At 40.2% G+C, this 204,452-nt stretch overlaps 3 protein-coding genes across 6 annotated transcripts; 1 reads left to right on the top strand and 2 right to left on the bottom strand.

Moving 5' to 3' along the window:
- Positions 1–26,089: 26,089 nt before the first annotated feature.
- On the bottom strand, positions 26,090–137,312 carry DENND5A (DENN domain containing 5A). Of its 4 annotated transcripts, none has more exons than XM_057552521.1 (23): positions 136,892–137,307; positions 96,609–96,680; positions 95,737–95,846; positions 93,395–94,052; positions 83,388–83,575; positions 72,920–73,237; positions 71,501–71,716; positions 70,767–71,001; positions 54,241–54,391; positions 52,571–52,664; positions 50,233–50,364; positions 45,548–45,700; positions 40,008–40,092; positions 38,368–38,452; positions 37,451–37,579; positions 33,685–33,806; positions 32,370–32,515; positions 31,672–31,790; positions 31,088–31,269; positions 30,393–30,475; positions 29,772–29,895; positions 28,656–28,790; positions 26,090–27,117 (listed from the first exon to the last, which is right to left on the bottom strand). In XM_057552521.1, exons 1-23 carry the CDS (start codon positions 137,001–137,003, stop codon positions 27,038–27,040), a joined length of 3,729 nt encoding a protein of 1,242 aa, XP_057408504.1. In that variant the 5' UTR covers positions 137,004–137,307; the 3' UTR covers positions 26,090–27,037. The 4 variants fall into 4 exon arrangements, with proteins under 4 accessions (XP_057408504.1, XP_057408502.1, XP_057408503.1 ...); XM_057552519.1 differs by having other exon boundaries at positions 28,622–28,790; positions 136,892–137,306; XM_057552520.1 differs by lacking the exon at positions 96,609–96,680 and having other exon boundaries at positions 28,622–28,790; positions 136,892–137,306.
- LOC130708823 (DENN domain-containing protein 5A-like) lies at positions 60,262–62,161 on the top strand. The gene is made up of 3 exons (XM_057552523.1): positions 60,262–60,336; positions 60,771–60,958; positions 62,051–62,161. The coding sequence occupies exons 1-3, from the start codon at positions 60,267–60,269 to the stop codon at positions 62,132–62,134; spliced, it is 342 nt and encodes a 113-aa protein (XP_057408506.1). The 5' UTR covers positions 60,262–60,266; the 3' UTR covers positions 62,135–62,161.
- A 29,247-nt stretch (positions 137,313–166,559) lies between the features above and the next one.
- Positions 166,560–196,464, bottom strand: TMEM41B (transmembrane protein 41B). The gene is made up of 7 exons (XM_007172792.2): positions 196,136–196,464; positions 182,511–182,628; positions 180,250–180,378; positions 171,689–171,782; positions 170,940–171,044; positions 169,664–169,802; positions 166,560–168,207 (listed from the first exon to the last, which is right to left on the bottom strand). Exons 1-7 carry the CDS (start codon positions 196,254–196,256, stop codon positions 168,038–168,040), a joined length of 876 nt encoding a protein of 291 aa, XP_007172854.1. The 5' UTR covers positions 196,257–196,464; the 3' UTR covers positions 166,560–168,037.
- Positions 196,465–204,452: the final 7,988 nt, after the last annotated feature.

Genomic DNA, 204,452 nt, shown 5'->3' with positions numbered 1-204,452 from the left:
TGCAGATACAGGCAGTGCTTGTCACCTGGCCCTCCAAGCAAGACATCCTTATAAGGGAACACACCTGCACGGGGCCTTCCCGCACCACCCTAGGCACAGGTGACTGGAGCCAACCACACGCAGCATCAGAATCGCTCCAGGAACGAAGGTAGTAGCAATTCTCAGATGCAACAAAACACCATACTCAGGGATTTTAATGTTCTTTGTTTGAGCTTCTCTGTATTTATTAAATTTTCTCCTGTGAATATATGCACACATATATGTATGTATGTGTGTGTATATATATTCATTCCTTTGATAATCAGAAAAAAATAAACATCACAAAAAATCCACACCGAGCTCATGCACAAAAACATGTCTTCCTAGGGTCCAGCACCCTCTCAGAGCTCCCCACTCTGCACCACTCCTCAGCTGCCCCTGCCCCTTCCGTCCCCACGGCACCCAGGCTGAGACTGCCTCTTTGGGTCTTCATTCCTAGTGTTGCTGTCTAATGGAGAATCTGAGAAAATAACTTTTCTGTGGTGGTTTTTCTTTTGACCTTTTCATCCCCAGCAAAGGCAAGCAGGTTGCATCCCTTTTTCTGTCTTTCACCCCTCCCTCCCACCCCCTTTTGTTTGGTGTGGAGAGAGACACTCAGCTATTTCTAGTAATAAGGGTTATTTTTACACATTTGTAAATCTTCACTTAGTGAAACGTTCTCTCCGCCTTTGCCTTTGTGTTCTTAATGGTAGCCATAAATTACTGCCTTCTTTTCTCTCCCGCTGCATCAGGCTTCATTGCTTTTGAAATGATCAAAGTTATTTTCTTTTAAAATCCAACTGGAAACTGCCCATTGTGTGGCACAGACCTCGTTAGCTCCAGTCAAAGCATATAAATACATAAAGCTACCCATTAAACTCTACAGGAGCCTCCTCCAGCCCCTTGTGCCTGGTAAGAAATAAGATGCACTGTTCTTCCCCTTCACTGTTTCCCCAAGTTTATATTTCAGTAAGAATACAAATTAATTATGAGACCCAATGCTTTTTTGTCTAAGAGTGTAAGTTTTCCCCGTGTTTCCCAGGAAAGTTTACCACTGGCACAGATCTCCAAAAATGTTCTGAATCCTATTTTGTTTGCCCTAACTTCCATACAACTGTGCTTTCAGCTGGTCGGCTCCCAGATTCCTCGGCAACCTTTCTGACACTTCAGATTAAAGTCAATATGGTTTATGACCAGGAATTTCCATAGGGGAAAGGCTTCAGGGGAAATTTGTGCTCAAATGCCAATGTTTTCAGTGTTCCAATGTCAGGAGGGACTTCATGGGTCCTGAGCTAGCTGTCGTCTGCCCTCTATTGTCCCACTGAGGTCCCCACACTGTCCCTGGACTAAGGCTGAATCTCCCTCTCCCCTCCCTCAGGCTGAGAGGCCATGAACCAGACCGGAGGGTAGAGACAGCCCAGCCAGCCCCATCTCACTGGTGTGGGCTGCTGGCACTAAGAAGACTGTGGAAGCGGAAGCTGTGGGTGCTCCTGAACTGCATATGGCTAAGGTAAACTCTGCATTCACCGGACACCTTTCAGTGCCCATCTTTTTTGACTCTTCAGCAGCCTTTGGAAATTCCTTTTAGAAACTCTCCCTCCCTTGGGTTTTCATGGCATCAGGCAAGCTCCTGATTTTCCAGCCTCTCAGGAAATGCCTTCTAGGTCATCTTCTTGGGATCCTCCTCTTTCAACATCCTCTCCCTGATGGTTCGCTCATTCCCTTGTTTCCATAATAGAAATCTCCCTTTAGCTTCAGTTCTGTGTATTATCCCCAATTGTCTACTGTATACCTCCACCTTGATCTCCCACAGGTCCCCCAGATTCAAGATGTTCAAAACGGAGTTCATCTTCTTCCTCAAACCTGCTCCTTCTCAAGTACTTCCTCTCTTAGAGAGAAGGGCACCACCATTCTGCCAACACCAGGTCAGAGACCTGGCAGTCATCCTAGACTCCATTTTCTCTCTTCCCACCACAGCCAAACCCTCATGTCAACTCGACCTTCTTACCATCTCTCAAAACCATCCTCTTCCTCCATGCAAGCTTCCAAAGCTCAGGCCTCATCATCCCTCCCCTGGTCTGTTGCTCCTAGTCTGTGGTTCCTTATCGATTTCCCTGTCTAGAATCTCACCCCCCTTCAGTGCATCTTCCACAGTGGCTGCCAGAGTAAAATGTAAATTTCATCACACCAATCTCAGTCCTCCTCAGGCTAAAGTCCAAACTCCCTTGATATAACCACTCAAGCAAAACATGACTACCCACTTTTAGGTATATACCCGAGAGAAATGAGTGCGTATGTTCACCAAAAGACACATACAAGAATGTTCATAATGGCTGTATTCAAACTAGCACAAAACTAGAAATAACCCAAATATCCATCGACTAGAGGATACATAAACAAATTGTGGGATATTCATTCAATAGAATACTATAAATGAATAAATAAAATGAACAAACTCTAATACATTCAACAACACAGAGGCATCTCATGATTATTATATTGAGTGAAAGAAGGCAGATACAAAAGGGTACATATTGTGTACTTCCACTTCTATGAAGGTTAAGAACAGACAGAACTAATTAATAGTGATAGAGGCCAGAAAAGTAGTTCCCTCTGGGGATAGGTATTGACTGGGAAGAAGCATGAAGGAACCTTCTGGAATGCTGGAAATGTTTTAGATCTTGATCTGGGTGGGGATTATATGGATGTATACGTATATAAAAATTCATTGAGATTGTTGGCTTACACTTAAAACACTTTATGCACTTTATTGTATCTTTTTACCTCAAAAAATAAGTTAAAACAAGAACTGCTTAGCCAAAGACCTTTGTGATCTGACTCCCTTCTACATTTCCAGCTTCTCTCCTACTACACCCTTACCCACAAGCTACACTCAGCAACATCGAACTACTTGTACCAGGAATTTGTCATTTACCCCCAGATACATCTTTTCTTTTGCTCATGCTCTTCCCTTTGCCTAAAAGACATGAAGTGGGTCTCAATAAATACTTGAGTAAATGAAGTGCAACATCTTGATTAATAAATATTACTAACAGAGGGCTAACTGTACATATAAAAACTATCAAATTGTACACTTTAAATATGTATGACTTAACTAAATGTCAATTATAACTCAACAAAGCTGATTAAAAATATTAAATTAAATTAAATACAAATCAACCAGAAATGAATGAGACTAGCTTTCTATTAAAATCACCCCCAGAAAAAAAGAGTAAAAATTACTATACCCCAAGGAAAAAGATGTGTGCTGAGATGTCCCGCAGACAGCAATGAGGTATGGATGAAAGTACTAGAGTCTGCAAGTTAGCAGGTTCTGAGAACTAATGCAGAAAGGAAAATCCATTTGCTCTTGTACACACATTAATTTCTCCTCCATGGATGGCCTTAACATCTCCTGGAAAGCTTTTTCAGCACGTCTGAACTGGATGTGAAGTAGTAAATTTTTCTAGTTGCTTAACCCATCTCCATCTGCTCCTTCCTCCTTCCTACCAGATAGTCACCCCTTCCCCAGACAGCCCATGTTCCTAGGAGGAAAGCTGCCCCACTCTCGACTTCAGGCTCTGAAGTTGGATTAAGACAATCAATATTTTTCATTCCATTCCCCCTGCAACAGTCATTGGTTCAGGGGTAAATACTGGTTCACGTGTTCTAATCAGAAGGAATCTCAGTCCCTTTGCTTGAAAGGTTGGAATGGAAGAGTTCTCTTTTCTTGCTGCGATATGGGTGTGGTGAACGAGACACTGTGGCAGCCATCTTGATACCAACCCAAAGAGGGTAAACCAAGAGGCATATTGAAGTCCCACCTGAGCCACGCCCCACCTCGGGACCTCCAGGTATATGTGCCAGTACACTTCCTTAACATTTGAATTGGTTTTTTCAAAATACTTTTATTTTTATTTTTAAAATTGTAATTATATATATATATATAACATAAAATTTACCATTTGAACCATTTTAAAGTATACGCTTTAATGGCATTGAGTACATTTACATTGTTGTGCAATCAACACTGCCATCCATACCCAGATCTTTTTTCATCTTGCAAAACTGACACTCTGTACCCATTAAACAATAATTGTTCATTCCCTCACCCCACCCCAGACCCTGGCAACCACCATTCTACTTTCTGTTTCTATGAATTTGACTACTCTAAGTACCTTATATGAATAGAATCATACAGTATTTATGACTGTCTTACTTCATGTACCATAAATTCTTCAGGGTTCATCCATATTGCAGCATGTGTTGGAATTTCCTTCCTCATTTAGGGCTGAATAATATGCCATTGTATGTGTATACCACACTTTGCTTATCCATTCGTCTATCAATGGACACTTGGGTTGCTTCTGCTTTTTGGACATTTTGAATAATATAGCTGTGAGTGTGGGTGTACAAACATCTATTTGTGTCTCTGCTTTCAATTCTTTTTAGTATATATCCAGAAGTGGAATTGCTGGATCATATGGTATTTCTATTTTTAATTTTTTGAGGAACTGCAGTACTAATGACCATAGCAGCTACACCATTTTACATTCCCACCAGCAATGCACAAGGATTCCAATTTCTCCACATCCTCACCAAAACTTACTTTCTGTTTTGTTTTGTTTTGTTTTAAACAATAGCCATCTTAATGGATGTGAAGTGGTGGCTCACTGAGGTTTTCTGAATTAAGTTTTCTGTTATTTACAGCCAAAAACTATTCCTATTCAGTTCCAGATAAGCCTCCATTAGGAAACTTTAGCTGGGTAGCAGGTGATCCTCTGAGTGAGGTGGGAAAAAGATAGTTGGGTAGGGTTGAATCCTCTCAGGACCCTAAGTAACAAATAAGTGTTTATTCACAGAGTTGATGCTATCTTGGTGTAAATGCCAGGACTCTATTTCCTCAATGGTTCTGAAAACTGCACCAACACTCCTTTTTGCTTACAGAGGATTAAAAATCCTTCCAATAAATTTTTCCTTAAAATGATAATAGTTAATATTTGAATGAATACTAAATGTCAGGCATTATTCTAAGTACTTCATATGTATTAGCTCATTTAATCCTCATAGAAACTCTATGAAGTAGATATCATTATCCATATTTTACAGATATAGAAACCGAAGTGAAGAGAGGTTAAGTAACTTGCTAGGAGGGGACAGACCAGGACTTAGTGCCAAGATGTCTGGCATCAGATCCTCCTTCTTAACCACTGCTCCCTGTGGCCCATATGTGTGCCAGGCATTGTGTGAGGCACTATGGGAGATACAAAGATGAATGAGAGGCAAACCCTGCCTCAAAGAGCTCATAGTCCAGCAGAAAAGAGACTTAATGAGTATTCATCCTCAGTACCTCTCTCAAAATATAAATATGATAATTCTCGTTTAAAAACCTTTGGTGATCCCCAGCCTGCATTATCTGTACCATAGGCCAACCTCATGGGCAGGACCAGCTCTTAATTAAATTAAAATGCAAGGCTCCTTATTCAAAAAGCAAGGGAAAAGTTTCATTAAAGGTACCAAAAATAGTTTTTTCCTTTAAAACTATTTTATAGGGGTAATAGTGATATATGAGTAACAACAAACTTACAAAGTACAAAAATAACATTTTAGTATAATTTTATAGAATGCAATAAACAATAATACCTTATTAATGTGATACCTTGATTGATCATCAGATTTTTTTCTGGGTCATTTTTCTGAAAACTCATTTATTAGGTCATTGAATTTATACTTTTGGGGTCTTCATTTTCAATCAATATAATTGAAGGGACATCAGTCATTCTTGGCAAATGAAAGGTCACAAATAATTTTTGATAATTTTTAGTTATGAGAAGGATCTTTCTGCTGATGAAACTATTACTGGATCTGTTAAAAGTATTTTACAGGCTGTAACACACAGGGATAAATTTTTGATAAATTACTTTGAAACATAAATTTTAGTACATCTAGAGCTGATGATTCTTGCAGAAATTTCTTCTTAGAAGATTTAACTCTTCATACAAATCAGTTTGGCGTAAGTCTGAATTTAATTTTAAATGTAAATTTATACAATGGCATTTCAATGTTTTCCCTGACATTTCCTGTAATTTGTGAAGGTCATATAAGAAACCGAAAGTGGTTTCATGATTTGTGTATAATTCAGAACATTTGTTTATGTATTCAAGTGTTCATTGCTGTATCTTCAATTACAAGGAAAAATTAATTTTAAAATTGTCTTCCTTATTAATAATTGGTTAAGCTGAAGCTTCATATGTAAATAGTGTTCTTTTTCATCTAATGGAATGATTTTTATATTTGGTTTCTATTTCTAAGCCTGTGGACATTTGCCTCACAATGTTGCAGCAATTTTAAAAACCAGAGACTCTAAACTCCTCAAAGAATTCTAATAACTCCCTGCTATGCTTGATTGCCACGTGCATGTGTTTGCTTTCCTTTGTAATAATTTACCGACAAAGTTTACTGCCTGAGTGCTGGCAATTTCTGTCCCAGTGCTCAGGCCAGAGCACTTGTGCAGACACCACAGGAACATGCTCTGTGGATGGAGGGGCCACCATGGGTCTCAATTGTGCCCCCATGCAGAGACCCTCCTCTCTTCTTGCTGCTGCCACTGCCTCAGCTGCCAGTCTGGGCCCTGTATTAGGATATGAGCTAGTTTTACTGTTTTCATAGTAGGGAAGCCATAGATACTATCTAAAGAAATGGAGGATGAAGGATGTCATAGAAGGTTTTAATTATAAAGGCAACTTACAAGAAGAAAGTCCAAGATTTCTAAATAGCAGAAGAACCTTGCACACAAAATCGGCCTCAGAAGAGAGAGAAATGATGGAGAACAATTTGTACAGAAAAAATAGAAAAGGTTGTCAAAGAGCTACCCTACCTCTTTAACAAGCAGCAGGACCAGATAATTTCACAGGAAAACACTATCCAAGAGAAAACTTGAACAAGTAGAAATATAACATGCTCTTGGACAGGAATATGTAACATCATAAAAATGCCAGTTCTCCATAACTTAATTCAAAATTTTAATGTGATCCAATAGGCTTTTAAAAAATATTTATTTATTTATTTGGCCGCACTGGGTCTTAGTTGTGGCACACGGGATCTTTGTTGTTGCGTGTGGGGTTTTAAGTTGAGGCATGTGAACTCCTAGTTGTGGCATGTGGGATCTAGTTCCCTGACCAGGGATCAAACCCAGGCCCCCTGCAGTGGGAGAGTGGAATCTTAGCCACTGGACCACCAGGGAAATCCCCCAATACACCTTTTTTTTTTTTTTTTTAAAAGGAGGTGCAATTTATTTTTATTTATTTATTTTTGGCTGTGTTGGGTCTTCGGTTCGTGCGAGGGCTTTCTCCAGTTGCGGCAAGCGGGGGCCACTCTTCATCGCGGTGCGGGGACCGCTCTTCATCGCGGTGCGCGGGCCTCTCTCTATCGCGGCCCCTCCCGTCGCGGGGCACAGGCTCCAGACGCGCAGGCTCAGCAATTGTGGCTCACGGGCCCAGCTGCTCCGTGGCATGTGGGATCTTCCCAGACCAGGGCTCGAACCCGTGTCCCCTGCATTAGCAGGCAGATTCTCAACCACTGCGCCACCAGGGAAGCCCCCTTTTTTTTAATTAGATAAATTGATTCTAAATTTACATAGACAAAGAAAGGAGCAAGAATAGTGATAAAAAGTGTGAAAAAGAAGAGCAGTGGCAGGGGAGGTAGATCAGCACTACATATATTAAAAGATATTATAAAGCCTCAGTAATCAGGACAGTGTAATGCAGACAGATAGGCTAATGGAGTTGAATATAATATCCAGAAATAGTCACAAAATCATACATAGATACAATATAATAAAGCTGACATCTCAAGTCATTGGAAAAAATATGGACCACTAAATAAATGGTATTGGAACAAATGGGTAGCCACTTAGACAACAATGAAGTTGAATCCATTCCTCATGCCTCACTAAGTTAACTTCAAATGAATAAAAAATTTAACTTTCAGAGAGTTCCCTGGTGGCCTAGTGGTTAGAATTCCAGGCTTTCACTGCCATGGCCTGGGTTCAATCCCTGGTTGGGGAACTGAGATCCCTCCAGCAAGCTGCATGACCAAAAAAATTTTTTTTAACTTTTTAAAAAACCTCAACAGTTCTAAAAGAAAAATGAGAAAATACCTTTCATCTTGTAGTAAGGAAAGTCTTTCTGTCACCCCAAATCCAGAAGCCATAAAAGATTAATAAGTTCAAACATACAAAAGAAAATACTCTAATGTTTAAGAAACATTATAAATAAAGTCAAAGAATAAATAAATAATAAATTGGGAGAAATGTTTTCATATTAGATTACAAAGGAGTAATCTCTTTCATATGTAAGGAGCCTCTAGATGTAAATAAGTAAAGACCAGTTAGCCAGTAGAAAATGGGGAAAGGACACAAATTAAAAGAAATATAAATGAATCTTAAACATATGAAACAAAAAATCCAAAGTTTGATAACATTTTCATGGCAAGTCTAGGGAAACAGGCATTTCAAACATTAGTGGTGGGAGTGTATATTGACATAAGTCCTACAAAAAGCAGTCTTACAACATCTATTTAAATTAAATAAATAAACATATTTAATATATATTGACTCTCACATGTGCAAAATGACATATGCACAAAGCTATTCATCACAGCATTGTTTGTAGCAGCAAAAGATTAGAAGCAACTCAAATGGTGAAAAACCCCAGGCAGAAATATAAATTATGTGACATCCATAAAATAGAATATTACATAGCTATAAAAAGGAAAGAGGAAGCTCTATATGTTCTAATATGAAAAACTCTCCAAGATATACTTTTAAATGAAAAAAAAAGTACAGAACAATGTGTATGTTCTGCTACATTTTGTGTAAAAAAGAAAAACACAAGAATCTGTATTTGTATTGTATATACATAAAGAATTTCTAGAAAGATATATAAGAAATTAGGAAGATGGCTAGGTAGATGGAGGTCAAGGATGGGAGGGAGGTTTCAGTGATTGTGTCTTTATACTTTTTAGTGGTTGAACCATTTAACTATATTGCCATAGAAGGAGGAGGAGGAGGAGGAGGAAGAAGAGGAGGACTGGAGTAGAGGTGGTTTTTATTGTCATGACCACCAAAGTACCTTAAAATTGAATGAAGTCTAGATCCCAAACATTTTTGAAATTTTCAATATGAGGTTTGTTCATAGTTCATTTTCAGCCACAGAGTATAAGTGGATTTCTCCTGCTGCCTTCAAGATGTTGAGACCTGATTACAGTGAGTTATCATCCTGGACCAGTCTAGGCTAAACAAGCAACAGATAGCATCTTCTAAATTCCTGTAGCCACATTTTTAACGATTGCCTAAAGCCTGTGGGAAGAGAATGGGCAACCAAAACACACACACACGCAAATACACACACTTTGGTAAGTCATTAAAATGATCGTATAAGATCACTGATAGGAGAGATGCTGTAATCCTTTTAAATTAGCTCATATAGCCTATTAATAAGATTATAAGTTAAGATGTGACCTGTGATTCCTTTCAATTATCCATTTTGCAATTTTACTGCAGGTAACTAGCTATGCCCTTTCATTTATTAATGTGTCAACACAAGTCAGTGTGTCAATTATTTCTTATTTCTGAAACATTGTTCATGCCAGTGTTCAATTAAAAAGAAAAGAAAGAGAAAAAGAAAGAAAATAGAGTTCTTATATCCTGTATCAAAAACTGGGCAGCATATGTAATAGAAGCAGAGACTTTACAATTATGTAAATTCATTTGTAGAAAAAGTAGCCCTTGCTTCCATCCTGCTACCATGACACCAAAGGGATGATGACAAAGCTTCTACAATGAACATATATTACTTTTATAATTAGGAGAAGAATTTTTAAAATGTAAATGTGTATATGCTGAGTATGTAGGCAGACTTGAATGTTAACTCTGAGCATCTTGGTCAGGTCACGTTAACCTCTTGGAGTCTCAGTTTCCCCATATGTAAACTGAGGGTAATCATACCTGCTTTTCAGGGTTGAGTCGTGGATGTGATGATGTTTGTGAAGTACAGAGCACAGGCTCTGGCACATAGTAAAAATGGGCACATAGTAAAAGAGATTCTCATTCCCCACACACCCGGTGGAGGCAGGACCCATGGAAGCCAAGCCCGGCTGGTGCCCTATTTCCTGACTTCCTCTGTTCAGGCTCTTCTACAGCTGTGCCAAAGCACAGGTACTTGCCCCTGCTTGTTGGGAGAAACTTGGCTATTAATCCATACCCATGGTGTGATTATAATTAGGAAACCTGGGATTTGGGGAGATAAGCTAGCTCTGTCCAGATTCCAGAAGGGTGTTTCCCTACTATTACGTTAGTGAGAAGTTTTCAGTGCAGGAAACTGAAATGGCTCTGAAAGTATATAACAGAAAGAACTAAGCACTTAAAATGTTTGGAAGCAGTGAAGGGGTGAGCCCTAAGCTGGGCCTTCAGGAACAATTCCCAGACCTAACCCGCCAGGGAAGCCACTACTTCTGCTCGACCGGGGCAAACCTCGAGAACTCTCCAAATAGCCGTGAATTCAGACACCTAAGCTTGAACTCTGTCGTTTAATTATCTACGTAACCTTGAACAAGTCACTTAAACTCTTAAGAATCAAGAGGAGGAGGCTGCCATCACAGCAACTGCTTCTCAATACCTGGAAATTGGTTGTTAAGCTTATCTCCAAAGCCTTGTTCAGGAACCAAACAAACAAAACCAGAAGCAGTTGGAAAATAGCCTCTGCCTCATTCCTACTTTTCAAATCTCACATGAATACATTTCACTGGCAGAATGTAAATCACATCCAGGACCCTAGCTGCAAGAGAGCCTGGGAATGCTGTTTATGCTGGGGTTTTTTAGCTTGTTAGCTTACGCAGTGCAGAAAGGCATTCTAGAAAGACTTGGAAGTCAGCACTGACTACCAAACAAACAAATCCATCACAGAGAGAGTTATTTAGTTCCCGTGAAATTGGGAATTAATTTCTCTGCCAACACCTGTTTGTGCTGCAGAGGCTCCAAGAGTAGTCAAGGCTTAAACTCATTGTGCTCACTGGAAAATGTAGTAGACATTTTTTGTTGCCTCTCAAGCATCCGTCACCCACTATCTCCTGCTAACAATGCATAGATTTTCATTCATTCATTTCATTCAGGTATCCACGTCTCCCCTAAGCTACCTGTGTGCTTTGGAAAACCGACCCCAATTCCATCTCCAGGACTGAGCCCTCATTGTTTTAGATAAATTAGCACATTCCATCCTCTTGACCATTGTCATTGGTACAAAGACAAGTCTCTCCCAAAAGAAGTAACTTAAATTTCACATTCCCTCTCCACACAGGATCCAAATAGTGAGAGTATAATTTACAATTTATCTTTTTCAGCTGTAGGTTTCTTTGCTATTGCTTGTTCTTCATCCATTCCTATATCCGTTTCTTTGTCGTCTTGCTCTGTGTCTTCTGTGTGTGTGCATTTATTTTTATATATATATATGAATATAATTTTTTTAATAAATTTATTTTATTTATTTATTTTTGGCTGCGTTGGGTCTTCATTGCTGCGTGCAGGCTTTCTCTAGTTGTGGTGAGCAGGAGCTGCTCTTCCTTGTGGTGCGCGGGCTTCTCATCACTGTGGTTTCTCTTGTTGCAGAGCACGGGCTCTCGGCATGCGGGCTCAGTAGTTGTGGCTCGCGGCCTCTAGAGCACAGGCTCCGTAGTTGTGGTGCACGGGATTAGTTGCTCCGTGGCACGTGGGATCTTCCCAGACCAGGGCTCGAACCCAAACCCATGTCCCCTGCATTGGCAGGCAGATTCTTAACCACTGTGCCACCAGGGAAGCCCCAATATATGAATATACTTTTATTCAGCCTTAAGAAACAAGGAGATCCTGCTATCTGTGATAACACTGGTGAACCTGGAGGATATTACACTAAATGAAATAAACCAGGTACAGAAAGAAAAATACTGCATGATCTCACTTACATGTGGAATCTAAAAAGGTTGAATACATAGAAGCAGAGAGTAGAATGGTGGTTACCAAGGGCAGGGAAGTGGGAGAAATGGGGAGATGTTGGTCAAAGAGTACAAAGTTACAGTTACGTAGGATGAATAAGCCCAGAGATCTAATGTACAGTGTGATGACTATCGTTAATAATATTGTATTACATACTGGAAATTTACTTTAAAATAGATTTCAGGTGCTCTCACCACACACACACACAAAACTCAAAAATTTATATTTATCAAAATTCACCATTAACAGAGTAAAGGTAAACCACAGAATGGAAGAAATTATTGCAATATGTATTACCAATAGTCATATCCAGAATATATAAAGAACCATTATAAGTCAATAAGAAAAAGATAGATAAATCAATGGAAACATGAGGAAGAAACTTGAATGGGTACTTCATCCAAAAGAATATCCAAATAGCCAATATGCTTATGGAAAAGTAATCAATATCATCAGTCATCATGGAAATGCAAATTAAAACCACAATGAGAGAACACTACACTCCTACCAGAATGGCTAAAAATAAAAAGATTGACGGCATCAAGTATTGTGTAGGATGCAGAGCAAGGAGAGCACTCACACCCTGCTGTTGGGAGTAAAAATTGCTACAGCTGTTTTGGAAAAGAGCTTGACACATGCTGCCTACCAGCAATTCCTCTCCTACATGTATATACCCAGCAGAAATGTATGCACATTTTCACCGAAATACTCTAAAGGAATGTTCTTAGCACCATTATTCATAATAACCCAACACTGGTAGTAGCCCAAATGACCATCAACAGCAAAATGGATAAATAACTTCATACTATATGGTACAGTCATACTATTCAGTAGTTAAAATGAATGAACTTCAGCTACATTTTTTTTAAAAAAGGGATAAATCTCACAAAGTTAATTGTGAACGAAAGAAACCATACACCAGAGGACACATGGTATGATTCCATTTGTTTTCAGTTGAAGAATGGGCCAGTAGTTCTCAGCAGCATCAGCAGCACCTGGTACCTTGTTATAAATGAAAATTCTTGGGCTCCAACACAGACCTACTGAATCAGAAACTCAGAAAGTGATTGCCAGAAATCTGTTTTATTACTTGATTCTTAAGAGTTTAAGTAACTTGTTCAGGTGATTCTGATGCACGCTAAAGCTTGAAAACAACAAAATTGATTCATGGTGTTAGAAGTTAGGATCCTGATGATTTTGGGGGAGGAAGGGAGTGGTGATGGATGGGGCAGGAGAGGTAATAATAGGTAATAATAATCATCTATTTTTTGGCCTGGGTTGGAGTCATGCAAGTGTTTTCAGTTTCTGATGAGTCACTGAGCTAAATGCATACTTGTGAGTTGTGCACTTTGCTGTTTAGGTGTCAGGTTTCATTTTAAAAACTTACTAGAAAAGTGATAGATAATAAAACTGAGGAAATCTTCCAAAAATAAAAACAAAAGATGGAAAAATAAGTGAGTGGTAAAATGAAGTACAGAACATACAGTGCCTCAATAATAGACATTCCAGAAAAAGAAAACAGAAAAAGGAGAGGAAAACAGCCAAGGAATAATTTAAGAAAATTTCCTGGGAATGAAGCCCATGAATTTCCAAATGAATTGAAAGGGCCCCTCAGGTGCCTACAATGGATAAAAGGAAACACATACATGCACACACGTAGGCAAATTTTATCATCAGAGACAGAAAAGATCCCACAAGCTTCCATAAGGTAAAAAAAGTCTCATACAAAAGGTCAGACATCAGAGTGGTTTTGGACTTCTCAGTAGCAATGCTGGAAGCTAGGAGGCATGAGGCAATGCATTTAAAATTGAGAAAAAGTATTTCCAAGCTAGAAGTCTATCTTTTTCCAAACTAGGAATATGTAAGGGTAGAATAACAACATTTTCATATATGTAAGATCTCAAAAAAATGTATGGCCCATTACTCTACTTTCTATGGATGTTACTGGAAGATATGCTCCATGAAAACAAGAGAATAAACTGAGAAGGGGGCTTCCCTGGTGGCGCAGTGGTTGAGAATCTGCCTGCCAATGCAGGGGACACGGGTTCGAGCCCTGGTCTGGGAAGATCCCACATGCCGCGGAGCAACTAGGCCCGTGAGCCACAATTACTGAGCCTGCGCGTCTGGAGCCTGTGCTCTGCAACAAGAGAGGCCGCGATAGTGAGAGGCCCACACACCGCAATGAGGAGTGGTCCCCACTTGCCGCAACTGGAGAAAGCCCTCACATAGAAACGAAGACCCAACACAGCCATAAATAAATAAATAAATAAACAAACAATTAAACAAACTAAGAAGGAAGACGGCATGGAACATGGGAAAACAGAATATCCAATACAGGGGAGTACAGTGACCAGAACCTTTATACAAAGTGATGCCCTGAAGCCCAGGGTGATGGTGAAATGAGAGCCCAGAATGACAGCAGCCCCAGGAGCCACCAGTCCAGCCTGGAGCAGTTCCAAGGGTCCAGGAGAGACTTCTTTAAGAAGATAGGAATGCACTGAATATCTGGTGCAAACTAATGCATTGAGAGGAGCTTTTGACAACTGGCCAAGGATCTGGGGTTAAATTAGTGATTAATGCAAGGAAACAGGCACTGAAGGGACCATTCCAAAGTTCCACTCTGACTCCAGAGCTCCCAGGGCATCGGTCAAGGCTGTGCTTGGCCTGCATGGGAGTCTGACTTCTTTCTCTCCCAAATCCTCAATGCTGTCTGAAACATCCTACACACTAAGATCCATCTCAGAGTTTGCTTTCTGGAAACACCAACCTGCAACACAAGACAACTCCAGAGAAAAGAAAATTTGTGGAGGAAAGGGCAATTCATCATATTTTACTACACCATGCAGCAGTCAACAGTATTTACATAACCTTAATAATGTAAACTTTACATGTTGATCTAGCCAAAACTATCATATCATTTTATCAGGAGGACATGAGAATGGGGAGATGTGTCCCAGGAATATAGGAAGAAAGTGAGATAAGTCCTCAATTTCCATAGCAAGAAATGAAGAAATAATACCTAAGATAAAAAATCAACAAGTAGCAATTCGAGGCAGTTGTTTAGAGGCACAGGAGTAAATACGAAAGTAATTAGCTTAATAGGACATGAAAGTGATTGCTTCTGCTCCTGGGCAGAGGGAGAATGTGTAAGGAATTGCTGTTTTTCATAGCAAGATTTATAGAATTATTTGATTCTTCAAACTATGAGCATGTCTAACTTTCATAAAAACACAGCTAAAATCAAAACATTAAGCCTTGGTAGTGCGATCAGGTGGTCAATTATGGTATCTCCATACAAGATATTACACAGCCCCTAGAAATGATGCCAAGATGAATATCTATTGAAAAGGAAGGATGCTCTTAATACCATGTTAAGTGGAAAAAAGCAGACTTCAAAATGATGTGCACATTAAATCAACTTTTAAAATTAGATACAGAACTATATAAGTGCGTAGAAAGAAGTCTGAAGGTATATACACCAAAATATTTGGAGTTACTCTCTTTACAAAGAGTTACTCTCTTTACTCTCTTTACATGGTGGGGAGTGGTGGGATTTTTATTTTCCTCCATTTGTTTATCTTGTAGCCCAAGCCATCTCTGTATCCCCCAGTCTTCCAGCCTCGCAGGATCACCCTTTCTTTTAACATTTAAATAAAAATGGCTGAAACCTTCATCTTATATACTAAGGAAAGTATATAGCAAATGTATGTAAGCAAGTATATATATATATATGCAAATTCCAATGCTCTCCCCCCACGCTGGTGCAAATTTCCAGATGCCTAGTTCTCATGTTTACTCTGATTTCCTCTTCCTGCCGCCCTCGGTTTCCCTGGCATCCCACTTTCTGCAGCTGTTTCCTTCTCTCTATCCTTAGTTAACACAAACATGGAACATTGTCCTTTTTCCTTGATTTCTCCAAAGAATGTCTTACATGAGGCACTGCTGAAGGACTACAGCTCTGCATGGTGTGGTAGACAACTTAAAATCAGTGGGAGCATCTCTGTTCCAGTGTGTCCTGGCTGACCCTGCTTCTGGGGGATTCTCACTGGACATTCTTCTTCTCCGACCCCTGCCTCTCACAGAGCGGCTGGGTCCCTTCAGGATACCCTCACTTCTGGCCCAGGACCCCACTCTGGGTCCTTACCTTCCACCGAACCACCGAATCCTTCAAGTGCTTCATTTTCCTATGCAGAGTGTGAGGTCTTCCTCGTGGAACATGCTTTTTCCAGCAGGAATATCTTGACCTTTCATATCCAAAAGACCATCAGGAACCCTTTAAATAGTCACCTCCTCCAGCTTGAATTAGTAGCCAGAGCCAGTTCTTCCGTTTTGTCTTTCCATTACAGGTGTGATGGCTGTGCATTTTCTATAATGACTCGGTATTGCTTTCGTAATTAAATTATTTTCAGTAAGAGAAGCGCCATGGAAGTTAGGAGTTCAGGCCATGAGCAAGTGTAAATGTCAAGTCTTAGGACCCCAGCAACTACCCGCAAGCTCCTGCTCCTTGCCAGGCTGAGGAGATGCTCATTAGGGCAGTGTGGGTTGTGGAGGCCACGGCAGGCCCAGAGTTCCATGGGGCTGCTGAGCCCAGTGTGGGCAGGTCATCAACAGGACTCCAAGCAGACATGTGGCCAGTGCAGTCAAGGTGAGGACCTTGCCCCAGCTGGCCATGACGCCTGCCCCTTTCCTCTCTATCAGTGTCATCAGCCCAGGCCTGGCACAGGTGCAGCCCCTTCCCCTGGAAGCGTTCCTTCCCTGAGAGCTCCTCTCTCAGAAGCTCTGCTATTTATCAGCTGTGTTGCAAGTTAGTCCACCTCCCTTGTGCCTCAGTTTCCTCATCTGTGAAATAAGGATAATAATATTTGTAAGAATCAAATGAGAGGGACTTCCCTGGTGGCGCAGTGGTGAAGAATCCGCCTGCCAATGCAGGGGACGCAGGTTCGAGCCCTGGTCCGGGAAGATCCCACATGCCGCGGAGCAACTAAGCCCGGGCACCACAACTACTGAGCCTGTGCTCTAGAGCCCGTGAGCCACAACTACTGAGCCTGCGTGCTGCAACTACTGAAGCCCGCGAGCCTAGAGCCTGTGCTCCGCAACAAGAGAAACCACTGCAATGAGAATCCCGCACACCACAACAAAGAGTAGCCCCCGCTCGCTACAGCCAGAGAAAGCCCGCGCGCAACAACAAAGACCCAACGCAGCCAAAAATAAAACTGATTAATTAATTAATTTAAAAAAAAAAGAATCAAATGAGAAATACTTGTAAAATGGTTGGAATGGTGCTTGGCTCAGAGTTAGTACTCCATAATGTTAGCGATCATCACCATTATCGTCATCATTATTCTTGTCACCGTGTCCATGGACTCTGCCCTTGACAAAGACAGCACATGGACATGTGTGGGAGGCTGCCTGGGGGAGAGCCCGGTATGATTTATCTCTGTTCTCATCACAGCCAGCATAGGTACCAACATGGAACTCATGCTCAATGCCTACTTGATTAAAACTTTGGAGAGAAGAAACAGCCCAGCTAAGAAACCACACATGAGCATTACCTGCCCTGAAACCCATTTTGAGTTAATTTTTGTATGTGGTGCTAGGTAGGAGTCCAACTTTATTCTTTTGCATGTGGATATCTAGTTATCCCAGCACATCTGTTGAAAAAGACTATTCTTTCCCCACTGACTTACTTTGGCACCCTGTCAAAAATCAATTGCCTGGGGACTTCCCTGGTGGTCCAGTGGTTAAGACTCCACACTCCCAATGCAGGGGGCCCGGATTCGATACCTGGTCAGGGAACTAGATCCCACATGCATGCCACAACTAAGAGCCCACATGCCGCAACAAGAAGATCCCACATGCCGCAACTAACCTGGCACAGCCAAATAAATAAATAAATATTTTTTTAAAAAACCAGTTGACTGTAAATGTGAGAATTTATTTCTGAATTAAATTCTATTCCAGTGATCTATATATCTATCCTTATGCCAGTACAACACTGTCTTGATTACTGTAGCTTTGCAGTAAGCTTTGAAATCAGGAAATGTGAGTCCTCCAACTTTGTTCTTATTTTTCAAGCTTGCTTTGGCTATTCTGGGTCCCTTGAACTTCCACATGAATTTTAGGATCAATTTATTAATTTCTGTGAAGTCAGATGGAATTTTGGTAGGAATTTCATTCAACTATAGATCAATTTAGGGAGTATTGCCGTCTCACCAGTATTAAGTCTTCTGATCCATGAACATGCATATCTGTTTATTTACATCTCCTTTAATTTCCTTCAGTGATGTTTGGTAGTTTTCAGAGTATACATAGGTGTTACACTTTTGTTATAGATTCCTAAGTATTTTATTTTTTTGATACTATTATACATTGTTTTATTAATTTAACTTCAGTTCGTTTATTGCTCCTGTAGAGAAATACAATTTATTTTTGTATACTGATCTTGTATCCTGAAACCTTGCCAATCTTTCGTTTATTAGTTCTAATAGCTAGTATTTGCTCACAATTGCTTAAGTGCTTAGAACAGTGGCTGGCACGTAATTGGGACTCATAAATTTGTTGGATAAATGAATGGAAAAGTGAATGAAAATACTCTCAGTGTTTTAAGGGTCACGTTAGAAGACTGACCTACTGGCCCACCTGTGAACAAGATCATTCTCTCAGTGTGCAGAGTGGCAGCAGGCCCAGACGGAGCTAAGGGAGTATCTGATCAGCAGAGAAGATGCCAAGATGGTATCTAAAACTTTAAGTTGGAGTCAAACCACAAAAAGCATGACCTGGGTGAGAGCACTTATTTCCTCCAAGATGGGTGTTCTGTTCACAGTGAAAGGAAAATCACCCAAGGCCCCTCACATTGGAAGAGCACACCATGTACCTGAGATTATTGACCTAGGACAACCAACACCAAGTTATATTTTAGTAAAATTACTTAACTTTAAAGAAAAAGGAAAAATCCTTTGAGCATTTAGCCAAAAAAAAAAAAGCATGTGATTTTAAAAAGAAATAAAGTGATCATTGGACTTTTTGACAGTAATAACTCATGCCAGAGACAGAATAAGGTAGTTCAGATATCCAAGGAGAGAAAATGTGAGCCAAGATTTAATATCTAGCAAAACTGACCTTCAAGTAAAACATGTAAGGACTCTGGAAATAATATTCCTATGAGCTGTCCCTAAGGAATTTATTAAAGAATAAATAAATAGTGACTGAGTGGGAAAAACAAGAGGTGGCTAGTTTATTGGAGACCTTAAGACACGTGCTCCAGAAGGTGGGTAATAAACCCTATGAAGACTCAGGGACCTGCTACCTCACTGAAGTTTTTAGGTGTCCAGTGGTTCGTGGGTGTGCCAGAATATCCCCTTCAAATTAAAAGACAGATTGATGCCTCTTTCATCCTCTACCACAAAGAAGGAAGCTCAGCACCTGGAAGGCCTCTTTGGTCTCTGGAGGTCCCACATTCCACACCTAGGAATTCTTCTCTGGTGACACAGAAAGTGCCAGCTTTCCGTGGGGCCTGGAGCAGAAGAGTGCTCTACAAGAGTTCCAAGCTGCTAAGCAAATAGCCTGTCATTTGGGTCACACGATCCAGCAGACTCTATAGTGTTGGAAGTGTCAATGATGGGTAAAGATGCAATCTAGAGCTCATTGCAAGCCCCAGGGAAAGAATCACAAAGTAGGCCCCTGGGATTCTGGATCAAAGTCATGCCATCTACAGCAGAAAATTACACACCTTTTGAGAAGCAGCTCCTGGCCCTGGGCCCTGGTTTAGATGAAATGCTTATCCATGAGCTCAAGTGAAAAGACATCAAGAACTTCCTATTATGAACAGGGTCTGTCAAGCTGGCCAAGTCATAAAGTCAGGTGCAGCCAGCAGTAGATCATTGTAAGATGGAAATGGTAACCTTGCTTGGTTTGCTGGTAGGTCAGCTTGGTATGTGGGTGGAAGCCAAAAAGGACAGTGGCTGCATGACAGTCACATTCAAGAGTTGCCTTGAAAGACAGTGGGAAGCAAGGGAAAATCTTCCCAATGAGCTGCAGACAGTGTCCCTGGTTATGGAAGGAGAGCTGTATACAAGAAGCTGGACACACATTCCGGGCAGTGGCCCATGGCCTAGCTGGCTAGTCAGGGGACTGGAAGGAAAGGGTCTGGAAGACTAGCGACAAGAAGGTTTGGGGTAGGGGTCTCCCTGGTGGCGCAGTGGTTGAGAGTCTGCCTGCCGATGCAGGGGACACGGATTCGAGCCGTGGTCTGGGAGGATTCCACATGCCACGGAGCGGTTGGGCCTGTGAGCCACAACTACTGAGCCTGTGCATCTGGAGCCTGTGCTCTGCGGCAAGAGAGGCCGCGATAGAGGCCCGCGCACCACTATGAAGAGTGGCCCCTGCTTGCCGCAACTGGAGAAAGCCCTCGCACAGAAACGAAGACCCAACACAGCCAAAAATAAAAATTAATTAATTAATTTAAAAAAAAATTGTCCTGGCCGAGGCGACTCTTCCGAAGACCTAAAACCCGGTCCCATACTGAGCGACCATTAAAAAAAAAAAAAGAAGGTTTGGGGTAGAGGGGTGTGGTTGGAAGTAGACAGGCAGTATGTCAACCATCACCACCCACCAGACAGCATCCACCACAGAAGAGAAGTGAATTAAGTAGATTAAATGACTCAGCCACTTTGTCACTGGCCACCCTGGAACTGGCACAATAAGCACATGAATGGAGTTGGTCACAAGATAGATACGGAGGCTATGCATAGGCCCACCAGCACGGATGCCCACGTACCAAAGCTCATCTAGCGACTGCTGCCCCTGAGTGTCCAATCTGCCAGCGAAAGAGACCAAAGCTGAGCCCCAGATATGGCATTATTCCTTGAGGAGACCAACCAGCCACTTGATGGCAAATCAGCTATATCAGGCCCCTTCCATCCTGGGAGAGCCTGCAGTTCATCCTCACAGGGATAGAGATCTATTCTGAAAATGTTTGCCTTTTCTGCCCACAGAACCTCAGCTAGCACCAATATCCAGAAGCTTAGAGAGTACCTGATCCTCAGGTACGGAATTACATCAGCATAGCATTCAACCAGCACACCCACTTCACAGTGAGGCAAGTTAGGGAGTGGGCCCATGACATTAGGATCCACTGGTGATATATATATATATATTTTTTTGTTTTTTTAATTGCACCATCCAGACGTTACCAACCTCAAAGAGCCCTGACATGGCCTACTAAAGGCACAACTGAAGCACTAGCTTCAATAATCTGAGGCAATAATCTTCAAGGGTGGGGTGCGGGGCTTCCCTGGTGGCGCAGTGGTTAAGAACCCGCCTACCAATGCAGGGGACACGGGTTCGAGCCCTGGTCCAGGAAGATCCCACATGCCGCGGAGCAACTAAGCCCGTGTGCCACAGCTACAGAGCCTGCGCTCTAGAGCCCGCGAGCCACAACTACTGAGCCCGCAAGCCACAACTACTGAGCCTGCACACCTCGAGCCCGTGCTCCGCAACAAGAGAAGCCACCGCAATGAGAAGCCTGTGCACTGCAACGAGGAGCAACCCCTGCACACCGCAACTAGAGAAAGCCCGCACGCAGCAACCAAGACCCAACGCAGCCAAAAATAAAATTAAATAAATTAAAAAAAAAAAAGGGTGGGGTGCCATCCTTCAGGATCCAGTACATGCATTAAATCACAGACTTTCATGTGCTGCTGCGTCCCTAAGGAAGAATACATGGTTCCAGGAACCAAGGGGCAGAAGAAGGAGTGGCCACACTTACCAGCACTTCCAAGGGCCCACTGAGGGACACTGTGCTTCCTGTTTCTGCAGCTCTGGGTTCTGCGGGGTTGGAAGCACTGGTCTCCAAAGGGAGCACACTCTTTCCAGGGGACACAGAACTACATTCTTTAGGTCCCAGTGCATTGAACTATAGGCTCCAGCTGCCACCAGGGCACTTTGCATTCCATGTGTCTGAGGACCAGCAGACAAGAAAGGAGTCACCATCTTGGCAGAGATAATTGAGCCTGAAGAGCAGGAGGTGGCAGGGCTGCCTTTATACATAGGGGATGGGTAAATCACACGTGAAACCCAGGGCTTCTTAGAGAAATAGCTGATTCCAAGTTTAGGACAGAAAATGTACAAGAGGAGCTTGGGACATCTTGAAATGCCAGAAAGCAACGACCAGAGTCTTGTCAAACAACTCCGGAGCCAACCAACTTGAAGAGGCTCCCAACAGCCAAGACGGGACAACAAAGACAATAATTGCAATGAAATGAAACCCATCAGATACGTTTATTCATAAGTTCATAGTAATTTTTTTTAAATAGCCACCTTCTGAGGATAGCAGGGAACCAGTCCAATTCATTGTCTTAAAAGTTGAGTAAATAAAAGGAAAGAATTAAGCACTTATTCTGCCTTTCCTATACAAACTCTACTGAGAAATCAAATAGATGAGGGGGCAGCATCTCCTTATAAAATTATTCCATCTAATAAATGAAAACAAAATGATAGATTAGAATATCCCCATGTTGCAGCCCCCAGTGAATTACTTACCGGATGTAGGTGTTGAGCATCAGTGACTGCCAACACCAATAAAAGTGAACACCAGACATGAGGTGCCTCCTGGTAAATGAGCACACACTGCCTAGAGTCTCATCATCAGAGGGATCCCACCTGAGGCGAATCAGGTCTCTGGATCTAGCTGCTGATTTGCAGGAAGTGCAGAGAGTAAAGGAGCACATTGAACTGCACCCCCCAGTGTGAAACTAGCAAAATCCAGGCTGTGGAAAAACTACAGGTCAAACTGCCCAGGTTCCTCAACAGATAAACTGTAAGGAAAAGAAAGGGGTAGAGGAAACTCGTTAGATTGAGAGATGTATCAAGTCTAAAAAAAAAACAAAACAGTAAAACTAAACAATAGTGTGTAGGGATGCACACTTGGGTGATAAAGCAATAAAAGAAACTCAAGGAAGTCATTAGTATAAAGGTCAAGAAGTTGGAAGGAGGGAGGCAGCTGGGACAGGAATGGGGAATGGGGAGCTTGGAGGATGCTGGGGAGGCTGGTAAAGCTCTATTCCTGGCCAGGGTGGTGGTTACAAGGGTGCTCGCTTCGTAACAATTCACTGAGTTCATCTGCCTGTTTATTGACCAGTCCCTGAAATCTCAGAGTCTGAGAAGCACTGAGTTAGAGCAGGTGCAGAAGCCGAGGCAGGAAGGGCTGCTTGCTGAGCACAATGACTGCACTTCATCTACCCGGAGCTGCTTGAGAGGCAGCTGACTCGAATGTCCTTGAAACATTGAGCTACTGAACATGTCTGTTCTCTTATATCACACATCATTCCGAAAAGGGTTTGCTGCAGATTATAAAACAAAACACAGTAGAAAGTGAGACATTCATAGCACAATCAGCTGTTAGAAGGAGCAGAACACAGATGGTTCCAGGAGAGCCCTGATCTATAAAACATGATTCACACTTACCTTCTCAGCAGCGTCTGCTGGAAGGGTGTTGCTTCTCCACTGCTTTTGGCTGGCTGAGGCCACCAGCATCCTCCATCAAAGAACATAATCAAGTGCTGGGTGCTGTGCACACACCACACAGAGCCAGGACCCACTGGACCACTTTACAAGTTAGACCCATGACCAAATCCAGGAAGGTCATTTAACTCTAACCGGCTCGACCGCTGGCTGAAGGCAGAGGAGAAATACTCCCAGGTTACCTGAACAGTATCCTCCCCTTGCTCCTCTGAGACGTGGTCCGGTCATGGGTGAATCTGCCAGGCAGTAGCCCATACACGTTGGTTATGAGTGTATGTTGCCAGTGACCTGTTCAGGCCACACAGTTGTCATGTCTCAGCCCAGCAGTTATGCTCTGACCACAGGTTTCCATTTCTCATGTCAGAGAAGGAGGGGCCAGAGCAGCAATAACATTCTTCACAGGTGTAAATGTGCACAAGGAATGCCACATACTGGTGGTATGGCTTTGGTTTTTGTGCCTGCAGCATGGGTTCAGTCATTCATTCAATCCACATCTACTAAGCACCAGCAATGTTCAAAGCCCTGGGATACCTGTCAGCCTTTTCCTTGTCTCCCACTTTGTGGATGCAGAGCCCACACATATGCTCTCCTCCCTGTCTCGGACTTGACTCTAGAACTAGACTTCCCCAAGCTTCACAGTACGGCAGGCACCTTCACATCGCCATGCCTTTGCACATGCTGTTCACTCTACATGCAATGTCCACTCTTGGGACAATCCTCCACCCTAAGCACAACTCACTGTGGTCAGTATCTTCCCTGATGTCATATTCTCCTGCAGCACTTGCCTCTGAGCTCTTCAAGGACAGGGGGTCTGGGTCTCAGTCAGGAACTAGGACAGGGCTTGATACAATGGGGTAATAACAACAACCAACATTTACACACAGCTGACCTATTCCAGGCATATATGCAGAGTCATTTAGTCCCCACAACAACCCTATGAGGCAGCCACTATTACCATTCCCATTTCATCGATGGTGAGTAAACTGAGGTTCGGCAAAGTTACATAGCTTGCTCTAAGTCCCAGTAGCAGAACAAGAATTCAACCCAAGGACTTTGGCCCATAGTCTGTGATGTTAACCAGTGCCAATGAATTCACGTATTCCACAGACACCTACTAGGTACATAACCTGTGCCAGTTACTACTTCATGAACAAAGTGGATTGGGTTCCTCCCTCATAAAACTTACATTTAGAATTAGCAAATAATTAGTATAATGGTTGCCGATGTTAGGAAGAAAAATAAAGCAGAATAGGGGAAAAAAGTGACTGTTGGTATTTTAGAGTGGTCAGAGTAGGTCTCTCTAAGGACATCTGAGCAGAGACCTGAATCCAATAAGGGAGCAGTTGTCAATGGAAAAGCCACAAGCTTGGAGTGAAACAGTTCTGGTAACTGCAAACTACTTACATGATGTGTGGCCTTGGGCAAGTGACTAACCTTCTCCGAACTTCGATTTCCTCGCCTATAAACTGGGAATAATCTAAACTTGCCTTGCAGAGTTGTGAGGAAAAGGGAGAGGTATGTGTAAAGCACCTGGCTTAAGGTCATCTCTGATCTCGGCCCACAACATACACATGCTCCAGAGGCACTGCCTACCTGCCCCACTTCCAAAAAAACCTGAAGACTCCCACCACCCGCTCACACCCCCTGCTGGCAGGATGGCGCACTGCAGCTATCCCGGAAGCCTCCAGTCGCTTTCCTCACCTCTTTAAAAAGCCTCACCTTAGCACTGCCAGTCACCAGGGAGGGAGATGAACAGGAGACCCTCCCCGCCCTCTAGGAGCTCAGTCTAGGGAGTGGGCCCAACATGAAAGCAGGCAATAACAACCCAGAGAGGAAGTCCCAGCATCTAAGAAACTACAGGAGCACAGTGAGGGAATGATTAACCATGCCCGGGGGGTAAAGGAAACCCTGAACAATGAACATAAGTGCACATGAGGGGAGGCATTCCAGGCAGAGAACAGAACATGCAAAGTCAGGGAAGCATAAAAGAGGACACTGATTGGCTTGAGGTGCTGTACTTGATTGTGCTACACTTCTGGAGCTTCCTGCCAAAGCAGCTTGGTTGAAGAATAAAACCAAAGGAAGCTGATTCCTGGGACCCTTAGAAAGCTCTATCACCTGCCATCCTGGGGAAAAGCAAACCTTCTCTCAGGAAAAAGCTTTCCTTCCCGAGCGCAGACGGGGTCTCATGTGCCATGTTCCCACACCTGGTCTTTCTTACCCTTCAAGAAATGGCCCATCCCGTCTCGGTCAAGTGACAACTTTTGCAACCTTGGCCAGGTCTTTTCCCCTCTCTGCCTCAGCCTCCTCCTCTGGGTAGTGGGAAATTAACCCTAGGATGCATCCCTCTCAAACAGCCAGGAAAGCTCCTGGTGCCGCAGTGGGTAGGACCCAGGACACACAAGCCCCTCTGGGCAGTCCTGGCCTGGGAGGCGGCGCCACAGCCTGGTTCTCTCAGACAGACCCAACTGCACCCTCCACCACCCACTCCTCGCAACACGCCATGAAAGTCAGGGACCCACACGGTTCTGTTCCAGGTGTTTTATTAAGTGGGCCATACTGCAGCTGGTTTCTAAGTCGCAAAATAACATAAATTTAACAATGATAACATAGCCAGTTAGACTGTGACAGCTTTTTCTTTCCTTAAAAAAAAGAAAAAAGAAAAAGACTTAAAACACACAATGGAGGGTTAAATAAATAATACATAAAAGAAAGAAAAGGAAAACCTGTTAAAACGTGCTTATGTTTACTTCTGTGCAACTGCGTGCCAAGAGGAAACTGATTTTCTGCACGATGATACATCCTGGCATGTCTCCTTCCCAAATAATACTGACAAGAAAAAGAAAAGCCATGGAGCTGACTCATCAGTGCTTGTAGAGGCACTACTAAAAATCCCTTTGATTGGAGCTTGGGGCTTCCTGCTCAGCACACCTGTGTGTGGCCCGTGAAAGCCAAATATCCGTAATAATGTTAATATAGAAAACATCAGTTTAAAAACAATGTGGAATGGCCTCATTAACGCGGCGGGGACGAGGAAGCAGAGCTGCCCCGCACGTGCCGCAGGCTCAGTCCAGGGAGGCCGCAGGCTCCAGCGCGTGGCCACGGCGAGGGAGGGCACCAGCTTCAAAATAAGCGGCACCAACCTCGTCTCCCTCTCCCTATCACTCTTTCACATGAAAGTGTGTAAAAAGCAAATCAGCAAATAAACTCTAAAATAGATTATTTATTCCAAAAATCCTCTACTTTTCTTTTTACAGTGAGTGTACATCTCCTCTCATCTCCTGCACAACTCGCGTAGGTCCCTTTGGGAAGAAGGTGGGCAGAGCTACAGGCGAGTCTCTGGGTCCTGCTGCTAGCTGGTGCTGGGAGGTCAGATGTCGATGCCCTTGACCAGGGATGTCTCCAGCGTGATGTTGAACTCCTGCAGTGTCTGCAGCACGCGGATCAAGGAATTGACAAGTGTGTGGTCTTTGATCAGCGCCACATCCTCATACATGTGTGCGGTGATGGGGCAGTCAGCCAGCAGGGCAATCCAGTGGTGCAGGAGGTGATCTCTGGCAGGGAAGGATCAGTCCAGATGCGTTAGAAGGGAAAGGGAAGGGAGACGGTTAGCGAAAGCCCAAGGAGGAAACCTGCTCCATCACTCCCTGAACAAAGTCTGAAGCTGGAGAAGCAGATCTCCCCGCAGCCCCCTTTCCCTCCCCTAAGAGCACTTGGCGAAGATGTCTTACATGGCTTTAAAAGGCTCCCACTGTGGGCTACCGAGCCCTAGGGATGCCAACCCAACCTGACCCAAACAGGCCCTGTCATCTGCCACAAGGCCTGCTCCGCCTCCCCGTCTAGCCCCCCAGACAACCCCACCAACAAGACACCATGTCCTGTCAGCAGCACTCCCTCCATCTCAACAGCCAGTCTCTCCTAGATCGTCGCTCCTCCCCACAGCGACCACCACCAGGAATAACACTGCAAGCTGACATCCACATAGCACTCAGCATGTGCCAGGCACCATTATAAGAGATTTAACCTTCATGACAACCCCATGATGTGAGGTAGGTGCTATCAGTGCTATTATTATCCCCACTTTACAGACGAAGAAAGTGAGGCTGATGGAGGTTAAGCAGCTTGTCCAAGAGCACACAGCTAGTAAGCGGCTGATCTGCGATGTGAACCTGGTTCCTGAATCTGTTTTTTACAACTATGCCAACTCCCTCCCTTCCAAGGTCTAAATAAAAACTGCCTTGTTTGTCTGGGCTTCGTGCTCTCACCTGACCCACTGGAATAACCCCTAACAATCTTGCCCATGCATACCATCCATGATATCAAATTACTATCATTTCAGTCCCCTGATTAAAAAACAACTCTGTCCCAGCTCCTCATGGCCCCTAACCCTTAAAGTGTTTCCTTCCCACATTCCACCTGTTATTTCCTGACCTCACATGCTTTGCTTCCTTTAGGGCCTCTCTGTTAGTTCTGTCTGCTTCAAGCTCCCTCCTCACGTCTACCCTTCCGTTAAGGCTCACCTCAAATACCACCTCCTCCCTGAGCCTACTCTGTTCCTTCTCTACATTTTCAGCAAACGTTATGAATGTGTACTTTTTTGAACTCTCCCAAACTTCTGCCTTGTACTAAATAATCAGGACAAGTGAACTTCTAAATGGTAGAGACCGTATTTTATTCAGCTCTATTCCCACACCTTCCATGAGGCCTGGCACATTCAAATGTTTGTTAAAGAAATGACTAGATATATACACTCTACTTCAAATTTTGTCAGGGGGACGGTTTTATTCCTTCGCATCAAAATGCAGCCCCTCCTCCCCAGTTACACACACGCTTTCATCCCCACCGCACCCCACCCCTCACTCACACACACACACACACACACACACACACACACACGTGGTACATGAAGAAAAGTAGGGGCCTCTACCAAGGCCTCCAAGGCCTCACCTGCCCAAGGGCACCTGGCCATTAGCCACTCCCCACCCCCGCACCACACTGGGCCTCCAGCACCACCTGCAGGGCTGGCTGTGTGCACACTGGGCCATGAAGCTGCAGTACCTGGCTCCCAAGCACACCAGCATCTGAAACTTGCCATCCTTGCCAATGTTCCGGGGATTATTGTTGATCGCAGTGACAAAACGGCAGAAGTTCCGGGCCCTCATATGCCAGTTTTCCTCAGGAACAAGTTCATTCTGCTCCAAAGTCTCGTAATAGGTTTGTGCTTTTTCTGTGAAGAGGAGACAAGCTTGCCAGTGACAAAGGCTCTCAAAACCGACCTGTCCCTGACTGTCCTGTAGGCCGCTTGCCACAGGCCTACCTCCATGTCAACGCAAGTAACTTAGTGGGAATAACATGAGTGCTCTGAGGCCACTGGTCACACTTCAAAATGATCCTTATGAATGTCTGGAATTCTGCTGAGAAAGAGGAATCTGCATCCTGCTGTGAAGCAGCCAAGTGCTTGCTTTTTGTTAGTTGTAGTCTCAGACTTCAATTCTAAAGGCATCCTAAAAATCACACATGACTGACCAACGTTCAATACTGCATCTTCAACTGAAAATGAGAGAGACTATGTATATTTAGTTTGAAAAATTTGAAAATTTGTGTTTCATTCACTTTGATAGTATGGTTTAACTGGCCATTTTGTCTTAAATGTTTTATTTTGAAACCATTTACTTTATAAAATGTTCCATATGGATATTTATTTTCACTTTGAATAAATTAAAACAATCGTCACTTTAAAAAAAAATAAAAATAAAAAATGATCCTTATGTTCCCTATCTCTGTATTTTAAATTTCTTTATGTGGCCCTTGATATAAAGATGGTCCTTTCTCAACAAAACTCTTGAGGGAGAAGCTTCTTGCATCAAATTCTCCAAGGGGGTGTAACACAGGGCTTGGACTCCAATGCAACTGGTCTTTTGGACCTACGAGCAGGAAGTGTGAGGAGTCATGACTAAGCCTGTATTATATATGACAGATGCCTGGAAAGAATCTTTCCTGTCCAATTCTCAGGAGATGAGGGGCGAAGGGTGGGAGGGCTTCTGTTATTACCTCTGAGAAAAGCCAGGGCAAGCAAACACATCTAACCTGAGAGTCACCTGATTCGGCTTCTGTACCTCAGACCCCAGTGGTCAGCACCCACATTATGCTGATGATTCCCCCATGTCTCTGCATGCTTTTCCCACCCTCACGCCCTAGCCCAACTCACCCAAGAAATCCCAAATGAAGACATTTTTGAAGAGCCGCGGCGATTTAAATCCATGCTGGAAAGCCTGTTCCAGGGCCGAGACAAGGCCACATTCTCCACAAAGCAACAGCGTCAGACTACCTCGCTATATAAGGAAACAGGGGAGAGTGCCAGGCTTGCCTCAGCCAAGATGCCCTCCCACCACTGCATCCCCAGCCCACTGCCCACACCTGGGAGGGCAGCAAAAGACATGCAGGGACCTTGTCTAGTCTCCCCAGCACCTGGCAGGGCCTGACTTAGAGCAGCTCTCAGTGAATAGCTGATGAATGAACAGATGATGGTTCTGGGCCCCCGGCAGGGGACAAAGCCCATGTGGCCATTGTTCAGGGAGACCCAGACAAATTCAGAAGAGGACAGAAATACACTGTCCATTGGAGGCCCAGGGACTCTGCTGGGTTGTCAGTGAGTAAGGAAAACAGGGCAACCCTAGGCACAGGTCCCCAGAGAAAGGAATCCGCTGAATCTCAAACTAACTGAGGCACACACTCTATGCGCTGGGCTGTCCACAGCACATGGGCCTGGAACAAGATTATTCTCTCTTACTCAATATAAGGCCCTGGGTTGGAGGGCAGGGAGGCTCACCTCTTTCTCAGGCTTATGGAAGTGCTTCACGATGCCATTGACTGCCTCACCGATGGACTCCTGGATCTGCCCAGTGTTCAGCTCTGATAAAAATCAAGCAGATATCCAGTCTCAGGTTAACAGTACTTAGTTGACTGAGCAAAAGACTGAGGACATAGGAAGACCCACGGGAGAGGTAGGGCAGCTTGGACCCTGGGAAGAATGGCTCTTGCCCACCCAACTTTGCTGAGCTAGCTCTTCCTAAAATCTTGGGACAAAAAGCAAAAGCTAGGATCTTAGAGTTCTGTCTCCAGGAGATGCTGGTCAAGTTTCTTCTTCACTCTGTCCTGGAACTTTTGGCAACCAAAAGAGTGCCACGACTTGACAGTAAAGCCCAGGAACCAGGAAGGGGAAGGCCAGAAGGTAAACCCCTCTCCTCTATAGGGTCACATACAAATAGCACAGAGGACCCAGGCCAGGATCCAGGAGCTCTCCCCTCTCCTTCCAGTCCTCTAACGAGAGTGCCAAACCCCCCCAACTGATTCATGAGAGGAGGGTGACAAATGCCTGAGGCTGCTTTGTCTTTGTCGGCAGAGGTGGCTCCTGAGGCAGCTGCACAGGCTGCGGGGGATCCGGGCTCCCTTATCAGGACTTCCAGAAATCTGCCCGTTCCCCAGGCAGGGCAACAGGAGGGCCCAGCCCCATCTCCCACTTACTGGGCTTGTTGTTGGGTGAGATGGTAACGAGCCTCCGGATGACGCTGGGAGACTGCTGCAGGGGTGGGGTCCGGCACGGCCTCTCGTCCACCTCAGGCTGGGATGTGAGCAGGTCCCCAACTAGGACCCGCTCCAGGCTTCCGTCATCCATGCCCTTCCCCAACCACCGGCCACACGGGAACCTGAGGGTCAGGCAATAGCCTGTCAGAGCTGCCAGCTCCTCCAGCGTCCTTCCCCTTGCTGATCAGCAAAGGCCATCAAAAAAGCCAATCCCTGAGGATAGGCTCTGAAACCGGGCTGGGGATCCTCAAGGCCCTGCTCCTCATCCCACTGTGCGGCATCAGGGAAGCCACCCGAGTGATGGGTGGCCTGGAACCTGTGCACAGCGATGTCATACACCTTCACTTGTAAAGCCCTCCTTCTATTTCTTTTCAGGGCATGAGGCAGAGCCAAACAGGAAATTGCCTCAGCCTATCACAACCTAAAAGGTCTCCTTGAGAACCCCACATACCCAAGCATCAAGCACAGTCCCTGGTGGTACACCTAGCCCCACTGTCTCAGGGCATAGCTGAGGGAACACTTACTTGTAGGTATGTCCGGTGATCTCATTCCTGACCATCACATACTCAACAAGCCATTTGGCATACAGCCCAGAGTTATCATGGCCTATCTGCACCGTAGTGAGCTTCCCCAAGTTCTGGTACTGTGAGAGAACAGCCAAACAGAGAAGACGGGGTAGGTCAAGAAAACAGAAGAAAAGCGCCACACTCCTCAGAGGCACACATCTGACTGGCTCCCTGCAACCTGGCCCCCCAGTATCTGCAGGGGCAGAGCTCATGGCTCCACCTACCGCCAAAGCTGGCAGTATAGTACTACCTCATGAGGGACGATGCCGAGAAAGAAAGAGACCACTACCTGGAGGAAGACTAGGGCCTGGGAGCAGAAGGCTCTGGAAATGGCAGAGCAGTCGGAGCCCTCTGTGAACATTTGGGCTCAGCAGCTGAAAGAACTCTTGGGGATTTCTCAATACACCATGGACAAGGAGGCATACAAGTCCAGATGGGTGCCTTCCAGCCAGAAACCATTTAGACAGGGCAGGCTCCCCCATCCTCAGGTCAACCCTTGGCTCTGGCCTCTGATCGTCTTGGGACAGGTCAGCTGTGCTGAAGCATAACACTGTATAGAGCAAGGCCTCTAAAACCCTGGAGAAAGCTTCCCAAAGTAGCTGTTGAAACTCAGATCCCCATAGAGCCTGGGGCTGTGGTCGCCGGATAACACGTACCTCGAAGGTCATCTCTAACACATTCCTGGGAATCTGCAGGATCTGTGTCTCACCCAGTTCTCCCGAGATGCAGATCCATGGGTTGGCGGTGAACATGGAGCCCCCCAGCTTCTTGCTTGGTACGATCAGGATGTGGTAAGGAATCACTGTTTAGGGGAAGCCACAAAGGCATTGGAGCGGATCAGGAATCCCTCCCGTACCTGAGAGGGCCCTGACCTGCCCCAGGCGTGCTGGCATGATCGGGGTTCCTGGTACAGAGCCTGGAGCAGCAGGTCCTGAGGACCCAGTCTCTGGCCGGCTTAGAATATTAGCCAATCTTCCCTTCAATCTCACTCCTCCCAGGGTTATCACCCAAACATCCAAATCCAAGCCCATCTGCAAGCTCAGAGCTAAGTAAACCTGTTCCTTAAACAATATCACCAACTCAACACTGCACTGAATTGCTTTTCAGAGCACTTTTCTATCTATCATCTCAAGGACTCTAATAACAATCTCCAGAGAGGCCAGGCAGGTATCACAATGCCTTTTCTGAGGCACTGAGAGGGAAATAGTTTCCCCCAGGTCTCCTGTATTCCAGTCCAGTGCTGCTTCCACTGATGCCTACAACCCTTTTCTCTGAGAGGGAGGATGGGTGTCATATAGAACAAGAGTCCACACTGCTGAAGCTGCTGAGTCACTGGCCAAACAACTAGTCATGGGGCAAATTCAGACCACCCCCCACCAAACAAAGCATCCTAGCACCAAAGAAAGTTGAGGCTCCAAGAGCCTTCCTTAGACCATTGTAAACCCTCTTCCTCGCTCTGCAAATAGGGAGACTGAGCCCCACTGCAGGGGTAGACACTGCTCACAGATCCATAATGAGTTAAGGCAGAACAGGGCCTGGACCCAAACCTCCCACTGCCATCTGGAGTTCTTTCTGCTACTTCAGGAAGAGTTGTTGTTCCCTGGGGGCTAGTCTGAAACTTTCTGTGATGCTGAATGACTCTCTCAGCCCAAAACAAGAGGGAGATTTCTTTACAGGTGTGCAGGGAGGGCAGTGAACTTCACCCCCCACACCCCACTCTACCTTAGGCCCCCAGCGCCCAGGACCACAGTGACAACACAATGGCCAAAAGCGCTGAGCTCCCTAGTTCAGAACAAGAGTAAGAAGCTTGAGAGAAAATACAACCTCCAAGGAGGGGCAAGTATACCTCTCTCCCCACAGAAGAAAGTACAAGTGATAATCTTTCTTTAAAAAGGGGACAGTAAGTTAGCCTCAGACAGGCTCATGAAGACTGGCATTGGGAAGGCTAGTGGGGAGCACAGGGCTACTCACGGATAGTTGTGAAGACATTGGTGAAGCAGAAGTAATCGACGGCATTGAAAGAGAGGAGGTGATAGAGGAACTGCTCCTTCTCATCGTCACAGCGCAGGAAGGCATAGCGCTTGTACAACTTTCTGTCGGAGAAGAGGCGATACATCAGTCTCCCAGACAAAAGGAGGGGTAAGAGGCTAGAATTATTCAGTTCTGGAAGGACACAGCTAAGGGAAGAATGTGAGTCAAGCCTCAAGCTCTTTAGGGCCACCGAAAAAAGGAACAAAGCCAGCTACTCCAACTGAGGGCTAGAGGGAAAGTGGCTTTAGCTACAGCAGGAACAACAAAAACCAAACTCCACCTGTGTCCAAGAGTTGACGTTACTATAATGTAAAGTGTCAGGCGTCGTGGGATCTTCTTTCCTAACCTGAGTGCTTCTATAGGGCATCACCCCAGTGTATGGTGTAGGAGTAGCAACGGCAGGAGGTCTGTGGTCACCATTCCTTACCAGGGCTAGTCTCTGACCCTCAGCAGACCTGAGACCCACAAGTCAGAACACTGCTCTGAACGTGAATGTAAGCTGAGGACAGCTTCAGAGGCAAAGAATGGAATGATCCAGGTCACAGGCAAGGAAGAGCTGTGCAGACGATGTCCTTCCCCTCTTTTCAATTTCCTCCCATCCCCACCCCTCATCCACTGCTCACTCATCAAAGGCCAACCCCTCTGCCTGACACGGCAGGCCTTCTGGGCCTGCACAGCAATGGTACCTTCCCCAAGTAGCAGGGACACAGACAGCCAAATGCACAGGCCCCCAGCACAAGAAACACACAGAGAACAAAGGAAGGTCCTTGTCCTGCCTGCCCAGACGGCAGTCACCATGCCAGAGAGGTATGGGATTCAGTAGACCTGTGAGGTTCTACCTAGACAGTTTATAAGGTAGTTTCCATAGAAAATTCGCCAACCAAAACCTACTCTGTGCAGGTGCTGGAGAGGGAAGCACCTATCCTCACATACAGTCTAGATGAATAAATCTGATAAAGGCCACAGTATAAGACATAATGAGTTGCCAAATGAAAGGCATTCTCTGGGAATTTAAAGACCCAGAAGTTTCGATGGTCCTAGAACAGGAGGGCCTGAAGGACAGCACAAATTTAGACAGGGATTGTAGAAGAAGGAGAAGGACAGGGTATAAAAGCCAGTTTGGCTAGAGTTGAGGGCTCAGAGAAGTGATCAGTTAGCAATGAGACTGAAAAGTCTGGCTAGGGTAAAATGAAGGCAGGCCCTAAATATTCAGGGTAAAGAGTTTGTAATCTGCCCTACAAGAAATAGGTTTCTTCGAAGTAAAGGGAAAGCCATAACTAACTTCAAGAAATTTGAATTTAGTACAGCTGAAGGGTGAAAGGGGCATGAGGATGAAACCTAGGGAATGGCAGTAAGTAAGGAGACAGATGGAACAGCGGCTAAGGACCTGAAATGTGTATGCGGGAGGTAAAGCTAAGCAAGGAGTCACACGAACTCCAAACTGTGAACCGAGGTAGGGAGAAGGAGTATTGGGAGAGGTACATGGTTCATGCCTCCAATGAAAGCAAATTTTAATAAGTGGCAAACAAATGGATAATGATAATACAGACCACCAATGGTAAAAAAAAAAAGAATGAACAAATACTGTAACAAATGCTATGGGTGCCTGGAGGAGGAATGGACTAAGTCTCTGGGGAGTCTAGGCAAACTCTGGCAACGAAGACTTCTGACTAGGCCCTGAAAGGGCTGAACACATCCTGAGAAGTGTGAGGGGTCTGATGTGGCTGGAGCTTTAAGCAAACTTAGGAGAAAGATGAGAGAGGGTAGGATGGAGTAGTAGGTAGGTTTTGATGAAGCACACCTTTCTCTCTCCCTATATCCCACCCAAAACGCAATCTGTGGCAGCAAAACTCTCATTTTCTACTCACTGGAGTAAATGCTGAGCTTTTGTCCTCTAACAGGGCTACAGTTTAAAGAAACCAAAATTAGTCTCCTCACCAAAGTCTGTGCCCTGTTTGCTCCTGCCGAGGCCCTTAAGTTCACAGGCCCTAGACCTATCCACTGCCCTAGACCTTCATAAAGTTCCTGGGCTTGACTCCCTCTCGGCTACCTCTCTGCCATGTCCTCCTGCCAACTTGCAGCATCGCCTGACAGATGATGCCCACACCGGCCCACAGGAATCACTCCTGCCCTGTCAGACCCTAGTGCCCACACAGCCACAGATTTTCCCAGGACACACAACTGTCGTCTAGAGTCTGGTATGCAAACAACTCCCTTCCAAACTCCAGGCTTAAATGTTCACTTGTTCTCTTTCAGTTGTCCTTCCAACCTTCAAATTTTATTTCTAAACTTTTTCGTCACTAGAGGGAATCAAATGTAAGCACTTTAAGAATTGCTATTTTGTAACCTCTCAAAGTGAGCTCTCTAACCTATTAAGATTTTGAAACTGGTTTCTTGCTGTGTTTTAAACACACAAAGTCTAAAAAATTACATTTTCACTTTAAATAAAAACAGATTCTTCAGGTTTAATCAATTCACTTACACAAAATTTCCCCAAGGTCCACTTCTCTGCTTTATCGTCCACAGGGAAGTCACATAATAAAGGATACCATGAAAAGATGCCCAAGGAAATGCCAAAAAGAAAGATGCCCAACAGGCTTGCCAATGAAGAAAGAACCAAACATATTATATATAGGAAAAGACAGAGAGGTGGTAACTGAGAGGCAGAGAAGGGAGACAGCCTTCCTCCCCACTCCTGCTCTAGTAACTAGGGTACGGAATGAATGCAAAGGATATAAAATCAAGAGAAGGGAACTGTAGATTTAGTGGCTCCTAGGAGTGAGGAAGAGCAAGGACCTGGTTACTATGGGCTGGCCTAGGCTCAGGAGAGAACAAAAGAGATAGGGTATATCTTAGAAGTTTCTTTTTAATTCTCCAATCCTTTCCCCCTCAAGACAGGAAAGAGACCAAGAAAATGCCCTATGCCCAACAGGTATACAGGTCACTTGAGTGCCACAAGGAGAGGAGGACCCCCAAAACTCTGAGGTATCCAACGAGGATTCCATCCTTCTCACTACCTCTGTAAGAAAGCTATTTGGGGGGGGGAGATATAGATCAAGAAGGTAGGGAGAACAGATATAACAGAATTATTCTTCTACAGATAAAGAAGAAGAAGAAATGTCACATCACCAAAAACTTCAGGAAGAATATACCACCAAAACAAGAAAAGTCCTCCCATCTTCTTTATGGGAACTGATCCGAGGTAGAGCACAACAAGAGCTCATTGGTTGACCAATGGCTGAAAGAGCCTGGATAAACCATAGTAGGTCCCAGAAGAGAAACCAACAGCCAAAAGGGAGGACCACTGTTTCCTGGAGTGGTTGTGGCCAGAGGCCCGAAGAATCCAGGCCTTTAGAACTAAGTTAGAAAAAAAAAAAAAAAAAAGAACTAAGTTAGAGAGCATGCAGTCAACTGATTATGTCTGAATGTTCCTACTAAAACAAGTGTGCTGTGTTGAGCAGTGCCAAAAGAGTTAATTCATCTACAGGAAAATATAAAAAATATTGCAGTGTAAGTGTACAACAGTGTTCTACACAGAAAGGAATAAAGAAAAAAAGAAGAAATGCTGCAAAACCTTCATATGCAATTTGAGTTTAGCTGAATTCAGCAGTAATGATATCCCGAATACCCCTCCCTTCCCACGGGGGTTTCCAATCCCTCCCGCCATTCCCAGGAGCTGGTTCTACTCCAGGTGGAGTGGCCTTACTTGGTGAGCTCATGGTCTGAGAGAAGCTGCTTCAGGTGTCTGGAAAGTAACTTTTTTTCCATGGACAGTCGCACCCATGCTCTGGCTTTTCCCACATCAGTCTTGATTTCCCCAATGTTCTGGATGTGCCTGAAGGGGGAATGGGAAAAGGGGAGTGGAGGGTAGGGTGGGAGATGAACTCACTATCAATACCTCCCCTGTAACACCAAAGGAAGCCTGGCCAGGGAGCCCTACTGCATCCTGAGAGAGTCCATCTTTGTTCTCTAAATCCTGAGCTTCCAGATAACTTTGCCAGATGGGCTCACCATAATTTGGGGGGCTGGGGAGGAAGCCAGTACAGCTCTTAGAAAGCAAGGCTAACCCCAGAGGTCTCAGGCCTGGAAATACTCTGGTGTAATTCTCCAAAAATGTTAGGAAACACAACTGCTTGTACAGCTCTACAAATGCATCATGAAGCACAGGACCAATAAGGAGGGATTCCTGGTTAAATGAGACACTGTAGAAGCCCAGGTCACTGAGACCCTGCTATTTAAAGTGGACACCTCGGACTTCCCTGGTGGTGCAGTGGTTAAGAATCCGCCTGCCAATGCAGGGGACACGGGTTCGAGCCCTGGTCTGGGAAGGTCCCACATGCTGTGTAGCAACTAAGCCCGTGAGCCACAACTACTCAGCCTGCATGCCACAACTATGGAAGCCCACGCACCTAGAGCCCGTGCTCTGCAACAAGAGAAGCTACCACAATGAGAAGCCCGTGCACTGAAACGAAGAGTAGCCCCCGCTCGCCACAACTAGAGAAAGCCTGCGCACAGCAACGAAGACCCAACGCAGCCAAAAATAAATAAATAAATAAAGTGGACACCTAAGCAGCAACTGAAAACAGGATTTTAGTGGCTTATTACAAATGAGCCCAGACTGACCTCATATCCTGAATGAGGGAGATTCTCAGGGGAGGCATGACTGAGCTGGCATCAGACTTCCTCCGTTCTGAATCAAGAAATATTCCTAGAACAAAAAGTTGGTTAAGTCCAAAGAGATCTGTATACCCAAATAGCTGACTACCCTTCTTATCTCAAATCACAAATATCTACAGAAAAAAGCTGGGGTTACTTTGGTAACACTTTGATCAATCATTTCATGAATATTAAGTACCTACTAGGTATCAAATTTTATACTTTTATGCATATTATCTCACTTAATTCTGTAACAACTTATAAGATAGCCATGGACGGTATCACAGAGGAGGAAACTGAAATTCAGAGAGGTTAGCTGCTTTGCCCCAGTCACCAAGTGGCAAAGTCAGGACTGGAAGGAACACAGATCCTCTGGCTCCTAATCCAGTGTGTTCTCATCAGAATCCATGGAAGCAGTGCTTCCACTAGGAGCCACTACTCATGCCCTGCTCTTGCCTCAAAACGGACTACAAAAGAGCCAAGGGAATATGTAAAGAACATGATCCACGATGCTTAGGACCTCTAGATACAATACCTTTATATCCTCATGTCTGGCCCAACAATTAAAATCAGTATCTTCATCATTCAGCTGTTGATAATTTTTGGCTACAGTTTTATCCCTTGCCAATAAATTCTACAGCTTTCCTGAGAAGACTCTGCTCTCATACTCAGAAAGTGGACAAAAAACTCCTTATGAGGCTACTTAGGGAGCTTTTGTACCGGTTTTTTGCCAGCTGTTTTCCGCACGTTCAGTGCTAGCTGAGATCAACTAATTCAAGGGCAAAGACAACACTGAGTATATGCCTACCTTTTCACCCCCACTTAAACTGACCTTTACCATTAGGACAAGAACATCTAAGAAAGTTAAACAAACTCCCTGGCAGAGAGAGGAGAATGAAGGATGGTATGAAGGGGTGATGCTGCCAAGAAGAAAAGGAAGGAGGGAGACTGTCCTGGAAGGGACACTGCAGGATGTTATAAAGAACAGTAGACCGGAGATAAGAGGCCTGGCTCTTGATCTGGCCTCTTCTATCAATTCACTGTGTGACCTTGAGTAAATTAAATTCCTCTCTGGATCCCAGTTTCCTCCTCTTGTAAAACAAGGGGGCTGGACTAGATGATTACTGGGGTCCATGCCAACTCTGATATTTTTATTAAATAGAAACAGAAAGCAAGTGGAATGGATCATGCACACCAGGCCTTGACTTTGAGAAGTTCCAAGGCAGGACACTGACAAACAGGCTCTCTTAACTGATAGGATAGATCATCTCAATGCTCATCTCACAGAAATAAAACAAAAGACTCTGAAAACACTCTAAACACAGGACATCAGTATCAATCCAAATTCATTTAAAACCCAAATTTATTCTAAGACTGGCCTCTTGCTGATATAAATCTTCTATCTCACTGATCAAGTGTATAGAAACACATAATAAAAGCAAACCCCATGGTTTTGGTATGCTCTGTGGTTCAGAGAGCCCTGTGGCTTAAACATTACAGAGTGAAGACTTCATTGACCTGGAACAGTCTGCTACAGATGATCACTTCAGTGGGGGATGGGAAAGTGAGTGGAGGGAGTTTGTCCAATGGTGCAGAGACCATCTTACCTGAGGTACTGAGGCTTCCTGATGTGAGTTTTCTCTGCCGGTTTTCCTGATAATGTAACAGGTGGGACCACAAGGCTGATTTCCCCTGGAACCAATGCAAGGGAGAAATATCTATCAGTTTAGATTTCTAAGGGCAAGGCAACTAGTGAGCAGAGTCAGAGATAATTTGAACATATAGATATGCGCTTTTGCTAAAAAGTATCTGTCCTATTTGTTAGCTCGATGTACACCCAGATGCAATGTATACAAATATATATCCCCTTACTAAAATCCAGGAGAAATATAAAGAATGGAAGGGAACAGAAAAAAGAAATGATCCCCCACTGGGAATAGGAAGGACATGGCCAAAAAAGAGCCTGGGGATGGACCAGTGGATAAGAAAGAAAAAAGCAAATAACCTATCAATCTCTAAATGGTCTGTTGGTTGAAGGTCAGCTTGGGTAGTGCATGATGGCTTTTGCACAGAGGAGTGGATACCGAGCCTACAAGATTCTGTGACAGCTCCCGAATTTCCTAAAATATTTAAAGGCATTCCTGCCCTTAGTGCAGCCTAGGGAGGGTAAGTCATCACAAGGATGGGGATTTACTGTGGAAGGTACTTTGAAGAAGCCTGCAGGAAAGGAGGCCGGTACTTAACTGCAAGTCTGAGATATACTATAGTCGACACAGCAGAACCTTGGCATTTGAAAACATAAAAGCTGCAGTTTAAACTGCTGGAGACACGCAGTGATTTGTCATTTTACCAAGGCTGAAATCTGCACAGCATTCTCAAGCCTGACATAAGGAAGCAATTTGCCTACATAGTGAATAAGCCTAGCTGGTCACCCAGCAACTGCTTTGTCTCTTTCTAGTCATCCTTCAGTACACAGTGACCCTTGTTATGGGATTAAAAACTTTATTTCAGATTCATGGTAAATGTTCCTATATAGTTGATATAATATAAATATAGTATAAGTTTGTTTTAATAGTAGGATTTATTATGATCATTTTGTAAGTCACTTAGTTTCTGTATTTCATAAAAGTAAGAGTAATAATAAGGACAGAAGCTACCATGTCTTGAGTTTTTCTACGAACTAAGCACTATGTTAAATGTTTAAAATACAATACTCTATTTAATGCTTTCAACAGTCCTAAAAGGTAGGTACCTCTATCCTCATTTTCTTTAGAAAAGAGCAAACTGAGGATCAGAAAGACTAAGGAACTTGTAAAAGATCACACGGCTAGGAAGTAGAGTGTTGGGCAAGCTTAAGTGTATCTAATATTAGACCCATTGCTGTTAATAATGATGTTATACGGCTGCTTCTGGAAGAGAGCATTTAACTTCTGAAGTTATATTTTCTGAAGAAAATTTTATTCTCTGGAATGAATGTGAGGATTTAAGGTCTCAAGATTTTCCCCCTGAGAATATCGAGGATCTGTTTTATTTTTAACCTCCAACTTGATCGGTTTTGGGGGGAAAAAAATCAAGCATTTGAATGGAAAAAAATCCCTCATCTATAGATCAGCAAGCTGTTGACATAAACTTGCTGTATGTTAGGCTTTCCTACAAGATTTAACCAACTTAAAACCCAACAACCTCAATGGCAGTTTTTTAAAAAACACACAAGTTAAAACTAGACAAGACCATTTTTTTTAATTCACTGAATTACCAAACGTTTGAGAAAACAGCTGTTCAACAACATCAATGAGACTACTCCTAAACTGTTACTAACTGGTATATTAATACAATGTATGTAGAAGACAATACGAGACCTTAAAATATTCATGCTCTTTGATTTAGTAATACAACTTCTAGAAACCCATTCATCCATCCATTTACTGAAACCATAGCATAGGCCCCTAAAAAGGCAGAGACAGCCTTTTTCATCACTGTATCCCCAAAATCTGGGCAGACGAGGAAGGCAGCCTCCCTTAACAGAACTGTCTGGAAGTAAAATACAGCTGGTCACCAGAGAGTCCTCACATGCAACGATACCGAAGAGCCAAAGGCAAGAGCAACACCAGGCCACTTTGCCAGAAGGACACCCGGGTGCTCAGTTGATTGCACTGGGGAGGAGGGAGAGCCAGGGCAAGAGTGAGAGAGCAGCAGCTGGGCTGAAGCCTAGTGACAGGGCACTGGGGGTTTTCTAGTTCAGGAGACATGGATTATTCTTTTCCTCTTTTGCAAAGGGGCTGATTGGGATTGCAAGATTCAATCCAGTCCAACTACCCATTTGGGAATGTGGCCACACAATATATAGCACCGGATTCTCCAAGAATGTCACATGCATGAAAGATGAGAAACAACCCCTTTTCATTTACCAGTCCTCAAATGGCAGCAGTTACAAAAACAGTATGAAAAAACCAAACCTCACCTTTAATTGTCAGAAAATATACTAAAGGAGAAAGTCCATGTCCTCGGAAAATGTCACCGAAAGCCAAAGAGAATGGTGAGGATAACAGAGGTTTTTATGAGGACTTGCGGCAGGCAGCCCTGCAGGCAGCTAATAACAAAACCTAGGAGGCCAGCAGCAAAATCTGCGGTTCGGGTTCTCTCTACTTTCTAAGCAGATACTATGCGTAGTTGCTCAGTAACGTGCCCCCAGAGGGGGGCGATAAGATCACCCTCTGAGAGTGAATTTGATCGCAATCGGGTGCATGATGGAAGAGACCAGGGAGCCAGGTTATAATCCCTGGACTGCAACATAACTGAAGAATGTCTCAGCAGGAGAAAAGTAGTCTAAACACAGGCTAACAAAATGGAGGCCTAAGGAGAACATGCTGTAGGAACCCCACAAAGATAGGGATTTCAACCCCCAACTGAACAATCCCTACCAGCAGGCACAGACCCTCACTTCCTTCTGCGACACTGTCAGTGGTTCACTTTTAGAGCTCCAAAAGCAGGGCTCAGAACAAAATGGAACCTCAATTGAAAAGCCCCCACTATTCTCTACTGGTTTCTCACCAGTAAGTAGCCTCTGTCTATCCAAACTGAGAGGGGGATCAAATGGGCTCCAAAAGAAATTCCTCAAGCTATGGGAATTCTTGAAGGATATAGCTGCAAAGCCTCAGGGCACAGGTTTAAAACACCTGTGATGATATGGTATCATTTTTTTAATGCCTCACTAACTCCCTGAAGACTTTTATGGAGAATATCAAGAAGTTTGGGAGGCATATGTTTTACCAAAAAACCGAAAGAGCTCAACTATATTGCCAGGCTTGCTAAACTTCAAAGAAAATGATAAAATGATTATGTATATTCTACTCATTTATTACAGAGAAAAGGAAAGAAAGAGAAATCCTTCATGTAGAACCCAGCATAATAAGAGCTGTCATAAGCTGCATACCCACCGCATGCCAGGTACTTTTTCTACTACATCTAATTATCATAACAACCCTGAAAGATAGGTTTTAGCCCACAGTGTTGCTACTATACTACAAGACTCTCAACATTTTAGGGATGTGATACACAATTATTAACATTTTAAAAAATCTATAATCACAGCGCTGTTTGTAATACTGAAAAATCAGAAATAACTCAAACAACCAATAATAAAGGATTGATTCAAGTACTGCACATCTATACAGTGGAAACAATTAAAACTGAGATTTTAGAGGAATAACCACAAACATTTACAGAGAAACTCCCAGATACCAGGCTCTGAGCTTAGTGCTTTACACAAATTATCTTATCAAATCCTCACAAGAACCCTACAGAGGTAGAGGCGGTTCTTTTAAAATTCCATCATACACATGAGGAAACAGAAGCTTAGAGAAGCTAGGTACCATGCTCAGTTTCATAAACTTAAAGCAGGAATTAAACCCAGGACTATCTGATTTATAGTCTCAGCTCTTAAACACTTACTATACTATCACCTAATTAGTTAAGGACATGGAAAAGATATTCTGAGGCAAGAAAAAACAAGTTTCAAAACATTATGTACAGTATGATCCCATTTGGATTTTTTAAAAAAACAGCTTTATTGAGACATACTTCACATTACCATAAAATTCATACTTATAAAGTGTACAAAGTTCTGTACCAAAAAAAAAAAATCTGTTTCAGTATAGTCACAGAGTTGTGCAACCATCACCACTACCTAACTTTAGGTGATTTTTACCACCCCAAAAAACCCATTAGCAGTCACTCCTTATCCCTCCCTAGACTATGGCAACCCCTAATCTACTTTCTGTCTATGGATTTGCCTATTCTGGACATTTTATATAAATGAGATCATACACTATGTGGTCTTCTGTGACTGACTTCTTCCACTTAGTATGTTTTCAAATTTCATCCATATTGTACCATGTATCCACACTTCATTCCTTTTATTGCTGAAAAATATTCCACTGTATGAATACACCACATTCAGTTTATCCATTCACCAGCTTATGGACATTTGGGTTGTTGCAACTTTTGGTTATTAGGAATAATGCTGCTAGGAATATGAACATTTTCATACACATATTTACATAGACATGTTTCCCTTTCTCTTGAGTACATAGCTAGAAATGGACTTGCTGGGTCATATGATAACTCTAACATCTCAAGGAACTGCCAGATTGTTTTCCAAAGAGGCTGCACCGCTTTACATTCCCATCAGCAATATCTGAAGGTTCCAATTTCTCTGCATCCTTACTAACTCTTGTTATTGTCTGTCTTCTTTATTTTAGCTATCCTAGTAGATGTGAAAAGGTATCTCATTGCAGTTCTGTTGGATTTTTAAATATACAGCTGTACATGGGCATATGCGCACAGAAAAATGTTCTGAAGGACAGATGAGGTAGATTGCCTCTATGCCCATGAGAATGAAAACTCCAGGAGTGCAGAGATCTTGGTCTGCTTTATTCACTGAGGTATTTCAAGTGCCTACAACAGTGTCTGGCACACTGCAGGCCCTAACTAAATATTTGCTGGATACTTATATATATTTCCTAATTTTTCCATAATAAAACTGCTTTTGAAAACTTTTCAAGTTCTTTTCAAATTTAAAAATGCATGAAAGTGTAAGCTGTCCATCTTGCCTAGTTATTCAAAGTTCAGTATTTTGAAATAAGGAGATTCTCTTGGTATTAAGCAGTAAAAATCAAACTTACTCAACTTTTTTGGTATTCTCTCAAATCTTTAGAAGGTTAAGCTATCTGCATATAAAAGAAATGTTAATGACAGACCTTTTCCCACTGGGAATGTACAAATAGTGAAGGACCCTTAAAATACATTTGGTACTTCCTGAGCTCCAAGTTCTCTTTCTTTTGTGTTCTATCTCCAGACTAGGACCAGCTACCAAACAGGACCTATCAGTTTGGCCTTCAGCTCTATTTGCAGGAAAAAAGATGCCACTTTTAAAATGTCTGACAAATACACAGATTTATAAAGCTTATTTTTAAAGAAGATGGCTTGGGTCACATTTATTTACTTATTTGTTGAACTATTTCAAGTCTCACTCCAAAAGCACCATGCACCATTCTTCAAAGCCAGCCAGCTGGAAAAGTGTGGGAAAGCTAGTAAGCAAAAACAGGAAGACAGTCTGCTCAACAGGGAGAGGCCAGACATTCATTACCTGTTTCACTTGTAGCCCATGACTCCAAATCCTTTCCAGGAGGTCACAAAGGCTGGCAATCAAGGTGTTCTCCTCCACCCCTGTGATGTTCACCTCCCCGTGCCCTAGCTCCACAGCCTCTCGGCCCATCTTCTCCACCAGCATCCTCTTGGTCTATAAGAAATGAGTCGGTAAGATTAGACACCCACAGTTAGCCAGATCACATTCAACTAGAGAGGGTTGTGGCCAACTGCCCAGCATATCTGCTGGGCTGGGAGTAAGACCCAGAGATAAAGAGTGTATTTATTCTCTACCACTGAGGTCAGGTTATAGTAGAGAGCCTTCTTCAAAGAAAATAAAAACACAGAAATCACTATTTGACCTTGGGCAAGTGATTGCATCACTCTGGATTAAGTTTTTACATTTATGAAATGAAAAGAGTTGAATAAAACCCTTTGGTCATGCTCATCTCTGACATTCTCTGACTCTGACTGCTTAACTGACCCTATTAAACAAACCTTTCAGCATTTAATCCTAGAAATATATCTAAAGTATCCATCAAGGGGATGAAAAGTTGAAGAGGAATAATTTACTTTTAGGTAAAACTTGTCACGTGCTCATTGTAAAACAAAAACAAAAAAACACACTGAATAATGATAATTGCAGCTTTGTGCCAGGCACTGTACTAAGTATTACATTATCTCATTTAAGTCTAATAACTCTATGAGAAGTATTATTATTTTTCACAATTTACTGATAAGGAAATTGAGGTCAGAGAACTTAAGTAACTTGCCCAAATTCACACAGCAAAGAAGCAGATCTGGTCTTTGAACCTAAAGCTGCCTAAATATTGAATCCAAGTTCTTAAGGAAGATTTAATCATGTTATAAACTTGTGACATATAAAAATCTAGGGGTTTCCCTGGTGGCGCAATGGTTAAGAATCCGCCTGCCAATGCAGGGGACACGGGATGGAGCCCCGGTCCGGGAAGATCCCACATGTCATGGAGCAAATAAGCCCGTGCGCCACAACTACTGAGCCTGCACTCTGGAGCCCACGAGCCACAACTACTGAGCCCACGTGACACAACTACCGAAGCCCGTGCGCCTAGAGCCTGTGCTCCACAACAAGAGAAGCCACCACAATAAGAAGCCTGCACACCGTGACGAAGAGTAGCTCCCACTCATCGCAAGTAGAGAAAGCCTGCACGCAGCAACGAAGACCCAACACAGCCAAAAATAAAAATCAATGAATTTATATAAAAAAAAAAAGAATCTAAAGAGCAAGGAAAAATATCACCCCATACCCTACCCTGCAGAAGCAACAACTCTTAACACTTTGGCATATTTCTTTCCAGTGTTACTATTCTTAATTTTTTATTGTGAAATATATCTCATATACAGACACATATATGTGTGTAAGTGAATGTATACTATTAGACTATCATAACCATCAACCAGATTAAGAAAAAAAATACTGCCCATTGCCCATCTATACTTTTGAAGACTCCCATGTGCCTTCTCCAGTCACCTTTCCCACTCTAGAAGTGATCACTGTTCTGACTTACAAACTAAAACTACAGAAAAGCAAGGAAATGATTAACACCTATATTTGTATCCCTAAACAATGTAGTTTAGTTTTGCCAGTATGTTTTTTTTTTTGTTATTTTCTTTTTTTAATTTATTTATTTTATTTATTTATTTTTGGCTGCATTGGGTCTTTGTTGCTGTGTGCAGGCTTTCTCTAGTTGTGGCGAGGGGGGCCACTCTTCGTTGCAGTGTGCAGGCTTCTCATTGCAGTGGCTTTTCTTGCTGCAGAGCACGGGCTCTAGGTGCTCGGGCTTCAGCAGTTGTGGCACACGGGCTCAGCAGTTGTGGCTCGTGGGCTCTACAGCACAGGCTCAGTAGTTGTGGCGCATGGGCTTAGCTGCTCTGCAGCATGTGGGATCTTCCCGGACCGGGGCTCGAACCCGTGTCCCCTGCCTTGGCAGGCAGATTCTTAACCACTGCGCCACCAGGGAATCCCCTTTTGTTATTTTCTTTTCACTCAACTTTATGTTTGTGAAATTCATACACACTGATCAATATATCTGTTGTCTATTTCCACGCTGTATAGCATTCCACTGTATAAATATACTGCAATTTATTATTTATTCTCCTACTGAGTGGTATTTGGGTTGTTTCCGGTGTGGGACTATTACAAAGAATTCTGCTGTAAACGTCTCATACATATCTCCTGGGTCATGCTGCAAAGGTTTCTCTAGGGAATATAGCTAGGAGAAGAATACTGGATAATAAATGCTATGCTGTTTTGCAAAGCAATCATACCAATTTACATTTCCAACAGTATCAGAGTTCCCTGTTGTTCCACATGCTAGCCAACAGTTGATAGCGTTAGGCTGATTACTATGTTTCTTCAATTCTAATATGTACACTTTTCCACATATTAACAAATCTGAAGTTAGGATATATTTCACCATCATTGTTGACCAGGCAGTAGACATAAGAAAGTTGTCACTGCCAGAGCATGCATTTCAAAACTTGAGAATGAATGCAAGGGGCATGGAAAACAAATCCCAGAGACAAGAGACAAGCCCTCTTTCAAGAAAGGCAGCATCACCAATGTTCTTGATGGGAGAAAAGACAACATTGTTGGGAAAAATCATGGATATCAACGACTTAGAATTAACTGATGAAGTTTTTAAAATGCCTGAATTCAAAATATCAGTACTGGTATAACAACCTAACTTGTAACAGTAATAATTCTTTCTGCAAGAGAAAGTATATTTGATTTCACCCCATAAAAATGCATCACTTAGAAACTGAAATGCAGGAAAATCTTTTTTTTCCTTTGATGAATGAACAGGATGTAGTAGGGGCCAAGTTAGTTCAACTGTCCTAAAAAGCACAGTATACTGACTTGGTTGAAAGGCTGTATTTTTATTAGAAATTTAAGTTCTGAACTAAAATATTAAAAGTTAAGAATGACTATCTTGGGACTTCCCTGGTGGCACAGTGGTTAAGAATCCCTCTGCCAATGCAGAGGACACGGGTTTGATCCCTGGTCCCAGAAGATCCCACGTGCCGCAGAGCAACTAAGCCCGTGCGCCACAACTACTGAGCCTGCGCTCTAAAGCCCGCAAGCCACAACTACTGAAGCCTGCGTGCCTAGAGCCCACGCTCTAGAGGCCGCAAGCCACAACTACTGAGCCCATGCGCCACAACTACTGAAGCCTGCGCACCTAGAGCCCGTGCTCTGCAACAAGAGAAGCCACCACAATGAGAAGCCCGTACACCGCAACAAAGAGTAGCCCCCGCTCACTGCAACCAGAGAAAGCCCATCACAGCAACGAAGACCCAATGCAACCAAAACTAGAAATAATAATTTTAAAGATAAAAAATAAAAGAAAGCAGATCTCTACAAATCTGTTATTAAAAAAAAAAAAAGAATGACTATCTTTTGATCCAGCAATCCCACTTCTGAGTATATATCCAAAAGAACTGAAATTAGGATCTCAAAGAAATATCTGCATCCCCAAGTTCACTGCAGCATTATTCATGACAGCCTAGATATGGAAACTACCCAAGTATCTACCGATAGATGAATGGATAAACAATATGTGGTATATACATATATATGATGGAGTATAATTCAGCCTTAAAAAAGCCTTTAAAAAGAAGGAAATCCTGCCATTTGCAGCAACGTGGATGAACCTGGATGACATTATGCTAAGTGAAATACGCCAAACAGGACAAATACTACATGATTCCACTTATATAAGGTATCTGAAATAGTCAAACAAATTCATACAAGCAGAGAATAGAATGGTGGTTGCTAGGGGCTGTGGGGAGGGAAAAATAGGGAATTGTTGCTCAAGAGGTATGAAGTTTCAGTATTCATAGGTAAGAAGAATAAGCTCTGGAGATCTGCTGTACAACATAGCACCTATAACAATATAATACTGTGCAATTTAAAATATGTTAAGAGGACAGATCTCATGTTGTGTTCTTACTACAAAAACAAACAAAAAACACAAAAGAATATAAGGAAATTTTTGGAAGTGACAGATATGTCTACCTTGATTGGTGGTAACGGTATCACCAGTGTATGCATATGTCCAAACTCATCAAGATGTATACATTATATGTGTGTAATTTTTTGTATATCAATTATACCTTAATAAAGCTTTAAAAAATTACTATTCTTATAGAATGGAAAAAAACATGCCAACAGCAAGCTTAAACTCAATAATACACCTTGATCTGGCACACAGTAGGCACTCAGCGAATTCCTGTTTCTAGACACATGAGATCAGTGCTATCAGATTAAATCAGAGAGGCAAAAACATTTGCATACGTGTAAGACTAATCTGTTGAAGACAATTCAACTACATTACTTACTTAAGATATTACTTAAAATTAATGATTTTAAGTAACAAGATGTCTGAAATTAAAAACTACATCTGTCTCTCAGTTTTAAAGAATACATATTAAGTTTTTATCAAGCAAAGCGTGCTTGCTCTCAATTAATGGTATATTTTATTTAAAATAGATACACCTAATTCCAAGTTAACAGGATCTTGACATTAGTACTATCCCATTATATTAACAATATTTTCAAAATCAAGAAAAGAGTGGTCAGAGCTAAGCCTTGGTCTCATCTTGGTTGCCAAAGAAAATACACATTCAGTAGTGTCCACAGCTCACCTTGTTGCGGCATTCCTTCAGCAGACCCTCCACAAACTTCCAGTTGGTTTGGGCAATCACTGACGGGGAAAGGTTGGACAGTTTGGGCTGGCGGATGGTGCTGCCCATATTCCTGGCTTCTTGGATGTACTTCTAAAGCAAAAGGAAAAATCAAAGACTCTTCGTGGCCATGCACACAGACCACAGGCAACCAGTACTGATGGGGCCTGAAGAGGGCACTATCACCCCGCACTTTCTTACTGCCTCTTTCCTAGGCTCAGGGCAAAGTTTAAAATGCAGTGCTTGTATCGTAGGGAAAACTGAGAAAATATGATGAATTAATTCTGTTTTTTCTAATGTAAAGCCCTTTTGGCTTTAATGATACAAGAGGTAAAAAACATATGGCTGCAACATGTATGAGTGTGCAAACTCCTATGAGTAGGCAGACCAACTCAAATCTCAGAGTACTATTGAGGAAAATCATTTTCCCCACCAAGTTTGGAGGTATTTAATTCCTCTGCTCATATCAAAGATATCCATCCTTGCTAAATTAGGGCCTGAAGAACATGTGTGTACACTCAAAACAACAACTGCATTTTCTGATTTTCTACAATTTGCTGGTGATTCCCCATATGCTGTCTGTTTTAACATATAACCAAATCAATGTAGTAAACTGCACACTGACATCCTCTCAGTGTCCCAGGTTCACAACCTACATTTTTACTCCCAACTTCTTTCTTTCCCCATATTTATTCCAGTAGTACAATTCTGTCCATTCTATCTTCTGGCCCCTCAATCTGCCCCTACTACCAGCCCCTAAGATTAGGCTTCAATTACTATCACCTGCACTACTGCTACCTGCTCCTAACTTGCTAGCTACCTCCAGTACCTCTTGCCTCCCAAATATTCTGCCCACAGCCTCCTTCACACAACCACCACCGAACTTTGGATCCTGCCATCTCCTCTATTTGCAATACTCGTCTTTGTCCCTAACAATCCTATCATCCTCAAGACTTAAACAGATGCTGGTTCCTCCAAACAGTCTTGTTTGAGATTACCCCAGACAGAACTGACCTCTGCTTTCTCTAATCAGTGATCAAACACTGGCGTGCCTCTCGTATGGCCCTTTCATATGGCCTTTGCTCCCTTAATAAACTGGTATTCCCAGAGGACAAGGCTACCTCCTTATCATCTTTATATTTCAAAGTGTTTACTATAGTGATTTTGACCAAGAAAACGTACTCAATAAACACTGCTGAAAGAAATAATATGGAGGTGAGGTGGAAGACCCAGGGGAGACTTTTAAAATAACACCTACACCCAACACCCATTACGCCACCCTCACAAAAACACCAAGTACAACTGTATCCTATAAACCAGCAGTTAAAAATTCATAACCATATTTTGCAATATTAATTTATTCCTTTAAAAAACAGCAAAGGCAAAATATTTTCCCATTCATTGAGATGCCAGACACATATGAAAACAACATGCTTTACTGGATTTTATCTGTATAAAATGCAAACTGCAGGGTCTTTTCTCAAAGAGAAGTTGCTGAAATAGGTTTCTGAAGGTGAAGCTCCATTTTCACAAGTTCTCTGCAACTCAGTAAGGCAGGGTCTCCAACCTGAGGTTTATAACTAGAAACTTTACTGGGAACAAATTATAGTAGAGCTGAGAAACTCAGCTTATAAGCAATAACGACTCAGGTCAATTCAAGAATCCTCAATCCCCACACATCTGATAATAATATTCCTTTGCTCCTCTGAGAAAAAAAAGTCAAGATTACCTGTTTTAAATTAAGATAAAGAAAAAAATAGGAAAAAAGGCTCCTCCTCCCCAGGTTCACAGAGTCACAGCATTAACCCAAGTTCAGCTTTTCCTCTTTCTCACTCTAACAAAATTAACTTCTTTACCACCATACCACACACACACACACAAAAGCCTCAAAAATTTTAAAGAGATTTTTCCCAAGTTTTAGAATCTTATCTTCTGAGGTTCCTGTCACCCCTCCCACTCTCCCAACCCCTGGGAGGAAGTGAGTATCATGCATGAGTGACTACTGAAAGGACAGTGAAAGGTTCTCTTCCAAGCACTGGTATCATTCTTGAACAGAGGTGCAAATCTGGTTCAGGGAGAGGACGCACATGGCTAGTGGCCCTGCTGCCCCTTGTGAAACACTGTACATCCTGGATTTGTCACAACCGAGGCCCGTATCAGGGATCAGGAACTAACTTATTATTAACCCTTCTTTTTGAGGAGGATATTTGAATCAGACCAGAGGCCAAGGAAATGGGAAAGAGAAGGAGGGTGTAGCATGATAACAGGGTCATTCCTTGTCATTCTCAAGGTGTCTTACCTCTCTCTGGTCATTGTCTAAACGCAGGTGTTCTGTGTGTTGCTTCTGCCGGTCTTTACGCCTCCACTGGGCAGGGGCATTCCTTTTTGTCCACCTGACAGAATCAAAGCAGATAATTCAGAATATTCCGCTAAGAGGGACTTCCCTGGTGGTGCAGTGGTTAAGAATCTGCCTGCCAATGCAGTGGACACGGGTTCGAGCCCTGGTCTGGGAAGATCCCACATGCCGCGGAGCAACTAAGCCTGTGCACCACAACTACTGAGCCTGCGCTCTAGAGCCTGCAAGCCACAACTACTGAGCCCACGTGCAACAACTACTGAAGCCCGTGCACCTAGAGCCCGTGCTCCACAACAAAAGAAGCTACCACAATGAGAAGCCCGCGCACCGCAAGCAAGAGTAGCTCCCGCTCGCCACAACTAGAGAAAGCCTGCGCACAGCAATGAAGACCCAACACAGCCAAAAATAAATAAATAAAGAGAGAAGAAAGGAAGGAAGGAAGGGAGGGAGGGAGGAAAGAAGGAAAGGAAGGAAGGAAGGAAGGAAGAAAGACAGAAGGGAAGAAAGGAAGAAAGAAAGAATATTCTGCTAAGAAAGTAAGGTCAACCGACAGGAGAAAACTTAAATGTCTAGGGACCAATGCTGGCCATGGGAAACCACCAAGAAATCACCAGAGATAGCTCAGAAACCTTGAGAAGGGTAGCTTAAAGATCAGTTACTGGGGAGATGCTAGAGGGAAGAGAAATGGGAACATATTGTATATGTATAACTGATTCACTTTGTTATAAAGCAGAAGCTAACACACTATTGTAAGGCAATTATACTTCAATAAAGATGTTAAAAAAAAGAAAAAAAAAAAAAAAGATCAGTTACTGGGCAAGAAAGAGATAACTCCCCAGGGACAGAGACATATCTTTTTTTTAAATAAATTTATTTACTTATTTATTTTTGGCTGCATTGGGTTTTTGTTGCTGTGCATGGGCTTTCTCTAGTTGCGTTGCTGTGCGTGGGCTTCTCATTGCGGTGGCTTCTCCTGTTGTGGAGCACTGGCTCTAGGCGTGCAGGCTCAGTAGTTGTGGCTCACGGGCCTAGTTGCTCCGCGGCATGTGGGATCTTCCCAGACCAGGGCTCGAACCCATGTCCCCTGCATTGGCATGCAGATTCTTAACCACTGCGCCACCAGGGAAGTCCCAAGAGACATATCTCTCTTGAAACACCTACAAAAACTTCACTTGCAGATTCAAATCTATACTCACTCAACACTGCCTGGGCTTTGATACACTCATCTCCAAAAGTAACGAAGAAGAGCAATCCTGCTAAGCTATCTACTTTCAGTTCAGTTATTTCAACCACCACTTACTAACGATACAGTGCTAGCTAGGTGTTGTATGGATTCAGTCATGAGATGATTTCAACCCATCTGCAGTCCGGCCTTTTACAGGCCCTGACGCATGGAGCTATCCCAATTTGCACAGTGGAGACAGGAGCTGATGATACTCTGTCACCTGTTTCCTTGTTCAAACAAGTGAACAACCTGGATAGTGTGTGTCTTCTCCGTATTTACTTTACAAATGTCAAGGTCTTCTGGAGATAAGAGTCTAGGTCCAGATACTGTATGACCCTCACCACTGTGGCTAGGGAGCTGGATCAGGGAATCCCTGGGGATGACTCACTTGTTGCTGGCTGGCCCGGTGGAAAGCACATCAGACTGCAGCTTAGGGAAGAAGCCTGGTTCATACTTCCCTTGTCCAATCTTCATGTCAAGTAAATGGGGGTGAACCGCAGTATGATCGATTTTTGCCAGTCGCAGCTCAATTGCTTTCTCTGGATGAGAATGAAAAAGTCCAATATTTTAAAAAACATACCATATTCTGGGCCATAAAACAAGTCTCAATAAATTTAAAATAATTTGAATCATACAAAGTATGTCCTGTGACCAACAATAATCAATAATACCTTAAAACTAAAAAACACACTTCTAAATAACCAAGGGGTCAAAAAAGAAATCAGCATGGCTGAGGCTAAAATGGAGTGGATTGCCTTTTATTGGATGTAGATTGTACTCTCTATTGTTAATAGAGTACTTGAAACAATTCAGGTCGGTTTTCTTGAAGTAACTTCTATTTATGATTCAGAGGACTCATGAGGATGGAAATCTCTCTGGCCCTCGAAAAACATGCCATCAGCACTCAGAGTTGGTGTTGCCCACTACATGTCCTTTCTTCTGAATAGAAAAGAGGTGTTATTTAGGGAAAATCTTTTTTCTAAGATATGTGCAGACCATTTTATTTACTACTGGATAATATTTGTTCTTTGGTCCCTATAGAGACCATTTTTCTTTAATAGCATACTTTTTAGTGGTTGTTTTAAAATTATATAGAGAGCAGAAGTTCTTTATCTGATGTGATTTAGTAGGGTAGTGAATTGGATAACTGAAAAAGTCACTTAAGTTTGGGAATCTTAAAAGGATATATACCTCCGTTAAACATTTTAATTTAAACCATATGACTGTATAATCACCAGTCTTTTGATGAAGTGTCTGTGCATTTTCTTTGATTATGGATCCACTAATCAGGGGTCTGCACTGTTTCTCTTGCATAAATCTCACCCATAATTCATTCACTGAGTTTTCCAGTTTTTAAAGTGGAGCGAGAACTTTTAAAGGACCTTGCAAAAGAACCATAGTAGATGCTAGTTTTCCCACATTTTTTGCACTTAAGTGATATGCCTAATTCAATTGCTGTATTTTTTAGTGACTTTGCTTTACTGAGTCTTTTTAAAGCATTTAATTTTTTGTTTTCAGAGAAACAGTTCTTTTTTTTGCCCTCATATCTTACCATTTATTTACATAATATTTGGTTAAATTATACAACCCAGTAATAAGTTCAACTAGTGCAGACAAGCTTGGAAACAAATGCATACATTAGTTTTTTTAAATTAATTTTTTAATTGAAGTATAGCTGATGTACAATAGTATATAAGTTACAGGTGTACAATATAGTGATTCACAATTTTAAAAGGTTATACTCCATTTATACATATTATAAAATATTGGCTATATTCCCCACGTTGTACAATGTATCCTTGTAGCTTATTTTATACATAAGCTTACATTAGTTTCTGGTTTTTTTTTTGCAAAAGTAATGCAAACTCAAGGCATGCAATCAAAACAATTTTAAAGGGAATAAAATGAAATCTCCTTCCTCTCTCCCTCCTGTGGTAGCCGGAGATCAAGTTTCTTGTGCATCCGTAATGAAAATAATAGTTTTTTTAAAACAAATAAATAATGTGTGGAAAAACAGTGCAGAGAGAATTGAATGTTTCCCTTTTTTTTTTTTTTGGCTGTGCGGGCGTTCTCTATTTGTGGTGAGCAGGGGCTACTCTTCATTGTGATGCACGGGCTTCTCATTGCGGTGGCTTCCCTTGTTGCGGAGCATGGGCTCTAGGCATGCGGGCTTCAGTAGTTGCGGCGCATGGGCTCAGTAGTTGTGGCTCGCAGGCTCTAGAGTGCAGGCTCAGTAGTTGTGGCGCACAGGCTTAGCTGCTACGCGGCACGTGGGGTCTTCCCGGACCAGGGATCGATCCCATATCCCCTGCATTGGCAGGCAGATTCTTAACCACTGTGCCACCAGGGAAGTCCCTGTTTCCTTTCTTTTTCATCTAAAATCCTACCCTTGTGACATAATCTCTTGATTTTTTTCATGACCTCCTCTTAAATACTTTTATATAATGCACTTTTTTTTTAAACTAATTAATTAATTTATTTATTTTTGGCTGTGTTGGCTCTTCATTTCTGTGCGAGGGCTTTCTCTAGTTGCGTCAACAGGGGGCCACTCTTTTCTTTTTTTTCTTAATTTTATTTATTTATTTATGGCTGTGCTGGGTCTTTGTTGTTGCATGCGGGCATTCTCTAGTTGCGGCGAGTGGGGGCTACTCTCCGTTGTGGTGCGCGGGCTTCTCATTGTGGTGGCTACTCTTGTTGTGGAGCACGGGCTTTTCATGGCGGTGGCTACTCTTGTTGTGGAGCACGGGCTCTAGGCGTGCGGGCTTCAGTAGTTGTGGCACATGGGCTCAGTAGTTCTGGCTCACAGGCTCTACAGCGCACGCTCAGTAGTTGTGGCACACGGGCTCAGTTGCTCCGCGGCATGTGGGATCTTCCCGGACCAGGGCTTGAACCCGTGTCCCCTGCATTGGCACGAGGATTCTTAACCACTGCGCCACCAAGGAAGCCCCGGGGGCCACTCTTCATTGCAGTGCGCAGGTCTCTCACTATCGTGGCCTCTCTTGTTGCGGAGCACAGGCTCCAGACGCGCAGGCTCCGTAGTTGTGGCTCAAGGGCTTAGTTGCTCTGCGGCATGTGGGATCTTCCCAGACCAGGGCTCGAACCCGTGTCCCCTGCATTTGCAGGCAGATTCTCAACCACTGCGCCACCAGGGAAGCCCTAATGCACTATTTTTAATGTTGTGTTGCACATGTATTAATTATAATATTCTTTAAATTATATACATTTTGATATACATATGGTATATTAAAGTAAAACGGAAAATAAGCATTTCAGTCATATGGTAGAAATTTAAAGTATTACAAAAGGGTGTATGTACAGTGACGTGTTAAGACTTATCACTGTTTCCTGTTTCCTTCCAGACATAGACATGCATATACAGCATGTATACCTTTTAAAAACAACACAGATGGGAGCATACTAATCATTGTTTTATACCTTCTTTCATTTAATAATTCATCTTGGAGATATCAGGACATAGATTTGGTTGTTTCCTAAGAACAAAGACTGCATGAGAAACATCCTTGTTCATACAATTTTCACAGAAGTGTGAGTATGCAAGGACAGTTTCAAATTCAATTTCTGATTTGCAGGGACTTCCCTGTAGTTTGTTTTAGGAGTGAACTTATCTGTAAAGTGATCCCAAGTCTAATGTCTTTCTCTGCACAGAGAGAAGTCATAAGAATGTGCTGATTATTCTCTGTTCACCACTCAGAAGTGGTTGTAATCCCAGTATGCTTTGCATTATCTCCTTTTGTTAAAAGTAATTGCTCATTACAGCATTATGGGAGCTGTGAGAAAACCCAGAGAGTTGCCTCGAGCTAAAGTGTTTCCAGTTGATTTTGATTGGCTAAAACTCTTTGGATGCAGATGACCTTCAGCTGTTTCCTATTTATTAGTTTCACCTTCTTGGAATGATGAGCACAGAGACAGGCAATGGCAAAAGGAGGTACTGATTTTATCGTTTGTACTGGTGTGTAGCAATGGATTTTGTGCTGTTGCTTACAGCTCTTGGAGGTCAGCATCCTAGTGTGGGTACCACGGGTGGATGGATCCCGGAGGCATGGTTTATTAGGCCACCCTTCAAGGTGGGTTGTTGCTTTTTTAAAATACAAAAATGTAGGGAGAAAGAAACCCACAACTCAGACCAGAGAGGCCATAAAATTCCAAGTTTCTAGTATCTGTAAAACCAAACCATGTAAACGGAAAGCAGTTTAGCCTTCAAAGAGGAGATTATTTCTCATCCCCTAAAGTGTTTTGTTTCTAAGAATCGCACACTTTCAAGTGCATCACAGGGAATTCTTCAGGGATTTCAATCTGAGGCGAATAAAGTTACCCACTCTAGCAGAAATAAGCGGGCTGAGCTTCAGATACTGGATTAGACTCATCCTGAAGAGTAGGGAAAAACCAGAACTAGATGTCTGTGCTATTGAAAAACCTGCTTTTATGGAGCAGAGGAAGCCCCTTCCTTCAGACTTTAGCGTGCCCTGTTTCATGGTTAGAGAGTAGATAGATGTTCCCTGACACTGTAACTAGGTACACTATAAGGAGTAGTCCAGTGTCCAGGAAGCCTCATGAGGAAGGCATTTCAGGGACTCCTTTACTCAGAGTGTCTGTTGGCCCCCTATGAGATGTTCTTGTCTCTGAGCAGACCTGTCAGGAATGCCAGCCACGTAAAGGAGTGGCACCTGCTTTATTGACTTTCGGTAAAAGAAGCAGCTTTTTGGTTTTCACATGATTGAAAAGGCCTTGCTCCTTCCTACCTTTTTAAAAAAAAGCCAGAAATGGTGTGTGTCTATATGTGTGTGTACACTGAAACGGGGGGAGAAATTATTCAGTGTAATATTTATTCAAAATATGTGTTTAAGAGCCAGTGTTGGGACACAGTAAGACTGGACCTTCAGCTTTAAATATCTCTTGGAGGTTTTCTCCCACACCCTTACATTCTTTTGATCATCTTAAGTTTGAATTTTAAAGTATATTCTTATCATGTCTGAGATTCTCAAGATTATTGCTCTTAGTAGATTATTTACAGGCATTCATATCTAGAAAAGAGAGGTGAAAGATACAAAAACTGAGGCCTCACCTAGAGAATTATTAGAATTCTTCATAATAATAATTGTTAGAATAATCATAGAGCAGGAAGATTTCAGCAGAAAGATAACAAGCCAAGTTGTACAGGTGCCCCATGGAACTGAGGTATCTCAGAAGAGGCCGAAGATAGAACTTGCAGTGGCCTAAATTTTGTTCCTCAGTTGTTGCTTACTCTCACGTTGGAGTAAATACTTTCTCTGAAAGGCTATATAGATTAACTATTTAATCCTTGAAAGAGTTTTTTTTTTTTTTTGTAATTTGGGAAATATTTTTGTTGTTGCTTCAGTTGGGAGAGGGTCCTCACCAAATAGTCTTTAATATGGGAATGGCAGTGCTTTGTAGGGCACAGTGAAAAATGAGATCGACTTTCTTCTTGAACTCTTATCAGTCTGTTCCTGATTTTAGTGAATACGAAAAGCTTGTGCTCTTTTGTCCTTCTGCTAAATGAGTTGTATTTTTAAAAAAATCATTATTGATGACCAAATCTCTGAGCTCAGTTTTACCCACTGATTGTTTTACATCACTTATCTATTATCTATCAAACGCCTTAGCTTTCCCCGAAGAAGCATGAGGCACTTCCTTAGAGTGTACTCAAAATGTTTGAGATGATGAAGTTTTAGTCATCAATTTTTATTTATTTGCATTACTAGTTAAAAAAGAAAACTATTTCCAGGTCATGCTTAGCCAGGAGCAAAGTGGTAAGCTGCTCCAAAGTTTTATTGGTGAGCACACAGGATGCTTTGCTAAAACCCAGTTGATAAATATCAGCTTCTGCTCACTTCCTACTCATTCTTCTTCATTTTCTGGAAAGCTTTTTGTTACTTATTACTCCTTTATGAACCAAGCTGGGACTTGCTTAAATGGTGGGCTGAGTTTTCAGTGCATAAAACTGTGTAACTCCTGTGAAAACTCATTTGAAATCAGCCATTCCAGGAGGATATTACTCATATGATTTTAAAATTGATGTTCCTACTTTGTCTTTAAGTGCCTGAAACCATCATACCATTTGTAAATAGTAATGTGTTAAATTTCAATCTATTGTACTGGCTTTGCCGATGTATTTTTTACTCATTTTAAAAATAAAACAAGTCTAGAAATTGCATTCTGAAGAAAAGCTAAACTTTGAGCACAAGCTTCTCTTCCAAGATACGCTCTCTGACCTAGAATAAGAGTTTTGAGTAATGAAAGTCAATCTTCTGGGTCTTTCAGGTTCTTGGGGAGCTTTTGATCAAAGTGTTAAAATGACACTTTCATGCTGTTACCATTCAAGAAAGGTTGCCAGGTGGAAGGCAGACTTGGCTAGTGTGGAAAACCAGCCTCTGCATGCTTGAAGGTTCTTTGGGCTTGATCTTGAAGGCAAAGTTCACATCAGCTCCTTGTAGAATGCAGACATGTGAGTGGTAAATGAGGTCTTTTGACATTCATGCCGAACAGAGACTGGACCACTGTTCCTTTTCTTTTTGTTCCACTTCCCCATTCTCCTTCTACTGAAGAGAATCTACTTAACATTCTGGTTTAGTATTTGGAGCAAGGTGCTATTTATGATTCCTATTGTATTTCTTTTTTTTTAAATTGTATTTCTATATTAAATTTTATTACTAACATGGACCTGTGTGGGAGGGGGTATACTTCAGCTTGTGGTCCATTGAGGTCTCTGGGTTGTCTCTCTGATACCCACAAGGGAATCATACTCTGAGCATACCCCTGCTGAAGTTTATCCTGTTCCTTTCTAAATGTGAAATTGTGTTGAAGATTTTAACTTACTATTTGAGAAGCAAGTACCTTGTTTTTGACTGGTTTTGTTTTGTTTTGTTTTGTTTTACCTAGATTACCAGAGACTGATGACTGTGGCGGAGACAATTACAGCTCTCCTGTTTCCTTTCCAGTGGCAGCATGTCTATGTTCCTATTCTCCCAGCTTCTCTCCTACATTTCTTAGATGCTCCTGTGCCATACCTGATGGGCTTGCATTCCAATGGCCTGGATGACCGGTCAAAACTGGAGCTGCCTCAAGAGGTAAGAAAAACGTGGAGCTTGGGTGCTGGTGCCTGTGGCCCTGATACAGGATTTGGGAGAGAAGGGCTTTGGGATGAGCCCAGGGTGGTATCACCAAGTTTATTTTCTTTTATTTTGGGGAACACAAACAACTTTCCAGGAAAAAAGTAAAAACAATGAACATTTAGCTCAACTTATATAATTCCAGAAACACTTGTTTCCTTTATCACCTGACATACTTTTATAATAATCTCTGTTTATACTATTGTGAACTGCCTTTTTCAAACATGATAGTTTACATATATATTTTTTTTTTAAATTATTATTTATTTATTTATTTTTGGCTGTGTTGGGTCTTCGTTTCTGTGCGAGGGCTTTCCCCAGCTGCGGCAAACGGGGGCCACTCTTCATCGCTGTGCGCGGGCCTCTCACTATCGCGGCCTCTCCCGTTGCGGAGCACAAGCTCCAGACGCGCAGGCTCAGCAGCCGTGGCTCACAGGCCCAGCTGCTCCGCGGCATGTGGGATCTTCCCAGACCAGGGCTCGAACCCGTGTCCCCTGCACCGGCAGGCAGACTCTCAACCACTGCGCCACCAGGGAAGCACCTAGTTTACATATTTTTAAGAAAATCTTTTTATTATGTAAAAGTTTAAACTTACACAGAGGAGTAGCATAGTGAATCTCTGTGTTTTCAATACTTAGCTTTAACAGTTATCATACATTTAAATTGTATCTTACTTCTGTACTTTCTACCCCCTATTTTTTAAAGAAGTTCCACATAATATAATTTTATAACTGCTTTAGTAGCCAGACATGTATTAATAAATCAGTGGTTTTGTTTTATAGGCCACAGTTGCTCTGTAAATGTTGACCTGATCATAGTGATTCTTGTAGTACTGAATGTAGCTTTGAAAACTTTCCTTGCTCAAGATAAGGAAGGCCTTGAGAGAATGCTTCTCCTCCCTTGCTGTGAGGACAGCCTGCTCCTCTTTCCTATTGTTTCAAATACTAAAATAATTGATTAAAAAAATATATTTGTTTATTTACTACTTCATTCTAAAATAGATTTAAAGCATCATGAGAAATAAGATTGTTTTGTTTTTTATTTTCCTAGAATTACCAAGAGAACTGGTCTACCTCTTTTGGTCATTTTGTGGCTTGTATGAAACTAGCTGGGGGAAGGCCTTCCCTACTCTGAATTTCGTAGTCAATAGAAAGGCCTGGGAAGAAGACTTTGGACTATGCACACACTGGTATCAACAGGACTCTGTCTCATCCTTCCACCAATGATTTTTGGGGGGATGATTTTTATGTATAGCTGAGGAATAAGAGTAAGAGGACCTCCAAAGAAGAGACCGTTCTCATGGAATTGGATCTAAGCAGCATTCACATTGTTGGGCATGTCTGGGCAGCCATCTTGATGAACATGCCTGATAATTAGATCATACCCGTAATATTTAAGTTATAGTCAATTGCATCTCTTTTTCTCTCTCCTTTGCTTTTATCTTTATTTATTTATTTATTTGGCTGCGTTGGGTCTTAGTTGCGGCACATGGGCTCAGTAGTTGCAGCACGCGGGCTCTCTAGTTGTGGCGCATGGGCTCTGGAGCGTGTGGGCTCAGTAGTCGCAGCGCATGGGCTTTGTTGCCCTGCAGTATGTAGGATCTTAGTTCCCTAACCAGGGATTGAACCACGTCCCTTGCATTGGAAGGTGGATTCTTTTTTTCTTTTTTAAATTTATTTTATGTACTTATTTTTCGCTGCATTGGGTCCTTGTTGCTGCACGCAGGCTCACCCGAGCTGCGGCGAGCGGGGGCCACCTCTCGCCACTGTACGCGGTCTTCCCATTGCGGTGGCTTCTCCTGTTGCGGAGCACGGGCTCTAGGTGTGCGGGCCTCAGTAGTTGTGGCACCTGGGCTCAGTAGTTGTGGCTCGTGAGCTCTAGAGTACAGGCGCAGTAGTTGTGCTGCACGGGCTTAGTTGCTCCGCGGCATGTGGGATCTTCCCGGACCAGGGCTCGAACCCGTGTCCCTTGCATTGGCAGGTGGATTCTTAACCACTGCGCCACCAGGGAGGCCCCGAGGCCCCGGAAGGTGGATTCTTAACCACTGGACCACCAGGGAAGTCCCTCGCCTTTGGTTTTAGAATCAGAATGTCTTCCTTATAGTTTTTTCCGTTTCTGCCTCCTTTGCTCCTTTGAATCTATAGAGCTTTGTGCTATTTGGGGTGGGACAAGATTAATTAAGGAAGAAAAGATCTAAATAATGTCAACTAAAAAAAATGCAGGAGGCTGCAAAAAGAACAGAGTTTATTTGGGGACTTAAGAACTGCAATTGGGAAGACACAGATTCAGTTAACCCTGAAAGAGTATTCCGGGGCTTCCCTGGTGGCGCAGTGGTTGAGAATCTGCCTGCTAATGCAGGAGACACGGGTTCGAGCCCTGGTCTGGGAAGATCCCACATGCCACGGAGCAGCTGGGCCCGTGAGCCACAGCTGCTGAGCCTGCGCGTCTGGAGCCTGTGCCCCGCAACGGGAGGGGCCGCGATAGTGAAAGGCCCGCGCACCGCGATGAAGAGTGGCCCCCACTTGCCGCAACTAGAGAAAGCCCTCACACGAACCTAAGACCCAGCACAGCCAAAAATAAATAAATAAATAAATAAATAAATAAAATTAAAAAAAAAAAAAAAAAAACTGAAGATGTCTGAAAGCCTAAATTTGTAACAATCTCATTAAAAAAAAAAAAAAAAAAGAGTATTCCGAGGAAGAGAAAGAGTCAGGGGCTTATAAAGACAAAAACCATGAGGTTGTTAAAAGTTGCCCTGGTGAGAGTTGTGATCGACTCTGATGCGAGTCAAAATATTTGTCCTTAAGAAATCACAGGTTATTTTAGGGTAGGGGTCTTATAAGTATATAGACTGTCACGAATTGTTTTAGGTTAAAGGTCTGATTAGTATCTTGAGTTTCTGGCAGGTGTTCTGGTGTTCTGTTCTTCATCAGGTCAAAAGGTCAGATTCCATCCAGGCTGAGTCATGCAAACATCGTACTTCCTTAATGGCTTCCCGGCTCCATTTTAGAGATCTCTCTTAGAAATACTGACTCCATTTTGACTTTCCTTTCACAATGATGGAGAAAACCATTGAGTTTTGGGGTACTGGGTTTTTATATGTATTTGTCTACTGATAAATATGCATAAAGACTAGATATCAAAGATTGGAGAATGGGGAGCTTTTAGTTGTTGCTTTAAATGATTGCATATTTAATACTGACACCTCCTTCTGGTAAACCTAATTATCATTTTGTAAAAGTCAAAATAAGAATAACAGTAAAAATGTTCATTGCAGCTCTATTGACGACAGTCTGGACATGGAAGCAACCTAAGTGTCCATCGACAGATGAATGGATAAAGAAGATGTGGCACATATATCCAATGGAATATTACTCAGCCATAAAAAGAAACGAAATTGAGTTATTTGTAGTGAGGTGGATGGACCTAGAGTCTGTCATACAGAGTGAAGTGAGTCAGAAAGAGAAAAACAAATACCGTATGCTAACACATACATATGGAATCTAAAAAACAAAAACAAAAAATGTCATGAAGAACCTGGGGGCAAGACGGGAATAAAGATGCAGACCTACTAGAGAATGGACTTGAGGACACGGGGAGGGTGAAGGGTAAGCTGGGATGAAGTGAGAGAGTGGCATGGAGATATATACACTACCAAATGTAAAATAGATAGCTAGTGGGAAGCAGCGGCATAGCCCAGGGAGATCAGCTCGGTGGTTTGTGACCACCTAGAGGGGTGGGATAGGGAGGGTGGGAGGGAGACGCAAGAGGGAGGGGATATGGGGATACATGGATACATGTATCTGATTCACTTTGTTATACAGCAGAAACCAGCACAACATTGTAAAGCAATTATACTCCAATAAAGATGTTTAAAAAAAAATTATTTTGATAATAATGGTACAGAATTAAATATATGTCAGAGAATATTAAAGGAATTCCAGAATTTCTAAGGAAAAAAAATAAAGGAAATAAAGTATTTTGAGCTGAATAAAAATGAAAACACAAAATATCAAAATTTGTGGAATGTCATTAAAATATTACTTGAAAGATTTACAGCCTATCTTAGGCCATGAATATTACAAACAACTCAATGCCAACAAATTTGACAACGGATGAAAGACACAAACTGTCAAAACTCACTCAAGAAAACAGATAACCTGAATAGCTCTATATTTAATTTTTTAATTGAATCTGTAGTCTAAAACCTTCCTACAAAGAAAACTCCAGGCCCAGATGGCTCCACTGATGAATTCTGCTAAACATTTAAAGAAGAAATAGTATCACTTACACAAGCTCTTCCAGAAAACTGAAGAGAGTATTTCCCAACTTATTCTGTGAGGCCAGCATTACCCTGATACCAAATCAGACCAAGACATTACATGAAAACTATGAACCAAATCTCTCATGAACACAGATGCAAAAATTCTAAACAAATTTTTAGTAAAGCGAATCCAATAATAAACAAAAGAATAATACATCATGACCAAAGAGAGTTTATCTCAGGACTGCAAGACTGGTTTCCACATTCAAAGATCAATGAACATAATTCACCATTTTCACGAACTAAAGCTAAAAACCATATAATTACCTCAATAGATGCAAAAAAGCATTTGGCAAAATACAACCACCACTTATGATAAAAACTCTCAGCAAGCTACTAACAGGAACCAACATTCTCAACTAGATACAAAAGTATCCATGAAAAACCATAGTGATGGGCTTCCATGGTGGCGCAGTGGTTAAAAATCCGCCTGCCAATGCAGGGGACACGGGTTCGAGCCCTGGTCCAGGAAGATCCCACATGCTGTGGAGCAATTAAGCCTTTGCACCACAACTACTGAGCCTGCGCTCTAGAGCCCGCGAGCCACAACTACTGAAGCCCACACGCCTAGAGCCCGTGCTCCGCAACAAGAGAAGCCACCGCAATGAGAAGCCCGCGCACCGTAAGGAAGAGTAGCCCCCACTTGCCACAACTAGAGAAAGCCCGTGCGCAGCAACACTCAACTCAGCCAAAAATTAATTAATTAATTAATTAATTAAAAGAAAAAACCATAGTGATAACACCATACTTAATGGTGAATGCTTTCCCCTTAAGATCAGAAATAAGACAAGCATGCCATATTCTATTCGACATTGCACTAGAGGTTCAGTGCAATAAGGCAATAAGGCAAGAAAGAGAAAAGACATCAAGACTGGAAAGGAAAAAGTAAAACTATCATTATTTGCAGGCAATAAGTCTGTCTACATAAAAAATTTGAAGGAATATACAAAAAGCTACTAGTTTAGGAGGGTTGTAGGACACAGATCAATATACAAAACTCTATTATATTTCTATATATTAGCAATGCACAATCAGAAATTGAAATCTTAAAATACCATTTACAATAGCACTAAACATATGAAATACTTAGGAATAAATCTGACAAAAGATATGCAAAACCTGTTCACTGAAAACTATATAACACTGCTGAGAGAAATTAAAGACCTGAATAAATGGAGAGATATGCCATGTTCATGTATCAGAAGACTCAATAATGTTAAAATGTCAATTCTCCCTAAATTGGTCTATAGATTCAAGGCAATCCAAATGAAAATTTCAGAAGGTTATTTGTAGATTGGTAAGCTGATTCTAAATATATATGAAATAAAAAGGACCTACAATAGCCAAAACAACTTTGAAAATAAGAACAAAGTTGAAAGACTAACACTACCTGACTTCAAGATTTAATATAAAGCTACAGTAATCAATACAGTGTGGTATTGGTGTAAATGTAGACTAACACATCAATGAAACAGAACAAAGAATCCAGAAAAAGACTCACACATATACAGATCACTAATATTTTGACAAAGGTGAAAAGACAATTTATCAGAGAGAGGATAATCTTTTCAACATATGATTCTGGAACAACTGGATATCCATCCGGAAAAAATAAACCTGGACCCTTAGGTTACACCATTTACCAAAATCAACTTGAAATGGATCATAGACTTAAATGTAGACTTAAATGTTAAGCCTAAGACTAAAAACTTCTAGAAGGATATGTATAGAAAATAAAAACTATGTTACCTTGGTTAGGCAAAATTTTCTTAGATACAACACTAAAAGCATAATTCATTAAAAAAACTGATAAGTAGACTTCATCAAAATTAAGAACTGTTCTTTGAAGGACACCATTAAGAGAGCAAAAAGACAAGCCACAGAACAGGGAAACATCTGCAAATCATATATCTGATAAAGGACCTGTATCCAGAATATACAAAGAACTTCCAAAACTCAGTAATAAGAAAAGAACACAATAAAAAAAAATGGGCAAAAGATTTAAACAGGCACTTCACCATAGAAGACCTGTGAATGGCAAATAAGCAAATGAAAAAATGTTCAACATTACTAGTCATCAAGCACATGCAAATCAAAACCACAATGAGATATCACTACATACCTATTAGATGGCTAAAACTGAAAAGACTGAGCATACTAAATGTTAACAACAATGTGGAAGAACTATAACTCTCATACACTGCTAGTGGGAATGTAAAATACACAACTACTTTGAAAGACAATTTGGCAATTTCTTTAAAAAGTCAACATACGAATATCATATGGTGCAGTCATTCTTCTCCTAGGTATTTATGCAAGTGAAAAGAAAACATATGTCTATACAAAAACTTACATACAAATGTTCATAGCTCTAATGCCCACCAACAGGTAAACAAAAAAATTGTAGTAATATCCATACAGTGGAATACTACTCAACAATAAAAGGAACATGAATGAATCTCAATATAATTATGCTGAATAAAAGAAGACAGACTAAAATAAAGAATGCATACTGGGGCTTCCCTGGTGGCACAGTGGTTAAGAATCTGCCTGCCAGCAGGGGACACGGGTTCGAGCCCTGGTCTGGGAAGATCCTACATGCCACGAAGCAACTACTGAGCCTGTGCTCTAGAGCCCGTGAGCCACAACTACTGAGCCTGCACACCACAACTACGGAAGCCCACACACCTAGAGCCCGTGCTCCACAACAAGAGAAGCCACAGCAATGAGAAGCCCGTGCACCGCAACAAAGAGTAGCCCCCGCTCGCCGCAACTAAAGAAAGCCCGTGCGCAGCAACGAAGACACAACTCAGCCAAAAAAAGAAAAAGAAAAAAAGAATACATACTGCATGATTTCATTTATATAAAAACCTAGAAAATTCAAACTCTAGAGTAACAGAAATCATATCAGTGGTTGCCTAGAGACTGGGGGAGAGAATGCAGAGAGGACAGGATGGAGGTATTACAAAAGGGCATGAGAAAACCTTTGAGGGTAAAGGGTATGTTCCCGATGTCAGTGAACACATATAACAAAACTTTAAATGTGTGCAGTTTACTGTATGTCAATAATATCTCAAAAATTTTAAAGAGTAAGAACAAAAAAAGCTGGTAGTTCTCCTGGTATTGTCTAGATACATATAAAAACATCTCACCTTTGGGCCTTGCTGAGTGTCCTAGGTCAAGTGGCCTTCTCTCTCTGGGCCTACCTTACTTCCTCCCACCCTTACTCTCCTTCATCAGAACTTATTTAGTCTCTCAAACGTGCTAGGCACTATTCTAGGTCCCCAGATACAATGGTGGGCCAAAGGAAAATCTTTACCTGTAAAATTAGTGAATGAGTAGAGTTAATTGCCATCAAGATCCCTTCTAAATGTAAATTTTAAAGAATCTCCAGAAAGACCCCTTTAGTTATATTTTTACCATTTTCCTATCAGACTGATTCAAGAAGCTAAGGTGTCCATGAGGACTGGCGTGAGGTAGCTGAACTACTCCTCTAGGCTAGAAATCTGAAGCCAGTGGCAAGAACCCTGAACTAGCATATTTGGAGTACATATCTCAGGGAAATACCTAAGGGCTACACCAAGGGCATGATTCCTGGGAACAGAGCATGTAGTTGCCTGGAGGGTCTCTGTGATACCCATTTTTCTGAAATAAGTCACAGAAATGAGGGTTAGTTAACCCTCCTTCCATATCCCAAACTCCACATTCTAATGGGACCACAAGAATTCATGTCCTGGCCACAAATGAGACCAGAGTAACTCATATCAGTATTTGGTGTTCAACAATTGGATTACAGATGGGCTGAGAACTGACTGCCTCAACCCTTGGGGCACAAGGGCAAGGCCTCAAGCGACTAGAGTGCCTCATCTTAACAGTTTCCAGCTATAAGCAGACTCCTCCCTTTATTCCCACAAGCAATATATAAATATTGTCATTTTTCAGGTGTAACACAACATGAAAAGATTGGGAAGTCCTGATTTAAAGTGATGGTTTAGGAGATGTTTCTCTAAACCCACAATCTTGTAAAAAAGTCTCCATCAAGCTCTCCAGGACCAACGCCTTAGGCAGGGTTCAGGACCTGAAACTTGATGTGTGTACTCCAGGAGGCAAGGAGGACTGTGTTAGAGTATTCCACTTGCACGGGCAACACGTCCTCAAGTCTTGGCCAAGAGGACTGTCACCTTAATGAAAGGCTTGGAGCAAGAGCTGAAAGATAAAGTCAGAAGGCTATCGAGCATAAGGCTGAGGAACCCAGGATTTTGTCCAAACTGTCACCACTTGTATCTTCAAAACCTAAAAAAATGCCTGGCACATTCATTCATTCAGTAAATACTTGGTGAGCACTTCCTATACACTGGGCATGTAGTGGGTATTTATATTTGGTAAATGAATAAACAAAATATACAAAAAGGCTACAACAAGGACACTGAATATCGCACAAGGAAGAGAACACACTACTTAATCTGACACCTCAAGCTGAGACTGTTCTCTGGAGAAACTGACCTAGACCGGGCCTCCGTGAACGAAAAGGTGTATTTCATCATGCAAGTAGCAAACAACTTTTAACATCTATATGTTCTAGGCACAATGTTAGAGGACTGGGGGTAAGACAATGAGTAAATACAGTCTCTGCTCTTAAATTGCTCCCTGATAATGATGGCTCAAAACAATAGAGATTATAAAGGGGAGGCAAGAACAAAGCACAACAGGAGCTTAGCGGAGGATCAACTCAGCCTGAGAGCATCAGAGAAGGCTTCACAGAGGAGGAGACACAACAGCTGGATTTCTATAAGCTGCTTGCCCATAACTCACTCGCCCCTTATTTCTTGCTAATAGAATCTCAATACAGTTCAGGGTAACATTACACCCAGGTCAATACTCACTTTCACAGCCTCCCTTGCACTTAAGGGTGGTCATGGTTCTGGCCTATGAGACAACAGAAGTTGTTGGGAATTTCTGGGAAAGCTTTTGCTTTCTAATGTAAGAAGGAAAATACAGCTGGAATCAACTTTCCCCTTTGCCCTGAATATGAACATAAAAGGCCTCTTGTAACAAAGAGGCAACAAGTATGAATATAAAAGTCAACATGCTAAGGACAGCTGAGTCAAATCATAGACTCTCATTTCCTGATTACATTGTTGAGCAGCTGAGCAACCACCAATTCTGCACTTCTTGATAATTTAAGAAAAATAACCCCCATTTATCTCATGCACTGCTGATTAGATTCTCTAGTACTTACTAGAGGACCCATTCCTAACTGACACAGTGTTAAAGGATAAGAAGAAGTCTGCCAGGCAAAAAAGACAGGCGAAAGCATTTCAGGCAATGGGAACAACTTACGCAAAAACAGAAACAGGGAAAGAAGCTGGCATGTTTACGAACAGGGACATGTTAGTGACATAATCCAAGAGGCTAGAAAGTACAACAACAAGGAGGCCTCACTTGCTTCATCCACAGTGGTACACTTCTGGTACATGGATGTGCGCAGAGTAGGTGTCCGAACATTCAACAGCCTGATCTTGTCTACTCGGGAATCAAACACCCGAAGCACAGGATCTTTATCATCATCGTCATGACACATGATTTTGTTGTCAATGAAGGAAGCAAACATCTGGGTCTCCAAGAATCTTGAGAGGAAAGGCAAGTAGGGCTCAGGCTGATCTGACAGAAAAGATGCCTGGTGGGACCAAAAGGAAAAAGTCATCAACAGGGAAGAGGGCATATCAGCCTTAATCAATCAAGGCTACATACCCAAGGGATTCAGTAGGTTACCTCTTCTCTGAAGCTTCCTAGGTCTTTATAAATTGTAAACAGTAAAACCTCTCCATCCTTTTTAAAAATTCATATAATTTCAGATATCCTGAAACTTTGACACACTGGCCCGTTTAACTTACTCAGGTAACCTACTGTGGCAACCAACGTTCCCAGGATCCTGATGTTCAACCTGCATGCACATCTTTGCCTAAGAGAGCTCTTTGACTGAAGGTAAACCACCTGATAGCAATAACCAGCACTCTGCTCTAAAGCAAGAAGACCTTATATTTTATCAACATCAGAAGGACCATGAACTTGTTTCCAGCACATATTATGAAAGAAAAACTCATCTTCAGTCACATCTTTAAGAGAGTCTGGCATGTCCTCATTTCTTACCACCTCCCCAGTGGGATCATACTCACTTTGTCAAAGTTTTGCATCTGCTCCCTGTTGGTAAACCAGGACTCCTTATCCTGGCTGGGCTGAATGACAAACACCTCATAATCTGCAAACATCTGAGTGAAACGATTTGCAAAAACTTCCCGGATCTGAATGTTTAGCTGGTAAATCCTGAGTTCTTCTTCATCACACTGAACTTTGAGATCCTTATTGCTGCTGGGGTCTTCACGTACTTCCAGCTACAAAAACAAAACAAAACAGTTGAGAACATGCAAGCTTTTCCTTTTATCCCAAAGAAATGCAACTCATCCTTCCCCCCGGCCCCCACCAATGGTCATTTACTTTTGCAGCAAATGGAGAAAATAAACAAAAGAGAAAAAAATGGGAAGAAAAGAAAAAGAAAGGAATTCTGACATGGAGAAGAGATAAATGCGGGTGTTCCACTTGCAGGTACCCAGCAACCCAACGAAAGTGGAGAGGAACTCATTACAGGCAGAGAGAGATCCAGCAATAGAGGAAAAGACACCAGTTATCTCAAGGGTCAGGGAAAGGAAGGAGTCTGGGAAGTCAACGAGAAAATGATAATGCAAAGCAACAAGGTCAGACTCTGGATTTCCCTTCATCTCTTTGATTTTTCTCCCCCATGTCACTTTCCCTATCTTTCTCCTTAAAAATGTTTCCTTACTGGTTTTCTTAACTTTTTTAATCTCTCTAAATATTTCTCTGCTCTTCTTTAACTGGCCATGATTTTTCTTTTTTAATATCTGCTCTACTAACTAAACAAACCAGGAAAATCAGGAAAATGAAATGTTTCACACTTCACTAAAAAATAGCCCAACGAAATGATTACATTACCCCATTTTGTTTATATGTAATTTAAGAAAGTAATTTAATAGTGAGAATGGGGAGGGTGAAGAGATGGGTAAACAACTACAGAAAGCGGACAGTCTCATCAAAGTCAGGAAATGGAAAGTCCAGTACATCCCTGGGAAGAGCAGAGGGCTAGAATTCAAGAGGACCAGGTTCCAGCCTCAAGTCAGCCACATAGAAGCATTTAATCTGAGGTAAAACACTCAGGATCTCTAAGTCAACAATTCCTGCTCTATGCGCTTTAGGATGCTGTGAAATTCACAAGGCAATGGATCTGAAAGAGGTCTGAACACAAAGACTGCCACCACCGTCCCTCCAAGTCTCTCTGCAGTTGTGTTTACAGAGAATGACAGCAGCTTCTCCTTGCTGTTGAAGTGAGAAACTACCGAGATTTAGATTCAAGTAGCATTTATACTAGGATAATGTTTGCCAGAGCTAAATCCAGAGTCTCCCACACAGAGCATCCTTTCAGTACTCACAGATATGCCTTGCCCTGAACTGGGTGCCTTCTCATTCCACACTTTATTTCACCAGGACATCACCTTAGCACAGACCCATACACAGCATCATACCTTCTCCAGGCTCACCCCAGTCCTCTTGACCAAGGCCTGCAGGCGGGCGATAGTTTCGTTCTCCTTGAGGAACTCGTAGGAATGTAAAGGGGAGCCTGCGATGTTTCCATTCCTCTTGTCGGAGACGAGCTCAGAGGCCCGGAGCCTCTTCAGCTTGGAGGCACTCTCGCTACAGTGAAGGTTCCCTTCAGGGGGAATGCCAAATGCCATGAGAATCTCAGAGACTTCCTGGACAAACTCCAATTTGTTGGGAAACTGAGGCAAGTCCTCCGGCAGCTCAATGAAGTGGTTGTCAATGTCCACAAAGCAGAGGTTAGCCTGGCAGTCAAAACATGATGAGGAGTGTGAACAACTCCAAAGTATTAAGGAAGAAGCTTTAGAGGGGATAATGAACAAGAAGGAAAGAGCAAACGTCTGCAATGGGCATAACTTAGGTATGGTTAAAGAAGATGGTGTGGAAGGAGGTAGACCTGAGTTCCAGTCTTCCCCTGATGCTTTCTAGTTGTGGGATCTTGGGAAAGTTACATAACTCTGTTTCCTCAGCTATAAAATGGTGATAAAAACAACTTATCTTAGAGAGTGATAAGGATTACATAATGACATAGATGTTTAGCATCTAGCACAAAATTCTCATATATAGTAAGTGCTCATAGAATATCTGTTGAGTTCACAAGTTCTTACAAGAGTAAAAAGAATGCTAGGAGTGTGTCAGAAAGTCTAGGTTCCAGACCTGAATCTGTCATTATCTCCCTATTTGACCCTGAGCATACCAGTATCCCTTTCTGAGCCTCATTTCTGATTTGTAAGATTTGGTGGCTGGTCTTGATTTTTGTGCTTCCTTCTGGCTTTAAGATTGCTTCTGAGAGGATGTAGAGAGACAGTACTTTCATACACTGCTGGGGAGGCAGGTAATCTGGATTAACAAAAAATAACCTGGCAATATCTATCCTTATTTTATAGACACAGAGAGGTTAAGTAACTTGTCCAAAGTCACACAGCTAGTAAGTAGTAGAGCTGGGATTTGAACTCAGCTAGCCTGACTTCAGTCATACCCTCAAGCTCTTAACCATACATTCTTCTCCTTAGAGGTCTTACACATTTCTTGTTCAATTTAACTTAAATATTTTATAGTTCTCATCCCTGTTGGAATTTTCTTGCAGTGCAGCTATTAATTAGAAAAGCTTTTTATTTTTGTATATTTATTTTATAACCATGAACCTGTTCTAGCCAAGACAACTGTTATTTCCTTCACTGCAGAGCATTATTAAATGCTTAAGTGTTTGTTATAGCAAGGATAATAATATTACCTAGGTCATAGGTTTGTTTTGAGGATTATGAGACAATGTCAAGGATTTAGGACAGTGTTAGTATACAATAAATGTCAATTAACATTGTTATTATCACTGTGGAATATAAAACTCCAATAAATGAATACACACACACACAATATATATACTATATTACTAAATAGGAAAATTCCATAATGAAAAGATGCCAATAATCCCCACATTTATTTGTAAATTTAATTTAAATTTTTTTTAAATCTCAGAAAGATTTTTATTTTTTTCAAGGGAGTATCTGATGAATTGATTCTGAATCTTACCTAAAAAAATAAAAGAAAAAAATAGCCAAGAAAATCCTGAGGGGAGACTTGCCTTGTTGGATTCTAAATACAAATATAAAACAATGGGACTTCCCTGGTGGTCCAGTGGCTAAGACTCTGCGCTCCCAATGCAGGGGGCCGAGGTTCAATCCCTGGTCAGGGAACTAGATCCTGCATGTCGCAACCAAGAGTTCACATGCTGCAACTTAAAATCCCACATGCCGCAACTTAAAATCCCACATGCTGCAACTGAAGATCCCACATGCCTCAACGAAGATCCCGTGTACCACAACTAAGACCCGGCACAGCCAAATAGATAAATAAATATTTAAAAATAAATAAATAAAGTGGTTTTTTTAAATATATATATATAAAACAATAATCTATTGGAAAAGAACAGTCTTGAACAGACCCATTTATTGTGGATGAATTATTCAATAAATGTTTGGGGGACAAATGTACATTTAGAAATGTTAAAGTATAATACCATACTCAAAAATAAATTTGAGACAGACTGAAGATTTAAATATAAAAAATAAAGCCTCTTTATGTTTTAAAAAAGAATCTCTACCTTTTAGAGATACATACTAAATATATGATGACATAATAATGCTGTGTGAGATTTGCTTCAAAATAATCCAGTAGGGTAAATGGGAAAAGAATGGAGGATATAGAAAGAAGAGTGGCCATGAGTTGATGATTATCATGTAATGATGGATGCTAGTCTCTTTATTCTTACATGTGTTCAACATTTTCTATAACAAAAAGTGAAAAAATAAATACCCCCACAAAAGTATTAAAAGAAAATATAAAAGATTACTATTATGCCTTAGGGTAGAGTTAGACTTTCTAAACTTTATACAAGGCTAAAAAACATAAAGGTAAATACTGCCATAAAAAAAATTAAAGATAATCTGGGAAACAATAATTGTCATACCTAACATGTAAAAGGTTAACATCCAAAGAAATTATTGAGATAAAGATAATTTACCCAGCTGAAAAATGGAAACAGGTTATAAAAGGCAAACACAGAAGAAGTTTTGGTTAATTAACTTCAAATATATGAAAAGATGTTCAATTTCACTAATAAACCAAGAAATGCAAACAAAATATTTTTTACCTCCTGGGTTAGCAAAGATTTAAAAGATTTATAATGTCCAATGCTGGCAAAGTTACTAGGAAACAAACAACTCATACACTGTTATTGGGAATGTGAACTGAAAACTTTCTGGGAACAATCTTAAAGAACTTTTTTTTTTTTTAACCAGTCCAACCCAAGAACTAGAAATTACCAATATTTTTATCTACTTATGTACTCCTCCCCAATCCCATCCCCCAACCTACACAGTCCCACCCCCATGTAATCACTATCCTGAATTCTGTTTATTATCTTTTTGCCTTTTGTTTTTTAATTTATCACATATGTATAGTACATGCCTTTAAATTTTTGCTTGTTCTTGAATTTTATAAAAGGATTATTGTTCTTTACACAGTCTTGTGGCACTATTTTTCTTCACTGAACATTAAGTTACTAAGATTCAGCCATTTTGTTGTATGTAGCTACCCATTATTCATTTTCACTCTTGTATAATATTCCACTATGTGGATATACTACAATTTATTCATCAATTTTCCCATCAAAAGGCATTTGACTTGCTTCCTGTTTATTGTTTTTACATTGTTATACATGTTTTCTTGGACATGTGTGCAAGATCTTCTCTTGGGTATATCCTAGGAGTGGAACTGCTACGTTGTGAGGTATGCATATGTTCAATTTTATAAGGCCTAGCTGTGTTCCAAAGTGGTTATAACAATTTACATTTTTACCAACAATCTAAAGTGATCCTACTGATCCAAATATTTCCAAAACTTGGTATCATCAGATTTCTTAATATTACCACTTTAGTGGGTACATTTATTTACACTTTCCTGATTGCTAGTGAAGAAATGTGTATTTTTTGTGCAATCCCTCTTCATGTCTTTAGCCCATTTTTCTATTGGGATGCTTATCTTCTTACTGATTTGTAGGAGTTCTTTATAACCTCCTGATGCTAACTCTTCATAGGTTATGTGTCCTACACATATCTTCTCCTAGTTTTTATTTTTTCATTTTAAGATGTCTTTTTCTTAATTAAAAAAATCAAAGTTATCAATCTTTTATTTTATGGAAAGTGCTTTCTTCATCTTGTTTACAAAGTCCCTACCTACCCAGAGGTCAAAAAGGTATTTATTAATATTTTCTTCGAGAAGATTTAAATTTTTCTTTTTGACATTTAACTGCTTAATCCGTCTCAAGTTGATTTTGTTATGGCATTGGGTAGGAATCTTTCTTCACTTTTTTTCCCTAGGGACAAGCAATTTTTCCAGCTCTGTTATTAAAAAGTTCTTTGGCATGGTATGTTTATTATATATCAAAATACTGTTCCACTGATCCGGCTGTTTATCGCTGTACCAGTAAGTCTTGTATTCTAAGAGGCAGGAGGACCATATAGTAAATCCAGATTAATATAACTATTCCACAAACTCTCAATCTATTAAAACTGCATGTTTTAACATGTCCATGTATGCGTTCATTCAACACACATTTGCTGAGTGCATAAATTACTCCATTTACAAATCTATAACTAATAAAGAGAACTTTCCCATATCCAAGATTCAAAAATTAGAAGAATCACTTTAAATTTCACCTTCGAGAGTTCCTCCACTAGACAACAACTTTAAACCCATCCTTGTTAAAGAGACAATAAATGTTTAACACCTAAAAATAACACCTATTTTTTTTTATTCCTCTAAGATTTTAAAATTATAAGTGCCTTCAGGTCAAGCAATTAAAAAATATAGTAAAGACAGAATTAAATCATCTAGTCATGAAGCTCACCTGCCTCATAAGCCTGTCCATAGAGCTAACAGAAGAAAAGCACTGTGACCCACCAGAAGCACACAGTGCAATCATTTATCCTCTTGGTCCTCCTCTCTTTAGAGGAAAAAACCAGTTTGTCCAATAGGAAACATAAAGGCAGCTAAATACAACTATAACCACTCGACAATGCTTGGCTGGCTTTTCTCCCACTGTTATTGACCAAACACAGAATGTCTGTAAAGAACTTTATAAACTCCAAATGCTGTATCCACATATTGTAGATACTCCTAGATAGAGGTGGCCAGAGGAAAGAAAGCAGCTCAGGCACACTTCAGAGATTAAGATAGAAGCCTCTGATACACTACTAGCCATTCTTTGCAGAGTTGGGCTGAAGCAGGTAGGGATAAGAAGGCAAAATGAAAAGGGGGCCATTCAATTACTAGACTCATACAACAGCCTCAAGCTTTCTCCTCTCAGTACTCAGAGGGCTCTGGCAAACAGAAGTAACTTGCAAACCTACCTCAAACCCCTCATGCTCCCCCTTCCTCACCTGAAAAGAGGCCAACTCCTGCAAAACAGCTTGGGGGACAAGAAGCAACCTGGAAGGGGCACTGAACCCAAGTGATCAGTCTTCCTCAGTTAACCTCCTGTCTCGTCGGGAGAGGCCATGGGAAGACTTAGCTACTCTGGGGTAGTGATCACGTGGATATCCCAAACCACAAAAAGTTTCCCAAATCCCTTCCTGCAAAAGGTCACAATGGCCCTTCCCAGCCCTGAGTTCCTACCACCAAATCACAGACAGCCTCACTTGCTAGTCTATTTTCAAGTTATTCACTGAAGGGGAGCTCAACAGATAACTGGGGAAAAGCTATTGAAAAAGTATCCGGAGAAAGGAGAAAAAAAAAAGTAGGAAAGAAAGAGAGGCCCAAGATAGAAAGAAGTAACACCCCCTTCCCCTGACATAGCTGTGGAAGAACTGCCTCCTTCCTGTGCTCAGACAATGAAACCCAAAAGAGAAGCACAGGACAAAGAATGCCTCACAAAGGCAGCTCAGCACTCTCACTTGCTCAGGGCCAGCTGAGCTCATGTGTTGGGGTAAAAAGAAACAAAGGGCTTTTCACAGACTTTTGATGCCCAAAGATAGGGCAGCAACTGATGAATTTTGACTTGGGGGGTTAGAGAATGTACACTCTCCATGTCTCTGGAGAAAGTCCCTTTTATAAGTCTAATGTGCCCCCACCCCACTACCCTGATGGTGCCCACCTGCAAAGGCCCAAGTGCATTTCCCAGCCTCAATGCTTCCTTCTAGCAGCGTAAAGATACCACAGGACAGCCACCAAAATGTTGAAAGTAGTTATCTCTGGGTGGTAAAATCTGAGGTAACTTTTACTTTATACTTTTGTGCATTGTTAGAATTTTTAACTATAAATGTATCATTTCTGAGACATCCCAAAGCTGTCTTTCAGAGATATTATCACGCTCCATTCATTATGTGTACCTTTCATGGTGCTTTACTCCTTGAGAAAGCCAGTCTTTCGCACCAGCCTGAAGTTTTCCATGGGGACTGCACAGACTCAGATATCCCAGAGGTTATCTGCTAAAAATCAAGTTAGAAAATATCCAGCTACGTAACTGTCTGCACAAGTACGTGAACTTCAGAGGAACAGGCTGGATGAAGTGGGACTCTGAAACCCTAGAACTCCTTATGAAATACACACAGGTATTCTACAATCCCACTGTCACCACTCCTTCTCAAGTAGACCACAAGGAGAAGTAGAGTACAAAACATGCAGCAATGGTGGAGGCTGCAAAAGTGGAGAATCCAATATCCCAGAACAGAGTGAAATTTTGGGTTTCTCAAACAACCCACAGTTTCTCAGTCCTGTTAAGAAAACTGCTGGTCTCCCAGCAGCCTCTTCACACACCCACAAACATGAAGCACACACAAAATGATGCTGAGAAAGCCTACAGGAAATAGAACTTGCCCCAAGCATACAGCAAACTGATGCCAAAGATGAAAATAAAACAGAAATCTGGCTTCTTGCCTAGTGACCTATTTATCAGATTATGCATGCCTCTTCGGCTTTCTACCTTCAATCATTTTTTACCGTTCTTCTTTTTTTTTTTTAACATCTTTATTGGAGTATAATTGCTTTACAATGGTGTGATGGTTTCTGCTTTATAACAAAGTGAATCAGCTATACATATACATATAACCCCATGTCTCCTCACTCTTGCACCTCCCCTCCCACCCCCCTCTGAGCTGATCTCCCTGTGCTATGTGGCTGCTTTCCCCTAGCTATCTATTTTACATTTGTTAGTATATATGTGTCGATGCCATTCTCTCACTTCGTCCAGCTTACCCTTCCCCCTCCCCGTGTCCTCAAGTCCATTCTCTATGTCTGTGTCTTTATTCCCGTCTTGCCCCTAGGTTCTTCATGACATTTTTTTGTTTTTGTTTTTTAGATTCCATATATATGTGTTAGCATACGGTATTTGTTTTACTCTTTCTGACTTCACTCTGTATGACAGACTCTAGGTCCATCCACCTCACTACAAATAACTCAATTTCGTTTCTTTTTATGGCTGAGTAATATTCCATTGGATATATGTGCCACATCTTCTTTATCCATTCATCTGTCGATGGACACTTAGGTTGCTTCCATGTCCAGACTGTCGTCAATAGAGCTGCAATGAACATTTTTACTGTTATTCTTATTTTGACTTTTACAAAATGATAATTAGGTTTACCAGAAGGAGGTGTCAGTATTAAATATGCAATCATTTAAAGCAACAACTAAAAGCTCCCCATTCTCCAATCTTTGATATCTAGTCTTTATGCATATTTATCAGTAGACAAATACATATAAAAACCCAGTACCCCAAAACTCAATGGTTTTCTCCATCATTGTGAAAGGAAAGTCAAAATGGAGTCAGTATTTCTAAGAGAGATCTCTAAAATGGAGCCGGGAAGCCATTAAGGAAGTACGATGTTTGCATGACTCAGCCTGGATGGAATCTGACCTTTTGACCTGATGAAGAACAGAACACCAGAACACCTGCCAGAAACTCAAGATACTAATCAGACCTTTAACCTAAAACAATTCGTGACAGTCTATATACTTATAAGACCCCTACCCTAAAATAACCTGTGATTTCTTAAGGACAAATATTTTGACTCGCATCAGAGTCGATCACAACTCTCACCAGGGCAACTTTTAACAACCTCATGGTTTTTGTCTTTATAAGCCCCTGACTCTTTCTCTTCCTCGGAATACTCTTTTTTTTTTTTTTTTTAATGAGATTGTTACAAATTTAGGCTTTCAGACATCTTCAGTTTTTTTTTTTTTTTTTTTAATTTTATTTATTTATTTATTTATTTATTTATTTTTGGCTGTGCTGGGTCTTAGGTTCGTGTGAGGGCTTTCTCTAGTTGCGGCAAGTGGGGGCCACTCTTCATCGCGGTGCGCGGGCCTTTCACTATCGCGGCCCCTCCCGTTGCGGGGCACAGGCTCCAGACGCGCAGGCTCAGCAGCTGTGGCTCACGGGCCCAGCTGCTCCGTGGCATGTGGGATCTTCCCAGACCAGGGCTCGAACCCGTGTCTCCTGCATTAGCAGGCAGATTCTCAACCACTGCGCCACCAGGGAAGCCCCGGAATACTCTTTCAGGGTTAACTGAATCTGTGTCTTCCCAATTGCAGTTCTTAAGTCCCCAAATAAACTCTGTTCTTTTTGCAGCCTCCTGCATTTTTTTTAGTTGACATTATTTAGATCTTTTCTTCCTTAATTAATCTTGTCCCACCCCAAATAGCACAAAGCTCTATAGATTCAAAGGAGCAAAGGAGGCAGAAACGGAAAAAACTATAAGGAAGACATTCTGATTCTAAAACCAAAGGCGAGGGACTTCCCTGGTGGTCCAGTGGTTAAGAATCCACCTTCCGGGGCCTCGGGGCCTCCCTGGTGGCGCAGTGGTTAAGAATCCACCTGCCAATGCAAGGGACACGGGTTCGAGCCCTGGTCCGGGAAGATCCCACATGCCGCGGAGCAACTAAGCCCGTGCAGCACAACTACTGCGCCTGTACTCTAGAGCTCACGAGCCACAACTACTGAGCCCAGGTGCCACAACTACTGAGGCCCGCACACCTAGAGCCCGTGCTCCGCAACAGGAGAAGCCACCGCAATGGGAAGACCGCGTACAGTGGCGAGAGGTGGCCCCCGCTCGCCGCAGCTCGGGTGAGCCTGCGTGCAGCAACAAGGACCCAATGCAGCGAAAAGTAAGTACATAAAATAAATTTTAAAAAGAAAAAAAGAATCCACCTTCCAATGCAAGGGACGTGGTTCAATCCCTGGTTAGGGAACTAAGATCCTACATACTGCAGGGCAACAAAGCCCATGCGCTGCGACTACTGAGCCCACACGCTCCAGAGCCCATGCGCCACAACTAGAGAGCCCGCGTGCTGCAACTACTGAGCCCATGTGCCGCAACTAAGACCCAACGCAGCCAAATAAATAAATAAATAAAGATAAAAGCAAAGGAGAGAGAAAAAGAGATGCAATTGACTATAACTTAAATATTACGGGTATGATCTAATTATCAGGCATGTTCATCAAGATGGCTGCCCAGACATGCCCAACAATGTGAATGCTGCTTAGATCCAATTCCATGAGAACGGTCTCTTCTTTGGAGGTCCTCTTACTCTTATTCCTCAGCTATACATAAAAATCATCCCCCCAAAAATCATTGGTGGAAGGATGAGACAGAGTCCTGTTGATACCAGTGTGTGCATAGTCCAAAGTCTTCTTCCCAGGCCTTTCTATTGACTACGAAATTCAGAGTAGGGAAGGCCTTCCCCCAGCTAGTTTCATACAAGCCACAAAATGACCAAAAGAGGTAGACCAGTTCTCTTGGTAATTCTAGGAAAATAAAAAACAAAACAATCTTATTTCTCATGATGCTTTAAATCTATTTTAGAATAAAGTAGTAAATAAACAAATATTTTTTTAAATCAATTATTTTAGTATTTGAAACAATAGGAAAGAGGAGCAGGCCGTCCTCACAGCAAGGGAGGAGAAGCATTCTCTCAAGGCCTTCCTTATCGTGAGCAAGGAAAGTTTTCAAAGCTACATTCAGTACTACAAGAATCACTATGATCAGGTCAACTTTTACAGAGCAACTGTGGCCTATAAAACAAAACCACTGATTTATTAATACATGTCTGGCTACTAAAGCAGTTATAAAATTATATTATGTGGAACTTCTTTAAAAAATAGGGGGTAGAAAGTACAGAAGTAAGATACAATTTAAATGTATGATAACTGTTAAAGCTAAGTATTGAAAACACAGAGATTCACTATGCTACTCCTCTGTGTAAGTTTAAACTTTTACATAATAAAAAGATTTTCTTAAAAATATGTAAACTAGGTGCTTCCCTGGTGGCGCAGTGGTTGAGAGTCTGCCTGCCGGTGCAGGGGACACGGGTTCGAGCCCTGGTCTGGGAAGATCCCACATGCCGCGGAGCAGCTGGGCCTGTGAGCCACGGCTGCTGAGCCTGCGCGTCTGGAGCTTGTGCTCCGCAACGGGAGAGGCCGCGATAGTGAGAGGCCCGCGCACAGCGATGAAGAGTGGCCCCCGTTTGCCGCAGCTGGGGAAAGCCCTCGCACAGAAACGAAGACCCAACACAGCCAAAAATAAATAAATAAATAATAATTTAAAAAAAAAATATATATGTAAACTATCATGTTTGAAAAAGGCAGTTCACAATAGTATAAACAGAGATTATTATAAAAGTATGTCAGGTGATAAAGGAAACAAGTGTTTCTGGAATTATATAAGTTGAGCTAAATGTTCATTGTTTTTACTTTTTTCCTGGAAAGTTGTTTGTGTTCCCCAAAATAAAAGAAAATAAACTTGGTGATACCACCCTGGGCTCATCCCAAAGCCCTTCTCTCCCAAATCCTGTATCAGGGCCACAGGCACCAGCACCCAAGCTCCACGTTTTTCTTACCTCTTGAGGCAGCTCCAGTTTTGACCGGTCATCCAGGCCATTGGAATGCAAGCCCATCAGGTATGGCACAGGAGCATCTAAGAAATGTAGGAGAGAAGCTGGGAGAATAGGAACATAGACATGCTGCCACTGGAAAGGAAACAGGAGAGCTGTAATTGTCTCCGCCACAGTCATCAGTCTCTGGTAATCTAGGTAAAACAAAACAAAACAAAACAAAACCAGTCAAAAACAAGGTACTTGCTTCTCAAATAGTAAGTTAAAATCTTCAACACAATTTCACATTTAGAAAGGAACAGGATAAACTTCAGCAGGGGTATGCTCAGAGTATGATTCCCTTGTGGGTATCAGAGAGACAACCCAGAGACCTCAATGGACCACAAGCTGAAGTATACCCCCTCCCACACAGGTCCATGTTAGTAATAAAATTTAATATAGAAATACAATTTAAAAAAAAAGAAATACAATAGGAATCATAAATAGCACCTTGCTCCAAATACTAAACCAGAATGTTAAGTAGATTCTCTTCAGTAGAAGGAGAATGGGGAAGTGGAACAAAAAGAAAAGGAACAGTGGTCCAGTCTCTGTTCGGCATGAATGTCAAAAGACCTCATTTACCACTCACATGTCTGCATTCTACAAGGAGCTGATGTGAACTTTGCCTTCAAGATCAAGCCCAAAGAACCTTCAAGCATGCAGAGGCTGGTTTTCCACACTAGCCAAGTCTGCCTTCCACCTGGCAACCTTTCTTGAATGGTAACAGCATGAAAGTGTCATTTTAACACTTTGATCAAAAGCTCCCCAAGAACCTGAAAGACCCAGAAGATTGACTTTCATTACTCAAAACTCTTATTCTAGGTCAGAGAGCGTATCTTGGAAGAGAAGCTTGTGCTCAAAGTTTAGCTTTTCTTCAGAATGCAATTTCTAGACTTGTTTTATTTTTAAAATGAGTAAAAAATACATCGGCAAAGCCAGTACAATAGATTGAAATTTAACACATTACTATTTACAAATGGTATGATGGTTTCAGGCACTTAAAGACAAAGTAGGAACATCAATTTTAAAATCATATGAGTAATATCCTCCTGGAATGGCTGATTTCAAATGAGTTTTCACAGGAGTTACACAGTTTTATGCACTGAAAACTCAGCCCACCATTTAAGCAAGTCCCAGCTTGGTTCATAAAGGAGTAATAAGTAACAAAAAGCTTTCCAGAAAATGAAGAAGAATGAGTAGGAAGTGAGCAGAAGCTGATATTTATCAACTGGGTTTTAGCAAAGCATCCTGTGTGCTCACCAATAAAACTTTGGAGCAGCTTACCACTTTGCTCCTGGCTAAGCATGACCTGGAAATAGTTTTCTTTTTTAACTAGTAATGCAAATAAATAAAAATTGATGACTAAAACTTCATCATCTCAAACATTTTGAGTACACTCTAAGGAAGTGCCTCATGCTTCTTCGGGGAAAGCTAAGGCGTTTGATAGATAATAGATAAGTGATGTAAAACAATCAGTGGGTAAAACTGAGCTCAGAGATTTGGTCATCAATAATGATTTTTTTAAAAATACAACTCATTTAGCAGAAGGACAAAAGAGCACAAGCTTTTCGTATTCACTAAAATCAGGAACAGACTGATAAGAGTTCAAGAAGAAAGTCGATCTCATTTTTCACTGTGCCCTACAAAGCACTGCCATTCCCATATTAAAGACTATTTGGTGAGGACCCTCTCCCAACTGAAGCAACAACAAAAATATTTCCCAAATTACAAAAAAAAAAAAAAACTCTTTCAAGGATTAAATAGTTAATCTATATAGCCTTTCAGAGAAAGTATTTACTCCAACGTGAGAGTAAGCAACAACTGAGGAACAAAATTTAGGCCACTGCAAGTTCTATCTTCGGCCTCTTCTGAGATACCTCAGTTCCATGGGGCACCTGTACAACTTGGCTTGTTATCTTTCTGCTGAAATCTTCCTGCTCTATGATTATTCTAACAATTATTATTATGAAGAATTCTAATAATTCTCTAGGTGAGGCCTCAGTTTTTGTATCTTTCACCTCTCTTTTCTAGATATGAATGCCTGTAAATAATCTACTAAGAGCAATAATCTTGAGAATCTCAGACATGATAAGAATATACTTTAAAATTCAAACTTAAGATGATCAAAAGAATGTAAGGGTGTGGGAGAAAACCTCCAAGAGATATTTAAAGCTGAAGGTCCAGTCTTACTGTGTCCCAACACTGGCTCTTAAACACATATTTTGAATAAATATTACACTGAATAATTTCTCCCCCCGTTTCAGTGTACACACACATATAGACACACACCATTTCTGGCTTTTTTTTAAAAAGGTAGGAAGGAGCAAGGCCTTTTCAATCATGTGAAAACCAAAAAGCTGCTTCTTTTACCGAAAGTCAATAAAGCAGGTGCCACTCCTTTACGTGGCTGGCATTCCTGACAGGTCTGCTCAGAGACAAGAACATCTCATAGGGGGCCAACAGACACTCTGAGTAAAGGAGTCCCTGAAATGCCTTCCTCATGAGGCTTCCTGGACACTGGACTACTCCTTATAGTGTACCTAGTTACAGTGTCAGGGAACATCTATCTACTCTCTAACCATGAAACAGGGCACGCTAAAGTCTGAAGGAAGGGGCTTCCTCTGCTCCATAAAAGCAGGTTTTTCAATAGCACAGACATCTAGTTCTGGTTTTTCCCTACTCTTCAGGATGAGTCTAATCCAGTATCTGAAGCTCAGCCCGCTTATTTCTGCTAGAGTGGGTAACTTTATTCGCCTCAGATTGAAATCCCTGAAGAATTCCCTGTGATGCACTTGAAAGTGTGCGATTCTTAGAAACAAAACACTTTAGGGGATGAGAAATAATCTCCTCTTTGAAGGCTAAACTGCTTTCCGTTTACATGGTTTGGTTTTACAGATACTAGAAACTTGGAATTTTATGGCCTCTCTGGTCTGAGTTGTGGGTTTCTTTCTCCCTACATTTTTGTATTTTAAAAAAGCAACAACCCACCTTGAAGGGTGGCCTAATAAACCATGCCTCCGGGATCCATCCACCCGTGGTACCCACACTAGGATGCTGACCTCCAAGAGCTGTAAGCAACAGCACAAAATCCATTGCTACACACCAGTACAAACGATAAAATCAGTACCTCCTTTTGCCATTGCCTGTCTCTGTGCTCATCATTCCAAGAAGGTGAAACTAATAAATAGGAAACAGCTGAAGGTCATCTGCATCCAAAGAGTTTTAGCCAATCAAAATCAACTGGAAACACTTTAGCTCGAGGCAACTCTCTGGGTTTTCTCACAGCTCCCATAATGCTGTAATGAGCAATTACTTTTAACAAAAGGAGATAATGCAAAGCATACTGGGATTACAACCACTTCTGAGTGGTGAACAGAGAATAATCAGCACATTCTTATGACTTCTCTCTGTGCAGAGAAAGACATTAGACTTGGGATCACTTTACAGATAAGTTCACTCCTAAAACAAACTACAGGGAAGTCCCTGCAAATCAGAAATTGAATTTGAAACTGTCCTTGCATACTCACACTTCTGTGAAAATTGTATGAACAAGGATGTTTCTCATGCAGTCTTTGTTCTTAGGAAACAACCAAATCTATGTCCTGATATCTCCAAGATGAATTATTAAATGAAAGAAGGTATAAAACAATGATTAGTATGCTCCCATCTGTGTTGTTTTTAAAAGGTATACATGCTGTATATGCATGTCTATGTCTGGAAGGAAACAGGAAACAGTGATAAGTCTTAACACGTCACTGTACATACACCCTTTTGTAATACTTTAAATTTCTACCATATGACTGAAATGCTTATTTTCCGTTTTACTTTAATATACCATATGTATATCAAAATGTATATAATTTAAAGAATATTATAATTAATACATGTGCAACACAACATTAAAAATAGTGCATTATATAAAAGTATTCAGGAGGAGGGAATGAAAAAAAATCAAGAGATTATTTCACAAGGGTAGGATTTTAGATCAAAAAGAAAGGGAAACAGGGACTTCCCTGGTAGCGCAGTGGTTAAGAATCCGCCTGCCAATGCACAGGACATGGGTTCGATCCCTGGTCCAGGAAGACCCCACATGCTGTGGAGCAACTAAGCCCATGCGCCGCAACTACTGAAGCCCGCATGCCTAGAGCCCATGCTCCACAACAAGAGAAGCCACCGCAATGAGAAGCCCGCGCATCACAATGAAGACTAGCCCCTGCTCACCATGACTAGAGAAAGCCCACACAGCCAAAAAAACAAAGAAGAAAGGGAAACATTCAATTCTCTCTGCACTGTTTTTCCACACATTATTTATTTGTTTTAAAAAACTATTATTTTCATTAGGGATGCACAAGAAACTTGATCTCTGGCTACCACAGGAAGGAGAGAGGAAGGAGATTTCATTTTATTCCCTTTAAAATTGTTTTGATTGCATGCCTTGAGTTTGCATTACTTTTGCAAAAAAAAAACCCAGAAACTAATGTAAGTTCATGTATAAGATAAGCTACAAGGATACATTGTACAACACGGGGAATATAGTCAATATTTTATAATATGTATAAATGGAGTATAACCTTGAAAAATTGTGAATCACTATATTGTACACCTGTAACTTATATACTATTGTACATCAACTATACTTCAATTAAAAAATTAATTAAAAAAAAACTAATGTATGCATTTGTTTCCAAGCTTGTCTGCACTAGTTGAACTTATTACTGGGTTGTATAATTTAACCAAATATTATGTAAATAAATGGTAAGATATGAGGGCAAAAAAAAGAACTGTTTCTCTGAAAACAAAATTAAATGCTTTAAAAAGACTCAGTAAAGCAAAGTCAATAAAAAATACAGCAATTGAATTAGGCATATCACTTAAGTGCAAAAAACTTGGGAAAACTAGCATCTACTATGGTTCTTTTGCAAGGTCCTTTAAAAGTTCTCGCTCCACTTTAAAAACTGGAAAACTCAGTGAATGAATTATGGGTGAGATTTATGCAAGAGAAACAATGCAGACCCCTGATTAGTGGATCCATAATCAAAGAAAATGCACAGACACTTCATCAAAAGACTGGTGATTATACAGTCATATGGTTTAAATTAAAATGTTTAACGGAGGTATATATCCTTTTAGGATTCCCAAACTTAAGTGACTTTTTCAATTATCCAATTCACTACCCTACTAAAATCACATCAGATAAAGAACTTCTGCTCTCTATATAATTTTAAAACAACCACTAAAAAATATGCTATTTTAAAAAAAAAACTATCTCTATAGGGACCAAAGAACAAATATTATCCAGTAGTAAATAAAATGGTCTACACATATCTTAAAAAAAAGATTTTCCCTAAATAACACCTCTTTTCTATTCAGAAGAAAGGACATGTAGTGGGCAACACCAAGTCTGAGTGCTGATGGCATGTTTTTCGAGGGCCAGAGAGATTTCCATCCACATGAGTCCTCTGAATCATAAATAAAAATTACTTCAAGAAAACCAACCTAAATTGTTTCAAGTACTCTATTAACAATAGAGAGCACAATCTACATCCAATAAAAGGCAATCCACTCCATTTTAGCCTCAGCCATGCTCAGCAATGCCCAGGAGGTTTTCGGAAGAAGTCTTTTTTAACCATGCTAAGCATGACTTTTAGGTCCTGAGTTCAATTTGATTCTACACACAAACCTTCTCAACTGCCTTCAAACCTCTTAAAATTATTATGTATACAATAACCCATATTCTGGGAAATATAAGAAGGAGCACTGAAGGAGAAGATGTTACGTATCATATTTCTGGTTTTAATTCTCCTTTTCTCACCTTTAAACATCCCCAACTGCATCATAGGTATTAAAATGCCACCGCACATTTTAATACCCTATCTGGTTTGGTTTCTTCCTCTGTTCTGGTCTAAACCAGACAGTCTTCACTACACAACCAAGTCTCTGTTTCAAAGTACAGTTGACCTTTGAACAACAGGGGGGTTAGGGGTGCCTACCACCCACACAGTTTAAAACCCGCACATAACTTTATAGGCGGCCCTCTGTATCCACAGTTCCACATCCAAGGATTCAACCAACCATGGATCATGTAGTCCTATAGTACATATTTATTGAAAAAAATCCACATATAAGTGGATCCGTGCAGTTCAAACCCATGTTGTTCAAGGGTCAACTGTTTTGCCCAGCTCCAGTCAAGAAACAGTAACTAAAAAAGCAACAAGAATTGTACAAGTCTATACTTCACCCAGAGACAGAAATCTGAAACATCATTATTTTAAACAAGTTACAAAGTAAAACCTCGGGAAGCACATTTTAGTCAACAGATGCTTTTGTTCAGTCTGCAGTGTTCAACAAGAATGTTGTTACCAACGTTTAAAAATCAAAAATTTCGGGCTTCCCTGGTGGCGCAGCGGTTGAGAATCTGCCTGCTAATGCAGGGGACACGGGTTCGAGCCCTGGTCTGGGAGGATCCCACATGCCACGGAGCAGCTGGGCCCGTGAGCCACAATTGCTGAGCCTGCGCGTCTGGAGCCTGTGCCCCGCGACGGGAGGGGCCGCGATAGAGAAAGGCCCGCGCACCGCGATGAAGAGCGGTCCCCGCACCGCGATGAAGAGTGGCCCCCGCTTGCCGCAACTGGAGAAAGCCCTCGCGCGAACCGAAGACCCAACACAGCCAAAAATAAATAAATAAATAAATAAATAAATAAGAAAATCCTTTAAAAAAAAAAAAAAAAAAAAAAAAAGAAAGAAGCTGGTTGAGGAAATTAACTTTTAAAAAAAAAAAAAAAAAAAAAATCAAAAATTTCACGTAAAAAATTTGGGTCCTCATGAAAAGTTGGAAGACCTAGTAACATTAGGCCAGCATTTCCACAAGGAATTAATTGGAGCTAACTAGTGGCTGTCCACTTTAGATGGGGTATATGCTCTTCAATTCAACATAGTCTCCATTACTTCACCTTCAGAATCCAACCATATCGTATCACTTCGCTGTTACCTCCCTAGTCAGAGACAACATAATCTCTCACTTAGATTGTTAAAATGGCCTCCTAACTAACATTATTCAGACTCTGCCCATGGACCAAATCTGGGACATTTGACCATCAAAATAATTAATCAAAAAATAATAATAATTAATCATAGTAATGGACTATATAACCTACTGAATAAAATAAAAATCTATGAGTCCATACAATAATAAACAAACAAGGGAGAATGAAATGTTCTTCCTCACAATAAAATGCAACCATCCTGGTAACTGGTTCAGACTAGAATCATCAATGGATGTTAAAGCTATTAGGCAAAATTTTGAAGAGAAACAGTATATTTACAGGGTTTCAAAGTATCTCCCCACAAATTACTTATTAATTACAAAGGGAAAAATGATAACTTTCCAGTTAAGAAACTCAGCAGACATCATCTTAACCAAGCGATCAAATTAACATTACCAAAAATGGGACAAATGAACACCATGTGCCTCCTATGATGATAAATAGACATTATGTGTCTCTTGATACAATGCACTGAGAGAACCACAACATCACTTCTGTGATATTGCAGCCAAAAATTTATAACCTGAATCTAGTCATGAGGAAACATCAGACAAACCCAAATTGAGGGACATTCTACAAAATACCTTGCCTGTACTCTTCAAAAACGTCAGTCATGAAAGACATGAGGAATTTACTACTAAAAGCAATGCATGTTACTGGACTAAATCCTGGACCAGGAATTTTTTTTTAAATTATCATTCACTTTTATGTGAAATGTAAAAAATAAAACAAACTAGAGATTATTAAAAAAAAGAGACTCACAGATATAGAGAACAAACAAGTGGTTACCAGAGGGGAGAAGGAAGAGGGGGAGGGGCAATATAGGGGTAGAGGATTAAGAGGTAAAAACTATTATGTATAAAATACGCCACAAGGGGGGCTTCCCTGGTGGCAGAGTGGTTGGGAATCCGCCTGCCAGTGCAGAGGACTCGAGTTCGGGCCCTGGTCCAGGAGGATCCCACATGCCGCGGAGCGGCTGGGCCCATGCGCCACAACTGCTGGGCCTGCGCTCTGGAGCCCGCAGGCCACGATTGCTGAAGCCTGCGTGCCGGGAGCCTGTGCTCCGCAGCGAGAGAGGCCACCACAGTGAGAGGCCCGCGCACCACAACGAAGAGTAGGCCCTGCTTGCCACAACCAGAGAAAGCCCGCGTGCAACAATGAAGACCCGACACAGCCAAAAATAAATAAATTTAAAATAAATAAATAAATAAATAAACTACGAGGATTTATTGTACAACACAGGGCAGCCAATATTTTATAATAACTATAAATGGAATATAACCTTTAAAAATTGTGAATCACTATGTTGTACACCTGAAACGTATAATATTGTGTATCAACCATACCTCAATTTTTAAAAATTCATCATAACAGACATTATTGGACAATGGTAAAACCTGAATACAGTATTGTTATTTTATCAATGTTAGATTTCCTAAATTTATTAATCATACTATGGTTATGTAAAAAAAATGTTCTTGTTCTTACGAAATAAAAGCTGAAGTATTAAGCAGCCAAGGAACATGGAGTCTACAATGACTCTCAATGGTTCAGTTATGTTCACACACATGCAGAGATACAGAGGGAATGACAAAACAAATGTGGCTAAATGTTAATAACTGGTGTACTGTGGGAGAGTGTACAAGAGTTCTTTGAACATTTCTTACAACTCTTCTATAAACTGGGAATTATTTCAAAACAAAAAGTCAAAAATCTTAAAACCTCCAATGACTAAGCATCTCAGAGTAACAAAGTCCTTACAATGGCCTACAGGACTCTGTACAATTTGGCCTCCTGTTAAGTCTCTAACACTATCTGCTACTATGCTCCTGCTCTCCAGGCTTCCTCAGTGTCCTTGAACATACCAATCACGTTTTTGTCTCACAACCTTTCTACTTCCTGTGCCCTTTGCCTGGAATACTTTTCCTACAGACATTAACATGAGTCGCTCACAGAGGCCTAACCTAATCACTCTATTAAAAATTGTAATTTCCCTTCCCCCAATACTATCTTCCTTCCTGTTTTATTTTTTTCCACAGACCTTATTACCACCTTACATACTATATATTTTATTTATTTATTTAGTCACCTCTCAAAAAAAAAAAAAGGGGGGGGTGGGAATTCCCTGGCAGTCCAGTGGTTAAGACTCGGTGCTTTCACTGCCAGGGCCCAGGTTCAATCCTTGCTCGGGGAACTAAGATCCCACAAGCCGTGAGGCCAAAAAAAAAAAAATCACCTCTCTTTCTCCACTAAAATATAAGTTCTATTATAGCAGGGATTTTTATCTATTTTGTCCACCCTGAATCTCTAGCCCCTAGAATAACTCCTGGCACACTGCAGATTCTCAATAAATATGTACTGAATGAATGAATTTTATGTTACTTATCTGGCTCCTTTAATAAACATTTGTTTCCTTCTGCTCTATTTTACTGTTTTGTCCAAATCTGCTGCTCACCATCACTTAACCTCTCACTTATAAAAACAATTCAGTTATAACAAACAAACAACAGAAAAAAGCAACACAACCTCGTTTTCTCAAATATATTTTTTCAAATATACGAAGGATCATCGTTACTGTCAGGCTGAGGAAGGGGCAGAAATAACTCTGCAGAGTGATAGAACAGAACTGATGGAAAGTCAGTTTCCCATGACCATCAACTCCTGCCTCCTCTTTTCAGCATCAATCAGACGTCAGGAGGCAGGGTTCCCCTCCCAGACTGGAGTGCCCAGCAAAAGGCCACGATGATAGCCAATTAGAAATGGTAGACCTCTCAGGTTCCATTAGTTTGCCATCCAGCACCTACCTGCAAAAGATCTGAGTTTTGCTCAAACTGTAACAGCCCGTGTCCTTTACAGTCAGCCCCACTGTATCTGATATGGAAAGAAGAGAGGCCCTATGAAGAGAGAGAGCTGTAGTAAGCACTGACTTACGCTGTGAGTAGAGCAGGATTTGAAACTCCAGAAGGGCACAAGTAAAAAGTTGAAACACATTCTCCACCCCAAGCAGTTCAAAGACCTCTTTGACAGGAAAGTCGAATAAGGGAAGCTCATTGGTACTTGGTCTCTGGCAGACAATTGGCCCATAGACCCCAGAAAACTTCAAGGACCGGCCAGGAGGTGGGAGTGGCACCTCGTAGAGTACATTGTATATGTAGCTCTCAAGGGGCAGTGGAGGGGGCTGAGGTGAAGTGACTGCCTGGTGAAGTTGTTCCAGCACACTCCGACATGCTTTCATGAAGGACATGGGCGTGATGAGGCAAATGCACTTAGAGACGTAGAGCGTATCCCGGCTAATGTCGTAGGAGTTGAAGCGCTGCAGCTTGGTCCCAGGAGTGCCTTCACCATCCTCCATGTCACTGTGGTCTTGGCCATCAGCAAGGGGAGCATGGAGAACATCATACTCAGCATTATGCATGTGGTAGAGGGTCTGCATTGCACTGCAGATCTGCTTGCTAGTCACCTCCTCATAAAATGTGAGAGAAAACCCAAATGTCCGAGAGCCATCCTCCCTTGTGATAATAAAGGCATGGAACTGAGGCTCCCTGGGATCAGCCTGGGTCTTGAATGCCAGCCCTTTGGGCATGCACAGCTGCAAAAGACACAAGGAAACAACTGGTGAGAACACTCACTGCTGATCCTCTTCTCAGAACACCATCACTACTTATTTACTTAAAGAGCACCTACTATGCTGGGTGTCTGGGATATAAGACCAACACAGCAAAATATCTGTCCTCAAGACCTCCCATTCTAAGACACACAAGTAACTAAAATTATAATGCATTTATCAAGGCTATACAGAAGTATACACAAAGTGCTAGAGGAATAAAGAACAAACAACTCAGTCTCAGCCTTCATCAGAAAAGGCTTCAGAGATGAGCTTATGCTAGGATTCATCAGGTAGATAAGAGAAAGAAGGGTATTTCAGGGGCATGAAGAAAATGCACAAAGGAGGTAAAAGAAAGCTTGGAGAATTTAGGTAGGTGGTTAAGCATGACAGCATGTATTAGGAGATGATGCTAGAAATATATCTAAAAACCAGACAGATGCAACTTCATACCTAAAAATAAACAAAGTTTTAGATTCTATCAGCTCACAAGATTCTGTCATCAATAAAATCTTCTCTTTTCATATAAAAAAAAAAGGGTGTTCATTTCATGTAATGCAAGGAGATGACATAATCAGGATAAAGATGCACTTTTTTCACTTTAACTCAGATGGGTTATATAAAGAAACTTGGGTAGCTAATCTAACTGACCTGAATCAATCAGTTTCCATTTTCCACTTTTCCACAAACCTGGCTATACAAAGGAACTACGAGGAGCCTGGGTTAACAAGTACAAGGAGCTACATTATGGTATATCCATTACCCTTGAACTTGACTTCTCAAAGCCTAAGTGTTTCTAGAATATAGTATGTTAAAAGGAAATAAGCACTGGACTAGGAGTCAAAAAACTTGAGGCTCTCTACAATTCAGTTTCCTCCCTTGTGAAATAAAGATAATACAGTTTACTCTGCGTACTTCACAGGGTTATTGTGTGCATCAAACAAGATCATCCTCAAAAAGCTATTAAAAAGTAACAGAGGCAGTACAAAGATATGGTTAAGAGCAGAGTTCTGGAACCAGACTATGGTATTTAAGCTTGCTCAACTGCTCGTTAGCCATATGACCTTGAACACATTACTTAACCTCTCTGGATCTTAGTTTCCTCACCCATAAAATATGTGTCTGTGTCTGTGTGTGTTTACTTAATATTATCTACATAAGGGGTATTGTGAGGATTAAATGAGTTAATTCATGTATATACTTATCACAGTGCCTAGCACAAGGTGAATACTCAACAAACATTAGCTTATTCATGGTAGTATTCATCTACAAATTTAAAATGCTGCCCTATCTAAAAGTATAATAAAACAAAAACACCCATTTCTGTCATATTACTCAGATATATATACAATACAGATGAAAACTGCTTTAAACCTCACTTATTGTGTAAAATCAATGCTATAAGCAACCAATAGCTCAATCTCACAAAAACAGTTCACTGACCCAGTACTATGTATTTGTCTGACTCAGCAGAAGCACCTTGTGACTTTTGGTATATCTGATATATTCCAAGTATTTGATATAGTGATCAAAATGCAGAATCACTAACAATATGCATATAAGAAGTTACTGATACTTGGTGGAACCACTGCTACCATAGTCTGAACTCACAATCCTACTGTGAATTACTCTGTAAATTATCTCACACCTGTAGCTAACAAATACTAACCATTCCCACTGCATCTTGGTCAAAGGGATTCCAGTCCACATTCTCAGGATATCGTGCAAGAACCTTAGACTTGAATGTTCGTCTCAATGGTGTCTGCTCAAAATTTTCTCCTGCAAGAAAAAGAATGAAGCAAGTCATCTCCACAAAGTCCCCTGAAACCACAGGTTATGAATATCTGAGCTTGGCAGTCCAGCAAAGTACAGAAATGAAGGCAAAAGGGTTAGTATGCCAACCATCTAAGAACAGGAAAGGTATTATAGTTATTAGATCAGTAAGAAGCTGGAAAAGTTTAGCACGGTTAATACTGGACACTGTTAGCTACCTTGGCTTTTCTTTAAAATGAAATCATTACTACACTCTTCTTGGGAGAAGAGGGGAGAAAGCACAAAGAAAGATGAAGGATTATATCCATCATTTTTTTCCCCCTAAAAGCTACATTTTGTTTGCTTAAAGTCAACTAATAACATCATAGAAGCATAAATTATTTTAAATTCAAAACGAAGTATGCATTTCTATGATCTCTGAAAAAATACAAAGGGGATTTAAAAATTCAAGAACGTTAAGAGAGCAGATTTCAGGATAAATCTAATGAGCTATTTTGTCAATTGAGAATCATTTGAAATTTCTGAAATTCTCCTTTGTTTTCCCCTTCCCCCTCCTAAAAACATTAGAGCATACTGAAATAAGAACACTGAAGAGAAAAGAGGAAGAATCAAAGAACCCACCACCTAGAGGGATACAAATATGAAAAAAATCTATTGGTCGAAAAAGGCTTAAGAAAGTTAGGTCAAAGGGTGCAAAATGCCACTGGAGAGACTTATATAAGAGCCACCAGAATGCTTTGGGTGTTCTCAATTTTGTTTTGTTTTTACCTTCAGTTGTACTTGAAATGAAAGGGCTGGCACCATCCCTGGCTTTAGAAGCCTGTATGTACTGGCATAATGCTATATGATAAATGAAATAACATAGTATTACAATAAAGCAATGTTATTCAAACTTTTTTGACCATGACCCCAGTATGAAACAAAGTTTATATCATGAAGCAATAAACACACACATGATATATATTAATATATATAAATTTACTTAAAACAAAAATTTCACCAAAAAAATACCCTTACTATATGGAATGTGTTCTCAATTTCTACTCTATATCATTAAAACCAAAAAGGCTAACTGCAGACCTACTAATGGTCACGATTCACAGTTTGAAAAACACTACAAAATAGTATAATGGGATGAAGAGCTCTACAAGTATTAAATTACTATAAAGCCACTAGTGCTTTTTCTAAAAGTATACCCCAAATATTGCTTTTCCCAAGGGACTAGGGAAAAGGGAACAAATTAAATGCACCTAAATATTTTGAATAAATAAATTTAGTAGGAATCATGGAAAAATATGTGGGAAACATGATCAAGGACAATTCAATTGAATTCTATATCTATTTATTGAGTAATCATGTTATACAAGGGCCTTAGGTACTGTGAAGGATAGAGTGAACCAGATGAAACACCCATCCTCAAGGACCTTTCCGTTAAACGTATAGGAAAAAGAACATACACAAATAACAATTTCCCAGGAAGGTTATTATCTGGGAGGCTCCAGCTTATGTGGTCTATCCATTCAGAGCACACTTGCACAGGATCCTGTTCACGTGCTCTAGTTGACAGAATAAATTCTGTTCCAACTAAAGTTTTTATAAGTTGGCTTAGAACCCAAAGGGGCTGGTGATTATTAAGGAAGATGCACTTCTCACCAACACAAGACTGGAATGAACCTAAAGTCAGATAGTCCTTCACTCTAAATCAGCCCAGAGGCACCTTGAAAGTTTTTTAAAACAGAGTTTATATTATATTACTTCTAAGGCACCTGTTCCAGAAACTAATAATGATTCCAGTCAGAGAGTTATTGCTTTTAACAATTAAAACCTTCACTTCCATTTTCTCTCAGGTTTCGTCCACCATCACCATCAGAAGCCCACTTATTCATAATTTTCAACTTCTGACAAGACCCAACCTTCTGTTAGTAAAGCAAGTTCCACAATTCAATTCCTCTAATTTCTAATCCCTTCTTCCAAATTGATTTTTCTGAAACTCTTTTCTAGCAAATTTCATCTCTCAAAATACATTTCATAATCTTCGCTAAATAAAACTGGCAAAATCAGCCGGCAGCTGGTAATACCAGTAGCAACAAAGCCCTACGGCTATGTTGAGCTAGTCTCAGAGTTTTCACTAACATCGGCAAAGAGTGCAAAGAGCCCACCCATGGCAAGCCTGCACTCACTGTACAAAGTAATTAAACAGCAAGCAGCTGACATAAGGTCTTGTCTACAGTCTAACATTCTCAGAATGTATTTTTAAACTGCATTCAGTTCTGAGAGAAGATAACTATTTCTTCCTCCTAAGCTTCTTTATTTTTAATTGTCAGTTTGCTCATTTCTTCCTTAGTAGGCTAGAAAATCCCCTCAGTTAAAACCACGAACTATTTGAACATATACAGGAATCAGGGCGGTTAGCAATGTCCTACATGGAAGCCTTTAGAGAAAGATGTTTTCCTAAGATGGCTACAAGGTGCCCCCTAAGACTTGAAGAGCATTCAACGGATGGAACAGGGGACTATTTAGGGGGAGAATTTTAAACAACCAGTGAGATGTAGAATAGAGCCAGAAGTAAACATGATGAGCTGACCTGGAGTGTAGACAAAGAGGTGGGGGAAGCTGTGAATCACAGGGAGAACTGGCCTTCAGATCCTCTGTCCCCACCACTACCTGTCCACCTCCTGCTCCTTCTTTAAACAAGCTGAGTAAAGAAGTCTTGTTAGAGTCAGTTTCTGAGTAAAGGCACAGCAGAGAGTGCCAATCTCAGACAAAAGTCCTTCTGTGTATTAGACTGGACCAGTAGCAGGAACATACTCTTTTCACTGCAAGGGGAAAGAAGATGTATAAAGAAGAGGTATGAAGGCCCTGAGAACAATCGTGTTCATTATAATCACGCTCTGAAGTGTCAGAAAGTAATAGAGGAAGGAGATCACAAACCTAAGATCTTTTTGTTAAAACAATTCAATCAGCTGCCAAGTAAACTATGAAAAACCTAACAAAATTTTTATCTTAGGTATTGGCATATCCCAATGATCTGTACTGTTCTAGGGTGTGATGGCTTAGGAGTGAATATGATTTGAACCTAATACATTTTTAGAGGGTGTCAAATTCAGAACCAGGCAGATCCATCGCCTGACCCTAAACATGGTCCTAAAGTAAATCGCTTGAGGAAATTGGATCCCAAAGATTACAGTTTATTACATTACAGGTTGCCTGGTTACTAAAGGAGGGGAGGCTGGCTTCAGAATTTTACATGAGCATCTCTGAAAATGGACCCTTACCTTTATATTTGTTATACAGGGCTGACTCACACGATAATTTCTTTTTGAAAGGGCTATTTTATCTTGAAGATTATGAGTTTGGAGGAACTAAGGTGATTGGCAGTGGAAAGAAACAGAACATGTGAAATTCCTTAAAAAATGTATTGACTTAAATAACTTTGTGTTACACATAATTAAAAAAAACCCTTTACACTTTGAAAAAAAAAAAAAATTCAATCTTTCATCATTTACCGAGGGCTGAGTTTTTTGAGAATAAGCAATGGAGACTTATTGCCTCAGGAACATCTACATAGCCCCACCTCCTGAAACCTACACATGTGTCACAGGTCCCTTAAATCCTCAATTATTTAGACCTTTGGAAATTCAGACAATATCAGGAATATGACATCACAACTACTGTCCTATTGTCCTAGAAACAACAACTAATTATTTGCCCAACACAAATGTCAGCAGGTCTGAATATCAAAACTAAGGCCCATTTCTAACGGCAACTTAAAAATTAGTCAACTAGGTATCAGTCTGTCTTTGTGAATCTGCTCCCTGGAAAGTACAGTTCAGATAAAATCACGACAGATTTTTTTTTAAAGCCTGCATGCCTTACAAGGACTTCTAATAGGTTCTTTGTTTACTTGTTCTGCTCTGGCCAAGCCAGAAACAAACTGACATTTGTATTGCTATTAGCCTCTTGGTACTGGCTTGATTTGAATAACCCTGAATGAGGGATGCTTATGCTGAGAAGCTTCAAAGGAACCCCTAAACTCTCTGAAATAATTTACAAATTTTTGTATGAAGACATTTGCATTTTTCTGGGGAGAGGACACAATTTCTATCAGATCTCAAAGGATCTCATGACTCGAAAAAGTTAAAAACCACAGCTCCAAATGTTTATCTTAATTTGGGCAGAAAATATTTTGACCACTTAAAGGTTAACCTAAATGGGCAGGTTTTCATACAATCTAAAATAAAATACACATACTACTAAATAACTGCTTTCTAGGTTGATGATGACCCAAATTAAGACCATTATTTTCTCCTTTCTTATCATGAGACACCTATGTTGATTGTTTCATACATGCATGTCAACAAGTTAAAAAAGAAAAAAAAATATCCTCAAAACTTCTGTCTGAAGTCCTCTGTAAGGTCATCAGAAAATGTTCACCAAGATTTCCAAGTTGTACATTTATATTAAATTTATTACATCTGTGCTTTTAAATGGTAGAGCAGATATGAAAAGGTAGGTACCCAAACAGCTACCTGAGAAAGACCCAATATGGTTAAATCTCAACCTGGTTTATGTTGAACCACACAAAGCTTCTCCAGATCACAGTGTTAGCTTAGATTCAAGCACAATAAAAGTAACCATCATTTCCTGGGAAACTGTTTATGGGACACATCTGTTACATCTACATCTTGGATTAGATATACCAAATAAAATGAATATTTCAATTTCTAAACCTATCAGTAATCAGAGTTTGGATACACTAAAGGAGTTTTACATAAAATTCGAAGTTAAAAAAAAAAAAAAAAAAAAACGGACTTCCCGGGTGGCGCAGTGGTTAAGACTCCACGCTCCCAATGCAGGGGGCCTGGGTTCGATCCCTGGTCAGGGAACTAGATCCCACATGCATGCCGCAACTAAGAGTTCGCATGCCGCAACTAAGGAGCCCACCAGCCACAACTAAGGAGCACACATGCCGCAACTAAGGGCTGGCACAACCAAATAAATAAATTAAATAAATATTAAAGAAAAAAAAACTAAGGACATTTTTATATCTGGTCCCTTGGAGGAGATAGGGAGGATAATATAAATATCTGTGAAACTGAAACAAAACACAAAAAAAACAAAAACTGACTTTGTCAACAGAATAATTTATATCGAGTTTGATGGAAGTTCTGCTTCCAGCGAGACCAACTCTCTTGCAGATAACTATGAACTCCGGACAAAATATAAAAAACAACTACCTGAAGGTACTAGAGAATGAAAAGCAGGCAGATTATGAAGGCAGATGGAGGGTCAACTCTTGGAAAAAGGTAACAACACTGGATAAATGTCCCCTTTTCATGGCTTTTGGCTAGGCAGGTCCCAGTCTGTGCCATGAGAGGTGGCTAAAATTCGGATAAAAATCCATAGTTTTACTAGCTTAAGGAACCGGAGGACAGAATTTAAAGGCAACCACAACAGCTGGGAAGCAAGGGAAGGAAATTCCAGAGAGAGCCAGAGAGGGGGTGCCCCTAACTCTGTGTATAAACGCTGTTCAAATCTCCGGCTGATCCCTGAACCATGCGTGCATGGAACAGGTCCCAAGCAGCTAAGTTAGGGCTAACAGAACTGAACTGAGATTTAAGCGGCCGCTCACTGCTGGGAAACAGAACAAACAAAATTCAATGTTTTTGGAGGAAGGTGACAGAATCCAGAGTCTCTACAACATATCGTACATAATGTCAAGGACACAATCTAAAATTGTTCAGCATATAAAAAAACAGAAAAACATGACCCATTCTCAAGAGAAGAGTCAATCAAAAGAAAACGACTTTGCATTGACCCAAATATTGGGATTAGCAGACAAGGATTTAAAACAGCAATGTTCATAATGAATGAAAAGACAGTACAACGAAATAGACACTATAATTAAGTGGACAGCCTTAACAGCAGATTGGAGATGCAGAAGAGTTAGTGAACTTAAAAACAGTAACCAATCTAACCAATCTAATAGTAACCAATCTAGTAACCAATAGTAACCAAAAAGTAACCAATCTGAAGAACAGAGAGAAAAAAGATTAGTGAGAGAAAGGGTGTGGGGGGGGAGGGATCCAAAGATATGTGGGGCAGCAAGTCTAACATACATATAATTGGAGCCCCAAAGGAAAGGAGAGCAAATGAGGTAAAAAAGAATATTTGAAGAAATACTGATCAAAATTTTCCCAAATTTGGTAAAAGATATAAATTTACAGAGTCAAGAAGCTCAGCTGAATCCCAAGCAGGATAAATACCAAGAAAATCATATGCAGTCAAATTTTTGAAAAAAAAAAGAGAGAAAAAATTTTAAAGAGAAAATCTTGAATGGAGCCAGAGGGAAAAAAAATACATTACATTAAAGAAGAAAAAATGATTGAAATTACTACTGCCTTTTTAACAGAAACAATGGAGATTAGAAGACACGGAACAACACCTTACAAGCACTAAAAGAAAAAGAAAAAAAAAAAAGGCCTTGTCAACCTAGAATTCTATAAACAAACAAAAATCCTTCAAAAATGAAGGCAAAATTAAAACATTTGCAAGTAAAACAAAACTAAGAGAATTCATTGCTGCAGATCTGCACTACAAGAGTAAGAAGAGCCCATCCCAACAGGCTACATGCTGTATGATTCCATTTATATAACATTCTTGAAATGACAAAATTATAGAAACGAACAGGTTAGTGGTTGCCAAAGGTCAGGGATGGGGGGAGGGTGGCTATAAAAAGGCAACCCCAAGAATTCTTGTGATGATGGAACTATTCTGTATCTTGACTGTATCAATGTCAATATCCTGGTTGTGACAGTATACTATAGTTTTTTAAGATGTTACCGTGGGTAAAGGGTACAGGGTAATCTCCCTATATTATTTCTTACAACAGCATATGAATCTACAATTACGTCAAATAAAAAGTTTAATGTATTTAAAAAGTATATTTTTAATTTTTAAAAAGTGTTTTAATGTTTTTAACAACCTGCCAAAGTTTTAAAGCAGAGGCTGCAGGCAACACAATTGAAGCATTCAAAGCTATACCTTGGACAGAGCTCTTTGAAGGCAGCTAAGCTATCCCTCTCTCCAGGCCCAAGACATAAGTGTCACATAAACTGCCTCACCTCACCACATCAACACCAATCCTACAAGGTCTAGTTCACATTATCTACAGCAAGAATGATGAAATTTTTTCCTCTGGTAATGGATATAACCAGGTTATTATGCTATCCTTTGCATACTGGCATCCTGGGATGTCCTACAATTGATCCCGTTAGTGACACTGGCCATCAATTCAGTGCTACTCATGCTATAATCAATTTCCTTCCTGCATTAAAAGACATCACTGTATTTTTCCTGTTACAAACATTTCCGAAACTGACTGCACATCAGAATAGTATTACTACCAACTCATACTTGGGTTTTCAGTTCACGTTGAAAACCAGCTGGTTTTTTTTTTTTTTTTAACTTTGGGTTTACTTTATTTATTTATTTATTTATGGCTGTGTTGGATCTTCATTTCTGTGCGAGGGCTTTCTCTAGTTGTGGCAAGTGGGGGCCACTCTTCATCGCGGTGCTCGGGCCTCTCATTATCGCGGTCTCTCTTGTTGCAGAGCACAGGCTCCAATTGCGCAGGCTCAGTAATTGTGGCTCACGGGCCCAGTTGCTCTGCGGCATGTGGGATCTTCCCAGACCAGGGCTCGAACCCATGTCCCCTGCATTGGCAAGCAGATTCTCAACCACTGCGCCACCAGGGAAGCCCACCAGCTGGTTTTATCTTCAATTCATTTGTTGCCCCAGCATTTCAATTCTCGTCTTCTAGATAATTTCTGAACCCCTGTACAAATCAGAGATCATCTTCTGTCATCTTTGACTAACAGAGCACAATGTAGTAAGAGAAGGGAAAACAAATTTCTAACTAAATTAACCTTGTTATTACTTTTAGATGACTACTTCATTAATATCAGCACTTTTTAAATAGAGACAGCTTTAAAACACACAGTAAGACTAGCAAGCAGAGTTCTGGTAGCTAAAGAAAGCCATCTTACACTGCCCTCATCACTGTCTTCTTCCTCTCTTGTACACATAAAATTGAGGTAAATTCACAGCTCCTGCAGCATAAGTGAAGGAGGTAACTGCTCCTTGAAGAGACAGCCTATACCTTGGCCCACATCACCAAGATGACTGTGGTGCTCAGGAGTCAGACATTTAAAAACAAATATCCAGAATGTAGATAGTGAGCTGCCCCCACCTTGGACAAGCCACAAGGCCTCTTCTAAGGCACTATCTAACCCAGGAAAGCTATTTACCAGGCTTTTCAATGAAAGAGCAATAGAAACCATCTGTTACTCCTATGTGTTCCCCTGAGGAAGATTTGTTCACTTTCTTTCTCAACATATTTTCTTTGTCAGATAACTTTAGATTTGTGTAGACAACCACTACTCTTACTGATGCTTTGCCTCCTGCTTGATATCATCCAGGCACCACACCTAGTCCAACTCATGAACCTAGTATTCCTAAAATGGCTGAACTTCTCATGCACCCGATTTTAACAAGAGACTGAGATTTGAGAACCTATCCAGAGATGACTGCTCCAAACCACAGCTAAGACAGAACTTTGGTAGCAAGGCATCAAGTGTAGACACTGCCTCCCTTTCAGCCCAGCTGAATACCCTGCAGGGCACACATTTGTTGAGCTAACATCTTGAACTAAGATATGTAATTTGCTGTGTTTAGTGGGGAAAGCAAAAAGCTCTCAAATTCATGGTCTTTCAGACCAGTTTAACGAACCCAGTCCTGTGAGATGGAAATACACATACTGTTCTAAATAGAGTGAGGGCTCCCAGAGGCTTTACGTGTGTATACACAGGCACTTTTCTCTATAAGCTGGGCCCTCCGGAAAACTGGGCTTAGGCAAACCCACTGGACTGGAATCTCTAAGTAAGAAATAGCAGAGGACAAATATGAGCAATGGTCCCCATGCTCTCCTCAATACCAAATTTTAAAATAAGCCGCCTAAATTACGTGTAAGCAACTAGCCTAGAAGGGAGGAGAGAGGGTCAAGGTCCCACCATGGCTACTAATTGTATGATCCTAAACAATTTACTGAGTTTTGTGGGTCTCACTTTCCTCAACTGAAAGATAAAGAAGCAGAGAACTAGTTGGTGATCCGTAAAGGTTTTTCCAGCTCGATCATTCCATGACTTAATGACTGCTGGGCCTACAGTCTGACCAAGCGTGGAAATTCTACCTTTCAAATTGTGAGCTCTAGGCGTGCGTTAGTTCTCCCTCTACTGCCTCTCTCTTCCCAAAATCCCACTAAAAACAGTAGTAGAGGTGGGGAAGCATAAACCTATAGAATGAAAGTGAAGATAATAGCAACAAAATTTTAGAAGCTGGGAAGCAGACGGATGAATCATTACTGACAGTAGACTTGAGAAAACTGAGATACAACATAACCTCCAAAAAGCTCAGGAACTTGTAGCATCAGGTACTTATGGAAGTAGGGATTACGACGGGGCTAAAAACAGAGGAATTGATTGAAAGTCTATTTAAGAACCAGCTAGCATCAGCTCATGAATAAACAAAATGTTGTGTAACTACACAATGGAACATTATTCAGCCATAAAAAGAAATGAAGTACTGTTACATCCCGTAACACAAATGAACCGTGAAAACATTACGCTAAGTTAAAGAAGCCAGACACAAAAGGCCAAATGCTGTATAATTTCATGTATATGAAATGCCCAGAAGAGGCATATTTACAGAGACAAAAAGTGGTTGCCAGGGGACTAACTGCTAATAGGTATGCAGTTTCCTTTTGGGATGATGGAAATGTTCTGGAACTAGATAGTGTGATGGCTGCACAACACAGTGAATACACTAAAAACCACTGAAGTGTACACTTCAAAATGCCACATTTATGTTACATGAATTATATCTCAATTTTGAACCAGCTGGACCACCCAGCCCACCCCACCCCACCCCATACCTTTACCACTCCATCTGGCCTCCTCCATTCAAGAAGAAAACAAAGTTTATTCTTTACAATGGATAAATAAAAGAATGAGTGGGGAGGGCAAATGGGTGATGGAGGTCAAAAGCTACAAACTTCCAGTTATAAGATAAATAAGTCTTGGGGCTGTAATGTACAGCATGGTGACTATAGTTTACAAATACTGTATTGTATATCTAAAAGCTGCTAAGAGAGTAAATCTTAAAAGTTCTCATCACAAGAAAAAAAAAACCTGTAGCTATGGTGATAGATATTAACTAGACATTATGTAATCATTTCGCAATATATACATATATCAAATCATTGTTGTACACTTAAAACAATATATTGTTATATGTCAATTATAGCTCAATTAAAATAAAAAAAGAAGGGACTTCCCTAGCAGTCCAGTAGTTAAGACTCCACGCTCCCATTGCAGAGGGCATGGGTTCAATCCCTGGTTGGGGAACTAAGATCCCACATGCCGCACGGTGCAGCCAAAAAAAATAAATTAAAAATAATAATAAGAAGAATGGGTGTCTATACTTGGGATTGCACAGTTATCAAGCATTAACAGCTGAGAAACCACAGACATAGCTGAGAACAAGGGTATCATTCTAAAAATAGGGAAATAAGAGAAGATTTACATACTGAACATTGAGACCCTCAGTGCTCTTCCACTACTTGGCTCTCAGAAAGTTGGCAGCTAGGATTATGCCCTCAAGGCAGAGATCTGAAGGAGCATTTTATGTGAACCTGACCAGCACAAGAAAAAAGACCTAGAGATACTGATGGTACAGGGAAAAAACTACACAGCCAAATCATTCTATAGTGAACCTCTCAGTAACCAAACCCCACCTATCAACACAGAGATTCCAATCAGCTTCTTGGTGCATTATTCTTAGATGTAATGCATAGCCAGAGATCATGAGGTGGAAAATAACTCCCCACTCCTTAAGGATGGGCTGCTCATAGGAAAAATCTGACAAACGCTACCAAATCTGACAAACATTGGAAAAATCTGACAAACACTATCAGGAGATCAAGATAAACATCCACAATGATAAGTCATGTTGAGAGTATGTATGTATTCCTGATATAATATGATGAAAATGATACTTTACCTCTGTAGTCTTCCTCTCAAAAAACCATAACCCCAGTCTAATCATGAAGAAAAACATCACACACATCCCGATTGAGGGACATTCTAAAAAACAGTTGACCAATATTCTTCAAAACTGCCAAAGTCATCAAAAAGAAAACAAGCCTGAGAAAAGGTTACAGCTAAAAGAAGCCTAAGCAAACATAACGACTATTTATAATATGGTATCCCGAATGGGGAATACTGGACAGAAAGAGAGTTATGCAAAAACTAAGAAAATATGAATAAAGTATGGAGTCAGTCCACTAAGTCTAATATTCAAATAATAGAATCCCATAAAGAGAGAACAGAGAAAGGGGAAGATCTTATCAACAAAATTTCCCAGAAATGAAGGGCATGAATTCCCAAATTTGCAAGTACACTCCAACAATCCAGCACAGTGGATGAAAACAGACCCACACTTTAATTATAATAATGTATCAATACTGGCTCACTAATTGTGACAAATGTACCATACTGAATGTTAAGATACTACTATTGGGGAAACTGCGTGTGGGGTACATAGGAACTTCCTGCACTATCTTCACAACTTTTCTATAAATTTAAATCTATTCTAAAACAATTTATTTAAAAGATTTTTAAAATTATATACCATTTAAACAAAATGTCCAGAATAAGCAAATCTACAAAGACAGAAAGTACATTTGTAGTTGCCTACAGTGGGTGGATATGGACTTCATGATATGTAAATTATATCTCAATAAAGTTGTTTTAAAAAAAAATAAAGAGACAAACAACAACAACAAGCTTGTGGAAATTTAAAAGGTCTCTGCCAAAACTAAAATTAACCAAGAAAGATGTATATATGGGATGTGCAGCAAACTAGATCTATCACAAGAAAAGTGTCGCAAAGTATAACTCCAAGATAAAGGGACAACCTAAGGTATTAGCTGTGCAATAGGCCTAGCAAGCCAAGATTTCAAATGATCCAGATTGATGGAGCTAGAGCAAGGATCCATAGTTTGTGTAAGATTCTCAAAGGGATCTGTGAACCAAAAACTACCATAAGCCACTGCTTCAAAGTATCCATTACAGGTCTCACCCAAGGGTCAAACCACAACAGACTCCTATAACAAAAAGAATCTCTCAGATGTTGCAAATCTCAAAGAGAAGAAATATAGAGAGTAATGAAGATTAACACAGTTTTCCTAACTAGATATGATCATGTACAAATAAAAGGAAAGAAAGGAAACAGAGGCACAGTTAAAGCACTCAAGAAGCCTTGTGAATGTGATTTCAGATGAAACTTGATAACCTTACTCTACAGAGCTTAAGACATCCTGAAGATAATGGTATTTTATTTAATTTTGTGATTTCTGTCCTACCTATCTCAAAAAATAAAATGACATAAGAAAAATCATATAAAAATTTTAAATCAGAAGAACATTAAAAGAAGCAAAAAAAAATAGATGTTAAGTACCTATGACATACATTTCCCATAAATTGCAAAAAAATGATAGTTTGCTTATAATATATATTTTTTACTGAAGTATAGTTGATTTACAATGTTTCAGGTATACAGCAAAGTGACTGTTATATATATCTATACATATACATACTTTTTCAGATTCTTTTCTATTATAGGTTATTACAAGATATTGAATATAGTTCCCTGTGCTATACAGTAGGTCCTTGTTGTTTATTTTATATATAGTAGTGTGTATCTGTTAATCCCAAATTCCCAATTTATCCCTCCCCCCCACACACACCTTTTCCCCTTTGGTAACCATAAGTTTGTTTTCTATGTCTAGGAGTCCATTTCTGTTTTGTAATTAAGTTCATTTGTATCATTTTTTAAGATTCCACATAAAGTGATATCATGATATTTGTTTTTTTTTAATTTATTTTTATTTATTTATTTTTGGCTGCATTGGGTCTTTGTTGCTGCATGAGGCTTTCTCTAGTTGCGGCGAGCACAGGCTACTCTTCGTTGCAGTATGCGGGCTTCTCATTGCGGTGGCTTCTCTTGTTGTGGAGCATGGGCTCTGGGCACGTGGGCAAGACACAACACGTGTTGTGTCTTGCGGGCTCTAGAGCGCAGGCTCAGTTGTTGTGGCACTTGGGCTTAGTTGCTCTGCAGCATGTAAGATCTTCCCAGACCAGGGCTCAAAGCCATATCCCCTGCATTGACAGGTGGATTCTTAACCACTGCGCCACCAGGGAAGCCCATCAATATGAATATGTCTTTCCTTGTTTGACTTACTTCACTTAGTATGATAATCTCTATGTCCATCCATGTTGCTCCAAATGGCATTATTTCATTCTTTTTTATGGCTAAGATTCCATTGTGTATATATACCACATCTTTTTTATCCATTCATCTGTCAATGGACATTTATGTTGCTTCCATGTCTTGGCTATTGTAAACAGTGCTGCTATGAACACTGGGGTGCATTACAATATATTTTTAAGTAATTCAAAACAGAAAAAATTATGGAAAGAAATACACAAAATATTAAACATGGTTATGTTACTTCTAGAAGGCTGGACTATGGGTGATTGCTATTTTTTTCCTTATGCTTTTATCTACTTTCTAAATTGCCTACCTTGAGCACGTATGATCTCAAGATAAAGAGATTATACTAAAAAATATGCATAATTTAATAGCACATTTCTCTTGAGCTGGTAAAGAGAGATTTTTTTTTAAACTAGGATTTAGAACACTAATTAATTCCTAATTTCTATACTGCAAAATTTAGATATCTTAACAATATTAAAGTACAAGGATTAAAAAAAAACTCTTCCTATTTATATGCACCAACTTAAAGGTGAATACTAGAAGACTAATATTAATCACGTAGTTATTTTAAACGAAAGAAACGTGTATTAAAGTAGTTAAACAATATTAACACAGTATTTGAAAACTGAAATGAACAAAACTTTAACTCAAAGCCAAAACAACTGTAGGAGTCCTGACTCATCACCTACAAAGGGATTCGCATAGCTACATTATTCATTGATAGCAAAAAGGAGAATAACCATCACTCCCTGCCTTGTTACTAAAAGCCCTCTTGGGAGGAAAAAGTATTTGAAATTCATAACCCAGTACTACCTTATAGTGAAAAATCTACCAAGGCTCTAGATTTAGTTTCCAACTTGAGTCAGCATTGTTCTCCCTTCCCAGATTGCCACAAGTGAGTAAAGCAGGGCCTCCTCACAAATAAAATTTCAAGATAATTTCCTCCTTCCCAGATTTCTGCTCACCCAATACCCACTTTCTCTGCGTTTTTGCAAAGATTTCCAAAGAGGAAAATACAAATCTTTTCCTTAAAGCCCTCACTATCGGAGTTTTCTCTATATCTTCTTTAAGTCTTAGAAAATGAAAAGCATTCCTCCTCAAAAGGTCAATTTCATGAACCCAAACTTTCCATAATTATCCACACATTACTCCTGCACATTTCCTCTACTCTTGGCATAATACAGAATGAGAAACCTTGAATGCAAAAAATGAAAAAATATATATACTATCTGAAACTCACTGAAAACATTTTCACACAGTATATTATTTTATTAAGCTTCACCACAACCCTCAGAGGGATTTTACAGATAAGGAAACTGGCTCAGAGATAATAAGTCACCAATGGGTATAAGGCAAAATGGGATTAGAAACCCCTCCAGACACCCCATCCAATGTTCTTTACACATACTACACGAGAGTGTATGTCTCTTAGAACTTTAAAATTTAGAGCAGTCAAGAAGTAAAATCTTGGTGTAAGAGTAAGTAATCTTCATCAGAAGGCTAAAAAGCCATAAAACCCCAAGCTCTCTGCTGTGATACAAAGCAGTATCCTCAAGCCACAGGTCATAATAGGGGTTCCTCCCCAACTAAAGCAACCCAAATCTCCTGGATCCTTTCACTGCACCAAGCACCATCAATCTCCAAGTTGCCATACTCTTTAGCAGTTAGGACAAAGATGACCCCTCAGAGCCTTCTCTTGGTACTAGAGATCCACAGAGAGTGAAAAATGAGGTTAAACTGGGGGCCCAACCTGCCAGTAACTGAGCTTAGTAAGAGGAACATGAACTCATGAGGCTAGGGCTTTCTATCAGCCCTGGGAAGAAAACCAAGACTAAAAGCCACCACTGTTGCCAAAGCTTTAGATGAAAGCTTCTTAGAAAGAGTCCAAGGAGTAAACGCTATGTTAATTTTTTCTCTCCACCTTCCCAATGTCCATTGTCTTCTACATCTCTCATACTCTCTTATCTGGATAGACTATGAAAATTAATCAGTTCCATTTAGATCAACAACCTTACAAACACTGATCCTACTTTTCCTAGAAAATCATAGGTCTGCTAAAATGAGGACCCTAGCAGAATGACTAACAGGGTAGCAATTTTCCTGCAACAGTTATTTATAGAAGCAATAGTGGCAGCTGATAGTCTTCAAGCTATTACAGTCAAATACCATCATTTCTCTTTTTTCCCCCACTATTATTTTTCACACAGTCTGTCTGGCATATTCTTGTTTATTTTACTTGTTCCTCTAACTTTTTAATCCTAGCTTCCATTACCATGCTATAAATAGCATATGTTATGGCCAAATTTGACTCGACATTGCCTAAACATGCCCCATAGCTCCCTGCTCATCCACCTTTTACCTGCCCCACTCACATCCTCAAGCCTAAGTTGTTCCTATCCTTCAAGACTTCATTCAAATGCCACCTTTATTATGCAGCTAACTCTCTAATTGAGCTAAAAGGCAGTATCTTAAACTGACTTCACTGAAGGCAAAATTTAGTTAATACATTCCTATCCTTCCACCTGTTCCCAATGAAAGCTCAGTTCTTCTGAATAGAACCAAATTTATCCTTTTTTCCAGACTGTTAACACGCCTTGAAACTTTGGTATAGCAGTCAGAGAATTAAACACTGAAATGGTTCCAACACACTAAGTGACACCTTTGAAAGAAGCTCAACCAAACTAGCACAACATCACAAAAGCTGTAAAAAAAAAAAAAATCCATACCCTTTGACCTGCTAAATCCACTAAAATACCACCCAAAAGGCACCAGGAAAAAAAAAAAAAAAAAGCACCCACTAAAATAGCACTCAAATAGCATTTTTTTAAAAAGCTACTTCTCATAGTAGAGCTATTAACAACTGCAATAAAAAGCAGAAAAGCAAATGCTTAACAAGAAGATAGTTTGGTATATTAAGGCACTGGAATACAATCTAACCATTATAGCAACATACACAGGAAAAGAAAAAATTCCCAATTACAATATTAATTACAATTGGGCTAAGAACCCTAAATACAAACAAGGTTGATCAAAATTTTTAGAGCCAATGGCTCCCAACTAGAAGCCCATAAAGCCTTTCTTCCTTTATGGCTGAGTTGGGTCTTTGTTGCTGCGTGCGGGCCCTCTCCAGTTGAGGCGAGTGGGGGCTACTCCTCGTTGCGGCGCACGGGCTTCTCATCGCGGTAGCTTCTCCTGTTGCAGAGCATGGGCTCTAGGCGCGCGGGCTTCAGTAGCTGTGGCTCGCGGGCTCTAGAGCGCAGGCTAAGTAGTTGTCGTGCATGGGCTTAGCTGCTCCGCAGCATGCGGGATCCTCCAGGGCCAGGGCTCGAACCCGTGTCCCCTGCATTGGCAGGCAGACTCTCAACCACTGCGCCACCAGGGAACCTGGGGGGCATCACTTTTAATATTTCAAAAAGCTATACTATATAAAAATATTATATAAACTAAAAGGTCAAATTTCTTTGCCTTGGCTGGAAGTACAGACATACCTGAGAGATATCGTCGGTTTGGTTCCAGACCACCACAATAAAGCAAATATCACAATACAGCAAGAATGAGTCACACGAATTTTTTGGTTTCCCAATGCGTATAAAAGTTATGTTTACGCTACACTAGTAAGTATGCAATAGTATTATGTCTAAACAAACAATGTACATATCTTTTTTTTCTTGATTTATTTATTTGGCTGTGCAGGGTATTAGCTGCGGCACAAGGGACCTTCCTTGCCATGTGTGCGATCTTTTAGTTGTGGCATGCGGGACCTTTAGTTGTGGCATGCGGACTCTTAGTTGCGGCACATGGGATCTAGTTCCCTAATCAGGGATCGAACCTGGGCCCCCTGCACTGGGAGCACAGAGTCTTAACCATTGGACCACCAAGGAAGTCTCCAACATATCTTAATTAAAAATACTTCATTCTAAAAAATGCTAACCATCACTGAAGCCTTCAGCAAGTCAATCTTTTTTGCAATAATAACATCAAAGATCACTAATTACAGATCACCAGAGCAAATACAATAATAATGAAAAAGTCTAAAATATTGCCAGAATTACCAAAATGTGACACAGAGATATGAAGTGAGTAAACGCTGTTGGGAAAATGGAGCTGACAGACTTGCTCCATGCAAGGTGGCCACAAACCTTCGATCTGTAAAAATGCAATATCTGTGAAGCCCAATAAAAGGAAGTGCAATAAAATGAGGTATACCCATATTAACCCCAAGTTGTACTTCTAATTATTGCAAGGCAATCAGAAGTTATAATTGCCAATAATGTACCTTTGAGAATTTTTTAAAATCCAATTATAATTTTATAAATGTGGGGGGGGGGGTTAAAATACATAAGTTTTTTCTAACTCTTTATTATGAAAAGTACAATGAATTACTGTGAATCCATCATCCAGTTTCAACAAATATGAATGCATGTCCAATGTTACTTTATATCTGTACACCCCCATACCAAATTATTTTAAAGCAAATCTTGACATATTTTATCTAAAACATTTCGGCATGTGTCTCTAAAAAATAAGAGCTTTTTTTTCTTTTAACGTAACCATAATACTATTAATACACCTAGAAAAATTTGACCAAAAGAATCCTTAGTCAGTGTTCAAATTTCCTTAATTGTCTCATAATGGTTGAACCTAGCTTTTCAATCACTGAGTGGACTTAAAGGAAAATACTACATAACGGCCTTTAATAATTAAAAAAAAAATTGTTTCCAGGAATTTTTTAAATAAAATTGTTTAACAGCATGAGGAGAAAAAGAGGCAATTTCTCTGTATGAATAAACCACAAACAAATTACAGAAACTTCAGGTCTGGCATAAGATCAGGAAAGAGGGATGGTTAGAGTTAGACATGATTCTCAAAATATTTAACAATCAGTACAATGTGGGCACCAACCAATCAGGACAAATGCTAGCCATACACATATAGTATACAAACGGGATATCAACCCTGGATAGAGAGAGCCCTGACTAAGGAACAAGCAGAGAGGCCTCAGGAACCTGCTTCCCATGCTGAAATTCAACCCTGCCGGCGGTGGAACAATAAGCTACAACCACAGCAGTCACACGCAAAGTTACCACAAGGTCTTGATAAACATATCTTCTATTTGGCACAGCTGTTAACTGCTGGATTACTATAGCTGCAACTGTTCATTCAAGCATCTATCATTTGAACTAGGCAAAGAAAGAACCCTCTTTTAAGCAAATGCATGGAAAAGCAGAAAGAGTTCTTGATTCTAGCATGACCTAGAATATAGGCTGTCTGTCTCTAAAAGTTAAAACCATTATCTGGCACTGATAACTAGGAAAGTTAACACCTGAACCTACTGCTTGTAGGTCACAGCTTTTCTTCAGTTTTTTTAGCTTGCTATAGAATGTAAAAGATAGTCTTGTATGATTATCTAGAATCCTTTCATAACCATAGGCCATGCCCTGACCATTTTAAAGTAAACGTAAAACAACATACCTAAAGAAAAGGAAGAGGGAGAGCTCTTGAAAGGACACAAGAAAGCCTGGAATTCTAGGCCTGGTTCAATATACAATCAAGACTTATGCCCATCACTTTTATCCTCCTGGATTCCAGCTTCTCCACCTTCATATAAGGCACCTGCCAATTTCCCCAGTCTCACCTCCTACCACCCTCCTCTTCCCCTTTACACACTATCTGTACTAACTCACTTGTAGTTCCTCAAATATGGCATGCTTTTTCATGCCTTCATTCTTTTTGTAGATGCTATTCTCTGCCTAGAGTGACCTTCATACCCTTCTTTGCCTGCTTAGCCAAAATTTACATTTATTCAAGTGAGTGCTATCAAAATCTACGGTAGTCCAACAATGTTGCCGTCTCTCCATCTCCAAGTTTTTCTGGAACTCTTCTGTGGGAGCTACTGTCAGAGCTATATACTGGTCAAAAACCAAATCTGCTCCTTTGAATGTAGTTCATATGATATTTTCAGGTCCCTCACCACCCTAGATCCTAGAACTGAAATCAGTACTCTACCTAGGTGTGGTCTAACTAACATCGTTTAAAACAGCACTATCCACTCGCTCTTTCAACAACATCTATTAAGAAAAGCTAAAACCACAACTTTTCGTCAACCAAACCACACTTTTGCCATAAATCCAACTTGCAGCCAACTACAAGCCTTACATTTTTGTGTTGCTATTAAGTCATACCTCCCTTCTATACTTTTACATTACCTATTTCTTTTTTTCCCCCCTTGGGTTTTTTTTTTCTTTTTTTGGCCATGCCACGCAGCTTGCAGGATCTTAATTCCCCGACCAGGGACTGAACCCAGGGCCACAGCAGTGAAAGTGCCAAGTCCTAACCCCTGGACCGCCAGGGAACTCCCTGCATCACCTATTTCATCATACAGCTCAAATCTCTTATTCCCAACTATATCCTAATCATTCCCTTCAAAACATTCTTGAATCAAAAAATGGTAGCTCATTTACCAACATGAGCTACCATACTCATGAAATTGTCATACTGAGATTGTCATACTGAGTGAAAGTCAGACAGAGAAATATCGTATGATATAGTTTATATGCGGAATCTAAAAAGAAATGATACAAATGAACGTACTTACAAAACAGAAACAGACTCACAGACTTAAGAGAATGAATTTATGGTTATGGGGGGCGGAGGGGGGGAAGGGTGGAGGGAAGGGATAGTTAGGGAGGTTAGGATTGACATGAACACACTACTATATTTAAAAAGGATAACAGACAAGGACTTACTGTACAGCACAGGGAACTCTGCTCAATGTTTTTTGGTTTTTTTTTTAAAGAGTTAAGATCCCTTACTCTTTTTTTTTTTTTTAATATTTACTTATTTATTATTTTTGGCTGTGTCAGGTCTTAGTTGTGGTGCGAAGGCTTAGTTGCACTGCAGCATGTGGGAATCTTAGTTCCCCAACCAGGGTTCGAACCCAAGTCCCCTGCACTGAAAGGCGGATCCTTAACCAATGGACCACCAGGGAAGTGCGTGGCAGCCTGGATGGGAGGGGAGTCTGGGGGAGAATGGACACATGTATATGTACGGTTGAGTCGCTTTGCTGTGCACCTGAAATTATCACAACATTGTTAATCGGTTATACTCCAATATAAAATAAAAAGTAAAAAAAAAAAAAATGGTAGCTGACAGTGTTCCCCTCTTCTACTAGTCTACTCCCTTAATAAAGAAAATGTGGTTAGTTAAGTCACTAACGTATTCTTAGTGGGTCCGTGTTAGCTCCTAATAATCACAGTTTCCTCTTCTAAATTCTCATATTACGTCCTTAATAAACCATTCTAGATTTTGACTAGGAATATGTCAAGCTCTTACCTTCTTCTCAGACTTGAAAATATGTCTTTTGTGGTGATTCTATGATTCCTTACAGGTTACTGACAGTGACTAAATGATAATCATACCAAAATTCTTTCAGAACTCTGGGGTGTAATTTATCCGGGTCAGGAGACTTGAATTCATTCAGAGGAATTAAATGCTCCTATGTAAATGCTTAATGATCTCAGGTTTCAGTCTCCTCTTACCAATTCAGTTCTATCCTTGCCAATCTATTGCTAATTTACCATGACAATGGAGGGGGGAGCTTCTGGGGCCATTTAAGTCTTGGAAATATTTTTTTCAAATGTGGTTATTTGGGATATCACATTTAGAGTATCACCCAGTATAAAACATCCTTCTTGAAGAACTATTTATCACAATAAAAGTTTCTTCTTTTTTAGGGTTCTTCAAAGCAAATCCATAAAACTGTTAGAGGAAGCAGAGATGGTAATTATAACACAGTTCTTCTTACCACAGCAGCAAAAACCAAACCAGCCAACCTATTCCAAATGAGGCTAAAGAAGAATTTTGAAAATGAATACACTTCTGCTACCACAGAGAGGGAAGAAAATGTGTCGAGCCAAAAATGTTAATTGTCTCCCAAGGTGAAAATATCCCCAAAATTCATCAACATATCAACCCACAGATATTTACTCATTGTGCAAGACATTTAATCAAAACATTCATCCAAAACCTAACATCATAATCACACCCTCTCAACAAATCCAAGCTATAAATATAAGCACAGACTGATGTTTTCTCCACTCAGCCACCGGATAGAGACCCTGTCTACCCCACATTCACCTATTCTGCGACATTACTACATTATTCCATACTCAAGCAATTTACCCATTAATCTTCATTGAGTTCCTACTGTGTAGCACACTGCTCTATGCCGCTAAGTGCTATAGAGACATAAAAATTTATCATTCAACAGACTTCCTTGGTGGCGCAGTGGTTAAGAATCCGCCTGCCAATGCAGGGGACACGGGTTCGAGCCCTAGTCCGGGAAGATCCCACATGTCGCGAAGCAACTAAGCCCGTGCGCCACAACTACTGAGCCTGCGTTCTGGAGCCCGTGAGCCACAACTACTGAGCCCATGTGCTACAACCACTGAAGCCTGCACACCCTAGAGCCCGTGCTCCACAACAAGAGAAGCCACCGCAATGAGAAGCCCACTCACTGCAACGAGAGAAAGCCCATGCACAGCAACGAAGACCCAACACAGCCAAAAATTAATTAATTAATTAATTTTTAAAAATTATCATTCAAAACCAACCCCTCCTGGAATTCATGAACACACTTGAGTAAACTTGTATCTCGTCCTCCAGGCAGACAGGCCTCAGAAATCTGAATGGGCCTCTCATCCAGATGAAGCTAGGAAGGTACTGCTGTATATCCTGTGGTACAGATACTATAACAGTGGAAGAAACAGGACTTTAATGACAGCAAATCTAAATTCAAATACTAGTTCCATGTCTTGTTGAATTTTAAGTAATATGCCCAAGGTCTCTCTTCTATAAATCTGTTTCCTCACCTGTAACGCAGGGATAATAATACCTATTTCATAGGTGTATTGAGAGGACTGAGTGTGTAAATATGTGTAAAGCATATGGGACATACTTGTATGGAACACAAGAGGCAAAAAAACAGCCATACATGCAAGAATCACATCTAAACCTTCAACCATGAAAACAAGACACAGAAATGCCCTGGAAATTCCCAAATGCTTCCCCAAAAGGAAGCCTCTACTGCATGAAAGTGACAGCATTTATCTGTTTCACAGAATGAGTACCAAAGCAGAACCCAGCAGGAAACATGGCTGTACCAAAAACACTAAAATGCCCCTAAATCCAAATTTCAAACCACAGCTCACAAGGAAGCACCCAACAGTCTTCTTTCCCAGAGTGCCAAGATTTAAGAATCTGGGAGCCTCCTGTCAGGTTACCCTCAATAACAGAAGAGAATTATCTTCACCCTTAAGGCCTTTTATAGTAACAACCTTTTTTTTTTTTTTTACAGAGTTTCCTAAACCACTAAAATTTTACCAATTGGTACTAAATCAAATAACAATGACTGGGCTTCCCTGGTGGCGCAGTGGTTAAGAATTCGCCTGCCAAAAAAAAAAAAAAAAAAAAGAATTCGCCTGCCAATGCAGGGGACACAGGTTCAACTCCTGGTCCGGGAAGATCCCACATGCCATGGAACAACTAAGTCAGTGCTCCACAACTACTGAGCCTGCGCTCTAGAGCCCATGAGCCACAACTACTGAAGCCCGCATGCCTAGAGCCCGTGCTCCGCAACAAGAGAAGCCACTGCAATGAGAAGCCCGCGCACCGCAACGAAGAGTAGCCCCCGCTCGCCACAACTAGAGAAAGCCCGCACACAGCAACAAAGACCCAATGCAGCCAAAAATAAATAAATAAAATAAATAATTTTCTAAAAAAAAAGAACAATGGCTGACATTTGTTTTACTAAATGTGTATTAAAAGCACTGTATTGGTCATTTCAAAGCCTTGTTGTACTTTGGGCCCAGATGTGAGAGCAATGGAAATGTTTCTCTTTCACTCTATAGAATGCTGATAAATGGTGTGCACCCGTGCATGCAGACACACACACACACACACACACACACACACACACACACAGATGGGGGAGCTTCTTCAGGCAGTACAGAATTGTGTTATAGCATAGTGCTTGAAAGAGTTAGCTCTGGGATTTCAGATCTAAATGTGAAAGGTAAAACAATAAAAGCTTTAGACGGAAACACAGAACATCTTTGTGACCCTGCAATAGCAAAGATATCTTAAACAGAATACAAGATGCATGAAACATAAAGAGAGAAAACTGATAAAATGGATTATAACTAAAAATTTCTGTTCTTTAAAAGTCACCGTGAAGAGAATGAAAAGGAAATACACAAATCACAAGAAGATACTTGCAATACATATTACTGAAAAAAGAAACATATCTAGAAACATATAAAGAATTCCATTAAATCAATAAGGAAAAAAAAGACCACCTAAAAGAAAAATGGCAAAAGACTTGGATACTTCTATAAAGAGGATATACAAATATCGGATAAACCTTTGAGAGGTACTCAACTTCATTAGTCATCCAGAAAATGCAAATTTAAGTAATGCAATACCACTACATAACCATCAGAATAACTAAAATGAAAAGGAAGGAAAATGCTGAGTGTTGGTAAGGATAGGGAGCAACCTACACTCTCATGCACTGCAACTGAGAATGTAAATTGATCCAACTACTGTGCAAAACAGCACGGCAGTATCTACTGAAGCTGAACATAAACCTATGACCCAGCAACTCCACTCCTAGGTATGTACTCAACAGGACAAAGTGCATGTTCACCAAAAAGGCCCATACAGGAAAAGTTCATAACATATCACTATTGTAACACTCAAAATCTAGACACTATCCAAGTGTCAACAACAGTGGAATTGAAAGAGAAATTATGGAATAGTTTACACGATAGGAAACACAGCAGTGAGAATGATCAATCTGAAACTGCATATAACAGTATGAATGAACCTCTCAGACATAACGTTGTGCAAAGAAAAATCCAGACACGAAAGAGCACATAGTGTATGGTTACATTTATATAAAGTACAAAGACAGGCAAAACTAATTTATGCTGTTAGAAGTCAGAACAGTGGTTACCTTTGGTGGGTGGGAGGGCAATTACGGACTGGAAGAAGCACAAGGAAGGATTCTGGGGTTCTGGCAACACGGGTGTGCTCAGTTTGTGAAAATATATCACAGCGTACACTTGACGTGTACTGTACTATGTTTGTTTGTTTGTTTCCTTAGTAAAGTTTTACTTTTTTTTTAAAGCATAAACTCCAGATTCTGACAGATCTGAGTTCGAACCCCAGCCTTTCTGAATATTAGCTGTGTGACCTCAGGCAAATTAATTGTGTTGTGCCTCAGTTTCCTCATCCATAAAATGGGAAAAATAGAACTTCTCTCATATGGTTGCTAACAGGCCCAAATGAGATAATGTAGGTAGTACTATTACCCCATTTCCACTTCCCAACAATGTCAAAATTATATAGAAAATTAAGTGATGCAAAGAATAAAAATGTTAGCAATAGCAAACATTTAATGGATACTCATCATGTGCCAAGCACTATTCCAAGCCATTTAATGTATTAACTTATTTAATCCTACAAGAACCCTAAGAGATAGGTTTTATTTCCATTTTAAAAACGAAGTAACTAGGGCTTCCCTGGTGGCACAGTGGTTGAGAGTCCGCCTGCCAATGCAGGGCACACGGGTTCCAGCCCTGGTCCTGGAAGATCTCACATGCTGCGGAGCAACTAAACCCGTGCACCACAACTACTGAGCCTGCAGTCTAGAGCCCACGAGCCACAACCACTGAGCCCACGTGCCACAACTACTGAAGCCCACGCACCTAGAGCCCATGCTCTGCAACAAGAGAAGCCACCACAATGAGAAGCCCGTGCAAAGCGACGAAGAGTGGCCCCCACTTGCCGCAACTAGAGAAACCCGCATGCAGCAACGAAGACCCAACGCAGCCAAAAATAAATAAAATAAATAAATTTACAAAAAAAAAAAGAATTAATTAAAACACAGAGAAGTAAATCACCCAAGGTCACACAAACAGTAAATGGAAGATTCTGATCCAGGTGACAGATGTAACTTTTAGGCTACACTATATCCTTTACTATCCCAGCAGAGAACCTCAGCTTTAAGGAGAGGAGACCAATATAGATACAGATACAGATTCACAAATATTTACTTCTTTAACAGTTTGCACAGTTTGTATACCATATCATGGGAAACAACACTCACCTAAGAATTAAGGGACCCCAAATTCAAGTTTCAGTGCTAAGTTAACTAACCAGCTGTGGGAACCCAGACAAATTATTCAAAACCCTCCCCCCCCCCAAAAAAAAACCCTCCCAGCCACATGTTCTTCCTCTGTAAAATGAGAGGTTTGGAAAGTCTAAACAGCTCTTGCTTCTCTTTTATGAGCCTTTGTTGCCTATATTAAAAGAATATAGCACAAATACAAGGCCTAGATAAGACAGTGATTACTGATGACAATGACAACATATCTGACTGGTTCCAACATCACTGTGCTAAAGAAATACTTTATTATAGATAAGAATGTTCTACCAAAACAGAAGTTTGATTTTTGTCGGAGTTACATGGCTTCTGACAAATGGACCTAAGTCATTTTTATCCTAAAATCCTATGGTATAACACTGTAAATCAACTATACTTTAATTTAAAAAAACAGTCCTAGAGAGTTCCCTGGCAGTCCAGGGGTTAGGACTCAGCGCTTTCACTGCCATGCCCCAGGTTCAATCCCTGGTCGGGGAACTAAGATCCCACAAGCCGCGCAGCACGGCCAAAAAAAGTCCAATGGTATTTCTCAATGCCAAGTGTAGTAACAGTACAGAGCAATGGTGATACTAGGTTCTCCTTTCCTAAGTATTCTTCCTAGGCTCTCCTTTTTACTCCTCTCTGCTTCTTGCTCACACTTGGAGAAATTCAAGACCTACCCTTTAGCCCCTCTGTAGTGGGTGGAATGCTGGCCCCAAAAAAGATATGTCCACATCATACTCCCCAGAACCCGTGAATATTATCTTTTTTTTTTTTTTTTTTAAGATTTATTTTTTATTGATTAATTGATTGATTGATTGATTGATTGCTATGTTGGGTCTTCGTTTCTGTGCTAGGGCTTTCTCTAGTTGTGGCAAGCGGGGGCCACTCTTCATCACGGTGCGCGGGCCTCTCACTATCGTGGCCTCTCCTGTTGCAGAGCACAGGCTCCAGACACGCAGGCTCAGTAATTGTGGCTCACGGGCCCAGCCGCTCCGCGGCATGTGGGATCTTCCCAGACCAGGGCTCGAACCCGTGTCCCCTGCATTAGCAGGCAGATTCTCAACCACTGCGCCACCAGGAAAGCCCGAATATTATCTTATTTGAAAAGATCTTTACAGATGTTATCAAAGATCTTGAGATGAGAAGATCATCCTGAATTAGCTGAGTGGGCCCTAAATCCAAAGAGAAGTATCCTTATAAGATAGACACACAGAGAAGACACAAAGGTGATGGTGATGTGAAGATGTGAGTGATGTGGCCAGAAGCCAAGAAATGCTGGCAGCCACCAGAAGCTGGGAGAGGCAAAGAATTATTCTCCCCAGGGCCCTCTGAGGGAATGCAGCCTGCTGACACCTTGAATTTGGACTTCTGGCCTCCAGAACAGAGGGGAAAAAAAAAAAAATCACTATTGTTTTAAGCAGCCCAGTTTATGGTAATCTGTTGCAGCAGCCATAGGAAACTAATACACCCTCCAAACCGCATTTTTTTACCCCTTACTTCTGTAGCAAACTCACCAGCTTTCCTAAGCAAAAGAAATCCATAATTATCCTTCAAAAGTACCCCAACCTCAACCCTCCCCAATCCCCCACAAAAAAAGAGCAATAAGAGAAATTATAAAAGCATACACAGACAATTCACGATACAAATACAAAGGATTAATAAATAGCTTTTTTAAAAATCTACCTTAGTAGTAGTCAAAGAAATACAGAAAACATAATGATAAAAAAATAATAATAATAATAATGATAGCCCAAAAAAGGAAAATAATGAGAATTAGTGAGGATGTGGAGAAAGTAGAGCCCTCTTGTGTTGACAGTGTGAATGTAAAATGGTGCAGTCACTGTGGAAAACAGTTTGGCAGTTCTTCAAAAGATTAAACACAGAGTTACCATATGATCCAACAATTCCACTCCTGGGTGTATACTCAAACGGTGTTGCTACAGAACCTTGAACACAAATGCTCACAGCAGCACTATTCATAATAGCCAAAAAGTGGAAACAACCCAAATGTCCATCAAGAGATGGATGAATAAACATTCATATATACAATAATAGCCATATAATGGAAGGAATGAGGTACTAATTTAGGCTACAACATGGATAAACCTTGGAAACATTATGCTAAGTGAAAGAAGCCAGTCACAAAAGGCCATATATTGTATGATTCCATTTATATGAAATATCCAGAATAGGCAAATTCAAAGAAACGGAAAGCAGATTAGAGGTTGTCTGGGGTTTGGGGGAGGGAGGAATAGGGAGTGACTGTTCAATGAGTACAGGTTTCCTTTTGGGGTGATGAACATGTTATATATATCATAATGGTGATGGCTGCATAATATTGTGAAATGTACTAAATGCCACTGAACTGTGTTAAATGGTTAAAATGGTAAATTTTATGTTATGTGTAATCTATCACCCCCACCAAAAAAAAAAAAAAAATATATATATATATATATATATACACACACATAAATGATGGCAAGCTAGAAGTGAGCATAAATTGGTATAGCACTTTCAAGAATAAATTCATCATTACACATGAAATGTGCTTAAAGGTTCATCTAATTTGACTTAATAACTGTCTTACTGTTATATATACTAAAGCAACAGACACACAGATTTGTATAAAGTATACACGTTGTAAAATTATTTATCATTAAAAAGTATAAACAAACCACCCAAGTGCCAAGTAATCATTAAAATTTTACAGTTCACTAATACTTTGGAATCAAATAACAATTAAAATCATGTTTATGAAGAATACTTAATGGCATGAGAAAACTATTCAAGACATATTTAAAAACATGGGAAAATGATCAACATATAATAGTAAATTTAAAAAGCAGGATGCGGGCTTCCCTGGTGGCGCAGTGGTTGAGAATCTGCCTGCCAATGCAGGGGACACAGGTTCGAGCCCTGGTCTGGGAAGATCCCACATGCCACGGAGCGACTAGGCCCGTGAGCCACAATTACTGAGCCTGCGCATCTGGAGTCTGTGCTCCGCAACAAGAAAGGCCACGATAATAAGAGGCCCGCGCACCGCAATGAAGAGTGGCCCCCACTTGCCGCAACTAGAGAAAGCCCTCGCACAGAAATGAAGATCCAACACAGCCATAAATAAATAAATAAATAAATAAATAAATAAATAAAATTTAAAAAAAAAAAAAAAAAAAAAAAAGCAGGATGCAACACTTTTTTTCTCTTATGATCTCAATTTTATAACTCTATATTAGTGTACATATATTTTTTTTCACTGCAAGTGTTTTTGAGGTATTTCCTGAGAATCAAAATATTCCTAAGAGATAAAGTTTCTGCAAATCAATGAGAAAAAGATAAACAACACAACAGAAATACGAACAAAAGGACTGAACAGGTAATTCACTGAAGGAGTAAAACATGAAATACACAAGTGTACATGAAATATATGAAAAGATACTCAGCCTCACAAATAATTAAATTTAGATTAAAACACACATTTTCTTCCCAGCAGATTGAAAACACTTTAGAAAAGCAGTTAATATTTTGTTACAGATGTAGAGAAAAAATTGGTAGAATCTTATTGTTGGTGAGAGGCTAACCTTTTGAAGAGGGCAATTTGGCAATATCTATTAAAACGTAAAATGTACATTATTCCTTGGACTCACAGTCTAGTTTTAGCAATTAATCCCATACAATGACTCCCACAAGTGTAAAAATACTTGTACAAGGGTATTTGATGAAAGAAAAATTTGAATGTATTCACCTGAAAGATCTTTGTACTGATGTGGGATACTTTTTAAGATGTTATTTATAAATATATAGAATGTTATAATTTGAAATAAATCCCCTTTTTACTTCAGCTTGTTTGAATGAGTTTCTATTACTTGTAATTAATTAACTCTTAACTAGGCACAATAAAATTTCAGGAGAATACTTGCTGATATTGAGAAATACTCATGACAGGACATTAAGTGAAAAACAAAATCAAAACATAAAACGTTTACGTTTCGCCTTATCACAGTATGTAAAAGTATACACACATACACCCACATATAGTAAAAACTGGAAAGAATATTGGTGATGATTATACACATGTAAACAGATGTAAAAATAAATCAAGCTATATACTTAGGACTTGTGCTTAAGGCAGACTGCAATACAAATTTTTAAAAATTGGAAGGAACTACAAAAAGACATCAAAATGCTACAAGCTTAATTCTGAATAGTCACTCGTGAGTGACTTATTTCTGTACCTTTCTATAATTTCTAAGTTCCCTATAAGAAATATGTACTTTATAATTTAAAGTTTTATTTTTAGAGAGAGAAAATACCACTCCTTACATGGTTGACCTTCAAATATGTTTTTTCCAAACCTCAGAGTCTATAACTTATGTATAGGCCAAAGGTGTTTTTGTACATATTAAATGAGCATTGAACTAATCAATGAATACATGAGAGACCATGTTTTTGTTCAGGGTCACAGCCAGAGCTAAGCCCTCTACAGCAAATTTTGCAAGACATAAACTACAAAGCTAGAGAACAGAACTCTTTCCCTCTCCTGAACCCCAGCAACACCTCATTATCTGCTCCTCACTTAAGGAACTGATCCTTTTCCACAGCTATTGGTTTATATATGCCTGACTGGTCAGAAGACTATGAGCTCCACAAGAACAGTAACTCTATCTCACACATGTATGCAAACAAGTGTCCCATCACTGAGTTGGTCTTTCAATAACAGAAAGGTATATGGTAGAGGACTTTAGAGACAGGGAAAAGAGGTTCCCAATTCTTGCTATGTGAACTCAAGCATGTTATTTAAATTCTCTGCACTTTAGTTTCCTAATCCGTAAAGCGAGGATAATGTCATTTGGTACCTAGAATTGAAATGTATTCACTAAACAATAAATAGCTATTAATTTAGTTATCAGGGATTGAACAGCTTACTCTAGCCTCATTCCTTGCCTGTGTTCCCCATTAACTACAGTGTACTTGTGAGTGGGATGGTCAGCTGAGGCTAGTACAAAAGTAGGTAAACAAAGCTAACTGGTCCTTACCAAGACTGACTCAATGACCCTGGCCTTATTAAATTCATCACACTCATAACCAACTGAGCTAAGCAGCCAACAGAGCTAGACCAGGAGACCAACAATCCTCCACAAAACACTAAACATTCTTCTAGAAGATAAAACTACAAATGCTTAAATACCAACTTTCCACACAATAAAAGTGCAGTGGAAAGAATGTGTTTCACAGAGACGTGAGAAAATGGGGGCAAAAGAAGAATACTAGGTTAATTACTTAGCAAAGAAAGGAATTAAATACCATTTGAACATACAGAACCTCGGAGTTAAGCAAAACTGGATGGATGTCAGTTTAGCAGGTGATACTTCTAGGTATTTGTTTTATTTTTCCCAATAAGAGATTGTGATCCTAAGTCCACGGGACTGGTTAAATAAACTAAAACTAGATTCATTTAAAAAAAAAAAGGTTCATCTGAACTATTATAAAATTTAGCTTTATACATTAAAAATTACAAAATAATCACAGTGCAATACAAAATGCCTCTCCCATCACCATCTTACCTCTAAATCTGACGTTGACCCTCAGCTTTTTGAGTATGGCTAAACAATCATTGCTACTCTTCTCCTCTACAGACCCCACCTTCTTTATTACTTAGCACTTAGAAAAGTTGTGGAAGTCTGGCTTCTTTAAGTTCTAAAAAGTTAAGTACTATGCCTTATATCAGAAAAAAAAAAATATAGGATTACATACAATTCTTTGAAAATCTGAATAAGCAGCCTTTATCTTTTCATAATTAATACAAATCTTTATCAAATACCTACTATGTAAAGCATTTCTTCTAGCAAAGCTCAGAAATTTGTCTACCTGACTCTGGGACAAGAGAAGTTATAACATAGTTCTGTCATTTTTAAATTTGTATAATGACCTATGGTTTTTATAATCAGGAAAAAAAATTTTAATGTAATGGTCATTGTCAAAGACTCCAGGGAAGGGACTTCCCTGGTGGTCCAGTGGTTAAGAACCCGTCTTGCAATGCAGGGGACGTCGGTTTGATCCCTGGTCAGGGAACTAAGATCCCACATGCCATGGGGCAACTAAGCCCATGCTCCACAACTAATGAGCCTGTGCACCACAACTAATGAACCTGTGTGCCACAACTAGAGAGAAGCCCGCACACTGCAACAAAGGGCCCACGCGCTGCAACAAAATATCCCGCGTGCCACAACTAAGACCTGATGCAGCCAAAAAATAAATAAATAAATTTTTTTTTAATTAAAAAAAAAAAAGACTATGGGGAAAACAAGAAAAGAGACATTTAACTTACTCAAAATAAAACCTCTGGTTTTCTTCAACAATATAACGATAATTAATACCTATCTTCATGACATTGTTAGAAAGCCATTATTCTAAAACTACAAAAATAAAGAAAAAAAGGACACCAGAGATGACACAACTGAGAAAGGAACCAATTCTTTTGACATTCCTGGAGAGTAATTCTAATGTATTACTGTCTTTAATGAATGTAATTTGTTGTAAATTGGGTTTATCCACTTATAAATCATGGCTTATGATTATTATTTCTAAATCATTTCCTTCTCTGTCTTCCTGACTTTAAAAATCCTGAAAGTTTCTTTACAATAGCCAGGTCATGGAAGCAACCTAAATGCCCATCGACAGACGAATGGATAAAGAAGATGTAGTACATATATACAATGGAATATTACTCAGCCATAAAAAAGAACGAAATTGGGTGATTTGTAGAGACGTGGATGGATCTAGAGACTGTCATACAAAGTGAAGTAAGTCCGAAAGAGAAAAACAAATATCGTATATTAACGCATATATGTGGAACCTAGAAAAATGGTACAGATGAACCGGTTTGCAGGGCAGAAATAGAGACACCGATGTAGAGAACAAAACGTATGGACACCAAGGGAGAAAGTGGCAGGGGAGGTGGTGGTGGTGGGATGAACTGGGATATTGGGATTGACATGTATACACTAATATGTATAAAACAGATAACTAATAAGAACCTGCTGTATAAAAAAATAAATAAAATAAAATTCAAAAATTCAAAAAAACAAAAAATCCTGAAAGTTTCTTAGTTGCTTCCCATTACCTTTCATTATAAAGAATATGGTAAATCAGAAGTCATAGCCAGCACCCAACAACAACCACAAAAAGATGCAACCTGCAGGCTACACTGAGGGATTTCTGAGGTTAGTAGGTGCAAACCTCTTTTTTTTCTTTTCAAAGAAAACAGACCTCAGACAAACAGCATAAAACATCCTGAAACAGCCACACAAAAAACAGAACTTCTTAGAAACAAAGCCCCAGTAACTATTTGGTCTAAGAAAAACATTTCCAGAACTGATAAGAATGGGGAGACAGGAAAATATATATATAAAAAATAACAACCAGCCTTAACTACAATTCAAAAAACGAGTGACCTGACTCCTCCCCTGACAGAGTTCCTCTACTAAGATCCTGAAAGCCGCATGACGCAGCCAAAAAAAAAAAGAATAATCTCATCACTGGTGAGACAGCAGACAGAAGACCTGGATTCTAACAGTTCTTTCTAACTTTCTGGGTAACAGTGGACAAAAAATTATATTTTCAAATGGGACTGAAAATATTAAAAACTGTTTAAAAACTATTAAATCATTTACAAATATTAATCATTACCATCTGTCAAAAGTGGTGGCTGGACTATCTCAGATCTAGCTCTGACAGTTTTTGATTCTGTGACCGATATAAATGAATGCACACTTATATTATGTTTTGCCACCTAGAAGTAGTTTAGAAAACAAGAAATCCCACACTCACAGAGAGATGAAGCTTAATAAGAGGAACCTCCAGGGGTTCCCTGGTGGCACAGTGGTTAAGAACCTGCCTGCCAATGCAGGGGACACGGGTTCGAGCCCTGGTCCGGGAAGATCCCACATGCCATGGAGCAACTAAGCCCGTGCACCACAACTACTGAGCCTGCGCTCTACAGCCTGCAAGCCACAACTACTGAGCCCACGTGCTGCAACTACTGAAGCCCGCACGGCCTAGAGCCCGTGCTCCGCAACAAGAGAAGTCACCGCAATGAGAAGCCTGCGCACCGCAACGAAGAGCAGCCCCCGCTCACCGCAACTAGAGAAAGCCCGCACGCAGCAACGAAGACCCAATGCAACCAAATATAACTAATAAATTAACTAATTTAAAAAATAAATAAATTTTTAAAAAAGAGGAACCGCCACACATCTCCCTGCTCTCAGCCTCTCAGCACTCCATGAAAACATTTTAGACTAATGCAACTAGTTCAGCCCATTCAGTAGACCACAGATGGCCTAGCAAAATTTTGACCTGAATTGCCCATCGCACTAATGAACGAAACAAACAAACAGGAATTACTAACCTGGCTCTCTTTAACAAGAAACTATGATAGATCCCGTGGATGACCATCAAGCAAATATCCTAAGTATAACATTTGAGAAACTTGATGGTCTAAACCATAGCTGTTCCCATCTAACTTCCTGGAGCCATACCCGACCTCTTGGAAGCACACTTGGAAGAAAATAGCTTGAAAGCTAGCACATGCCCCCATTTTCCACCACGACAGGACTCTGACACTCACAAACCCAGTCCAGGGTTCTGTATACTCCAAACTAAAATCAGTCATCACAAAACATCTGGAACATAGACATTTGACCAGTAACTGCCTCACTTAATAACTTTTGAGAACTAAACCTAAAAATCTGGCAACGATAGTCTCTGTGTAATCACTGAATTCCACAAGAAGTCACCAGCTTCTAAAGGGCAAGGCTTTCTCTCTTTTACTAGGTCCTATGCCATATCAGCAGTAACCTAAAACATATCAAGTATAGGTTCCCTCATGTGTACCTGGGTTCCTGAGAGACCTCTAAGACCACCTGACAGTAATTCAAATCCAGGGATGGCAACAGGAATCGAGAAGCCAAGCCAAGTACAAGTACACCTTCCACTAGAGTTAGCAAAAAAAACAAGCTTATAAAAGGATATAGGACTGGAAATGGGTATTGCCGAAGGAGGCCCTAGGCAAAGAAACCTTTATTTATAATCTAGTACAGAAGGAAGGAAGGGCGGAACAGAGTCTAAGAGAATTTGGTTTAAGCACAAAACACAGTGACTCGGGATTTCCTCCTAAGAAGAGAGGAACAGAGCCCCATTGTTATTAAAGTAAAATCCACTTACCTTCAATGTGATCCTCCCTACCTGAGAGAGTGTGAAGTAGGGTGCTCTTATGTTAAAAATATAGCCTCTCCAACTAAATTTAGCATACAATTTTAAATCGCCTTGGGGATGCTCTGTAATTGTTTTCTGTGTGCTAGTAGTGTCTCCTCTTGACTTCTTACTTGCTCTACCTTATAAAAGGAAACACATGACCTAACTTAGGAAATCTCCCCCTTCTACCCTGAACTCTGGAAGTATCCACAGATGCCTGACATAAGCTACCAGGATTTGAGTTTTGCTTCAGCTAGGAGTCTGAGCTTCGGAGCAGGGATGCCTTTATAAAATGATCATGAGAGAATCTGTGCTGAATTGACCAGAGTGGTAGAGGAAAATAAAAATTAAGGTTATTTCAAATTGACTCCCTGTTTGAAACTGGCTCATCAAACTTTTTATACCCACTTCATCTCTGAGAAGAGATAACTTTTTTTTTCTTTTAAATAAGATATCCTTCTTAGTCATCAAGAATATGCAAATCAAAACCACACTGAGATACCCACTAGATACCCACTTTACACCCACTAGGATGCCCATGAGCAAAAAGAAAGTAAGTGTTGGTGAGGATATAGAGTGTGGAACCCTCAAACACTGCTAGTGGGAATGTAAACCGGTGCAGCTGTTTTGGAAAACAGTCTGCAATTTCTCAAAAGGTTTAAACATAGAATTGCCATACGACCCAGCTATTCCACTCCTAGGTATATACCTAAGAGATATGAAAACATATGTCCACACAAATATATGTACACAAATGTTTACAGTAGCATTATTTATAATAACCAAAAAGTATATAAATCACCCAAATGTCCATCAACTTATGATAAGTAAAATGTGGTATATTTATACAATATCATTCAGCCATAAAAAGAAATGATATACTGATACATGCTACAACATAGATGAACCTTGAAAACATGCTAGGTGAAAGAAGCCAATCACAAAAGACCATACATTGTATGATTCCATTTATATGAAATATCCAGAATAGACAAATCCATAAAGATCAAAGGTAGATTAGTGGTTCCCAATCAACCTACTGCCCTCAAACTCTCTTCTTTCTCCAACTCATCAGCACCTGTTTTTACGAAATTATAAGTACAATAACAAAAATAACTTTCATTTTAATAAAAGGTCTAGAAGGATCTATATTAAAATGTTAACTACTATGAAGAGATTAAGTTGTTCTTATTATCATGGATGTGAAGAATAATGATGTGAACTAGTACTGATTTGGTGATAAGAAAATAAAAGTTTTTTCACCTGAGGAGGAAAAAAAAAGTAGATTAGTGGTTGCTTAGAGCTGGGGTGTTAGGGAGTTGAAAGGATATGGGAAGTAACTGCTAAAGGGTATAGGTTTTGGGGGGAGGGTGATGAAAATATTCTAAAATTGATTTTAGTCATGCTTTCACAACTCTGAATATACTAAAAAACACTGAATTGTGTACTTTAAATAAAATTAAATCTCAATAAAGATTTTTTATATATTAGAAAGATAAGACACATATATAAGTGATAAAGCAACTGGAGCAAAATGTTAACAGTGACTCTGGAAAAAGGATGTACTGAAGTTCTTTGTACCATTCATGTCAATGTTTGGTGTGAAATTACATTAAAAGAAAAAGCTAGGCTTCCCTGGTGGCACAGTGGTTGGGAATCCGCCTGCCAACACAGGGGACATGGGTTCGAACCCTGGTCTAGGAAGATCCCACATGCCACGGAGCAAATAGGTCCGCGAGCCACAACTACTGAGCCAGTGTGCCACAACTACTGAAGCCCGCACGCCTAGAGCCCGTGCTCCACAACAAGAGAAGCCACTGCAATGAGAAGCCCGTGCACCACAACGAAGAGTAGCCCCCACTCGCCTCAACTACAGAAAGCCCGCGCGCAGCAACGAAGACCCAACGCAGTCAAAAATAAATAAAATAAACAAATTTTTAAAACTATATTAAAAAAGAAAAAGCCAAAAAAAATTAAGATCTCTCTCTTGATAATCATGCACAGTATTCTTGCTTAACATGAAACGGAAACCTGCACTAGACAAGACTGCTATGTCTGCTACTGCCCCTGCCAGACAAGTATTTTACTTGTCTCCCCCACACTCATCAAACTACTGCAAAGCATGCAAAGCATCACTCAAGTAAGAGAAAAGAAGGATAAAACGTGGCAAGGGAGACAAATATTCTCCAACTTTCTCAGAGCCTCAGTTTCCTCATCTGTAAAATCAGAAGGTTATATAGTCTCTAAGAGAGCTTCCATGTTTGACATTCCGTGATTCTGTTTTTCTAATTTCATTGCCCAATATAGTTAAGGAGAAGTAGGATCTGACCAGTCCTCTGGCTTTCCTGGACAGGGAGCATTTTTTCTCTCTTCTAATGATGACATTAAGAGATGATTTCAGGGTATGTCAGTGTTCTAAGCAGGTTCATACAGGACATTGGCCAGTTTCCCAACTATCTATGTTCCTAAGCCCTCTCTTTGATTCTTGGCAAGACCCACCACTCAGAGCCTGGGAAACTGCAGTAGTGGATGCATAAACCTAGGATACTTATATCTCAATGCTGGGTGCAGGTCAGTGCAGAGGAACGTAAAGATTCCATAGTAAGAAATAGGTTATTAGCATTCTGGAAACTTAACTCTCAGGCAGAGATAGGGAAAGCAAACTCAGGACTCCCATGTCATGGTAAACCTTCTCCTGCAGTTACCTGGTGGTGACCATAAGAAGAAAAAGGGAAAATGAAGATGCCCAGAACACCCATCCATCAAAGAGGCAGAAAGAGGGACTGGACTCTACTACCATCTGCCTCCCCACTTAGAATGGGCCAACAATAACGAAAAATGAAAATCAAAAACGTTTTTTCCAGATTTGCTTATCTCCTTGACAAACTCAAAAAGCTAACAAGCAGATACCATTTCCTAAAGTTGGCTAGACTTCTGCTTCACCAATAGATTACCTTTCTCTCCTTCAACCCAAAGTACTCCCTCAACTAACCAGAAGAGAAAACAAAATTAATTTTCATATCTTCCTCTGTTCCTTGCACAACAAATAACTACATGACTTGCCTAAATGCTTAAGTCTAGAGGAAAGGGGAGAGGTGACACGGAGAGACTCCTATAAATTCAATGATCAGAGTCTATATTCAACACAGCAAGCTCTATGCTTATTACTGCAAACAGAAAAAAATGAATCTTAACCTTTCTCCATAAAGCCAGAAGGAACACTGAGCATCTTTGATCTGCTTGTTCTGGATTCACTCCTAGAGTATAGAAGCTATCTGATGTATATAACTTAATTTGCTTGTAGAGAACATAGACTCCTTGGTACCTCCCTAGAGAACCTGGGTGCAATTCACAATTTCCTGTAGTTTCACTTACCATGACATCATCAGTTTAGGAGCTATAAGGCAGAGAGAAAATGCACCCTGGAGAGTCTCAAGACTGACCCGCAAAGAGCTATTTGTATTCTGTTTTGTTTTCCTCAAAGATTCCCTCTGGGTAGTCCAGATTCCCCTATCAACCCACCAGAAATGAAATGAAGGAAAAGAAGAAATCCTTCAATCAGTGCTTATTCTAACAAAGGCCACCTATTGAATAAATAGTCTTGGCATTCCACTACTGCAACCACACTTAAAAAGACAGAAAAATACCTTTCCTTACACATTTTATACAGCTCATCCCCCCCCTTCTTTATTCTCTCAATAAGCTTTCACAGGTATATAATTTGAGCTTGCTGAAAAGCCACATAATTAACAGATATTCACTAAAAGAGAATTAACCTTTTGAGAGTCTACTTGATGAGACACTTTTTATTTACATTCTCTTTTTCATAATGAGGACCCCAGCAGAGTTATCTAACTTGGCCCCCAGTCACAGAGTTAGTCAACAGCAGAGCAAGAATGTTTAACCCCAAAACCCATGCTCTCACTGACAAATCACTTCCCGGCTCCACTCCTAAGCTTTACCATTTGCAAAACATTCTCTTTATTTTTGAAAATCGAATGTTTATATAATTTAATAGACACTTAAAGGCACAACATAAAAATAACACTGGTTTATTCCACCAATTTAAAGTTTCTTTTACTGGGGAGAACTGTGTCATTTTTAGTCTTTCTCAACATGTTAGTGTTTTCTAAAGACCCAGCCAAGCAATGAGATGCAGTTTAGTGTCACAAGAGGAGCACTGGATCAAAGTCAAGCAATTAACTAACAGGACATAGGCCCTACTGTCCTTCCTGGGCCTCATTTTCCTCTCTGAGGTCCCTTCTAGCTCCAGTACCATGAACTGAATTCCAACAACTATTGATACATAGCAAAGTCACAAATTTAACAAATAGGAAACACACATGAAAAATTAACATCAGTATTATAAAAATTTGAAGACCTAAAAAAGTGAACTTAAAACTACCCCCAACAAGAGGCCTAGTATTAACTGTATTACTGCTTCATGATTTTTTCTCCACCTGCTATTGATTTGAGGAAATAGTGTATTTGCTCTGACCTTGTTAAAGGTCATTAATTTACCACTTTTTTAAAAGTCCATTTTGACAAATTGGACAATCTAAAAGAAATGGATAAATTTCTAGAAATGTACAACCTACCAAGACTGAATCATGAGAAAATAGAAAATCTGAGCAAACCAATAATGAGTAAGGAAATTGAATCAGTAATCAAAAACCTCCCAACAAGAAAAACCAAGGACCAGATGGTATCCCTAGTGAATTCTACCAAACATTTAAAGAAGAATTAACATCAATCTTTGTCAAACTCTTCCAAAAAACTGAAGAGGTCAGAACACTTCCAAACTCATTTTACGAGGCCACTCTGATACCAAAGCCAGGTAAGGACACTACAAGGAAAAAAAACTATAGACCAGTATCCCTGATGAATATAGGTGTAAAAATTCTCAATAAAATATTAACAAACCAAATTCGATAACACATTAAAAGGATCATACACCACAACCAAGGGGGATTTATCCCTGGGATTTAAGAATGGTTCAACATATGCAAATCAATAAATGTGATACAACACACTTAAAAAAAAAAAGAAGTCCATTTCGAAGTATGCACCTTTTTTTTTTTTTCATAAGAAACACTGAAATTTTTCTGATGGGGGAAAAAAAAAACCACACAAAACCTCTCCTGTCATCTCTGAAGCAAAGTAAAATTAGTCAACAGGACAATCACCCTCAGGAGAGAAACTTTACAGTAAACACATCATGACAGAACAGTAGAAAGGAGTATCTCTCATCAAATCAGGATGACACAACAAACCTCCACCCACATGAAACCTGCAAACTGGACACTCCAGACAAAAACTTTTCCAAACCTTGAGATTCAAAGGCTCCAATGACGGTGCAGTGGAGTTCGTGGGGATTTTACAACTCTGACACCGGTGCAGTGGAATTCATACGATTTTACAATTCTGACACTCTTGGGCAATTAGTGCCAAATCTGATCTGGGCCCTATCTTCACTTCCCCACCACTTCCCTTCGAAAGATGACTTGAGAAGCATCACTACGCAACCCAGGCTCTCCAACTAGGCTGCTGCCCTTTTATTCACAAATGACGCTGGCCTCATAAAGGACATAAATTATTTTCAATAAAAAGGCACGGCCCCGGGGTACAAGCCCTTTCTAGATGTAAGGGAGTTCTCATCCTTCTTGGTGTGGCCCAAGTTCACTTTATTACTTCACGTCCCATCAACCCAGGGGGCCCAGCCCAGCGCTCGGTTAGAACGGTTTTGAGGAACTGCAATCACAGGCTTCTTGGGAAGAGGCCAGATAAACTCACCAAGTTTTTGGTTTGTTTGTTTTTTTTTAAGTCTGGGTGGAACTTACTTTCACCAGGACGTGGGATATCTTCTTCCCTCCCTAATGGGTGTTCGAGGACAAGCTTCCCTTTATTTTATACTAAGTCACTCAACCTTCACCAGACTGTGAAGACAACCCTTCTCTCCTCCTCGTCCGGGAGAACCTGGCCACAGCTCAGCGGGGAGCAGGGGTCGTTCGGAACCCTCAAAGCTCAGAGGCCCTCGCCCGTTTCCCCTCCTCCAGAGTGACGCCCCCTACCCCGCGCCCGCCCTGGGTCCTTCCGACCGACCCTCGCCCTGCTCCCGGGACAAAGCGGAGGTGGGGTGGTTTCCTCGGGGGTCCCCGGCGGCGGCGGGGAAGCAGCCCCGGGCTCAGCGCGCACTCACCCGACAGCTCGTCCGGCTCCAGCCCGGTCTCAGTGTCCAGCCCGCAGATGACAAAGTAGTCGGCGAAGCGACTGGGCGCCGAGCCCCCTCCGCCGCCGCCGCCGCCGCTCATGGCGCCGGGGCCGAGCCGGGCCGGGCCGTGCGGAGCGCGGAGCCCCCGCACCGGGCGCCCGCCCGCCCTCAGGCCGCCCCTCCCGCCGCCGCCGACGCTACCGCGGCTCCGGCCGCCGCCCCCGGCCTTGGCCCGGTCCCCGCGACCGCCGCGGCTGCCGTGACGGGGCAGGGGGGCACCGGGCCGCCCCGCGCCGCATCCTGGACGCCTTCCCCTCCGCGCCGCCGCCGCCGCCAGCCGAGAGCGCCGCGGCCGGACCCAGCCTGGAAAAGGGCGTAAAACGCTGAGGAGAACCCCCACCGCGGCCCCCTCCCGCCGCGCCTGCGCAGGCGCCTTCGGGGAGGGGGCGGGCGCCTCGCGGAAAGGATGACGTGATGCTCTTCGGGCAGGCTGGCCGCAGCTTCCCAGGCGGTCTCCGCAGCGCGGCGGGCAATTACTGGGTCGCCCGCAACCTCCACCCCCTCGGGGCTGCGACTCCTTTAGGGAAGGCAGAGGAGGTGCGGGATGGATGGACGCATCCCGCAGAGCCGGGACCCTGGCCCACGCTCCGCCTCCCACTAGAGGTCCGGCGGTCTCCTGTTTAGACCGGCCCTGTCACAGCAATAGGGTCGCAGGATTGAGCTCGGAAGCCCACCTCATCCTAACTCCAGGAAGCCCACCGGCCTAGACCCCAGATAGCGCCTTCTCCCTGACCCCGCTCCCTAACGTCCACGCCCGGCCCTTTCCCGAGTAGAGCTGAGGATTCCCCCTCTTTTGGCCGAGGTGGATCTGCCCGCCCTATATTTACCCTTGGCTTACAAATGGGGAAACTAAGGCTCAGAAAGAAGCAAGGTCTTTCCCCAGGGTTACATAGAGACTAAGAGACAAAGCCTGGACCAGAATCCTGGGCTCGTGGTTAGTCCCCGCTCCCTCCCCCCGAGTCCAGCCAGGCCTTTTCCCATGCACCAGGCTGTCCCTTTTTCTCTCCTAGAGCCTCCAGAGACCCATGCCACTTGGGAGCTCCCCTTCTGCTTCTGAGAATTCTCAGTTCCATCCCTGAGTCCATCCTCCTGAGAGAAGTGGGTGAGGAGGAGAGAAACTTGCCTCCTGGTACTTGTGTTGGGACCCTGCGATTTGGTTTCCCACAGAAGCTAAGCAGGAAACTGGAGATCAGAAACCAAGAAGGCAATATGTAGAGTGGTTACTAAAATGGGCTCTAGAAACGGAATGCTTAGATTTGAATCTGGACCTTATCATTTACTGTGTGACCTTGGGCAATCTCCAGGTGCCAGCAGTCATGTTTTCTGTGAAGATTACATGAGATAAATACGCATACAGGTTATGTAGTCAGAATAGTGCCTGGAAGTAGAAGGCACTCAATAAATATTAGAGATTATATTATTATTCCAGCAAGAGGTGTGCCTAGGGTTTGCTCTGGCAGGCTGCTGCTAAAGGCCCTAGAAAGCAGCTGGCTTCCCCAAGGGCTGACCCTGGGCTATCTCCTGGGTTCTCTCCTGGGTACCTCTCTTAAGTATTGGTTTGGGGGGTGTGTGGCTTGGAGGTCACAGCCAATGTCACTTGGAACCATAGTACCTGCTCCTCTTTGTATGTAACCTGCCTGAACTAGTAAGAGAAAAGTGTAGAAAAGGTAGCTTCACAAAGTGCATTTAGGGTGATACCTCACCCTATCTTGCATGCTGGGGATGCAGAGACAGTAGAGGAGGCTTAGAGAGCTAAATGGTTACAAAGCACAGAAGGGGGGCATCTTTCCAGGTTAGGGGATGGTCAGGGAAGGCTTCCAGAAGGAGATATAATCCGACCTGAGTTCCAAAGGATCAAAAAGAATTTCTCAAGTAAAAGGGGGAGGAAAGGATGTTTCAGGCAGCGTGTGCAACAACAGGGAGTGACAGATTAAAATGGTTACATACAGGCAACAACAAGTAATTCATTTCTCTGGGAGATAGAGAATTAAAAGGAGATAAAACCAGGGAGAGAGGAGGGGGACAGAGCAGGAAAGGCTTCCAATGCCAAGCTAAAGAATTTACCCTGTAAATTTACCCTGTGTTAGAGGAATGGTAAGCCGCAGGAATTAAAGCTGAGGAGGGACTTCCCTGGTGACACAGTGGTTAAGAATCTGCCTGCCAATGCAGGGTACACGGGTTCGAGCCCTGGTCCAGGAAGATCCCACATGCTGCGGAGCAACTAAGCCCCCGTGCCACAACTACTAAAGCCTGTGCAAGGCACTGCAATGAGAAGCCCACACACCGCAAAGAGTAGCCCCTGCACTCTGCAACTAGGGAAAGCCCGCGCACAGCAATGAAGACCCAACGCAGCCAAGAATTTAAAAATAAATAAATTTTAAAAATAATAATAAAGAGGCTTAATTTAAAAAAAATAAAGCTGAGGAGTGACAAGAGCTGACTCACATCTTAGAATGATCACTCTGGGAGTCACGTGGAAGAAGAGACTTCAAAAAGTCTTAATTATCCTCAGTTGGAAGCCCAGAAACTTTTTATCCAAGGTGTCCAGGGTGATCAGGTGCTAGGAGACCTCTCACACTAACTCAACTCATAAAACAAGTTAGAAACGAAAGACTGTATTAATTTGCCCTGGGAAATGTAACTGCTCAGAGGCCCAGAATACTCAACTGTAAAGTGATCTCCCTCCCAGTAGGAAATATGTTTGGCAGAGTGATTGCTTCTGCCAGAGTCAGAGAAAAAAAACAGAGCTGAATGCTTTTAAGTTTTAGTTTAAATCCTCACCCCGACTCCTACTAGCTATATGAGCTGAGGCACATCAGTTAACTTCTCTGGAATGAGAATAATCAACGTTACCCCCACAAGACTGCTTTTAAGTTTCATAAATTAATCTTTTTTAATGAATGAAGAAAGGAATTTTAAATATCTGGAACATAATATACTCTTAATAAGCGGCAACCTGGGGCACCCACTTCAGCATGAAGGATCTGAGAGAGAGCAAGTCGACATCTGAGGGAAGATAAATCCAGGAAAGGGCATGAGGCAAAAGTGTGCCTGGAGTGGCCAAGGAGCAATAAGAAGGTTAGGGTGGCTGGGAAGTGTTGGGGGTGGGAGGAGTGGGAGAAGATGGTAGGTGTGGTGATGTTGGCTTGCAGTTCACCAAATAATCATGTTTCCCTTTCCACAGTGTGTGGAGCTGTTCCTAGGAAGCAGCTGCCTGGTCAGGGACAACGTTTCCCACCCCACTTGCAGTCACATGTTGGTCATGTGACTGGTTCTCACCAATAGAATATGTGAAGGACTTTATGTGTGTCACTGCTAGATTAGTGTATTTAAGAAGCAAATGAGGGGGGACTTCCCGGTGGCGCAGTGGTTAAGACTCCGTGCTTCCAATGCAGGGGGCCGGGTTTGATCCCTGGTCAGGGAAATAGATCCCATGTGCATGCTGCAACTAGAAGTTCACATGCCACAACTAAGGAGCCTGCGAGCTGCAACTAAGGAGTCTGCCGGCTGCAACTAAGACCCAGCACAACCAAATAAATGATTTTAAAAAAAGAAGAAGAAGAAGCAAATGAGGGGACTTCCCTGGTGGTCCAGTGGTTAAGAATCCACCTTTCAATGCGGGGGACTTGGGTTCGATCCCTGGTCGGGGAACTAAGATCCCACATGCCGCAGGGCAACTAAGCCCACATGCTGCAACTACTGAGCCCGTGCTCTGGAGCCCACGAGCTCTGCAGCCAGCACACCACAACTAGAGAGAAGCCCACACACCGCAACGAAGACCAAGTGCAGCCAAAATTTTTAAAAATAAATAAAAAAAGAAGCAAATGAGAGAAAAGGGAACCCTTCCTACACTGTTGGTGGGAATGTAAGTTGGTGTAACCACTATGAAAAACAGTATGGAGCTTCCTCAGAAAACTAAAAATAGAATTACCATGTGATCCAGCAATCCCACTCCTGGGCATATACCCAGACAAAACTATAATTCAAAAAGATACATGCACCCCTATGTTCATAGCAGCACTATTCACAATAGCCAAGACATGGAAACAACCTAAATGTCCATCAAGAGATGCACGGATAAAGAACATGTGGTATATATATGCAGTGGAATACTACACAGCCATAAAAAAGAAAGAACTATTGCCATTTGCAGCAACATGGATGCAACTAGAGATTATCACACTAAGTGAAGTAAGTCATAAAGAGAAAGACAAATACCATATGATATCACTTATATGTGGAATCTAAAATATGGCACAAATGAACCTATCTATAAAACAGAAACAGACTCACAGACATAAAGAACAAACTTGTGGCTGCCAAGGGGGAGGAGAGTGGGGGAGAGAAGGACTGGGAGTTGGGGATTAGCAAATGTAAACTATTATATATAGGATGGATAAACAACAAGATCCTACTGTATAGCACAAGGAACTGTATTCAGTATCCTGTGATAAACCATAATGTAAAAGAATATTAAAAAAAGAATGTCCATATGTGTATAACTGAGTCACTTTGCCGTACAGCAGAGATTGGCACAGCATAGTAAATCAACTATATTTCAATTTAAAAAAAAAATTTTTAAATAAGCAAATGAGATTAATTAATTAACATTTAAAGAAACAAATGAGGCTTCTTCCCTCTCTCTTTCTGCCTTCCACCAGCTAAAAGTAGAGAATTGTGAGGTTCTAAGGAATGGCAAAACAGAAGACAGAGGAGCCTGGATCTCTGAATCAACTACATGGAGGAAAGTCTCCAGCTGACCAAGAATACCCCCACTGGACTCTTTGGTGAACAAGAAACAGACTTCAATTGTGTGAAACCACTGGTACTGTGGGGTTTATTTGTTATAGCAGCTAGCATTACCATCACCCAAGTAGAATATGTTGGGGTAGGGGAAGCAGATCACGGAGAGCCTTGTAGGTGCACTGTAAAGATTTTGTCTTTGTCTCTGAATAAAATGAAAAGTCACTGTAGAATTTTGAACAAAGGAGTGTCATGATCAGCCTTGTTTAGAAGGATATGTAAGGTACCATTTTAAGCACTTCATATATATTAACTCTGCCTAGAACTTGTCCTGAACTCAGATTTGTATATCCAACTGACTTCTTATCATCTCAATCTGGAGGTCTAAGAGGCATCTCAAAGTTAACATATTCAAATCAAATTTCTAATTTACACCCGTAATATGCTGCCCCTTCCACATGCTTTCCCCATCTCAGTAACTGAAAGCACTTCACGCTTTCAGTTCATGCCAAAAACCTTACACTCATTCTTCTCTCTCTCTCTCCCTCCCTCCCCACACCTACACACCACACACACACACACACACACACAGAGAGTCCACGTCATATCCATTAGAAAATTCTATTGGTTCTGAAAATTTTAACAATGAGTAAAGCATAGCACAGTTCTGTCTACTTTTAACCCTTGTTTGGTTCAGAAAGTTATAAAAGGAAGCTGGAAAAAGAACAGGTTGCTGAAAATGTGAAACATCCTGGTTACATGAAATCCAGAAAATCACTAAGCATGTTTTGAAAAATACTTTGTAACTATATCTTATAAGTTACCCCTACATTTAGTGAGTGTTGCTGGATAATGATATCAATAATGGAAAACTGGGAAAAAAGACAAATTCAGGGCTTCCCTGGTGGCGCAGTGGTTGAGAATCTGCCTGCTAATGCAGGGGACACGGGTTCAAGCCCTGGTCTGGGAAGATCCCACATGCCGCAGAGCAGCTAGGCCCGTGAGCCACAATTACTGAGGCTGCGCTTCTGGAGCCTGTGCTCCGCAACAAGAGAGGCCGCGATAGTGAGAGGCCCGCGCACCGCGATGAAGAGTGGCCCCCGCTTGCCACAACTAGAGAAAGCCCTCGCACAGAAATGAAGACCCAACACAGACATAAATAAATAAATAAATAAATAAATAAATAAAAGACAAATTCATATTGTATAAAATACAATGATATATACAGTGCATGTAATAAATCCCTTATTTTTAATATAAAAGAAAAAGTATATAATTTTAATTAATAAATCAGTTTCTTTCCCTTTGCTTAATATATATTCAACAAATATTTTTTAAATATCATTTTGAAAGACACCGGATTACCTGCCTTATTACTCCCTTGGGTGTTAGTTCTTCCCTGGAGAAATGCAGGAACAGCAGGGCTAACCTTGCAAGTCTGTACCTTACAAAAGCAACACCAAAGTAAAGGGAGGGAGGATATGATCACAATAGATCAGCCCAAGAGCAGAGCAAATGAGCCCCTAGGAAAGGTCCACACAGATCTGCTCACAGAGCCAAACCTTGCTTTGAAAGCTGGGATGAGGTCATTGGCGTATCTTCAACCAACACTAACTGCAAAATTGTATATATTTGTATTGCAGTGTTGTTTGTAAGAGAAACCCCCTTCCCCCCCCCAAAAAAAACTGGAAACAATCTAAATATCCAGCTTTAGGGAACGGGTTAAAGAAACTACAGCTTGTAAATATTGAAATATTATGCATCTGTAAAACAAAACAGGAAGAAAAAGAAAGAAGAAAAGACAAGGAAAAAAATAAAAGAGACTCATTAGGTACCGATACAGAAAAAAATCCAAGATGTATCACTAATGTAAAAAGCAAGTGCAAAACTGTGTGTGTAACAGTTCAAACATGGAAGTAACCTAAGTGTCCATCGATAGGTGAATGAATAAGTAAAACGTAGTATATAGATACAATGGGATATTATTCAGCCTGAAAAAGGAAGGGAATTTTGACATATGCTACAACATGGATGAGGCTTGAGGACATCATGCGACGTCGTTTTGTGACATAAGCCAGTCACAAAAAGACTAATACTGTGTGATTCTATTTATATAAGGTACCTAGAATAGTCAAAGTCATAGAGACAGAAAGAGAAAAGCGGTTGCCAGGAGCTGGGGATGGGAGGAGAGGAATGAGGAGTTACTGTTTAACTGGCATAGAGTGTCTATTTTGCAAAATAAAAAGAGTTCTGGAGATGGATGGTGGTGGTGGCTGCAGAACATTATGAATGTCCTTAACGCCTCTGAATGTACACTTAAACGTGATGAAAATGGTAACTTTTTTTTTTTTTTTTTTTTTTTTATTTATTTTTGGCTGAGTTGGATCTTCGTTGCTGCGTGCGGGCTTTCTCTAGTTGCGGTGAGCGGGGGCTACTCTCCGTTGCGGTGTACGGGCTTCTCACTGCGGTGGCTTCTCTTGTTGCGGAGCACAGGCTCTAGGCATGCGGGCTTCAGTAGTTGTGGTGCGTGTGCTCAGTAGTTGTGGCTCGTGGGCTCTAGAGTGCAGGCTCAGTAGTTGTGGTGCACGGGCTTAGTTGCTCTGCAGCACGTGGGATCTTCCCGGACCAGGGATAGAACCTGTGTCCCCTGCAATGGCAGGCGGATTCTTAACCATGGCGCCACCAGGGAAGCCCCGGTAACTTTTATGTTATGTGTATTTTACCACAATTTTTCAAATTGAGAAAAAAATCCGCAGTAAAAATAAAATAAAATTTCAAGGTAACTCATCATTCTTTGTTTGTTCTGAATTTACTTCTTGGACACTGGCTTTTAAAAATGAAAAAGTAGATCTGAGCTGAAGATACAAGTAAAATGTAGGAGAAAGCAATATAAGGGTAGGGGATTAAGAGATAGATACAAAATATTAGGTAGAAAATAAGCTACAAGGATATAGTGTACAACACAAGGAGAAAGCAATATAGGGGTAGGGGATTAAGAGATACAAAATATTAGGTAGAAAATAAGCTACAAGGATATAGTGTACAACACGAGGAATATAGCCAATATTTTATACTAAGTATAAATGAACCATAACCTTTAAAAACTGTGAATCACTACATCGTACACTTGTAATTTATATAATGTTGTACATCAATTATACTTCAAAAAAATAAAATTAAAAATAAATAAATAAAATGTAGAAGAAACAAAGTCACTTATTAAAGAACAGCTCTGAGTGGAACTCTGAATGGATCTCTGAAGTCAGACACCCAAGGTTCAAATCTCAACTTTACCATTTACAAAATCTGTAATTTTAGGTAAATTTCTTAACCTCTCTGTGCCTTAATTTTTTCATCTGTAAAATGGAGATAATGATATTACTTGCCTCATATGTTTGTTGTGTGAATTAAAGTGATACATGTAAAAAAAGGTGTGTGTAATATGCTATCATCTGTGTAAAAAAGATAAAATAAAAGAAATATGTACTTTATTCTTTCTTGTATATGCATATACTATTTTTGGAAGAATAAATTATTCTGTTAAACTTTATTACTTCTAGGGACAGAAACTGAATGACAGGGATCGGGAACAGAAGGGAAATGTTTCATTATACATTGTTTTGTATTTTTTGGGTTTTGAACCATAAGAATGTGTTATCTACTCAAAAAATAAGTATTATTAAAACTTTTTGAAATGCCATCCCCTTCCTCTAGTCTCCCCTACTCACACAGCAAGATTAATCTGCCAGACACAGCTCTGGTCATGCTACGCCCTGCCAGTCAGAATCCTCAGTAGGGCACAAACTCTTCCTAGTGTGACTGCTAAGGCTTTGTATGATCCAGGCTCAACGCACCCATCCTATTATTCTTTCAACACCCCCCTTCACACAGTCTGTCTCCAGTCAATCCTTACTACTCACTCAACTACTTTCCCAGCAGTCACCCCGTTTGGGACCGTAGTACCCGTAACCCATCCTCACCTTGGCATTTGGAAAGCCCAAAGTTAATCACTTATTTGTGGCTCTTCCTCTGTTACCCACCTGGGTTCTTGGACTCTTTAATTAATAAAAATTGATAAGAAGCCAGATGAGAAATTCAGGCAAAGCTTTAATGGGACTCGTGCTGCAGCACAAGGGAGGGAAAACAAGTAACAAGTGCCCTTGCTCGTTCCCTGAGGGGAATGAGTTGACCCCTTAAATGGGGTGAGGGTAGGGGCGGGTCCAGGGGTCGAGATGGAGGGGTGGCTTGGATGGTCCGCCCACCCCCTTGGTGATGCTGTGTGCAGGGATCATGTGCCACACCCTGCTTTTGCTCCTGACACCTCAGAAGTGGCAGTTGGGCTTTTGGTCTTTTTGTATCTTGTTGTTCATAATTTGCCCCAACTGCCCATGCATACAGTTATTTTTAGTCCCTTGTGCAACCACTGCAGCAAAGGGTCCAAGGCCCCAGGTCCTAGCCTGTCTCACCTCCACACCTCCCATCTCACCTGTTTTCTCTGATTTGTGTCAGTAAACACATACAAAACTTCCCTGCCCCTACCTGAGCCTGACAACGACCTAGAAGTTCAGGCCTTAGATTGGGGCCCTGCTAACCCAATTTAGACCTGTACCTCTGAAAGGGAGAAAGAGCTTTTTGGATCCCAAAGTCCCTGGGCCTCTTCCACTAAGAAAACCTCAGGAGCAGGAACTTCCCTACCTCCTCCTTCCAAACTAAGCCTGCTCTGAGGTGAAAGGGAAAAGTGGTTAGGCAGATGGGAGGACCTTGGCCTGACACACCATATAGGCTAGGAGGCTGGGACAGCCCCCCTTACCCTCCCACCTGTACATTCTTGCCTTGGCCTCAGGTAGAGCCTCTGAACAGAAGATAGGGCCAAGGCTGGACTCCAAGCTAGTATCAGATTAATTGCCCTCCTTCACCTGCTGACCTCCCTCGGGGCCCAGCTAATGCAGCACCTCTTCTAAGAGTCCACACTGGGGACTCCTAGAGCCCTCTGCATCTCACCACACAGGGTCTTGATACCACCACTCAGTTTCCCTCCCCCAAAGCAGTCAATGTCAGCAATGCCTTGTTTATCCTTTCAGAGACATATCTATACTAACAGGGCTGACTCCACCCAGCGAGACCCTGCCCACTCCCAGCTCACAGCATAGCATTCAAGAAAGGTCAGCTGGGGGCTTCCCTGGTGGTGCAGTGGTTGAGAATCTGCCTGCCAGTGCAGGGGACACGGGTTCGAGCCCTGGTCTGGGAGGATCCCACATGCCGCGGAGCAACTGGGCCCGTGAGCCACAATTACTGAGCCTGCGCGTCTGGAGCCTGTGCTCCGCAACAAGAGAGGCCGCGATAGTGAGAGGCCCGCGCACCGCGATGAAGAGTGGCCCCCACTTGCCACAACTAGAGAAACGAAGACCCAACACAGCCAAAAATTAATTAATTAATTAATTAATTAATTAAAAAAAAAAAAAAGAAAGGTCAGCTGGTGAACCCAGAGGTTCTCAAAACCCTTCCTCTCCAATGCTCAGTGAAGAGTTCACCATGTGCAAACTGAAATGAATCTCACTGATCATACAGAAAAACATAAGCTTCACAATATGGTCTTTCTTAAGACAAGAAACACAAATACATCTGGGTAAAGAGTGACACACCCACAGCCATCTCTGGCAGTCAGCTCTCTCTGCACACTGATCCATGTCCTGCTGTCCCACCAGCCCCCAGTACCTCATTCATAACCAGTATCAGGCTCCTCATGTCTCTCAACCACACAAGCTCCCTAAATCAGTTGAAAATCAGGCATCACCTTCAGCCACCATAACTCACGGCAACAAAGAAGCCCCAAAGAAGAGTCAGCAATCAAGCAGGATCTGCTGCCCCGTGGCCTGGGGAAGTATGAAGTTGAGCAACAGGAAGAGCAATTGCTGATAATGTTCACATGTGATGCAACTTTCCCAAAAGTTGTGCATGAGCGTGTGCATGTGTTTATCTATACACATCTGTTTATTTGTATGTGAATGAACATTTGTATATAGAGTCGATCATGTATATGTAGGCACTCACATATATTAGATGTGTGTCTTGTGTATTTGCATGTGTAAACAATTGTGTTGTGTGTAGTGTGTGTATGTTTGTGTTTGTTGTATGTATCTGAGGAGGCTGAGACAGGGCAGAGTTGCTAGACCAGATAAGCAAAGGGGTACCTTTGGCTCTTGACAAACCTAGGAGTGACTCACTGGTGGTCCCTCTGTCCCCTCCTCCTTTCTATCCTCCTGGGTTGAGAGCATTTTGAGAGTCTAGGTGGATGGCCTTATATGTGCTGTATCCGGCCCTCTCCCTTAGACTGTGAACACAGTCCCTTGCTATTCCCATCAACTTGAGAGCCAAGAGCTTTCTGGGAAAGGCCAGATGGTCTCCTGAGGGGAAGTGAAAGGCCCTTGGACCAGATCCCAAAAAGAAGATATATTTAACTGTGGCTGAGCTCTCAAAGGTTTTTGGGGGGTGATGGAATTGTTATATATCTTTTTTTTTTTTTTAATTTTTACACTTTATTTATTTATTTTTGGCTGTGCTGGGTCTTCGCTTCTGCGCGTGGGCCTTCTCTAGTTGCAGCGAGCGGGGGCCACTGTACATCGCGGTGCGCGGGCCTCTCACTGTCGCGGCCTCTCTTGTTGCGGAGCACAAGCTCCAGACGCGCAGGCTCTGTAGCTGCGGTGCACGGGCTTAACTGCTCCACAGCATGTGGGATCTTCCTAGCCCAGGGCTCGAACCCGTGTCCCCTGCATTGGCAGGCAGATTCTCAACCACTGCGCCACCAGGGAAGCCCTGTTATATATCTTAACTGTGATGGTGGTTCCATAATTGTATATGTTTGTCAAAACTTACAGAATTGTACACTAGAAAGGGTGAATTCTAAGACTTCCCTGGTGGCGCAACGGTTAAGAATCCGCCTGCCAATGCAGGGGACACGGGTTCGAGCCCTGGGCTAGGAAGATCCCACATGCTGTGGAGCAGTTAAGCCCGTGCGCCGCAGCTACAGAGCCTGCGCTCTAGAGCCCGTGAGCCACAACTACTGAGCCCAAATGCCACAGCTACTGAAGCCCATGTGCCTAGAGCCCATGCTCTACAACAAGAGAAGCCACCGCAATGAGAAGCCCACGCATTGCAACAAAGAGTAGCCCCTGCTCGCCACAACTAGAGAAAGTATTCGTGCAGCAGTGAAGACCCAACACAGCCAAAAATAAATAAATAAATAAATAAATTTATTTTTAAAAAAAGAGTGAATTCTACTGTAAACGATACCTTAATAAAAAATATGGAAAAGTCTGTACAATCGACAATTGAATATGTTAGTATTTTTTTCAGCTGACTATAAACGAAAACATACAGTGTCACACTATCAATTTTCTAGGTTATATCAATTTGCCTTTAGTATGATAGACAAAAAATGTAAGAATAATTACATATAGAAAAATAAAGGATATTTAATTACTGAAATGATTAAATTTATAATAATGAATTGACAGAATTAAAACAGCACAAGACTGAACACATCAAGAATTAACTATAATCAAAATAAACTGAACTTCTAAAAAAGTTCAGAGCATTATGTCCTAGTTTATATTTGGGGAACACTTTGTCTTTATTCGTACATAGGGGAGATGTTCTCTTTTTTTTTTTAATGTTCTTTTTTTTTCTTTTTTAGCTGCGCCTTGTGGCTCGCGGGATATTAGTTCCCCGACCAAGGATTGAACCCAGGCCCTGGCAGTGGAAGCGCCAAGTCCTAACCACTGGACCACCAGGGAATTCCCAAGATGTTCTCTTTTAAGAGTACAGTTTAAAAAAAAAAAAGAGTACAGTTTAATGTACTCTGTGGACAAGGAAGAGATATTACTGGGTTGCTGGTAACTGTGGAGCTTGCAAAAGAATTATTAATGATTGTTATTAAATGCAGTATACTCACAATATCCAATAATCCTTCAGCAAATGTTAATGAAATTGTTTGGGTTTTTTCTGAGTCTGAATAAAAGTTCATGAAATTTCAAGACAAGGAGGAGAAGGAAGAAAGAAGCAGATGCCACTCCTGGGGACTGTAAAGGAGTATGGCTCAGGAGCCAGGAAACCCGAGTTAAAATCCTGACTCTGCAATACACTCAGATGATGTGACCTCGGTAGGTCCCTCATTCTCTCAAGTCTTCTGCTTACCCAGTTCTACAGAGAAGGGCTTGGCCCTGAGTACAGTTTCCAATAGCTGCATCATTGAGAGTTCTTTCATTGCTTCCCCACCTCAGGGACCCTATAATTAGAAAGACATCTCTGGTGGACTTCCCTGGTGGTCCAGTGGTAAAGAATCCACGTTACAATGCAGGGGACCCAGGTTCCATCCCTGGTCAGGGAACTAAGATTCCACATGCCGAGGGGCAACTACGCCCGTGCGCCACAAATACTGAGATCACACACCTCAACTAGAAAGCCTGTGTGCCACAACTAGAGAAGAGAAAAAACCCACACACCACAACTAGGGAAAAGCCCTCATGCTGCAACGGAAGATCTCGAGTGCCTCAACGAAGATCCCACGTGCCACAACTAAGACCCGATGCAGCCAAAAGTAAATAATAAAATAAATAAATAAGTAATAAATAAATATTAAAATGAGGAACTACTGGTTTTGATTCTCAACTGAACGCCTCTGAGGCTACGATTTGGAGGTGTGCCTGGGCCACCCCTTGGCCTGCTGCCTCAACTCCTGTCTGCCGCCCACTGTTTGCTAAGCTCAGGCTGTAAGTTATCCCCATTTGTGCCTCTGACTCCTGGGGACGCCGAGGGTAACAGGCAGGGCTGCCATTCACTATACAGACAGAGCATTGCCCCAGAGATACCATTCATTGTGGTCACTATTCATTCACATAGTTATTATGACGGTTTTCCAACAGATGGCAGTAAAGTATCTTAAGAAAGAGGCATCTTTTTCTAGTTCACCCCGAATCACAGTATGAACTACCAGTGGGGCTGCATTTTCTCTGCATTGCCCAACATGGTGCTGGTCAACAGCAAGACACAGGAAGTAGAACTGGGCCTCACAGAACTAGAAAGTCAAGTCAACATTAGTTGTTCTCTCTCTCTCCCCGCGCCCCGCCTCCCATGGCTTCTTTTAGCCCCTCTGCTCCTTCTTCTCCCTCACTTTCCATCCTCACTCCTCACTCATCTGTTTACAAATGTCTATACTGGATATATAATAATAGTTGGAGTCAACATTGATTCTTACCTCCTTCTATTACACCCAGGGTGACTTCCATGGGCTTTCCACCTATGCACAGGACTCTGTATTCAGAACTTGGTTTAATTCTGGGCTGTTGCAGTTTTAATTTTTTTTTTTTTTTCTTTTGGTCGCCTGGAGGGGTTTGCCTTAATTCCCTGGCAGGGATCCAACCGGGGGCCCAGAAGTAAGAGCGCCAAGCCCTAACCACTGGACCACCAGGGAATTCCCTTAAAATTCTTAGTAACTTTATCTTTGAACTTGTGTTTTATAAGTGAAGTCTGATGGAATGAAGGAGCAGGCCCATGAGCAGATGCCGTATGAGCAAATACATGTCCGCTGTTCCTTGCTGCCTGATTCCCATACAGTGTCTGCAATACTCCACGGCTGGTGAATTCCGGTGAACCTGTGATGCTTGGGAATTCAGCGAGACTTAAAGCCAGTACAGGGCAAGCATGTTATGTCTACAACTGCATAAGTAGGGGTGCTGACTACCCTGCCAGTGTGTGCTTTCTATTCAGACCAAAACTTGCTTCTAACACAGAAAGAGGGCAATGGCACTCTGAGAAATGCAAACGACTGAGGAACCCTAGCATATTCTTATTTATGTGACTTCCTTGTAGTAGCCAATGACTTGCTAAAAATGGTGACATAGAAGGAAGGGGAAAAACAGGGCAACCCATAGTTCCTTTTCCTTTCAGGCCTTTCTCATTCATCAGTAAGTCGAAGAATGCTGGTAGAAGGAGTGCTCATCAAGAAGTGAAACAAAAACGGTTGAGTTACTTTTTGCAGTATTTCCAATGTTCATGTAAGAATAAAGTGAATATGCATGTATGAGCATCACAGTAGAACTGTATAATTTCGGTGCTTCTACATTCAGTTAAATGCTCTTATATTTGCATTTAAAACTGCCACTGCACAATATAAAGATAAATATAAAATTCAAGCTAATAATTTACAATCTTAATTTTTCTTTGCTTAGACCAACATTAAACACAAACACCAGGACAAATCAAGAAGACCCTGGAAGCAAAGAAAAATGTTTACATTCAAGGACTTTTTTTTTTTTTCTTTTTTTTTTTGGCTGCACTGGGTCTTTGTTGCTGCACTCAGGCTTTCTCTAGTGCAGCAAGCAGGGGCTACTCTTGGTTGCGGTGCAGGGGCTTCTCATTGCGGTGGCTTCTCTTGTTGTGGAGCGTGGGCTCTTGGCACGTGGGAATCGTCATTGACAGGCGGATTGTTAACCACTGTGCCACTAGGGAAGTCCCACATTTAAGTACTTTTAATGACACTAATTTTTTTTCTGCTTTTTGAACAAAGGGCTCTACATTTTCTTTTACTGTGTTCCCCATGCTATACATTTCCTCCGGGTTTGTCTCATTTATTTTGTAACTGGAGGTCTATGTCTCCATTCTTGAAGTAATACCAGTTGGTTGGGACTGCATCAAACTTCCCTCTCATCAGCAAAGGTCCTGTACTCAAAGAGCTCATGGTTAGTTAAGAGCAAATAGATCTAACTACATTGAGAACATTTAGTCCTTTAACAGCTGTACAAAAATTCCTCATGGAGGAGACTGCCTTGTAGTTTAAGGCTGAGATTCCAAAGATTATCTTTTAAGATGGTAGATCCTATTAACTGGTATGCCATTTATTTGTGTCCAGCAACCCCGCTAAAGCCTTGTTTTAGTTTCAAATTGTTTGTTTATTCTGCTGTTTTAAGTAGATGATTGTAGCAATTTCAAATACTGACAGTTATATCTTTCCCTTCCAATCTTTATACCTAATATTTCTTTGTCTTTCTTTACAGCATTTGGCCAAGACCTTCAGTATCATGTCAAACTGTAGCAATCACAGTGGGAATCTTTATTTGGTTCCCAATCTTAAAGAGATTGCATCTAAAATTTTCCATTAAGAATGACATTTGGGGGACTTCCCTGGTGGTGCAGTGGTTAAGAATCCGCCTGGCAATGCAGGGGACACGGGTTCGAGCCCTGGTCCGTGAAGATCCCACATGCCGCCGAACAACTGGGCCTGTGCGCCACAACTACTGAGCCTGCGCTCTAGAGCCCGTGAGCCACAACTACTGAGCCTGTGCCACAACTACTGAAGCCCATGCGCCTAGAGCCCGTGCTCCGCAACAAGAGAAGCCACCATAGTGAGAAGCCTGTGCACCACAACGAAGAGTAGCCCCCGCTAGTCACAACTAGAGAAAGCCTGCACACAGCAATGAAGACCCAATGCAGCCAAAATTAAATAAATAAAAAATAAATAGATTTATTAAAAAAAAAAAAAAGAATGACGTTTGGGACTTCGCTGGTGGCACAATGGTTAAGAATCCACCTGCCAATGCAGGGGACACAGGCTCAAGCCCTGGTCCAGGAAGATCCAACATGCCATGGAGCAACTAAGCCCATGCGCCACAACTACTGAGCTTGAGCTCTAGAGCTCACGAGCCACAACTACTGAAGCCTGCGCACCTAGAGCCTGTGCTCCACAACAAGAGAAACCACCGCAATGAGAAGCCCATGCACTGCAACCAAGAGTAGCCCCCGCTCGCCGCAACTAGAGAAAGCCCGCACACAGCAACGAAGACCCAATCCAGCCATAAATAAATAAATAAATTTATATATTGAAAGAATGACATTTGCTATAGGTTTGGTAAACAATTTATCAGATTAAAGAAATAACCTTTTATTACTGACTTGTAATAATTACAATTTTTACTATATATAGATATTGAACTTAGAAATTTTCCTGCATCTATCAAGATAATAATGTATTTTTTTCTCCCCTTAATGTGGCAAATTACACTGATAAATTTTTCTCATGTTGAACTATCACTATAGTCTGGGAATAAATTTTACTTATTCTTGATGTATTTTTTAAATATAAGAGTTGGATTTAGATATACAATATTTAGAATTTTTGCATCCGTGTTCATAAAAGAAATGAGTCTATAATTTTTTTTTTACTGAATTATTCTCACCAGGTTTTGGAATCAAAATTATACCACTATACTTGCACATTGAACTGGAAGGCTTTCTGTCTTTTTCTACTCTCTGGAAAAGCTTGTATAAGATAGGAATAAACTGTTCCTTGAAAGTTTGTTAGAACTTACCTGAGAAACACCTGGATTTTGAGAGTGATGTGCCTGATTACCTTTGCAATTTCTTTTAGTACATTTTGGTCTGTATAAGGTTTCTGTTTTTTCTTCTGCCAGTTGTGGCATTGTATACTTTCAATGTTTTTCTAAGAATTTATCCATTTCATCTAAATTTTCCAATATATATTTATTTCAGATATATAAAAATTTTTCTATTGTGCATATAGCCATTTCCTCTTCTTCTGTTTGTATTTTATTTATCTGCACATTTTCTCTTTTTGCCTTGATCAGACTTGTCAAACATGACTGACAATCTTTTCAAAGTACTAACTTTTATTTTGCTAATCTTCTCTATTGGCTTTTTGGTCTTTAGTTGGTCTTTCTTGTTTTTTTTGTTTTGGGGCTTTGATTTTTTACTCTATTTCCAACATATTTATGTAATTTGTTTCTTCTTCTTCTTCTTTTTTTTTTTTTTTTTTTTTGCCACACTGCACGGCTTGCGGGTTCTTAGTTCCCAGACCAGGGACTGAATCTGTGCTCTTGGCAGTGAAAGCATAGAGTCCTAACCACTGGACCACCAGGGAAGTCCCATCATTTCATTTGTTTTTAAATTACTCTTTTTATTTTGAGATAATTGTAGATTTATATGTTGCCTTGAGAAATAATATGGAAAGATCTCATTTACTTTTTACCCAATTTCCTCCAAAGGCAATATCTGGGAAAGCTATAGTCCAATACTACAACCAGGATATTGACATTGTTACTGTCAAGATACAGAACACTTCTATTACTACAACGATCCCTAAAGTGGTCCTTTTATAGCCACACCCATTTCTGTCCTACACCCACCCTTTCCTTAGTCTCTGGCAACCACTAATATCTACTCCATGTCTATAATTTTGTCACTTCTAGAATGTTATAGAAATGAATCATATATAACATATTATGACTGGCTTTTCTCACTTAGTATAATTCTCTGGAGATTCATTCAAGTTGTTGTATGAATAAATAATTCATTCTTTTTTATTGCTGAGTAGTATTCCCTGGTATGAAGGTGCCACAGTTTAATGGTTCACCCATTGAAGGACATCTGTATTGTTTCCAGTTTGGGGCTATTATGAATAAAACTGTTATAAACATTCATATGCAGGTTTCTATGTGAACAGTCTTCATTTCTCTGGGATAAATGCCCAGTAGCACAATTGCTGGGTCATATGATAGCTGCATGTTTACTTTTTTTAAAGAAACTGCAAAATTGTTTTCCAGATTAGCTATACTATCTAACATTTCCACCAGCAATGTATGAATGAATGGTCTAGTTTCTCCACATCCTTATCAACATTTGGTATTGCCTCTATTTTTTATTTAGCCACTCAGGTGTGTAGGAATATCTTATTGTTGTTTTAATTTGCAGTTCTCTAATGATTAATGATGTTGAACATCTTTTCATGTGCTTGTTTGTCATATGTATATTGTTTCTGGTGAAATATTTGTTCATACCTTTCACCCATTTTCTAATTGCATTGTTGGGTTTTTTTACTGTTGAATTTTGAGAGCTCTTCATCCATTCTAGATACCAGGTCTGTATTGGATATGTGGTGTGCAAATATTTTCTCCCATTCTGTAGCTTGTCTTGTCATCCTCTTAACAAGATCTTTTGTAAACATTTTAAAATTTGAAGTACAATTATCAATTTTTCGTTTTATGGATCATGCTTCTGATGACAAGTCTAAGAACCCTACCTAGCTCTAGATAACAGAGACTTTCTCTTATATTTCTTTCTAAAAGTTTTAGTTTTATATTTTACATTTGAGTTTTATTATTAATTTTGAGTTAATTAATATATGTTTTGAGGTTTTTGTAGAGGTTAATTTTTTTTTCCCATGAATGTCCAAATTGCTCCGGCACTATTTGTTAAAAAGGCTATATTTTTTCCATTGAACTGATTTTGCACCTTTGTCAAAAATCAATTGGGCATATTTGTGTGGTTCTCTTTCTGTGTTCTCATTTCTGTTCCATTGATCTATATATCTGTCCCTCTGCGAGTACCACACTGTCTTGATTACTGTAGCTATATAATAAGTCTTAAAATGGGGAAGAGTGATTCCTCCTACTTTATTCTACTTTTTAGCTATTCTAGTGTTATCTATTCTGGTTCCTTTGCCTTTCCATACAAATTTTAAAATAATCTTATCTATATCTACAAAATATCTTGCTGAGATATTGATTAAACCTGTAGATCAATTTGGGGAGACCTGACATCTTTACAATGTTGAGTCTCCCAGTCCATGAAGATGGTATGTCTCTTCTCTCTTTTTTTTTTTTTTTTTTTTAATAAATTTATTTATTTAATTTATTTATTTTTGGCTGCGTTGGGTCTTCGTTGCTGCACGCGGGCTTTCTCTAGTTGCAGTGAGCAAGGGGTACTCTTTGTTGCAGTGCTTGGGGCTACTCTTCGTTGTGGTGCGCAGGCTTCTCATTGCGGTGACTTCTCTTGTTGTGGAGCACAGGCTCTAGGTGCGTGGGCTTCAGTAGTTGTGGCACGCAGGCTCAGTAGTTGTGGCACATGGGCTTAGTTGCTCTGCAGCATGTGGGATCTTCCCGGACCAGGGCTCGAACCCTTGTCCCCCTGCATTGGTAGGCGGATTCTTAACCAATGCGCCACCAGGAAAGTCGAGTATGTCTCTTCTTTCCCATCTAGTTTTAAGCATACAAGTCCTGTATATATTTTGTTAGATTTATATTTAAGTATTTCATTTTGTTTTGAGTGGCTATAAATGGTATTATATTTTTAATTTCAATTTCTATGTGTTCATCGTTGTATATAGAAATTCAACCTTGCTGAACTCACTTATTAGTTCTAGGCATTTTTTTTTGGTCAATTCCCTGGTATTTTCTATGGAAATTATCATGTCATATGCAAATAGGGACAATTTTATTTCTTCCTTTCTAATCTGTATGCTTCTTTTCATATAAATTTATTTATTTATTTATTTATTTATTTATTTATTTATTTATTTATTTATTTTTGGCTACGTTGGGTCTCCGTTGCTGTGCGTGGGCTTTCTCTAGTTGTGACCAACGGCAGCTGCTCTTTGCTGCAGTGCACGGGCTTCTCATGCTGTGGCTTCTCTTGTTGTGGAACACAGACTCTAGGCACGCAGGCTCAGTAGTTGTGGCTCATGGGCTTAGTTGCTCCACGGCATGTGGGATCTTCCAGGACCAGGGCTCAAACCCGCGTCCCCTGCATTGGCAGGGAGATTCTTAACCACTGCGCCACCAGGTAAGTCCCTATATGCTTTTTATCCCTTTTTCTGCCTCATTTTACTAGCTAAAAGTTGCAACACTGTGTTAAATAAATTGGTGAGAGTGGATATCCTTGCCTTGTTCCTGATCTAAGGGAAAACATTCAATCTTTCACCATTAAGTGTAATAATGACTATTTTTTTTTAGTTAGCTGTTGTTTTCTATCAAGTTAAAGAAGTTCCTCTGTATTCCTATTTTTCTGAACATTTTTATCATGAGTGGTTGTTGAATTTTGCCAAATGCTTTCTCTGCATCTATCAAAATGATAAATGAACTTTCTTCTTCAGCGTGTTAATATAGTGGATTACATCGATTGATTTTCAAATTTTAATGTTTTTTGTTTTCTGATGTAATTAAAATATTTAAGTGTGTTTAGTCCATCTCACTTTAACTACTGTGCTAGTTGTGTCTCATAAATTTTAACATATAAGATATTCATTATCATTCAATTTCAAATATTTCATAATATCCTTTATGTTTTCCTTTACTACACAAATTGGAATTTTTTTATTATTTATTTTTTTTGGCTGCATCAGGTCTTAGTTGTGGTATGCGGGATCTTCGCTGAGGCATGCTGGATCTTCCATTGTGGCATGGGCTCTTTGTTGTGGCACGCAGGCTTCTCTCTAGTTGTGGCGGGCAGGTTTTCTCTCTCCAGTTGTGGTATGCAGTCTCCAGAGCACGTGGGCTCTGTAGTTTGCAGCACTTGGGCATAGTTGAGGTGCACGAGCTCAGTAGTTGTGGCGCATGGGCTCAGTTGCCCAGTGTGGTATGTGGGATCTTAGTTTCCTGACCAGGGTTCAAACCCGCATCCCCTGCATTGTAAGGCGGATTCTTTACCACTGGAACACCAGGGAAGTCCCACAAATTGGATTTTTAAGCTATCTTTTTGTTATTAATTTCTAACTTCACTGCAGTATAAAGATTGTCTAGGGGCTTCCCTGGTGTCGCAGTGGTTAAGAATCCACCTGCCAATGCAGGGGACACAGGTTCGATCCCTGGTCCGGGAAGATCTCACATTCCGTGGAGCAGTTAAGCCCATGGGCCACAACTACTGAGCCTGTGCTCTATAGCCCGTGAGCCACAACTACTGAGCCCACGTGCCACAACTACTGAAGCCCATGCGCCTGGAGCCGTGCTCCACAGCAAGAGAAGCCACTGCAATGAGAAGCCCACGCACTGCAACGAAGAGTAGCCCCCGCTTGCCGCAACTAGAGGAAGCCTGAATGCAGCAACGAAGACCCAATGCAGCCAAAAATAAATAAATAAAATACATTTATTTTTAAAAAAATTGTCTGATATCAATCTTTTGCAATTTATTGAGGCTTCCTCTGTGATCTGTTTTTGTAAAGATTTTGCATGTGTTCAGAAGGAATATGTATTCTTTTTTTGGTGCATAATTCTACATATATATCATACATACATAAGCTTTAATTAATTTCCTTTTCATATATTCAATGTTTGCTCATTTTTGTCTGCTTATCAGTTTCTGAGAGGGATGTGTTAAAATCTCCAACCGCAATTAATTTTCCTCACAGTTCTATAGGTTGTTACTTTTTACATTTTGAAGCTATGTTTTTAATGCATTTATACTTATAATCATTGTATCTTCTACTCTATACTTTTTTTCCCAGTATATGTTTATCACCTATGATATTTTTGTCTTTAAGTCTATTTTGTCAAGTGCTCCAGCTTTCTTTTGATTTAGAATTACCTGGTATACCTTTCAATCCTCTCACTTAAAATTTTTGTTTAAATATTCATCTATTATATTCTTTATTTCAATGATTATACATATCATATTTAATATTTTACCTAGTTCTTTATGATTTCTTGTTCTTATAGCATATTAATATCTTTATTATTTTGAATATATTTATTGTTTAACCTTTATCTGATCCAATAATTCTGCTTTAAGTATTATACGTTGTTCAATTTGCTGTCTTTCTTTTAGTGATTGTTCTTCTTAGGTGTCTAGTTGTCTTGGTTAATGATTGCATGTTCTCCTGGTATTAGTTACTCTTTCTGTTATCTACCAAGCAGGGACTGAAGGCCAAGTCTCAGTGTCTCTCCCAGTGAATTTAAAGAGAGAGGATAGAATAAGTTCCAGGGTAGAAAGCCTCAGATACTAGGTTCCTTTGACTGCCACTTTATTAGGCCACTCCTCACATCAGGGATTTACCTATAAACTCTTGGAAAGAAACCCCAATGTAGGAGGTAGTCTCCTTAGTTTATGATTCCTCAGTCCTGGATTGGGGTGGGGTGGGGGGCAGGGGTGGAGAGAAGTGAATGTTGAGGGCTGCTAGGCCCTGTGTTCATCAGTTCTTCACCCCAGCAGCACTTTCGCACTATCCTGTTGTTACCCCAGTGATACAGGGAGTCTGGACTATTATTTAACGCAGGAAGAGAAAAAATGTAACTTCGAAACTTTCAACCCATACTTTCATTTGTCTCCAGTCCTCCCCCATGGCTCTAGCTATTAGCACTAGTGAGCATACATGTGCAAACACACACAGAGTCTCTAAAGCTTTCATTCTCCCCAGAGGTTTCTCATGATGTTTGTGCTTCTCTCTTGCTTCCCTTGTTCCTCTAGGGCTGATTTTGGACACGAAGCCAGCAGGCTATGCTAGTTCACAATCTTGATAGGTAACAAGTTTTTAAGAGATCATGCTGGCTGCTGTGTAGAAAATGGAATTTAGAGGAGCAAGCCTGGCAAAAGGCAGACAAATTAGGTTATTGAAGTACTCCAGGTCAAAGGTAAATGGACTTGGACAAACTACAATGCTAGCAATAAAGATGGAAGAAGTAGTTGGATTCAAGAGTTCTGGAGGTAGGGCTTCCCTGGTGATGCAGTGGTTAAGAGTTCACCTGCCAATGCAGGGGACACGGGTTTGAGCCCTGGTCCGGGAAGAACCCACATGCCGCAGAGAAACTAAGCCCATGCGCCACAACTACTGAGCCTGCGCTCTAGGGCCCGCAAGCCACAACTACTGAGCCTGCGAGCCGCAACTACTGAAGCCTAGAGCCCGTGCTCTGCAACAAGAGAAGCCACTGCAATAAGGAGCCCGTGCACCACAACCAAGAGTAGCCCCCGCTCACCGCAACCAGAGAAAGCCCACACGCAGCAATGAAGACCCAACTCAGCCATAAATAAATAAATAAATAAATAAATAAATAAATAAATAATTAATTAAATAAATAAATTTATTTTTAAAAAAAAGTGCTGGAGGGTTTCCCTGTTGGCGCAGTGGTTGAGAATCTGCCTGCTAATGCAGGGGACACGGGTTCGAGCCCTGGTCTGGGAAGATCCCACATGCCACGGAGCAACTAGGCCTGTGAGCCACAACTACTGAGCCTGCGCGTCTGGAGCGTGTGCTCCTCAACAAGAGAGGCCACGATAGTGAGAGGCCCGCGCACCGCAATGAAGAGTGGCCCCTGCTTGCCGCAACTAGAGAAAGCCCTTGCACAGAAACGAAGACCCAACACAGCCAAAAATAAATAAATAAATTAATTAATTAATTAAAAAAAAGTGCTGGAGGCATAATTAATAAGTTGTGCTGATGAATCGAATTCAGGGTGAAGAATAAAGAATGGCTACTAAGTGTTTGGCATAAAAAACTAGATGTATGAATGGAGCCATTTTTAGGAGGAAGACTGACAGAAGAGCAAAACTGGGAGTTCTCAATTTTAGACATTTAGCACATTCTTATTGGATAAAACAGCATAAACCCCCAAACTAGGCGAGTTCCCAGGCAGGATCTTCTGCTACTCTCCGCACCCTCAGAATCGGGTTTCTTTTGTTTCTGTCCCATGCCCTGAGAATGTATATCATCAGATGGGCTTCCTGACTACTTCAGTGTCTCATTTCAGGGTCTCTATCACTGTTTTTTTTTTTTTTCTATCACTGTTAAGGGAGAGGATGTGTATATATGACCTTCAAGCTTTCTGCTCACAGGGACCAATCATTCCAGCTCCTCTCATTTCCAGTTTTCCATTTGTGGCTTTTTGGTTAACTTAAATTCATTTCCCCTTCCTATCAGCATTCCAATTTCTTTAGTCTGGTGGCTGAGTGGAATGGTTACCATTCCAGTGGTAACCCCTGGAATGTGAATGCTGAGCAAATGCCTACAAGATGCAGACAGTTGTACTTTATTCATTCCATTGGCAGTAGCCCAACCTCTATCCTGTTATGAGGCCATTCCAGTGAGTGCTTCTGGTTCCTAGCCTCCAAATGTACCAATGAATATCCTTTTGCTCAAGCCAGAGTTGAGTTTTGTTGTTTGCCATCAATGAACCCTGACTAAAAACTAATAACTAATAATCAGGACATTAGTGCAGTCTGCCCCCAAATGCCCAGCTTCTACAACAGTAACAAATGGGTTAGTGTTTCAGCCCCACCCACTCTCCTCCTCCACTCCCCCAATCAAGCAGCCCTTTGTTTTCTCAGAACCTCTCCCAAATATTCCAAAACCTACTAGGCTTGTTTTGTTTGTAACCAAGCCTTTCCACACATTCACAGCTGAAGCAAATTGATGTCTAGGGCTTGCTTTAGGCAGCATTTCGACCAATAGGTAAGGAATGTATTTCTTTCCATTGCCCAGAACTTTACTCATTGGGCCTCTGAACTCAGTTCCAGCTCGTTTGAACTGATGCCTCTCTTCCCAACAAGGCTGGCTAGAATTGTTATCTAAAGATAACCAGTGTGTCATCCTGCTTCTCCACCCAAATTTGAGACCTAAGAAAGATGATTCAAGAGTCTCTCAGACCTTAGGTGGAATCTTAGTTTCTACACTTAAATATCACTAAAAATTGTTTCTATAATGTTTGACTCCAGCTAGGCCTGATGTTCCAAAATGTATTTGATAGCACCCTTATCACATGACTTGATGAGAAATCTCCCAAGTCTTCATATAGGTAGAGATTATTTTTCCTTTCTATTTTTTGTATAGCCATAAACTATAAATTCTGACAATTATCCACATGGCCAAATACCTTATATAAGGACTCATGCTTACCACTACACTGACATGGGCATCTGCACCTTTGAGACCACATATAATTCTTGATGATGATGTATAATTCTAATTTTTTTGTATCAATCACTATCCCTTCATCATTTCCAGACTTCACCAGGAATTCCAATTTTCCTCTGCAATATCTATCACTATTTCCTTTCAATATGTCTCTAGTTAACAGTAGCCTATGACCTTGTATTAGGGCTCTCCAGAGTAACAGAGCCAATAGGAAACATTGATGTATATTATATATATTGATATAAAGAGATTTCTTATTAAGGTATCGGCTCATGTGATTACAGAGACTGAGAAATCCCACAATCTGCTGTCTGCAAGCTGGAGACCCAGGAAAGTCGGTGGTATAGTTTGAAGGCCTGAGAGCCAATGATGTAGATTCTAGTCCAGGTCTGAAGGCCTGAGAACCAGGAGTACCAAGGGCAGATCAATGTTCCCGTTCAACCATCAGGCAGAGAGTGAATTCAACTTTCCTCTACATTTTTTTGTTCCATTCAGGCCCTCAACAGATTGGATGATGCCCACCCACATGCGGGAGGGCAATCTGCTTTACTCAGACCGCCAATTCAAATGCTAATCTCTTCTGGAAACACCCTCAAAGACACACTCAGAAATAATGTTTAACCAGCTATTGGGGCATCTCATGGCCCAGTCAAGTTGACACATTAGATTATCCATCACAAACCTTGACTGGTGTTCTAACACGAATTCCAAAGCAAGCCCCAGAGTGCTGATCTAGTCACCAGGAAACCCTGTCTCAAAGGTGAAAGTAGGTAGGGGTCTTGGCTCAGCACACTATGTCTACCTTGGGCCTGTTAGCTTTCCATGAAAGAATCCATTTTCTTAAGGAAGTGTAGGTGATACTGCACAAAAGACCATCTTCCAGACTATAATTTCAGGATGAAGATTCTTATAGATTCACTCTACAGGGTTAAGACAATGCTAAAATGTGACTAGTTTTCCATTTAAAATACACAGACCTGAACTGTGTACTTCCATCTCTCAGCTTCCATAGTTTTACAATGTTGATTTCAGAGTGGTTTTCAAAAGTCCCCTTAGACTTTCAAGTGGTACTCCAGAACTATCAGTGGCTAACACTGGGTCAATTTCTACTCCCCAGCACTCTTTTTTTTTTGAGCACGCCCGCGCAACATGCAGGATCTTAATTTCCCAACCAGGGATTGAAACTGCACCTCCTGCAGTGGAAGCGTGGAGTCTTAACCACTGGACCGCCACCAGGGAAGTCCTTCCTGGCAGTCTTTATCTAACAGTTCAGTCATCATGACAAGAGTACCCACTTGGTACAGCTCCAAATGTTACATGATACTTAACCTTAGATTAAGGAGCCCAGACAGGCCCCCAAAATATAATATAGGAGTTAGTGAGTTCCCCCACCTTCTATTCTCAAAGTACCATCCCTGCTAACTCGAAGTGGTCATCAGACTTGATATTATGACTTCTGTTTTTCATACCAAGTATTTCTAGGATGAAAAGACTCTTCAGAGAGTCCTTTTAGCCCCCTAAACAATTTCCATTTTACCCTACCTCATATTATTAGCAAAGTAACCAAATGGGAATAGCCCTTGTCCTGTTTTCTCAAGTCTTCCATTGCAAATAAAATGGTTAATTTATTTAAATGAGATAAGTGTATATGAAAGCACACTGTAAGCTATAAAACAAGCTAGGCAGGACTTCCCTGGTGGCACAGTGGTTAAGAATCTGCTCGCCAATGCAGGGGACATGGATTCGAGCCCTAGTCCAGGAAGATCCCACATGCTGCAAAGCAACTGGGCCCGTGTGCCACAACTACTGAGCCTGCACTCTAGAGCCTACAAGCCACAACTACTGAGCCCGCGCACCTAGAGCCCATGCTCCACAAGAGAAGCCACTGCAATGAGAAGCCCGCACACCGCAATGAAGAGTAGCCCCCGCTCACCACAACTAGAGAAAGCCCGCACACAGCAACGAAGACCCAACGTAGCCAAAAAATAATAAATTTTTAAAACAACAAAAAACAAGCTAGACAAAGGCTGCTTAATTTAATACTTTTAGAAGGGTCTATTAATGTATCTCATTAATTTCAGAGAATCCTATCATGTCTGAGCTGTAAGGAACCTGGACCTTAGAGCTCACTTAGTCCAGATGAGAAAAATGAGGCCTAGAGCTTAAACAACATCCTCCGAAGTCACCCAGCTTAGCAAGTTTTTCCCAGGTAAGGAAGAAAAAAGAGAAAGAGCAATAATCAGTAGAGTATTGAAACTGCAATAAGATCCACCTTAAAACATCTAAACAATCGATCAATGATTAAACACCAAGAATGTTTCAGCCCTTTTGATTTATTCTACCCATTTTCAAAAAGCCAAAGAGAACTTTAAGATTCTGAGGTAGGAGATAGATGGGCCCCTGGGCTGGACAGCTGGTGTTTGTCAAGTGGAGTAAAATTGAAGCTTTGTTCTCACCCAGACACTCCAAGGACAAAGCTAGTGGCAGAAGCTGAGCTTTGCTAAAGTATAGACATAAGGTGCCACTCCTGAGGTCAAGGAAAACTTCCCTGTCTGCACATTCGCAGGAAGGCGCCTTGAGGGTCAAAACGGGAGGGGGCGCCACTCCATAGTAAGTGTGGAATGCACCCACAGGCCTCTGGGGTGGGATCCATCTGAGCAAAAAGTTGCACATGCATGTTGGGGAGAGTCCTAGGACCAGTCAGGTGTGAAAAAAGAAACAATTGGCTAAATGTAAACACAGACCCGGAAGGACTGTCCTATATGTGATTTAAATCACCTCTTTACTGCACTCCTCATTCGGGACGCCCACACTCCTCTCCAGGTGTGTATTTCTGCCTGGCTTCTGACTTGCTGTGCTCCTCCTCATTAGAGAGGATGCCCATACCCTTTCTCTCTGGGTGTGTATTTCTGCCTTACTTCTGTCTTAAACAAACTGCTTGTCTGTGTGCTCTCCCATACGTTATGCTGTCTTTAATAATAAACCTTGTACCTGTTTTTACAGTTTTTGCCTCCTTGAACAAGACATTCTTCCTTTCAAAAAGGGGAAAGAGCTAGGGCCACTTTGCTTCTAGCCTCTAGCCCCTGGTGGTCTGGTGGCTACGATTCCTGGTTTTCATCCAGGCTACCCAGGTCCAATTCCTGGGCAGGGAACTAAAATCTCTCTTCAGGACCGCTCACTGCTCTCTCCGAGATCAATTCCTTTATAGAGAAATTATATATACTAGATACTTAAATAAATGTTTACCTGTACTTACTTACCTCTACAATTTAAATTTTAAATGCCTTAAGATTCTCAAAAGCCAACTATAAAAATTAAAGGTTTAAAAACAAATTTTTGTTCTTAGAGGTGAAAATGTGCACAGAATTTCAAAAGAATATTTTTATTCAATTAAAGTTTTTTTAAATACAAATACTTCCATGAAATAAATCCCAAGTGCTACATTTAAGTTTTTCAGTACAATTTATTCTTCTTACATTTTAATTTACATTTATTAAGTGTTTTAGAAATATTACACTCAAAGTAATAGAGCTCCAGAGAGAGGAGATTAACTAAGAGGTGAAGAGTCTCAATGTGTCAACTTCCTAGTTAGCCTGCTCGCCTCCCCACTACACATACTTGCCCTCTGGTGGTTATTACTATGTAACTGTCTTCAAGATGTGGCTGAAGCTTGAATCTACATCTGGCATCAGGCCAAGTCTGTGAATCCATGAATATAGGTCACCAAATGCATTTAGGGTTCAGCCTGCTGAAGGTTCTTTCTTGACAGACAATGATGATGAATGTGGAAAGACTGGCTGCCTATTCTCTTGGGAGAAGAAAATATACCTCACCTTAAGTGACAACTACAGTTTTCTAACAGAAAAAATAATCAGCAAAGGGACAGGATCAATGATATGGATAGGGAAAATACTCTGAGAATAGAGTAAGTACAATATATACATAATGGAATAAATAGTGAGGCTGCTCCTGAGTCCAAACTCTTATTTTTAAAAGTCTGATAAAAATTTACTCAATTACATTTTATACAGTAATATTTAGTGAGCTTTGTCCAAAAAGGCTATGTTTTGTTTGCAAAAATAACAAAAGCTTTATCACTCAGTCTCTGGTCAATAAGAAAGGAAGAAAACCTTGCTAGAAATAACAATAAATAATTTCACACAAAAGTCCAGGTGACATAAGAATAGTATATTAATTAATATATTTTCTTTGTATTTACAATAAATCCATTTGTTAATACTGCGATAGAAAAAATAATCAGTCCACATTATGTAGTAGAAACTGGCTTTGAGGCTGATCATACCTCTCACAATAAAAACATACAAGGATTTCTTCCACAGCTAAAGTACTTTTCAACGTGACAGTCTTGGGTGAAGGTAAAACTGACAGAGTACTTTATGTCCTAGAATCAAGGGATCGAGGATATTACCGTTAAGCAAGCAGCAAAAAGCTGTTTAGTTTTTCCAGGACTATTTAAATAGTAGTTACCATATAAGAATTTAATTTTACTTTGAGATATAAAAAGTAAAAACCCTAAATAGGGAAACTGCATTAATCAAAAGCAGCCCCAAACAAAAAAGCCATCAATAGAAATGAAACAAGGCATTCTTATGTATCATGCATAAAAAAGGATAATTACATAATACATACTTTAATGACCAGACTAATAAATAAATGAGGTAAACTTTACAGTCATTGGAACAAATAAACTATATTCAATTATTTGAGTGCTGTACTGACACTGTTTTTGTTTCAAAATATAAAGTAACATAATTAATCTAACATCTAAAAACTGCATACTTTGAACGTTTCCTTTTTTGATACCCTTTTGAGATAGTAAAGGGGAACTGTGTAACAAAATATCATCTGAATATAAATTATCAACACCAATATGATACAATTATCATGTCATTGCCATTTTGTATATGCACAATGGAAATATTTTGAAAGCTAGGAAACAAATGAAAACAGACTGGTCAGAATTTTAAATTTCAGACCAATCCATGATAATCTAGAACAGAAGAAGACAAAAATAAAATTCACTAAATAGATATAACTTGATATCTTTTCCAAATTCAGTAGTCCACTAAGATGCAACTTCTAAACAAGTCTACTACCTCAAAGGTAAAAAGGAAGAAAATGTAAATATCTTTTGAGCTTTAGTTTTCAAGTTTATGCTCTGAAAGAAGGCTAACATTAGTCAGAACAGCAATACTGTATCTTTGCTTTTGAATTTTTCTATTTGCTTTTCCTATTTTAGTTATAGTATGGAATAGAGAGAAAAATATTAAATTATCAAGTCAAGGGTAAGTATTTACGGCCAGTTCATGAAATATATTGAGTTAATCAGTTGGGTCAAGAATTTCCTACTATGCTGCTACGTTTATTATCTATAGCCTTGGAATAGTAATTTAGGAGATGTCTATCATAACTACTGACAGCACTTTTCATGGTATACCAATTTCCATTTTTACTTTCTTCTCTCCTTTGCCACTTAAATGCATTATTTTAACCACCGGATAGGAAATTTTATTTTACAAATTCCTGTTTCATTTACTGAAGAGGTGATTTTAACACATAAACCTGCCAATCCTGAGAGATGATGATGATGATGATCATAGGAAAACTAAAACCCAGAGGATTATTCACTCAAATTTCTGCTTTAGCTTTTTTTGGAAGATGGCTGGCAGAATAGAAAGAAGAGCCAAAATCATTAGAACAAATACTGAGTTCCAGGAAACAGCTTCCCCTGCTGTTGTAAGCTGGTACAATGTTGTTCCTGCCTTAATTGCTACAAAAGAGGGAGGTGCAACACCTAAAATAGAAAGTAAAAACATATGGTAAAAAACAATCAATTCTTTTTAAAAATTAAAATACTGTGTGTATACAATTTCTTCTAAGAATATAGTGATTTACAATTTGAAAATTTTAATTTTACTTAAAGCCCCTCAAGTTTATTTCCATATAAAGAATTCAGTCCTTCATAATCACCGCTTAAGGATAATGATTTTAAAAATCCAAGGAAAGTCTCCAGAAAATAATTTTACAAAATTTATCAACAGCCTTAAAAAACGAATGTGCTATGATCCACCAATTTCAACTTTAGGAAATATTAATGTATATGAACAAAGATCTAGTCTCAAGGATGCTCATCAAAGAATTATAATAATAAAAATCTGGAAACAGTCTAAATCTTCAAAAATAAGATTGAGTAAATTGTCATTCACCCTCCATAGCGTATACTTAAAATGAGTGGTAGGAGATACTCAGAAATGGAAAGATACTCAAAATATATGAGTAAAAAGAGCAGTTTATACAAAAGCATGGTGGAACAACCATATTTTATTAAAAGCCAGAACAAACTGGAAAAATTACTTTAGCCAAAGCTGAAGTTAACTTTATCTCTAGGTATTTCATCTGTAAAATAAGGAGACAGTACAAAAATTCTCTCTTCTGATTCTATAAGTGTAGTATTATTTTACAAAATCCAAAATTACCCCTGCTAAGATTTTGTTCCCACTTTTATGGAGAACCTGCTAAGATTTTTAAGTTTGTCTATAAATTTTTCTAAAAATAGCAATAAAAAATTAAGTATTAACGTAAAGCTTTAATTTAACAGACAGTCAATACTTGAGGAATCTGCTCATTTTGTTGGTATATAAACAATTCACCTTAAATTTGGAAGAAAAGCAGAATACTCTTACTAAAGAACTATCATAAGAACTATCAGAATTCACAAATATATAAATGAATCTTTACACCCACTGAGTAATTTCAAAGTTAAGTGTTAGCTCCTTGAAAGCAAGAAACTTCTTGTTCATCCTTGCTTTCCTTCCCTCAAACTTTCAGTAATGCCCATAATAAGTTCTATGTTAATAAAAAGAAAGATAGGATCAATTTTCTATTGAAAATTAAAGTTCAGTATTTCAGTACCTGATTAGAAGACAAAGGAGAAAGTACTCAAAAAAGGCACCTTCAATTTTTTTTTTTTCTCTCCACTGAGGGAGAGAATGGAGTTAAAAAGTCCTGCTTAATTCTACATGATTAAAAAAATATCCAGCAGAGAGTGCTCTTGTTTAAAAAAAAAATTTAAATCAACACAATCCAACAAACATTTCCGAGCATCTACTTATATAGGCCAGGCTCTGTGCCCACCAGTTATATATGGTGCTGGCATGCCTGCATAGAGCACAAAATCTAGCCCAGCTGGACACTGCTAGGCTAGACATGTACACGATGAGTTCTAACACAGCACGAACCAGAGGGCTTACCTAGAAAAGTGCCAATAAAAAAAACTTTCAATGGCACGTTTATCACAGGAGATGTAATATTAATAAACCAGTTAGGCAGAAATGGTGTTATTCTCAAAAATATAATGTAGTTAATGAGATGTTCTCTATGACGTTCAACCTGTCACAAGAAAGAAACAAGTTAGGATCAAGATAAAGCCAAGCCTGAAAATAAACTGATTATAAAATACCTTATTTCAAATTCTTATCCCTGATAGCTCAGCATTTACCCAACAGAAATGATCAAAAAAGGAGCTTGAAAATGACAATGAACTGCTTATCAAATGTTCATTACCAGAGCTAAATAACATCAGATGAAAGCTTTCAAGATTGTGCTTATAGTGTAATGTTATACTACTAAAGATGGCTCTACATCAGCCTAGATAATATGGCTCAACAACATTTTAAACCTAAAAAGGCAAAATTAAATTTATATCTATATATAAGATAGATATCAAATGACCAACTTTTTAATGCCTTTAATGTCCTGTAATATAAAGGGCTAGTATAGTACATCAATAAACCTGGCCTCCAATTTTAAAAAAATTCAGATAATCTTTATGTTAATATATTTCACATGAGTGAATTCATTCATTGATAAATGAGATTTAACAAGCATATAGAAACATTTAGCTGACTAAATAAAAGCACTGATTACAGTTTATACTTCCTAGATCTTGGTATACAAATAATGATTTTGATTTTGGACAAAATGCTTAATTTCTCTTAATTTCCTAATCTGTAAAACAAAGGGGTAAATTTCTAAAATTCCTCTGATTTAATAGTCTGCTTCTTCTGATTCTTTATAAGAAGGATTCTTAGCAATACTATGCTAGACTTTCCTGGGCAGCAGTCCTTATATTTATCACTGCTAGTCTTTGCAGAGATCCTAACGGAAGATAAGTTCTTCCCACTGATGAAATGCATTAAGAGTTGGCTGATACAAGTTTTTCAGAGACCCACTGACAGCATCCTGCATCAACACAAAACAGGTGAGGTGTCTAAATATATGGATGCCTTTATATTGACACTTTGACTTTTGTGCTGATTGAAGTTACTAGGAATAAAGAATTAAGATTACTGTTACAGATACAAAAACATCATATTTGAAATTATTAACATTCATTATTTGCCTACCACTTAATTTTCAAAAGATCATTTTTATCAAAGCCCTGAGTCTGAATTTATGTAGATATTATACACTGACCCCCCAAGTAGCCAAAGAATTACATCAAATAATTTAAAAATACATGTTTACCTGCTGTGACCATTTTACTGCTTTCTCAGTCAGGTATTTATAGACAACTGGCCTTCCAACTAAATAGGAGAGCATATAGCAGAATGAAGCACCGAGTCCAGAACACTACAAAATAACAAGAACCCGTAAGCATTTTGTACTTTTCCATCTTATTCACATGGATATATTCACCTAAGGCAAACCTCAACCAGTTTCTTTCTTTTGGGATATGGGGTGGATACTCTGCATAACATCTCTTGAGCAGAGCACAAGAACCCATCTGATCTAGTCCTTTCTCTGACCAAATTATAACTAAAATGAGACCAGCTAAAACAAACTGGCACTTGTGATTAAACTTAGTGACTATATCCAAATAGTTAATGTTAGCCATTAGCCTATGAATAAAACTTCAAGAGCAATATTTTTTCAATTCCTATGCTTGAAAACACCACCTCCAGCCATGGGACTTAACTCCTTGGGCCCACCAACATTCTTGGACTATCTGAATTACAAAACAGTATAGAAAGCAAAGGCTAGAACAGAGCCTATAAATGCAATTAAGTCTATGATAACCCTGTTCTAGAAAAAAGCCAAACTATAACATCTCCTTATGGAGGGACTTAACAGATATTACTTTAACATTAAACCCCTTTTAAAACTAATAAGTCTATGCTTCCAGAGTCTAGTGGGACTAGGATGCCATCATCATTCCCATCATTCTATTTAAAGTTATTTCTTTCTAGTCTCCCGATTTCATTTTATATACTTACCAAACAAACAAGAAATAAGGCTAGTGGAAAGGGATAAAGAAACCCTGAGAGTATACTGAGAAATATAGAGCCCGGAATAGCAAATGTTTGCAAGCTGTTAACTTCTAAGTTAAGGATTAAAACATAATTAAATGAATTTTTAAACTACAAATCCAACAATCCAGAAAACAAATATCAATACAGAAGTTAGATGTTAATAAGATTATATCCATATTTCAGTATTAAAAAAAAAGTAAAATTATACCCAAAGTTTAAAAAATACATGATTCCACAGCTGCAATACCTTTATAACCATTTACTAACATTATCGTAAATCAATGTTAATTAGAGTGTGTTACTAAGAGAAAACAAAGACAAATACCGAATGTGTACCAGACAGAGAGGAACTGGGCACTTTAGGGGGGGGAGGGGGATGGGGGGCAGAAAAAAAGATAGAGAACAAAAGTCTTCAGTAATCTTGTAAAAGACATGCTTCTCTAATGCATTGGATTTTTTTTTTAAAGAGGGCTCTTTTTTTTAAATTTATTTATTTATTTTTGGCTGCATTGGGTCTTCATTGCTGGGCGCAGGCTTTCTCTAGTTGTGGGGAGCAGGGGCCACTCTTCGTTGCAGTGTGTGGGCTTCTCATTGTGGTGGCTTCTCTTGTTGCGGAGCACGGGCTCTAGGCGCACGGGCTTCAGTAGTTGTGGCACGTGGGCTCAGTAGTTGTGGCTCGCGGGCTCTATAGCACGGGCTCAGTAGTTGTGGCGCACGGGCTTAGTTGCTCTGTGGCATGTGGGATCTTCCCGGGCCAGGGCTTGAACCCGGGTCCCCTGCATTGGCAGGCGGATTCTTAACCACTGCGACACTAGGGAAGCCCCTAATGCATTGGATTTTTACTCTCAAATATTTTTAGGAAACATGATTTCTATGGAAATACAGGTACAATATAAGGTATAATAATTACTATTTCTAATTTAACTTTTGGACATTTACCTCAACTTACTACTCATTTAAAAAAGAATAAGGGTTACAAAATATAGTAAAAGTCACAAATCTTACCTTTAAAACAGAATTATGTTTTTTTCCTACATCTCTCTAGTTCCTAGTTTTGGCCTGGACCTCTGCATCACCCATAACATGATTTACTCGTAAGTCAGACAGACTGAGTGAATTCCTTCAACTTCTCTCCCTTCTACTTTAAAATTTCTATCTTTACCCATCCTTCCTTTTTTCCTCTAGTTCCCACTTTACTCTTGTTTTCATTTCAATCTCCTTCTTCCTGAGTTCTTTTATCTTTAACTTCTGGCTCTTGCACAGATCCCTTCTGTATAAAACCACTCAGATGCCTACACACTAAAGAAAACCTAGGCTTTTCCTTGAGCAAGGTATCCTATCCAGTTACTGCCTCTCATCTTCACTGCCTCCCTTGCAATCTGGCTTACCCATCCCTCACTCTGCTGAAACCCCCTCCTGGACAAAAGTAATGACTTTTTCTCAGTAAGAATTTTCTATTGACCCTTGCATAGGATTAAACATCCTTCAGTGTAAAACTCAACTCCAGTGAACTGTATTTTTCTTCTGTGTTACAGATCATTACTTCTCTAGTTTTTCTCTTCTCCTCACCCTCAAACCTGAGATTTCTCTAACATTCTGTTAGCTAATCTCTCACTTTTCTTTGATAAATTCAGTCATTTCCATGTATATGGATGTACACATGGCTTCAAGCATACGGCGATAGATAGATAGATATAGATAGATAGATAGATAGATAAATAGATGATAGATAACTTTGAATTCTCTATCTCTGATTCAACTTTTCTAATCAAATACCAGTCTCAAATTTCCCAGCAGTCTACTGGATGCCTCCGTTAAAAATTTTAAAAATTAAACTTAGTTATTTCAGGGCTCTTTAGAATCTTTTAATGGAAAGTCTCAAACACATATCAAAGTAGAGAAACTAGTATTATGGTGCCCTATATGCCCATATACAGCTTCAATAATTAACATACAACCAATCTTGTTTTCTCTATATCCCTTACATTTGATTATATTGAAGCAAATCCCAGACATATCATTACATGTACAACTACATTAATACCTTTAAAAGATAAGGATTCCTTTTCTTTTTAACACAACTATAATACCATTGTCAGAGATCAATTAACCAAAATTCCTAACTATCATAAGTAGCTATTGAGCATGCTCACAATTCCCAAGAGAGTCTTAATTTTTTTTTTTTTGGACAGCTGGTTTGTTCAAATCAGGACAAAAAAGGTCCACACATGGTATTTGCTCTCCACAGCACTAAAGTACAGGTTTGGTTCTTTTTTTTGTCGTGTAATTTACTTGTTGAAGAAACTGGGTCATTTGCAGAATTTACCACTTTTTGAACTTTGCCTACTGTATCTCTTAGGGTGGCTTAATATGTTCCTTTGTCATTTTTTAAAATTAATTTTTATTGGCGTATAGTTGATTCACAATGTTGTGTTAGTTTCTGCTATACAGCAAAGTGAATCAGTTATACTTATACCTGTATCATTCCGCTGTCATTTATCTTATAGTGTTAACAAAGCCATTCTCTCTGCATGGGGATATAATTTGACCTTAACTTTCCAGCTTTGTATAGATTTATATTTCTTTTCTCTAACACTGAAAGATCTTGGTTCTTAATGTCATAAACATAATTAGCTATTTCCTTTACATACTATTAAGTGTATATATATATACACACACATATATGTATATACACACATATGTGTGTGTATATATATTAGATACATTAATATCACATATTTTAAAATTTCAGAACAATATAGCAACTGAAAATAGTTTAAGATTTCTTTCAAATCTTTTCTGTCCTTAAGATTTATCCCAGAAGGGACACAGAGCCAAATTACTTTTTTCAAGGAAACAATTTGAAATAATTTGAAAATTTTGTTGATAGTCAAATCTCCAACAACTCAATATATTGTTAAATTTGTTTCATTTTGCTTTAGATTGTTTAATTTTTTTTAATTTTGTTAAAATATACATAACATAAAATTTACCATCTTAACCATTTTTAAGTGTATGGTTCAATAACATTAAGTACTTTCACACTGTTATGCAAGCAATCTCCAGAACTCTTCTCATCCTGCAAAACTGAAACTCTATACCCCTTAAATAACATTCCCCACTCCCTCCTCCCCTAACCCCCTGACAACCATCCTTTTACTATCAGTCTCTATGAATTGGGCTACTCTAGGTACTTCATGTAAGTGGAATCATATAGCATATCTTTGTGATTGGCTTAGTTTACTTAGCATAATGTCCTTAAAGTTCACCCATGTTGTAATATGTTTCAAAATTTCCTTCCTTTTTAAGGCTGAATAATATTCCATTGTATGTATATACCACACTTTGTTTCATTCATCCATTAAAGGACACTTGAGTTGTTTCCGCCTTTTGGCTACTGTGAATAATGCTGCTATGAACATGGGTGTGCAAGTATCTCTTGAGACCCTGCTTCCAATTCTTTCAGGTATATACCCAGAAATGGGACTGCTGAATCTTATTTTTAATTTTTTGAGGAAACGCCATATTGTTTTTCACAGCTGCCAAACCATTTTATGCTCCCATCAACAGTGCACAGGGATTTCAATTTCTTCATATCCTCACCAACACTTGTTACTTTCTGGGTTTTTTCTTCTTTTTGATTAGTAGCCATCCAACTAACGGGTGTGAGGTTACTTTAGATTTTTAAGATTTCTGTTTCTTTTTTCAATTTGATTTAATTGGTTTTATAATTATGTGAAATATTTACTTGGTTCTAAAGTCAAATCTACACAATAAAATACACTTAGAGAAGTTTCACTTCCATCCCTGTTTCATCTCTCTCTCCATAGGTAAACATTTTTATTCGTTTTTAAAGATATCCTTTCTTTTGTCATCCACAGCTCAAAAGTCCTCAATGACTATCCAATACCAAATCAATATTCTATATTCCTTAGCCTGGTACTCAAACTTCTCTACAATCTGAGTGCAATGTGTAGCCTACCTTCCTAAAGTAATTTCTCAAATCCTCCCCTTCTCACACCCTATATACCAACAAAACTGATCACTTCCTAACCATGCCCTGTGCTTATAAGCTCTGCTCTAGACTTGCTATGTCTAGAATGACTATACCGTATCTCTACCCATAATTCCCATTATTCCAGATAGAAATAGTTGTTTTGCTTTTGAATGCTTAAAACACTAGATTGTACTTAGCATATAATTAGTACTTTCTGGTTAAATGGATGAAAGCTGAAGTTAAAATAAGTAATTATAATGTAAAAAGTAATTAATATACAAGAGTTTGAAATAGGTATTACCAATGAAAGTACTAGTACTGCACTGCTGAATACAATGGCTACTAGCTACATGTGGCTGTGGGGAAGAGACACTAAAATGTGCCTGGTCTGAACTGAGATGTGCTATGAGTGTGAAATACACACATTTTAAAGACTTGGCACAAAAAAAGAATGTGAAATAGTAATAATTTTTATGTGGTTTCATGTTGAAATGATATTTTTGACATTTCAGTTCAAGTAAAATGTATTACAATTAATTTATTGTTACTTTCCTTAATGCGCTAACTAGAAAATTTTTAAACTGCATGTGGCTCACATTATACTTCTATTAATCAGTGCTGTACTAATTATACGCCCAAAGATAAGTCTTCTCTTTTGTTCACTGAGTTTAAAAAAGTACCTTTTTAACACTCAGAGCTTAAGATTCCAAAGTGTAAAATAAATAGAAAATTGTAAGAAAATATAGATTTAACAAATTATCCTATAAAAAATCTAAAACAGGGGTTTCCCTGGTGGTGCAGTGGTTAAGAATCCACCTGCCAATGCAGGGGACACAGGTTCGATCCCTGGTCTGGGAAGATCCCACATGCCATGGAGCAACTAAGCCGGTGCGCCACAACTACTGAGCCTGCGTTCTAGAGCCCACAAGCCACAACTACTGAGCCCACGTGCCACAATTACTGAAGCCCGCGTGCCTAGAGCCCAAGCTCTGCAACAAGAAAAGCCACCGCAATGAGAAGCCTGCGCACAGCAATGAAGAGTAGCCCCCGCTTGCCGCAACTAGAGAAAGCTGTGCACAGCAACGAAGACCCAATGCAGCCAAAAATAAATAATAAATTAATTTTTAAAAAACTCTAAAACAATGCAGAATCACTACAATACCTTAATTATTAAGCAAATAGTAACCATATGCAATAAAACCTGCTGATTGACAAGATTAACCAATGATTCATTTAAAATTGAAAAATTTAAACCAAATGTATTTTATAATAATAAACCTATTCCTATACTTTTTTAAAAAAATATTTATTTAATTAATTTATTTGGTTGTGCTGGGTCTTAGTTGCTGCATGCATGTGGGAGCCAGTTCCCCGACCAGGAATCAAACCCGGGCCTCCTGCACTGGGAGCGTGGAGTCTTAACCACTGTGCCACCAGTGAAGTCCCTATTCCTATACTTTTAATTCACTTTCTACAAGGCACTTTATTCTTTTCTACTAATTTGCATATGGATATTAAGACAACTAGGCTACAACATTTATTCTCCCATAGATGGTCTAGATTCACTTATGCTAACTGGCTCTCTGGCCCTATGGGTGGGTATCCCCTTTATCCCTCAGCTATGAATCCTTCCAAAGCTAGGGGGCAAAATGGGGCAGAAAAGATAACTTTCCAAAGTAAATAGAAACTATATGCCTCATTCACAAAATGTTCACAAAAACCTTATAAAAGCCAAATGAAAGGGCTGAACCAAATGTTTCTTATTGGGGGAAAATATTTTTTATGGTTAAAGTTTATAAATGCAAAATAACCTACAAGCCTAACACTTTGGTTTTCACAGATAAGTGATGAAATGGGAAGTAGGAAAAGGCAGCAGGTGTGAATTACTTAAAACAGTCAGTATATAATTAAATTACTTTACAAATAACTGCCCCAAAGAACTGTGGAAAGACAGGTGCATAATAATCATTCTTCAAATTACCCCCAAATTTGAATTTTTCTAATAAATAGGGAGGATAATGACAAAGTGGCCACACATAGCACACTACCTAAATATAAATGTTATCTTCACCAGGTGGGTAAAGGAGTAATGTTTGTATTAGCAGCAAAAGCTATTATAACTGTACTTGTCACTAAGTTGTTTATGCCAGGAATAACTGGTCCAATGTGTTTTAAGTATACACTCAAAACATCTGCATAAGGAGGTAAATACAGGAACATCTATATGTTAAATACATAATATCTAATCCAACAAAAATCCAAGAAAATAAAATGCTATTGAATTTTATGAGAAAAAAATTTTAGCTGAAAAGTCCAACAAACCAAAAGAAATTCAGGAAATAAGAGAGGAAGCAAGAATAGAAATATTTTGAGAGAATTAACAAAATAATTAATATGCCTTTTAAAAAGCTGATTTGAAAAAGGAAAATGATTACCTTTACAACATCAAGAGTTAATGTCGACATTTCTCCAAAGAAGATATACAGATTGCCAACAAATACATGAAAGGATGCTCAACATCACTAATTATTAGAGAAAGGCAAATCAAAACTACAATGAGGTATCACCTCACACCAGTCAGAATGGCCATCATCAAAAAATCTACAAACAATAAATGCTGGAGAGGGTGTGGAGAAAAGGGAACCCCTCTTGCACTGTTGGCAGAAATGTAAATTGATACAGCCACTATGAAGAACAGAATAGAGGTTCCTTAAAAAACTAAAAATAGTACTACCATACGACCCAGAAATCCCACTACTGGGCATATACCCTGAGAAAACCATAATTCAAAAAGAGTCATGTACCACAATGTTCACTGCAGCACTATTTACAATAGCCAGGACATGGAAGCAACCTAAGTGTTCATCGACAGATGAATGGATAAAGATGTGGCACATATATACAATGGAATATTACTCAGCCATAAAAAGAAACGAAATTGAGTTATTTGTAGTGAGGTGGATGGACCTAGAGTCTATCATACAGAGTGAAGTAAGTCAGAAAGAGAAAAACAAATACTATATGCGAACACATATATATGGAATCTTAAAAAAAAAAAAAAAGGTTCTGAAGAACCTAGGGGCAGGACAGGAATAAAGATGCAGACATAGGGACTTCCCTGGTGGCGCAGTGGTTAAGAATCCGCCTGCCAATGCAGGGGACACTGGTTTAAGTCCTGGTCCGGGAAGATCCCACATGCCGCGGGGCAACTAAGCCCATGCACCACAACTACTGAGCCTGCGCTCTAAAGCCTGCGAGCTACAACTACTGAGCCCGCGTGCCACAACGCGCACCTAGAGCCCGTGCTCCACAACAAGAGAAGCCACAGCAATAAGAAGCCTGCACACCACAACGAAGAGTAGCCCCCACTCACCACAACTAGAAAAAGCCCGCGCATAGCAACGAAGACCCAACACAGCCATAAATTAATTAATTAATTAAATAAATTTAAAAGATGCAGACGTAGAGAATGGACTTGAGGACACAGGGAGGGGGAAGGGTAGGCTGGGATGAAGTGAGAGAGTGGCATTGACATATATACACTACCAAATGTAAAATAGATAGCTAGTGGGAAGCAGCTGCATAGCACAGGGAGATCAGCTCCATGCTTTGTGACCACCTAGAGGGGTGGGATAGGGAGGGTGAGAAGGAGACACAAGAGGGAGGGGATATGGGGATATCTGTATACATATAGCTGATTCACTTTGTTATACAGCAGAAACTAACACAACATTGTAAAGCAATTATACTACAATAAAGATGTTTAAAAAAAAAGAGTTAATGTCTTTAATTAACCGAGAAGATTTGGAAAATACGTTGGATTAGAATAAAAGATACAAAAATTAGAAATTAACATCCACAAATTGGAAGGTTAATTACCAGTTGCATAGGCAGTTTGAAAATATGTAGAAAGAATAAAGCAATTTTCCTGCCTAGTTAAAATACAACATATATTTCTATATAAAACAAAGAAATACATACTAAGAACTGTGAAAAAAAAAAAAATCATATCCTTTACATGACTAGTTACTCTCACAGGATTTTTTACCAAGGAAACCATTAAATGGAAGAAAAAAATCATAAGCAAATGATTCATAATACAACATCTAGAAAAGCAAAAATTAAATTCAAATTATATCTTCAAACCTACAGGAATTTTTAAAAAATTTATGGTATGGTGATTATTAATTCAAAATTATTATTTAAATTAAGACAATCAATTAACTAATAAAATAATCCTAAATAAAATGATTATCTTGAATAATACAAAGGAAAGAAAAAAGTTTATGATAAGTGAAACAAGCAGAAAACAGAAAAACTGGTAATAAATATTCAGAAATGACAACTGACTTGAAGAGAAAGGATTAAAGTGAGAATTTTTTCATTCTCATTTTTCAATATTTTATTTAAGGTTATACTGCATTAACAATTTTTAAAAGGAAAAATAGTTATGTATAACTGAGCAGCAGATCTTTTAAAACCTTTTTCTTAAACAAAAGTAGAAAACATTTTTCAGTTAAAAGGATACAAAATATATGTAGCAAAATAAGCTACAAGTACTTGTACATAAAAGGTGTCCTTATATTTGGATAAAACTTTTCCTAGAGCCTTGGCATCATCCATATCTCTGGGAACCTTCATATTCACTCTTTCTTCTCTAAAGAAATAAAGTGAAAAAAATTTTAAATAGAAATTTGCCAAGATAATTCATATCAAAGTTCAAAACATGAAGTTTTATCCAAAATGATTTGATGCCTTGATCTGTAACATGCTAAGCATAAATTCACAAAATTTAAGTTCAAAGTCTATAAATTATTTGTTTTTTAATGCTTTAATATAATTTCATGAGATATGTAATCCATATGAAAATTCAGGATGACCCAAACTAAAGGTTGAAAAGCATTTGCTCAAACACTGGAGTAAATTTTGAATTAATAAATGAACCACTGATGTTAGCATATTTAAAACATACTGAACATCATTTTGGGTAATCCTCATGATAAACTGAAGTCAGTAATCAATTACAACAGAAATTAAGTAAAAATTTCAATGAATTTATAGTTCATATCTTTTCTTGAATATCTCAGCTCAAAGTTCAGATAAAAACTTAAACACTTGTCACTTTCTATTAATTTTACTTTATATTTGGTGCCTTGTTTGGAACTGAATGTTCTGTTTATAAAAGCCCCAAATAATCACCTTCGTGTTTAATGTATATTGTACCCATTTATTGTACCCATTTGTTTACATGATAAAATTTAACTAACCTTGCAGAACAATGATAGACTGCTGTTTAAGTCCCATAAAAATAGCAGGTAAACTAAAATGGGTTTTCTCATTTATAAATTTAAAAGCTTAAAAAAGCTCTTTATAGGCGTGTGCATGCATCTCACATATACACACACAGAAAGAAATAGGCAGAATATAAAAGATTTATAACAGCATATTATTATATAAAAGTGTTATATTTCTTAGAGCACACTGGGATCCAAAACAATCTTAATCTACTCTATATTCTTTCCCTCTTTCAGTCAGCTCTTTATTTCCTACTCTTTTGATTAAAAAGAGAAAGGATCTAAAATTCAATGATACTAATATTAACATAACAATATAACATGCTATCCTCCCAAAGGCATTTATATTCACGTAAGAACTCAAAGTATTAAAATAAAAATAAGTTTAACTATAAAATTTCAAGCATAAGAAAGTGTTAATGAAAGAAATTTAGAGGAAACAGGAACTTTCTTACACCCTGAAATCACATTTCACAGTTATCCATTACCACACCAAGGTGGCCCTGGTTGAAAGTCTAACTACATTTTAGTAGTCTCTGATGTAATCTATGATTACCCAAGGGTGTTGTTATTGTGGTTGAATAACCCAGGGATATATTTTATCCTCATAAAAGTATGTTTCAGGTCTATAATCTTTTCCCTAAAATTCAAAAAGCTCTGAAAACCAAAAGTTCTTTGTAATCTGTCACCAAAAATTGACCCACACTTACATACAGTTTTTCATAGTCTTCTATAATACAGGTTTCACTATAAAAATATTAATGTATTTGATTATGGGGTGCTGCCCCAGATCCTGCTGGAGATACTACATAATATACAGTATTTATTCCATGTTATCTTTCCAAAATAGAAAAATTCTAAATTCTGAAATGCGTTCCACTCCCAAGGTTTTTGCTATGGAATTGTGGCTGTATACTAGATAGACAAGTCTTTTTACAAAGTGCATTTGACAGTGAAAAGTACCTATTCACACCATATCATTTCTATAAAACAGGGAAGAGAAAAAGAGCTAGGAGACAGAGATGTGGTGCGGAAGTAAATGGATGAATAGAGGCAGACAAAAACTGATGACACGGAAAAGTAGGAAGGGAGAAAACAGGGATGGAAAAAGGGGTAAAGCAGAGAAAAAGGGCATCAGTATTTCTCAAACTGCAGGTCAATATCTATTATGGACTGCAATATAAATTTACTTGGTCACTACTAACATTAAATAATAATATGCAATAAATTTATTAATGTGGCTATGTTTTTCAACATAGTCATTAGAAAGATGCCTTAATTAGAGAAGCAGTGCTAGGAGAACCTTGCATAGAAAATCAAGAGACATATTTGGAAAGAAGTATTTAAATTACAGTGTCAATATGAACTTGCTACAAGCCATGAGAGCTGACATACAATTATTATGCCAGTTCTGTTCCTTAAATTAGTTGAACTTTCAATGCACGTTCATCTCTATAAATGTCTAGACATTTTCTGTTTCTTTCAGTATACTTACTCACTAAGCTGAGGAAAATTTTTATATACCAAAAACATAACAAAAGCTGCAGATAAGAAAATGGACACCAATATAAGAAGCGACATTCTTGCTGACCCAGCTTCTGCACAGGCTTTCTCTGAAAAAAAAAAAAAAAAATTATAATCAAGATAAATATAGAGGAAAACAGTACTCCAAGCCAGTAAATAATTTCCTGAAAGGTTTTCCTCCCAAGAAACTGTTCACACTTTTGCCCAAAACACTGTGACATTAAATTTTAAATACTACCATATTTGATGTTTATTAACTGGCCATAGTTCTTTGCAGGGATATATGCATTTTAGAAGCAGAGAAAAACAGAACACCAGAATTTGTAGCACTGATTTGTTGATAAGCCAAAAGGGAAAAAAGGGCATTGCTCTAAATGCTATCACTGACTTTCAATTTTATATATCTATATTGGGAGATAACAGCATAGGCAGAATGGCCTCTTAGGAAAAATAAGGTAATCTGGCAATTACTTCAAACTGTCATGAGAAAGAACCCACAGATTCACTAATGCAACTGATGAATGTTACACTTTCTCTTTACACCAAGGGCTTCAGAATATAGTTGAACCTCAAATGTTTTGGATGGCTGTGTCTGTGACTCCAAGAATGGGAGAATATGTTTGTGTTCTCCAACAAGGTAATCTTAGTGTTATCTTAAAAATCATATGCAAGTGGGCGGAGTCAAGATGGTGGAGTAGGACACTGAGTTTGCATCTCCTCACAACTAGGGCACCTACCAGGTGCTGGTGGGGGACTTTGGACACCTAAGGGGACAGGAGGAACCCCCCGAGTGACCGGGTATGATGTGGGGGGGAGCAAGGGGGGAGGAGAAGTGGAGGCAGGAGGGACTGGCACCCCTGAGGAGCGCCTGGGGGAGAGGAAGGGTTCCCACGCCCATAGGGGCCCACTCACAGGGAGGGGATCAATGGGGATGGGGAGAGACCCTCAGGGGATCAGAGGATTGGAAGGGAACATGGCCAGCGTTTCCCCCACCCACTCAGGCCCCAGGGAGGCTGCTGAGTTCCCAGGGCTGATCCTCCACCCTCCGAGGCCCCCTCCATCTGCGTGGGTCCTGGGGGTGTGGGAGGGAGGGGGAGAGGAAAAGAAGAGGTGAGATGGGACCAGTGCCCCGAGGGGTGGCTGGGGGAGGGGAGGGGTTCCCATGCCGGGAGGTGGGCACCGAGGAGGGGCGTACCGAGGGCACACTGTGATCCCCTACCCACAGGAAGGGGATCAGTGGGGACAGGGAGGGAACCTCGGAGGATCAGAGGGAACTTGGCCAGTACTTCCCCTGCCCACTTGGGTCCCAGCAAGCCTGCTGGGGCCCCAGGCCTGAGCCTCCACTGTGAGGCCCCCTCCAGCTGTGCTGAGCCTAAGCCCTGCCCCCGCCTAAGTCTGCCCCTCCCCCACAGCCAAGGCCTTTTCCTGCTTTTATTCTTTTTCTTTTTTTCTATTTGCTATTATGGTTCTGTTTTACTGTGTTGTTGTTATTTCATTTTTATTCGTATTTTATCTAGTATATTTTTTATCTTTCTAACTTTATTTATTTTTTATTCTTTGTTATTGTTCTGCTCCTTTTTTCTTTTTTTTTTTTTTGGCCACACACCAGGTGGCTTGTGGGATCTTGGTTCACAGGCTGGGGGTTGGGCCTGAGCTCCTGTGGTGGGAGCACCGAGTCCAAACCACTGGCCTAACAGAGAACCTCAGACCCCAGGGAATATTAATCAGAGTGAGGTCTCGCAGAGGTCCTCATCCCCACACCAAGAGCCAGCTCTACCCAACTGCCTGCAAACTCCAGTGCTGGAAGCCTCATGTCAAACAACCAGTAAGACAGGAACACAGCCCCACCCATCAAAAATAATGAGACGACAAAAAAATACGTTACAGATGAAGGAGCAAGGCAAAAACCTACAAGACCAAATAAATGAAGACAAAACATGTAATCTACCTGAAAAAGAATTCAGAGTAATGATAGTAAAGATGATCCGAAATCTCGGAAATAGAATGGAGGCACAGATCGAGAAAATACAAGAAATGTTTAACAAAGACCTAGAAGAACTAAAGAATAAACAAGCAGTGATGAACAACACAATAACTAAATGAAAAATACACTAGAAAGAATCAATAGCAGAATAACTGAGGCAGAAGAACAGATAAGTGACCTGGAAGATAGACTGGTGGAAATAATTGCTGAGGAACAGAATAAAGAAAAAAAAATGAAAAGAACTGAGGACAGTCTCAGAGACCTCTGGGACAACATTAAATGCACAAACAATGGCATTACAGGGGTCCCAGAAGATGAAGAAAAAGAGAAAGGGTATGAGAAAATATTTGAAGAGATCACAGTTGAAAACTTCCCTAACATGGGAAAGGAAATAGCCACCCAAGTCCAGGAAACGCAGAGAGTCCCATACAGGATAAACCCTAGGAGAAACACACCAAGACACATATTAATCAAATTAACAAAAATTAAATTCAAAGAAAAAATATTAAAAGCAGCAAGGGAAAAACAACAAATAACATACAAGGGAATCCCCATAAGGTTATCAGCAGATTTTTCAGCAGAAACTCTGCAGGCCAGAAGGAAGAGGCAGAATATATTTAAAATGTTGAAAGGGAAAAACCTACAACTAAGATTACTGTACCCAGCAAGTATCTCATTCAGATTTAACGGAGAAATCAAAAGCTTCACAGACAAGTAAACGTTAAGAGAATTCAGCACCACCAAACCATCTCTACAACAAATGCTAAAGGAACTTCTCTAGGCGGAAACACAAGAAAAGAAAAAGACCCACAGAAACAAACCCAAAACAATTACAAAATTGTAACAGAAACATACATATTGATAACTACCTTGAATGTAAATGGATTAAATGCTCCAACCAAAAGACACAGACTAGCTGAATGGATACAAAAACAAGGCCCATATATATGCTGTCTACAAGAGACCCACTTCAGACCTAGGGACACATACAGACTGAAAGTAAGGGGATAGAAAAAGATATTCCATGCAAATGGAAATCAAAAGAAAGCTGGAGTAGCAATACTCATATCAGATAAGATAGACTTTAAAATAAAGACTGTTACAAGGGATAAGGAAGGACACTACATAATGATCAAGGGATCAATCCAAGAAAAAGATATAACAATTATAAATATTTATGTACCCAACATAGGAACACCTCAATACACAAGGCGAATGCTAACAGCCATAAAAGGGGAAATCGACAGTAACACGATAACAGTGGGGGACTTTAATTACACCAATGGACAGATCGTCCAAAATGAAAATAAATAAGGAAACGAAGCTTTAAATGACACAATAGATCAGATAGATTTAATTGATATTTATAGGATATTCCACCTGAAAGCAGTTGAAAACACTTTCTTCTCAAGTGCACATGGAACATTCTCCAGGATAGATCACATCTTGGGTCACAAATCAAGCCTCGGAAAATTTAAGAAAATTGAAATCATATCAAACATCTTTTCTGACCACAATGCTATGAGATTAGAAATGAATTACAGGGAAAAAACTGTAAGAAACACAAATACATGGAGGCTAAACAGTGCACTGCTAAATAACCAAGAGATCACTGAAGAAATCAAAGAGGAAATTAAAAAATACACAGAAACGAATGGCAACGAAAACACGACAACCCAAACCTATGGGATGCAGCAAAAGCAGTTCTAAGAGGGAAGTTTATAGCAATTCAATCTCACCTCAAGAAACAAGAAAAATCTCAAACAATCTAACCTCACACCTAAAGCAACTAGAAAAAGAAGAACAAAGAAAACCCAAAGTTAGTAGAAGGAAAGAAATCATAAAGATCAGAGCAGAAATAAATGAAATAGAAACGAAGAAAACATTAGCAATGATGAATAAAACTAAAAGTTAGTTCTTTGAGAAGGTAAACAAAATTGATAAACCTTTAGCCAGACTTACCAAGAAAAAAGGGAGGGGACTCAAATCAATAAAATTGAAATGAGGGACTTCCTTGGTGGTGCAGTTGTTAAGAATCTGCCTTCCAATGCAGGGTTCGATCCCTGGTCAGGGAACTAAGATCCCACATGCTGCGGGGCAACTAAGCCCATGTGCCGCAACTACTGAGTCCGCACACCACAACTAGAGACCCCACGTGCTGCAAGTAGAGAGAAGCCCATGCGCCACAAAGAAGAGCTCGCAGGCTGCAACAAAAGATCCCGCATGCTGCAACAAAGATCCTGTGTGCCACAACTAAGACCTGACACAAATAAATAAATAAATATTTTTTAAAATAAAAATTAAAAAAATTAGAAATGAAAAAGGAGAAATTACAACTGACACCACAGAAATACAAAGGATCATAAGAGACTATTACAAGCAACTCTATGCCAATAAAATGGACAACCTGGAAGAAATGGACAAATTCTTGGAAAGGTACAACTTTCCAAGACTGAACCAGGAAGAAACAGAAAATATAAACAGACCTATCACAAGTAATGAAATTGAAACCGTAATTACAAATCTTCCAACAAACAAAAGTCCAGGACCACATGACTTCACAGGCGAATTCTATCAAACATTTAGAGAAGAGCTAACACCTATCCTTCTCAAACTCTTCCAAAAAATTGCAGATGAAGGAACACTCCCAAACTCATTCAACGAGGCCACCATCACCCTGGTACCAAAAGCAGGCAAAGATATCACAAAAAAAGAAAAGTACAGGCCAATATCACTGATGAAAATAGACGCAAAAATGCTCAACAAAATACTAGCAAACAGAATCCAATAACACATTAAAAAGATCATACATCATGATTAAATGGGATTTATCCCAGGGATGCAAGGATTCTTCAATATATGCAAATCAATGTGACACACCATATAACAAATTAAAGAATAAAAACCATATGATCATCTCAATAGATGCAGAAAAAACTTTTGACAAAATTCAACACCCATTTATGATAAAAACTCTCCAGAAAGTGGGCATACAGGGAACCTACCTCAACATATTAAGGCCCTATACGACAAACCCACAGCAAACATCATTCTCAATGGTGAAAAACTGAAAGTATTTCCTCTAAGATCAGCAACAAGACAAGGATGTCCACTCTCACCACTCTCACCACTATTACTCAACATAGTATTGGAAGTCCTAGCTACAGCAATCAGAGGAGAAAAAAGAAATAAAAGGAATACAAATTGGAAAAGAAGAAGTAAAACTGTCAGTTTGCAGATGACATGGTACTATACATAGAAAATCCTAAAGATGCCACCAGAAAACTACTAGAACTAATCAATGAATTTGGTAAGGTTGCAGTACAAAATTAACACACAGAAATCTCTGGCATTCCTATACACTAACAACGAAAGATCAGAATGAGAAATTAAGGAAACAATCCCATTCACCACTGCAACAAAAAGAATAAAATACCTAAGAATAAACCTACCTAAGGAAGCAAAAGACCTGTACTCAGAAAACTATAAAACACTGATGAAAAAAATCAAAGATGACACAAACAGACGGAGAGATATACCATGCTCCTGGATTGTTAGAATCAATACTGTGAAAATGACTATACTACCCAAAGCAGGCTATAGGTTCAATGCAATCCCTATCAAATTACCAATGGCATTTTTCACTGAATTAGAACAAAAAATTTTACAATTTGTATGGAAACACAAAAGACCCCAAATAGCCAACGCAATCTTGAGAAAGAAAAATGGAGCTGACTCCTCAACTTCAGACTCTACTACAAAGCTACAGTAATCAAGAAAGTATGGTACTGGCACAAAAAACAGAAATATAGATCAATGGAACAGGATAGAAAGCCCAGAGATAAACCCATGCACATATTATCACCTTATCTTTGATAAAGGAGACAACAATATAAAATGGTAGAAAAGGCAGCCTCTTCAATAAGTGGTGTGGGGAAAAGTGGACAACTACATGTAAAAGAATGAAATTAGAACACTACCTAACACCATACACAAAAGTAAACTCAAAATGGATTAAAGACCTAAATGTAGGACTGTACATTATAAAACTCTTAGAGGAAAACCACTCTTTGACATAAATCACAGCAAGATCTTCTATGACCCACCTCCTAGAGTAGTGAAAATAAAAGCAAAAATAAGCAAGTGGGACCTAATTAAAGTTAAAAGCTTTTGCACAGCAAAGGAAACCATAAGCAAGACGAAAAGACAACCCTCAGAATAGGAGAAAATATTTGCAAACGACTCAACAAAGGATTAATCCCAAAATATACAAACAGCTCATGCAGCTCAATATCAAAAAAACAAACAACCTAATCCAAAAATGGCCAGAAGACCTAAACAGACATTTCACCAAAGAAGACATACAGATGGCCAAGAGGCAACATGAAAAGATGCTCAACATCACTAATTATTAGAGAAATGCAAATCAAAACTACAATGAGGTTATCGCCTCACACCAGTCAGAATGGCCATCATCAAAAAATCTACAAACAATAAACGCTGGAGAGGGTGTGGAGAAAAGGGAACCCTCCTACACTGTTAGTGGGAATGTAAATTGATACAGCCACTATGGAAAACAGTACAGAGGTTCCTTAAAAAACTAAAAATAGAACTACCATATGACCCAGCAATCCCACTACTGGGCATATACCGTGAGAAAACCATAATTCAATAAGTTACATGTGCCCCAGTGTTCACTGCAGCACTATTTACAATAGCCAGGACATGGAAACAACCTAAATGCCCATTGACAGATGAATGGATAAAGAAGATGTGGTACATATATATAATTACTCAGCCATAAAAAGAAATGAAATTGGGTCCTTGTAGAGATGTGGATGGACCTAGAGTCTGTCATACAGAGTGAAGTAAGTCAAAAAGAGAAGAACAAATATCGTATATTAACGCATATATGTGGAATCTAGAAAAACGGTACAGATGAACCTATTTGCAGGGAGGGAGTAGAAATGCAGACGTAGAACAGAGGTGTGGACACAGGTGGGGAAGCGGAGGGTGGGATGAATTGGGAGATTAGGTCTGACATAAATACACTACCATCTGTAAAATAGATAGCTAGTGGGAACCTGCTATAAAGCACAGGGAGCTCAGCGAGGTGCTCTGTGATGACCTAGATGGGTGGGAGGTGGGGGGGTCCAAGAGGGAGGGGATATATGTATTCATATAGCTGATTCACTTCATTGTACAGCAGAAACTAACACAACATTGTAAGGCAATTATACTCCAATAAAAAAAAATTTTAAATAAAGACTTCAGTAGGTAACAGTCCTCTTAAATTAAAAAATTAAACAAGACATTTTGCATGGCAACTCTAAAATTTAACTACAGTATTTTTCTTCCCATCATTAATTCACAAGTCTTAAGTAAGGGGTCCTAGGGGAGAAAGGTGTGGACTTAACTGGACTACAGAACACCACCCTAAGCCTTCTTTGAGTACACATCTCTCTGATTGCTACTTGTTGCCTTACAGTTGGATGATGAAATATATAGACATTTGTTGAACAAAATTAACCTCCAAGTTTAACTCGATACCTATTTTTTTCACCCTCTGAAAGGAAAACTTTTTCAAGCATTGTACTCAGCACAACGTAAACACAAGAAAACAGCTAATAATGCAATAAAACTAAGTGACAGAGCTTCCCTGGTGGCGCAGTGGTTGAGAGTCTGCGTGCCAATGCAGGGGACACGGGTTTGAGCCCTGGTCTGGGAGGATCCCACATGCCGCGGAGCAGCTGGGCCCGTGAGCCACAATTACTGAGCCTGCGCATCTGGAGCCTGTGCTCCGTAACAAGAGAGGCCGCGATAGTGAGAGGCCCGTGCACCGCGATGAAGAGTGGCCCCCGCTTGCCACAGCTAGAGAAGGCCCTCACACAGAAATGAAGACCCAACACAGCCATAAATAAATAAATAGATAAATAAATAAATAAATAAAATTAAAACAAAACAAACAAAAAAGAGCAAAGTTGTTAAGTCACTTAAAAAAAAATTACACATTAAAAAAAAAAAAAAACAACTAAGTGACAGTCAATTTTGAAGCTCTCCATTCTTTCACACAAACTTGGAAATAGGGAGTGTTCCCTATTATGATTCCACAATTCTTTTTGAATATAGTTCTAATAAATCTAAAGGCTAGCACGTAATTCATTTAGTTCTGAACAGAGATAAAAGTTATAAACTTGGGAATTCCTTGGCTGTCCAGTGGTTAAGACTCCACACTTCCATTGCTGGGGGCCCAGGTTCGATCCCTGGTCAGGGAACTAAGATCCTGCAAGTCACAAGGTGCAGCCAAAAAAAAAAAGAAAGGTTATAAACCTTGCTTTAATGATTCAACATCTGAATGTGTAACATACACATTTATAATGTGCATCCTCCTTCTGGTTGCATTAGATACATGTTATTTAGCATTTAGAGCCACCCACAACAATGCTTTATACATTCATTAACCTCCAAATCTTCCATCATACTAATTCCCATTCTCAATTATCCCATTATCTGTTTTCCAACCTCCTCCCAGGCCAAAGGTACGGCTACAGAAAGATCATTGTGCTCTCTTGGCTTACAAGTTCATATGCTTCCTGCTTTTCTATCGTCAATTAAGGTTATCACTGGCAAACTATAATCCTTTTACAGTACCCTCCAGAAGGGCTATTTCAAGTCTCTTCAAGCCTTTAATTCTACTTCCCCCTATTCTCAACCAATGAGGCTGTCTCCACACTTCAGAGAGCTTCCCAATCTCTACCTCAAGATCTGTTCACGAAATTATCTCCCCTTCCCTCTTTCCCCTTATCTTTGCATCATATGCCAACACATTCCTTGCAGATCTTGCTCTCAGAATTATCTCATCTCCATTCACTGAATATCTTCAATTCTTCCCACTAACAAGCAACTCTTCTCTAACTTCTAATATGCATATATCTATCCTGAAAAATCAAAACTTAACCTTAATGCCCCTGTAGTAGCTCTCTATTTCTCTTATAACTTTCATATCAATACCTTTTGAAAAGCAAAATCTTTATACCTACAAGATTTTAGGAATCACTCTTACTGGTCATCTAGTCCACTAGTTCTAGACCTACAGAATCCTAACATGGAGGAAGCAAAAGACCCATCTACCCTGAGGACACAGTTTACAGGAACTCTAACAAGTTTTTCAGAGTTCTTTTTTAAAAAATTTATTTGGCTGCATGGGGTCTTAGTTGTGGCACGTAGGCTCTTTGTTGCAGCACGTGGGATCTTGTGTGGCATGCGAACTTCTCTAGTTGCAGCACGTGGGCTTCTCTCTAGTTGTGGCGTGTGGGCTCCAGAGCACATGGGCTCAGTAGTTGCACTGCACAGGCTCCAGAGTGCCCGGGCTCAGTAGTTGCAGCATACAGGCTTAGTTGCCCCATGGCATGTGGGATCTTAGTTCCCCGACCAGGGACTGAACTCCCTTCCCCTGCATTGGAAGGCAGACTTTTAACCACTGGACCACCAGGGAATTCCCTCTAACAAGTTTTTTATGGTTACAAGAATCTATTGTAACATTTTTGGAAGTAAATTTTATTTCAAGAACTTAAAATTTTTTAAATTATGTATTAATAATCAAAAATGGTAGTATCATCAAGTATAAATTTAAACAGCTAAAATAACTTTTTAATAAAATATAAAGAATTAACCATTAAAAAAACACACAGAGAGAAAGCATGTTTGCAGGCAGCAGAAGAAACAGCACTACCTATCTTGTATAAAAGCTCATTCTCTGACGTTTATGCCCTGCATCTCTGCTACCATTCAACCCACACAGCCTCACTCACTATCATCAACCACTTTCAGGCACTTCCCCTATTCAGCGAAGACTAAGCCAAGCTTCAAGCAAACTTTTCATAATCCTAAAAGATACATCTATTCAGATGATTCACCCAGCCTCAAAATTCTTAGACTTTCATTTCTATTCAACTTTAGCCACCCACTTCCAGTGGTACACTAAGTTCTCACACCACCTGAGACTGCTCTATCTTGGACATTTTAAATTCCAACATGCCATTCCTTGATCATCTTTATTCTTTCATGAGCTTAACATCTCCAATTTCTCCCTCTGTTGGGCTCCTCACTTCTCTTCCTTCTATGCCCAGCCTGGACTCCATGGTGTATCCAGCAGCACCTCTGATTAGAATCCTCACTCTTTCCTTATAGCTAATCTAACCCAAAATCAGTGTTTCAAGCTCACTGTCTTCATTCCTATACCAAGATGGTTGAGCACAAGTAGAGAAAAATCATGAGTGACCCATCACAGAAATCCATGTTTATGGGAAAACTGACTTAGCCTCATTTCTACTCCCTTTTTTTAGGTGTTGAACATGAATCAGGCTGAGCCAATTAGGTTATTCTTACCCTCTGACAACAGTGATAGGTTCAGGGATAAGCATTTGATCTGAGGCAATCTAATCAGAGTTAATATCTAGACTTGTATTGCTAATACTTAGAAAAAGATTCTCAAAATTATCAAGGAAGCATTTAGCTTACCTGGACCTTCAAGAGGAATCAACCTTAAGGTAAAACTGATATCAGGTAAGCAAAACAAGATATGAAAGAAATCTGATCCTTATGATATCACTGAGCCACTGGTCCCAGACTGAAGCCAGTGAATCCCACTTAATCTCTCAACTTTTTAGTTATATGAACCAATAAACCTCCTTTTAGCAAAGCTTTCCATTGTGTTTTCTACTGATTACAAGCAAAAGAATCCTGATATATAATATTTGGGTTGAGACTGACATCAATACATCATACTAATACCTTGGTTGATGTCCAATTGCCAATTTTAGTCTTAGTTCCCAGTTATCAGTAATCAGAGCTTTCTTCTTCTTCCTCTAAGCCAGCACCTAGCTCACAGCAGATGCTCAAAGGATATTTGTTGAACCATATTAGCAAGGCAGACCCTAGAACAGGCATCTGAGAGGGATTTATTACCCAATTTTGAACAATACTGTCTCCTAAGAGCAGTAAAACCAACTTCAAGACAGTGTTTCCCAAACATTTTTGGCTGCTTTCCACAATAAGCAGTGTATTTTATATCATGATCTGATACACACAAAATCTATATAATTGAAAAATAAAATTCAAAGAATACTTACCCCCTACTACATGCAAAGAACTCTATTTTCTCTTCCATTTTTTTAAATGGCTCATGATTACCCACCAAATTCATTTCACACCGCTCACAAAGGTATGACCTATATATTGGAAAACATGGTCCTGGGAGTTCTCTTAAATCAAAATGGGGAAATTCTACATTTGCGAGTAAAAAGATCAGCCAGGGCAAACAACAAAAGAAAATAAAACACCTGGTCCAAGTACCCTTGCACACAGAGTAGGTCAAGAGCCTCTCAAGTAGTAATATCTCTTGTCTCTCACCCTTTCTAATCATGCAAGAATTAGATTTTCAGTGTTATTGCCTTGCTCAAATCATCACAGCGGTCCTCAGTAAGACTCAGACGTTGGACTAGAGTCAAGGCAAGGAATCCACTAAATGTACCAAACACTGCATGTGAGGTGTAAAATATTTCAAGCATACACACAATGACAACTATTTGTCAAAATTATGTAGATGCATCAGTTAATAAAAATACAAATTTATTTAAAAATACAAATACATGGAATTTATAGAAACACTCTATTACAATGTATTTCTCAAGAGCTAATAAAAATTTTTTTTCTCTAAAACCTTTCCGTTTATGAATAAATAAAAATTAAAAAAAAAAAAAGAAATCCTCTACTACTGACAAGTTTATCTCTTCATAGACACACACGAAAGGTTCACACTAACTAACCTTCAAGCCTAATGCTTCCCCAACCCAGAATCCTTTTCTGTTCTCTCTACTAATCCAAACCCTACTTCTCTATGAAGGCGTGCCTTCACATCTCTTCCCTCTGTCTTCCTATAGATTTGTAGTCCACAGAAGTCATTTGACAGCATCACAAAAATAACTTTGTTGAATGTGTTGTTCAAATGTTAAAATACAATAAACAATTGTAAAAGCACTCTGGCAGTTTCAAGGTCTTATTTTCTGAACAGCTTAAGGTTAAAAAATTAATAATAATAATAATAAAATAACTGACTGCTATCCCAAACCAAATGACAATATTTAGGGATGTCCTATCTGGAATCCATGGAAAATACTTTCTAAGTATTTTCCTATCTGGAAAATACTTCTTCAGGAAGCCCTTAGATTACTGTCATTCTCAGTTGCAGCATCATCAAAACAAGGTTACTGTCATTTAGAGTGGATTTATACTTTGACAACACTTCATTTCTGGTTTTTGAAGTTATTTGGCTCTATTGTCTATAAGGTGTAAAAATATCCAAATATATAAAGCCGAAAGACCCAAATTAGACTGGAGACATTTTAAATTATTTGAAAATAAAGTACCATTTTCTGCAAGACATTTTCTAAATTTTTCATATGTTTTAAATTTGATTCAAAAAATTTCAGCTGATGGGAATTCCCTGGCGGTACGGTGGTTAAGGACTCGACACTTTCACTGCCAGGACCGGGTTCGATCCCTGGTCAGGGAACTAAGAGCCACATGGCATGGCCAAAAAAAAAAAAAAGAAAAATTTCAGCTGAATGTTAAACATATTATCTCCATATATAAATATATTTTTAAAGTGTATAATACTTTATTGATGACTATAGTTACAATGTCGCTAGACACTATTAAAAGATCCTCTCTTTACCCATCACTGGTGGTGGAACACACCAGTGTGAGTAAGCTGCAGACAACTTAATGGGCATTTGTTAGGATCTCTCCAAGTTTATGGGCTTTGAAAGCATTTAAGGAGGTTAAATCACTTCAACTGCTGAAAAGCAATGAAAACTCTACGCCCAGATGAAATCAAAGTATTTAGTTTCTGGGTACACTTTTTTTCTTAAAATAATATTTGAGGCCCTGAGAAATGCCAGGATGGCGTAGTGGAAAAAAAGCTTGAGAATAAGAGATCTTAGCTATAATAGTAATTGCTAACATTTATTCAGCCTTCACTGCATATAAGCCAAACATTACACTAAATCCTTTATGTGAATTATTTTGTTTAATCCACGCACCAATCTTAAGTAGATATTACTATTATTAATATTATCACCATCCCCACTGTACAGTTCAGATACTGAGCTTTTGAAGGATAACAAGTCCAAAGTCTTAAGTGGTAGAGCAGGGACGCAAACCCAAGTGTTCTTGCCACCTCGAAGCGGCGCCTGGACGTAGTTAAATCCTTGCTTTTAGCCAATACTTTACTAATCTGGCTTTCTGACTTTGTGCAAGTTATATATCCATTCTGGACCTCAGTTTCCTCATCTGTAAAAATAAAGCAACGAATGCTAACGTTCCTTCCAGTTCTGCCTAACTTCAATATTATCAACCCACTAGGTGTCCGGCCTTGTGGTAGGCCGTAGCCTAGGTCCCCCACTCTCTCTGCTCCCGCCCCTAGATGCCAACAGGCCCCCTTTCCACCCGCAAATCCCCTGGACCCGCTGGGGTCCTTTCTCCTCCGAAGCCCCTCCCGGCACACTCCCGCCTCTGGGCCAGCCCCAGCTCTGGTTCCCAGGTCTACTCACCCTTCAGGTGGTCTCCGCTGCCTGGCGCCGAGGGACCCCGCGGCCCCGCTGCCTTGTCCCCCGGAGGGGTCGTAAGGAGTGCCCCCGTTTGCGACCTTTCGACAACTCTGCCTTTCGTCATGGCTGCTGCAGGGAAGGTGGAGGAAGCGGGGTGATGCCGCGGCCCCTTAACAACAACTACGCGGCAGGCTCCTTACAACACCCAGGGTCCACAGCCACAGATACTTCCGGGACGACGACCTCACCTGAGACGACCTCAGGCCCGCTAGCACAGTGACGCTGAGCCGGGACCCGCAGCGCCTACTCGGACTAGGCTCCGCCCCGCACCGCCCCCGAGGCTCGCGCGCTCGCGCCCGCCCAGTAACCGCGAGACAAGTCAGGGTCCCCGCCCGCCCCACTTGCTGCCCCGCCCCGCTTCATGACTGCGCGGAGCATGCGCAGTCACGGCACCGGAGTCAGCGGGTGTGACTCACAGACGCAGGCATCCAACGCGCAGCTTTAATTATCCGGAAGTGCGGTCTCAGAGACTGTAATGCCTTTGTCCTGGCGACCGGAAGTGCCCGGGAGTGATTAGTTGGAGTTTCGCGACGGATGCTGACTCAGCCGACTCCCTTCTCTACCAATTCGAGAATCTGTCTCGAATCTGGAGGGGCTAGACAATGCTCGGTCTGAAGATGTTGGAAAACATAAAGCCTGAGCCGAACCCACCGAGTTTCAGGAAACTAAGGCTCAAGGAGCCCGTAATCTGTGAAGGTCACAGGGTGGCAGAAATCGGTTTAGAATCCAGTTTTCTTGTTCCCAAGCAAATGCTTTCCTACGTCATCGCCCTGCCACTCCTCCTTTGTAAATCCAGGTCAGCGCATTTATCTTTTCCTTTCGCAGAGCCCAAACGTACCTTTTTTGGCGGTTACTTTTTCCACTCCTACCTCTCAGAGCGGTATTCAGCTTACTCACTGGTGAATGTATTGGAATTCCCTCTTGAAAGTAACTTGGCAATGTGTATAAAAATACTGATTGTTCCTATCCAGTAATTAAATTTCTAAGAAGCTATTCTGTGGGAATAAACATGCAGAGGGAGTTATTCCGAACGGGATTATTTCTTAGTATAATAGTAAATGGGGAAGCAATCTAAAAACCCAGCACCAAAGAATGGTTAGGTAAATGATGGGAGAACCATTCAGTGGAACTGTTTTATGTACACATCCTCTGCCTACTTACATTAAGACCTTCAGTGACCACTCTAAGAGGTAGCTTCCCATTTAATTCCTTGATGGTCGTTATTAAAAGCAATAATTATTTGGATTATTTGTTTACTTGTTTATTGTCTGCCGCCACCTCTAGAATGTAAGCTTCATTAAGGTAAGGGGTCTTGTCTTTTTGTCCACCATTGTATCCCCCAGCAGATGACACTGCCAACACCTAAGAGGGCATTCAATAAATATGTTGAATAGATTTTCAACCATAAAAAATTACGAAGAGGGGCTTCCCTGGTGGCGCAGTGGTTAAGAGTCCGCCTGCCAAGGCAAGGGACACGGGTTCGAGCCCCGGTCTGGGAAGATCCCACATGCCACAGAGCAGCTAAGCCTGCGAGCCACAACTACTGAGCCCATGTGCCACAACTACTGAAGCCCACACGCCTAGAGCCTGTGCTCCGCAACAAGAGAAGCCACTGCAATGACAAGCCCACGCACCACAATGAAGAGTAGTCCCCGCTCGCTGCAACTAGAGAAAGCCCGCGTGCAGCAACGAAGACCCAATGTAGCCACACACACAAAAAAAAATTACTCAGAGACTAATAATGTGGATGATGCTTATTCAGAAACAAATTCCAAGAGATAAGTATAAAAAACAAAACAAAAATATTAGAAGGAATACATAAGCAAGTAAATTTATATCTTTGGAATAAAGGTCTTCTTGAGCAAGATGCAAAACTGTTAACTTAAACCCTTGATATATTTTACTAAAAAAAAATTTTTAAGCACCAAAAAATAAACTCTAGGAACAGACTGAGAAAAAATATTTGTCACGTAAATAAGAATTAACTACAAATCAATAAGAAAAGCACAACTCAACAGAAAAGTGGACAAGATATGAATAATAAATTCATAGAAGAAAAATTAAATAGCCAACAAATTAGGAAAAGATGAACAAGCTCATTAATACAGTGTGATGACACTGAGAGGTGTATAGATTGCAATAGCAGAAGAGAGGAGTGTCTAAATTAGAATGGAGCTGCAGTGAAGGTCTCCTAAGAAGAATGATTATTAAACGGATTTAAAGAATGAGAGGGAATTAACAAAGGAAAGGAGGAGAAAACAGCTTTTGTGAATGCTAGAAGCTACTGCTTATCTTTGTTTTTATTATTATTATTTATTTATTTATTTTTGGCTGCATGGGGACTTCGTTGCTGTGCACGGGCTTTCTCTAGTTGCAGCGAGCAGGGGCTACTCATCGTTGCAGTGCACAGGCTTCTCATTGCAGTGGCTTCTCTTGTTGCAGAGCACAGGCTGTAGGCGCGCAGGCTTCAGTAGTTGTGGCACACGGGCTCAGTAGTTGTGGCTAGCGGGCTCCAGAGTACAGGCTCAGTAGTTGTGGTGCAGGGGCTTAGTTGCTCCGTGACATGTGGGATCTTCCCAGACCAGGGATCGAACCTGTGTCCCCTGCATTGGCAGGTGCATTCTTAACCACTGCTTATCTTTGAAAAGGAGCTTTAAGCAAAGAATAGGAGAATGGAAAAAAGTGAGATAAGACAAGGGCATTATCACAAAGTGCTAGAAGTTTGAACTTAATCCTGAAAGATATCTGAAACCATTGAAGAACTTTTAACTGGAGAGAGATGTATTAAGATTTGTATTTACAAAGCTTATCCTTACTGCCCAGTGACAGAATTAGAGGAGTGCCACACTAGCAGCAGAAAGAGAAGCTAAGAAGTTATTGTAATAATCCCAGCTAGACCCAGGGCAGTGGACTGGAAACAAAGATGATGTCAGATATGAGATAATGTGAGAAAAATTATTTTAAAACTTTTATTTAATTACATGAATAAATACATACTAGTTATTCCAGAAAAAAACTGAAAAAGCAAACAGAAAAATATAAAAATCATCTCTAATAACACCATCCATAGATAATCATGATATTTGGGATTTATCCTTCTGGAATATTAGAAATGTTACCTAAGGAAGTTGAATCTAGGGGAGTAATGCCCTACTTAGACAAGGATATTAAGTGAGAGTGAAGGGATTAGGTGTTTAGGGAATTTCTGGTTTAGGAGGTTGAGGGGAATATTTGTGCCTAAGATTATAAGAAGAGGAGTCACATTGGAGGGAAAGATGCTGAATTTTGTATTGGATACTGTCTATCTATACTTCCTTGCTTCCTGACTTCTATCAATCATCTTTTCTCACCTGAAACTCCTCTCCTTATAGTCACCAGTGAGCTTCTTTTCATTGGATTCAGTTTTTAGTCATTTGCTACCTCTCTCCATTGCTTAATACATTAACTGCTCCCTCCTTCATGGTTTCCATGACAATTCTCTGACTACTTAGTAAACTCTTTTGGAGGAAACTTCTTTCTCCTTTCCCTTAAAAGCTGGCATCTCCCCTAGATATCCACTCTCTTCTCAGTCTACAAACTTTTTCTAGGCAATCTTGGCCATGACTTCAATAACCACTTACACATACATAGATAACAAATTTTTATTTCAAACACCCGAACTATACACATAACACTTATTAGACATTTATACCAGGGTGTACCACAAGCACCTCAAACTCAGAATATCCAAATCTGAAATCAACTTTATCCTTCCAAACTTCAAACACTTCCTGTATTCACAGTCTTGGGAGATGGCACCATCAGTTCCCCTTTTGCTTGAGCCAGAAACCTAAGAACTCTCATTTACCATTCATTAAATTCAGCTTGTTGAATGAATGATGAATGAATGAATTCCTCTTGTCTTTCACACCACATCCAAACACTGGGTCTAGTCAGATCTCCATCTCCTCTTCCTTACCTTCCTCATTCAGATCTCATGACCTCTCTTCTCACTCACCTCTAAGCAATTTTCCGTATTACCGCTAGAGTGGTCTCTGAGAGACAATCTTGAAGCCCTTCATGGTCTGACATGAGCTCAAATGGTCTAGCTGACTCTGAATCTAACGTGAATAAACAAACAAATGAATAAAAGAAACCATTCCGAACCACATATAGTACCCTGAACATGCCATACTCATATTTGTGCTACTGTGCCTTTGCAATAGTTGTCCCTCTGCCTTAAATGTCTTCTCCCCAGTGTTTCTCTATGATCAATTACTGCTTATCTTAGAAGAGTTGTCCTAAAGATACCTACCAATCATGACAGGCACTTCCTCCCCTGGATTGACTCTATTTTAGTAATTATCTAATTATATTTAATTGTTTACTTTGTTGGGGGGGAGGGGCACACCACACGGCATGTGGGATCTTAGTTCTCTGACTAAGGATTGTACCTGTGCCCCCTGCATTGGAAACATGGAGTCTTAACCACTGGACCGCCAGGGAAGTCCCCTAATTGTCTACTTATTATCTGCCACCAGACTATAAGCCCCTTTGGTGATTCTGCATGGTGCCTTTCTCAATATGTTTTTGTACCTTTTGTGAATGCCTTTGAGATACATGAAAGCTCTCCAAATGCATATGATCACTAGATAGTTAAATGCACAAATGAAAAAAGAAGGCTGAGGGGGGTAGACCTGTATCAGGAAATATAAAAAATATTATAAAGTAATTAAAACAGGGATGTACTGGGTCAGGAAAAATGTAGGTAAACAAATGAGATCAAGTAGACCCACATAATCATAGGGATTAGTATATGATAAAGGAGGCATTTTATTTTTTTTTTCAATTTAAAAACTTTGTGATTTGTTTCAAAGTTAAACCCAAGACACATTGACTTCATAGGAAATCCACTGAGAAATGTTTTTCTAGGCTGAACACCTGTTTCCCTTTAGTCTCCCCCAACAGAGCATGTACATGTTAATTACTTTCATTCTATAATCACTGCTGTCCCACCACTATACCAAGAATACCTAAACTGTGTGTGTGGTATTCTGAATGTTCTTAGTTATACCCTAATTTCACTAACTGCAAAAGATTTTCTGGGATAACCTGTCACTTGAATTCTTTGGCTACTTTTGAAGATGAAGTCCAAAGAACTCTTAAATGATTCTCCTGGGGAGTTATTTTATAGGCATTAGCAACTAGCACCTGGGGCTGTGCTGATCCCATCTGGCATCACTGGGAGACAACCTGTAAAACCAAAGAATCATTTGATGCAACAGCCAACTAAGTGACTCAAAACTGAAGGTTAAATTTAAAGAAAAAGCTAATTTAGAGAAAAAAAGGGCAATCCTAGAGGAACTCATTCTAAAAAATCAATCATTATGCCTCTGTGTGTGTGTGTGTGTGTAAGGCACAACCAGATCGATTCAGTGCATGCTGGTAGGTCCCAGATGACTCAAAGGAGGCATTTTAAATCAGAAGGAAAAAAGATAGATTATTTAATAAATGGTACTAGGATAATTGTCTAACCAATTTTTAAAATCAGATATCTATCATATACTATATACAAATTAATTATCAGGTGATATTAAAGCTTTAAATTTAATAATAACTATGAAAGTACAGAAAGATAAGATAGAAAAAATGTTTTTATTATCTTGAGCAAAAAGACCTCTCTTAGTATAACCTATAAGAAAGCCTCTGATTTTATCCCTGTGCAAACTTAAAACAGAATTTAGCACCCATCACACACCCAAAGGAAAATCTACTCCACAAAACAATAATGAACAATGTAGAGATTATTGAATTGTTTGAAGAGAAACAGAGAGACAGTTAATAAATTCTTCTAGACATTTTTGTTCTTCCCTCTTATTGTCAGCACCTCACTTTTTCTCCCCCCTCCTAATCTCTAGAGCAAACACAGTGCTTTTCTGCTTTTAATCTTGACTCACAGGCCCTGGAGGTCTAGCCTTTGTGCAAGCATAGCAAATATTTATCTAATAAAAGTTGAAAAGCTTTTTTAAGAATCTAAAATTAATATTGGAATAAGGAAGACATTAAAATATATTTTACATAAAGAAATATGGACATAATTTAAGTTTGCAGCTTGCTGAATATTCACAGACTCAAGAGGGGTATCTCCAAGTCAAGAGGCAGAACAGTACCAACACCCAGAATACCCAATACTTCCTTCCAAGTCACTATTCACCCTCCCCAATAGAAACCACTGGAAAAGCCTCTTAAAATATAATGTAAAACCTAAAGCCAATTTGAGATTTCCCTATCTAGCCATGACAAAGTAATTGGTACCAGACCAGCCTTCCCACTGCAAAGAACTAGAAAACTAGGCAAAATATCTGAAACAACTGTTTTTAGATGCTGAACAATAGTCAGTCAAGGACTATGATCCTTGAGAGAAGGGAAACAAATGAGTCTCATGATTACATGGTCTTCTGCCTAGAGGCACTTTCTGAACCACAGCACAAGAAGGGGTAGCCCAAAGAGGGCACAGTGGTATTACTAGGCCAAAGAGAACAGGATGGGAGTTCAAGGCTACCATTAAGGCTGGAATTGCAGGGCAGGACACCAGAGAGGAACAAAGAAGAAGCTCTAGATAGCTGCATAGGAATCTCCTTGGGTTTTTGGTTGAAAACCTGCACAAGCCAGCGTAAGACCACATGAGGTGGAGCAAAGAAAAATGCTCGCGAAATAACAGATATTGGGAAGCTGTGAGCTGTGTGGAGATTCCAGAGCTTACATGGGACTGGAAGACATTAAAGTTCCACTAAACCAGAGTGAAAAAAGCTCGTGACCAAGTTTGGCTTTCAGAAAAGACACCAGAAAGGCAAAGCCTTAGTATTAGGGCTAATCTAACCCTAGAGAAAAGGCTGCTTTAGACATACACTAATACAGATTAAAAACAAGATTCAAAGGATTGATTTGATGCACAAGTAAATTAACTGTCTACAGAACAAAATTCAATTTTTTTTACTGAGGTAAAATTGATATATAACATTATATAAATTTTGGGTGTACAACATTATAAATTGATATTTGTATACACTGCAAAGTGATCACCACTAGTTACCATCTAGTTACCATCCATTGCCACACAGTTGATCCCCTTCACCCATCTCATCCTCTCCCCACTTCCCTTCCTCTCTGGTAACCACCAATATTTTCTCTGTATCTGTGAGTTTGTTTTTGTTTTGTTTGTTCATTTGTTTTTTAGATTCCACACATAAGTAAAATCATATGGTATCTATCTTTTCTCCCCCTGAGTTATTTCACTCAGCATAGTACCCTCAAGGTCCATCCATGTTGTCGCAAGTGGCAAGATTTCATTCTTTTTATGGCTGTATAGTATTGCACTGTGTATATATCTTTATCCGTTCATCCAATCATAGATACTTAGGTTGTTTACATATCTTGGCTATTGTAAATAATGCCACAATGAACACAGGGGTGTATTTATCTTTTTAAATTTGTGTTTCTGTATTCTTTAGATAAATACCCAGAAGTGGAATTGTTGGATCTCATGTCAGTTCTCTTTTTAATTTTTTGAGGAACCTCCATACTGGTTTCCATAGCAGCTGCACCAATTTACATCCCCACCAACAGGGCTCCCTTTTCGCCACATCCTCTCCGATACTTATTATTTCTTGTCTTTTTGATAGTAGTCATTCTCTGATAATAGTCATTCTCTTTGTGGTTTTGATTTGCATTTCTCTGATAATTAGTGATGTTGAACATCTTTTCACGTGCCTGTTGGCCATCCATATGTCTTCTTTGGAAAAATGTCTATTCAGGTCTTCTGCACATTTTTCAATTGAGTTGTTTGTTTTTGTTGTTGTTGAGTTGTGTGAGTTCTTTATATATTTTGGATATTAACTCCGTATCAGATATATGATTTGCAAATATCTTCTCCCATTCAGTAGGTTGCATTTTCATTCTGTTGATGATTTCCTCTGCTGTGCCGCAGCTCAATTTTTTTTTTTTTTTTCAATTTTTTTTAAAAAGAAAATAAAATCAAGAAGTTTTATAGCATGGGATCCACAATGTTCAGCATGCAATCTAAAATTACTAGGCACTCAAAGATTCAGGAAAAGGTGACCCATAATTAGAAGAAAAATCAGTCAATAGAGACCCAGAAATGACTTTTTTTTTTTTTTTAAAGCTATTATGAATATGTTTAAGGATTTAAAGGAAACCATGAACATAATAAGGGGACAAACAAGAAATACCACTAAAGAAATGTAACCTGTAAAGCAGAACA

The sequence above is a fragment of the Balaenoptera acutorostrata genome, chromosome 9, assembly GCF_949987535.1.
Source record: "Balaenoptera acutorostrata chromosome 9, mBalAcu1.1, whole genome shotgun sequence".
Lineage (NCBI taxonomy): Eukaryota > Metazoa > Chordata > Mammalia > Artiodactyla > Balaenopteridae > Balaenoptera > Balaenoptera acutorostrata.
The sequence above is the reverse complement of the archived record's forward strand: the minus strand, read 5'-3'. Positions and strand labels throughout refer to the sequence as shown.

Bases quoted from the DNA above. Each gene is read 5' to 3' on its own strand.
- LOC130708823 (XM_057552523.1), top strand. From the start codon at position 60,267: ATGCTTGAAGGTTCTTTGGGCTTGATCTTGAAGGCAAAGTTCACATCA. The intron at 60,337-60,770 runs GTGAGTGGTAAA...TGTTTTACCTAG, and splicing joins TCCTTGTAGAATGCAGACAT to ATTACCAGAGACTGATGACT. The intron at 60,959-62,050 runs GTAAGAAAAACG...TTATTTTCCTAG, and splicing joins AACTGGAGCTGCCTCAAGAG to AATTACCAAGAGAACTGGTC.
- DENND5A (XM_057552519.1), bottom strand. From the start codon at position 137,003: ATGAGCGGCGGCGGCGGCGGCGGAGGGGGCTCGGCGCCCAGTCGCTTC. The intron at 50,365-52,570 runs GTAAGACACCTT...CTTTTGCTTTAG, and splicing joins TAGACAATGACCAGAGAGAG to AAGTACATCCAAGAAGCCAG. The intron at 40,093-45,547 runs GTAATGAATGTC...CATTGGTTCCAG, and splicing joins ATGGGCTACAAGTGAAACAG to GGGAAATCAGCCTTGTGGTC.
- TMEM41B (XM_007172792.2), bottom strand. From the start codon at position 196,256: ATGACGAAAGGCAGAGTTGTCGAAAGGTCGCAAACGGGGGCACTCCTT. The intron at 180,379-182,510 runs GTAAGTATACTG...TTATTTCTTTAG, and splicing joins AATTTTCCTCAGCTTAGTGA to AGAAGAAAGAGTGAATATGA. The intron at 171,045-171,688 runs GTAAGTATATAA...GTTATTTTGTAG, and splicing joins CCTTATTTCTTGTTTGTTTG to TGTTCTGGACTCGGTGCTTC.